This window comes from Cricetulus griseus, chromosome 2, assembly GCF_003668045.3.
Source record: "Cricetulus griseus strain 17A/GY chromosome 2, alternate assembly CriGri-PICRH-1.0, whole genome shotgun sequence".
Classification (NCBI taxonomy): Eukaryota; Metazoa; Chordata; class Mammalia; order Rodentia; family Cricetidae; genus Cricetulus; species Cricetulus griseus.
In genome coordinates, this window is record NC_048595.1 from 75,818,639 (window position 1) to 76,106,996 (window position 288,358).

At 42.4% G+C, this 288,358-nt stretch overlaps 1 protein-coding gene across 4 annotated transcripts; it reads left to right on the forward strand.

The window, feature by feature from the left end:
* The first annotated feature begins 15,423 nt into the window (after positions 1–15,423).
* Cdk5rap2 (CDK5 regulatory subunit associated protein 2) lies at positions 15,424–194,418 on the forward strand. 4 transcript variants are annotated; one of them, XM_027400255.1, is made up of 37 exons: positions 15,424–15,656; positions 23,445–23,512; positions 25,932–25,999; positions 42,654–42,764; positions 45,944–46,020; positions 52,303–52,465; positions 55,276–55,430; positions 61,673–61,835; positions 62,858–62,911; positions 63,764–63,883; positions 66,822–66,914; positions 72,477–72,695; positions 97,137–97,307; positions 108,738–108,835; positions 113,910–114,040; positions 115,403–115,512; positions 118,002–118,130; positions 125,962–126,057; positions 128,139–128,323; positions 136,649–137,075; positions 141,592–141,823; positions 147,449–147,580; positions 152,170–152,743; positions 154,575–154,807; positions 161,791–161,839; positions 164,454–164,632; positions 168,823–168,942; positions 171,778–171,894; positions 174,057–174,246; positions 175,122–175,240; positions 176,336–176,584; positions 178,338–178,415; positions 179,223–179,488; positions 182,149–182,292; positions 188,633–188,759; positions 193,812–193,858; positions 194,322–194,418. In XM_027400255.1, exons 1-37 carry the CDS (start codon positions 15,601–15,603, stop codon positions 194,376–194,378), a joined length of 5,607 nt encoding a protein of 1,868 aa, XP_027256056.1. In that variant the 5' UTR covers positions 15,424–15,600; the 3' UTR covers positions 194,379–194,418. The 4 variants fall into 4 exon arrangements, with proteins under 4 accessions (XP_027256056.1, XP_027256057.1, XP_027256059.1 ...); XM_027400256.1 differs by having other exon boundaries at positions 52,303–52,426; XM_027400258.1 differs by lacking the exon at positions 171,778–171,894.
* Positions 194,419–288,358: the final 93,940 nt, after the last annotated feature.

Below are 288,358 nucleotides of genomic sequence, written 5' to 3' on the forward strand. Positions count from 1 at the left end.
TATAGGCTGGTAAACCTTTGCTCTATGTCTAAAAATCATATATGAGTGAGTACATACCATGTTTGTCTTTTTGTGATTGGGTTACCTCACTCAGGATGGTTTCTTCTAGTTCCATCCATTTGCCTGCGAATTTCAAGATTCCATTGCATTTTTCTGCTGAGTAGTACTCCATTGTATAAATGTACCACATTTTCTCTTTCCATTCTTCAGTTGAGGGGCATCTAGGTTGCTTCCAGGTTCTGGCTATTACAAACAATGCTGCTATGAACATGGTTGAACATATGTCCTTGTTGTATGGACATGCAGTATTTGGGTATATACCCAAGAGAGGAATGGCTGGATCTTGAGGTAGATTGATTCCCATTTTTCTGAGCAACCGCCATACTGATTTCCAAAGTGGTCTTACAAGTTCACACTCCCACCAGCAATGGAGGAGTGTTCCTTCTTCTCTGCAACCTCTCCAGCATAGGTTGTCATTGGTATTTTTTATTTTAGCCATTCTGACAGGTGTGAGGTGGTATCTCAGAGTTGTTTTGAGTTGCATTTCTCTGATGGCCAAGGATTTTGAGCACTTTCTTAAGTGTCTTTCAGCCATTTCAGATTCCTCTGTTGAAAAATCTCTGTTTAGTTCTGCACCCCACTTTTTAATTTCATTGTATGGTGTTTTGGTGGCTAGCTTCTTGAGCTCCTTGTATATTTTGGAAATCAGTCCTCTGTCAGATGTGGGGCTGGTGAAGATCTTTTCCCATTCTGTGGGTGGTCGTTTTGTCTTACTGACTGTGTCCTTTGCCTTACAGAAGCTTCTCAGTTTCAGGAGGTCCCATTTATTGATTGCAGACCTCAGTGTCTGTGCTTCTGGCGTGATGTTCAGGAATCGTTCTCCTGTGCCAATTTGTTCAAGGGTTATTCCCACTTTCTCTTCTAGAAGATTCAGTGTGGCTGGATTTATGGAGAGATCTTTGATCCATTTGCACTTAAGTTTCGTGCATGGTGACAGGTATGGATCAATCTGCAATTTTCTGCATGTCCGAATCCAATTGTGCCAGCACCATTTGTTGAAGATGCTATCTTTTTTCCATTGTATGGATTTAGCACCTTTGTCAAAAATAAGGTGTTCGTAGGTTTGTGGGTTAATATTTGGGTTTTCAATTCGATTCCATTGGTCTATCTGTCTATTCTTGTGCCAATACCAAGCTGTTTTCAGAACTATGGCTCTATAGTAGAACTTGAAGTCAGGGATGGTGATGCCTCCAGAAGATCTTTTATTGTAAAGAGTTGTTTTGGCTATCCTGGTTTTTTTATTTTTCCATATAAAGTCGAGTATTGTTCTTTCAATGTCTGTGAAAAACTGTGTTGGGATTTTGATGGGGATTGTGTTGAATCGGTAGATTGCTTTTGGTAGGATTGCCATTTTTACTATGTTAATTCTGCCTATCCAAGAGCATGGGAGATCTTTCCACTTTCTGGTATCTTCTTTAATTTCTTTCTTTAAAGTCTCAAAGTTCTTATTGTACAGGTCTTTCACTTTTTTGGTTAGTGTTACCCCCAGATATTTTATGTTGCTTGTGGATATTGTGAAAGGTGATGTTTCCATGATTTCTTTCTCATTGAGTTTATCATCTGTATACAGTAGGGCTACAGATTTTTTTGAGTTAATTTTGTATCCTGCTACCTTGCTGAAGGTGTTTATCAGCTGTAGGAGTTTCCTGGTAGAGTTTTTCGGGTCACTTATGTAGACTATCATGTCATCTGCAAATAGTGAAAGTTTGACTTCGTCCTTTCCAATTTGTATCCCTTTGATCCCCTGTTCTTGTCTTATTGCTCTAGCTAGAACTTCAAGTACAATATTGAAGAGGTATGGAGAGAGTGGACAGCCTTGTCTTGTTCCTGATTTTAGAGGAAAAGCTTCGAGTTTCTCTCCATTTAGTTTGATGTTGGCTATTGGTTTGGTGTATATCGCATTTATCATGTTTAGATATGTTCCTGTTATTCCTGTTCTCTCCAAGATCTTTATCATGAAGGGATGTTGGATTTTGTCAAAGGCTTTTTCAGCATCTAGTGAGATGATCATGTGGTTTTTCTTTTTCAGTTTGTTTATATGGTGGATTACATTAATGGTTTTTTGTATGTTGAACCATCCTTGCATCCCTGGGATGAAGCCTACTTGATCGTGGTGGATGATTTTTCTGATATGTTCTTGGATTCGATTAGCCAATATTTTATTGAGTATTTTAGCATCAATGTTCATGAGGGATATCGGTCTGTAGTTCTCTTTCTTAGTCTTATCTTTGTGTGGCTTGGGTATCAAAGTGATTGTAGCCTCGTAGAAAGAGTTTGGCAATATCCCATCTGCTTCTATTGTGCGGAACAGTTTGAGGAGTACTGGTATCAGCTCTTGTTTGAATTTCTGGTAGAATTCTGCAGTGAAGCCATCTGGTCCTGGGCTTTTTTTGGTTGGGAGGCTTTTGATGACTGCTTCTATTTCATTAGGGGTTATGGGTCGATTTAAACTGTTTATCTGATCTTGATTTAATTTTGGTAAGTGATATTTATCCAGGAAACTGTCCATTTCCATTAGATTTTCGAATTTTGTGGAGTACAGATTTTCAAAGTATGACCTAAAGATTCTCTGGATTTCCACAGTGTCCGTTGTTATATCCCCCTTTTTGTTTCTGATTTTGTTAATTAGCATGCTCTCTCTCTACCTTTTGGTTAGTTTGGCTAGAAGTTTGTCTATCTTATTGATCTTCTCAAAGAACCAACTGTTTGTTTCATTGTTCGTTGGCTCTTGTTTGTTTTGGATTTATTGTTGGTGGTGTCATTGTGTGTGGATTTTGCTCTCCTGCTTCTTTTTGTGTTTGGCAAAATTAGATTATCTATTGCCTGTGTTTTTGTGCATGTAGTTATGTTCGTTGGGTTGGAGTTTTCCTTCCAGAACCTTCTGTAGTGCTGGATTTGTGGATATGTATTGTTTAAATCTGTTTTTGTCATGGAATATCTTGTTTTCTCCATCTATAATGATTGAAAGTTTTGCTGGGTACAGTAGTCTGGGTTGACATCCATGCTCCCTTAGTGCTTGTAGGGTATCTATCCAAGACCTTCTGGCTTTCAGAGTTTCCATTGAGAAGTCAGGTGTGATTCTAATTGGTTTGCCTTTATATGTTACTTGGCCTTTTTCCTTTGTAGCTCTTAATATTTTCTCTTTATTCTGTAGATTTGGAGTTTTGATTATTATGTGTCAGGGGGACTTCTTTTTGTGGCCCAGTCTGTTTGGTGTCCTATAAGCTTCTTGTACTTTCATAGGCATATCTTTCTGTAGGTTGGGGAAGTTTTCTTCTATGATCTTGAGCAGTGTTTCTTTACCTTCTTCTACACCTATTATTCTTAGGTTTGGTCTTTTCACGGTGTCCCATATTTCCTGGATATTTTGTGTTAGGGATTTGTTGGACTTGAGGTTTTCTTTGGTTGATGAATGTATATCCTCTAGCGAGTCTTCAATAGCTGAGATTCTCTCTTCTGTCTCTTGGATTCTATTAGTTATACTCACGTCTTTAGATCCTGATCGTTTATCCAGTCTTTCCATTTCCAGCATCGCCTCATTCTGTGTTTTCTTTATTGTGTCTAATTCAGCTTTCATGCTTTGAACTGTTTCAAGAGCTTCCTTCACTTGTTTGGTTGTTTTATCTTGGGTTTCTTTAGCTTCTTTAAGAGATTTGTTTATTTCTTGAATTTTTTGGTTTGTCTTTTCCTCCAATTCGTTTAATTTTTTGTTTGCTTTTTATTCTATTTCTTTAAGGAATTTTCTTGTTTCCTCTTTGAAGGTCTCTATCATCTTGCTGAGATAATTTTTGAGGTCCATCTCATCTTCATGCACTATGTTGGGCTTTTCAGGTCTTGCTGGAGTGGAGTCCCTAGATTCTGGTGGTGTCATATTGGTCTTTCTGTTGTTGAGTGAGTTCTTATTCTGTCTCCTTCCCATATCTTTTTCCTGTGAGTGCAGGTAGGATCTCTCTATCTCCTCTTGTTACTCTGCAGTGTGTGTGGGCCAGGAATTCAATGTCCGAATTGGTCTTGCCTCTCCTCGTAGTCTCCTCACTCTGAAGGAGTTAGGCCTCCATAGGGATCAGGTGTGTGGCGGCGGGACAGGAAGTAAGAGTGGGGTGTTTCCAGGCTCTGGGGGTTCCTCACTGCCTGGGCAGGTCTACCCTAAGCAGGAGCAGGCCCAGGGAGCTCGGGATGGATGGGGCTTTGATAGGGAGTTGGGTAAGAGTGGTGGATCACTCACCTCCTGGCGGATCGGTCGCGGGGAACAGAAGGAAGAGTGGCCTGTACCCAGATTCAGGAGCTCCTCCCTGCCTGGGCGTGTCTGTTTCAAGCAGGGACAAGCCTGGAGGGATCTGGGTGAATGGCGCTTAGGACAGAAGTTGGGTAAAAGCAGGGGGTCGCTCACCTGGTCTGGTCTGTGATGACCATCTTTTATTTTCTATTCCCTTCTAGGAGCAGAAATTCCTTAGGCTTTTTTTTTTTTTCATAAACTGGAAGCTTAGGTTACTTCTTGCCCTCAGGACCCCGCTAATCTCCTTAAGAATTTAGCCTATCTTCCAGCACATGCCTTGGCTGTAACATTAAGCTTTCCAGTGTCCTTTTCCTCTGCAAACTACATTTTGTATTTCTTTCTGCCCCATTTTTTCTTTTTCATCATAGACCTGCATAGGTGTGATTATTAATAACCACACACAACAGCCAATATTGGCTGTCTTGAAATCTCTTCCATCAAAGGGATATGTCCATTGCCTTTTTAGTTAGCCTTAGGCAAATTCTTAAGACAAGGGAAGAAAGCAGAAACATTTTATTTTTACCAAAATATCACAAGAATGGTCTCTATCCTAATTATTAATATTGTTCCCCCTGAATCTTTTTGAACTGGGATTCCACAGCCCATGTTGCTCTCAGCACTACTGTCTTCTATGTTTTTACTAGGATCGCCTTTGAGCTCCACTTATAGCATTCAACCATTTTCTTGACCAGTGTTCCAAAGCCTTCCACATTGCTTCAAAACAAACATGGTTAGGTTTTTCACAGCAATAGCCCATTTCCTGGTACCAACTTCTATACTGTCATTTTTTATTAATGTAAAAAAACACCATAGCCAAGGCAACTTCGATAGGAAAGAGTTCATTTGAGACTTATGGTTCCAGAGGTTTAGAGTCCATGATGGAGTAGAGGTAGGAGGTAGACATAGGAGGTGGAGGGCTGCTAGAGTTGCAACTCCATCTTAAACCACAAACAGGAAGTAGAGAGGGCACAAGTCTGTTGAAATCTCAGAGCTGACCCCTCAGTGACATACTTCCTCCTGTAAGGCCACATCTCCTAATCATCCCCAAACAGCTATCAACTGGGAACCAAGTATTCAAATGCCTGAGTCTTATAGAGGCCATCTCATTCAAATCACCATAGTATACAAAGGAGAGAGAGAGAGGAAATATACCAGAAATAGTTTAGGGGTTAAAGGCTCAGTAATTAAAGTAGTTAAAATGAATTGCTCTTCCAGAGGACACAAATTCAAGTCCCAGTACCTAGATCAGATTGATGGCTTAAAACTACCTATAATTCCAGCTCCATGGGAGTTGATGAGACCTGATATACTCATATACACATAAAATTAATCTCTCTCCCTTCTTTTTTTTTAAATGAAGAAAACTCATGCTAAAAAAAGCTATATTATAAATTGACACATAACTCTCCCCTAAGCTTCCTGGCAACCAACGGCACAACCAAAGCTCAGTCTTAGAATGCCAACAAAAAATCTATTTGTCTAGGTTCTGAATAGCAGGCCGCTCGACAAAGAACATTTTCTCTGAAGCAGAGAAATACAGCTGCCAATGCAAACTTTTAGGATTTAAAAAAATTTTAAACCAGTCATCTTAATCTGGCTTAACCTGTGGTGTTAACTGTAAGAAGAGTACCATGTTTATTTCCTTGCATTGCAGTGAGGCTTGGTGAAGCATCTGGGCCCACTTGAGGCCTACAGTGCATGGCAGTCTCCATCCTCTCTCTTCTACTTAAGATGCTTTCAGGGAGAACAATTACAGAACTGTAGAGTGTTATTCTTTCTCTAGTGAGTGAAGAGTGGGATCAGGTACAGTGAGGTTTGTCTTCTGATGAGAAATCCGACACACAGCCTGAGGTTTCAATCAGCCCATTGCTAGGTTTGAGGAACATTTGGAACAGCATGAGATACTTTCCGGGATGAGTTGCTGCTGTTTCTATGTTTTCTATAGGTGAATCAGAGGGCTGACAAAGGCAGTGTGATATCTTAGGGGCATCCTGTGGCATCATGGAGTCACTGTGCTCACCTGTTAGAAATGGTTGTGTTTGTTCACATCTGTGTTTCTCAAAGTGAGAAGGATGCATGCTTAAGAGTCTGCACATTTTGAGTCAGATCCATGCCCCAAGTTTGCAGTGAGCATGGGCAAATCACTGACTCCATCTGGAACTAATTCAGTTTTCCATGGGTCTATCAGGAGACTTAGTTGGTGTTCTTCATGGGGACCTTTATATTCCAGGTTTCTGTTATGTGAGAATAAAAGACTGTGGAGTAAGGTTATTGCTTCTGGTTAACATCAAGTCATTCATTCTTTCAGCAACATTCACAGAACACCCACCATCTACCAGGCACTGTAGTAGACCCCAGAATGCAGAAATAAAAGACCCTCCTCTTCAAAAACTAAAGGGGAGAACAATGGAGGACATCTGACGTTGACCTCTAACTTCTACACCATGTATGTATATAGGTGAGCATACATACATGCACATACATATCATATATATACACAGGTGCACATATGTGCATCTCACACACACATATAAGCTCAGAGCACTGTGGAAGTTGGGGCCCAGATGGGGCCCAAAAATACTCTCTTCAACTTTGGCCACAGGGCTGGGGTTTAGTGGAATAGTAAAGATATGCTTAGTATGTATAAGGCCCTTGGTTCAATCGTCAGTACCAAACACTTCAAGTCTGATATGGAGGACACTAGGAAATTCTTAGTGTAAGCAATACAAACGGTTTCTTCCGTTGCAGAAGCTTCCCAAGCTAAGAACCCCTGGCTTGTTGAACAGAGAGAGCTCCCACTTGTGTTCAGTCTCCCCTTGTTTGTGGGCTCTAAGGATCTGTTCTAGACCAAGCCTGTGCAGGGTGCCTGCTACTCTGGCAGAGAGGCCAGACTCTGTGTACTTCTTTTAAACTTCAAAATATCCAGGCAATTTATGGACTTGACTATCCTTCTTTACCTAGAGCCATTGTTATTTAATATATTTAAATAAAGGTCTGGGGATAATTACTATTAAGTATTCTCTGGATTTTGGGATAATTTCCCCAGTAGCCTTAAGCTTTCTTACAGCCATCTTCTGATTTTAGGAACCCTGAGATCTGCCTTTGACACTGGAGCCCATCGATTTAGGCATGGCACATATCTGTGGCTCTCTTATGTTTTAAGAAATTTTCAAATGTCAGCTTTTGAAGAACAGAAATTGAGGCTCTTGTTCATGAATGTGCTCCATGACTTTGACAAAACTGGTTCATTGGTCTGAGCTCGGTTTCTTTATCCCAGTAAGAATGGTAACAAACTTGCCTCATGGCTGTTTTAAGGAAGCATTAAGAGATGCAGAACAAAGCTGGGCCTAGTGGTGCTGGACTATATTTGGGGAGTTGAGGCTGGAGGACTGCAAGTTGAAGGCCTTTCAAAGCTACTCAGCTACTCAGTGAGTTCAAGGACAGCCTGGGTAAATTAGTGAAACACACACACACACACACACACACACACACACACACACACACACACACACGCACGCACACTGTCTGTGTGTCTCTCTCCCTCTCTCTCTCATACAAAACAAAAAACTGCCCTGTTCCCTGAAGATTTAATACTGTAGCACATATCTCCTGTTGCCTAAAACACATACATTGAAGAATAAGACAGGGCTTTGTAAGTAACATTAAGTATTTGTACATCCATTGGGGGTTTTATTTTCTTTCTGTGAGCCTCAAAAATAATACTAGTGTGGTTTTCATATATTAAGGTTTCCCTGTGTAGGGCATAGATCTTATTTATAAAACTTTTCTAATTCCTACCTGGATCACGAGGATTCCATCCCTATCTTGAATTTTATTATTATTTTGCCTGTGTCAATAAAATAAAGTTTTTTTCCTTTTGCATGCAATTGTGTATATTTAAAGCATCTGCTTGAGAGCAGAACTTTGAGCAGCCCACCAAAAGCAAATGTTGTGTGACTTCATGGTAAGCGTGGGCTTCAGAGTAAAATCTGGGTTCAAATTCCAGCTTCACTCTGCTGCTTACATGGTGTCTGAGAGGAAAACTTTTTTCTCTATATTCTCAGGTTCAGTAGCTAAGAGATCAATGACTTGAACTAGCAAAAGTCACATTAACAGGAAAAAAAAGGGAATGCCATGTTTTATCAATAGTCAACATGCTCAAGAGTTAAAAGAAGTAAAACTCAAGGAAGTGTGGGCTGGTGTGATGCTTTAATAAAAAGAAAGGAGAGTTGGTCTTCAGGGGATGGTAAATCACTGGGAATTGACTAGGCAATACGTGGATGAAACTGAGAAGAGTGATACCTTCATAAAGGAATGTTTATACTTTAAGTGGAAATGGGAAAAGTAAGTCATTCTTCCCATATCTTGCTGATCTTGTTTGCTTTCAGCTGCAAGTGATTTTTAAGCCAAAGGGACATATTTAATGCTGGAGTGTTCAGTGGCCATTCAAATCTGTTCCTTTTCTGAACTTGTCAACTGTAAAGTTGGGACATAATCATTTCTTCATGGGGCTATTTTGAGGGGTCAATGCACTTGGTTCAGAATTTGGAGCATTCAAGGAGCTCAAGAGCTGGTAGCTCATTTCAGCTATTCGTGGAATTTCTCAGTTGAAGGTGCCTTGGTGCTGTGATACAACCATTCAGTACACCAGTAAAAGTAAAACAAAATAAAATACAAGAGCCCAGAGAGTTGAATTGGCAAGTCATGCTAATTAGTTTGTTGTTGTTTTTGTCAATTAGACATAAGCTAGAGTCATTCAAGGAGCAAGAATGTCAATTGAGGAAATACCTTCATCAGATTGGACTGTAGGCAAGTGTGCTGAGCATTTTCTTGATTAATGATAAATGTGGGAAAGCCCAGCCCACTGTGGGTGATGCCACCTGTAGGCAGCTGCTGGCCCTGGGTTGTATAAGAAAGCAGGATGAGCAAGTCAGTAAGTACCCCCACTTCTGCTGTCTTTACTTGAGTCCCTGTCCTGACTTGCTTCGAATACAAACTGTGATGTGAAAGTGTAAATTAAATAAATTCTTTTTTGCCCCCAACCTGGGTCATAATGTTTATCTCAGCAATGGAAAGCAAACTAGGACATAAGCAAGTCTAACTTCATATCATATTGATGCTTTTCCAACAATCTATATCCTGTTCCTCATAATGGGGTGTTTCTCACCCCCTTCCTACTGTTGAGCTTTATTTTAAATTAACATAATAATTATATACCCAAGTGTGGTATTTCAGTACTTGTACACAGATATACTGATCAAACCAGTACAGACAGCATTTTCAGTTCCTTAGTTCTTTATGTTTGAATACATTGAGCTTCTCTCTTTTTGTTCTTTTCAAATATATTATAAGTCATTGTGAACTCTAATCATCCTGCTCTTATCTTCTTGAGAAGAAGCCAGGATTGGAATTAATTTAACAAACTGGCACTAACTCTTACCATGTGCATAGCCTTGGGCTAGTTAATGGGTTTATTATAGTGTTGATAAACAAGCATACTGTGAAGAGGAAGTGGGTGATAATTGGGAACTATTTCTCACTAAAAACTATGGATGTTGAGATGTGGCTGGGAAGTATTCTTAAGAATAAGAGGATGTTCTAGAAATACTTCTGACCTTTGGACCCAACAGCCTGGTTTTGGATCTTACCACAGCCAGGGATTAGAAGAAAAGCTTAACCAGCTCTAGGGCAATTTGAGCAACAAGAAAGATAACAGCAATTGATTTTAACACATAAAACAAAACAAGTTTATCTAAGGCCTTACTAAAGAAAACAGTAATTGTGGTAGTTTGAATGTAGCTGGGTGGTGGTGCCACACACCTTTAATCCCAGCACTTGGGAGGCAGAGGCAGGTGGATGTCTGTGAGTTTGAGGTCAGCCTGGTCTACAGAGCTAGTTCCAGGACAGGATCCAAAGTTACACAGGGAAATCCTGTCTTAAAATCCAAAAAGAAAAAAGAAAAGAGAAGAGAAGAGAGAAAGAAGAAAAGAAAAAGAGAAGAGAAGAAAAAAATGTGGTAGTTTGAATATAATTGTCCTTCATGAACTCAGCGAGTGGCGCTATTAAAAGGTGTGGCTTTTTGGAGTAGGTGTGACCTTGATAGAGAGGTAGTCTTTGAGGTCTCATATATGCTCAAGTCACACCCAGTGTCTCAGCTCACTTCTTGTTGCCTTCAGAGCAAGATGTAGAATTCTCAGCAACTTCTCTAGCACCATGTCTGCCTGCCTGCTGTCATGTCCCACCCACCTGATGATAATATATGATGAACCTCTGAATTGTAATCCACCCCAATTAATTGTTTTCCTTTCTAAGAGTTGCTGTAGTCATGGTGTCTCTTTACAGCAACAGAAATCCTAAGACAGTAATTGAATGAATGGTTAAGAAGGGATGAAGAGAAAGCTCTTCCTAAAAGTTGAATTTCAGTTAATAGAGAGGGGAAAATGGAAATACAAAATCACCAATTTGCGTGGTGTGTATGTGGAGGTCATGGAACAACACTGAGTGTCTGTATTTGCCTTCCATCTTGAGACAGTATCTCGTTTTTTTGTTGTTTCAGGCGAGCTGGGCTGTGACCTTGTAGGGATTCTCCTTTCTCTGTCCCCCACCTCTTCATAGGAGCACTCAGATTACAAATGCATGCTATAGCATTAGGCTTTTACATGGGTTCAAGATCAGGTTCTCATGATTGTGTGGCAAATACTTTACTCATCTCCCATGCCCTATAGTTGCCTTGGGTAAGGTTTAGCCACACATGGTAAAATCATTGCAGAAGTATGAAAAACAGATTACATAATCTCAAATAACTCCTCACAAGATTCTTATTAATTACAAAGGAAAAATAATATTTTATTGTAGATAACTTGGCATATGAAAAACCTACCTAAAATATGAGTTGATATTCTACTCAGTGAGACAGATCAATATCACATACCTTCTTCTCTGCACCCTGAGAAGGGCATAACATCTCATTTTTGTAATACTCTAGCCATAAATACATCATATATATTTAGTCATGAAAAAAATCACAGGAACATGATTGAAAAACACTCTAACAAATACCTGGAATAAACTTTTAGGTAGTATTGATATCATGAAAAATGAAGAAATGTCATTGTCTAGAGGAGAGGAACAAGATATGACAGTAAATATATTGTGTCACCCTGTAGCCAATCAAGGACCTGTAAGAGGGAATTAATGAGCAATCTGAGTACTTTGCAATCAAGCCTGTAGTCAATTGTATCAGTGAAACTTCTCTCTCTTTTTTAATCTTTGGCAACACATGTATTATGGTTGTATAAGATGTGAATATTTTAGGGAGCTGGATTAAGGTAAACATGAAGAATTAACACACACACGCACGCACGCACACACACACACACACACACACACACACACACACACACACACTTTTGAGGTGGAATCTTTTTCACCTCAAACTATGTAGCCCATGTTGGCCTCAAACTCATGATCCCCCTGCTTTAACCTCCTGAGTTCTGGAATTACAGTTGTGTACCATCATGCTTAGCATTCTTACACTTCTTTTGCAATATTTTTCTAAGTCTGAAATTGTTACTAAATGAAAAGCTAAGAAAGGAGATAGTCTTTGACAAATCTCTTTCCTCTCTGAATCTAGTTTTCTTTTGTTAAAACTTTGTTCACAGTGAGAGAAAGCTGCTTAAGATAATCAACTCATAAAGAAGAAAGGTGTATTTTGATTCATGGTTTCTGAGGCACTAGTCCTAGTTATTTAGCCCCATTGTGCAGGCACAATACAGCATGATGGGAGCACATGGTGGAGTTGCTGCTCACTATAGATGGAGTTTTCCTGTCCCGATCACTTGCTCCCAAATAACTGATACAGAGGCTTATATTAATTGTAAATTCTTGTTCAATAGTTCAGGTTTATTACTAACTAGCTATTACATTTTAAATTAGCCCATATTTTTTGTTAACCCTCTGCCTCATTGCAGTACCTTTATTAGCATGGCATGTTCATCTCCCGCTCTCTCTGCATCTGCCTTTGACTGCATCCTTTGACTCTGCCTTTCCTCATCTCATCATTCTCAGTTTGGCTTTCCTGCCTAATATTTCCTGTTCAGCTACTAGCCACTCAGCTTGTTTATTAAACCAATTACAGTGACACGTATTCACAAAGTATAAATAAATAAAGTATAAATAAATAAATAAAGGAATATTCCACAACATCTCACCTCCTGGCAGTCAGGAAGCAAATACCTAGGGAGAAGGGAGGAATCAGAACCCTATTATCCCCTTCAAAGGCATACCTCTAATGACCTACCTTCCTTAAAGTAGGCCCTACCTCTTAAAGATTGTAACATTTCCCAGTAGGGACATAAAGGTGATATGGCTGTGGCTTCTGTCACTCAGTCGATCATCAGAGTTGATTTTGTTGGCTAAGCTGGTGCCCCCTTTCCTCCTCACTGCTTCATGTGTGTCCTTCCAGAAGCTGCAGGCTCCAAAAAGGTTGAAGATGACAACCTTCCCTTATGGAGGAGAACTATTCTTCCATCAAGGGCACCTGAGAGGTTGGGCTCCACTGTTAGAACCTACAAATGATTTCACATGGTCCTCCATCTCCTAATAGCATCACAGGCTTGTAAACAAAATTTGATATGTAGAATGTTGGATCCAAACTGTAGTGTTGCTCATCTGTATGAGGAGCAGGGCAATCATCCTAGTCTACTTACACTATAGTGTCAGGATGAAAAAATGGACCAGTATAAAGAGCGATGTGAATGTTTTAACATGTAAAAAACTATTCTTGCTGTTAGTAATAGCAACTCTACTGTCTTGAACTGCTACAACTTGAGAGGGTTCCTGCCAAATCAAAAGCATCTGGACACAAACCACTTCCAGCCATGCAGAATGCCCTCATCCAAGGAAGTAAGAATGCTGTCTTTGTGGCTGGATGGCTGTTGTCAAGGAGATGGCTCCAGATAGCCCAAACAGCTGATGGGAATGATGTCACTTCTGGGCTTGGCAGAAAGAAAAACCACAATGAGAAAAACGGAGCAATGGCCTCTCTGTCTATAACCATGAATATGCTACAGTAGCAGGAAAAACAACTTCCGATACAGTTTTTCTTTTGTATAATTGATTCTATTTTCAGTTTCATCAAAGTTTAAGCTCATAACCCACAAATATGGCCTACTGAATAGGACAGGGATTAATGAATGGGAACTTCCTATGGGTTCTTTATGGTTCTCTACTCCATTTTTGTATGTGGGAAAGCAAAAGAACTGAAAGGGGAAGAGGTTACAAAATGAGCTGTAGTTAGAATCTAGGCATCCACACTCCTGAAATCCTATCACAGCCACCTTGAGACATCTCCTTAAAGAATAGAATCTGTTGATTATAGCATTTAAGTACTATGCTATCTACACTAGACTTTATGTCTTTCTTTGATTTCTGTTTTTGTTACATTTTATACATACATACATACATACATACATACATACATACATACAGTTTGCTATCATCATATTCATCACCTCACATTGCGCTCTTCTGTTCTCATGCACTCCTGATGACTCCTTTGTTCTTTCCAACTAGTCTCTTACTTTCCTGTCCTTTTTCTCCCCACTAAGTTTAAATAGGGTTGCTTATATGAGCATGGATGGGGGTTATTCATTGGAGTATGTGCAACTTACCATGGAAGATAATGACACCTCCTCTTCCAGCAATCACAGATCTCATGTCTCAACTGTAAGTTCTAAGATGGAAAAAGAACTGAACACTTGGGGAATATGGCCTGTCTGAACCTTTTAGGACATTGGAGTTCAGAGGCATCTGGGCTCAAATCACAGCTCTGACTCTTGCCAGTTTGCAAAGAAAGAGTATTTGAGGTTATGGAGGAATGGGAATGAATATGAACATGTGAACATATTACTACTGACAGAATTACTACTGACAGAATTCCTAAAGATATCTCAGGTCATCCTTACAAAAACCTTGTAGGTTAGGTACTAGCCCCATTATCTCAGCACTTGAGCTTGTCAGTCATGGACACCCACTCCTTCCCCCAGAACCACAGAATATAGCAGGTCTGGAGCTAGTGTTGTGCAGTACAAACAGCCTTGTAACTATTGAGGGCCCAGCCAAAACAAAAACAAACAAACTGGCAGTAGGAGATACTTAACTGCTAGGGACCACTGTTCCACATCCATACATCCTCCCTATCCCTCTCTCTTTCCCTCTCCTCTTCCCTCTCTCCCTTACTTTTTCTTCCTCCCCACTCACTCCCTCTCCCCCACTCCACTTTAAGTTCCTCTCTCTCACTCCTGTGTAGATTTATTAAAGAAAAGTGAAGAAAAAACTCTGAGAGTGGGAGGGGTTCCAAGGAGGAATAGCTGAAATTCCAGTTTTGTAAAGATCATAATTTGAGAGGCAACACAGTGGCTTTTCTCATAATATCTTCGTTCTCTCCAGGAAGGTTAAAACATGGCTCCAGAGGACCCAGATCTCCATGCCAGAAGCTAAGGATCTGGTTTTGGTGGATAGTAAACTTGAATATTTCTTCTCCCCGGGTCTCAGTTTACTGATTGTTGGTGCATGAGTTCTAACGGTAACAAATTTCATTGAAAGCTTTGACATGAAGTATGCCTGACCCCTTTATAGGTATGAGGCATCAAACTCAGTCTGTAAATTACTGCTTATACTAGCGCTCCACAGGTGGTATTTTTCTAAATAGAGGTAGAACTCAATTATCTGAGTTTCAACATAAGGCAGAAGTCTTTTGAGTAAAAGAACCAAGGCGCGAGTGTGTAGTCATGATTATAGAACAGCAAACAGAATTAGACACTATGAGTTGTCCCACCTCCCGCTTAAATTAACTGACCAGGGCGGATTTTCACCCTCAACAAATATGGCCCCTGCCTTGGCTTCATCACGAGTACCCGCACACATAAAAAATGGCGGCCAGCGTCTCTTTTCTTAGTATTACAGGTTCAAGAGCGAAGATTCTGCCCTGAGTTAAGATGGCGTCCACTCATGCTTTCCCTGCCCGGTTTCAGGCCGGTTCAGGGCGGCTTCACCCCGTGTGCCAGATGACCCCGCCCTGTTTCCGTAGGAAGAAGCAAGGAAAAGATGGCGGCGGCTGCGGTTTGAATTCCAGTGGCGCCGCTAGACTGAGAACAAGAGCTGGGTTGGAAGGGGCGGGACCTGGGGAACCGAGCAGGTCGCCACAGCTCGGGGAACCAGTGGCGCCTCCGCAGACACCGGTGCCACCATCTCGGTGTTCAGTAATGGACTCGGGAATGGAAGAGGACATCACCCTGCCTGTGACCCTCAGCGGCTGCAGGTGTGGCCCTGATTTTGGGGTTCATGGTAACTGGGTTGGGGTTCCTATTGATGGTGGTTCTCTCCCGTGAGGCCTTCCGTTTGTTTGAGGATGGTCCCTGCTGCTGCCTGCGTGTGTTAGGACCTGGGGGTGTCCAGCCAGCTCCACATTCGTCTGTGGTATTCTGGAACATACTTTGAGAGAATGTGTAGGATAGGTAAGGGACTTTGTGAAAGACGGGGAGGAGGTGGGACTAATTGGGATTTCTATTAATAGGGGCTGGGTTGGGACCGGGACCCTAGGGCACTTGGTGAATAATTTTTGTTTGGGGGTTTGCATTCATTATGGGGCGTGTAGTTGTTATTTTAAACTTTGGGGGCGGGCACAGTAGCCTCCCAGGACAGAGGCATCAGTGCAGGAGTTAAGATCCTTGGCTGAAGATGGACAGAACTGGGTTTAGGTCCACCCAAAAAAGTGACAATGTGGGTGACCTTGGTAAATTGACTTCTGCTCTGTGAAATGGGCTAATGGTAATACGCACGTATGCACTCACCATAATTGGATGAGAATGAAAAGAAACAATGGCTGCCCAGCAGTTCTCTTGGCAAGTGCAGCAGCTGACACAACAGTGTTGAGAAGGGGGATCAGTGTTACCATCATGACCACTGCTACAAGTTGTGTCTTCTATCCAAAGCCCTTGGGACCAGAAATTAGATTATTTTGGACATTTGGAATAGGTTGTTGGCAAGGGAACTAAACTAGCACAGTGTCTAACTTAATGGATCTGCTAATACTCTCCTTTCCTTCCTCTCCCAGCCTTGATAGGACAGATACTGCATTCATTTCTGGTAATTCGAATCTTAACCTACTCTAGGCCCTCCAGGCAACTTGCTGTCTGCAGGATGAAGTTCTGTAATGTGGCTTCCATGTTTCTCCATAGACTGCTGCATCTGCTTCTCTTGCTTCACCCCCACTGTCTCTCTCTGGTTCCCAACCCTGTCTTTGCCCTATGCCTGATTGCCAAGCTCAAGCTCAGTGTCAGGAATGATCTTGCTGTGTTTCTTGCTGCTGGGCCTGTGCACTTGCTGTTCTTGCTGCCTCAGTTGTCCTTTGTACACCTTTTGCCTTATCTTCCAGTTATCTTTTGCCTAACATCTTCCACTGTTAGGAAACCCTCACTGATATTCCCACCCTTGACTGGACTGTTCCAGGTACCCTCGCTTGTCATTGTCCGAACCTTGTTGACAGCCCAATAGCACTGTCCAATAGAAATACGACCTGTGGTGTGTATTTAATTAAAAACTTCCTTGTAAGCCAGGAATGGTGGTGCTCACCTTTGATGTCAGCACTGGGGAGGTAGAGGTAGGTGGACCTCAGAGTTCCAGGCCAGCCTGATCTACAGAACCAGTTCTAGGTTAGCCCGGGCAATACAGAGAAACCCTATCTCTAAAAACTAAAACAAGAACAAAAACTTTCTGGTAGTCACAATTAAAAAAAGTAAATAAAAAGAAGCAAGTAAAATTCCTTTCTCTATGGTGCTGGAGGTTGAACAGGGGGCCTCACATGTGCTCAGCAAGTGCTTTACCACCGGGCAGCAGTACCATTGGGAGCAAGTGACTTAATAACATACTTTATTTAGTTTGAGATTTCCATATATAATTCTAGAAAAATCTATAAGAAAACTTGTTGATGAGGTATTTTATGCTTTTCAGTCTTAATCTTTGACATCTGGTATGAGTTTTTACACTTAAATTCCTTCTCAGTTGGACAAACTGCGTTTCAAGTTCTAGTTAATGGCCTGTGTATTGGATGATACAGGTGTTGGCTATTAACATATGGCCACCAGATGAGATGGAAACTCGTTTTAGAACAGGAACTTTAAGTCACTGTGAGAAATGATTCCCTGAGGGGCCACTTTTGTCTCCTTGTTATCCGTGGGACCCCTGAAGCTCAGAGAGCTAAAACAAATGGTCTGGGGTCACATAAAGAGTTCATGATAAGTCAGCATTTAAATCCAAGTTTCCTGATTCCAGAACCTGTTTTGCCTTCTGGATGGTCTGAACTAATCAAAGTGAGTATTCAGGAGCTCTTACTGAGCTTCTGGCACTGAACTGGCCCTTCAAGAGTATGTATCAGAAATATTCCGGGGGGTGGGGGTGGGAGGGGTGGGTGGGTGGAGATGGGTCTCCATTAGGTAACCACAATGGGAGAAAATAGTTCCTATGATAAAGTATCATTTTCATTTTAGTATGTTGCTTTCTGAGCAACCTTCTCTTGGTAATTTGCAAGCCCCATGTTTACAGCCTAAACTGAACCCAGTTTGTCCTTGAACTTTTGTTTCTTTAGGTAAGGATACACTATTTGCTCCAAACCTAATCCTTGTGCATGTTTCAAGCAGCTTTATCCCCATGGAATTTGGACCCAGGGATCCTGCCCCAGTTAAGACTTCTGCATCTTTTTATGTAGAAAGACCTGTGCTTGGCAGTCAATATGATAGCACAGATGACTGTAAAAACCCTCATTCAGCCCCTTGCTGGTTATGCTGCTTTGAATAAGTCACTTCCCTTCCAACCCTCAGTTTCTCTTTGTTGGTATACTCGGTTTACTGATATCTGTGCCGATGAAGTACAAGTGTGCATAGTAAGCGCTTGGCATATACTGGAGAAAATGTGAATTTGGTTTGTGTTCTTAAATGAACACCATCATGCACACTGTTGGTTGTACAGAATCCTCAACACTGTAGCCCTCAGTCCAGCTCTTTGTTTACATGCCAAGAGTCTGTCTGTGCTCAGCTGTGAGTGTCCTGAGGCCTGAGCCCAAGCTTTCTGAATCATGGGTTGCTCTAGCACATGGTCACTAAGTACTTGCTGCCATGTTAGGAGCATACTGGAAGGAAATGTTTAGTCATAAGCACAGTATATGTGTCCTCATCATGGATGCCAGGAGAAAGGGTCTGAAAAGAGGACATGAGGGTGAAATCGGATGAAGGCTTGATGGTAGTGAGAGGGCTGGCTTGGATCCAAGGTTTTCTTGGGCTGTGAGGCTTGAGGAGAACTGTGGTTCTTCAGTTAGTAAAGGGCCAGAGTTTGATTCCCAGACCCCACATACAAAATTCTGAGCTTGGTGATATGTGCTAGAGGGGCTGAGATCAGATCCCTGGAGCTGGCAAATTAGCCACTTTAGCGGAATCTGCAAACCCCAGGCCCAAGAAAAAAAGACCCTGTTTCAAACAAAAGAAAACAACCACGGCAGCTGGCTTCTGAGGAATGGCCTCCAGGCTAACCTCTCACCTCCAGGTGTGTCTGCACACTCCTGTGCATACATCCACAGTGACATGTGCCCCCAGCGTGAACAGGAGCACATACATGAAGATGTAATTTTTATATCATAAAGCTTACCCATTTAAAGTAAACTACAGAATGTAAATGGTGTGTAACATCACCATAATCCATATTGGGAACATTTTCAATTATTTGAAAAGAAACACATGTCCATTAGCAATCCTTTCTCATTTTTCTCTTGTCATCCTGTCCCCAAGGCAGGCCCCCTTGCCCACAATATTTTTTACTCTATAGATTTACCTATTCACAGATAAGATTCCTAACAATTCACATTCTTTTGTGAGATCCACATTGCAGCATGCATCACTACTTTTCCCCCTTTTGTGTCAAATAATAGTCTGTTGTCCCTGTGTATCATGTTTTGTTCATGTCAGTGGATATTGTTTCTTTGTCTTTTTGTTGTCCATTATGAACATTGTTATGAACCTTTATTTGGATATGAATTTTGTGTGGATGTGAGTTTTCACTGATTCTTGGATTCCACCCAGAGTAGAACTGCCAGGCTATATGGGAACTTTGTAGTTGTTATTTGAGGGACTGCCAAACACAATTCCAAAGATGGGCCACCATTTGTCTCTCTCACCAGCAGCGTCTTGCAGGTTCTGAGTTTTTGTACTTCACCAGCACTTTTCATCAGGTTTTTGACTCAAGCCACAAATGCAGGTGTGGTATGATATGTCACTGTACAATTGATCCTTTAGTGCCTGTTGATAGTGTCTTTTCATGTGCTTCTTAACCATTTGTGTATCTTCTTTAGTGACCTGCCTTTTTTGCATAGTTTAAAAAATGTGAATTATTTTAGCCTGGCAATTTCACTTCTTCATATCTGCTTTAGAGGCATCCTCATACACATGCACAATGGATCCAGTGTACAGATACTCAGACAGCATGGTTTTACAAAGGAACTGCTTGGAAACAAGCTGAATTCCTTTAGCCGGTGATGGGGTATGTACACATTCTTTCAAAGCATCTTTCAGACTGATCCAACCCACTGCTGGCTTTTAAAAGTCAGCTTCCTAGGTTGCAGCCAGACCTTTTAAAAGTAGGACAGAACAGAGATGGTTTCAGGCATTAAGGAATTCTTTTATGGGTCATTGCCAGGAAAGTTTGAAAATTACTGCTGCAGAATTCTTGGTAGGGTTACAAATGTGGACACAGACCCATGTGTACAGTCACCAAAACTGTAGCTGAATCTGCAGCTAGAGGATGGGTGGTGCAGAGTATCACATACACTTTGATTGCATTGGTGTGTGTGTGTGTGTGTGTGTGTGTGTGTGTGTGTGTATTCATCTGCTTGTGTCCCTTCATGCATTTTCCTCTACCTATTGCTTCCCACCTTGGTTTTTGAGACAGAGTCTCTCATTGAACCTGTAGCTCTCATGTTTTGGCTAGACTGGCTGACCAGTAAGCCCCCAGGTGCACATGTTAGCACCATCCCTACCAGTGCTAGCGTTACAGACATATGCCAAAACACCTGACTTTTACATGGGTTTTGGTATCCAAACTGAGCTGTTTAAGCTTGTACAGCAAACACTTTATCCACTGAGCCATCTCCCCAGCCTGCATTAGTCTTACTATAAGCCAGAAAATAAAACTATGATTCTCCTTATATAAATGCCTAGCAGAAGGCAAGCAGGCACCTTGTTATATATGATCTTTGTTTTTATGCATTTCTTCTCTAATTAAAATTCATGGCATACAATGAAAAAGCAAGTTCAGAGACAAACAGCAGTGTACTTGTTCATGTGATTGATTTTTCAGGGTGATGGCCAGTCTGCCCCAGCTCTGGTGGCACTGCCAGTGAAAAGCTTAGTTCTCTTTGGGTCCTGCAGTGTGAAAGGACAATTACTTCTGGCAAATATAAGCACAGAAAGAGATGGCTTCTTCAGAGAGGCAGTAAAATAAGACAGGAGAATGAGGTAGAATAGTGCCCTTTCCCCTAGGGCCCAAGGCCTACCTCCCTTGGCACATTGTGATGCTCAGCATTTTATGAATATTCACTCATTCAGTCAGCAAAGAATGGTGACCATGCCCTGTTCAGAGGACTAGAAGGTCCTTACCCCTGGTATTAGGAGGCCAGAGCAGTGAGGAAGTGCAACGTGGGGGAAGTGGAAACATGCCAAATGTAGGATGCCTGTCTTTACTTTTGGAGGCCTGTTTTCTCATAACAACAACACCTCCACCCCCTACTAAGAAAAAAGAAAAAGCAACATTTAAAAAGTAGTACCCATTTGCAGTGGGGAGGCAGACACAGGCAGATCTCTGTGAGTTCGAGGCCAGCCTGGTCTCCAGAGCAAGTGCCAGGATAGGCTCCAAAGCTATACCCCATTCAAAAGGTGGTGGTTGAACTTGCTTTTTAAAATTCTGTTTAGAAAATGGACTTTGTACTTTTAGTGGTGCATATTGGAAGAAATAGAAAATTAAGATAAAAGAAAACGTCTCATTTCCCTGCAAGTGATACTTTTGGTTCTTTGGAATATTTTCTTGGTGTTAGGTATTTGTATATTTGTAGCTCACCAAGTTTCTAAAAAAGATGCAGAATGACTTTACATGTGATTTTTCAAGATGTAGACATGTTCTACTTAGGTTTCCCCAGCTGACCTACTTTAAGTGCTTATTTTCTTGGTGTTGGATTTTTGTATTTCCAGGTTTTTGTTTGGTCTGATTCCTAAGGTCTTGTTTCCATTCAAACTTTGTTGATTAGGGATTGTCTCAGATGGGGCATGTTTGTAGAGTTAGAGGCAGGAAAAAGTTTGCTCTGGGGTCATTCATAGCTTCCTTTAAATCTTATTTTCATGTTGCATGAGGGACGTGTTAGACATTATCTTAGTCAGAATAACTATTGCTGCAATGAAACACCATGACCAAAGCAACTTGGGGGGTAGAGTAGGACTTATTTCACTTACACTTTCAAGTAACAGTCAATCACTGAAGAAAGTCAGGGCAGGAACTTGAATAGGACAGGAAATCGGAGGCAGGAGCTGATGATGTAGGAGCCATGGAGGAGTGCTGCTTATTGTCTTGTTCTTCATGGCTTGCTCAGCTTGCTTTCTTATAGTACCTAGGACCACCTGCCCAGGGATGGCACCACCCATATTGGACTGGACCCCTCCCATTAATCGCTAATTAAGTAAATGTCTTACAGCTGGATCTTTCTCAATTGAGATTCCCTCCTTTCAGTTAACTCTAGCTTGTGTCATGTTGACGTAAAACTAGCCAGCACAGACATAAAAGGCCTGTATGTGAGACTTGGTTCTTCAGTTTGTTGCTGTCTGACCGTCAGAGACTAAAATTATCCAGGCCTCAAGGCCTTTAGAAAATGCATGCACCTTCAGGGAATTGGCAGTTGGAACAAGTGTAAATATTTTATAAATTGTAAAGCACAGTATGTGTGAGGTTGACAGTGATATTCTACTCTTGTCTATGAAGCATAATTATATGCCAGGCATCTTGTGGGCACCGTGTGCCTTGTTTATTTTTTACCAAGGCCGTTGCTCTGTGAAGTAGCTGGTATTCTTCTATTGGACTGGAAGGCTGTGAGGCTGGAAGAGGTGCAAACAGGACTTAGAACAGGTTGCAGAGGCAATCTATTGTAGTTTAGATTTCTGTCACTGTCCCCAAATCCTTACTGAACCACGTTAGACAATTTGACAGTGACAGTGTCTTAAATCAGTGACTTCTGCATTTTTTGTTTGATATTCCTCAAAGTCTGAATTTGTGTCTGAATTAATTACTTTTCTATTACTGTGATAAGACAGTGTGACCAGGGCAACTTACAGGAAAAAGAAGTTTATTTGGGACTTCCAGTTTTAGAAGGTTAGAGTCTGTGACCATCATAGTGGGAAGATTGGCAGTAGGCAAGCAGGCATGGCACTAGAGCAGTATCTGAGAGCTTATGTCTTGAGACAGCATCACTGGGCCAAGAGGGAGAGACTGGGAATAGCATGGGCTTTTGAAGCCCCAAAGCCTTCCCCCAGTGACATACCTTCAAAAAGGCCACACCTCCTAATTTTTCCCAAGCAGTTCCATTGACTGGGAACCAAGTATTCAAATATATGAGTCTACTGAGGTCCTTCTCATCCAAACCACCATAGTTTCTTATTTCCAGAAGTTTAATTTTTGATTGTGATGCCTAGTTGGTGATGTCTAACAGGTAAGATGAGACACAAAAACCCAGAGTGGCTTATAACTGGCATAGTCCCACCACTTAGTATGCACTTGTAGGTTAAATAGCTAAATGACTGTCCACCATGAATATCACTCAGCTATGAGAACTGAAACTCTGAGCAGAGCCCTTAGCTCCAAAGCCTGAATTCTTAAAGTTCAGTGCTTACTACCTCCCAGGCAGTTCAGCCTTGTGTCCTTCTTGGCCCTGGTCCAATGACTGTTACATGAAGTCCATGCTCTCTTACAGGTCTCTCTTGATCAAGTGCTAGATTATCTCTCATCCCTCTGTGCTCTCTCCTAGTGGCCTTCACCCTGTTCTGCCAAGTGATCTAGATGGCATCATTGACACTGCTGGCTTGGGAAATGGAGGTAAGCATGTAAACCAACAATCAGTGGGGAGTAGGCTAAGCTCATGAGCATCTGAGGCCTGGATTTATCATCTATTGCTCTGGGGCCCAGAGCCAACCTGGCCTGTTCCACAATGGGCACTCAGCATCTTGTACATGTGTGCTGTTTTACTTTTAACCTTCTTCATAAACATGGACTAGAAGAGTCCATGTCCTCAGACACGAGTTTACTTCCTGTTAATAGACAGCTATGTGGAAGCTCGACATTGGATTGATACCAGCTCTGACACGAGGGTTCTATTGGTGTCTACAGCTGAATGCTTGAAGCCCAAAAGAGCTGCCGTCTGGACTTCACTGTACCAGAGTTTTCTACCAGGCTGCTGGCTAGAGTTTAGCTTCAGGAAGTAGCTGCTCAGATTGTAGGAGGTGTTGCTCAATATTGGCAACATGTTATGTTTAAACTGCATTGTGGGAGGCTGCAGTCTGGGTCTTGCATTCTTCATTTTATTCTGGAAGAAGTGTGTGCTAAGTGTCTGTGTGGGTAGTGCTAAGAATTTGCTTGCTGAGTTATCTTAGAGATATTTTGACTTGTGCTTTTTTTCTCATCTCTAAAGTCAGGATATCTCTATCTCTAATCTTTATCTGTATCTATATCTTTTGGAGCAGACAGAATGAGAATGAGAAGGTTAATGATGTAGCCTAATAGGCCATCCCCAGGTTTTCCTTTGGGAACTGTTAACTTTTACTTGAAACAAGATTTGATGAGCAGAAAGTTGTGAGTCCTGCCCTTAATTCAGCCCAGGATGTACTTGCCTTCTTGCCAGACTCTGGCCAAACAATAGGATTCAACTTGGAATGTCATTGCCTTCAGTCTGAGAACAGACAGATAAGAAGTTATTCTGATAAATCATTTGATCAAAATTAGGAACAGAGATGTGTTAGGTGCTGTGAGAAGGATTGGGGAGGAAGGGAGTCAAGTGAGTGTTGCCCAAGAGATAGGACACTGCAGCTGAGAATTGGCATGGGACTGAGGTAGACGAAGGACAGGATAAGCTTTTCCAACACACATGGCTGAGCACTGACTGAGGAGAGAAGACAAACCCCTTGTCCTTGGTTAGGGACACAAGACTGCATACTGTCTCTGCCCACACTTGCCTGTGCCTGGGGTCTTCTGTTGTCCCTTCTGCCTGCCGCTGCCTGCTGTATTGAGAACTCAGCTCAAAGCTCACCACCTTCTTGGACTTTCCCCAGTTACTAAGCATCCTCTCTCCTCTGAGTTTCCTTATCCCTGTTGGCCTCTTTCCTAGTATCCAGAAACAAACAGGTTCTCACCCATTTTCGCTCATCCCATCCTGGCCAAACAACAGGATGCTGGCCTGGGTTATCCCAGTTGTTCCCTTGCTGTTTGCATTGTTTCTCTCCTGGACCCATACAGCCTGTTCTCAGACAGGCAGCCAGAGGGAGCCTGACTCTGTTCATGTTGCTCACATTCAGTCTTCCAGACAGCAGTGTAGTGGTTAGTGGAGCCTGCAAGGCCAGCCTTCCTACTTTACATTTCTCTATCCCAAGTCATCTTTTAGCATAGTATGTGACCACCCAGTTCTTTTCTCTTTCCTCCTTCTAGAATGGCTCTATTTGTTTTTTGTTGTAGGCAGACCGAGAAAGCTCTAGCAGGAAGAAGCAACCTTTCAGCTAAGCTTTGTCTGAGTGGATTCTTCAGTCTTTCTGACACATTTAACCAGTATCATGATAGTGGATTTTTCCTCTGTTTTGCCTACTTGCCTGGGAACCTCTTGGGTGCAGGCTCACTGCCTCCTTCACTATTGTTCCCCAGAGCTCAGGCTGGTGCTTGGTGCAGGGCAGGTGTGTGGTAAATGTTTAATCAATTAAGGAAGCTCTGGAGAGACTGGGTCCCAGCAAGGCCTGTGCTCACCCCTCAGCAGGTTTGGAGTTTCCTGCCGTTGTCTGCTTTGGGAAGGAAACTTTTCTTGGAACATAGGTTCTGTGTTTATGAGTTGCTTTATGAGGCTTTTCTTATGTGGCTTTGTGTATGTCCTACAAAGCCCAAAATCGTCTTTGCCGTTTTAAGAAAGTGTTTGCCTACACTGCTGCCAGGTCAGTCCGGTTCTGTCTCAGTTACTGACATGTGAGGAGGAGGAAGTACATCTGAAGACTGTCTACTTTGTCACATGCCCCATATCTTTTTTGGGTTAATTCCCTTGACTTATGTGGCTACATTAGGATCAGTGTAGGTAATTTGCCAATATTGAGTAATTAGAGTGTTATCTGGACTCAAATCTGTAAATGCCAACAAGCAAGAAGGGCCTGCAGGTACCCTGATTGCTATTCTGATTTTCTCTTTTGGGCTTTCAGCCCCAATAGGAATGTTGGGCAGTCTGAATACCCTAATGATTTACTTTGTCTGCTTTGCCTTTCTACAGTGCTCCCAAACTTGTCAGAAGAAAAGGTCTCTCCCACCAGAGCCCGGAACATGAAGGACTTTGAAAATGTAAGTGAAAACACCAAATCCTCTTCCTCTAAGAAGTCATGACTGCTGCTACTATGTAGCCAGACCAGAAGAGAACTGTTTGAGTAATGCCAGAGATGAGGTGGCTGGTGAGGTGATATGTACCATGTGGTGGGGTTTTCATGGCCTTGGGCCTTAAGTGTGAGGCGTTTACATGTACACACAACCAGTCTTTCATAAAGATTCTGGTGGGTTCTGACAGGTAATTGGTTTGTTTCTGGTGTCTTGAAGATGAGTATTGCTGTATTGTTCAGCAAAGTGGAGCTGACAATATCATAGGTACATGATTTATTGGTCCTTGCTACAACTCATGAGGTATTTTATATTAGCCCCATTTTACAAAGGAGTTCTCAGAGTAAGAGAGACTGATTTATGGTCAGATAATAAATTCATAAGAAGCAGAACTGGAATTCAAATGTACTTTTTTAGAAAATGAATATCCTTTTAAGCTTTATTTTAATCTGTGTTTTGATTTGTGTATGTAGTGGTGTATGTAGTGCATGCATGTGAATATGCTAATGTGGGTGTCTATGTGGGTGTGTAAAGGCCAGAAGCAAGATGGCAGTTATTTTCCTTTGTCACTGTCTGCCTTATTCCCTTGGGACAACATCTGTCACTGAAGCAGAAGCTTTTGCAGCTAGGCTGGCAGGTTGACTGGCTGGCCAGCAAAATCTCAGGATTTGTCAGTATTGTTAATGCAATAAGTTAGAGCATCTTGGCCCCTCCCAGTGCATGGCTTATAGGTGTGCATGGCCCTGCCCAGGTTTTGTTTTTGTTTTTTGTTTTTTTTTTTTTTTAAAGTGGGTTCTGGGGATTTGAATTCAGGTCCCGATGCCTCTATAATAAGAGTTCCATCCCCTGAGATCATGTAAGCATTATTGTTCTGCTGCATTGCCCTCCCCTTTCATTTTGGAGACTTTGTGGCTGGTGTATGGAGTGTGGGTAGCCTGTACCCAATGCTGTGTTGTAATTGTCAGAGAATGGATTACTGGTGACAGATTTGGCTTTGATGCTCAGCGTCTTCCAACATTGTGTCTTTCATTTTTAGCAGAGGGGTTTTGTTGTCAAGTAACAAGAAAAAAAGGTTATTTTCCCAATTCCAATTCTCTTTTAACAAGTTACCTGCTCACCACTCTCATTTATCATGGGAAGAATTAGACTCTTCTTCATTTGTAACCAAATGAAATCCATACTATGCAAGACACAGGAGATATTTATCAGAGAGAAGATGGAGGACATAGAGAGAAGGACGCCTACAATTATGCCTCTCTCTCCCCAGTTGTCTTTGCAGAACAGAGCGGTGCTGTCTCTGGATTTAATTTAGAATACTCATTACTGCTAATAGTTATCTGCAAACCACCAGTGACCAATTGAAGAAATGACTTGTCAGATCTCTAATGGAAACAAGTAATTTTTGAGCTTTGAGTTGTTATAATTTCAGCTGTACATGCGCCGTTACGCTGTGGGGTCTGGGGCCTGAACTGAATGAGATTTGATTGTTCCACATCGTGTATAATTAAAATATGCTCTCCTGTTAAATGCTTGTTCCTATTTGATCATAAGAGTAATAATAGCTGCTGTTTATTAGGCTGTGGCTCTGAGCTGGGCACTTTAAGTATGAAGCTCTTCATAGATGTTCCTTTAATATTAAAGCAGCTTTGCAAGATCAAGGGTTATTATTTATTGCTGTAGAACACAGTTTTAAATTTCATTATCAGATGAGGAAATTTAACAGCATTGTATAGTTTTGGCTTCACACCTGCCTTTTGAACCTGAAGGAATCCTGAATGCTGCCCTATTTAAGATACATAAGAGATACATGCAGAGGGCTGGGGATGTGATGTGGTGAAGGTGTTTTCAGAGGACCTTCCTAAGGACCACAGCTTCTCCACATAGGCTGTCTGTTAACCCCCTTTTGCTGGTGACTTTTGGCCAGCCGCAAAACCTCCCTGTATTTCCTCTTGTTTACAAGGGGATGTTAGGAGGACGAAGCCTCTGTCCTATCATTGAGTACACCCACATGTCAGGTGGCCCTCCTTCTCCTTACTGTCTTATTACTGTCATTTTTCTCAGCTCTGCCTTGTGATTGAAGTTTCTCTTGCTCAGACTGTTCTTGATGGCCAAAATCTCATTTTTCCTGAAGGTGAGGGAGAGCTTTCTATGCCAATATGTTTTAGGATTTATGTTTTTTCTTTATGACTGTGGTCCTTTGGCTGCTGTTAGGTTTTTATGGCATTAATATTTTTTATTGTAGCATTTTCGAGAGCAAATTCTGCAGCTGAAATTGAAATGACCACACTGTTCTCACTGTCTCCCTTTCAGGTCTTTATAAGTCACTGAAATTTTTCATTTGGCCTGAGCTACATTTTGTGGCTCAGGCCTCCCAGTCTCTGTGGCGGTACTCTGAACTTTCTGGGAGATGCTTATAGGAAAAGAACTTGGCATGTAAAGTGGGACTTAAAGGGGCATGCATATTAAAGGGAGGCAGAATAATTTCTAGTTACAAGGGAAACTCGTGCTTTTCTCATTCTAGTCTCAGGTGACTACTATGTGAACATCAGCAGTTACATTTAACTAGAGTTTACTAAGACATTGATCTGCTTGTGGCTTTGCTCAGAGTTTATCTGTTCAATAAACAGTTCAGTTTCATATGGACAAGCCAGGTTGTCTGTCAGGGGTTGGGGCATCTGCAGTGGATTCTACCCAGGTCAGTTTCCCTGTTATGGTCTGATTGGAAAGATGGATAGGAAGACAGTTTTGTGATGCAGTAAGTGTGTAAGTGAAGGGTACTGTGTAGTTGCCTGTGGATATCAGGGGCAGAAAGGGGTTGGTCTAGTGAAGAGGACTTAGAAAATACTATGTATACAAAGATTCACATGCAGCATTGAGAGAACATGCTAATAAAGTCAGGAATCTGTGAGAATGTTTTGCTCAGAATGAGGCTATCTTTAGGAAATACAGCCTAGAAGTAGGTAGGTTTGTCTGGTTCTTGAGTGTTACACTGCTGATTTTTTGTCTTGAAGGTGAAAGAGGACCAGTGATTGGGAAGTAAATGACCAGAAATTGTGCTTTCAGAAGATTATCCAACTCTATGAATATAAGGAGTAGGATTTTGAGGGGGACAAGGCTGACAGCAAGGTGGTAAGGATAAAGGAGATCTGAGAGGTCTACTATAGAGGGAGCAGGGCCAGACCCTAGGGCATGGAAAAGATAAATGCAGAGTGGGGTCCAAGTGTGGAGGCAAGAGATGTGAGAATAGAGTCAGATCATGACCTGGGAGATATGGAGAGTGGAATCAGAATATGGGGGAGGAGAGAGGATGTGAACAGTGAGGTCTTATCATAGAGGCCAGAGATGCAGAGACTGGACTCAGAGCATGAGAAGAGAGATACAGAGTGGGGTCAGAGTATGAGAAGAGAGATGCAGAGACTGGAGTCAGAGCATGAGAAGCGAGATGTGTGGAAAGCGTGGTCATATCTGCAGAGCTAGAGGAGCTCTGGTCATTTGACAAGCCAGGGGCTGGAAGCCCAGAGGTCTAGGGACTCACTCAGCCTTTGTATCCAGTACTTTGTGGTTTCCCAGTATTATACAAACATTGATGTGAAAACCAGCTCCTTTGTGTACTGAAACTAGTCCACTGTCTGCACTGACTGATGATAAAGTCAGCTGTACATATGGAAGGCCTTAGGTAGGAAGTTGGCAAAGAAATTTAGTTCCCTGGAAGCCTGAGTTTTGGCTTTCTAGATGTTGTGTAGTAGGGTCTCTGGACCAAACGGGACCTGGTGAAGTCAGCATTTTGTGAAGACCTGTGTTTATTTTCTGGGACCTGGACTAGACACATCATCTCTTAAAAAAAAAAAAAAAAAAAAGGAAGACCCCCACATCTGGTGTGACTAGAAGAGTTCAACTCTGGCTTTTGACACAGAGTGGCGTGAGTAGTTTCAATTTCAATTGGTTCTCAGAGAGGGGCCTGTGTTCAAGTGGGTGTGTTGGATCATAATTGTCTCCTATTAGACCTTCAGGTTTCTCATTTCTCATAGTTATATATGAGGCTGTGTGGTATGTATCCTTGTGTATACTATCTTTGTATATTTGTGTAATTCTTTTTGGGGGATAAATGCCTATAAATGGGAGTTCTGAATGCCCCAGTCTTTAAATCAAAATCACATGCAGCCAACAGTAGACCCTAGAGTAGGATTGACTTTCCACTGGTATCTTCTCCAAGGAACTGGGAGGAACCTGTGTATGTGAGGCTGAAAAGCTGGTCTGCATCATGTCCCAACCTGATCTACTAGAGGTACTGGAGTCCTTAGGTCAAGGCCCTTATTCCTACTTGTTGAAAAGTTTAGCCTCAGCTGAGACAGTTGGTCAGATTTGAGTGTCTAATCTGATTGGCAAGGTTCTTATCTTAAAATCTGCTCTGTAATACCTGTGCTGCAGGTTATTTGTCACTGGAGAGCAGCCCCCTTGTCCTCCACCCCAGGTCTACAAGCCTGACAGCTTTCAGAATTGCTGTGATATGTGACCAGTATGGATTTTAAGGTGTCGAAAATTGGGTTTTAGGTCACATTTGATGACTTGCTGACCAGTAGTCCCAAGTAGTTGGCTTTCAGAACTTCCTGTGAAAGTGAAGCTGGTGAAATATTTCAGAGTTACATAGCATTATTTTGAGCCTTGGTATATAGGAAGAACATAGCATGATGTCCAGACTGCTGAAGTGTGCCCAAAGCTGATGTTTCTAGCCACTGCCCCAAGTTCTGCATATCAGTTTTTATTTTCTGCTGCTCCTTTTGTGTTTCCTTGACTTTGGAATAAAATTCCAAAATTCCTTTCTTTGGCCCACAAGGTCCTGCCCAGTGTGATTGCTTGGTGCTCAACATGTTTCTATCTCTGTAGCACAAAGTGCTCCATTGCAAACTGCTCTTCCTCACCACACCCAGGGCCTTCACGGATACTCCACCCTGGCCTGGGACACTGTGTCTCCCTTTCTGTGGTTGTCTGGACCTTCATGTCTGAATAGAAAGGCCATCCCTAATGCTGTGTCCCACTTCATTATTTTGTCATCTATCAATCAGTCAGCACCCAGTCTTTTCTGTCAGACTCTTAAAACTGTTTGTCATTTGTGTACTTGCTAATATGTATCACTTTTCTGTCTTGTCTCAATACTGAACCTAATAAAATAGTAGACTTTTAACAAGCATATGTTGATTGAATGAGTAACTGCATGGCATACGGAACCACTAGGTTTTGATTGCCTCCTCTGTAAAATGGGAAATATAATATTTATCTTATAAGCTTGTGGTGAACACTGTGCCTGGCATATTAGGCCTTCAACAAATAGGTTGCTCTGTGGTAGTTGTTAATAAAATGAATGGAGATAGCACAGTTAGAATGAGACAGATTGTAATGAGGATGGGGTATGCAGAACCAGAGTGACAGGGAAGACAGCAGAAATGAAAAGGAGGTGAGGCTAAGAGTTGAAGAGTTTAGAGCAAGGCAGAGGATCAAGAACCTGGTGGGATACAGACAGGGGGAAGTAGCCAAGTCTAGAGCTTGCAGAATGAGATGACAGCCACTCTCTGTGGACTTACCTGTGTAGCATGGGGTCTTTGCAGTGTCTAGGAGTCAAGATTGGTTTTTGACTGCTAATTGTTGGGCACAGAGATTGTGGAGTGGCATGGCCTGGATTGAGCCTCTGAGTTCCCATACTTATGCATGTCCTGGCCATGCCCTCCAAAAACCTGGCCAGATGGTTGGCTGGGCAGTCTAAATTTTTACAGTCTTTTTGAAGGCCATTTGGAAAGAGATTTTGATAGTCATAAAAATAAAATTACTCTTGAGCCCAATAATCCATTTTGGGGAAATTTATTCTAAACAACCAACCCACTGGAAAGGAAAAGAAGAAAATCTCTGTCATGAAGGTATTTTTTTCTTTTCTTCTTTTTTTTTTTGCCACATTGTGTATAATTGTGAAAAATTGGGAACAAGGGAAATTATATTTTACGTTTGTCGTCTCTGACTATTTGGAGCAAGCTTGTTTTGAGGCTATTTCACAAATAAGGAAATGGTGGTTGCAAAGATGAAACAAATGACTTGCCAATGAGCCTTGTTTAAGTTTAGACCTTATGTTTCAGGCTGTGAAGCCTGTGCATTTTCTACTACAGCACCCTGAAACCATGAATGCTCCGTAGAGTAATGCTGAGTAATTGACTCTTCACTCAAGTCAGTGGAAATTTATGCTGCCTTTGTGTGTGTGTGTGTGTGTGTGTGTGTGTGTGTGTGTGTGTGTGTGTGTGTGTGTGTGTATGCGCGCGCGCACGCACATGGTCACTCGTGCACATATTTATGTGTAGGAGTGTGTGTTCATGTGTATATGTGTATGTAAAGGTCAGAGGTCATCATTGAATGCCTTTTGCATCTATCTCTTTCCACCTTGTATTTTGAGACAAAAATCTCTTAGTGAACTCGGAGCTTACTGATTCAGCCAGTAAGTTTGGGGAATTCTCCTGTCTTTACCCCAGTATAGAATTACAGCTTACACTGCCATCCCTGGCTGCTTTAAATGGGTGCTGGGGGTCACACTTGGATCTTTATGTTTGTATAACAAGCAAGCATTTTACTGACTGAGTTAATCTCCCCAGTCCTAGTGCAGTCTTTTTAAAGTGATAATATGCACAAACATAGTGCATAGATATACATGCAGACAAAATAGCTACATATAATCTTGTTTTTTAATCATTTAGTGATTAAAGTTCCCTTAATAAAGGGAACTTCCCAGTTCCCTTAAATAAAGCAATAATTATGTTTAGCACTGTAACAACGTGAAACATACCTAAGATAATATTACATGAAAGCAATACAATATACAAACTCACCTATGCTGTGATGCTGTAAATGTTTATTTATGAGCAAGGACTGAAAAGCATATTTGGAAAACTGACTGATGAGGTGGTTCCGCTCCATGTTATCCACTTGTTTTTAAATCAGCTTCTTTTTTATTTAACTTTATTTAAATTACATGTGCATGTATATGTGTCTGTGTGTGAGGATGTGCACATGTGGGCAGATGCCCAGAAAGGCCAGAGGTGTGGGATCCCTCTGGAGTTGGAGTTACTGGCAGTTCTGTGCTGCCTAATCTGGGTGCTGGGTGTCAAACCCAGGTCTTCTGGAAGAGCAGTACATGCCCTTAACCACTGGGCCATCTCTCTGGCCCTCAGTTTTGTTTTGAGACAAGTTTTTTTCTCTGTAGTCACATAGCTGTTGTTTTTACTATGTTGCCCAGGCTAGCCTTTAATTCACTGTGATTCTCTAGCTTCAGATGCCTGAGTACTAGATTCATTGAAATGAGCTACCATACTTGGCTGTGATCCAGTTTTAAAATTATATTACTGCTGCAGTTTTGTTTGTGAATAAATAGATATTTGCCTAGGAAAGTGTTCTTGATGATTTGAAGACTCTGGGGAGTGTATTGGCATCAGAAACAAATTCCAAAGCATCCCCCTCATTTTACTAACTCATTTGGCTGCTGTTGGCAGAGCATTCTTATACACAGTATATTGTATCTGGTGAATATTGCTCACCAGAGATGACGTTTGAGAGCAAGAGTGCATGGGCTTCGTTATGTCTTGGTGAGGTATGACAGTTTTGTACATGCAAAGAGGGTAAAAAAATTATGTTAACCTAAAGCTGTACTTATGGAGTGCTGCAGTGAGAGATGGCTCCTTTTAAAAGCTCTACCCTGTTTACCGATTGCTAAGTGCTAGACTCTGCCAGGTGCTTAGCTCATTTAGTTGTCACAACATCCCTTCAAGGTAATTGATTTTATTCTCATTTTATAGATGAGCCAACAGTGACTCAAAGATGTTAAATAATCTTCCCAAGGTCACACAACCGAGAAGCAGCTGCAGAGTGGGTTTTTCGACCCCAGAGCTCTTGCTCTGGAAGAATGACATGCTAGATAGAGTGGGCTTTGGCTTTGGAGGTCTGGCAAACCAGGAAACAGTCAGAGGGAGGTCCTTATTTTTGTTTGTATTTCTGTTGAGGTGAACCTAGTTCTTTTTTGCAAAGTTGCTTTTTTTTTTTTCGTTCTTTGGGTGGAGCTTGCAGTCGGCCAAGGCTTTTGATGGAGAGTGGGAGCAGGAGGGAACCAGAGAGTCACCCAGAGGCATATCTTGCAAATGGGACCCTCTTATTTCAGATGACTACAGTTCCTAGCAGCCTGAGCTGGAGGCTTCTGAGAGCTGGAATTTGGCAGATGCAGCCCTAGAATTAGATTATGTTTCTAAGTTGTGTTTGGTGGGTTTTATATTTTTGGAGTATTTATCTTCTTTTGTGTAAGCAGTTTTCAGTTCTTCCATATCAAGGCCCCCTTGAATTTGTTTCTCATAGAGGGGAAAATATGCAGAGGGAAAACATTGTTGTAGTTTGAATTCTTTTCTGAAAAACCTGTGGTGTGTATGGGGGGTGGCGAGGGGTCTGGCAAGGGCAGAAGCCAGATCACACAGCATTTTGGGACATCCTTGAATGTAAGAGTGTTGGGAAAAACAAACAGAAACAAACAGGCAAACTAACAAAAGCAGAAAACAAAAGAAAAAAAGCAATGAAGGGTTTATGCAGGAGAGTGGCATGAGTAGATCTGTCTGACTGAAGACAGGCTGTCTTAACAGAAGCATCTGGCCCGTGTTCTAGCTCTCTTTTGTGTTTCAGACAAGTGCACTCGAGATGGAGATGTTTTCTCTCTGAGGTAAGGTGGGGAGATAGGTGAGTGACCCGTGGGACAGTGCAGTGTTGCTAAGCTGGAGAGAAAAGAGGCTTTGTGGAAGAACCAGAAGAGTTGCCAGACCAGCCAGAGAAAACTTGAGGCAAGAGACGCTAGACAGAGAACTGACTGGCCATCTGGCTAGCTGACTGGAAAGACAGTGTTTGTGTTGTATTTTATTCCTTTGAGTCTTTTTGACATTTGCTTGACCTTATGAAGGTCCATTTGCTTTTCCCTTATGCTTAAAAAATTTTTCTTTATAAATAAGACAAATATTCTTTTAAGTGTTGTTAAGAATTTTAGTTTTATGTACAATGTGAGCATTAAACTGCCATAAATATTTTATTGGAAGCTGAGTAATAGAATAAGGTTTCTCTTTATAGGAAGTATCTGGCATGGCAGAGTTTTGTTTGAATGGATATTTTACATGCTGTTTTCTTAAAATATTTAAAAGGAGCTTTAATGAACCTTCCAATTGTTTCTTGTGGCTATTCTTGTTTGCCACAAAATTGAAGCCTTAAATATAATAGCAAGAGGGCGAGGGTATATTGAACATAGGATATGCTTTTCACTGGCTGAGCTCCTGGAGTCCAGTCAAAGAGAGGGAGGAGTGATAATATAAGCAAAGGGGTCAAAGACCATGGTGGGGAAACCCACAGAAACAGCTGACCTGAGCTAGTGGGAGCTCACAGACTCTAGACTGACAGCTGGGGAACCTGCTTAGGACCGAACCAGACCCTCTGAATGTGGGTGACTGTTCATGGAGCCACTGGCAGTGGGACCAGGGCTTATTCCTGGTGTGTGAACTGGCTTTTTGGAGCCCATTCCCTATGGAGGGATACCTTGCTCAGCCTAGATACAGGGGGGAGGGCCTTGGTCCTGCCTCAAGGTGATTTGACAGACTGTTGACTTCCCATGGGAGGCCTCATCTTTTCCGAGGAGTAGATGAGGGGTGGGGATGGGGGAGCTGGAGAAAGTGAGGGAGGGCGAATTGGATTGGTGTGTAAAAAGAAAAAAAATATATATGTATATATGGATTTGTTTATCATTTATCCAGACCTAAAACTATATTTGTTAAAAAGAATAGTGTATATGGGATATAGAGATGGTTCAGTGGCTAAGAACATTTATTTGCTTTGGGGCCTGGAGAGATGGCTCAGAGGCCAAGAGCATAAAGGCTGCTCTTTCAAAAGGTCCTGCGTTGAATTCCCAGCAACTACATGGTAGCTCACATGGTAGCTCACAGACATCTATAATGAGATCTGGTGCCCTCTTCTGGCATTCAGGCACAGCACTGTATGCATAATAAATACATAAATCTTTTTTTTTTTTTTTTTTTTAAAGAACAATTGTTTTGGATCCTAGTACCTATGTAGCTAGTTAAGTCTTGCATATGCCTGTAACTCAGGCTTCAAGGTCAGCAGAGACAGGAGCATCATTGGACCTTTCTAGCTTCTGTTCTATCTGAGTCCAGGTTCAGGGAGAGATCCTATCTCAAATGAGTAGGCAGAGAGTGGTAAAAATGGATATCTGTGCCCTCCTATTGTCTCCATGTACATGTATAAACAGTTACATACACTTAACAAGGACACTATACACATAAATAAATCTTTAAGAACAGAATAGTTTATGACATTTGTTATTTTTAAATTGCTCAAAGAAGCCTTGTCACTATGTACATATTAAGATGTGCTAGAGTCCAAGTGTGGCTATTCCTATTTTAACCATATTTTATTTGCCTTATGTCAATTGTCCTTTTCCCTTTCTCGCTCTCTTTCTTTGTTTTTTTCTTTCTTTCTATAATTATTTCTCTGGCTGGCCTGGAACTCACTGTGGGTCTATCTTACTCAAGTTCATGGAAATATAACTTATATACAATAAATCTTTATCAGTTTTACATATTGGATGAATTTTCACATGTGTTCCTGTCACTAATAGTAACTAAGATTATATATGATTATAGTTTTTTTTTTGTTTGTGTGTGTATGTGTGTGTAAGTGTACAGTTCTAGGCTTTTGTAACCATCACCACAATCAGCATGTGTAACAGTTCCATAATAACAAAAGTTCCCTTGTGTTGCCTCTTTGTGGTCAAACCTTCTCTCTGCCACAAACCCTCTGATAACTAGTGTTCTGTTTTCTCCATCCCTATAATTTTCCTTTTCCTGGAATATCACATACACGGAAGCATGTATTAATGTAATGTTTGGGACAGGCTTCTTTTTGGTGGCATGTCCTTGAAATCCATCCATGGTCTGCTGATGCTGTTTCAGAGTATTGGTGTAACTATTGGTCTACTAGGGTTTCAAAGGGCTTTTGACTTCTTCCCAGCTTTCAATGCTTAAAAATAAAGCTGCAGTAACCCTTTGTATACGGTTTCTGTCTGAGCAAAGGTTTTCATTTCTTTAGAATGAGTAGGAGTGAAATTGCAGAGTCATTGGTAGGTGTAGGTTTTGGTCAGAAACTGCCAAACTGTTACCTGGTGTGGCTGTTCCATTTTGCATCCCATAGAATGAGAATTCTGCTTGCTTCTCATTTCCTTTTGCATTTACTGTTGTCAATTAAAAATAGTTTTAGCCCTTACAATAGATGTGCTTCTCATTATAGTTTTATTTTATGTTTCCCTGAAAGCTAAGGATGTTGAAATGGTTTTTTGTGCCTATTTACCATCTGCATATCTTCTGCTGTGAACTTTCTGTGCAAGTCTTTTGCCTGTTTTTCCCCCAAGAAAAATAAGGCTTTTGGTTGTTTTCTTACAGTTATATTTGGACAGTTATTATGCATGCTAGGTATAATTCCTATGTAGAAATGCGATATGCAAATATTTTCTCCCAGAGTGCAGCTTGTCTTTTCATTCTCTTAACACTGTTTTTCAGAGCAAGTATTAAATTTTCATGAAGCCCAATTTATTGATTTTTCTTTTCTGTTATGGATCATGCCTTCTGTGTTATGTCTAAAGAACTGTTTGCCTTGTTCTAGAGCCCAAGGATTTTCTATGTCTTTTTGTAAGAAAAAAAATCATATTATTTATGTGTTACATTTAGATCTGTGAGCTAATTTAGATCAACTCTGTTTAATATATAATTTATGTCAAGGTGAGTTTTTTCATGAAAGGATATCTAGTTCCAATGCCATTTGTTGAAAGGAAGACTATCCTTTTTCCTTTTATGCATCTATTTATTTGTTTGTTTGTTGTCTGTGCATGGGCAATGTGCACCACAGTGCATGTATATAAAATGTTTCTTTACCCCAATAAACCTCTCTGCCGATGCAGCAATCCAAATCAGACCAAATCAAACTGAATTAGAAAAAGCCTACATTTAATGGATACAGTGCTCCGGGATCGCCTTCCAGCCTCCAGAGAGGAGACAGGAAAGGGAGATTGGAAAAAAGGGAGATATTGGACTGGTTTCTGGGGGGCAGTTTAAATATCCTGTGGGAGTGGTCTTGAGCATCTCTGGGGGAGGGGTCATTTGTCGGGCTTTATGAGATGTGGCAGTGTTTGGAGGATGATGAGGGGGAAGGGAGGCTTGGTTGGAATCTTCACCGTAACAGTGTGGAGTTCAGAGGACAACTTGATGTTTTTTTTCCCTTCACTGTTATCCTGAACCAACTCCTAGCTTGCTTTCTTCTTTGATTGCTATCACTCATGACGGAACTTACCTGGCCATATTTGGAAGGGCTTATTTCAGTATTTCCTACCTTCACATTACATTCTCCTCTTTCAAGATGGTGTCAGCTCATCTGGTTCTTCACTGTTTCAAGTAAACTTTATAATCAGCTTGCCTGTGTTTACAAAAATCCCTGCTAGTATTTTAATTGGATTTGTGTTAAATCTTTAAGTAAATTTCAAGAGGATGGATACTTTGTTAGGCAGAGTCCTCTAATCCAGGAATTTCTTAAGAATCTTCACTTACAGTGGTTGTAGCGATGTCATTAACGTTTTGTATTTTAAATACATTGTTGTATATCTCATTAGGCTTTATACTGAAGGGTTTCATTTTTGGAGCTATTGTCACTGCTGCTTAAAAAGTTCAGTTTATGGCCAGTCTACTGAAATACAATGGATGCTGGACTTGCCAAAATTACTTTTAGGTACTAGAAACTTTTGTAGATTCTTTTAGGACTCTTTCTAATGAGAATGCCTTAAAGTGTGTGTGTGTGTGTGTGTGTGTGTGTGTGTGTGTGTGTGTGTGTGTGTGTGTTGTGTGTGTACATGTGTGTGCTACATGAGTGTGGAGTTCTGAGAACAACTTGCATGAGTTGTTTTATTTCCTTTTAACATGCGAGTCCTAGGGGTGGAACTCAGGTTGTCTGATTGTTAGCTATCTCATCAGTCTCATAATTGGCTTTAAAATCTGTTCCAACGTCCTCTGTATTTTAGCCGGGGGTATTTATTCCATTTACATTCAACATATATAAGTGTGTTTGATTTAATTTTTTTACATAAAATTTTTTAATTTCTTATTTTTCTTTTCAAATCCCATTTTTACGGCATTTGAATACTTTTCATACTTCACTTAAATATATTTGATTAGATTTTAAATAGATCTTTGTACAGTTTATCTTCAAATCCTTAAGACATTTTAGTGGTTGTTTTTGAGCTGACCTCTCCCTCCTTCCTTTCCTTTCACTCCTTTCTTCACCATCTTCCTTTCCATTCTCCCTCTCTCCATTGCCCTTTATTCCCCCCCTTCCTTCATTTCACATAAGTAAGATGTGAAAGGTTACCGTTGTCTTTATTCCAAATGTATTCCATTAACATACTTTGACACCTCTCCCCATAGTATGTTATGATTTTACTTCAGCTGTCACATGTATTTTAAAGAGTTTGTGGGCTTTTCATTTGAATAGTTTCTGTAACTGCATATGTAGATACTAACAACTTAAATTTCTTTTCCTTCCACTTCCAGGGTTCCACACTTCCTTAGGTATCACTTCCTTTCAATCTGAAGAACTTCCTTTGTCATTTCCTTTAGAGCAGGTCTGTTGCTAATGAATCTATTTTCCCGAGTTTGAGAATGCCTTGTTTTACCTTCATTCTTCGGTGTTGTTCCTGGATGTAGTCTTGCATGACGGTTTCCTTCAGCCTGTAATAGTTTCCCTGTCCCTGGCCTCTCTAGCTGTGATGGAAAAATCTGCTGCTTTTTGACACCCCTGAATGTAATATGTCCATTTTCTCATGCTTTCAAGCACTGTGCTTGTCTCTAGTGTGCACTATGTCTAGGTGTGAGGTCCTAAGCCATTTTTCAAGTTGAAAGTTTTAAATTATTTCTTTGGGTATTTTTTCCCTGAAACATATTCTTTTTCTTATTTATAATACTTTTAATATTTCAGAGACTTTGATGAACATTGTCTCACAGGTTGTATTAATGATTTTCAAATTTTCTTTTGCCTCTTCTTTCCTGTTGGATTCTTATTTGAAATTGGGGTTGTCTCTGTTTTAAGTCATTTGATTGTTGTATTTTTGACTATTCTAGTTTCCATTTTTACAATTTCTGTTTGGTTTTCTTTTATAACATCTGTTTCTGTACTGATACTTTTTTCTGATTTATTCATTTCACTGCACAAAGCTTTACATTTTTTGGTGGAAGTGTCTTGAGATAGTGTTACTATGTTGCCCAGGCTGTCCAACTTTACCATCCTCCTTTATTTACCTCCTGAATGATGGGAATACAAGAGTATACCAGCATGTCTGGCCCAGGTTTCACATATTTATATAATTGGATGTCTTTATTTTTTTCTCACAGAAACCCAGGAGATTGATTTTATTATTCTTATGTTAGAGATAAAGAAACAGAGGCTCAGAGTTTAACTGGAATGTTGTAATCTTTCATCATCTCTCCTTTTGCCATTTTACTGTCTCTCCTCTTTTATGTAAATAGTAGTATACTGTATATAATGTTGTATGCCATAATAGTTCTATTTAACAATACATCTTGGAGATAAGTACACATATAAGTACCCAAACTGTTCTTTCTTTGTTATGTCTTTGTTAATATTCCATTAAGTTGACATACCATGATTTATTTAACCACAGACTGTTGGCTATCGTAATTTAAACTAACCATATACTATTCAAATTTAAGAACTCTTTAAAGTTCTTTAAGATACATATATTTAAAACTCCTGAGGGTACATAAGATGCATAGTGCACACGTGTGTGAATAGTTCAGTGAATTAACAAAAAAGATGCCACAACTATCATCACTGGATGATAAGAAACAGTATTTTTAGCACCCCAGAAGAGTTCTTCATTGATGTTCCCAGAAGCCACCCACTTTTCCTCTCCAGCAGATAACTATCATCATTCTAGACTCATTTCAAGTCCTTTTCTACCTGTGCTTCTGTTACTCCTGACCACAGTTCTGAGGAAAGGAAACCCCACCTCCCACTCTCACCTCCCCATCCCCCAACCCCAGGCAGAAACTGAAAGCATGAATCAAAGAAGCAGAATGTGGGGATAGTGGGAGGACTTTGAAACATGTAGATGTTTAATCATGGTGGTGGGGGTTGTGTTGACACAGGAAGTTAATTTAGTGTGTAGGTTAATGTCTCCTTGGAGTTAGCTAGTCTAGCCTGCTCAGAATGCTGGGTCAAAGAATCCAGCTATTTCTGTCAGCTATTTCCCATAGTCAGTGAGTTGTACTTGGCAGATCAGGTTGCTGGAGTCCCAGCAGGGTAGGAGCCTAGCTATTGTGCTACTTACTGGTGTGGTCCTTGATCTTCTGTACAATAGGGTAGTACTTCCACAGTGTAGCTTAAGAGTTGAGGCTCCACATATGAAGTTATCTAGGTCAATGTTTGTTTGCTCAATTGGTCGCAGTAAATATCACTTTGTGTAATAGCTCTGCCCCTTATTTTGACAAATTTTAAACTCATGGAAAGTTGTAGATCATTGTAGATTCACCAGTTGATGTATCTTCCTTTTTCTTTTCCAGCACTCTTACTTAGCTGCAGATTCCATCACACAGTACTTTGGCATGAGTTGTCTTGTTAGGACACTTTCCTAGAAAATCGTAATGTTACAACCTAACATAAAGTTGTTTTCTGGTTTCCCCTAGTTACATCACCATATGTAATATATATTTAAACATTTGAGAGTCTTCCATTGTGCTTACCTGTCTTGTTTCTGTAACCTCAGTTTGTTTAGAAGGCTCCCACTACCAATTTTACTATATTGTTATTAGGGTTTTTGAAAAACTCAGGTCTATTATTTTACATAGTCCTTCAGTTTAGATTATTCTGATTGACTCCTTAATGGGATTGGTTTAATGACTGTAGACTGAAGTGTTTTAAAAAGAATTGTTTGCTCCCAGTGATTAACTTCAGGAGGCACATGACATGACTTTGACCCATCAGTGGTGATAATAGTTATATTTCCTTGATTGAGTTGGTGTTTCCAGATTATGAAAGTCCCTTTTCTTTTTGTAACTAGTAAGACACCCTTGGGGAATCCATTGAGCTTGAATGTGCTGCTCTTTGGTGATCTGTCCTCTGATGCCATTTCAAGTGTTGATGGTTCTTATCTAAGTCATTATTACTGTAAAAGTTATGTATCAGTGGCTCTTATTGTTCTATGTCTCCTTTTCCTCATCATTTCTCTCTTTCTTCCTCTTCCCTTCCACCTAATCCTATCCCACTATCCCATTCCCGTGTTCCAGTCTCCTCCTTTCCCCCTTCTCCACTGATATGGAGCCATGCATTCTTTTTTCACTTGTTTATTCCCATCAGTATTCATTTTGATGCTACGATTGTCTTTCTTGTGGCTAGTGGGAACCATCTGCCCTAGTGGATTAGTATCATTGCAAATAGGGTAAGCTCTGGCATGTGACCTAGCTACTGTATCTGAAGTGTCTGTCCTGTGCTTGCTTTGCAGCAAATCACTGAACTGAAGAAGGAGAACTTCAACCTAAAGCTCCGCATCTACTTCCTTGAGGAGAGGATGCAGCAGGAGTTTGCTGGCCCCACGGAACACATCTACAAGACTGTGAGTAGCCACTTCTGGCTGCTGTCCCTTGTGTCTTTGCTCATAGTTTTTCCCAGAAGACATTTAACTGGTATTTGTTCTCAGCGTTAGCATGAACAGTTGTTGTCATTTAATTTGGATTGATTTTGGGGAAAAACATGATGCTAGGATAACCCTCAATAAAGTGAGATATATGATCTTAAGGAAGTCTTTAAATCTTTTTGACATCAGATTTCTGGTTCACAGTCTTGGTCTCGGTTGTCTTTTTATAATTATTTATTATTTTGAAATAGGCAGTGGAGCAGTAGAATAGCTTTGTAATTGAATGGTAGTGTTACCAACTAGTAGAGTGGGTGACTTTTAGCCAGTCACTCCTCTGTCTGGGCTTGCTTCCACAGTGTAGTGATAGCCCTGGGACTGTTTGGATGAAACCAGGGTGACAGGTGCAAATGGGGTGATAAGTGCAAATGGGATGAATGGCTCCAGGAAGCTGCCAGTGCTGAGCAGTTACCATCACAAGCTTATAGACTCCTTGACTGTCAGGAAAAATCTCTTCCCATTTGAAGTCCTGACCTGTGGGTCTGTGTCTGTAAACAAGCTTTGTTTCTGAAAGTTGCAAGTAGAATTTGGTTTTCTAGAGATGCTATGAGTCCAAACAGCATATAGGTGCCTATTTCTTAGGTTTCGCTGGTAGATTAGCCTCTGGCCCAGGAATTATTCTATCTTTTAGTCTCTGAAGTTTGTGCTGGTAGAAACTTGTGAAAGTGTGGGGGAAAGCAGTTCTCTTTGGCAGGCAGGGTGAGAGTTGGGGACTACATAGGCTTTCTTGAAGAATTTTACTGCCTTTCTAAGCAGTAAAGCTCTCTTGTCCCTGAAGGCACAGTTTCTTCCTACAGTGTCACAGTGGAAAGACAAAGAGGATGGCCCCTTTCTGGACAGAGTGGTGATACACTCAGAGTCTCAAGGGGAGCCAATAGTTAGAGCACACTGTGCACTGTGGCCAAGCATCTCAGGACTTCAGGAAGCAGGATGTCAAACTGTCTGCTCCTCACTGGGTCCACAGTTCTTAGGGGCTCTTACACCTTGGTCGTTTTACTGTGATTCTCAGGACAATCCCAGACAGTGGAGATTATCCTGGTTTTACAGTGAGAAAACAGAGGCCATAACTTGCCTACTGTCATGGTGGTACAAAATGGGTTTTGAGCCTGACTGCCTGCTTCAATGTACTACTGTGTCTTCTTTTTATAGACTGAATGGCCTGGTTTAATTATCTCCCTCACTAAGCTTTCGAGCAGGTGTGTGTGGTTCAGGTTCAGAATTTAAGAAAACATAAAATATGGTCTGCTAAAGAGATGTTCTGCTCTGATCCTTGGGTCCCTAGATCTAACCAGTATTATTGATGTCCTGTGCAGAAGAGTTTTGTGTAGAAATTTACATAAATTTCTTTGTGAAACCCCTTTTGCATAAGTACCAGCATGTCTGTTCTGCATTTTGCAGTTTTCATTTAATGATTTCTTGAATGTCTTTCCCAATAGTAGTTTAAGAGCTGTTTCAGTCTTTCTTTTATAGCTTTATAATAGTCCATTTTGTGCTTTGAAGGCATTCTGACTCTTGGTTTGCAAATGGCTATCATCTTACATACACATTTAGAACTTGAGATGCTGTGTGTGGGGAACATAGGCGTGCTAGCTAGCCATTGGGTCATGCACAAGCCATGTTCCTAGAACATACTCTGTCAAGCTCTTACTCCTGCTCTGCCCCGTGGGAGCTGGTGGAGGAACCCAAGGCTTGGAGGGTGTTTCTCACAGAGGCACACATGACGACATTGTGCACTGTCACTCGGTCTTGTCTGTTAATGTAAAGGAACATTTATTCTAGAGAAAAATTCTGCCTCATAAACTTCTTGAGTTCCTGTCTGACAGCCAAGAGAGCGGCACAGACTTCTCTCAGTGCTTATTTGGTTCTTAGTCCTTGGGTCATGTAGATGCCTTGCTCCTCTCTTGACAGCTGTGGGATCTGACAGTCACAGCTCTGCTTTCATATCTCTAAGGACAGGCACAGGGTCACACTACTGGCTACTTTATTCTTAGGAAGTCAGAGCCTAGGTCTGTCATGTTGACTTCAGTGTCCTTAGTGCTACGCCTGCCACTAGCACTCAGGTGTCTGTGAAGTAAATACATGAGTGTACACTGACTTGCTGTCATCTCTTCCTGTGAAAGGGCTGTGTCCTGCAGTGTGGGCTGCACTCTTGACTGGGCATGCTCCTTTCCCCAGGGCCACTTGACAGGAAGGAGGGAGGCATGTCCTTTGGATTGTTAATTTTATGAAAATGTTGTTATTTAAAAAATACAATATGGTAGAAAATTGTAAAATCAGCATGAATTATTAAAAAAATAAGAGTGAGAATTCAGAGAAATCTTGGTTTGCTATCAGTCCTCTGCATGCTGTATCCAAGTCTCCATGTCATGAATTCTATGTGCATTCTCTGGACTGCATTTGTGGCTAAGTCAGAAGGCCACCATTACTCTGCTGCTTCCCACTGCCAAAATTTCTGTCTTTGTGTTCTCACCTGAGTGAGTGGTGAGCCCAAGGCCATGTGTGACTTCCTTTGTTCCAGTTCCCTAAGGGAAAAAACAGTTGATGATACCATGATATCCCTTAGAGACAGTTCCCTGTATAAGCTGGGGCTTTTTGTGAGTGTCCTGAAATCACACTGAAACAAGACAGGCCAGGCTGCAGCTTCCCATTTATCCATTCACAAGTTTTATTTTATTTTTGTTTTTAAATCTGTAGCACGTTCCCACTGCAACAACCACATGCGTGATTGTAAACAACTAGAAGTAATTGACTTTGAATGGGAAAAGCAAACTGTAAATTTGCTATGCGGAGGGCAAACAATTTTTAAATCAGCCTCACTTGTATGACATTTATGCCTAGATATTTGAGTGCTCTGGCTGTTAGACACTTGGAATATTTACATAATTGTTCCAAGTCTTAAGGAATTCAGGGCTTTCTTTTGAGACCACCAGTACTTAATAATTCCCTTTTTGGTGCCTCAGGGCTAATGAGGGTTTTGAGTCTAACATCTGCTGTTACAACTGTGGCATAGTTAGTCCAGGCCAGAAGTAGTTTGCCCACCATCAGCGCTTGCTACTCCTGCACCTTACACTGTGTTTTTTATTTTCTTATTGCGCTGGAAGAACATTGAACTCAAGGTGGAAGTGGAAAGTCTGAAGCAGGAGCTCCAGGAGAGGGATCGGTTGCTCGTCAAAGCCTCGTGAGTACCTGTCACCCCAAGAGCTTGGCTATCGGGTCCCATGGGTGTGTGTTGGGTAGTGAAGCATAGCTTTTCTAAGCCGCTTGTTTTCTGACTGAGGGCTCCAAGGGACTTGTAGTTTTTATTTGTTTGTCAGCTGTTTTTTGAGAATAATGTAGTTATAGGTAGATGTACAGGACTTAAGGGTACAGCGTGATGCATTTTTATGAAGCAAGCATGTATGTGGAATCCCCATCTGAGCCTGAAAGGAAACATTACCAAATTTCCAGAAAGCCCCCTTCCCTTCGTGTTTTCAGAACATCCCCCTTTTCATAAGATAGCCACTCTTCTCAACACAATTGCTTAGTTCTGCCTATTTTTGAACTTTATATAAATGGATTTATGCAGTAGGTCCTCTTTTGTGTTTAGCTTCTTTCCCCAGCAGTGTTTATGAGAGTCAAGTCACTTGTGTTGTGTTTTGGGAGTTCATTTGTTTTCCCTGATGAAAATGCCTAAGAGTAGAAGGGGTTCTAGTGGGTGAGGCTGGGAGACAGAGGGAGGGTTTCAGCCAGTAACTTGTTTTAAGCCTGTTGTGTGTGTACTAAGGGACTCTAGTAATATTTTATTTAAAGGGATTGTAATGCTTAAAAATTAGAAAACTACTATGTCCACTAATTAGTTCCTTTATTCAAGTATTTATTGAGTGACAACCTATAGATCCATTTGTTCCTCCTCTGTCCATCAGTGTTTATCAAAAAATTACTGGTGTCATACATTGAAGATGTGCAGAGACACTGACGAATGCCCCAACCTGTCATAGCCATAGGCTACTCTTAACGCATTATGTGCAAGTGGAGTGTTGTGGAGGTGTGGTGATGGCATGTGTGGCAAGTGAGGATACCAGAGTTGCTCAGTTTTGCCCCAGAAGAATGGAATATCTACCCGGGTGGTCCACAAGGGCTGCGTGGAATTCTTTGTACTTCTGTTGTCATGGTAGTGGAACTCCTGTTGGGTGTGGAGGACGAAGAACATGCTTGCAGCATTCCCAGATGGGCTACAACTGCGTTTGGTGGCTGCAAGTTGGCTATTGTGGCTTGGGGGCAGACCAGAGACTCCTAAGCCCTGACTTCTCCTCTGAGTGCCACTGAATGAGGGAATAAATTAAGAAATATACTCAGACTAAGAGATCCTCATTGTATGAGTACTGAAATAAGTCTGCTGTACCAGGCCCAAGATCAGTATGTGAATTTGCCTTAATAGTCATTGCCACAATGCTGCAAATCTTGGGTAGTACTTGTTTTTGGCAAAGTACATATACATTGGAATCACAGCTCACAAGGGCTCATGTACATTCCTCAGTACTATCACTCAGGATGGGGTGTTCTGGGTGCTTACATGCATGTTTGTATACTTCTCTGCCAGGCCCTTTGTGATCTGACCAGTTTTGTTAACTTATTCAGAAAATACTTAGCGAATGTCAGTTGTGTGGCACTGTATGAGGCTGCTGGTAATACAATGGTAATTTAAACAGCTACATGAGACTTGCATTCTTCTGGGAATGATGATGATGCAATATTTACATTAGCAAATGTATGACTACAGGTTGGGAGAAGAATCGAAAAGAGGAAAAAAGGAACCGTGAGAATTTATAGCTATGACAGTAGATGCATAGACATAGTGAAATAGAGGGAAGACATGCCTGCAGTGGTGACATTTGAAGTATGAGGTGTCAGTAGAATTAGACAGGTGAGTGGATGGAGATGTGTCAACGAAGAGGCTGTGCAAGACAGAGAAAGTAGGAGGAGAGTAGCGCACTAGAGATTTGGTCTTTGTTCTAAGGTTAAATAAGTAAGTGACACTCTATGGAGTTTGCTTTTTTGGAAAGGCCATTCTGAATTTTGGGTGAAAGAGGTAATGTGAGGATGCTGGGAGACCAGTTAGAAAACCAGATGGGTGGGTGAGGTGAGAGCTGAGTGCTGATGTGGATGGTAGGCTAATGGGAAAACCCTTAGGAAGCACAGTCCACACAGGCCTTGGTGATGGTGAGAAGGCAGATGTTGGGTGTATTAGTCACAGTTTTGTTGATGGAATAAAATAAGGGAGAGAAGAGGTATATTTTAGCTTATAGTTCCAAATATATAGTTCCAGATATATAGTTCCAGGTATATTTTAGCTTATAGTTCCATCCATTATGACAGGGAAGGTGTGGCAGGAGCAGGAAGCTGGATGATCACACCCCCCCCCAAACAGCAGAAAAAACAAACAGAAATTATTGCCAGTCCGCAAAACCTCAAAGCCCATCCCTAGTGGCATTCTTCCTCCAGCAAGGTTCTGTAACTTTCCCAAACAGTGCCACCAACGGGGGACCAAGTGCTTAAATACACAAGCCTATGAGGGACATTTTTTATTCAAGCCACTACACAATGAGAGGCTCTCTGGGGCTAACATTGACGTCATAATTTCAGCTTCCTCTCTACCACCTGTTTCCCCAGCACATCCTAGAGGTTCCATAGCTCTTCTTACTCTTGCTTCTCTAGCTTCTGAGCAGAGGTCTTTTCTTCTTAGCCCTCCCAGCCCAGTACCTTCCCGTTCTCTCCTTAATCTATAAGACTCAGGGGTCCTTGTAGCTTCTTTTAGCCTGCAATGGCCTCTTCCATAGACGTCTCTGAAGGCTCATTTCAAATGAGTTCACCAGACCCAGGATAAATGATAAATAGGTGTTTTATTGGGGATGAACTTTCACACAGTTAACAGTAAACAACTGTCCTGGTGTCCCTGCTTGGAGGATGCAGACCCTGCAGCTCTAGTGCTCTCTGTGTCCCCCCAGGTCCTCTACTTTAAGCAGGTCACATCTGCACCTGAAACCATGCCCAAGGGGTGTGGCCACTGTTACAGGTTCACAGGCAAGATGCCACCACAATTCTCCATCATATAGTGTCCACCCCACATGGGTAGCTCTTTTCCATGTCTAAAATACTTTCACACCCACACATATTATTATTCCGGCAAATCTCAAGGAGTTCCCTCATTTTATAGAAGAGGGAATCAGGCCTAGTAAACAGAAGGGCTATGGCCTTAGAACTTGGATTAGAGGTCAAGTCTCACTTTTATATTTTTAATCTTTCATGTGTTGACATAGTGTGTGTGTACAGTATTTCTAAGAAGGCTTTTAGGGTCTCATCATATCTGCTGATGACCCTTTCCCTTTTGCTGCTAACTACCCACAATCCAGCAGTTTGTCTATAGTATATGTTGATAGAGTCTTGTTAATGTAATACTGGCAGCCCTCTTTTTCTGAGTTGAGTTTTGGTTGGGGAAGGGGTAGGACATGGGCTCTGCCACAGGAAAAGGACAATTCCAGTTTTAATGGAAATAATCTAGAGGAAATGTTGGAGGTTAAAAATAGCAATGAGGGGAGTATTTATGGAAGGTTCTTTCACATTGAGTGGAAAGCTGATGTATACCTCTTAGGTCCGAGAGTCTGCCTGATTCTATACATAAGGAAAAAACAATGGTAAAGGGAGAGAACTAATACTGGTTTTGATTCTCCTTTGTCTAAACTTGTATGTTTGGTGGTTGACAATTGCATGGGCTGCCAGTGTTCCCATTTGAGTGAAGAGAAAGCTGAGACCCAGAGGAGAATTGTACTAAGTTGTTTCCAGTGCTGCTTCTGAGCCCACTCTGCCTTGATGTGAAGTAAACATATTTATATGCTGGTTTTCCATTGTTCTGTGTCTCAGTTACAATAAGGGGACATTAAAAACAAAAGCAGTCATATTGTTGGGAGCAAATTTTATCTCTGTAGCTTTAAAACACAAACAAAAAATAATAATTCCATTAGCAAAGGAAAATTGCACCATACTGCTGAGTATAAATTTTATTGCTACAGTAACTGTAAAATAGAAGGATGATGAATGAAAAGTTGGATCATTTATTATTGTGAATATATTTTATTGGTATAACTAAAACACAAACAGACTGAATAATGCTAGTAGTTGTTAAAAATTGTACAGCCTCTTGACAGTGTCTGTGACTCAGGCTGTGAAGTGGCAAGATTAGATCTAATGCTGAGGGATGGAGACCAGAATGCAGGAGAGGGCAGGGGCCAGACAGGGGACTCTGAAAGCCCCAGGGCTGACACATCTATGAGCACCCAGGTAGAAGAAATTCAGTACCAGAAACATCTGTATAGGAGCTGAAGAGATGCTGAGTGGGTTAAGAATCTGCTATGCAAGCACAGGGACCCCATCATCTGTATCAAATCTAGGTAAGGTGTTTGTAACCCTAATGCTGGAGATGGGGTGGCGGTGGGGGGAGGGGAGATGGGGCTTGATGTATAAACAGCTACAGGTTCAGTGATAGACCCTGTTTTAAAAAAATAATAAGGTGGAGAGCAATAGAAGACAGCATCGCCCTTTGTCCTCCATACACATGCTAATCCACATGTGTGCATATGCCACACATTCACACACGGAGAGAAAGATAAAAGTCTCTATCTACAGTTTGGGAAAGAGAGGAGGCCAGTCTGGAATTCTTTTTGTCATCTGTAATGCCCCTTAAGGAGAGATAGAAATGAGTGCGAGTCACTGTGAATTGGAGAAGGCACTGATCCCAAAAATGAGCTGAGTGAGTGGGGGCTGAGGACACTTAGGGCAGTGATCAGGAAGTGAGCATGTTGGCCTCAGTTCTGGCCAGGGGTTGATCTATTCTGAGCTCAGAATCCAGCAGAGGGGTGGCAGGAGGCCTCTCAGCAGCACAGCAGGGCTTGTGCTGCCCTGGCATCACAGGAGAGGTCTCACAGCAAGATGTGGGGGTGGAGGGAGCATGCAGAGTGCTGAGGCAGGGCTGCAGAGGACCCCGGGTGGTAGCCCATTAGTTCCAAGAGGTAATCATCTCATTTTTCACATGAGGAGACTGAGGTGTAACAACTAATTTACTGAGGCTAGGTAATTTACCCAGAGCCACACTGGGGATGGGATAGAGCGAGAATTTAGAAGCAGATCTGTCCAGCCCGAGCCGGTGTTCCTCCTTTCAGTATTTACACTGAATTCCATTAATGTGATATTATGATGGCTTTCTGAAGCCTTGCTGAAAGGAAAACTAGATATAAATAAGGCCTTTATTTGCAGGTGATCTCTGTGGGAGACTTGGTCAGCCAGCACAGCCCTCTGAGTGGCACTGTTCTGGATGAATGTTTCACGTGGCCCAGTGCGTGAGCATCTGGCTATACAGCTTTGGGTTAGGGAATTTTATATACTCCTGTGTGGCAAGGAGTTTTGTTTGGTTTTCCTGCTGCCGTTTTTCTGAGAAGCCAGCTTTAGGTGGAGCTATTTCCTCAGTTTTCCTTCTGGAGACTGCAGTCATTTACAATGCAGTGAGGACTGAAGTCTCACGGGCCCCACAGCCACCACTGCCTTTCTTTTTGCATCACTGGTCATGGCCCTGTGTCTGGTTTTAGTGTCATGCCTGCCTGATTGTCCTGCAGAGAGAACATTCTAAGGTTCCACAGCTGAGTGCCCTGGGCATTTAATGTCACACCACCAGGTACAGGATACTTGTATCCACATCTCTCTTCATACCCTAAGTCGTAGCCTGTGCTGGATCCATCTTGCTGTACTTAAAATGCTTGTCCTCAGGCTACTGCAGGGTGGAGCTTGCAAACCCTAACCTCACAGATGTGTTTGTTGCATGTTACACCTTTGCCCATTGGTTCCTGGGCACCTTTCCTATACCTCTGGTGTCAGAGTACTAGTGGGAAATTTGGCAATTGCTATCCAGAGTTTTAAAGTGTGCTTACCCTTGGGCTCTGATATTCCCTTTCTAGGAGTATGTCCCTAGAAACCATTAAACCATAGCACTGATGTTTAGTGAACAGTTGCTTTGTCCAGGCACCTCTTCTCAGATCTTGGTGTTACCAGTCAAATGTGTTACATCAGACACAATTTGGTCTTTGAAATATAGAGAATTGACTTAATAAAGTATTGCATATAGTGATACAGTCTTTTAAGATGATGCAGATTTATATTTACTGACTATTCTAAAGGGTGTTCTCTGTATAGTAAGTGATCAAGTTAGTTCACTAGTATACACTAAATGGTTCTGTTTGAGTAGACCAAACCTGAAAGGATGTGTGTTAAAATGTTAATTATATCCTGTGGGATAACTGCCCCCCTCCCCAACTTCTGAATTAGCTCCGGCAAATGGGAGAAATGACTGGAGAATGTCCCTTGTCTTTTGGGGCTGGTGAAGTTGCCATCAGACAGGCATCCAACTGCATACTGACTGCCCTTTGCCTCTCTGCAGCAAAGCAGTGGAGAGCCTAGCTGAAGGGGGCGGTTCCGAAGTCCAGCGCATGAAAGAAGATGCGAGGAAGAAGGTGCAGCAGGTGGAAGACCTCCTGACGAAAAGGATACATCTTCTAGAAGAAGTAAGTCTGGAGATGCCAAGGGTCCTCAGCTTACAGAAGGTCAGTCCTGGGGAGGGTATGGTGGCGTTCCTTTCTCCCTGAATGTCACATTTCAGCAGAAATGCAGCCACCCTCTTGTTATCGAGTATTATCTGTGTTTGAGCCTTATTGTAGGCACTTTGCACATGTAACTTATAACCCTTACACTGTTGTGTTCCTTCCTGTGAGGACACTGAGGTACAGAGAGAAGTACTGACTAGCCTAGGAGGTTGCTGAGGCCCACTGCAGGAATGACCATCTAGCCCTAAGCAAGTCCAGACTCAGATTGCTGATGCATGGCTGTTGCCTTCCCAGCTAGCTCTTGTCCTCTCTCTAGTCTCTGTCCAGTATCTTGCCAGAGCTGAGTGGATACACTTCTCTAGGAGACTCACACACAGTTTCTTGTGCTGTTCATTCTGTCATACGGTTGCTGTGACTACAGTTGGGAGTCAAGTGCCTCCTGGCTGAACACCGCCTCTGAATAGGACAATAGAAAGTGTTTTGCTATTTTAAGCTAGTATTAAGTTCCAGAGTTTGAGTAGCTTTTTCCTGAAATGCTTGGGACCAGAAATGGTTTAGATTTGGACTTACCATTATTGAACATTTGTACATAACTAATAAGATAATCTTGGAGAAGGGCTCTGAGACTAAACATGGAACTCATTGATTTCATATATGCATTATATATGAAGTCAGAAGGGAATTTTGTGCAATATTTTAACATGCTTGTGTTTTCAATACAACCCATCACATGAGGTCAGATGTGAAAGATTCTACCTTTGACATGTTGATAAGTTTTATGTTTTGGGCCTTTCAGAATTTGGATTGGGATGATCAGTATATATTAATAAATTATTATTGTGGTGGGTTATTTATTTATTTATTTATTTATTTATTTATTTATTTATTTGAGATAGGCTCTATTAGGTAGTGAGGCTGGCTTCAAACTTGCAGTCCTCCTGTTTCAGCTTCCCAAATATTGTAATTACCAGCATACATCACTATCTAAGTGTTTCTACTGCTGTAAAAGACACCATGATCATAATAACTCTTATAAAGGAAAACATTTAATTGGGGCTGGCTTACAGGTCAGAGGTTTAGTCCATTATCATCATGGCAGGAAATGTAGCAAAACAAAGGCAGACATGGTCCTGGAGAGGTAGCTGAGAGTTCTACATCTAGAATGGCAGGCAGCAAGAAGAGAGAGAGACATTGGGCCTGGCTTGCATTTGAAACCTCAAAGCTTATCCCCAGTAATACATTTCCTCCAGTGGCACCACACCAAATCCAACAAAACCACATCTCCTAATAGTGCTACTCCCTGGTTATCTAGCATTCAAATCTGTGAGCCTACAGTGTTAGGGTGTTGAGGGGAGGGCATTCTTATCCAAACCACTACAAGCACCACACCCTTAATCAAGACACTTGAAAAAGTTGTCACCTCTTGATGCAACACCTTGTTTGTCCCATGCATACTTCCCAGTGCTTCTGCTTACTTGACTGCTGCATTTATCCCATTGGGTGAAGCATTTGCCTGTGTGAATTGAGCACAAAAGCACCAGCTTGTAGCACTGACTGCTTTAACAAGAGTATACACTAAGCTATGGGAACTCACCATAGTGGTAGGCCCCCTGCTGAGCCTCATATGTGCACTTAGCTATCCCTCTAAGAAACTCATGAGCTAATTACTTCCATTTCTCCCTTTCTTTCTCTATTTTTAAATATAATGAAACAGCAGGCACAAAGTGGTCTGGTCATTTGCTCAAGGTCACACAGGTGATAAATGTCAGGTGATCTAGCTATGTTTTAGGCTGCAATATTCTACATTCTACTGTCTCAGTCCACAACACTTTAGGGTTAGGTCAAGATCAAATATGATATAAGACTGCTTGCTCAGAGCCTGGCATTTACTAGCCACTCAGCAAATAACAGACATTGTGTTCGCTGTCTAAGAAATATGCAGTGACCGACAAGCCTCCAAGACAGACATTGTTAGTGGAGATATTAAGAAGGGAAAGGGCAGGGGAAGAGAAGCCAGTTTTTAGCTTCTGGGATGACAGGTATTGGCAGTCTCATAGCAGCTCTTTGATGGAATAGTGGGTAACCTGTTTTCTAGAATAAAAACCTGGGGCTCAGAGATTAAATGACTGTCCAAAGTCACACAGCAAGTAAGTAGGAGAGCTGCATTTTGGACCCAGTTCTATTTGACCTTTATGTTTGCAGTATGATCTGAGGCATTGGTCTGTGTGAGTGGAGAGTCAGGCCTTCTCCAGGTCACTTATGTGAGCCTTTCCCCCTGACAGAGACATGGCCTGCATGATTTAGGAGATAATTTCCATGTTGGCTCCTCTGAGCATTCAGGAAAAGCATATAGTTTTTCACCACCTAAATCACCTTGGAGATACAGAAATGCATTTTAGAATTGTGTAGTCATTATCTTAAAAAGAAATAGTGATGGGTGGTAGGCTGTGGGATGAATTTGCATGGAGATTAGGGTGACTCTGGGATTTACGCATGTTTAGTATTGAGAAGCACATTTTTCCTTGTTCTCATTGAAGCTGTAAATATTGATCTGATTTTTCAAAACCAAAAGTACAGTTCTTGTAGAGTTGACTCTTTTCCATTGGAAATGCCCATTACTCTTCTGATACAAGAGGGAAAAATGGCTGGCAAATGTATTTATTACTGATTCCTTCCATGTATAGTACATTCAGGGAGGGGAAATGTGCCGGAGAAAAAGTCATAAATATTTATATTTTAATCCAATTTCCTTTCAAAATGTTCCCAATTGTATTGAAAAATTGCATCAAATGCATTTAATTTAACTGTAGGATGTGAAAGCCGCCCAAGCAGAACTGGAGAAGGCCTATGCAGGGACAGAAACAGAGAAGGCTCTTCGCCTCAGCTTGGAAAGCAGGCTCTCAGCGATGAAGAAGATGCAGGAGGGGGACTTGGAGATGATTCTGGCTCTGGAAGAGAAGGACAGGTCTGGCCCTGCTGCCTGGGAACTCTTAACATCTCATCATCTGGTGTGGGAGAGGAATCTTCCTATCTTTTCCTTTCCTCTCTTCTGTCATTGTTCTTCACTAGAATGGAATGCCTTACTGGAGTGCATCCAGCACAGCAAGATAGGAAAGTGGGGATCGGAGTAGGGCAGGAAAAACGGAATGAGATAATAGTGGGTAAAAGACATGTTCATGCTGAAAAGGGACACTTCCATCCTAAGTCTAGTGTTTAGCTTTGTCTGTAGCTTCCTCGTAGTCAAAGGAAAAAAAACAATCCTGTGAACTTGAGATTCGAATTACCCATGAGCTAAACCAAGCCATGGATTCGTGAGAAGTCCAGTTTTGTTTGGCTCTATCAGATGGAAATTTCTACTTTGCCTCTTTCCACAGGGAACAGTAAGTGGTGATGCCCTACAATAACTACTAGTGAATTTTGTGTTATCTATTTTCCATCATGTTTTTTAATGCTGGCTAGAGGCCCAAATTAAGCAGTGTTATAGGAAAAGAAGAAGATTGTAGAACAAATACAGAGTTCTTCAATGCATAGCGAATAAAATATATGCTGTTTGTTCAGAGAAATGAATGGGCAGTAGGGTTATTAGGGCAACTTTAATGACCATTGTGACTTGCAGCTAAACTTTAGACAAAAACATGTTAAGAAGAAGTTGAAATTTTCTTCTGACATTTTGATTCTTTTATTTGTTGGTCTCTAAGAGGGAGGTAGAGTTAACAGAGTAGGAGGTAGTGTTAACACTGTTGAGCCCCACCTATTTGGAATTGGATGAGATGGTTCCAGAGTGAACGGTCTCCTCCAGAAGATTCCTTTCTTGGTCACTCAGTGCCCTGTGAAATGGTGTGTCCCAGAACATTATTTAGTTAGTTAATAGTTTATACTGGCACAGATTCACTGTGTGGCAGAGGTTGGCCTTGAACTCCTGAAGTTCCCTGTCACCTCCAGAGTTTACAGGAGCCCAGCTGTTTAGGTTCTTGTGACCAAGTGCTGTTTACCTTTACTTCTGATTCAGTGCCATCTTTTAATATTTAGGTCTGCCACTTTGTTTTCAGTGTGGGGTTGGGAAATCAGCTGAGCAAGCCTTCTGGGATTCTCTGTGAGAGAGGACAAAATCAGTGCTGATGGAGCCTGTGGTCAGGGTCATAGTTCAGTACCCTCTCACTTAAGGGATTCAGAGGACTGTATTTATTGTGTATACTGTAACCTCTTAGCTGCTGCTGCTGCTGCTGCTCCTCTTCCTCCTCCTCCTCCTCCTCTTCCTTCTCCTCCTCCTCCTCCTTCCTTTTCAATTTTCTCTTGGATCAGTGTTTACAGGTGGTTTTTTAAATTTTAATTTTGGTGTGTGTGTGTGCACATGCTCGCACGCGTTCTCACAGCGTATGCGTGTGCATGGAGGTCAGAAACTGGCCCCCTTAGTTTTGATCTGTGAAATGGAAGTGTTGTGCCTGGACCTTGGTAGAAGAAATGAATTATCAGCCCCATATATCTCATTGCAATTCAGTGTTGCCAGGAAGAGAAGGGGTTCCTTCTGTTGGCTTCTTCCCCCAGGTATCATCCATGAACATTTAAGAGCTACCACATTGAGAAATTCTACATAAATCGTTGTTGTATTCCATGATCTCTCTCCCTGTTGATTGACAGTGAAGTTCTTTGAAGGCATATAGGCCTGTCTTTCTTAGAGAACTATAGATCGTAGAAGTTAAATTTGGGTTAAGGAACCCAAGGAATAGATTAGACTGGAGTAGAATGTCTGAGTGGCCATAGGGAAAAAAAGGAGAATTCTTGGTACCTGGGATTGAAAAGAAAGGAAAGGTTCAGAAAGGGTTTGTAAGAAATTATGGGACAGAGTCTTGTGAGAGTCCTGACATATTTAGCAGTTACTTCATCGGCTCTGTTGGGTGATTTATTCAACAGATATTTCTTGTGTATCTTCTATTCCACATAGCAGTGATTACAGTAATAAGGGAGACTTCCATTGTCAAAAATCAAAGCTTACCACGTTGGCTAGGTGGAAGAGGTGGAAGGCAGAAGCAAAAGGATTCGGACTGGATGGGATAAACACTAGATTACTATTAGTGTTTACAAATTCAGGGGAAAGGGTCCCAGAGAAGCTTTCTTGTATTAAGTAGGTGTTCCCTTAACTGAGACTCTCAGGGATATCTGAAACCTGACTGTATTTAGCCCTTCACTTGCTATGGACCTCCATCCCCCAATACTTACATATCTGTGTTAAAGTTTAATTGATAAATTAGCATAAGAGATTACAAAAAAAACAGAGAGTTGTGGCAATAGTCTGTAGTAAAAAGTATTTGAACATTGTCTTTTTTTTTTATAAAAAATACTGTACTGGGCTTCTTGTGATGATATGAGGTGATATGTGGTAGCATGAAGTGGGATAAGTGACACAGGCAGGCATGATATACTGTTAGGTGACTGTGTAAGGGTTATTTAATTATAAGCATCATGAAACAGTCTGACAGTTGTGACTACTAATTGATTAATAGGGAGGTAGGATATACAATGTGGATATGCTGGGCCTTATGGAAGAATCTGGACTTCATCTGAAGGGCATGGAAAAGTCCATTGAAGAGTTAAGGGGGAGAAGCTTGGGGAAACCACATGATTAGATTTAAATTTATTGCAGTTCTTTGTTTGTCTTGGAGATGGTCGTTGGGCTCTCATGCTGATGTAGACATCCAGATGGATAATGGCGACCAAGATGGAAAGTCTGGAATGGGATGGGGACAAACAGGTGGTGAGAGAAAGTGAAGTGGACACAGTGGGCTTAAGGGCTTTGGTAGCGAAGGGAAAACACTGCACTGATAACCCCTCTTTCAGTTTTGAGAATGAGTAGCTGAAGGGTGCTGGTACAATTTACTCAGTTTGGAGGAAGATGAGCAGTGAGGAGAGGAGGTGTTTTGAGGTAGGAATGGGAGGGTGATGCTTCCAGTTAGGACAGGAGTGTGGGATCTGTGAGAATCTATGAGTAGAGGTGTGGCTGAGGGGAGGTGTGGGTGAGGGGAGGTGTGGGTGAGGGGAGGAGGTGTGGGTTTCAAGATTCAGGTTGAAATTGGAGGAAATGAGGATTCATGCTTAAAACATGCCTTGGTCATACATTTGGAACTACAGAGACAAAAGTGGTTCTGCTTATGTAGAATGGATAGATAGGTTCCAATAAACATTTTGATAGAGATGAATTTAGGGCTCTCTATTTAGGCATGGGGAGTCCTAGAAGTTGCCCATGAAGAGCATTGGCATGTGCAAAGTAACAGAATATGTACACTTTGTGTACAAAGCCTGCACATGTAGACCATCAGGTTATGCTGCTTAAGTTTGGATTCTTACTTGTTTAGGGAGAGAACATTTGGAAGAGTGTGTAGACTGGTTCAGGTGATGGCTTCTCCATGGATATGGATGGTCAGGTTGGGGTCTTGCTGAAGGTTGTATCTTCTTGGCATTTGCACAGGCCTGGCTGACTAGACAGGTATAGACCTGGCTTGTCAGGCCTACAAATGTGTTAGTCTGAAAGATGAAGATGTCCTAGTTAAACTCCCAGAGACCAGCAACCAGCTGTCATCCTATTTTTCCCTAAGGATATGAACATTTGGTAAATTTCTAGGGATAAATCTCATTGAGCCCATATTTAAGTCAAGGTCAGAAGGTTAGCCCAGCACAGCAGCAGGGGTCATCAGTTATATCCAGGTAACATGGATATGGATCAGCCACACAGAGGACTCTGTTGTTGGGCGTGGCAAGCTATTGAATCTTGGGGTATAAGTAGACATTTCCTATCTTGAATGTTTGGTCCCAAATAACGGACTCAGAGGCTAAATATGAATTATAAATGCCCAGCCAGGATCTTAGGTTTGTTACTAACTCTTACACTTAAGTTAACTCATATTTCTATTTATGTTTTGCCACATAGCTTGTTACCTCATTTTTTTGTGTGTCCTGTTTGTTCAGTGTCTCTGACTCCACCCTTCCTCCTCCATTCTCTCTGTGTCAGGCTTTCTCGCCCATCTCTTCTTGCCCTGCCATCAGCCAATATGTTTTTTTATTAACAATGACAATGAGCTTAATCCACAGTCTGGCCCTTTTTTGCATGGGTACTCACAGAGTCTTCCTGGACTTCCGCCATCTTTGCCCCTACTTTAATTTCTTCAGTCTGGGTTTTGAGCTGATCTTCATCTGAAGGTTATAAGAGTGAATTACCAATATGTAGCCAGGTAAAGATTAGGGTATATTTATTAGAAATATGCCTTACTTATAGAGCACCTAGCCAGCTGGCAGGGAGCCAAGTAAGAAGCAAGCCGATGGAGCAAGGGCAGAAGAAGGGGCTACCATGTTCATCCCCTCACTCTTAAACCTCCCTCCCCTCACTCTGACCACGCCCCAGGGCACACCTGGGGCCAGCCCTGAGGAGGCATGGTTACGGTGTCCCCTGCAGAAGGTGATCATGTTGGGGACCCCTACAGGTTGGCCATAGCCAATACATAGGTTTTCTTAAAACTAAATAGTATTTTTAAAAGTTGCTGACATTGAAAACATTGAATTCCACAGAAAAGTGAGTTATCACTTTTCTTGAGCCCAAAGATGTAACACTTGCTGGTGTCTCATTGGCTCAAGACTGCTGCTCCATGTGATGGGCTGAGCCTTCAGTGGCCTTTAGTTGTCCTGGCTCTGGCCCCCACCTTGAAGTCTATATTTGGTGAGTTTTAGCACTCCATTTGCTTATTGATTATATCAGAGCTGAACCCCTAGAGGGCAGTATTGCTCCTCCCTCCAGGTTTCTGGGCTATCATGTAGATCTCATTGGTGCTCTGATGCCAGTGCACGCTGCTGCTAGGTGTTTCTGTGTCTCCCTCCTCGCTTTTGACAGGGAAGCCAGGTGCTTCACGAGGGTAGTTCTGCCAGACCTCCAGGCCTCTACTTTTACAAAACTAGGTTGCTTTCTAGGCTTAGCTACAAAAGGCTCTTTGGAAAGTCGTCCGTCCGACAAAATAATTGTTGAATATTTAAAAGGTAGTATGTATAGGGCTGGTTTGGAGACATGGCTTAGTGTATAAAATGCTTGCCATTTGAGTATGAGGACCTGAGTTCTGATTTCCAGCACTCATATAAAAGCTGGTGTGATGATATGTATCCCGGTATGGCAAGGCAAAGAGACAAATGGACCCCTGGAGGTTGCTGGTCAGTCAGTCAGCCCAGCTCAGCCAAAATAAGGTGGAAACACAATTGAGGAAAATATTTGGACATCGATCTCTGACCTCTGCACACATCTTCATTGATAAGCACTTTTGTATACAAAACACATGCACACACACATGCCACACACATGCACATGTAATATAATCGGCATGCTAACTGTCATTTGTTGATTTCAGCTGTCTGACACAAGTGCACTTTTGTTTTAAGTTGTCCACTACAGGCTCAGAGAAGTAGAATGACTTAGCTTGGTCACAGAACAGTTGAATTTGGTTCCAAAGAGGGAACTGTTCACATCTAGAAGGTGTTATGGTTGTAGGTGGCAAAGCTTCTCTCAGACTCAGAGATGGAAGGTGCAGTTTAAGGAACTCTGGTGTTTATCAGGCAGGATAGGAAGGGGTTTGGACAGAAGAAATTGATAGCACATGCAAAGGCATAGAAGGGCACAGAATAGCTTTGGAGTGAGCTCTCTGTGAGCTGCTGAGGACTGATGGGGATCAAGATGAAGCTGGGGTTGTTAAGACTTAAAAGCCTTATCCCGAAGTATGGCTGTTAGCTTGAGATGTGGTGTGTTTTAAGCATTGTCTGCAAGCTGTGGAGAGATAGTCCTGCTTTTTAAATCTACACCCACCCAAACAGCTCTCGACTGGTTATTTGCTTAGGTTTCAGGAACAGATTTCTTTTGGAGCAGGGATTTCTTACTCAAAACTTAGCAAGCTGCTGCTATTGGTGAGGGTTGCCGAAGGTCTCTGAGCAGGTGCATGGCTTGACCAGACCAGGTGCAGCTCAGGGCTAAATCTCTGGGCCAGGCTAGAGACAAGGAGACTCATTAATGTCTCATAAATTCTGACCTTAGCTCTCTGACCTGCGAAGTGTGATTCTGTTTATGTGTATTCATTGGACACATCTACTTTGAAGATGTCTGGCCCTGCTTCCTACCTCCTCCTGCTCCACTGAGCTAAGAGAGCAGCTCAGAATTAATATTTAAATTTTGTTCTCTTTTAGACTGATTGAGGAGTTGAAGCTGTCTTTGAAGAGCAAAGAAGCTTTAATTCAGTGCCTTAAAGAGGAGAAATCTCAGATGGCATCTCCTGACGAGAATGTGTCATCTGGAGAACTCCGAGGACTTTCTGCCACTCTGAGGGAAGAAAAGGAGAGAGACGCTGAGGTGAGGCGACAGGGCACAGCAGGAGGGGGAGCATATCAGACTGTTCCATGTGAAGTGGGGCGCTCTTCAGTCTGCATGGTTTGCACAGTAACTTCCACATCCGAGTTCTCTGTCAGCTGAGGAATCTGCAGGAGCCGCCTTTGTTAGGGCCTGCCTTTGTTCATGAGTCTCATACTTCTGCATCTGTATTTTATCATGTGTTAATTTGCTGTCACCTTGGGACTTCTTTTTCATTCTTAGGGTTTTCTTAGTGTAAAATTGTACATTGTTCATGTCCATATTTCCTTTGTTGTTAGAGGTAGGCTTGCAGGCCATATTTGGTGTGAAACATCAGAGGCTGTGGTGGGAGGGAACTAACTGGTTCTGGGCCTAGCAGGACATGAGGTGATCAGCATACTGCCCTGTTCAGGCCTCCCAGCCTTTTGGCCAAGTAGAGATTGTGATCCCCTGGCTTAGTTTAGGACCAGCTTCAGAATAGTCATATTTCTCTAGGCTCCAAGAAGTGGGTTGTCAATAGTTGGGCTCAAATCTCCTGGACTCTTCTTCGCTCTTGTGACCTCCAGGGCAAGCTATGTTGACTTTCCATTCTCCTTGTGTGAAGGATGTCTGCTGAGTGGTCTGTTTACATCAGGGTATGTTCTGGAAGCTCAAGAAAGTTGGTGATTTCTTTATGGAGCAGGGTCCCTGTCCTTGTGACAGTAGCAGATTCTGTAGCCTCATCAGTTAGTTTTCATGGGGTTGCCGCTTCACCTCCCAGGATTTGTGCTCTAGTAGGCACTTTATCTTTTCTCCTGAAGCACCTGCTTACTCTGTGGGACTGATAGTCAAACTGTGGGCAGCTGTCTTTACACTAGTCCTCGCTCAAACCAAGGGAGGCTATGAAGAAGGGCACACTTGTGTTAATGAGGTCTGCAGCAATGGAGGGAATGCTCATTCAGATGGCTGTGGGGAAAGCCTTCCCATGGCCCTCCTCTTTCTTCACATGGTCCTTATTCTACTCACTCACGAATGCCTTTCCCTAGGCTGCACAAAGGGAATGGCAGAAGGAGAGAAGCCACTTTGAAGAGAAGATCCAGGTATGTTGATTCATTTTAAGACTGTATTGAAGATTTACTCTCTTCTTGCTCATCATTTTATTCTGAGTGCAACAGATAATTCTTTGTGACAGTAGGTGTCGTTTATCTAATGTTGCTGAGTGTTAGTTATGCATAAATAAAGCACAGTAGAGGAAGTTCCTCAATCCTTGCCATAACTCTGATGTGAATGTTCCCATTTTGTAGTTGTGGTAGCTGAGGCTCAGAGAGGTGAAGTCACTTGCTCATGATCATATAGCTGAGAGGGAGGAATCTGCCTGTTTGATTCCATCACCTGGGCTCCAAGGGCCCTTAGTCACAACAGCTGGAATTTGTACAGTGCCTGCCAGCTTAGAAGTACTTTCACATCTATTATCTCTTCTGATCCTCACAACAGCCCAGGAGAGAGGCAGCAGTGATTATTTTAAGATGTGAACTCAAGACTATAAATGTAAGGCTCAGTCCCCATCAAACCAAACTCTCTGCTAGCTTTTGTAGCATTAAGGAATGAAATTAATGATCTGTTATTCCCTCCAAATAACCTGGTGCAGTTTCGAAGACTCTGATGTGGCTGTATTCAGATTTTAGAAGGCACTGGAGTCCTTCCCATAGGAATAGCTGTCAGCTTCTCAAGCGATCAGATCCCCTTCCTTTCACCCGGCCCTGTTGCCGTGAGCAGTAACACAGTAACTGGGAGCTGATGCCACGACGTTCGGCTCGAGTAGGAAACATTAATCACAGGTTGACAGGAATAAGATAGAATAACTGCATTTGAGTGTGCTCTTAAAGATATATTTACAGTGCATTTTGGTTGGAACACATCAACTTCGTGAATCTTTTTCTAATCTAATTTAGGCACTTCAGGAGGACCTGAGAGAGAAGGAAAGAGAAATTGCTACAGAGAAGAAAAATAGCTTAAAGAGGGATAAAGCCATTCAGGGCCTAACCATGGCATTAAAATCAAAGGAAAAAGAGGTATGTCTGAGGAGTGAGGTGGGATTTTTCTTTATTAGTTTCTGTGGCTTGCCTGGCCTCTCCTGAAGTTTTAGCTCTAGACACAAAGTTTTAAGTGCTAGAATAGTACAGAAAGTGGGTCCTCAAGTCAGCTGGAGTTGTGACAAACCGTTGTCAGTGCTGTCAGTAACTAAATGTGAGTAAAACATTTATTTGTTAAGGTTTCTAGTAACCCACATTGAAAGAGGTGCAAAGTTGTAAGTTGTAAGATGTAAGTTAATTTTAATAGTGTATGAACATAGTAATGTCAGCTTGCAATTAGACATGAGATAAGAAATGGTGAGCTTCTTGCCTCAGCACCAAGTGTTGTGGAATATTAAGATATGTTACATTTGTTTATCCTGTGGAATATTTGTTTAATGATGTAAAGATGTGTTACATTTGTTTGATTAAATAAAATTAACCTAGGGTCAGGAGGTTGAGTCTGCAACTAGCTGACAGGAAGTGGTAAGGAGGAACCATGTGGAGCTAGGGTTCTTAAGTAGGAGCTGAGCAGAAGGATGCCCTGTTTTGGGGGAGATGCCAGCTAGGAGAGAAGGTTAGCTACTTGCTGTTCAGCCTCTGAGCTAGTAGAATTTCACCTCAACCTTTGAATCCTGAGTTCTATAGAGAGATAGAAATCTAGGTAAAGTTCGCTTTAGTGGCAGTGATAGAGCCTGAGGGAACAGAATTCCCTCCTGGCTGCGGCCAGTGAGGCCAAACCACTACTGGTAGCTACGGAGTTCAGTTGCCGATGAGGACAGAAGTTGCTTAAGGGGTAGCTACTGACTTTAATGAAAAACAACAACCAAGGATTTCAAATTCAGTTGCACTTCTAGCATCTTAGTTAAGACTTACCCAGGCATGTGGCTAGTGACTAGCCCTAAGGTGGTTACAGACTGACTCTTTTGAAAGACAACTGAAATTTGAGATGAAGGTATTTGGGAGGCAAGGCAGTGACTGGGAAGCAAAAAGCTCAGCTTGTTGCCTTTGGGATCCAAGGTGGTGGCTGATGGCTCTTTTCTTGTCACTTGGTCTGTTTTATCTCAGTGATTAACTATGGACATCACTCACCAAAGAGACCCAGCTCTACTCTTGTGGGTTTGGCAAGTCAGTGTGATGGGTGTTGAAACTGAGGGAACTGCAGGTGCTGGAGAGGTAGGGGGAAGAATACCTGATCCTGATTAGGGTGGATGTTGGGAGTGGATGGTGCTTAGAAAAGAAGATGCTGAGTTAAGTCCTAAATGGTGAGAAGGCATAGTCTGGGGATGAGATGCAGGTGGGAGGCCAGTTAAAAAGAGAAAACAAGGGCCAACGACACCAAAAAAAAGTCCTTTCAATGAGACTGTTGATGTTGGATATGTTGCAAGGGCCCAGTGGTGGTCGGTGCTAATCATATCAACTGTTGGGGTGGGTACATGGCTTAGTAGCAGGAGGGGTGATCACATTTTTACCTTAGAGAAGCATCTGGCTGTATTTGAAGAGTGATTTCAGGAAATAGAGAATGGAGTCAAATGTGGTTAGCTCAAGCAAGAACCAAGAAGTGCTTTTTTAGAACACAGGTCACAGCAAGCAAAATGGAGGAAGAGAACTGTATTCAAGGAATAAGATTTTAAATAATTAAAAATAGAAATAAATTTGGAAAATCTGATGGTTAGATGTAAGAATTCAGAGAAGGAACAGTCAGGGTGACTGTAGGTGTCTGGTTTATGTGACTGGGGATGTGTGGTGACACTGACATGGCCCAGAGCATAAAAAGTGGACCATGACATTGAGATAGGAGCACTGGCCTTGAGGAATGTACAGGCTGCCCTAGTTAGAAGGCAGAGAGCAGTACAAGTCTGAAGCATGGGGAGAGAGGGATAAGGTTGACCCAACATAGTTGTTTTGGGAATCGCTTGTATTTAGTCATGGGTTAAAATTCTGATAGTTGACCAATATATCCTGGAAAAGCATAGACTGGGAAGGAAGGAAGCCAAGGCTGAGACTATAAGGATGAGTCAGGCATCCAGAGGGGACAACAGGAATGGTTGCTGAAGTAAAATACTGGTGCTGACAAGCTAAGGGAGTGCAGTGTCAACTGTAGTTGCTTTTGACCATAGGACTGTGATTTATATGATGCACTGGGGCCCCCATGGAGTAGGAGACCTTTAGTGTGTTGTGACACTAGTAGTAGAACAGTTACAAGGTGTAGTGGTCAGAGTTCATGGTAGATCCCAGGGTAGAGAAGCTGAGAAATTTTGGGAGAAACCACACAACTGGATAAATCATATGGGTGGCAATGGTAATAGTAGTAATGCTCATTATTTTAGCACCAATGTCCATTACCTCATGTAGCACTAACAACATCATATTTGGATGAGTGGTGTTCATCATGTATTAGTCTGTTTTTCATTAATGAAATATTAAAGGCAGGGTAACTTTATAAAGAGGCTCATTACACTCATTTTTTCTGATGCTTAAAGTTCAAGATCACACTTGATTCAGCCTCTGATGAAGCTCTAGTGGCTAAAATAGGAAGGCAGGCAAGAGGGGCAAATCATGTTGTCAGATGAAGCCTGAGAGGTTGGGTTCCTCTAGAAGGCCTAGGAGCATGTTCCAATTATCCAAGGACCTCTCACTAGCATGTACTTCTTGAAAGCCCACCTTGTTCTAACATTGACACATGGAGGAGCAGGCTTCTGATACATTGACACTTGGGGGACATACTCTGACTTTATGTAGACCATGGCACCAGGTGAGGGGATTGAGTCTCAGAGAGGGTAAGCCACCCAGTTACCAAATGGCAAAACCAGAAATCCCACTCAGAGCTCTCCTTCCTTCGAAGTCCATTAAGTACTACAGGTCAAGGGAAAGAATGTGGGCTTCGAAGGAAGGGGAGCCCAGCTATGTATGTTGTTGCCATTTGTTGTTTTCCCAGGTTGAAGAACTTAAGTCCAAAATCCAAGAGCTCACTGCTGCCTTCACCAAAGCCAGAGAGGCTCTCTTGAAAACACAGGTCACAAAATGCCAGGTAAGAGTTTTCATTAATGTAAGTGGCTGTCTCAGGTCCTCATTCCAAGAGATGCCTGGACTTTGCAACTGAAGGGAAACAGGAGACCATTGGTGGTCTTTAGTGATAGAATTAGTTGAGTCTGATTAAAGGTTGCTCCTTTCCGACTTTGGGGAACTTCTCTGGCCTCTCAGTGTGGTGTGGTGGTGATGATGATGATGGTGATGATGATGATAGCCACTCTCATAGTTGCAAGTGCTGAGTTTACTTTTAGATAGCATATCTCATTTAATTTTTAAAGTTCTTGAGGAAAATGATTATCATATCCTGGTATTCATGAGGTTTTTGAGGCTCATTAAGTGTGTGTGGCTTACTCGCTGTCACACAGCTATCAGATGGTAGAGTAGGATTTAAGTTCAGCAGTTATAACTAATAGCATCCATTTGTTGAATACATACTTTGTACCTAGTCCTGCTACATGTTGTCTGTAGATTATCCCCTTTATCTATGTAACTTTTGAAGTAGATACTGTTTATCTTCTTGTTTGATTGGTGAGGAACTCCAGGGTTAGAAATGTGGCCTGCTTAGGGTCACCACACTGGTGAGTGACAGGTGACAGGGCCAGGATTTGATCCCAGGGCTCCTGGCACTCCACAGCTTGGAGTCCTTTGCTCCTCCTTCCTGGCTGCCTCTTCCTTCCTGCTGCTTTCTGAATTGGTGGTGCAGAGTCTGATGCCTTTGATGTCTTTTGTGCCTACAATGTTGAGCTTCCAGGATGCCTCCCACCCATCTTCATGACAGTCCCTCTCTTTTTCTCATTGTAGTTTCATGCTTTTAATTATTTCAATACAATTTATAGAAGCCTATTACTTGATGTGGAATCAATGAAGTTCCATCATCAGGTTAAGTCCATACTTGCTTAAACTCTCCTCTCACCTCTGCACCAGGGGTGTTCCTGGTGGTAGGGTAGAAGTTCAATCTGATTTAGGGCTATTTGACTTCCAAGATTCATACCTCCTGCATTATCTGTTGCAGAGCTTTGGCTCACAATAAAAATAATTGTGGTAATTTAGTTCAAATCATGGATGCTAGCTGCATAGACAGATCTCTGCTTTTGGAATCTTAAGACTTGCTTCTACTGTTTTGACAGTAGATGATGAAATTGAGCTGCACTTACATTTTACACCATTTCCCTCTTGCTTAGAAAATAACAAGCATTAAAGGCCAAATTCTTTGGAAAACCATCAATATTTTCTGTTGCTTAAGGGGAAAAAAATTCTATCAGGTGATAGCCAGAGTCCAGGTATCCTTATGAGCCCTAGTATAGTTGGCTTTTCCTTGTTATGTTGGGGCTTGAAGGAAAACAAGCAGCCTTGTAAACCTGACTGCCACTTAGACATAATACATGCATTTATTAATTTAATGGCCCTTGTTCCTGGTCAAAATGCCATACATGTGAGTGAGGTATTGCAGTAGCAGCATGGACTGGGTCTTTGTTTGCAGTCCACAGGGATCAGGTGTGTTGTGTATCAGGTTGGCAGGTCTCAAAACATCTCTTGATGCTTCATCCAAATCCGTATGCTTTTGACCTTTTGAGAGTGTATGGGGGCAGGACTAGCATGGCAGTCTGTTTCCAAAGCATGTCCGTTGTCCTGCTCTGATTGTGTGAGTATGCACTGCATGTTTGCGTGAGTGCTTTATTTGAGGTATATGTAGTTTCAATGTTGTACAAACTTTTAAGTGTGTTTCTTTCATGTAAAAGGACATATTGGTCTGTGGTGTGATTTCAAGTAATTGTAGCCTGAGTTGAAATGCCCTTGTGGGAGTTGGAGAGATAGCTCAGTGGTTCAGAATACCTGCAGCTCTTCCAGAGGGCATGAGTTCTGTTCTCAGCACCCATGTAGGATGGCTTACAACTATCTGTAACTCTAGCTCTCAGGAAGTTTGACACCCTCTTCTGGTCTCGGTGGATAACTTCACCCATGTGACCCCCCCAGACATATACAATACATTAAATTAAAAACAAAATAAGTCTTAAGAAAAAGACAAAGGCCAGGGTTGATTTGACATCAGACTTGACAATGAAGCAGCAGCAGGTGATATTTAAATTCTTGTGATATTTAAATTCTTAGAGTAGCTGCCAAGGTACATATGCACAGACTCAACTTCAGATCACAGGTGTGATTGTGTGCAGGTTACAGTGTGGGTTGGCTGGTGCTCCTCATGCCCAATCTCAGCTATTTCTGGATAGGAAGTGGCATTCTCCTCCAGGTGTAAAAGTAACGACACTTACTGAGGGATACTTAAAAGTTGTAGAAAGAAAGTAATAGAAATTAGCTGTAGTTGGACTTTTTTGTCAGGACCATTGGCTTCCCATTATCGACACAGTGACTTATTATGAAAGCTCGACTGATTGCTTAGGCTTGTTTCTAACTAGCTCGTATATCTTAAATTAACCCATTTGTATTAATTTACTTTCTGCCTTGTAGCTTTGTTACCTCATCTCCTTCATGCACATCCTGCTTGCTTTACATCTCTGGTGTCTTCACCTTCTTCTTCCCAGTGTCTTTTCTGCACAGAGGTTTAAACTATTATTGTCATGGCAGAAAGCATGGTGGCATGCAGGCAGAAATGGTGCTAGAGAAGGAGCTGAGAATTTTACATCTAGATTGGCAGACAGCAGGAAGAAAAAGCCATATTGGACCTTGGTTGACCATCTGAGACCTCAGCGCCAGCCCCCAGTGAAGCACTTCCTCCAACAAGGCCATACCTCCTAGTAGTGCCACTAACTATGAGCCTACTGGGGTCATCTTTATTCAAATTGCCACACCAAGACTGTTCCCAAACTCCTAGGCTCAAGTGATCCTCCTGCCTTGAACCCTGGAGTATCTGGAACTATAGATGTATACTGGGCCATTATATATTTCTCATTCTATAATCCTTTCTTTAACATTCTTGCCATTGTAGCATAGTGAAGATCTACTCAGACTTTTTAATTTTCATATTGAAATAATTTTCAACTCACATATATGTTTCATCATCTCTTTATTCTTCCAAGGCAATATCTCCCAAGCCACATAGCTAAAACCGGTCCAGAGCATTTGAATTCTTTTATAGTGAGCAAGAATAATTTGCCTAATTTTACATTTGGCCTTTAGTTTCTGGCCACATGTAATTGGGCCAAATATTTGCCACTTGGGCATCATTCAGTAAAAGGTAAAGAGCCCTCTAGGGAAGTTTTTCAAGGGGCCATTTAAGGAAAATTTAACATGGAAAGTGTTTTTGTGAAATGAGTCAAATGTGTGGATTTGAGTTCTTTGAGGTTGGATATTTAAGGAGGCTTTGCCATCATTATTCATGCAATAATCCTTCAGAACTTCCACCACTTGTTAACTGTGAACAATAACTATGTTTAACAATCCACTAACTGATGCCCATCTCTAGCTTCCTCTTCAAATTTAGTCGTCTTGTTTTTATTCTTGCCAGTTTATTGGTGTTAATTAGAGTCTTTACTGGTGAGGGCATGTGGTGCTGTGCCAGAGAAGAACACGGGCTGGGAATCATTTGAATTCCAGATTTAATTATGGGCAGTCTGATGATAGACTAGTCACTTAGCAGCCCTCAGCTTCATTTACTTATGAGCATAGTTTAACTCCTTGTTGACGATGAACATTTTGCAGTCATTGCTGGCCTTTGCTTCTTGAGTTTATTTAAGCACCACCATCAACATTAATACCAATTTGGTCTCATATCCCATGCTTCTGCTTCTTTTTATTTAATTTCAAAGGAAATAAAACCAGAAGATTCCAGAAAGTTACATTGGAACAGATGGTGTTCGTTCTCACTCTATGTTCCTGTGCCCTAAACTTCATTTAGAACAAGGGGCCAGATGCCTGGGTTGTAGGGAGCCTGGAAAGGCACAGCTCCTAAGATCCTAGGTTAACTGTGGCTGTAGTTCACTTCCCGAACAAGTTGACCACTTGAATAGCTAAAAGTTGACTAGTGACAGGCAGAGATGGACTTCTTGAATCTGGGGCCTTAACTTCAGTCTGAGTTTTGACTTTGACAACACAAGTATTATTTTTGGATTTTTTCATCTTGAGCCTTGGTCTAATTGGAAGGACAAACTTACTGAAAAGTTTACTTTTGTCCTGTGTGATGGTACATGCCTTTAACCCACTTGGGGTACAACACTTGGGAGGCAGAGGCAGGTGGATCTTTCTTAATTCAAGGCCAGTCTGGTCTACATATCTTGTTCCAGGCCAGTTAGAATTACATGGTGAAGTCCAGTTGCAAAAAGAAATATTTCCTAGTGGAAATATTACATAGATGTCACAAAACCATGTTTTTAGGAAACTAGAAAGAATTAAAAATGTGGAATCTGAGCATGGCTCAAACCATGTCACAATTATGTAGATTTTCTTCTATGTTGTAGACTTTTATTTTTAAGTAATTTATACATTGGGCTTCTGTTTTCACTTAATAGCTTAGGTTTATTCCTGTGTTTTGATACATGCCATATTTTCTGCGATTTTGGATTGATGCACATTAGGTTGCTTGTTACCAATTACTGTTGGAACTCTGTGATGAGTAACTGAATATGGGCTCCTCTCTTTTGATTCTTCTGAGAGTAGATCTCAGGAGGAATCGCTGGGATGCACATAGACTTTTTTGTATCTGAAAAGACACATGGTCAGTCTATAACATCAGTTTATAGAGGGCATTGTTAATTTGCAATCCCTCACATATTTCCAGGCTTCTAGTTGCTTAGCTGGTTCTTAAAGCATTACAAAGGAAGAATATCATTTCAAAACAAGCTGAATAGCATCAGATAATCCACTTAAACACTCTTACTTTGTAACTTAGAACTTACTTTACAGTTCATTCTTTTTATTGTCCATGGTTTAGAACATTTTGTTCATTTTTGTATATTATGTAAATATTTTCTCAGGTGAATTGTATATTAATGAAATAAAGATATCTTGATACATTTAGCCCTTGAACTTTGAGGACGTTAGAGTCTTTCAAAGTAGACTTTGACTGCCATGCTGGCCAGTGACTCCTGTTTTTGCAGATAACTCTAGGTGTGAGCCATAGTAACAAAGGAGAACATTCCTGGTGCTAGGACCCACGGCTGCTTGTCATTTTTTCTTTGTTTTCTGTTGTTATTTTATTGGCCGATTGTGATTTTGGGGCTTAAACCCAGGGCTTCACACATGTCAGGCAAGGGCTAACATGCCCAGTTACCTTAAAACATTAGAAAATACAGAGAAACAGAAAAGTCAACTGTATTCCTACTGCATTGAAGTCAGTTTTGTTACGGTTTCGTTTCTTCTTTTTTAACTGCACTGTGGGCTTTCCTCCCTTCCCAACAAAACTGCAACTTAAACTTTGTCCTGTATCCTCCCAAGATGTGATTCCTTGGGCTTTGCATACTAAATACTGCCTGTTAGGATTTTTTATTTTGTTTTTATTATTACTGTTGTTATTATTTTCTTCTTCCTTACCTGGAAGGCAAAAACAGGAGCTCTTCTAGGTTTATTTATGTGAAAACCAGCTCCCTTTACTTTCCCTCTCTCCTAGGGCTCTGAGGACTACGAGGCTGCCCTGGAGGAAAAGGAAGCCCTGTTGACCAAGCTGCACTCAGAAAACCTCACAAAGAGCACAGAGAACCACAGACTGCTAAGGAATGTTAAAACGGTCACCCAGGAGTTGAGTGACCTGAAGAAGGAGAATCTGAGACTAGAGAGGGACCTGGAGGAAGCCCACCAAGAGGGGGACAGACGAGCCCGAACCATCCATGTGAGTGCCTCCTGCCCTCCTGATATGATGAGTGGTGCATCAGGGCTGGGTCTTGTTATGGTTTCTGCTCATAGGGAGGTGGAGGCTGTGCAGAAAACTCAAGAAAATCTGAAAATCTAAGGGTTCTCCTTATCTCCTTAGTAGAAATGACCCTGCTTGACACTCTCACTCACCCCTCTGTCTCACTGTTTTCATCAAGTTGACAATAGTTTGTGTTCTGCTCTTTCATCCATTGCTCACTCCTGCTATGCTGCCAGGTTGTGAATGTTCTTTAGAGACATGTTTTTGGTGTCTGTGCATTTAGTCATTTGGTTGCTCTTCAGTTAAGCTTTCTTATTTCAAAGCTCTGGGTATTTTTACCTTGTAACCTAAGCTTCAGCAATGCTCCTGTGTGTGAGTATTTATCCACTGGCTGTTTCTGACAGAGGTTTAATTACTGAGTCAAAACCCACCAACATTTAAAGAGTACTTTATAGATATCAAACTGTTCTCCAGACAAATTGTGCTGGCTCGGATCTGTTTTAAGACTGTGCTCTACTCAACGATGGGTATTAGCATTTAAGAATTCTCCCTAAATTTGTTACACTATTAAATTTCAATTCTGTCTAAACTTCAGTACTAAGCATGCTTTAATGGAATCCCTCCTGAGAGCATGTCTACATGCACAGCCTAGGTGTATCAGGCAGGATTAAGTCTGAGCCTGAGTGGTCATGGATTCTGTGTTATGAGCCACCTCTCCAGAGTCAAGAGTGGGCAGTTATTATAGGTAAGGCTTGGAGGAGAGCCCATAGGTACCACAGGCTCTAAGCAGTGATGCCAGGATTCACAGTTGCCATGCCAGTGTCAACAATGAGGTGTGGTGGTATATTATTTGTGATTTAATGAAGCCACTGGAGACCATGTAAAACTAGCCACAACCATTGAGCCAGGCAGTGGTGGTGCACACTTTTTATTCCAGGACTTGGGAGGCAGAGGCAGAAGGATCTTTGTTAGTTCAAGGTCACACTGAGCTACACGAAATTGATCCAGTCTAAAAGAGAAACAGTTCACACAAAGGTGATTTCAGCACTCGGGATCACATGTCTTTAATCCTAGCATCAGGGAGGTGGAGACAGGAGTGATATGGCTGGGCAGAGAACCGAATATAGAATCAGGGGATTGCAGTCTGAAGCTTGGTGGTGAGCAGTGCAGTCTGCATTGCACTCTGAGGATTTGTGGACACAGGATCACCTATTTTGATCTGAGGTAGAGGTAAGAGCTAGTGACTGGCTGCTTTGCTTTTCTTATCTTCAGCTTGAACCCTATAACTGAGGAGTGAAGTGAAGTACAAATGTTTGCGTGTAGTAATAAGGATTTCAACAAATATTCAGAGAACAATAATGGAGATTTAGAGAAGAAACCATCAGCTGCACTTCCACCACCTGAGTGAAGCAAGTCTTTTCTCTCGTCAGCATTACTTTCAGCCTCGGTGCACCTGGCCTTTCTATCCAGTCACAGACTGATAGCTGCCCTGTGGTTTGGGATCATTCACATTGCCTAAGCACCTTCCACATTGTCTAAGACACAGAATGGCCATGGTGAATGGCACATGCTCTCACCTATAGCTTTCACATGAGAACTTAATAATTTCCTTACAGGGTTGGACATTTTAGCTATTTAAATAATACACAGTTAACATCTCTGAGCATGTGGATGTTTTCTAATGAAACACCTAGGGTAAACTTTGAGGAGTGAGGGTATTAGATCACAAAGTGCAAACATTTTATGTTGTTAATTGTGCTTGCAGGTTGTCATGAGTCCAGAGGGGTATCCCATTGTGTGCTGCAATAGGCCAGTTTGTTGTTTTCTGATAGAAGACCTGTTTGCTATATTTTTGATGCTGATGAAATGCCTGGTGTGATTTCTGAAGCCTTTGCTCTCCTGTTGTTTACAGAAAAGGGAGGACACAAAATGCCCTGCCCCTGCTGTCTTCCCATCAGTCCAGCCAGATGAGGTTCTGAGGTTCCCACCTTGGGTCATATACTGTTTCTGTTGGCAGGAGTGTGTGTGTGTGTGTGTGTGTGTGTGTGTGTGTGTGTGTGTGTGTGTGTGTGTGTGTGTGTGTGTGTTTGTGTGTGTGTGTGTTCACACATTTATTGAGGGGTGAACAGTTGCCCAGAGAAAATAGTGTTGTTGTAAGGCTCTGGGAAGACCTTGAGTAAGTTGGCTTGGGACACACATCTTCCTGGCATCTTATTTGTAACTGCTTTTGTGCATTGTTCTGTACATGTTCCTGATATGGTGGTCTGGGCAGTTTCCTTATTTTTGCTAACATATTCCACCTCATTGCTATTTCTCTTTAACTCTTGGTTACAGTCTAGGAGTCTAGCTGTGTTCCTCTCAAGAGGGTGTTTTACATTGGATCATGGAGGTACAGTCTGGGGAAACATGCTGAGGTAGTTATTTTGCTTCATGGTGCTAGGATAAAAACACAGGTGGAAACATAGCCATGCATATCTTATCAGCTTGTTGCTGTTAAGTAGGCTATTTAATTATTCAGAATGCCTCCCACTCTACAGCTGCTGCTGGCATTGCTTTGTATTGACAGAGACAAAACCCCTAGCCCTCTCAGTGGCTTCTATTTCTGCCCTCAAAAAGAAGAGAAGTCTACTCATAATCCAGCATCATTGAGTACCTTGGATAAGCCCGCTCTACTAGGCATGGGCATGCTTCCAGAGCAGAGATAGAAACATACCACCACAAGAGCACAGAGGAAGGGAGTGGCTTGCAGATTGTTGAAGGCCCCTAAAGAAAATGCGTCATCTAGTTTATGTGGTATGAGACTAGGCAAACTCTCTGCCGACTGAGCCCTATCCCTAATGGTATTTGCATTTTCGAGTCTGGCTTACTTTGCTTAACATAATGCTTTTTTATTCCACCCATTTCCTTGAAAATGTCACAGTTTCATTTTTCTTTAAAGCTATATAGAATTCCAATGTGTTTATATATTAGTTACCTTTCTGTTGCTGTGATTTAATACTAGGATAAAAATTATCTTAGAGGAGAAAGGGGTTTATTTTGGCTTATGGTTCCAAAGGGATAGAGTCCATTGTTGCAGGCCAGGCATGACAGCTGTTAAGGAAACCATGATGGCAGGAACAGGAAGCTTGGTGATCACACTTTCCATCCATACACAGGATGCAAAGAGAGAGAACAGGAAGTAGAGCAAGACGATAAAACCTCAAACCCATTTCTCCTGGTGCTCCTCTAGCAAGGCTCTTAAAGGCTCTGTAACTGCCACAAAAGTACCACTCAATAGTGCCTCTAGCTGGGGAGCAAGTGATAAAATACATGGGATATTTCTCAGTCAAACCCCCACAGAATATATGCCAGGTTTTCTTTATCAATGTATTTGGTGGATATCCAGGCTGGTTCTATTTTCTGGGTGTTGTGAATAGTACAGAAATAAACATGGATTTTTAAGCATCTTTGCGGTATGCTGACTTTGTAATCTTTGGATGTATAAAAGGAGTATAGCTGGGTAATATGGTTGTTCTGTTTTCAGTGTTTTGAGGATTCTTCATACTGATGTTCGTAGTGGCTACATACATTTTCATTCCCACAGCAGAGAATAAGGATATTTCTTGCCTTGTATCCTCGGGTTCATTTGTTGATATATATATATATATATATATATATATATATATATATGTGTGTGTGTGTGTGTGTGTGTGTGTGTGTGTGTGTATCAAAATATATATATATATATATATATATATATATATATATATATATATATTTGATGATAGCCATTATGACTAGGCTGTCATGAGTTCTCAGAGCATTTCCATGGGGGCTTTTTGCATGTATTTATTGACCACTATATTTCTTCTTTTGAGAACCCCTTTGTTGAGTAGACGATTGGGTTTTGGTGCTTAATTTTGCAGTTCTTGTGCCCTAGATGTTATTTTAGAGTTGGTCTTGTACAGTCAAGCCTCACCACAAGGACACTCAAACCCAGTGGTAGATTTCTCCAAGATTTTCTATGTTCCATGGGCAGGAAAAGTGTATAAACAGTATTTAAAGAAAAGTATTCTAAGTCCACGCCTTTTTCTCTGTCTACATTCAGTTCAGTCTTCAAAACCGCTTTGATAATGGAAACTGTTGTCAGGAGTGACGGCAACAAACAGACATGATCCCTAGCCATAGAGTGTACCTGCAGCTTTTAAAGCAGCTGGCCTTATCATATGTGTCCAGAGCCAGAGAATGTTATTCTGATTTACAGATTAACCAAGCCTCATGATTTCCATGGCATGGATCTGGTCTCTTAATTTTAGAACTTTGCTTAAGATACTGTGTTGTAGTGCTGGCAAAGCAGTAGTAGGTAGGGATATGGTGCATTTGGCAGAAAGGAAGATTCTTATATTCTCCACTTTCTACAGATCAGAATAATGTGTTTTCAAGAAAACAAGTGGGCAGTGTTCTGATTATTTGAAGGTTTAAAAGTAATTTGTTCCTATGTGTTTCTCAAACACGTGGTAGTTTATATAAAGTTATACAATTAAATGAGCTCAGGGGTAAAGGTAAAGGCACCAGGCCCTCAAAAGAAAAGATGGCAAGGACTTTGGAACAATAGCAAATATGGTAAGCATGTTGTGGTATCCTTTGTAGGGCTGAAGACAAGGACTTAAGGTTTGGTCGGCAGTTCCTAGCAACAAAAGCAAAAAGGGAATTCAAGTACAAGGTCCCCAGTGTTGGGGAGATGAACATTTAAGATAAAAGACAAGCTCCAGCTGCCACTGGGGCCCAAGGGAAGAATTGTATCTGGTTTTTTTTTTTTTTAGAAAAAGAACTGAACTGAATGGTTACAGAGTCTTGAACAATGGTACATTCAGTCAAAGCAGGTCTGCTCTGGCAAGATCAATGCCATTCAAGCCAGAGAGCTTGTAAGTATTGAGGTTTTCAGTTCCTGGGACTGGGTCTAGCTGTTTCTCATTGTTTTGTTCCCTTGGACAAGCAGTTGAAAATCAGTTGGAAATGCTGCAACCTTGTTTTTAGAAGAGACCCAACTTAAAGTCCACACAGAGGACCTATAACAGACTAGTTTGTGTGACATTCTCTGAAACCTAATAGCAAACCAACTTAGCTCTCTCTCAGATGTGATCAAACCGTCTTTTGCCCATGCCAGGAGCATTCATTTCCTGGCTCATTGTGTATTGGGAGACAATGCCTTTGCTGGGAGCAGTTTGGATCAGAGACCAGTGCACTCACTGTGCCTGACTGTGCAAGCACATGAGAACTTGGCCCATGAGGGTCAGCTGTCATGTTGGTTTTAATCGCCTTGATTGCAGACCATGTGCCAGTTGACTTAGCACATGCTATAATTTGTAGTTTTGTTTATTCCTCACACATTTATTGAGTGCTTGTAATGTGCAGGCACTGTTGTTAGGCTTTGGTGAGTACCAGCTTTAATTTTACTATGGAGATCTTACAATGAGAGAGGCCAAAAATTGAGGGTGGCACAGTTCCTCTGTATCCTGTTATGTGCCACATTGCCACCAGAGGGACCCGTATCTCTTGAAGCAAATTCAGAATACATTTATAAGGGAGCAGGATCAAGTATTCGCAGGTCAGCATCCAGACTGAGGCAAAGTGACCTCTGTAGGCCTTGACAGGGAGGTGACTTGGACACTTATGTCCTTCTGTCTCTGACTTAGATTTCCTGTTTGGCCCAAACACTTAAGATTCTCCTTGCACTCAGAGAGAGAGAGAGAGAGAGAGAGAGAGAGAGAGAGAGAGAGAGAGAGAGAGAGAGAGATATGTGAGTGGGGAGAGGAGAGATAAGAGATTATGTAAAAGAAAGAGAGTATATGTATGGGAGAGGAGATTGTGTGAGGAGAGAAAGTGTGTGTGTGTGTGTGGGGGGTGTTGGTGAGGCATGTGAGAGATTTACTTCAGATTTGATGTCTCTGGCTCAGGCTTTCAATATTACTCTGAGCAGGTGAGGACAAGAGCAAGCCACTTTTTTTGTATAGCAGCCTGTGTTGGACTGTGGTTGAGCTGGAGTCCCTAGACTGTCTAACAGTACTTCCATCTGTCACGGGACCTGTCATCTGCTGCCCTGACAAGTGTGTACTTCAGTACCTGGGCACTTAGCTCTGTGGGATGTATTTGCTGGCTATAGGCCAAAACTCTAATTAAAGTTGTTACTATCACCAAGCTGGCCCAATCCTGTGTACTCTATGAGGAATAGATTTAATTTTGGGGTAGTTCAGCCTGAACCCCTCTACATCTCATGGTACTCATTGATGGATAGCCCCACATGAAACTGATATGGCATTTAGTACATTTTGAGAGCCTCCATCAGTATATGAATTAGACAGTAAATAGAGTCTCAGGCTGGTGGGTTTGGCTTAGCACCATAGGTCCGACAAGGGATGTTTTTACCAAGCTCAGACTCTCTCTCTCTCTCTCTCTCTCTCTCTCTCTCTCTCTTAATCGTATGTGAAATGTTCTGAATTGATGACCTTGTATCATAATTTGCTGTTTAAATGAACTACATAGGACATTGTGTCCTTGCAAATCCCAGTTTCTGGGATGGTGGCATGGCTTGGAGGGTGAGAGAGTTTTCTGTAGAAGCCTGGCATCCTCAGTTCTACCCCCAGAACCCACATAAAAGTGGAAGGAGAGAAGTGACTCTTACAGTTCTCCTCTGACTTCCCCATAACCTGCTATGGCACCTGGACCCCCCCCCCCACACCATAATAATAAATAAAATAAGTTTATTTATTTATTTATTTTTAATGGAAAGGTCTCTTCTCTTTTTTTAGTTTTTATTTTTTTATATATTTGAATTACAAACAAGATTGAATTACATCATCATGTAATAAAATAAGTTTAAAATCCCAATTTTTGTAAGAGAATGATGGAGTCACTGGACTGAGTTCCCGTACTTGTCACCTGTTGGGTATGAACCATGGTGTGCATTTCTTGCCTGCAGGGTTCCTGTGGATAGGATATAGCACCTTCCATGATGTCCAGTGTGTCATAGTATCACTAAGTACAGAAGTGGAACAGTTTTAGCACCTGTCTTTGCAGAAGTGGGCACCAGCACTGGGTTTGGTTTGGACCTGAGTTTCCTTAGGGATGTCTAATCTCTAAACCAGCTACTTACCTTTTCTAAACAAATTCTCACCCTTCTAAAATGATATGGATTCTTGATATTTTCGCATTAGAGAAATGAGTAATGAAATGCCGTATGTGAGAGTGGCAGGCCTCTGTCCACTGGAGTTCTCTGGACAGTGCTAAGTGTGGTTTATGCCTTCTTCCTGGTCAGCCAAGCTGCACATTGGAATCTTCCTTGATCAACAGTAACCTCTGCTCTGAGGAGCATGCTTGTCCTTTCCTTTCCAGCCAACTGACCCCTTGAGAAAGGACTCAGAAGGCCCTTGGGCAGAGAGGTTTGGGCATCCTCGTAGCTCTTGCCCAAGGCTGTTGCAAAAGCTGCTTTAAAAGGCTGACCTCTTTGTTTCTGATGGCATAGCTGTAGTCTCCATGGGCACCAACAGGGAGTTTTTGTTGCCACTACTTATTTCATCACTCTGCTAGGCTTTGTTCTGAGCACTGGCTACAGTAAGCAGAGTCAAGTTGGACACTCTCTGAAGGCATCTCGTGGAGAACTATGATGGAAATGCAGCTAGAGCTGAGTTAAAGTAAAGTACACTCAGTGTTGATAGCAGGGTAGACACAATGCTCTCAAAGGAGCAGAGCAGCTGTGCTGGGGAAAGAGGGGAAGATGGGAGAGGGGAGGCTTCACAGAGGTAGATGTACCTAGACTTGAAGAAATCCTAGCTCTTGGTGCTAGGGGTGAGAGAGGTAGCAATGCATGCTCGGTAGAGGGAAGATAAGATGTCTGCTACAGTGTGGGGTGGTGATGAACCTGGCACCTAGGAAGCCTGACTGGGACTGGACGAGGGGCAAGTTTGTTCCCTTGTGTCCTCTAGGTGTGGTTCAGAGTGGTGTGGTATCCTGTCTGTGCTAGCCCAGTTGTGCCCTGATATCTACTCAGCTTCAGCCCCAGCTTCTTTATCCATTCTCCAGAGAGGTCCTTTTTATTTAAAAAAAAAAAAAAAAATTTTTTTTTTTTTTTTAAGATCGTGTCTTATGTAGCCCCAATGGGCCTCGAACTCAGTGTGTAGACAGAATTGACCCAGAATTTCTGACCTACCTGCTTTTACTTCCCATGTACTAGAATTTTATGTGTGTCGTCTGTACAGGACTATCTCATTCCAACAGCTTCTATCGATTTTTTTTTTCATTTTAAGACTTTTTTGTTGTTTATATTTTTTATTTTGTGTGTATGGGTATTTTGATTATATGTGTACCATGGGCATGATTGGTGCCCACAGAGGCATCAGAAGAGGGCATTGAATTCCCCTGAACTGGAGTTCCAGACAGTTACAAATTGTTCTTTGGGTGCTGAGATATGAACTTGGGTCCTCTGGAAGAGCAGACACTCTTAATTGCTAAACCATCTCTTCAGTCCCTATTATTATATTTAAATTATGTATATGTGTGTATCCCATGCCTGTGGGTATCCATGCAGGTCAGAAGAGGGTGTTAGATCTCCTGGAATTGGACTTACAGGTAGCTGGCAACCACCTGATGTCAGTGCTAGGAACTGAACTCAGGTCCTGAAAGACCAATAAGAGTTCTTAGCCACTGGGCCATCTCTGCAGCCTTCCTTCCCTGTCTTTTATCGTTAACATTCTAAGTTTGTTGTTCAAATCAACTGTTCTAGAAAGAAGACATGGAAGTGCAGCTCCTCAAAGTGCTGTGGAATAGGAGGCCCAGCACTACGGCTCCTTCCTTGGACTTTCTCCACAAAGCTCAGGAGGCTCCATGGTGCACAGCTTCCAAGCACATCTCATGCTGATTTTGGAAAAGTCCTATGTCACTGAATGCCTATCCCTCATTAAGATTTTGAAGAAATTGCCTTTGTGTATTTAAAAGTAACCACCAAGTACTTTGACAAGCTTGCTCACAGCAAAAACCTGATAAGGTTGAAATTTGATGGATGAGAACCTTCTCATTCTCCATTCGGCAAGAGATAAAACAGACTCTCCGGATGGAGAAGTATGAAGGCCTGGCTTTTCATTTCTAATGCGATGTTAAGATTTGACGGATATTTTAGTTTTCAAATAATCCACTCTTTAAAACCAACCCACCGGCTCTGAGAGAGTCCCGATATGCAAAGGCAGCTCTCGGCTCACTGTTGGCCCAGAGTGCACCTACAAATCTCAAAGGAAAATTGCCTATTAGTGCAGAAATTCAGAGTACCGGGAGACAGCATCCTGCAAATCTTGGTTTCAGTATTCACTGGAGAGCAAGGTGGAACTGGTGTAGGATTGAGGTTTCCAAAATTTCACTTAATCCTGTGCTCATAGCAAATAAAGCAGCTGCACCCTGGGGGCACTGAGGATTGCTTACAATGGTGGCTTTTTGCAATAAAAAATATATACAGGTTTCTTTGCTCTTTCTCACACCTGCTGAGTCTGTTTTGGGGGATGCCGAGGAACATATAGTTACATGATCCCTTTAGTCAGCCAAGTTTGGGTGTTCTTAATCCTAAGGCTTTTTGGATTCAGTCTGAAAAACCAGTGCTGTGAGTCAGGTGTGGTAGTGCATGCACATCTATAATCCCTGGGCTTGGAGAGGAAGGAAAATCAGGAGTTCAGGGTCATCCTTAGCTTCATAGTGAGTTGGAGGCTAGCCTGGGATTCATGAGACCCTGTTTCAGCAAACCAAAACAACTTATCAAAGTATTGCGAAAACAATTCTGCAGACTAGCTTTCATTAATATTGCTTGCTTCGCTTATTAGCACATACTCATTGTACACATTCATGGGATTCACCAAGATATTTCCATATATGCATGCATTATGTATGGATCCTGTCTATGCACCCTTCTATTGGTTTCTCTCTAGCTCCCCACTTCCCTTCCTGTTTCTGAGGAATCCCTATTATCAGGTTTCTTTTTGCTTGTTTGTGTCTATGCATGTGTCTTGTTTTGCATGATGTGATGCCCTACAATTCCATGGCAGGCTTGTATTCTTTGTGGTAGAATAGTACTCCTATATACTCCTATATATATATTTTTTTTATGCACTCATCTAGTGATGGGCACTTAGGCCTCTTCCATACCTTACCTGTTGTGAGAAGTGACCTAATAAACCTAGGCTAGCAAATGTAAGAAGCACAGCTTATAATAAGTATTGGAGAAACCAGGATTTTCCATCAAACAAACCTTCAGTGGAAGGAAATAATGATGCTTAGTCATGTGGAAAGCCAGAGTGAAAAGTGGTCAGTCAACCTGGTGATCATTTGCTATCCTATTAGGAGCCAGCCTCCGCCTCGATCCACCAATATCATGAGTTCTGTCTCTCAGTGACTAGAACACATTCTTATGAAAGAGGCCTTATGTACTTTGCATTCTCCACCGATAGAATCATCCATATGCTTATCACTGATTCTTCCTCTAGGCCAGTGCTTCTCAACCTTCCTAATGCTGTGACCCTTTAATACAATTCCTTATGTTGTGGTGACCTCCAAACAAAATTATTTTGTTGCTTATTTATGACCATAATGTTGCTACTGTCATGAACCATAATGTAAATGTCTAATATGCAAGATACTTGATACGTTAATCCCCTTCAATGGGGTTGTGACCCACAGGTTGAGAACTGCTTGCTGTTGTAGACTCTAGCCCTGAGCTCTGTTTATCAGCCAGTAGAACACATTCTTATTGTAAAGGTCACAGGTGCTTTGCTACTTTGCAAGGGAATTTTGATGTAACCAGCCCCGAAGCTTTGTTCTTTAGGATTGTTTCCCTGTTCACAGTGGAATTGAGGGCTGGGGGGGGGGCAATGAGAGTGTATGTGGTGGTGGTGGTGTTGCCCAGATGGACAGATGGACACTGACATGGACACAAGCAGACATCTCCTTGTCTGTCTTGTGTGCTGACTTCATTTCTCCAGGAATGGGATCACAGGGTAGTTTTCAAGAGTATTACATTTCTTGTTTGTTTGTTTGTTTGTTTGACAGTAGTCATGCTAACTGGCATGAAATGGTATTTTTTTTCTTTAAGTTTTTATTTAATTTATAATTATGCGTGTATGTTTGATCTCTGTGTAGGTATGTACATATGAGTGCAGTTCCCATGGAAGCCAGAAAACTTTGAATCCTCTCTTGGTTAGGGTTTCTATTGCTGTGATGAAACACCATGACCAAAAAGCAAGGTGGAGAAGAAAGGGTTTATTTGACTTAAACTTCAGCATTGCTGTTCATCACTGAAGGAGGTCAGGACAGGAACTCAGTCAGGATCCTGGAGGCAGGCACTGATGCAGAGGCCATGGAGGGGTGCAGCTTACTGACCTTCTTCCCCTTGTTTACTTACTTAGCCTGCTTTCTTATAGAACCCAGGAGAGACAGTCCAGGGGTCTGTCCAAAATCAGCCAGTACAAATCCCTCGGAGCTGGAGTTACAGGGAGTTGTGAGCTGCTTGATGTGGGCTCTGGAAACTGAACTTGGTTTGTTCTTACTTCTGTGAGAACCTGAGGTACATCTTTTTAGGTTATTTAAAATCTGTTTTTGATGCAGGCTTTTGTTGTGTGTTTGCCTCTTAATACTGCTTTTGCTGTGTCCCACAGGTTTTGGTGTGTTTTGTTTCCATTTTCATTTGTTTCAAGGAAATTTTAAATTCCCTTCCCTTTAATTGTCTTTTTCTTTAATTGATTTCCTCAGTTACCTGTTGTTTGTTCAGAAGTGTCTTGTTCAGTTTTCACTTATATTGTGTGTGTATATGCCAGTCAAGTGTGTTGGCCTATGGAGGCAAGAGAGGATGTCAGATCCCCCTGGAGCTGGAGTTACAGGCTGTTGGGTTCTTTTTAATTTCTGAGGTGTTCCCTCCTGTTGGTTTCTAGGTATCCAGTCTCTGTGTATTCCACAGTCCCATTATGACCAGAAAAAATAAAGGAAATATTTTTTTAATTTGTTAAGACTAATTTTCTAGGTTAATATATAGTCTGTTCTAGTGAAAGTACTGTGCATTGATGGGGGAAAAATGTGTGTTTTGTAAATGTTGTCTAGATTGTTCTGTAAATATCTGTTAAGTCCATTTGTCTATTACATAGTTTAACTTTGGTGTTTATTTTTTGGTAGACAGTCTATTGAGAAGACTATTGTTTTAGAGTTATCTCTTTCAGTTGGTAAAATGTTTTATAAAATCAGGTGATCTAATTTTAGTACCTACACATTTCTGCTTGTTAAATTTACCTTTTAAAAAAGTTATTATTATTATTATTATTATTATTATTATTATTATTTGTGTGTATGTGTTGTTGGTGTGTGTGTGTGTGTGTGTGTGTGTGTGCACATGTGCTGTGCATGTGTATTGTGGTACACATGCACATGTATGTGGTAGACTCCCTCAAGCAGCTCTTGTCTTATGATCACAGGCTCATTAGATTTTGCTTGTTTTGGATGATCTTTTCTTCCATTTTTGACCGACAGCCTTTCTTGGTATGATAGTCTTGGTTGACAGTTACTTTCTTCAGGACTTGAAGTACATCAGTCCACACCCTTTGCAGATTTCTGGTAAGAAGTGTGCTGTTAGTTTAATGGGTTTGCCCTTAAATGTGACTTGATATTTTTCTCTTGCTGACTTTAAGACTTTTTTTTTCTTTGTCCTGTGGGTGGTAGGGACCTCCCTCCTTCTCTCTCCCTCTTTCCCTCCCTCCCTCCCTTTCTGGTCATCCTTTCTGGGTTCTATGGTGTTATTGGATTTGAATCTGGATGTCCATGTTATATCCACTATTAGGAAGTTTGCTTTTGTTTTTGTTTTCTTGAGTAGGTTTTCTATGCCCTTTCCCTTTATTTCTTCCATGGTAGGAATGCCAGTGTCCTGTTTGACCTCTTGATGGTACCACAGAAACCTCCCATGCTGCTTCACATTTATTCTTTCTGTCTGAATGTAATATTTTAAGACCTAAATTGAAGTTCCAGGGTTCTTTTCCTTTGTATAATCTATCTGTTAAGGCTTCTCAGTTAAATTATTAGAAATCTGATTTATTGAGTTTTTAAAAAATATTCTGTTAATTCGTTTTTGAAATTTTGTCGTTCATATTGTGTATTGTTTTCCTAATTTTGTTTAATTGTTTACCTGTATGATTTTGGAGTTCACTGACACTTCTTAAAGAAAAAATTGTGTGTGTGTGTGTGTGTGTGTGTGTGAGAGAGAGAGAGAGAGAGAGAGAGAGAGAGAGAGAGAGAGAGATGTTCATATGAGTACAGTGCCCATAGATGCTGGAAGTGATGGATCCCCCTGAAACTGGAGTCAGGTTTTTGTGGCTAACCTGACATGGGTGCTGGGAACTGAACTTGGGTCCTTTGGAAGAAGAGAATGCCCTTTTAACTGCATAGCTTTTGTCTCTGCAGTCCTTTTACTGATGTTACAACATTCTTTTTGAATTATTGGGAATTTTATTGATTTTGACAGCTTCATAGTTTATTGTAAGAGAGGTATAATTGTTAGGAAATTGGATTGGGTGAGGTTTTTTTTTTTTTGACCAATAGGATTTGGAATACTTACATTTAGTAACATGATTTTTAAATCCTGATACTTTGTTTCTTGAGCTCCTTGGACTCCATCCAAATAGGGAGGGTGATTCATCCAGGAGTGCTTTGTAAAAGAGGTGGGACCATGATTGGACCTTGCAAGGTGGCATGTTCCTTCTATGTAGATTTTTTTGGAGGGGGGTGGAGACAGGAAGAGCACCCTGGAAAGTGTGAGTGAAATGGCAAGGTGAGATAGGACTGGTTTGAGATAAGCTGAGGCTAAGCTGATGCCCTTTGGAAGAGCCAGGGATGGGCTGCTGCCTCTTGAGGTTTTTTTGTTTGTTTGTTTGTGTTTTTGTTTTTTGTTTGTTTTTGTTTTTGTTTTCCTACAGTTACTGTTTCCATGTGGCTGGTTGAAAACAAAGAGAGAGGTTGTGAAATTTCCACAGGTGGCCTTGTGACAGCTGTATCCTGAAGGAGGCATGTGAAGGTGATACCATGAGAGGAGGGCTGAGCTCCCCCTAATTCTGCAATGTGAATCCTTCCTTTTTCTGATCCTTCCTCATGGGAGAGTTGCTCAGTAGATTAATGTACAGAATATTTATGTGGCTGTCCTTGTTAACTGGGGGGAGGTATGGTACTTTAAGGCAAGAGACCAAGTTTCAGATTGCTCTGCTTTCCAATTTAGACCTATGAGGCACAGCTTGGTTTGGAGGACTGACTCCATTATTCACTCATGAATCTTTTATGTCACTCCTGGATTCTTAAGGAAGAGGATTCAAGTGGGTTCATTAAGGTGGGCATGCCTTTTCCCCAAATAGTGACAGAAACAACAAAGAACTCAAAAGATTATTTCCATCAAATCCTACTTGGAATATGTAATTTCACAAGATTGTGCTTTGACTCTCACTCTGCTGTACAGATCCTAGATTAGCTCTGGGGTACAGAGTGGTTGTCAGGGCAGGATTTGGGGGTTCTTGGCCACAAAGAGCTTGGAGTCCAGCTCTTCGTTTCTCATGTACTCTATCTACTAAGAGGGAAGAAATTTGTTGTACCTCAGCCATAGCCTTCATGCTGGGCACATGTCCTGTATCCTTTCATTTAACCTCAAAGCCCAAAGAAGCTATGTTATCATCTCCTATCTGGGAAGGGAACCACTCATGTCCACGGTCACATAGCTAGTTAGCAGTTGAGCCGTGATTCAAGGCAAAGTCTGTCTATTTAGACAGCCCTGGAATATTGACGGAGATTTGAGGGAACCACCCAAGGTCATCAATTTTCAGTTCTGATTGTTTTGCTTCAGCAAGGCATACTGTCTCCATGCCTCCCTGAAACATTTATTATAACTCCATGGGTTGTGAGAGCATGAGTCAGTTGGCTGTCATTGTGTTGCCATGGCAGCTATTTCTCTTCAAGGCCACCTTAACACACATCCTCCCATAGCCTTCAGTTGCTTTGCTTTAAGCCTTTTCTCATTGCTGACCATAGGAGTAGGTAGATCCTGTTCCTGCCCCATCTATTTAGAGGAGGGCCTAAGACATTCAAGTGTGGAGAAATTATAAAATTGACTTGTGCTGTTGGAAGTATTGCTTAATGAAAGCCCATGATACAGAAGCCTTTAAAACTTTTAACAGTTGGGGTTGAGACCACAGAACTTGGGCCACACTGACTTGGTTTTCAATTTCAACATTAGAAAATACATAAATCTTTGTTTGACTCACTGGGTCTCTATGAGCATTATTTACCTTTCTGGGAAGTAAGACTGATGATCCTTACCATGTAGACAGTTAATAAAGTTAGCAGTATCTCACATCACAGTGCCTTGGCCCATGCTTGGCTTGTAGCTAGTGTTCAGGAAATGGTGAGTTTCATAACTAAATCATACTAGGGGAATGCGCTTATCTTCTTAAAGGATTTCTTGACTTTCCTTTATGCCTTAATGATACTGTGGGTCATTTACCTCCTGGTATATATTTTCATTCTCTCTCTCTCTCTCTCTCTCTCTCTCTCTCTCTCTCTCTCTCTCTCTCCTCTCTCTCCTCCCCCTCCTTCTCTCTCTGTCTCTCTTTATTTCTCTCATAGTGCACCAAGGGCTATGTTAGACCTTAAGTTTGTCTCCCTGATCTTGAAGAGTGATACTTTATAGAATTATGGAGAGACCATTTTCATGTGTTTAACTCAGCTTGGGGGATGTGGGAGAATGTGGCATACACTAGTAGCTTTTACCATATCTTCTCCTAGATAGCTGAATTAAAAGTCTTAAAGCAAATAATAAAGGATACTAGAATAATGATTTTCAGACAGACACATACTAGAACATCAGTTCTCAACCTGTGGGTTGTGACCCCTCTGGGGATCAAATGACTCTTTCACAGGTGTCACATAACAATATCCTACATATCAGTTATTTACATTATGATTCATAACAGTAGCAAAATTACTACTAGTTATGAAGTAGCAATGAAATAATTTTGTGGTTGTGGTAACCACAACATGAACTGTAACAGCATTAGGAAGGGTGAGAACCATTTAATTAGAACTTGAATCACCCCTCAAAAAAACCCACCCTTGTGGGTCTGACAAGTATTTGTTTAAAGGAAAAAGTGAAACATAGAGATGGGTGTACATAGACTTGTAGTACTATGCACATGAAGGATGCACACTTAGGATGAAGTATGAACTTTTAAGGAATTAGGATACTACTTTACTTTTTATCAAATAGGCAGCAAAGCAGATATAATCAAAATATGGTCCTGGACTAGGAATGAATAATATCCTCAATGAAAGGAGGTGGGACAACAGTCATTATGGAAATGCAAATTACAACCACAACAATATATCACCTTAAAACTCTTAGAATGGCTATTACCAAAAATTTGAAAGGTGAGAGTGAAATTGGATCTTTATCTCATACCATATGAAAAATGATCACAAAACTAGATGTAAAACAAAGAAGGTAAAGTTTGTAACAATTGTTCTAGGCAGTTGTTCTTTTTTGGGATATGATCCTGAAAGCAGAGGCTACAAAGCAAAAGAAACATTTTTTAAAAAAAGCAAAGGAAACAATTTAACAGAGAGGAGACAGCCTATAACTTGGGAGAAAGTATGTATAAGCCACACATCTTATAAGAAGTTGATAAGTATCAATAATATTTAAGAAATCCAAACAGCATAGCTGCAAGAAAACCAAATGAGCAAAGGACTTGATTAGATTTCTCAGATGAAAACATACAAATAGTTACTTATGAAAAAAAGTTCCTCCTTGCTGGTTATTGTGGAAATGCAAAATTACAACCCCAACAACATATCACCTTGAAGCCATTAGGGATGAGTATTACCAAAAATTGAAAGATAAGGAATCCTGGGGAGCATGCAGGGAAAGGGGACTCCTATGAGCTGTTGGTGTGGATGTAAATTAGGGAATCGTTTTTTGGAGAATAGTATGAAGGTTCCTCAGAAAATGAAACTAGAATTATCTCACGATTCAGTAATTGCACTTTTGTGTATACAGCCAAAATGATTGTTGAAGAAATATTTCCACTCTCATTTTTTGTTCACTACAGCACTATTGACAACAGTAAAGAATGGAAGCAAGCTAAGTATTCCACACCCAACATACACATACACACAGGAGTATTATTCAGCCATAAAATGAAACTGTCATTTGTAACAGCATGAGTGGGCCTGGAATCTAAAGGAGCTGATCCTCCAGAAGTAGAGAGTGGAATGATGCTTCCTAGAGTATAGGGATTTGTGGAGGAGTATGGAGAGATGTTGACCAAAAAAGACAGATTTTCAAACAAGAGAGATAAATTTTCCAGGTCTGTTGTATGGCACAGTGAATATAAAATATTTAGAAATTTAATATTGCTAAAAGGACAAATTTTAAATATCACAAAAAGAGACATTTAAGTGACAAATGTGTTAATTAGCTTGAAATAGTTGTTCCACAGTGTATACATACATCAAAATATGACATTTTACTCATAAATATTTTTATTTACCAATTAAAAGTATATTAAAACAATATTCACAACTAATCTAAAGAAGCACACTCTTCCTAAGGTAGTGTGCAGATTTATTGTGTGTGTGTATAGTTTATGTATGTGTTCATGTGAACATACGCACATGTGTGCCAGTATATGAGCTAAAGACCAGAGGTTGATCTTCCTCTGTTGTTCACCACCTTTTTTTTTTTTTGTTTGTTTGTTTTTTTTTGAGATATGATTTCTTACGGAACATGGAGCTCATTGTTTCTGCCAGGCTGGCCAGTGAATTCTAGGAATTTGCATGTCTCTGTGCTTCCTTGCCCAGCTCTGGGGTTATAGACTGCTCGTGTCTAGTTTTTGCACAGATGTGAGTGATCAGACTCTTGTTCCATCATGATGTTAAAAAGATATGTTTAAGTGCCTATCTTAAAATAAGGTCTTAAAATTCATAGATTTTTGTTTTCTTTTTTTGTGAGTGGTCCCTCAAAGTGGTGTGGTGATTGGGTTTAATTAAGATCATTGCATTATTACAAAAAAGCTCTAGACATGTGCTTTGGTGTAGGTGTAAACTAAGAGGGTTTGTAACCAGCCAGGTGTTGCTCCTTAGTCACTGTGATCACAAGCAAATTAGCTTCCCTTGGTCTTATTGTTCATAAAATGGGAGCAGTGCTGGGGAATATTACTTTAAGGTGTGTGACTTTTGTTTATGCTGCATTTGTTTAACTCTGTGAAGCTGTGTTACTGTGCCTGTCTAAAACACCTGATGGTCAGTAAAGAGCTGAACAGCCAATAGCCAGGCAGGTGCAAGGATAGGTGGGGCTGGCAGGCAGAGAATATAGATAGAAGAGGAAAGGAGGAAGAAAGCAGCCAGAGAACAAGGAGAAGAGGATGTCAGGGACCAGCCACATAGTAAGAAGGAAAGTAAGATACACAGAAGGAAGATAAAAGGCTAGAAGGAAAAAAGGTAGACGGGTTAATTAAAGTTAAGAAAAGCTAGCTAGCAACAAGCCAAGCTAAGGCTGGACATTCATATGTAATAATAAGACTCCGTGTGCGAGTTATTTGGGAGCTGGGTGGTGGGCCCCTCAAAAAGCCAAAAAATTAATAAGAAACAAATACAACAGAGCAGGGCTGGAGTGTACCTCATTGGCAGAGCACCATACGACCCCAAATTCCATCTTCTACTTACTTATTATTTCCCTCATTTTTTCTTCATTTATCTAATAGATGCTTAGATATTTCATTGAGTGCTGATTTGGTTATTTATTGCTGTATTATACATCATCCCCAAAGTTGGTGTCTAAAATGATAAGTTTGTATTTCATATTACTAGCCAAGGAATTAGGCAGGGCTCATCTGATTGGTTTTCTGCTCTACGTGGACTTGTGTGCATTTGATAGGTGGGCTGCTTTGGAGGGCAAATGATTCCTATGTTTGGTACCTTATTGGAGATGGGTGGATAATTAAGCCGAGGTTATCAACTGGAGTACCTGCAATTGGCCTCTCCAGCATAGGAGAATTAGGATGGCCATGCCTCTTTGATGTGTAGGACTTGGAGGCCTCCGAGAATGTGCTCGAAGAGACAGGAATTAGAAACTCCAGGCATGGGCTTGAAATGACCCGTGTTCTTTAAGTTGCAATAGTCACTACATCCCTAAGCTTTAAAAAGTGGAGACACAGAATCCCTTTCTCTCGGTGGGGGAAAAGTCAAAGAGTTTATGACTCTCTTTAACCTGTTATAGTACTTTCTATATGTATGGTGCCATTATAGGGGATAGAGTTGCAGCAGTAAATATAATATGATCCACTCTTGTGGGACTGAAGATGTTCACAGCAAATAGGTATACTATATTAGTAGGTTCTATGGAAAGGGATAATAGAGGAAAGGAGTGTGGAGAAGGAGGCAGAGAGAGGGAGGTTAAAAAACTGGAGTGAGGTGACATGACCTGCAGGAGGTGAAGGACAGCCCTGAACCACAGGCATTGGGTACAGCAAGCATGAGGGTCATGAGTTGAGTACATACCTACAATGTAAAAAACTAGTGGGCTTAGCAGCAAGCAGAGAGCTTTGAGGTTGCCAGGGTTCAGCCAGAGTCAGGTGGGGCTCAAAGGTCATCATAAGTTTGTTTTTGAGGCAAGGTCTCATTAGGGAGCCCTGGCTGGCCTGGGACTCAACTTTGTAGATCAGGCTGGCTTCGAACTCAGAATTCTTCTTGCCTCAACTTCCTGAGTGCTGGGATTAAAAACATCATAAATTTTGAAGATGAAACAGATTAGTTATGACAATGTTTGGTACAAGGTCTGGGTCATGGTAAGTGCTTGCCCCCCAATAGCTTGTGCTCCATTGACTCTAAATGTAGGAGCATTCCAGATCTCCTGTGTGCACACTTCACAGTCACAGCTGCTTCTCTGGCACTGGTGTGTGTTCATCGTGATTAGAAACAGCAACAAGACCCCAAGGGGAAATATATAATAAAGTCCTGATTTTTGGACAGGTGATTCCTGCCTCCTCTGTAATAGCTTTAGGAAGTTAGATGGACTTTGCCCTGGAAGGAATTCCGATGTGGGAGAATTGAATCTGTGCTTTGTAATTGCATACCTTGGGTGATTCTTTTTTAATTTTTTTATGTATATGAATGCTTGGCATGCATGTATGTCTATGCACCACTAACATAGCCATGTGCCCACAGAGACCAGAAGAAGGCATCAGCTCTCTGGGAATTGGAGTTACAGATGGCTATGAGCTGCCATGTGGGTGCTGGAAATCAAACCCAGTCCTCTAAAAGAACAGTCAATTGCTTTTAATTGCTGAGTCATCTCTGTAGGCCCCTTGTAGATGATTCTTAAAGGAACAGCTTTTGTTTGAACTGTTCTTTAAAGTATTGTCATTCATAGCTGGCAAGAACAGTTTACAAGAGGGTATGAACAGTAGTCACAGACATGGTTGGTGATCAAGGAAATGCAAATTTAAACACTTATGGAGAAGCTTTTTCTATCAGTTCCATTAGCAAATAGTTTGGAAACTAGTACTGACAGGGATGTGATAAAACATAGCCTACGGCTTTTTTGTTTGTTTGTTTGTTTTGTTTTGTGCTTTTTTTGGTTACTATCTCAAAATATGCATAACCTATGACCTAGAAATTCCTCAGATTTTCCTGAAAAGTTAAATCTAAAGCTAAAAGATATCCACAGCAATAAAAGCAGTACACTGTAATAACATGTTATGTGGAGGCTCAAATAGTTGGAGACTGTAAGGATACAGTGCAATTAATTTTGCTCTGTTTGTTAAAATTGCTAAATGAGAAGATTGTATAGAATTGTTTTGATTTTTGGAGACAGGGTCTTGCTCTGCAGACCTAGCTGGCCAAGAATATTCTCTGTAGACTAGGCTGTCCAGGTTTGAGGCATCACACCAGCCTGCCTGCCTGCCTTCCTCCCTTCCTTCCTCCCTCCTCTCCCTCCTCTCCCTCCTCTCCCTCCTCTCCCTCCTCTCCCTCTCCCTCCTCTCCTCCTCTCCCTCCTCCCCTCTCTCCCCTCCCCTCTCCTCCCCTCCCCTCCCCTCCCCCTCTTCTTTCTTTCTTAATTGTTCTTTTTAGTGTCTTATTTACTTGCTGTATATTCTTTATAAGTCATGGTATAATAGAATAATTAAAAATGGCAAAAAGTTTAAATCAAAGTTAAAATAATCTAAAAAAAATCTAAAATAATCTAAAAACTCATTGCAGTTGGAGAGGGTCCAAAAGCATTCACAACTAGAACATGGCTTAAGTTGTTGGCAGGACTAGCTTATTGGTTATTATTCTGTTACTGTTGCTTTAGCATTACAGCTGGCTCTGTGTCTGGATTCTGCATTTACACATTTAACCAAGCTTGAGTTGAAAATTGTGTCTGTATTAAATGTAGACACTTCTGGCCATTATTCTCTAACAATATTGTGTAACAGCTGTGTACAGACAGCATTTGCATTGTTCTAAATATTATAGCAATTGGAGGATGTGGACAGATTCTATGCAAGTATTTTACTGTTATAGGGAGGACTTGGGTGTTACTTGTAGTATCATTTTGGGGGTCTAGAACTAATAACCCAGAGACACCAGGGACAGTTTTGTGTGGAGAATTAAAAACAAACATATGACCAAAAAAATTGTGTACCCCCTCTAGAATTGAATTTTGGTTTACTGCTTAGAGTTCATGATAGCTTGTGATCTTATTTTGGATTAAGGATCTAAGGTAGCCTCATCGTTTTCCCTTGAAGGGGCAACATTTAATTTAAAAATATTTTTGTTTTTCCCCAATATTGGAGTCTCTGATTTTGTTATTGTTTACAAAATGGTGATTATCTGATTTTATTTTTTCCCATTTTATAGCTAAATATGCCTGGAAAAATGTACTTGTTTCTTCTTATCTAGCTGCTTGTTATGAGGAGCAGTTCATATAGTAAAAATTAAACATAAAAATAACAAAAGGGGTTCTCTAGACACCTAAAAAGGCATTAATTTCATGTTTCAGCTATAGCAGGTAATCTCAGTACAGATTTAGTCTTAACTCTTCTGAAGTCAGAAGTCTGAGACAGGGCTCACCAAATCCAGGTCTTAGGGTTGTATTGTATTCCTCCTGGAGGCTGTAGATTCTGGAGGCTGACTGATTTCTGGAACAGTGGCCCTTTTTCATCCTCAGTGCTACATGATGTCTTCTGCTATCCCTTCCTTCTTCAAGGGCCCTTGTAGTTATATTGGAGCCACCTTGATAATCTGGGATGACACGTGCCCTTTAAAGTCAGCTGATAAACAGCTTGAATTTCATCTGTTAACCTTTATTCCTTTTTGCCATATAGGTATGGGAGTGGGAACATCTCTGGAGGAACAGTTAGTTATTCTGCCTAACAAAGTAACTAAAGTGGTTTTTTGTTTTGTTTTTTAAAGTGGTATGAATTCATGGATTTCCTTAAGCCCACTGTGCATGTGTGTGCACATGTGTTAGGGATTGAACCCAGGGCTTTGTGTGTACTAAGCCTCTTCCACTAAGCCGTATCCTCAGCATTTAATGTGGGTTTTTGATGTATTTGAATTCCGTGCTCATCCTTATGAAAATTCTGTTTGCTCCCTTAATAGTGGAAAAAACTTATTCTGCTTGTTCCCTTTGGATGTGCTTATTGTTGACCTTGATCCCTTAATTCCTCTTGGGTATGAAAAGATATCTGGGCTCATCTTCTATGCTCCTGTCCCAAGTCTGCAGTTAGTCATCTGTTCTCATGAGATGAACTTCATGTGCTAAACAGCTACCTGGAGGACCTGTTAGAATATAAAGTGATGGGTCTACCTTTCTAGAGGTCTGCAGCATTAGTTGTCAGGATGCAGATGTTTCTGTTTTAGTACTAAACTTTGGGAACCACAGAAAAAGCACATAGTTTTGGTGGAGAATAGCTGAAAACACTGGACACCAGCAGGACATTGATGCTGGCCCTTCTCAGTGGAAGGAAGGAAACAGCAAAGTGTAAGTGCATGTGCATAGCTCAGAGTCAGGTTTAAAGTGAGTCTAATTTTGTTCCTGTTTGTATTTCTTTCCTATTAGTCCCAGTTCTAATGGGATTAAGTAACTACTCACTTAATAAATATATATTAGGTATGTACATGTACTTCAGAATACTATTATTAGTATTATTTTTGACGTAGTTACTTAAAACAGTTTTAATATGGTTTGTCTTCCCCATTGTCTGTGGAGAGATACCTCAGTAAGAGTATGTGTTCTCGTTACTCCACCCACAGGTTACTGACTGAAGCAGTTTCTGTTTGCTCAACCCAACAAAGCCACTCATTGTGGCTTTGCTTGCTCTGTTTTCAGTTTTAGGGGAACATTAAAAGAGATAATTGTGTCAAATTTTAAATGGCCACATCTGTAAGCTAGTTCTGTCTTTTCTTTTGTTTCTTCTACCCAGATCTCTGTCTTAGGGGCAGCCATTTAGTTTGTGTTATGGTGAAATACATGGCAGTATGCTCTCCTTTCTCATTTCTCCTGGCTCGCCCTCCCTTCAAATCTACATTGCTATGTTCTGGAGATGACTCTGGGGCATCTTCAGAGAGACCCTATTCCTTTTTCTTCACAGTGCAAGTGTTCTGTGGTGAAACTGTCACAGTTTATTCCTTTTGGTGCACATCTGGGTTGTTCAGTTTTTGCTTTTCCAAATAGTCAACTTCAAAAATCAGCCTCACAAACACCTGTCATAAGATAGTGGCAGTCTTACTGTATATTGCTTTTTTTTCTCTCTCTCTTTTAAAAAAATTTCCTACCAAGATTATTTGTGCATTATTACAGGTTTTTCATGACCACTGTTAAGCCCTTTTCTGATTGATTACATGCATTTTAGAATTTCAGTGACAAAAGTAAAAAAGGATTTTAGAAACTCAGGGACAAGATAAAAGTTTCCTGAAAACCGCTATCATCCCTCCGTTTAGGTGTCCTCTCACAGTGCTCCCTCAGTTGGATAAGCATGAAGGAAATAACCAGCATTGTATTATACACATAGCTTGATTATCCTGCTTTGTCTTTACTTGTAATTGTGTTTTTATAACTATTTTATTCTCTATAATTTTTCTCTTATTTTTTTTCCTTGTTTCAGGCTGTTTGCTTTTCTGGTTTTTCAGCATTGTAAATAATATCATGTGCATAAAGACTTTTCTAAATTTGTGATGTTCTGAAAATTGGTTTTTGTAAAACTCTAAATGAGAAAGAATGCTATATTTGTTAAATACACTGATGAGCTTGTTTTCGTCATAACTTGGGAAGTGAAACTTTACGGTAAGAGATTTTCACCTTGAACTCTTAGCAAGTAAATTGTGTTTTTCTTCTTTTTCTTATGGTAGGAACTTAGAAATGAAGTTGAAAAACTACGAAATGAAGTGAATGAGAGAGAGAAGGCAGTGGAGAATCATTGCAAGAGTCTTCCGAGCGAAAGCAATAAACAGCTCCCTACTCAAGAACACATGGTCAAATGTTTAACAGAAAGTGGCAGTCAGACGGACCTGATGCTTCAGGTACCACAGCATCTTTTCCTTTCATATGTGAATCACCTTTCAGTGTAATTGTTTATTTTAAACTCTTGTAAGAACCTTTTCTTTGAGACAGCAACTCATGTAGCCCTGGCTAGTCTCAAACTCACTATGTAGTTATGATGGCTTTGAGCCTCTGATTTTGCTGTCTCCACCTTTGGAGCCCTGGGATCCGAGGCATAATCCACCACTACCACTTTAACAGACTTCACTCCTGTGTTTATGGCACATAGAACTTCCTTTGTGTTATATGATCCTCAGCTGATAGGAAGGGAAGCAAAGTCAGAGAAGGGAAGTGCTTACCCTGGTCACATGTTAAATGGCAGTTCCCTAGCTGAATTTGCTCCTGTGCCCAGTCCACTCATTGAGGGCTCAAGTACTACTCCGTTGCCCATTTCCTCTCCTGTTTAGTCTTGGAATTCACATCTTACTTGGTAACTGTGGTGGATTAAATCCAAGTATAATGCTGCTACCTACTACTGATACTTCACTGAAAACAAGAGTGTAAGCGCAGAATAATGAAAGCACATGGGGCTATGTAGGTGAACTGTACAACAGAAGCTGTGAGTTAACAGAATTTGGGATGTTATATATGTTTGGATGAGTGGGAACTGCACAGGATTCAATTTTGCCACTGTGGCACATAAAGAATAGCCAACAAAAATCAAGCTGACAAATCGGCTATACCTCAAGAAAGACTCAACAGACATAAGATGTGGCCAGTACCTTTGAAAACAAGAGATTTAACTGAGATTCTAGACAGGTAGCGGCCCCCTTCTCTTCCTCGCCTGCAAGAGATCTCTGGAGAATGTAAGCAATAAAAGTGCCTGCCTGGGGGTCATTGGAGACAGCAGAAAATTATATAGCAGAAACGGCAATGGAGGGAATCAAGTGACTAAAGTATGCAGACCCCAGCCAGCGAGATTCCTCCCAGAGGAGAAAAGAATGAAAGATACTGAAAGTTGAAGATCCTTTTCAAACAGCTGGTTTTCACCTGTACATCTCCCAGTAAGATTACTATTGCTCAGTCCATTTCTGAGCATTTAGTATTTAAAAGGTGAGTGGCATAAGTTCATCAAATGGGAGAAAGTGTTAAAGAAAGAGAAGGAAGGGAAGGTAAATAGAAATATGGGTGGGTGGCTCATGCCTATAATCCTAACACTTGGAAGGCTGAGAACAGGGGATCATTAGTGTGAAGCCAACCTGGGCTATAGAGTGAGACCTTATTTAAAGTACCTGGAGGGGATATATAGTAGAAATGGCAACAGTAAAAATTATATAGCTTTTTAAACCACAAAAATCTGATACCAAAACAATGTAAAGTAGGAAGTAAGCTCAGGATCCATGAGATGACTCAGTGGGCATAAATGCTTGTCATATAAGCCTGATCCCCAGAACCCACATAAAGGTGGAAGGAGAGAGCTTACTCCCCCCCCCCCATTCCACATAGTTATCCTCTGACCTCCATTAGTGCTGTGGCACACATGCTGTGATACACACACACACACACACACACACACACACACACACACACACACACAAGATCAGAATAATGACAGATTGGATATTCAGTGTATGATTGCTGACATAAACATTTATAGTATAAGAGTTAGAAAGTTGAAGATACAAGTTGTATAAGTCTTCCAGAAAACAGAATTAAACAAACAAGAAGATAAGGAAAAGGTGAAAATAAGGAAATTAGAAACATGGTTCAAGTCCAAAATATGACTAACTGGAGCACCAGGAAGCAAAGCAGAAGCAGGTCCAGGTATTAGGAGCCTTGTCCCAGTATAGAAAGACCCCTGTTCCTGCACAAGGAATAAAGGAAGACCCATAGGTTGAGGTAAGGCATTATGATATTCCAGAGTTTTGTGTCTAAGAAAGGAACCGAAAGGCTCCAGAGAGGGGAGCAACATGCACCATGTAGGAAGAGGGACTTAGAATGACATCAGAACTCTGAGCAGCTGCTTTAGACACTGAAGCCATGGAAGTGATGCTCTGTAACTTTGAGGGAGAGTGGTTTCCAGCCTAGCTTTCTGTCCTCAGCTAGTCTGTCAGCCAGTGTGAGAGCAGAGCCAGTATTTTCAGATATGTGCTACCTTAAATTGTCTTGCATGTATTCTCCTAGAAGTTCTTGGCTGATAGAAGGGCCATATACACAAAGGACTAACCCGAGAGAGAGAAAGGATCCAAAAAGTAGGGGTTTCCCATGGATATGCTGAAGGGAAGTCCAGAGTGACAGCTGAGCTACTTAGTGGAGAGTCCAAGTTTGGGTCTTTGAGGGCAGAGTACTATCTGGTACTCCTCTGGGAAGTTACAGCAGAGTTGATCAATTACTAATGTGTTTGACTTTATTAGTGTGATTTAAATTTTTTCTGAGAATTTGGAGAAAATTTGCAGTTTATAATAATTGTATGAACTAAATAGGCAAATACAGAAAACTAGTTACTAATTCCAAAAGTTCAAAATGTGTGATCATGAATGCTGCATTGCTTGGCAAGTATTTGTGTGGCTATAAATGTAATGCAAATCTTGTTTCAACTAGTTAATGATACCGTTGTTGGCGGGGGGGGGGGGTGTCTTGAGATGCAGATGACTGATGCAAGAGATAAATCTAAATCTCCACACTCCTGATTCAAGCCAGTTGGTAAACTGAAATGTAAGAAATCAGGAAACACAAGAGTGAGAATGTCATGTTGACAGCTGAAGACAGAGCAGAAGTAGCACCTAAGGAATTGCAAGTTAGTTTTGCCTGGGAGTGAGGCTTTGAGGAGAAAACTGGGGAGGGAAGGAGGGACTACTGTTTCCTTGTTAAGCTTACAGTGTAGTTTGCTTGGTCAAAATAAAACAATGATGAAGGTGCAATTGTACTAACACAATTATAGAGGCAGTATTGGCTGATTTCTAGTTCTTCCTATTATAGTTCAGTGGGACTTTACAAAATATTACCCATTTCTTTGTGGGTACTGAATTCCTTCTAAATGATTGGTATGTTAAATTAATTCTGCTCCATGTTCAGGAGGTAGATATGGATCTTACCCCTTGCTTTCCTGCAAAGATTGAACAAAACTCTGACTTAGGAACCACCAGGTTTTGAATAGATTCTGCACTTGAACTTGGCCAGAGAACCAGAGATTCAGTCTCCTAGCTCTGTTGTATTATTAGATCCAGGCTTCTGAGGGGCCAGGGAGGGGAACTACATTGTGTGCCATGGAGAAAGAGCCTCATATATGAACACACCTTAATGCTTATTTGCAGGCCCAGCCTTTTCACCCTGGTGCATGTGAAAGGTTTGAATTTATAGTTTCAAGGGAGACTAAGACTTTGTTGGACTTAAATATTCGAGCCTTCTAATTATCTGGCATGTTGACTGGGTAGGTATCCTACCCATGCAATGAGCAGGATAGAGGTACCAGCTCATTGGATCAGAGTACTGTATCCACAGCAGAACAGTTATTTAATGACTGCAGAGGAGCTCAAGTATGGGAGTGATGGCTTCATAACAGAAAAGTGTTCTCAGCAGTTACCAGGCAGCAAACTCATTTTCTCTAAGGCAAGCTTGACTGAATTTGGGTGTCTACATGCAAATGTATTCATGTCCTTTTCTGAAATTTATTTGATAACTCCTTTGATAGGGACTATCCAGTGCCTTCTCGCCGACAGTTGAGCTTACAACAACAGGTGGGATGGGGAGGCTTTGTCTAGCAACTCTGCAAATTAGTATCCTTCGTCTGGTCATTCCTGTTTGCTGTGTACCTAATACTAAGAATTTCCAGCTTCCTGGGAGAGGAGCCTGGTATCTGCTCCATTAAGGATCATCTCTTGAGAAATGTTGGATTCTAAGCAATAAGGAAGTTGTGGCTCTTCCTCCTCTGGCTGTCATTGTTGGTCTAGTCTCCTTTGCTCTTAACGAACTGTGGAGCTTGACAATGCCTGAAAGTACAGTTGGTGCCTTTGCTTATGTTTGCCCGTCTGCTTATGTGGTATTATGTTTATCCTTAACACTGTCTAGAGTGACCTTCCTTGGTCCCATAGCACTGAACTGGCCTCTGTTTTGTAGCACACATTCTTCCTCTGGTTGCTGTCATTGACTCCACCTCTCTGCTCCTCCCCTGCACCAGATACAGCACCATTGGCAGGCACTTGGGGGCGGGGGTGATTGATTATCTCTGAATCCAGGGCTTAGTACCCTGTACTTGGCTCTGGAAATGTGAGTTTGGTTATTATATGAATGATGCAGTTGGGCAACCTGACCTGCAAAAGAAGAGGTATTAACTGTAAGTTAAGTTCTTTAAACCTTTTCAGAATTAGGCAAATTAGCTCTCTGATGAATGGCTGATTGTGACTTGTGGCTTTGTGAAAGGTGCTTCTCATAATAATTAACAAACTGGACAGCATGCGCATTAGCCATCTGGACAGATACAGGCACTTAGACTGGTTTAGAGCTGAGACTGCCCTTGAGCCATACCAACCTGCACTTATTCTGTTGTGGAGTGCACAGTTAAGGGCCCATAGGGGTAACCAGAGTGGCTGTTGTAGTTAGAGTGGATGGGTAGGCCAGGATTTGTTTTCCAGTAGTCATGGAACTATTTTAGCAACCAGTGCCTTCATGGTGCTTCAGTGACAGACCCAGTCCTGGGCATGGCTGTATGAACAGGGAAGCTCCTATTCTAGTTCACCAGTTTGTGTGTTGGCACCTGGAGGATCCTCATGAGAATGTCATCATGGGTGAAGGGAGCCTTGGGCTGCCTGGGAATCTAGGTCCTGGATCCTTCTTCTGTTTCTCTCATTCCTCTAAGGGCATGTGCAAGAACTATGTCTCAGCCAATGTCTGGTGTTTTGACTTGGACCGAAGTTGGTGGAACTGTTGAGGTGTTCACGGCCTGTAATAAGTCAACTGTTTTGAAGCTAGATAGTTTACATAGGTATCGTCCTGGTTTATGTCAGCTTGACACAAGCTCGAGTCATCTGAAAAGGGGGAGCCTCAATTGAGAAAATGCCTCCATAAGATCCAGCTGTAGGATGTTTTCTGAATTAGTGACTGATGGGGTAGGGCTCAGCTCATTGTAGATGGTGCTATCTTTGTGTTGCTGGCCCTCGGTTCTATAAGAAAGCAGGCTGAGCAAGCCTTGGGGAACAAGCCAATAAGCAGCATCCCTCCATGGCTTCTGCCTCCTAGTTCCTGTCCTGTTTAAATTCTTGCTCTGGCTTCCTTCAGTGATAAACTATAATGTGGAAATGTAAGCCAAATAAACAATTTCTTCCCCAACTTGCTTTTGGTCATGGTATTTCATCACAACAATGGAAACCCTAGCTAAAACAAGTAGTTTAGAGGGCTACATCTTCATGTATTTACATAATATAGTTATTAAATTTTGCTGTTGAAATAACATTTTAGTTCTGTATAGTTAATCTGTATAGTTATAATCTTATGAAGCAGGTTGAATATTTATTACATTTATTTATTTTGTGCTATAGATCCCTCATATAACCATGGGTACCAAGACATTGCATGGACATTTGTTAGTATCCACATCTTGGCAATTTTTAAACAACTGTGCAAAATGCTAAAGAGTTTGGCAAAGGTTTTAGTTCTTTTGTGCAGGAGTAATTGCAAATTGTGGTCAAGGAATTGTAAATTATATTTCAGAATTGTAAATTTCTGGGTGTCAAGAAGTCCCTGCTATTACAGCTTTACTGTCTTTGCTCTGTTTCAGTGGTTCTCAAGGTTCCTAATGCTGGGACCCTTTAATGCACTTCCTCATGTTGTGGTGACCCCAACCATAAGATTATCTTTGTTGCTACTTCAAACTGCAATTTTGGTACTGTTATGACTTGTGATGTAAATATGTTTTCTGATGGTCTTAGATAACCCCCTTAAAGGATTGTTAGTTGAGAATCACTGCTCTATTCCCCCAAGAAAGGTTTGCTTTTTAAATGGTTGTTGTTTCTGTGTAGAAAAATGTGGATTTCTTCTGTTATGCCCTTGGCCATTTTGTGTTGATTTAGGAATTATCCTCTGCCCATTTTTACAAAGATCTCAAAGCTATGATGTTGTTTCTGTTCCTCCTAAGTAAGTATTGTGTGGTCTTGAGAATTAGAGCTTAGGTGATCAGGCAACTGAAGAGTGTGGGAAGCCCCTTGCTTATATGTGACTTGCCACAGTTGTGATTTCTAACTTGGTTGTTGACGTGGTTTGGATATTCGGCTGCATTTTGTGACTGTTAGAAGAAATGTTTTTGTTGCAGGGTTATGACACAGCTGCTGAAGTAGGCCCCATCCATCTACTAGGTCACTAAATAGCCCTGATTAGCAGGAAGTGATGCATTAAGCCTTCTCTTTGCTGGTCTGCTGTCTTTTCAGATTGTGGTCTGTACATGTTTCCTTCAAGTCCTTAAGGAACCGGTGACAGAGCAGAAAGTGCCCCCTGCCCTTGTTGGGTACAGAATGTCAGTCATGCTACTTATGATCTCTGGCCTTTGATAAGTCACTAGATCTTTCTGAAATGTCCTTTCTAGTCTTTGAGGCAGATTTTAATCTGTCCTTCTAAGAGGATTAGGTCTAATGGAGACACACTTGCAAATTTCCTCTAGGTTGCATGCTCTAGAAGCCAGTGTAGAGTATCTAAGTTCAGCAGCCATGAGGAACAACTTGGGAACAAATAATATGTGGTATGCTGCGGCAAAACTGAGGGAGTGCCATTGACTTTAAAGACAAACGTCCTAGGCTCTGGCCTCTGTCTTTGACTAAATGTAGACCTGGTCATTCCTAAATGGGTGTGTGATGTCTCCCTCTAAATCTTAGAATATCAAAGAGAGAATTGTGTTGGTTTATCAAGGGCCCAGGGCCTTGTTTACACAGGAGCAGTGTCTGCCTGTGGACTACTTTTGTGTTTCAGGGACATATGTTTCAGGACATTCTGAATAGGCCGGAGAATAGTGGTGAGTAGGGTAATCACTCTTAGGGCTATGGAGGATGTAGTGCAGAGCCACACATGGAGATGTGTGCCAAGTCTCTATGCTGAGAGACCTCCTGTTGAACTGGTTGTTCCATGTCTGAAGATGCTGGTGGAGATGGTTGATGGTATAGTCTCAGCACATGGGTCTTAGTGCCTACCAACCCCAAGCAACCTAGCTCTCTTCTATGCCAAGGAGATCTACTGGCTGTCAGCTCTGCTGAGGGAGCCAAATGACTTCATTCTAATGGGGCATGAGTCAGCGCAGGGGAATAGGTGATTGATGAAATGGGACGCAAATGGCTCCGAAGAGTTCATTTATTTAACATGGGTGAGCAATTTGCTTCTAGGAAGACGTTGACTCACTCTGACTTCCATTATGCAAAATATCCACAGGAATCTCTGCTCTTAAGATTCATATCAGTCCCTGTGTTCCCCTCTTACCTATTTAATCATCAGTTCAGCGAGTGTTTATGGCAGGATTTGATTTGTGCCAGACACCAGGCCTGGTTTAGGATAACTGCTATATGCATTGCTCAGACGAAACAGGTGGTTGGCACAAAAGCTCCGGGTGAAGGCGGGTAGGTGCTTCTGGCTAGAGGAGGGGTATCTTCCTTGGCTGGAGAGAGCTTCCTATGAGATTGGGCTCGAGAGGATCCTATGGAGTGCACTGGAGTGTCACTGGGGAGTGGTAAGCAATATCTTTTCATCTCTGAGGTCTCTAAGGTTCTTTGAGACTTGGGGAGAGATTTCTGAGATCCCTGAGATGGAAGGCAGAGAAAGGAATGAAAACAGAAGCTAAGGAGTGTGGTGGCCTCAAAACCCCGGCAAAGAGCTGTTGTAGCTGCCAGGAAGAAGAGGAATGGGGATGTGGGCTGGGTATCAGGGCCTTGGCATGGTAGTACTCTTCACTGTGTTTCAGAGCCTGGCCTGCTGAGATCCTCTCTGTCCACTAGAATTCCGTATTTACTACTCTGTTTCCTAGCCTTTTCTGATTAACTTTGACATCACATACAAGCACATATCTTGACTTTACTGATTATCAGTTAAGTGAACTCAAGTTACAACTGAATGATGGGAAGATTGATGTAATACCCCATAATGTTATAACTGTACAGAGTTTCTATAAAGTACCTAGCACAGCACCAGAGCACTGGGACACCAAGTGTCCACTCCATGCCAGGCACCATGCATTGATTAATTCCCTTAATCTTTACTTTTTGGTTTTTCGAGACAGGGTTTCTCTGTGTAGCTTTGGAGCCTATCCTGGCACTCACTTTGGAGACCAGGCTGGCCTCGAACTCACAGGCCTGCCTCTGCCTCTGCCTCCCGAGTGCTGGGATTAAAGGTGTGTGCCACCAACGCCCGGCTAGAGCTTTTTTTTTTTTTTTTTTATCTTTTTTAAGATGGGTATGGATGTTGCTGAGGAGCAGAGACCTGGAGACCATGCCATGCACCATGATCCTGATGTTGGGCTTGATCACCCTTCTTGTGTCTTCATGTCTAGAATTGGGGGAAAGGTACCACTTCTACCTGTAGTTGTATTCACACTCAGTGAGAGACTACCTGGAGAGTGTTCAGCATAACAAGCCAACAAGCCTATAAAGTCAGGACAGCTAGTAAAGGGGCAGGCAGAAATAGTGTACTGTGAGACGGGACACAATGAGAACACCAAGGACTTGGTAGGTTTCTTTTTCTTGATGTCCTCTCAGGTGCTTATGTGCTGTTGTATACAGAAACATTTAGGAGTACCTGGTCTGTGGCATGACTTACAGAAGTGTTGTATAACTACTGGATGACTAGCATCTCAGGCCTAACCTGGTGGTTTCTTGTTCCAATTCTGAATGCACAGCCTGGGTCTGAAGATCTGCTGGGCCTGGAAGGATAGCACTGTTTTCCTGGGTCAGGTTGCTTAGCCTTCCTTCCCCCATCCCCCCTTGTCCCCCACCAGCATTCCTTCAGCAGTCCAGCTGAAGCCATAGACACATCTCCTAGAAAAAAAAAGTTTAAATGCATAGTATTTATATATTCACTGGTTTGTGAAGAGAACCAATATTTTGAAATTCAGTTATCAAAGTATAAAAATTTTGCTATATAAGTATTTTTAATGAATGTATTTAAATAACAAAATTTAGTGGTGAGTATAGTGACCACAGTAGCTTTGAAATAGTAATAAGAATAAATGTTCTGAAATATCTTTGGCACTTAAAATAACCTTCTTTAGCTGGCAGAATCATAGAGCTAGCTCTAGTGCTCATGTGGTTTGTGGCGACATGATAGAAAAGAATGGTGGTTTCAGTTAGAGGTTAGTGAAAAGAAGACGCAACTGTGTTTTCTGGTCACATTTGTGTGTCCTCTATATGCTGGTGAGGTTGAGAAGAATGTCTGAGGACAGGAGACATATTCTTTTCAGCATTGGGAAGCACCAGTTCTGGTTGTACACTGCAGATAGGCTGAACACATTACCTCAGTCATTTTAACATTATTATTTTTGAGATAATTTGAAATTCATAAGGGAGTCATAAGACTAAAGGGTTTACCTTTTCTGAGTCATCTGAAGGTTGCCCCATGAAGCCCTGTCACTTCTGAATCCTGTAAGCAGGCATTCATCTAGCTACCACAGCAGGAAATGAGTATACACCCCCCCCACACACACACACATACACACACTGCCTTCTAATTCTCAGGTTTGTTCACAGTTCATCAGGTGTCTCAGGAACGCTTTGCACAAAGGGCCCAAGTCATGGTCCCACCTTGAAATTTTCAGTCTTGATTCTTTAGTCTCGAGGCCTTGATCCTTTGAAGTGTGTAGACCAGCCATGTGCTTTTCATGTGGGACTGTTTTTGATGATTTGATTTAGTTGGTGCATCTTTGGTGGGAGTGTCAGTTTTGTGGGATATTTGATTCCACTGTGAAACTCTGAGACTGTTATTAAAATCAACCTTGGATCAGTGACTAGTTGATAGGAATTAGCCATAGAGAGTAAACAGGAGCAAGGAATGTGGATAGAGAGACACACAGTAGGGAGGGACTTAAGAGATCCATGGGCCTTTTTGGTTTTGGAATGAGTGGAGAGAAACTCTCTTGCTGGGTCTGCTGCCCAAAAGGAAGGTCAGCTGTTTACTTTTCAGCCCCTTTGAACTAGCAGATTTTTACCCCAACATCTTACTCTACTGAGTCTTTATTGGTAAATAAAACAATAAAGACTTACTTAAAAACTACATTTGGTGGCAATGGCAGGACCAGTGCTGGCAGCTTGAGAAGTCCCACCAGGCCACAAGTCCCACTAGGCCACAGCCTGAGAGGCATAGCACTGATGGGGGGTGAGAGTGGGATGGGGGAGAGAGGCAAATGGCAGTTCAAATATCATTAGGTTCAGCCTCTGTGCCAGAGATAAAGCATGTCAGAGTGTTTGACATACTGTGTTCACACCCTCTTCTGTTCCATGCTACACAGTTCTTGTGTTTAGTTACTAACTGTGCTGGATTTGATAAATTCACAAAGACTATATCTTCAGGAATCTGGACTATCCATTTGCCCTTTTTTCTGTGTACTAAGGAAAAATTTGATGGTAGTGTTTTGAATCTGTAAATATCCTGATCTTCAAACACTTACCCTCTAGTTTTAGCATCATTTTATGTCTGTTGGCTGATTTGTTTATTACAGTGGCGATTGCCAAATGGTTATGTTTTCTAATCCCATCATCCTCCCTTCACTTATTAATTACCATTTTACTGTAAGGAAAAGCCTCTTCCCATGTATTCGTTTGTATTAATTTTGGATCTTGTGAATTTCTATCTTACATAATTATTTTGATATTCAAAGTGTCTCACCTTTGGCTGGCAAGAGCTTTTTAAAAATGACCTTAGTATCTTCTGGACAGCATTTCATCATTATTTAGGCTTTGTTAGATTATAATTGAAAACATCAAGTTTTGGCGGCATCAGAGGCCAGCAGCTCTGCGGGAGTGTGTGAATCAGGTGTCTTTGAGGATATTTTACAAACAGCTTTTGGATGTTGGTAGCATGGCTCTCTACTTTGTGTTGAGTATTAGTTAGCTTCATGTTACTATAATGATTGACTGTTGGACAGGCAATGAATGGGAACATCTGCTCACTTCAGGTCTAGGAAGCAAAGGAGAGAGAAGAGGTAGAGTCCAACAGTTCCTCTTGGAGGTGCATCCTCAATGACCTGCGGACCTCCCACCAGGCCCCATGTCTCAAGCTTCTACCACTTCCCAGTAGCACCACGCTTAATGGGCCTTTGGGCACTGTGCAGACTGTCATTCCCAACTCCTGCTTTAGGTGGTGCTGTGTGACTGTGGCCTGAGCTCGAGTCTGGCTCGGAGTCTTCTGTCTGTGGTTTTAAAAATCCAGAGCTAGACACATGTGCTTGCATAATGGCAAGCCATACTCCTTGGCTTCTGCCCCTAATGTCAGACGCCCATTGTCATTTCCAGGAAGAGCAACAATCAGACTATGAAGGGCTGGCTGGGGATTTAAAGACGGAACAGAGCATCTATGCCCATCTGGCAAAGACTCTGCAGGACTCAGACAGGTAAGTTTCTTCTCAGACACCACAGCCATACACACTTGCTGGTTAATACTGCTGGTTTCTGAGCAAAATAAGTCCCACCAGACAAAGTAAGCCTTCAAAGTAGTTACCTGGTAAAAGTCTCTTTTAATAGTCAAATCTACCTATTATCAGTAAAGAATTGTCTGATTAGAGCAACAAAATTAGCATTAAAACAGTGAATGCTATGAGTTTTCAGTTCTTCATTGTGTATCTAGGAAGTTGTTCCATGTGCCTTGTCCCAGATGTTCCTCACAGCTGTTCCATGCAGAAAATAGTAATATCGTCCTTATTGCATGTGATTTCCCCCTGAAAAAAGGTTAAGTGACTTGTCCAGGGTTGCACAAGTGATGACAGTGCACTGGGATTTGACCACATCTCCATGGCTTGGAGTGAGGCATGTCTGTAGAATTGCTGAAATCATTTGGTGTCATTGAACGATGGTGAGGAGAGCTAGCTGTGACTAGTGTGGTATTGCTATGTCCTACTGCCTCGAGCTCTAGCTCTGTGTCCCCAGGCAAGTGGACTGTTCTGACCTCTTATTGCATATCTGTAAACAATCTGTCTATTCTCAGGGTAGTTATAATTGAAATGCTATGATATTTGATAATTCATTTTGAAACAGTAGAGAAACAGAAGAGGATGGTGACTGTGATGGAACAAGATTGAACATAGTTTCCTGTGTTTATTGATCAAGGGTGTGGTGATATCGGGAAGGGACTCATTAGTTATCTTTTTAAAAAAATATATCTCCAAATTTCCATAGTTGCATGGATGACCCTCCCTTTTCCTTCACCTATGCCCTTTGCTCTTGCCACATTGGGCTCTTCACTGTTCCCTAGACTGTGCAAACCTGCCTCTACCATCACCTGCCATTTTCTGCCCCACTGTCCCAGCATTTCCCTGTACTATCTCATAGCGTTCCTTCAGAATTAGCCCAAGTGTTACTGTCAGGAGGCCCATCTGGACCTCAAATCAGTTGCCCTTCTATGCCCCTTCCCCTTCTCTCAGGTCAGGGTTGTCTGCAAGGACCAGTTCCTCAGGCGTGGCAGAGCAGGTGCTGGGTGAGTGCTCTGTTTAGGAGTGGCCTCCCCATCCCCCCTCCCCCATCACTGATCTTCCATATTATGAGATAATTTCCAGATTTTAGATCTGAAATGAGTTTAGAGAAGGCAGAAAACATGCTAATGGAACATGGTGTGAACATACCTCAGGAAGCCATTTCACTGGAGAGAGCATGGAGTCAGATGGGGAAGCTCAAGGGAGAGAGAACAAACTTTGCTTTCATTGTCCAGCATCTCTGACAAAAGCAGCATTGATGGTGGGCTCAGAGAGGCTTTATGGGTGGATGTGGTTGCTCTTGAGAACTCCCAGTATCCAAATGGCTCCTAGTTTCATAGCTCTTTCCTAGTGAATAAAACATAGATGAGACTGAAGAGGGCCAGGGCTGCAACTAATGGATGCTTAAAATGTTTCCTATTCATCTGCAGGCCCAGATCCACATCCCAGCAACAGCACTTAACAGGGTTGGAATTGTGGGTTCCATTTCTCAGACTGACCCACAGTATTTGTGTTTGTAACTTGGAGATGGGCTGGCCTGCCTACCTCCTTAACCTAATCTTTGCCTATCTCCCAACCCATTTCTATGCTTTCCTACTTACCCCCCCCTCTCTCCCTGCCTTCCTCCCCCTCCCTCCATCCTTCCTTCCCCGTCCCTTTTTCATCCTACCCATCTTTTATCCTGTCCACCTCCCAACTTACCTGTCTCCAAACTTAATTATCTACTTCTATCCACTTCCTTTCCACCAGGCTTTGTAAGACATAGTGGCTTGAATAAGAGTGACCCTTTGGTTCCTGTTGCTGGAACTATTTGAGAAGGATTAGAAGGTACACCACTTTGAGGTTTGAAAAGCCCACACCATTGTCCGTTTGCTCTCTGACTTCTGCTTGTGTATCAGGATGGAAGCGCTGAGCTACTGCTCCAGCATCATGCTTCTTTAACTGCTTCCATGCTCCCTGCCATATTGGACATGGGCTCTCATTCTCTGAAACTGTAAGCCACAATAAACTCTTTCTTTTTAATGCTGTTTTAGTCATGATGTCTTAGCACAACAATAGCAAAGTAACTAATACACAGGGTCTGCTACTATGTAAATTTCAGTGCTACCTGGCAGGCTAGAAGCTCTCAGTAAATGGTAACACTTATTAGGAATAACAACATCAAATCTTAGCCTCTTTGTCCCAGCATGCATATACATAGCTATGGGGTCTTGGATCCTCAGACTTTGGTGCAAACAGAGGACACAGTTGCAGATGACAGCCAGTTGAGTTCCTGTTTGTAGTTTTAGCACTGCTCACTCTGGAAATACTTGTGATTAAAGTGAGAAAGGAAAGGATAGCCATCGTAAGCTGGGGCACTTAAAACTGGCAGTACTCGGAAGTTGGTGTCTTTAATTCCATATTGCTCTCTAGGGTGTTCAGGGCCAACTTGCTTCCCAGCAAGTCTCCCAGAGTCCTACTGTGAAGAGTGATTAGAGTTCAGCCCTTCTAGGCTTCTGAGCTGAGGCTCTTGTTGCTGTACCCTCAACCAGAGGTTGAGTTCAGTTGTTGCTTAACCTCAGCAGTATGGGGATATTTGGGGCTAGGTCTTTATAGATCACTGGGACACATAGTTCATATAATATACACATTGTTCTGTAGGCTTTATAGGTCATACCATACACACTATGTTCTGTAGGCTTTATAGATCATATAGTACACACTATGTACTGGAGGATGTTAGTAATATCCCTAGTCCTTCCTGCAAGCTGGTGCCACACTACTGCATCTCAGTAAGTTGTGCCAACCAGAAATGTTTGCAGATGTGGCCAATGTCTTCTGTGGGTACAAGATTCTCTGTAGATGAGATTCCCTATTGTGATTCTGAAGAGCCATAATGTCTGGCTCATCAGATGAGGAAGTAGGGAAATGATGTAGACACTTGCTGAGTGTCTACCAAGCTTTCTCATGTAGCATCTCATTTAACCCCCAGAACCACCTCAAAGGAAAGATGTAATTATCTCATTTTATAACAGACAGCTTAGTGGACTGGCCTGGGGCTATAGAGCTGGTTAGTGGAACTGTCTTCTTTTGAACTGTGTATTTGTGCTCCTGGACATCCCCTCTGATACCCTGTTCTAAGAGGAATGCGCTATGCTTGTTTTCCTCTGAGCAAAACACTTTTTGTTCTGACTGCTCACACCTTGCAAAGATGTGGAGTTGGGAAAACCTAAGTGACAGACTTGAAGCATCAGCCTAATGGCATGAGTTTCACTAAAACTCTCTCCTTTGCTTCCTTGGTTAAATGTTCTGGTAGCATGCTGCTTGCAAGCCTGTGCTGTGCTGTGACACCTCTGGAAGGGTTTCCGTCTGCTAAACAAATTGACCGTTGTGATTGTTTGGATGTGAAAGTAGGTACGAGGTTCCTGTAGGTCCTTCCTTTGTATGAAGACTCCTTCACTATGAACTGTCCTCAACACACAAGCAGAGAAGAGAATACAGAATAGTTTATTTCTTCCAATGTATGTTAATCTACATGTATGATCCCATGGATGGACCTGGAGAAGTGGAGCTTGAGTCTTTTCACACATAAGCCCAGCTATAGCTCCTAACTACTCTGAGAAAATATGATAAAAGCTTATGAGCCTTCTCCCTAGAAAAACCCATATATTTATACATTTTTGCAGATAGTTACAGAGCAGTGATGAACTCTTTTAGGGAACGGTATGCCAGATATTGGATAAAAATGATGTATTTCTTAGTGTTTAAGAAGGAAGTTTTCTTATTTGCTTTGAAAATGCTGTGTGCTTTCATCCCCTGCATTGCTGGGCATCCTTGAGAAAGTAACCCAAATGTCATACTTTCTGGAAGTCTCAGAGCTCTACAGTGTGTAGTGTGTCTGCACTGCAGGGGTCGGCTGTATCTCCTTGAACCTCAGAGAGCTGGGTGTGAGTCTTCCAGATCATGTGGCACTTGCCTCCGTGGATCTGCATCGTCTAGTAGAATAGCCATTAGCTAAGTGGTTACTTAAACTTACACTTACTTTCAATTTAACAACATTAAACATTCAGTTCCTTGGTACATTAAGCCGCATTTCAGATGTTGAGTAGGCACATTAGCTAGTGGCTGCTGTTTTAGACAGTATATAGAACATGTCCATCACTGGTAGAAGTTCTTTTGGGAAGAGTTCCCCATGATTACTGCAGCTCTAGGAGGCATGTCCTTTTCATGGCCAACCTGGGTTCTGGGATCCTTGTACTATGATGACTCACAAGTGAAACTCCATACTCCCTCTTCAAGATAAATCCATTCATACTGTGTATTTCAAGTTTGGTTGAGTTACTCAATAGATTTCTATGGCCCTGAATTGGTCTGTTTGTCTGAATGTGAATTCACTTTTCCTTAGTTTTTCTTCCCTCCTGACCCTCACCCTTAACCCTCAACCCTACCCAAGTATGACCTCTTTTGGGGAACATAGCAGGAATCAGATTCCTCTCTCCTGAAGCCTAGATGATGGGTTAGAGAGCCTCTTCTTGTACATTAAGCCTTCTCAAGGCATTATTCCAAACAGTGAACCATTCTGGAGAATTAGATCCTTTTTACCTGCTATGTCTGTAGTAGACACTAGTAAGGAATGAGTTCAAGTAAATGGGGAACAGTCACTTGGTCTAATATTATATGCTCATTAAAAATGTTCCCAGAAACTTTAAAAAATGTGGGAGAATATTTAAGCAATGAGCACACAGTTTTGCCTTGCACATTTAGTGGCATTTAGACTGTGTGGAAATACTCATGGAGAAAATATTCAGGAGAAATAACATGTGTTGATCAGTTGGGGCATCATAGCAATTTTTCTTTTCTCTATACTTTCATATTTACCTTTTTAAGACATTTACTTTTATAACCAGAAAAAAACAAAACCCAACATTCAAGTGACATAAAAGCCACAGCTTTGCTGGGTTTTGCATCTCAAAGAACAAACCAAACTGTTTTATAATTTCTGGTGTTTTGTTTTACCAAGTGCCAGCGACATGCAGGCTGAGCTGAAAGAGGTCCTTGCCCTGCAGAAGCAGCTGGAACAAGATGTACTTGCCTATCGGAATCTGCAAACGGCCCTGCAGGAGCAGCTCAGTGAAATTCAGAGGCGGGAAGGTACACACTCCTTTCTATGGCTTTCCTGTTGGTTGTTTCACATGGAGGGTCTTGGTTGAACTGAAAGGAACCCTAGACCAGGAGGTAGAATGGCCACATGATCCTTTCTGGTGACTGAGTCTGCTTCTTTCTGGCTATAGCCTTCCTAGTGGAAGGTCCTGTTAAGGTGTATTCATTCTGTGGAAGCTCTATGGTAGGGTTGCATCTTACCCTTCTATATGCATCATTTACTACTCTAGCTCCAGATAATCTTAGGGACTGGAAACCCCATTGTCTGGTAATCAATCCTCATTGAGTGGACTTTACCTGCCCTAGCTCCATTGAACAGAACCACACAGATGTGTAGCAAGGTTGCTGTTTTAGATTCACATAGGGAGGGCAGCAGGACCAGGGCCCATGGGATAGCACAGCAGTACCCATCACAGTGTGTCTGGGCCCTCTGCCTTGCTACAAACTGGGCTCCTTATAGTCTGTCTTGGTGTCTTGTTCCTTTCTGCATCTTCAGCCCAGTCTTTGTGTGGTAAAAACTGTTGCTGTGGTGAGTGACATTTCTTGAGCCTGTTCTGTACATAAGGTGCAGGGCTCTAGTCTCTTGCCTTTTCACCTCTGCTCCTCATAGTCATCCTTTTAGACAGAGTAGGGGTTAACTTTCCTGTATAGTTGAAGGAGCTGAGCCGGGCATGGGGTCATTGATTTGCGTCATCTGTCCCATGATGTGCTGCTTGGAGGTCCAGGACTGTCTAGGAACCACCCGCACTGGCTATGTATATTAAACCAGATTCTGTTTGTTGTGGTGCCCCATTCAGTAAGCTATTAGAATATGATGTGTGCCATGGGAAACAGACCCTGATGCACAGGTAGCTGAGACCCCTTTGTACTTGTTCTGACAGACAGTTTTTGTATTTGGTATATACTGCCTTCCTACAACAACTCTGGGGCCAGTAAAATGCATCATCCATTTTCATGTGTCTTGAGGTCTGTGCTTGGGTTCTCATCTTTTTTTGTGTATCCATCCCTAAGCAGAACCACTCTTATTTGAACTGAAATTATCATTTACTTTTGCCATCAGGAGTGTTTTCCAGGTATAGCACTTGATCGGCAAATTATAGTTCAGGATTGGCCACAGTGACAGCCTATAGACCTGAATCAACCACACATTGAGACATGAGCCTGTAGAGCAGGCAAAATTGCCTTCTCCCTAAGGTCATGCTTTAACTCTGTGTGCTTCAGCTACCACACTCTACCCCATTGCAATTGCTCTAGGTGGAAGACGTGAGGATTGGGCTTGGAAGGATGTTTGTAATAGATTTTCTTCCCTTCTCCATCACACATTTTATTTTGTTTTATTTTATTTTTGTGCAGAAGAACCGTTTTCATTTTATAGTGATCAAACATCGTATCTAAGTATTTGCCTTGAAGACCACAATCAGTTTCAAGTGGAACATTTTTCTCAAGAAGAACTCAAGAAAAAGGTATTGACCTGACCTGATCACTTTCGGGGATTGTTCTTGTCTCTTTAGTTCCTGATCTCAGAGGTGTGCTGTTCTCACGCTGCTTTCCTCTCCTGCCTGTGCTCTCTTTTCTGCATTGCTTCATGGCTTCTCATGGGCATGGTGCTGGCAGGTGATTCCCAGGGTAGATTCTCATGTCCAGGCTGGAGACCCTAGCTCAGACCCACTCTCCTGAGAAGATAGTTAGCCTCCTCACACCCTCCTCAATGAGCAAGCTACTTTTTTTTTTTTATCTCATTCACTTCTTTTTACCTAATTCTGATAGATATCCCTCTCATACTAATTGGTGACTATTTGGTTACTTTGTATCTAGATGTTTGGTGTGTGATCCCTTTCAATGCAGTCTTTATGTTGTGTTTATTTCTGATGTCTCAGGACCTGGCACATGCAGTAGGAGTTGATATGTTTGAATGAGCATAGTTTCAGGTTGTCTCATCACATCTTTTTTGAAGTGCAGGGTCTTCGGTCTGTAGATCTATGAGATGGTTAGAATGATACAGTGTTTCAAAGGACCATATATTTATTTATGTACTCATTCCAACCACAGTTTTCCCTCTCACACCTCCTCCTGCCCCCGACCCTTGCCTCTTATTACTCTCCCCCTTCTTCCCTGTAGCCCACCCCCAGTCTACTCCTCCTCACGGGTAAGGGCTCCCATGAGGAGTCAACATTGTCTGACACAATAGGTTGGGGCAAGGCCAAGTCCCTCTCCATGCATTAAGGTTGGTCATGGCATCCCACCATAGGGAGTGGGCTCCAACAAGCTAGCTCATATATCAGGTTTGTATCATGGTCCTACTGCCAAGGGCCCCTCAGCTAATCTAAGCTTCACAACTGTTTGCCACATACGGTGGGCCAAGTTCAGTCCCTGCTTGTACAGTTGTAGGTCTAGAGTTCATGAGTTTCCACAAATTTGGTTCAGCTCTCTCTTTAGATTTCTCCATCATGATCTTGATATCTCTTGCTTATATATTCTCTTCTTGCTCTTTTCAACTGGATTCCTGGAGCTCAGCCTGGTTCTTTGTTGTGGATCTTTGCATCTGGTTTCATCAATTACTGGATGAAGGCTCTATGATAATAGTTGGGGTATTCAGCAAGCTGATTATAGGGGTAGGCCAATTCAGGCATCCTCTCTTATTATTGCTATAAGTTTTAGCTGGGGTTCTCCTTGTGGATTCTTGGGAGTTACCCTAGTACCAGGTTTCTCCCTAAGCCCATAGTGGTTCTCTCTATTAAGATACCTTTCATTGCTCTTCTACTGCATCCCTCCCCACCTCAGCCATCCCATTCCCTTCTGTTCTTCCTTACTGTGCCCCACCCCCAGTTTACCCTGTGAATCTTATCTAATTCTCCTTCTCATGGAGATCCATGTGTTCAAAGGACCACTGTTAAGAATAGGTATTTTTGAATTTGTGTATATAGTGTGTGTGCATGTGCTTTCAGGAGGAGGCCAAAGATTGATATTGGGTGTCTTCCTCTATCACTCTCTACCTTATTTTTTTTAAACAGGATCTTTCACTGAACCTGGAGCTCATTCATTTAACTAGATTGTCTCGACAGTTAGATCTAAGAATTTATCTGTCTCCTTTCCTCCCCCATAGTCCTATGTTTAGTGATGTGCTTCCATGCACCTGACTTCTACATGGATGCTGGGTATCTGAATTCTGGTCCACATGCTTGTGTGGTAGACACTTTACTGATTGGCTATCTTTCCAGCCCATCGATCCACTTTTTAAATATCTGTTTTGTGTCTTGTACATCTATATGTATAGACAAGATAGATTTTTTTATTTCCTTTGAAGGTTAAGAACTTTTGACAAACTCAGACACTATCATTGGAGCTCATGGGAAACAAGGTGGCTCTGCTCAGTTGCCTGTGCACTTGGCCTAGCAAGAGCTGGGCCTAGAGTTGGAGTTCTGGGCTGAGCCTTGGTGCCCTGGGCTGTTGGTGTTTAGACACTTGCTATGTCTTATGCAGTTTTCCAGCTGTGGCAGCCTGGAACAGCAAACTTCTTTGTATCACTGGCTCCTCATTATAAAACAGCCTCTCCAACTCCTCAGGGGTTTTGCAGTGGCAAAACCTCACAGGGGTTATTGTTTTGTTAAGGACACTTACATGACTGATATTGCTAACTGGGTATAGAGACAAGGCAGTCTCTGGTCTCTGCTCTCAAGGAAGCATTGACATAGTTGGAGAAACATCACTCAGCTAAGGGGAATCGTTTCTCCAGAAATGCTCAGACACAAGACAGAATAATGTTAGCTGCCATTGACCAAGTGCCTTTAGGATATTGTGGCTGTGATCATGGTGAGTCCTCATTCTATAGACCTATACTATTGTAATCTTGTCTGTAGACACAGAAGCTGAGGCTAGCTCAGGTGGCCTGCCCACAAGTTGTATTCCTCTGCCTTGAAGTGAGACCTCTATCTCCCTCTGCTCTTACCTGCAGGTTAGTGACCTCATACAGCTTGTGAAGGACCTGTACACAGACAATCAGCACCTGAAGAAAACCATTTTTGATCTCTCTTCCATGGGTTTCCAGGGAAACGACAGACTTGAGTCAACAAAGCAAACAGAGGTAAAAAAAAAAAAAAAAAAAAAAAAAAAAAAAAAAAAAAAAAAAAAAAAAAAAAAAAAAAAAACAAGTTCTTGTTGTCCTGTGCTAATTGCAGAAACAATCTCCGCCGCCCCCCCCCCCCCTTTTTAAATACTGTCTGCAGGAGTTCTTTGAAATTCTCTTTGCTAGAGTGGCATCTTGAGGGCCCTGTTGGTCATTGGGTCTGTCCACAGACTTCCTCCAGCTCAGATGATCTCTTATCAGATATGTTTGATATCCTGTGATGCTGTTACTATGGCCTAGCTCTGGCTATTTGCTGCAGATGGCCCATCTGGATGAGTGGTGTGGTCTCAGAGTTGTTTGAGAGTGCCCATAGCTCCCGAGAACATGGATAGTGTGGGTGCAGCCTTGGGATGTCAATAACTTACAGGAAGATGCTGCTCACTCCATGTTGCCTCTTACCCTGGTCACTTCTAGGTGATACTGCTGACATTTGTCTCTTTTCCCACATTTGTAACCATGCTTCACAGGGAAGGACCCTGAAGCTGTATTGCAAGAGGGAGATACTGCCTTCCTGTAGCCTTGGCTTGCCCATTTCTCCTGTGAAAGAACCTGGCATCATATGGGCATTATTATCATTTCTAAAGCCAGGGTTGTTTTTGCTATGAATGCAGAGGATCTTTTGTACCAGAGTCCCTCAAGATCAAAACTGGGCTTTTCCTGGGTGGACTTCTCTTATCTCAGCCTGGAGTACCAGGGACATGCAGGCCTCACATCTGTGGCCACACTATTTCTTGGGAGAGGTTTATGGGCTGTCTTTTCCCACCTTCCCAGTGGGAATTGCTCAGATGCACTATATTTATGCTGTGCTTTGGCCGTCTGCTTTCTTTGAGACAGGGATTATTATTGATCTTGGCCTCCAGGGCTCCAGATAATTTTGAAAACCAAGAGCAACGGCAAGCCACTTACAGGAGAAACAAGTCTCCCCGCTTTCTTCCTCTGAGGCCGTGTTTTTAATAAGCAGCTCCTTCTTCACCAGCTCCATTTGAGCTGTAAATGCCGAGTTTTGTTTGTTCATTTGCCCTTTGAAAAAAATCTGTTAAATGTCCCATTATGTCCTTTGGAGAACAGAGGCCTTTTCCTCTGCCCACTCTAAGATCTTAATACCAGCCGATTCAGATTTGAGTCATTTGTCAGATTGCACATCAATTTGATGTTCCCTGCGAAAAGCTTTTTCCTTTATAACACAGTTCCCTTGGCTTTCCCCAGAATGGGATAGGAAGATCTGCATGGAAAGATGACTATTAATTTGAAACTGCAGAAGGAAAGGGAAATAGAGTGAGGTGAGATGGCAAGGAGGGGAGCCTGCTGTTCTCTGGGAGAGTGTGTGGGTCTCTGTCTTGGAGTTTTTATTGCTATAAAGAGACACCATGACCAGGACAACTCTTAGAAAGAAAAGATTTAATTGGGGTGGCCCACTTATAGTTTCAGATGGTGGCATGCAAGCAGATATGGTGCTGGAGTAGTTAGGTGAAAGTCCTACATTGTTTGGAAGGCAACAGGAAGTCACTGACTCACTGGGAGGTATATTCTAAGTATAGGAAACTTCAAAGCCTGTTACACAGTGACACACTTTCTCCAACAAGACCATACCCACTCCAACAAAGCCACACCTCTTAATAGTGCCACTCCCTACGAGATTATGGGGCCAATAACATTCAAACTACCACAGTCTCCTTCCACAGTAAACAAGGCAGAAACAGCTAGAAATGCCCATAGGCCCACAGCTATCTCTGAGCCACAGGTGGTGGAGCATCGTTTATATTCTTTTGGAGGCTATAAATCAGAAAATGAGAGAGATGAGGAGGGTAAAGGAGGGAAGAGCAGAGGAGAGGCGGGATTTTAGAATATAGGGAAAGGTTCCTTAATCCTGTTGCTTTAAGACAGCAAAATTGACATTTCACAACTCTACTTTCTGATTGTGTCACTTATATTGAAATGTAGCTTTGTTATTGTTATTAAGACATAGCATCACTTTCCATCTTACTGAGGAACTGGAGTTTAATGGCCTAACTCTTATTGGACACATGGATGGCTTCAAGTGATTGTTACAAATTAAGTGTCTTTACAAAGTGTTATTATTATTTTTTTTTGTCTCTAGGATTTATTTCCTTAGACTGTATTCCAAGATACGTAATTACTAATGGATATAGATATGGAGTAAGCATACAGATTGTCTTCAGATGCCTTTACAGTTCTTAATTTGATAATGGTAGGAGTAGGTTAGAGTCATGATAGAATTTTTTATGTTTTTTCCAAAGTGACTGCCCTTAATCAGAACCATGGAATCAGGACCCAGAGGATACACATTTCCCATATGTGGGTAGTTTATTTAGAAGCCATCCATGTGACCTACAGCTACCCTGTTGTCTGTTTGTTTGTTTGTTTGTTTTAATAATTTATTTAACCTTTATTTTATATGCATTGGGGTGAAGGTATCAGATCCCCTGAACTAGAGTTACAGGTAGTTGTAAGCTGCCATGTGGGTGCTGGAAATTGAACCTGGGTTCTCTGGAAGAACAGTCTGTGCTCTTAACCACTGAGCCGTCTCTCTAGCCACCTGCTCTGTTGTCTTGATGAGCTAAATTTTAAAAGTCTTACCAAGGTGCCACTGTTTGTTTGTTTTTTGTTTTGTTTTGTTTTGTTTTGTTTTTTATGTGTTGGCCAGTTATTACTTGATGTTAGAAGAGTCACCATCATATGGGGGTAATTTCAGCAGGACACAGTGAGAGTGGTTGAGTGTTGAAACTCATGGCATGCATCATGTGAACCTGGCGTCTTTAGATGAGGGTATGTGAGAGGAAGGATGCTGGCAAGATGCAGTACTCAGGGAGGTTAGTGGTTAGTTCATTTACTTATATTGCTTTTTTTGTCATTCTTATATATGCTTAGAAACTTGAGGATTGGAGGGACATGGAGATAGATAAAAGAGCTTAATTTAATTGAGTTCAGTTATTAGTAGGGCTGTCACATTGATCAAGAAATGGACCTTGTGTGACTCTCAAGCAACGTCTTATAAATTTTTCCATTTGGCAGCCCCTTTTCCCCTGAGGAGTTTCTACACAGTCTCAGCCATCTAGCTATACATAGCTCACAGTTTCTGGTAATAAATCATACAGAAATGGGTTTTAAAGAAAGTCTTTAGTATACATATAGTTTTACCATTTATTAAAGACAGAAGCAAATTTATATGCTAATAAGATGGATGTGCTTGTTTATTTTTATTTAAAGACTTAAATCTTGGCTGAATATTTATAGTGCAGGGTGTATAGCATCTTCAACATTTCTCAGAGTTGATTGACATTTTGATTTTATAATATTAATTCTATGAATGTTGCTTCACGTAAATATGGAGTACAAAAAAGCAGACCTCCAAATGGTTTGGAGACCATTTCAGAAATTGTTGGACGGGACTGGAGAGATGGCGCAGCAGTTAAGGGTGCTTGCTGCTCTTTCAAGATGACTAGAATTGGGATCCTAGTACCTAGGTAACAAGTGGAATGTCCTTAGACACCTATAACACTACTGGCCTCTGCATGCACACAGGTCCATATACCCATGAATAAATACATTCATATATTCAGAAAGACACACTGATAAATAAGCACAATAAACTAAAATTTAAAATAAAATATGGCAATTTTGATTTAATTTCAAGCCAAATTACATTTAACAGTTATTTTATTTTTTTAAGGAGATTGCCACCAACTGAAATAGCAGTTTTTCAAATCATACACTACAGAGGAGTGTTTTATAATGTTTTTTCAAGTCATGGTTTCTCTGTGCTGGAACTCACTTTGTATAACAGACTGACCTTGAATTCACTGAGATCCACCTGCCTCTGCCTCCCAAATGCTGGGATTGAAGGCATGTGCTACCACTGCCCAGCTAAGAAAATAATTATTTTCTGCAATTAATTCATGTGTCTCTAAGAGCAGTAAAGTATATGTACATATGTCCAGGACTTGCTTGCATCCAGTAGTCTCAAGTCTGAATGAAGGTGTTTTAGGCAGTTGGTATTGCATGGTGTGATGACATATATACTGCAAGGAGCATGTATTGGGTGTTCAGAGTGAAAGCTGTATTGAAGTTGAATGATGCAATATAGGCACTTGCTACCCAAATCCCTTTTGAATTTGAAGTAAGTTTGGTTGTCATATGTTCAGAAACCCGTGGCGATATTTTGCATATGATCTTAGAAAATAAAGCTTGCCTGAAGATCAGAGTGCAAAGCTAGCCACCCTAGTTAGCTATAGAGTCCAGGTAGTGGTACACACCTTTAATCCCAGCACTCAGGAGACAGAGGCAGGTGGATCTCTGTGAGTCCAAGGCTACCTTGATTGAGCTACACAAAATTCATCCAGTCTAAAAGAGAAACAGAGCTCACGAAAAGGTGATCTCAGTACTTGGGATCACACACCTTGAGACTCTTAATCTCAGGGTCATGGGTTTGAGCCCCATGTTGGATGCCAGAGGTAGCAGGAATAATAAAAGCTCAGAGAGAGATATTGTGGTTAAAGCTGAAGATCAGAGAACCACAATGACCAGCCACTAGAGAGTTCTGACCTCTACCAGTGCTCAGACTGAAAGGGGCAATCCACTGAACCTCAGACTGTCCCGACTGCATTGCTCCTCAGACTACTCAGACTGTGTGTCTCTCTTGTCTTCTCCTGCCTTATATTCCTCGCTCCCCAGTTGTATCATTCCTATCTCCAGAAACCTTTGAATGTTGCCAATATTGCTGTGACCCTCACATTCAGTTACGTAACTCTATATGGGGCACTGCATAAGTCAGGCATGGTGGTGGGCACCTGCAATACCAGCACTGGGGAAGTAGAGCCAGGAGGGTCAGAAGTTTACAGTCATCTTCAATTACATAGTGAATCTAAGGTGAACTTGGCTACATGAGACCCTGGCTCAAAACAAAACAACTAACAATAACAAAATTATACTAAGTTTTCCTGTATAAATATATCCATTAAATGTAAATAACATTAATACAACATTCAGGTCATTATGTAAGACTTCAAACCATTTATTAGCCATAATTTTTTAAAAAGCACATTTTTCCTTTCTAAGTTGATTATTTTCTATTGTATTTACAAAAAATATAAATAACAACATAATTGAGTCATCTTAAAATAGTTATAGGCATTAATGGAGTACTGTGTATTGTTTGGATTCATATGTATACAGTGTAATGTTTAAGCAAAGACAAGTGTACTTAGCTCATCAAGCATTTTATCATTTAAGAAAAATTCTTATGGTTTCATGATACGTATGCTATTTTATCTGTAGGCATCTACTCTGTAGCTGCTTACACGTTGCTCTTGTCTAACTACCCACTGTCAACCTCTCCCAATTCCTCCTTTGTCTCCCCCTCCTCACCGTCACCAGCCCCCAGTAACACTGCTTTCTAAATTTCAAGGCCTGACTTGTTTAGAATCTACTTGAGTGAGATCATGTAGACTTTGTTAACATTTCTTACCTGTCTATTGTCATTGTCTCTCATCTTTTCAGCAACTTCAATGGAAACTGTAAGAATCAGTGTATTTGTCTAAAATAGTAATATGTATCTTTAACTAGCTGTATATTTTAATTGCAAATTTGTATTCCATTTATTCATTTTGTTTGTGTATGTATATGTGCTTTCATGTTTGCATGTGCCACAGCACAAGTATGGAGATCAGAGGACAACTTGTAGGAGTTAGTTCTTCCTTTCTACCTTATGGGGGCTGCATTCAGGTTGCCAGGCTTGGTGGCAAGTACATTTACCCACAGAGCCTTCTCTCCTGCCCTTAACTAGTATATGTTTTATAGTTACTTTTGCTTTTTCTTGAAAGGAAGAAGCTGAAAGCCTATATTTGCTAAGTTCCACAAGTATATGTGCCTGTAAATGGAAGCCAAACTCCTTTCAGGATCCCCCTGTCCCTTTGTGCCAGTCCACTACCCACCTGCTCCTCTGTTCTGTCTACTGTGTTTTAATTCTTTGGTAGACTTTGACATACTTAGAATCATATAGTGTGTCAACTCTTCACTCATGATAATCTTTTTAAATCCACTCACGTTGTTAGATGAGCTAATAGTTCTTGTATCCCATTGCTTGAATGTATTAGTGTCTGTTCATTATTCTGTTAGTAGACTCATGGACAGAAGGTGATAGGAACATTTGTATACCAGTCTTTTGGGATATTTTTTCTTAGTAAGCACCTAGGAGTAAGTTTAATATTTTTATGTTTCTATAAACAAGTTTAGTAGCCTTGTTTAGTCTTTATCTCCTAAGAATATCTGTAGGGCATAGTAGTACACACCAATAATCCCAACACTCAGAAAGCAGAGGCAGGCAGACCACACAAATTTCAGACCAGCCTGTTCTATCTATGTATTAAGTTCCAGGTCAGACAGGGATATATAGCAAAAACATAATCCCTTGTCACCTATTCTACCCTTTTGCTCAAAAAGCTTTACTTGCAAGTAAGTGTTCATTGCAATGAATCATTGGTCTAGTTCGAGGCCTTTAGAGGCTTCTGCTACACTATTAACACTGGATCCTCATTGGGATTCCTTTCAGATATCCTGTTGTTGCCCTATGTCATGGAGATCCTGCAGTTTTGCTTCTGCAGGACTAGCCCTTTTAAATGCTCCAATAGTTCTTAGATGGAGTAGATGTTGGACCTGGATCTGGTACTGGATAGTAGCTGAGTTGGTCAGCCCACCTGCCCTCCCATGCCAGTGCCAATAGGGCTAGCTCTCCCTCTTTGCCCAGGTAAGGTGCTAGGCCAATTCTCCTAGCTGTGATAGCTAGCAAGAGGCAGGAGGGGCTCTGCCACATTTACACCATTGGGAGGCCAGATCACTTTCACCCACACCACCAGGGGCAGTTCTCCATCACTACCCTTATGAGTGAGGGGCAGGACCAGCTCACCTCAGTATCAATACAGACAAGGGACAAGGCCACCTCTCCCACACCCACACCACCAGGGCCAGCTCTCCCATGCTGCCCAGGCAGTGAGTGGTGGTGCCAACTCTCTCATGCCAGTGCCACCATCCTGCCTGCAAGAGAATTCATGTCTTATGATCAAAACCTGGGTGTTTGGAGAGTTGGGCTCTTGCTTTCCTGACAACTTTTTACTGTCCATTCTGTGGAACACAGAATGCATGAACACTGGGACTTTATAGCTTTTAAAGCATTTTGGATTCATGCAGAGTCTTTTAAATCCTTCATTTCCAAAAGTGTAAAGTCATCATCAGCAACCTGACACTCTTCTCATTAGAGATGAGGACTTTTTGTCAGCAAAATGACAGTGTTACTGGTACTGTCCATCTCACATGTGTGACATTCTAACAAGAGGTTTATGTCCTGTGCTAAATAGGAGAAGTGATGAATAATTTGGGTGCACCATAAATTTCATTTACTACTTTTTTGCTCTTTGCTATTTTCAATTCCATCAATAGCTATTTTCTAAAATCTTGTTACCGTTCTATAATCTGAAAGTGGGTTTAGCAAAGGCAGAATAGCAGTGGCCACAGAGAGCATGCTCACTTTACAGCCTCACAGGGAAAGGCTCCCAATTATTTTGGGGGAGGGGTATCCATAGCCAGTAGCTCTTGACTTCAACTAATTTTTATCTCATGGCTTTTGCATTTGTTTGTTTGTTTGTGTTTTGTTCTTGACTGTTTGGCTTTTTTTTGTTTTTTGAGAAAAGACATCACTGACTTGTTCATACATATTCATGCTGAATACTTTTTTGTTGTTATTGCATTTTTTCACACTAATCCATGCTCCATATAGCTTCTAGCTAGCAAGGAGGATGAAGACACAATCAAAATTGAAGCAGATGATGAGAATCATTTCCAGAGTGACCAGCATTTGGAGCAGAGTAATGAGGTAGAAACATAGTTTATTCCTTACTCTGTCTCACCCTGTGTCCAAGTCAGTTTGCAATCTGGAGTTATGTGTGGTCCGTTTTGTGTTCATTCTGCCTGCATTGTGTGTCTGCTTTATGCCAGTGGGACCCAGAAAAACTCTTTCTTCAGAATGTATAAAGTGGGTGATGGAGCCAGTTCTGAAACCTACCTGGAGATAAAGACTAGGTAGGTGGCTATAGAACATTACGAATTGGCTGTTGGACCTGGATAGGTATTTAAAGATCTAATCCACTCTGTTTGTTTTATGCTTTGGAATCTGGTGCCTTTGAGAGGAGATGATTTATCTAGAGCACAGATTAGGCCAGTGATGGAACTAGGATACGGTTCCTTGTGTCTAGACTCTTATGAACTATCAGGTTATGTTATTGAAGTGCAAGTAGTCCTTGATGGAACTGTTTAAATGGAGTTCTTAATTCATCTGAATAATAAAATCCTGGAGTCAGATATGGAAGAAAATGCTGAGCAATCAAAGAGAAGGAGTAAGCCAAAGCCATCTTTTCCTCATTAGCTTCCCAGCAGAAAAGAGAGTGAGTTCCTATTTCTTCCCACATATATCCTCCCTCCACCCAGCCATCTCACTTCCTGTCTGTCTGAACAGACCTCGATGGTTAGCTAGTGGCAAGCTCCATCTCTCATCTTCAGTCAAGCTTTATTTGTATAAGCAAGATATCACCACAGAACTAAGTGGCTCTCTGCAACCTCTTGACTCCTGTGACCCAGCTCAGTAGAATTAACCCCACCCATGTAGAATCTTCTAGTCACATTGCTACTGAACAATTGGGCTATACAGTCTCCAAGCTTAAAAGAACCTTAAATATTGAGATGAGATGAGGTAGCATATGGATGCTGCAGGTTTGATTGAGATGTAGTAAGATGTGGATGCTGTAGGTGCAGAAGTTTAGGTCTCTAAATTATCCATGTTCACAGAGTCATGAGTGGGCAATAGCTAATATGGATAGTTTTAGAACACAAAGCAGTGGAACTGGGTGTGTCGAAATCCCATGAACCTGACTGATTTTGAGCCTTGGCTATGTCACTCCTGCCTCTGCATTCCTTCTTAACCCCTAACCTATCCTTCTGTGTAGGGTCTCTCTGATACTGAAACCAAAAGGCATGTTGTAAGCACTCAGTAAATAATAATAATTTCTGCTTTTATTACTATATCCTATTTTTTTCCCTTTTTGGAGATTGCTTATTTGATGGATTTAATAACTAGATTGGTGACAAACAAGAAACTATAAATAACAGCTCATTTGTGTGAATCTTGTCTTCCATATAAAAAAAAAATCTTAATCATTTTTTTTTCAGCGTGGAGAGATGGAGCGATGGATAATGTGTGTACCAGTAACAGTAATGAAGTCAAGAGGAGTTATTTATAGACTGGTTGAGGAAATTTACAGCTTTGGACAGGGGAGAGAGGATGCTAATTGTACCATCTCAGGACATGCCCAGAACAGGCTTTAACTAGAAGTCTCAGTGGTAGTGCTCCTCTGGGAACCCCGGTGACCCAGGAAGGTGGATCTGTAAATAACATCTCCATGGGAATTAAGAACTCTCCACCCTCCTAATGAGATACATCAGCTCCCTGTTAATTAGTAAGTGTCAGTAGAGTAATCATAATGTATGTGTCTGTAGTATAAGTAATGATGTTATATGAAACATAGGGTAACTATCCAACGCATGGTTGAGGACATTCATTCCACGTTCTTAGGAAGAACTACCAAGGGGTATGGGATGGGAGAACATGCATCCAGAGGGTATCTGTAGTGAGTTGGATACTTAACTTTACCTTATTTTATTCTTTGAATCATAGCAGTAGGTATGGTACTACCTTAGAGTAAAATGGAGGATAAGGAAAGTGATGCCAATTCACCCCTTCCTTAACATGAGTCTGAGTGTATGGACTCACAGGTCTGCATCCTCCCTTTCTTTCCTTGTCCCTGCCTGTGGACCAGTTTTCACTCACCTGTATCCCTTTCTTCTTCACCTATCCTCCCATTCTCTATAAACCTCTGTTTAACCAAACACTTTCATTTGCAGATGATGGAGGACTATGCCAAGGGCGGCTGCAAAAATGGTTATTTAAAGCACATGGATTTCAACATTTTAGACCATGATGGGGCCCAAACACCTGGTAACTGTGGAGACCAGAGTCTGGAAGATGAGCTCCTGGGCCTGCTTGCCACTTTCTTCCAAAAGATGGCCACACTGTCGCTGGAATCCAGGTAGCCATGGGCCCAGGTACCTCTTTGTTTGAGGAGGAAGACACTCATTCTGCTAAATGGACTCAGATGGTGGTGTGCAGTATACCTGAGAGCTCCTGAAATGGCTGGGAAGGAATCTTGCCAGTCATGCAATTAAGTAATTAGGCTGCATACTGTTGACTGTGAGGGGACTTGAGCAGAGCCACACTCAGGCCCATTACAAAGAGGCGAGAGAAAGCTTTCCCCCGAAATTATTCCTGTGAGTCCCAGAAAGCTGCCTGACTGTCGAGAGCTAGAGGAGTCAGGCCTCCTGGCATCTCCTCTGGTTTTGGCATCAGCTTAAAAACAGCATTTCTGTCTCAACTCCGCTATTTTATGTTGAGCTTGAACTAAACTTTTCACTCTATCTGCTGGGAGTTGTTCCTGTGTGACACAAAGGAGGAGAAGCATTAGGTGTGCTTGTGTTTTGTAAACTAGTCCTTTATTAGCTATTTCCCTTTTCACATTCCTTCTAGGCCATCCATGGTAGCTGCTTGGGTTTTGAAGCCAGGAAGAGGTGTGCTGCCTTTTAGTACCTCAGTTTCTCTGACCACTTTTCAGGGTTGCTGGGTAGACTAAGAAAGTAATAGTGAGAAAAAGTATTTGTATTAAAGCTCTCAGTTCTGATACAGGCAGAAAAACACAAATCACTACTACTTTGTTCTTGACAAGAGCCAGACACCCTAGTTTTCCTTACATCATTGCGGTACCGAGCCTTCTGCTGATAAGAAGATGGAAACATTCTGGTTTTGGAAAGCTTGGTGAGGGCCAACCTCTTAATCCCTGATACCTACCATTTCCTGAACATGAGTGCCCTGGAGAGAAATACCCAGTTCATTTTCAAAGGGAATTGGACAATCACAGTTGGTACTCAACACTGGAGAGTTTCTGAAGCCTCTAAATACCCAACCTTGTAAAGTTTGAGGTATAAGGTGCCATTGTTCCCCAACCATGTAGGACCACATGGGAGTGCTCTTGGATGCTGTGAGCTGGGGATCATGGTGAGAACAAGGTGGATTGGGTGATGTGTCCTTGCTCCTAGTAGACACACTTTTCTACTCCAGCTAGTTGTCAGAAAAGCATGTGAACACTCATCTGAAGTCTTCAAAATTGGTATTCTTATTCCTGTGAGTTGTAAAAACCATGGCCAATAATCTTTTCCCAAAGATTGGGGGGAAGGTAACACTCATAGACCCAGCATTTCCTTAGCCATTGGAGAATTTCTGGAGGTGGGGGAGTGGGAGATAGTCAGTATTCTCCTTGGTCAGGGAAACACTAGTCTTAGGCCTAGAGATTCTTTCTAGAAATGAGATTTTTTGTTGCTCTGAAAAAAACAAAATCTTTGAACAGAGCCCCTATCTAGCTCTGCCATTCAGATCTGTGCCATGTGTCTCTGTCTTGATTTCTTCATAATAGAGATAATGGGAATTATCCCCCAGGAATCTTAAAAAGATAAGATAAAATAATGGATCTGGAGTATATAGATCTACATCAGTACTAAGTAAAGTTGCTGCTTAGTACTTGTATTGCAAGGGTGAGTGTGCCAGTGAGTTTGATAATTGTCTGGGCTGCATAGTAAGACCTTGTTTAAAAAAAATACCTTGCCAATTAATTCTACCCTTTGCCACTCAGTCCAGGTAAGATGTTGTGAATACCATATGCAGGTACAGCAGCCATCTAATGATGTGTGTCCCTATTCATTACTGAGCCAGTGTCTGACGATCCCAGTACAAAACTTTGACAGACCTAAGACTTCCTCTCAGCCTTTGAGACTTTACACTTTCCAGCCATCCACCTGGAGGGACTGTCAAAATGGAGAGACTGAAGAGTCTGCTAGAGTGGAACAGGAAATGGCTCATTAGTTGTCATGCACTTCCCTATCCAAGCAGCTCGCTGTTGATGGTGGAGTGAGATGGCCAGGACAATGCTTGCTTCTCCCATTTCCTTGGCATTCACCTCGTGTGGTTTCCTAGTGCTCTCCTTACCTGTTTCCAGTTCACATGGAGGCATGATTCAGAATTTCTTCATCAAAAGATATGGTCTCTGTACCTCAATGTAAAGTGCTATTTGATAGCTGAGAAATTTTAAAAATGTAAAAGAGCAAGCACTAGGTATGCTTAAGCATTGTTTTTGAAAGGCTCATACAATATTGAGTTCCAGTTGACCACAGAAGAGGGTCTAATTCCCTAGATGAGGTCTGATTCTGTAGCTGTGGGCATAGTTGAGAGATAGGTGTAGAGCCACCAGAATGTGAGGCTGGCACAGGGTCTAAAGATGGCATTGGAGAAGTGGCCAAAGGGATCAGGCTAGGGTTAGGTTGCCAGGGAGAAGACTGGGCCAGTGTTTGGGGATGCATTTTATAGTTCAGAGGTAATAGACACGTCGGGGTTCTAGATAGGACCTGGCCCTAGAAGCGCATGGATTTCCCTGGTGTTCCCGTCTCCACCTCCAAAACCCAGGCTGCTTCTTCTCCAGCCTGAGATGTTCATAATTTTCTCCAGATCGTTGCAGCAGTCTCTTCCCATTTGGGCATTGCAGAGCTTCTGGCAGTCATTTAAAACTGCATGTGTTTTTCTACCTAGCTGTGCATTTCCACTAGCTGTGTGTCTGGGTAGCCCACTTCTTAGCTGTTTGTGCTGTTATTGCCTTGCCTTCTCTGCACAGGACGTACTGCCCATCTTGGTACTGAGAACCAAGTCTTGGACTAGCTTTTGTGTCAGGGCTTTGGCACATGTTGATCCTGCTTAACTTATACTTGGCTTTTTTCTTCCTATTCCCTGAAACCTACCTTAAGCCTACTCATCTGTTGCACCCCAGCCTTGGCTAGCTGTTCATATTCCCTGTGTTTCTGGGGCCTGTGTGCCTAGCACTTGCTGTGGTACATCACCGAACTATTTTGCAGGTTCTCTTCTTCCTCGCCCACTGACTGATGACCCCATTCCATTAATCACTAAACAGATAGAAACACTCACATTTGAGCCACTATTTGACTCAAATAGTCAACTGCAAACTCTGTCTTTCCTATAGTAGAAGTATCCCTGCTGCTATCCAAGAATAGTCCTCCCCTTGTGACTTCACTTCTGACCTCTTAGCTCCCTGCCTCTTCTGAATCATTATTTCCCCCTTCTTTTCTGAGTCATTTTCATAAACATAAGACTCACCTGATATTAGACATTTGGAAAGAGTGCCCCTTCCCTTCTAATTTCACATTCATTCCAGCTACTGTCCAATTTCTTTATTCCCATTCAAGGCAGAATTTCTCAAAAGAATTGCTGATATTCACAGCTTCCACTCTCTCCTATTCTTTACCCCCCCCCCCCCGCATAAGAAACTTTGCTCCATTTATCAAGTCAGTAACAGTTTCTAAACGGTGAAATCCATTGGCTAGCCTTTCAGCAGCAGCTGGCCCTGCTCCCTGGCCTCTTGGTTCTTTGTACCACCTGCTTCTCGCCCCCTTTTTGTTAAAGGATAGTGGTGGATCCCAGAGCTGTGTTCTCAGCTGCTTTGTTTCTTTGTTCCTCCACTCCTTCCTGCTGTTGGAATGGGCTATGTGGCTCTGGTTTCTGTGTAATGGTCCTAACAACCAGTTCTGTGCTGGACACTTCCTACTGCTTGTGGATCAGACATTTCAGTGCTGACCTAAGAAACACATATGCCACTCTCTTGCTTCTCTAGTCTTCGTCATATTTATGTCCTGCATTGCCTAATAGTTTTAGCCTGAAGTATAAACTCCTCAGTCCCTAAAACCCATAGCAGGCCCTCACAGTCACCTCTCAGCTTATAGCCCCAATTCAGTCCCTTCTCATCTCCATTCTTAGGTTCTCATTGCCAACATCTCTTGCTTGAACTCCTACAGCCATTCCTTCTCTATACTCCATTCTCCCCAGAGTAGCCAGGGTCTTTTTAAACCTTAGATCAAGTTACATCTCTTCTATGTTAACACCTTTCAGTGGTTTCCCCCTGTCACAGTCAGATCAGAGCTTCTTGACCCAACCTCTGCCATTTCTCCATCTTCATCATCAACGCCTTGTGTTTACCACACTGACCAAGCTTGTTCTTATCAGGGGGGCTTCCTTCTATTGTGATAGACTCACCCAAATGTACAGCTGGCAGAGCCTCAGTTGGCAGTCAGCTCTGTGGAAAGGTTCTTCCTGACCACTGGGTTAAAAGAAAATACCATTTGTATGCTTTCCTTCAGATTCCTTCTCTTCTTCCTTCTCATTCATAATACTCACATTATAATGTAAGTATGGTGCTATCAGTGTGTGCACAGCTGTGTGCCTGTCACTGCCTTAATGGCATGTCCATTCCTCTTTTGAAGAATGAAAAGTATCCAGTCAGTGTTTGAATGAATAACAGATAGTTGAGCATTCCACAGTGCAGCAAAGGTTAAGTTTGGGAAACCAAAAAGAATTAGAGCTCTTTTGGAGTCAGAAAGGCCTGAGTTTTAGTCTTTGCTCTGCCACTTGGCTCGGAGCTTGTTTCTCTTTGAGCCTGTTTCTTCATCTGGTCTCACAGCCTGTGAGGATGTTGTGTATTTAAAGGACCTGACACATGGCAAGTGCTTAGTAAATGCCAGTGCCTTCCCTTACCTTCTGCTTGGCCCTGATGCTCAGGAGGAGTGTTGAAGCACCACCCAGGCTTCTGATGAGACCCTTGGACCATTCCAATCACAAGGTCCTAGCTATAGAGACAGCTTAATGAATTAACTATTCCCATTTCCAGCCAAGCAACACTTGAAATACTTGATTTAATAGCCACCACTTTAGTACATTACAGTGGCCTCCTTTGCCACTGTTTGTTACCCATTTGTAAAGCCTTTTTCTTAGGTTTTATTATGTGTCGTTTGGTGGTGAGTGATGGTCCTCCTTTGGCTAGCTGACTAGCAATTGACATTATTTCTTACCTATATTAAGAAAGGAAAGGAAAATTTAGTTATGATACTAAGAATATCAGAAATATTTTTAAAGTTGAGGTTTATTACAGCTTAGGATGATCTGTGTAGTCTAAATAACTTGACACTAGAAGTGAGTGATACAGCATGCATTTTGCTTTTAATTTTTAAAATTTGAATTGAGTTCACTTCCGTGTTCTAGACCACAGGGCTCTGGAAGTAAGGTGGTCCTTACTGCCATCAGCAGAGGGCATGTTGAGAAGATGGTCCTGGGTACTGCCATTTTCCATGAGGGCTGACATCACAGAGACTGTAGGCTCGATATGTCTGTCTCACAAGGTTTCTTGAAGTAAATCAGTAAGGAGAAACTGAAAGGCCTAACACAAAGACTTCTCTGTGACTGCATGAGCTCACCTCTACCTGAGGGGCCCTTCAAAAAGGCAGTCCAGCCGGGCGTTGGTGGCGCACGCCTTTAATCCCAGCACTCAGGAGGCAGAGGCAGGTGGCTCTCTGTGAGTTCGAGGCCAGCCTGGTCTCCAGAGCAAGTGCCAGGATAGGCTCCAAAGCTACACAGAGAAACCCTGTCTCGAAAAATCAAAAAAAAAAAAAAAAAAAGGCAGTCCCAGCTCCTAGGCTAACCCTTCACTGGAGCATTTTCTCAATTCTCTAGCTATTTCACCACTGCCCCATCTTTTTGTTTTCTTTCTTTATTTTGTCAATGATTTAAACTTTTTTTGTGTGTGGGGGGGAGGGAGGGCTGGAGAGATGGCTCAAAAGTTAAGAGCTCTTACAGAAAAACCCATTTGGTTTCCAGCCCCCACATGGCAGTTCATAACTGTCTATAACTACAGCCCCAGAGGATCTGATGCTCCTTTCCAGCCTCTGCAGAGACTGCATACACTTGCTGCACAAACATAAAATAAAAGTAAACACTCAGACACAAAGATAAAAATAAATCTTAAACTTTTTTTTTTCTGAACTCTTGAGTAGATTACTTTCTGTTCCCTTGCATATGAATTTTCTGATTTCTTAGGTTGTTGTCTTTTTGGTGTATTCATATGTATATGTGGGTATGGTGTGTGGTGCATGTATGTGGCAGGTGTGTGTGCCTATAAGCACATGTGGAGCACAAAGTAAGATGCTGAGACATGTCTGTTACTGACTGCCTTATTGCACTCAAAGGCCTCTTACTGAACTGGAAGTTCACCTTTTCAGTTATTGTGGCTGACAATGAGCTCTTTTGGTTATACACCTATCTCTGCTCTCCAGTGCTTGAATTATAGGCCCATGCATCCATGGGTGCAGAGAACTAGCTTTCTTACTTACTAAGCCATTTTGCCTGTTGTCTTTTTAAAGAGAGGATTTTACATTTAAGTTTGCTTTGTGTCTATTAACCACCCACACCCTTGGTCTCTTAGGGTGAGAATACTGAAGTTGTCTCAGCTTTGCCCTGTGGGGCCTATAACATCTGTCAGATTTCATTTCTGCCCTGAGGGTGAATTTGTGTTTCTGTTGTTGCCCTGCCCCCATTCCAGGCTGTTTCCTCTTGGGGATCTTTTATTTTGAGTCCTGTGGTGGTGCTCTTTTTTGTTCTGTGTACCTGCTGTCATTTCTGTGAGTGGACGAGAGTGAAAGGAGCACATGTGTGATTGCACTGCTGCCGTCTTGACAGGAAATCTCTCCTTTGCACAGTAGCTCTTCACCTCTTTAAAGCCCGTGTGTGCAGAGGCCTGTCCTTTCCCTACTCTTTTCTTCACCACAGAGTGACATGACTGTTCATTTCAGTGTCATGCTTACACCACTATTCAGTTCCCCTGTGTTTCCCCCTTTCCTTTGTGGATTAGTCACTTATTTGCATATCCCTTTTTAGCATCAGTTTACATCTTTGCTGTAGCACTTGTGCCTTGTGTTCAGTGTCCCCCACATAATGGAGTCTTCCAACATGTGCCATACCAGAACCATCCTGGGTACTTCCCATGCTGGCTTTACTCCAAGTCCCTGAAAAGCAGAGCCAGAGACTCAGACTTGTGTATATGGGAGCAGAAAGCCACTGGAGATGGTATGGTTGGTCTGAGCAGCCGGGCACTCTCTGGTGGGCAGTGTAGCTGGGCCTATGTCCTCAGGATGGAAGCTAGGACATTCATACCACGGCTCTCAGCCCAGAGATGTCAGCTCTCTGACCACTTCACCCTGTCTTGCTGGCTGACTCAGCTTTGGAAAGAGCCCCAGGGCAGAACAAAAGCACAGGGTGCTTGAAGTGGGACCTGCTGTATCTACAACTGCTGTTAGAGGTGGGGCAAGGGACATTGAAGAACACCTGCTGTCAGGATGCTACCTGTTTTAGTCTCCATTGCTCTTTTAGTCTTCCTATTTTGTGGAAGGAGATTTACCTTCCTGTCAAAGAATCACATAGAGTTTGGTGCCATTTAAGTTTTTTTTTTTTTTTTTTATTCATTTATTTATTTGAACATGCTAACCAAATGCTCTGTCTCTGAGGAACACACTAAACCCCTGAAGTCATTTTATTTGTCATTGTCCCAGTTTTCTTTCTATTGCTGTGAGAAAGACCATGTCCAAAAGCAACTTGGGGAGGATGGCTTTTATTTGGCTTATGGGTTATAGCTCATCATCAGAGAAAACAAGGCAGGAACTGAAGTAGAGACTATGAAGTAATGCTGCTTACTGGCTTGCTCAGGCTGCTTCTTTATACATTTGGGATTGCTGCCCAGGGATGGGACTGCCCACAGTTGGCTGGGTCCTTCTGTATGAGTCAACCAAGAAAATGTCCCACGGCTTGACTACAGGCCAATATGAAGGGACATGTTCTCAATTGAGATTCCCTCTTCTCAAATGATGCTAGATTGTGTCAATTTGACAAAAAGCCAACTAGCACAGCCTTTAAAGCAATGCTCTTTGTGCTTTATCTCTGTGCTTGTTAATGAAGCATCCCTTCATTAATATTTGTTTATTGAGCACCTGTTATACAGTAAGATGGAACAAGTCACCCATGGACGACCCAGGCTGCCACAATTCATCCAATGCCACACTTGTATACTGAACATAGGAATGGGACCGATGTCATAGATTGGGACACCCTAAAATTGCCATGGGAACCCTGTGATCCCATTTGCTCTTTCCTAGGGAAGCCCCTTTTCATTTAGCCATGTGGTCAACTTAACTGGCTTTGTACCTGTGTGACAACCATGAACTAAACAGGGTAATACCTGCCTTGTCTGGGTGTTGTCAGGTTGCATGAGGTCAAATGCTTGTCCTGGTTCCTGGCATATTTGAAAACTCAGAATGTTTAATGTAGGTGGAATCTGGAAAGGATTGGTGGGGGGAAACAGACTGGGTTGTCAACAAAGCTGAAGCAAGAGGCTGATTCTCCTACTGTCTTCTTTTTGAAAAATCAGGCCAGATCTTCTGAAAGCACTTGGAGCCTTACTTTTGGATCGAATATGCTTGGCAGAGCAGGTGCTTCCTGGAAATCACCTTGATAGTAAAGCTAAGAAGGCACTCCGGCAAGTCGCTATTCAGTTCAGGGATGAACTTGGCCATTCTTTACAAGAAAACTCATTCTCCAAATCACACAATGAACTCAAGTCAACATGGGAGCTAGTAAAAACAGGTGATGAAGCCAAGGTGGAGCTGAAGAATGCCTCAGTGCAAACCATCACCATAGAGGACACACCCCATGAATTCAAATCTGAAGGGAAGAGAGAAGCTTGGGAAGAAAAAACAGAAGAGGCCGTTTTCAGCACTGACCCTGAGTCAGAGACCTTGTCTGAGATGCCAGGGCTAGGGGCTACTCTCCACTCATTCTCCAGTACAGTCAACAAGGTAAGGCTTTCTGTATATTAATTATGTATTTACCTTAAACAACAACAACAAAGGGTTAAAATTACCTTCAATGCCACCACATTTTCTGTTTCTGTGAAAGCCAAGTTTGGCAGCTCCCTTTTCCTGTGTTGTCTCTAGCCTCCAACTCCAGGCTTCTCCTCTCTGTCCTCCTCTTCCTCTCCTCCCACTCTTTACCCTGGCTCTAGCCCAATCTTAATTGCATTTGTGTTTTCACTAGGAAAAGCAACATGGGATTCTGTTTATCCATCTGCCTGCAGCTTTCTCTTTGGTTTTATGAAGTAGGATGTTTCCCCATGATGGCTGCTTAAGATTCCATTGGACCAGAGTTTATACAGTTCTTATCTATTGAAGGGCATTTCCCTTTGCACATTGCAGTAAAATTGTAACAACCCAACTTTAGAGGATGGGAGCCTGGCTTCTCTTTTAGGAGGACTTTGTGTGGGAGACATCATTCTGAGGACTTTATTTCTGTTGGATGTGAGATTCTGAGTGCTCAGGGTTAGCCAGCCTAAAGTAAGGGGCCTAGGTGGGGCTCCCACTCTATATGCCTGCAAGACCATCCCTGTTCCCTGCCAAGCTGCCCTCCAGCCACAGTGGCCCAAAATGGAGAGGTCTGGTTTTGCTGAGTGAATGTGTGTGGTTTTCTCTCTGAGCTGCTCTGTAAGCTGTAAGCACAGTCACACCGGCCAGATGATTAAGAATCCTACTTTCTTGGCAGTGTATAATTGGACCTGTATTGCAGTCCTTTGGGAATAAGGGTTGGGACTGAGACTCTCTGTAATGGAGATGTGTTCTGGTGGAGAAGAAAGAGGTCATGATTCTGATACCTTTAGTGAAGGCTGGGGGATGCTTGCTTCTGATGGCTGTTTTGTAGCATAGACATCCACTGTACACACTGCTTCACAGCATCAGAATGGGAATTAAGTTTATTTTCTGACCACTAAATTACTGCTTTTGTGCCTACCAAACAGAGTTAGATATATCATTAGCAAAATTGCTTTTGATTGTTTTAAATTATGCACCAAAACTGTAATTTCTAGAAAAGGGTTTTCTAAAGATATCAGTAGAGACTAAAACAAAAAAAAATACATATACTGTCATTATATTAATGGTACTCAAAATGCAAATTTGTTCAAATTGGCTAGAATAGAATTGCTCTTGTTTGCCCCAGCTCCTTCAGTTTGTACCTGTGTTTTAGGAAAACTGGGTAGGTTTATTATTATTTTTTCTTTTTTTGTTTGGTTTGCTTTTTTCTGTTGTATGGTAGATGCCATTCTGTCTTCAGGAAATTGGATAATTGAGTGGACTTAATTTTTCCAAATATATTAATTTTATTTTTAAATAAAATTACCTTTGCCATGTTTTCAAGATGAGGGAAATTTTATGTATTCATTTACTTGTGTTTAGCATCAGCTCTATGTACCAAGGACTGTGCTGAGTTCGCAATCTTATTTAATTTTTCAACAAATATATGAGTAGGTATTATAGTCATTGTACACAGGAAGAAACACATTGCCATGAGACTTTGAGACCTGTCCAGAATGCCTCAGCTGGCAAGTGGAAAGGGGATAGTTGCTTGCTTGGCTTCAGAGGAAGGCCGTCCTTGGATTCCTTTGTGGGTTTGGTAGTGGCAGAATTAGTAATCCAATGACTTAAGCCAGAACTCTGGTATCTAGTTAAAAAGCATTTTACTGCAGCTTACAGGTGAGACAGAAACCAGATAGCCTCCTGGTTATGTGGTTGTAGTGGACTTTATAGCCATATTTGTGCTTGTATCAGGCCTGGCTGCCCTCCTGACCTCTCTCAGTACCTTGAATGGGATCAGTGCAACCCAGATTCCCTGGCAATATGGGAATACAGTGAAGTAAGAATCTAAGTGTCTCGGGCAGTGTGGATGTGTGGCAGGAGCAGAACATGTGAATTCCATTCCTAAGTAAGGTTTTACAGTCTACTATTGTTAATAACAATGGTAGGTGAGACTGCTCCAGTCCATACAGCAGCATTTTAGGTGGTGTTATTTCAGAACTTGTGTTAGGTTGACTGATGGCCATCTTCCAGCTTTAAATAGGCTTTGGCATTTGTGCACTTCATCTCTTCTTTCTTGCCATATGACACACAGATTTGGGTCCAAGAAGAAAGATTGGTGGAGATCCGAGTCCAAGAAATTGACTGTTATTTCCTATTCCTTTGCGGAGGCATTTGTCTCCTCCCAAGTGGTTCCTCTCACTTCCTCAAACTGCCCTTGTCCTTGAACATTTTCTCTTCTCTTCCTTGGAACTTCAGGACAGAAAGCATCTCACTTTTCCTAATAGCCTTGGAATCTGAAGAGCTGGTTTGATCCCTGAGCCTTCTTGCCTGCCATATGGTATTGGAGTACCTGTTTGAAATCTTGGTTCTTTGAGAACAAGTATGATAGAACATTTCCATAATTCCCTTAGTAGTCATAATTCCCTTAGTAGTCAAACCAGTTTCTCACCTGCCCATCCCAAGTGCTAAGCAGCCACTAATCTACCTCCTGTTCTCAGATAAGTCCTATAGTAGCACCCTGCACCATGTGAGTAGCTTTTCCACTTAACATAATACTTTTAGAGTTCATTTATATTGTGACATGAGATAGTTCTTCCTTTATTTTTATCACCACATAGCATTCTGGGGTATGGCTATTGCACATTTTATTTTGGATATTATGCATTTTGTTGTTACTCATACAGATGTTTGTGTGGACAGGTGTTCTTACTTATCTTGAGTAGATACCCAGGAGTAAAGATAATGGTCTACATGGTTACTCTCTGGTTAGCCATTTTGAGGAACTTCTGACTTAGTGGCTGTGCCATTTTACCTTCCTTCCAGCAGTGTATGAGGCTTCCAGTTCCACCACTTCCTTTGGTACCATTTGGTACCATCGCTGACTGTAGCTTCCCTAGTGGGAATGAAAAGGCATGGGTGTATTCTGTTGAGATTTCAGTTGTATTTCTCTGATGGCCAGTGATGCTGACTATTCTCCCATGTGCTTTGTTAGCCCTATGTTGTCTCCTCCAGAGACATGCCTGCCTCGTCCCTTTCCCAGTTTTTAATTGGACCATTATATTTCATTATTATTGAGTTGTAATACTTTATATACTTTATATATTCTAGGTTTGAGTCCCTCTTCTCATTTTGTAGTATGTTTGAAATTCACCACTTAAAATTCTCATCTGGACTCTAGAGTGTCTACTATATACTGGATTGGAACCTATGATAAGTGTGATACAGATAGGCAGATGCTAAAATCCTGGGTCTTACATTCAGGAAGAGAGACAGTAAATGGATTTTCTCAGCCATTACACTGATGCTGATGTCCTCTGGAGAAAATGGCAGGAAACACTGAGTGTATAACAGGAAGCTTTGGCTTGGACTTGAGAGTCAAGGGCTTGTTCTCTTGAGTATGGCAAATTTGAACTGTCCTGATGAATGGCTTAGTAGGGAAGTGGAGGTGAGCAAGAATTTGTGTTCTAGACAGAGCATGTGTTAAAGCCCTGAGGTTATAAGAAGCATGGCATTTTGAGGTTAGCGTGATCAGAGAGTAGGTTGAAGTGGGGACAGGCAGTGACTTAGACTGTGGGTCATGCACTTTGTATGCTATGGCATGGACATTGACCTATGACTTAAAATACCCAGCAGACTGTTATGCTTTTAAACAACAAGGAATAACCACTTTGCCTTTTTGCTGCAGCATGGTGTAGATTAGAGATTCAAAATGCATGTTACACATCCAGGAGGATGCCTAGATGATTGTTACACCCCTATCCTAGGGGTGCCAGAGGAAGATGAGGAGAGTTAGAAGAACCGAGAAGTACCTTAGGAATTGTACTTACTGGAGTCTGCTGAGCAATGAAAGCGAGTGATGAGAATAAAGAGGGTTTTATAAAGATTCTTAGCTTTCTGGCTGGTGTGGTGAGTGGTTGAGCTGTGGTAGGAACCTGCTGATGGGGATGTGGCATGGTGCAATCAAGTAGTTGATGGCCTATAAAGCTTTCATCTAGATTAGGCAGGTTGGAAGCTCTGAGTTTGAGAAATACACTAGGTAGCAACCCAGTCAGTAGCCACTTAAGTAAGGGACTAGCAAGAATATAAGACAAATGGGATCATACGAAGAATGGTGGAAAATGAGGAAACAGATAAAAACAAAAATAAAAACATTTCCTAGAAGATGGAACCTATGGGATGCCCATTTTTAGAATGTTTGGATTATCTGAAGAGATCATGGGCCAGGGCTTAGAGGATGTAAAGAAGTGCCCTTGACAGTCAGTGTGTGTATATGTGTCTGTGTGTGTGTGTGTGTGTGTGTGTGTGTGTAGATCTGCCAAGATGTATGTTCTTTCCTAGAGATGCTATTATAAGACTAGAGGTGTGGGTGAGCAGTTTGAAACCTATTTTTAAAACACAAAAATGTTGCCTATGAAACAAAAGAAAGCATATTTTAAGTATACTCACTACTGTACATGTGTGTTTACAGGATGCTGAGAAGACGGGCTTGCTGATCCAATTGAAAACATCTGAGTTATTGGAAAATATGTATGCTCTTCCTGCCTCCTTAGAGGTGGTGGCTCAGCTCCAGGGCCATGTTCTAGAGCTGCAGAGGGAGCTGAAGGAGTATAAAACATACAATAAGGAACTCCATGACAAGCTACTTCTGGCAGAGGCAATGATAGAGGGGATGGCAATACCCAACCCGGAGCTGCTGAATGGTAAGCATCAAGAAAATATGTTCTCCATGAGCTAGGTGAGCAGCCCACAGAACTGCCTAAAATGCTGTTCCTATTGTACAAAATTGCAGAACAGTTGTATATAAGTTCAATGAACTGCAGTGATTAATCTTAACTCCTGAAGAATGCATGGTGGGTAAATGTGAGAAGGGAAACAAATCAATTGGTTCCTTTTCTTTTGGAGTCTAGACTAGTGTGATTTGTAGTATTCTCAGATGTTGGAGGTGATGGAGGCAGGGGTCTCTGCTGCATTGCTTTGGAATTGTGTGTGGATGCCTTGATTTGAATCTGGAGTTTTTTGACTGGCTCCTAGGTCTGTGAGAGACTTATCAGGTGGTAGTACGGTTTCTAAGTGATGGTCTTCTTTGCAGAGTTATCTGGCTAACTCGAGTCTCACCTCAGATGCTACTGATTTTCTTCTGTATGCGTAACCTGCTTCCCTACTCATGGTCCTTCTGGCACCTGTGGGTTAAAGTATGTCCAAGGAGGTCGAATCCAAAGGCGTGGACAAAACATCTCAGACAGCTGAAGTAGGTGTCTCCTAGTTCAGTACAGTAGTACTTAAAGATTGCAGACAACCAATGTGGTGGTTTGAAAGAAGATGGCCCCCAAAATAACACTATTAGGAGGTGTGACTTTGTTGGAGGAAGTGTTTCATGTCACTATGGAGGTGGACTTTGAGGTGTCATATATGCTCAAGCCATGCCCAGTGAGACATCCAGGTCTGGTTGCCTGCCTATCAAGATGTAGGACTCTCAGCCCCAGCACCATGTCTGCCTGCATGCCACCGTATTGCACCATTATAATAATGGACTAAACCTCTGAAATTGTAAGCAAAGCCAACACAATTAAAAGTTTTCCTGTATAAGAGTACCATGGTCATGGTGTGTCTTCACAGCAATAGAAACCCTAACTAAGACAGAAGTTGGTACCATGGACAGGATTGATATGAAATACCAGACCATGTTTTGGTTTGGAGGAATTTGAACTTTGGTTCTTTGGGCTAGGAAAGAAGTAGAATTCTATTAGTGCTGCTTAATGGGCCATTCTAGTAGGAGCATGGAAGACGGTAGTGCTAAGAGTTAATTTGAACTGTCAGAGGTTGGCTGAAGAGGTTTCAGAGAAGAGTTTGATATGTTGTCTAGAAATTGTTCTTGTGATATTTTGGTGAGGAATGTGGCTACTCTTTACCCTTGTCTGAAAAGTTTGGCTGAGGCTAAAATGAAGAGTTTTGGATTAAATCCCTTGGCTGAGGAAATCTTAAAACAGCCCAGTGTAGACTCTATTGTGTGGTTGCTAGTGTTAACTCTAATGAAGATATATAATGAGAAGGAGCAAGCTGAGCAAGGAAAAGTCCAAAGTGTAAAATGTAAAATTTGAGGAGAAAAGCAGCAGGTAAGAACTGCATTCAAGGGAATAAACAGATTAACAAATGGGATAAAGGGAGTGGTGACCTCAAGGCAACATCCATGGGGCATCCTTTATTCCCAACACTGGGAAGGCAAAGGCTGGTGGATCTCTGAGTTTGAGGCCAGCCTGGTCTGCAGATCCAGTTCCAGAACAGCCAAGCTTAGGCAATGAAGGTAACCCTCAAAAATGGAAAGCTGGTGAAGATATAAAATTGATCAAGGGGACCATGTTCCAGCCCCAGTAAGCAGCAGAATTTAGCAGCTTCAGCCACATTGTCCTAGCTTTAGGGATAGAAGAAAGAACTAAGGAAAGTCACTGAGGCCAAACATGTGTCAAAGGGGTCCCTGAAGGAGGCCTAGAGAGGCCATTTTCGTGAACCTATGAAGATAATTCTGGATTATCTTGGAGACTCCAAGATGTTGGAGATGCTAGAGCCATAGGATACTTGTTGAGGAAAGCTGCTAACAGGGAGTGGAACCAGCCCAAGAGAAAGAAGTGTGTTGCAGTCACCCAAGCTGAAAGGAATTGGAGAACAATCTGAAGAGCGTTTGACATCAGACATGAACCTGCAGAGTTTGTAGTTTGCCCAGCTCGGTTTCAGTCTTGCTTTGGGCCAGTATTTCCTCACTGTGCTCCCTTCCCTACCTTTTGGAATGATAATGTATATCCTGTCCCATTATATGTTGCAAGTATGTGATCTGCTTTTTGCTTTTGATTTTACAGGGGATTACAGTTAAGATATTGCATGAATCTCTGAAGAGACTTTGAACTTTAGACTTTTAAATAAGTTTGAGACTGTTGCAGACTATGGGGACTTTTGAAGTTGGACTGAATGTATTTTTGTATTATGATATGGCTACAAGCCTTTGGGGGCTAGGGAGTAGAATGTGGTAGTTTGGAAGAAAATGGCCCCCTATGGTATTGGCTCTACTAGGAGGTGTGGCATTGTTGAAGTACCTATGGCCTTGTTGGAGGAAGTGTGTCACTGTGGGGGCAAGCTTTGAGGTCTCCTATGCTCAAGATACTGTCCAGTTTCTCAGACCGCTCCCTGTTGCTTCAGGTCAAGATGTAAGGGCTCTCTGCTCCTGCCCCAGCACCATGTCTGCCTGTATGCTGCCTTGCTTCCTGCCATGATAATAATGGACTAGACCCTGTGTGCCAATCTGTTTGAGGCTCAGTGGTGATAGGAGCACAAAACAGATGAAATCTGTTTCCAGCTTATGTTCTTGAGTGTGTATGAAAGCAAGCTGCTAAGTGTATAATACAATGTCCATGAAAAGTGTGGTTGAAAACAGTACAGTAGGATGAGGGATGGGGGAATGAGGAGTGAATAGAGTTCACTAATACTCATGAATGTTAGAATACTCCATGACAAGGTGGAGTTTGGTTGGAAACTGGGAGCAGTTAGCATGCTCTTCATCCTGGGGGAAAGGAACAAGGGCAAAAGCCCTGATATTGTTTTGTACTTGAGAACTTGGGTATGGAGTAAGGAGACCAGACATGGCTGGTGTGCATGGCATGGGAGAGAGGCAGAGATGAGGAAGATGAGGTCAGTGAGCAGCAGACCAGGTAGGTGTGCTATCAGAGACCACTCTGAGCCTTCATCTTCACAAGAATAGAAACTGTTTGAGGCTTTTGAGCCACACAGTGACATGATCTATCTGACTTAAGCTTTAGAACAGGAGTTGACAAAGTACTTTCTGTGGCCAAATCAAGCTTGCTGCTTGCTTTTGTGATTTAAGCTTATTGATACCCAGCCCGGCTCATTCACATGCCACCTGTAACTTTTATTATGAAGTAGAGTTAAAGGTATGATAGAGACCCTAAAGTCTAAAAATGAATCATTTTTCTTTTTAATGGCAACAGGCCAACTTGTGTTTTAAAGGGATAACTAACTTCCTTTGCACTCTATGGGAAGGATGGGGATGCCTTGCAATAGGATGGGAAAGACCACAGTAGAGGCCTGCTTGCAGGATGTTAGATTTCTGGCTAAGGGTTTGTTGAACATCCCAGTAGAGACTTCAGGTAGACTTGGAGACAAGTGAGTTTGGTGTGTAGGAGAGGGGGTAAGCTTGAAAAGAAACCAGCCACATATACTGATATTTGATATTATATAGCTCATATCCATAGAGATGAGACTGAGCAGCTCCAGAGGTTAGAGGTTGGAATGAGGTGGGATAGCAGGTGAGGTGGGACGCCAAGTAAGGGTGACATCTCAGCATCTCAGAAGCTGACTTAGAGTTGTGGTCAGATATTGATGGTGAGAAGAGGCTTTGGAGATCTGTCTTGGTGTTTAATGAGGGCTTTAAGAAGAAAACTTCTTGGGAGGGGCCTAATGGGCATGGGTTCCAGGAAAACATAGAGACCAGAAGTTAGACACCAAGGATAGAGATTTCTGTGGAATTGCACTGTTGGGAGGTGTAAAGGGGGTAGGGCCACCAGGTTCCAAGTTGCCATTGAATCTATAGAGACCCAGTGAACCAGGGGACTGAGATGACTGAAGAAAGTGGGGTAATCAGAGGGCAGTCTGCTGCAGGAGCTGCACAGTTGGGATTTCTGGAGGAATGAGTGGTATGCATATGGCAGCAAGAAGCACAGGCTATTATGAACCTCCAAACTTATGATACAGGGATGTGGGAATAACAGCCTCTACCACAAAGGCTTCAGGAGAAGCAGTTTCCTCAGGACAACCCAAGTTTTCTTAGAGCAAGGACTGAGACAAATGTTCAGAAAGTGTTGTAGTTAGTATTTCTATTGCTGTATAAAGACAGCATGTCTACAGCAACTCTTACAAGGAAAACATTTAATTGGGGTGGCTCACTTATAGTTACAGAGGTTCAGTCCCATTATCGTCATGGCAGGGAGTATGGCGGTATGCAAACAGACATAGTGCTGGTGAAGTTGCTGAAAGTCCTGCATCTTGAAGGCAACTGGGAATGGTCTGAGACACTGAGCAGTATCTTAAGCTTAGGAAACCTCAAAGCCTGAGCCCACAGTTACACACTAACTCCAACAAGGCCATACCCACTCCAACAAAGCCACACCTCCTAATAGTGCCACTCTCTATGAGATTATGGGGGCTAATTTGCAAGCTTGGCTTGCTTGGCTGTTTCTAGCTTGCCAGTGAAAGATTCAAGTACTGGACAGGAAGTTGTGTAAGATCGGGACATTTGTAGAAGTGGTTCAGGGGTTGGAGGTGATTCTCAGAGCCCTGGGTTTCCTGTGGCACTAATAAAATGAGTCCCTGTTAATTGTTGAACCCATCGCACATATTAAATACATGATCTAATTGCATCTTGTTACTGTCTTTGGAGGCAGTTCCAGTAATTATAGTCTCCATCTTAAGCCCATGTGAAGTTGAAGAGAGGAAGTGACTTAGACACAGTTACTCTCTGGTACTCATTGCCAGGGCTCCATATGAAGTAGCTTCTTCCATTGGGCCTAATATATAACATTCTCATAGGGATTTTGTATTGCTGTGCAGCCAGAGCAGCTTTCCTTTCATTTTAGGTTGTTTCTTAGATTCACTTACTTGAGGTTTCAGGGTCAGTCGTATTCTACAGAATCAGACTTTCCTCCCTTCTTTCCCATTTCCTGTTAATCCTACCGTCCATCCATCTAGTCACCCTGTTAGTACACATTATCTGACTGCCTGCTGTGTTTCCATTGAGCTTGAGAAACAGGAGAAAGACAGACCATATATAGTTCTCTACCTTCTGAGAGTTCCCGGTTGTATTAGGGTGGGGGCTGATAATTAAACAGTGTTGGGGGTGGGTTGGGGCTTTAGAGGTAAGTGCTCTGGCAGAGGTGACCCAGCCAGCAGAGAGACTGGCATTTATCTAGGACTTGCCATCTGCTGTCCACACTTGCTGAGACCCTAGAGTGTATTAGCCAGGTGCTGCTCTAGCTATCACCCAGAAGCCTCTGGGGCTTTTCTCACGTTGGAAAGTGGGCATCAGTTGATGGAATTCATTTTCTCACTCATAGTTTCTTGAAAACTTGGACTTAAACCATTTCAGACAAGCTGTACTATATTTATGCTTTTATGTCCTGTTATGGCAGCTTGATAGATTAATTTTATCTTATAAATTACATTTTGCCTCCCCAGTGTTTTTATTCTCCTGGTTGTATCTTTGTGTTCTCAGTTGCTTGGCTAAGTTTCAAGTCTACTGTTTTATTTTTCTTTCTCATTGCCAGGGCCTGCAGCTCAGCCTGATGTGAGAGCAGCCTGCCAGGACAACCCAGGCGAGCAAGAAGGACCTGAAACCACGCATTCTTCTTGGAGAGACAAGGAAGTGGACAGTGACCAATACACAGGCTTTGAGATCGGTTAGAATTCAACCACCATGCATCAGCTACTGAGTACTAGGCATTGTCTCATTGTTCGGGACCATTTGCATCAATGTCCTTACTAGGCCCTAAAAGTCTCTCTTTTGGGATTCATTATCGTTCCCATATAACACAAAGGACAGAGGAAGTTATATGAAAATGAGTGACTTAGGGTCACACAGCTGGTAAGAAGGCAGGAGAGGCAGGGCACAGCATAATGTTAGTGGGACTTTCTGGTCTATTATCAGACACTTGTGCAAGGCAGAGGGTTATTGACCATGAGAAGACACAGTGTCATCTCCCAAGAAACCTCAGGGACATGGGATTGTAGTAGGTCATTAGCTTCCAGCTTAGTGTTGGCTGTTGTTGAGTTGCTCTCTGTCCATCCAGGAAGAGTAGATCCAAGAAGAGCCTGCTGCTGAGACCAAGATTGTGAACTTTCCCAGTAGGTCAGTGGGGATGATGCAGAGATGAGTGAGGACTCCAGAAAGTTGTATCCCCTCCCTTTATCATGAAGTATTATAATCTCACAAACATACACAAAGGACAGTACAACAATGACTCACATTCCTGCCCAGTCAGGATGAGCTAATCCTTATGCTTATTCTTTTTACCCTAGATCTTTTATCCTTTCATTAAAAACAAAATCATTCGTGTTCTGGATTGAATTCACTTTGCAAGAAGTTGTGGTCATTGGGAATTCTAAATCTGTGACAAGATGGCAGGGAATAGGTGGCCTCTCAAAAAAGATGGAGCTGTGGCCCCCAGGCCCTCTGCTGTGCATTCTCCCAGGCTAGAGGTTGTGCTGATTGCATGGTCTTGTTCTTTGGGATGGTCTGGGCTTTCAAGAAAAAGCTGCTATGTCAGGAAGCAAAGTGCTGGTTAGCTCAACTGTGGGTTATGGTTTGAAAGTGAAATGTTGCTCACAGGTTCTTGAGTTGGAACACTTGGGCCTTAGTTGGTGGTGCTGTTTTTAGAAGCTGTGGAATGTGGTTCTTGTTCATAGCTAGGGATTAGTTGATGTTTCTGGATGGTTCCTTCCCCTCTCAGAACCCATTTGTCACTGAGCTGCATTTGTCTTTCTGAGTGTGCCTCCTGAGCTGTGCACACGTCGCTGCCTCTGCTGGAACGCCCCTTCTCTTTTTGCCTTGATGAAGCTTCATCCTGAGGTCCTCACCCAAGTTGTACCTTTTGTGGACATAGTTTTTGAATATCCTAGCACTTGAGTACTGATGTTGAGTTATGTATTCAGTGTCTGCCTGGCTCAGGCCTGCATGTCATGGGTGACACTTTAGCTTTGGCTCCTTTGTCAAGAACATCTTGGTAGGTGCTTGGGGAAGGAATGGAGGGCATCAGTTGCACAGGTGCTATTGGTCTTACTCTTGAGTGTTCAGAACTGTCTCTGCTCATGTGACTCACAGAGGAAACCACAGGCAGAGGAGCCGTGTGGCAGAAAGCAACATTTGAGGTGTTTCTACTTTTTACTTTGGGCAGCTCCAGCTCTTAAAGCCTTGGCCTCCACTTCAGTAACAGACAATTCAGGTGAGGTGCTAGATCCATCGGCAGGTCTTGGCACATACATGATCTAAGTCCCAAGGCCTACCAGCTTGCAAGTTCAGGCATATACATATGTACGTACGTACGTATGTACATACATATATACATACATACATACATACATACATACATACATACATACATACATACATTCGCATATATACATGTACACACACGCACATTTATACATATATAGTCCTTCCCCACAACATTTATACAGTTCTAACCAAACAGTGGAAGTAATTTGCTCAGACCTTCATCAAGGGCTGCTGAGCACAGAATAACAAAGTTACATTGTTTTGCTGGTGCTGACTGAGAGACTTGCTATATATTAACCTTGGAGCTGGGAAGTCAAATCCTGCCTTTGTTAAATCACAAATTGTTATAAATTGTGAACTTTTGAAAGTACTTGGGGGCAGGGTGTTATTTATCCTTTTTTTCCCCTTTTGTTGAAAACAGATTTTTGTCTTACATAATATGTACTGATTATGGTTTCCCCTCACTCTACTCCTCTCAGATCCTCCCCACCTCTACTCCCTTTCTGTCTCTGATTTGAAAACAAGCAGGCTTTTAAGGGATAATAATATAATACAGTCTTGGTGACAGTCTGGCTTGTTTGGAGATCCTTATGGGGTTCCTTGGGCCAACAACTCAATTAGACGTAACCCAGTCCCAGTACTGAAAGCTTCATTTGATGATGAGAAGTGGACAATTGGGACTCTGTCTCCCCCATTATTTGGTGATTTCATTTAGATCACTTTCATATATGTATATACTTTAGCAAATATCTACTCTATTAGGTTTCTATACAACCTTGAAGGTTTAGGAATGCTCTGCTTATTTCATCGTTAGGAGCAGTGTTTAAAGTGGAGATCTAAGTGTGAATGTTAGCATGCACACTCTCCCATGTACTCTCAGTATACCCAAATTGTGTGAGTACCCAAAAATCAGTGCTGATCACAGTCTGTCTCAAAGTGACTGTGATAGGAGTAGCATTTGTCTTTGCATCATGATTCCTTAACAACAACAACAAAAATGTGATTCATCTTTAGTTCTTTGAGGGAACATTTCTTCCTGTTATCTAATGCAGGCCATAGTATAATGAGACTGGTATGTTTAGAAGGGTGCCCATGGGCTGGAGAGATGGCTCAGCTGTTAAAGGCTAGGCTCACAACCAAAAATAGAAGGGTGCCCCACTCTTTTGACATTGTAGCATGACATTGTGGTCTCCCAATGTGTTGGGCTGCATTCATGATTTCCTGGGACACATGTAACTTATGGAGCTAAGGTTGGATATATTTACATATTTCCTCATCTTGGAGGATGACTACTCCCTGCAAGAAAATTTTTGTTGAGTGATCTCTTGCTTGTTCTTTCTGTTCCTTACACTCTGAGCTATATAAAGGTACCATATACCCTTTCCATCACTCATGCCAGATACAGAGAACCAGATAAATGGCCTGGTTCCTACTTGTGCACTATAGAAATGCTGTACTGAGAATACTTCTGTTAACACATATTCTCACTGTTGTCTATAAACAAACTGATGATGTTGGTATTTTGAACAAAGGCAAGAGTGGACTTGAAATTATGAGGAACAAATTGTAGCTTCTTTAGTTCCACAGAATGTCGATATGATTTTCTGTCAAAGAACCATCCTAGGTCATCTGGTCCAGCTCACATTGTTCCCCTTAAAGGCTTTTCTTAAGCCATCTTTTGCTTGGATGCCTCCCATGATGACTTCTTCCGTCTTTGACCAATTGATTCTAGGAAAGCATGGGGCTGTTAGCTGGTTCCTTTACTGCTGTGTTCAAAAAACTATACTAGCCTTTTCCTGATATTGTTCAATATAATCCCAACAAATAAACACAGCTCCTTTTTCTCAGTGAATAGTATTCTTTCTACTTTACAAGTGAAATTCTGGGGTCTCAGAGCGGTTCATTAATTTGCTCAAGTAAGTTTATTCAAAACAAAGTGGCAGAGACGGTGTTGGAAGCTAGGTCTATTGATTTTTTAAAAATGGTATTTTTCAGCCAGGTTTTGGTAGCACACGCCTTTAATCCCAGCAGGCAGATCACAGTGAGTTCGAGGCCAACCTGGTCTACAAAGCAAGTTCCAGGACAGCCAGGACTGTTTCACAGAGAAACCCTGTCTCAAAAAACAAACAAACAAACAAACAAACAGACAAAAAGATATTTTTCAGGCCTAGAAAGATATCTCAGTAGCTTAGAACCCTTGCTGCTCTTGCAAAGTACCTGTCTCAGCACCTATGTACAGGCAGCTCACAACTGCATCTAACACCAGTTCTGACACCCCCTCCTGACCCTGTATGCATGTGGCGCATAGACAAACATTTAGGCACAGAAATGCACACAGGGGAGTGCATAGTCCAAAGGTGAGTTCACAGAAAAAGAAAAATTAGACCTGAGTGTGGAAGGACAAGTGAGCATTCAAGGCACAGTACATGCAAAAGCATGGAAGCGTGAAACAGCTTGATGTGTGCAGAAGGTTCTGATGGTTTTGTAGGAACTCTCTGTGGGTGGAGTGTGGGCCTGGGATGCTTCTAACCGGATCATGGGAGTATCAGAGTAGAAGTGCTGATTGGTTTTAGGTGTGTTGCTGGTTTATCATGGTTAATTTAGAACATTTATCTGAGAAAGAGGGTGTATTGAATGGTATAATGGTGTGCCAGTAAGCTTTCTAGAGCATGACAACATTCATAAGACAATCAGCTTGAAGGGATAGAAAGTATTTTGGCTCATGGGTAGGGTCTCCATATCCTCTTCAGTGATGATTTTTCTTGTCCTAGGCCTTACCTCCTAAATCTAGCACAGCCTTCCAGCAGTACCAGAAAAACCAAGCTTTTAATTCATGGCCTTTTGAACATTTAAGATCTAGAGTTCAGCTCAGCTATGGGAAACCCTAGAGGCAGGTGGCTATTGTGTTAGTGTTAACTCAGCCATGGCTCAGGCAACATTAAGGGTTGATTGCAGCAGAGGAGATACTGACAAAAATTAGTATTTGATTTTCAGATTCTGAAATTTCTCCGCCTGATGACCTTGCCTTATTACCAGCATGCGAAGAGAACCCTGAAGACTTCCTAGGCCCAACCTCTGGAGCCACTTACTTGAATTCCAGCAGTCAGCTTTCCGTTAAAGTCAGTGTGATTGAGACTGAGCAGTCTGAGAACATCAATGTCTCCAGTGACAATGAAGACTTAAAACAGAAAATCCACAACTTGCAAACTGAACTGGATGGCTACCGGAACTTCATTGTCCAGTTACAGAAGCACTCTCAGTGCAGTGAAGCCATTATCACAGTTTTGTGTGGGACAGAGGGAGCTCAAGATGGCTTGAACAAGCCCAAGGACCATATTGATGAAGAAGAGAGGACATTTTCAAGGTTGCACCAAGTACGATATGTGAAGCACATGAAAATCCTCCGTCCACTAACCCCAGAGATGATTGATAGTGGGATGCTAGAGAACCTCAAACAGCAGCTGGTGGAACAAGAGCAGGAGCTATTGAAGGAGCAGGATTTGAACTTGAAACTTTTCAGCGAAATCCATAACCTGCAGAACAAGTTCCAAGACCTCTCCCCATCAAGGTACATCCAATTTCTTGATGCTCCAGCTCCTTCCTATTAAGCCTAAAGTTCTCTAGGTTGTTGCTTGGCAGGAGCCCGGAGCTGAGAGGGAATGCTGCTTGGGCAGGTAGAGTGTAACCTATGGAAAGCTTTACCTGGGCTTCAGGCAGCCAGGATGAGAGTGAAAAGCTAGGCCACAGAGCAGCCATCAGCAATGTATATTAGTTAGGAGGTATGCAGCTTCTGAGATTGGCAGGCAGGTGTTGCCCTCCTCAGTCTGAGGACTCAGGGTAAAAGCTCCATAGCAATCACTCTGTGGATTGCAGTGTGTTTGCTGAGCTGCGGTGTTGATTTTTGAACTCTGTTATTGGCTTTTGCCATGTTGTAGAAGTAAAATGGATGCCCTAGCCAGGTTGGGAGGAATATAAATGTTTTCCATATCTTTACCCTTTAAGGTCATCTTAGAGAAATAAGCCTGTGTTGAAAGTGAGAAATCCTTAGGTCATGAAGATAATGCTCTGTGGTTATAAATATATGCATTTGCTTCATGAGATATGGCAAAATGGGATCATCTGTAAAGTTGACCTTCATTCGTTACTAATTTGAGACAAACACTGTTCTGAAATCTCAAAGAGCCAGAATGATTTTTTTTTTCAAGACTCCCCAAGCAGCAAGACTGAGGGAAGCATATTTATTGATGGGCTGTTGTTTCAGACCCCAGGCAAGAAGGGTTTGATTTTTGTTTGTTTGTTTTTGATTTGAAATAGTTTCACCCTGTAATTCAGGGGGGGGCCTCAAACTCACAATCTTCCTGTCTCAGCTTCCTGCGTGCTGGAATTTCAGGTGTGTATCACCCCAGTAGGTGAGGAACTCAATTATTTAAACCCAGACATACTAAGCAGGAGGCACTTTCAACTTGTTTTTGTAGATAGAGAAACTGAGACTCAAAGAGATTGCTGTGAGTTGCCTCTTGGTATTCTAGTTAGAGCCACTGACCAGGGTTTAAGCCCATACTGTCCCACTTTTCCTCCTCCACAGAATTGGCCTCCACCTTTAAGGTGGGTGCCATATGATTGCTTGTATGCTATTGCTATTAACAGTGGTCATGGTGAACCAAAGTGCCTCTCAGGCCATTTTAGATCCAGCTTGCTGTGGCTGCTTGTCCTCTCTGAGTTTTCCTCTGTGCTTGCTCTAACACTCCTAGGCCTGTGTAGAGAAGGGTGGTACCAGATGATAAGGAGGTAGTATTGGATGGTAAAAGTTTGCAATCTGTGTGTTTGAAAAGCAAAGCTTTACCACCTAAGTACTTTTGAGATAGTTTTTCTTTTCTGCATGAATCTGTTTGTTGGAAGCCTGAGAGAACTGGGTACCATAAGGTAACTTGTTTCAATGACTGATGGGCCCCAGTTACTCAGTGGTGGTTAGGAGTCCAGCTCTTTCAGTTGGAAGCAGACAGTCCTATCTTTTTTACCCTTGTCATGTATATATTTATACTTGGTGAGAATTTTTGGTGGGTCCCTTACCCTTGGGGAACTTGTTTCTACAATTCAGAATGGTGTCTTTGAAGAGTGTATGGAAACTAATTGTTCTCCTGAGTCCTTGCCAATCTATGCTTTAATTGGGGGCTTTCTAAGGTTAAAAATTTTGCAGAAGAATCTCTGTTGAAGCATTTGTTGGCTGTTTGAACTCAAAGAAGGAGTGACCTTGTACAGTTTCAATTTTTCTAAAGTATATATGCTTGTACAGCTTCAGGCTTTCAGAAATTATGCTCTGTCATTTTTCCAATTAGTGTTAAGGTCACAAAAATTCAATTCTAAAATGACACACACATTTTCCTTCCCTCTTTTATCAGATACGATTCATTGGTTCAGTCCCAAGCCAGGGAGCTCTCCCTTCAGCGGCAGCAGATTAAGGATAGCCATGACATCTGTGTCATTTACCGTCAACACATGAGCACCATGATCAAGGCATTTGAAGAGCTTCTGCAGGCCAGTGATGTGGACAATTGTGTGGCCGAGGGCTTCAGGGAGCAGCTAACACAGTGTGCTGAACTGCTTGAACAACTGGAAAAGCTGTTTCTCCATGGTAAGTAGGTAGAGGCACTGGCCCTAGAGTCTGTGACTTCTTGCGTGGACACCGGCAGAATTCACTCCTTGGCCTTGCTCATCTCCTTGACAGCTATGCACACTGACCTGTTCTGCCATTAGGCCCAAACAGCCTTCTTTCTCATGGTCTTTTCACATTGCTTTTCTCCTTCCTTTGCCCTTTTCTTAGCCATCCTATTGGATAAGTCCTCCTTGACAATCTCTATAAGACAGGAATACTCCTGGCACACACCAACTTCCCCTGTCCCCTTGTCCTGCTCCATTTTTCTTGGTCTTCACAGTCGAGGAGTGAGTGAGTGAGTGAGTGAGTGAGTGAGTGAGTGAGTTCAGTTTTATGATGTGGAGATTGTGGCCCAGGACAGGAAGTACCTCAATTGTGATCATGGCAGGAATGAATAGCTGAGCTTGGATTTTACATCTTATCTCGTAGCATAAATCTGTTCCTACTAAATCTATTTTTATCCTTCTTGGTATCTTAGTTGTTATTTGATTGAAACATCATAGTGACTTGGAAATGGGCAGTGATAATTCAGTGTCTTAGTCATTGTTCTATTGCTGTGAAGAAGCACCCTGACTAAGGCAGCTTTTACAAAAGGACACGCTTATTTGGAGTTTGCTTACAATTTTAGAGGTTTAGTCCATTAATATTGTGGTGGAGAGCTTGATGGCATGCAGACAGGCACTGGAACAGTGGCTGACAGTTGCATCACGATCCATAGGCAGAGAGATTGGCCTCATGTGGGCTTATGAAGCCTCAAAGCCCACCCCCCCGTGACACACTTCTCCCAGCAAGTCCACACCTCCTAATCCTCATATTCCTTCCAAATAGCATGACTTGCTGTGATTAAGCATACAACTATATGAGTCTGTGGGAGCCACTCACATTCAAACCACCACATTCAATTTGGTTGATGAGAAGCTTGGGAGTTAGGAATATTACTTTTATATCCAAGTTTGAGGGTCGGTAATGACAAATGTAATCACTGAGTCTAGGTGTTTAGACTAGAACTCTGACTTCCTCCTGTAAGCTGTGATCTTCTGACTTTCCTTGCCTATAACATTAGCACTCCAATACCTAGTTGGCAAAATTGCTCTAGGGGCAAATGGTAGTTGTGAGGCCTTATCTTTGTGAGTAACACATGGCTCTCATGAAGAAGCACTTCCTATAGTGACTTGGAAATGGATAATTTTGGAGAGTTAGGGGCTTAACCCTCAGAGCTACGTGCTTTACATGGTAGGAAGCAGGCCTTAACTGAGAAAAGTGAGCTGCCCAGAGACACAGTGGAAGTACCCTGACATTGGTGAAGTCAGGATTGACAGCTCTTCTGCATCCATTCACATAGAACAGATAGTTTACTGTGGTCCTTGTGTGTGCAGATTAATTCCAGGATGAGTACAGGGTAGTTCCCCCATCTAGTACCCATTAGTGTTTTTCCTAAAGATCTGCTAATGACTAACTTTCTGGTATTTGTTCCCTAAGAACTTTAAAGATCCGGGTTTAGGAAGACTAGATTGCAGTTTTATAACGTCTGCAGAAGCAACTGGGTGGCTGACAGATAAAACGAGATTGCCCATGCCCTCAGTGTTCTTGTCTTTTCTTCTGATAGCCCTGGCACTGGTCCTGAAGGGAAGTAAGGGGGAGAGTGTCTGAACCAGTTGCGCTCCCTCTTCAGCTAGCTGCTCAAGGACTTCTCTCTCAGCCAAAGTTTGACAATTACTGGAGATCCCACTTGTTTCTTGTGAGTTCTGGAGGCAGGAGCTTGCAGATGGCACAGGTGTAGAACCTCATTTTCTTCTTCAAAGTGTAAAGGCCACAGGACCCTCAATGCAGATCCCTTCAATAGGGAATAAAAAGAGACATAGAGACAGATCTTTCTCAGGTGCAATGTAAGGGGTCCTGTTCTTGAATTATGAACCAGGTTTATAATAAAATAATTTGTATCTATAGCATTGTATGGCACAAGTTCTTAAACATTTAAATATAGACCTTAAAAAAAATCAATACCAAGCATGTTTACTATGGAATGACAAACAGATACTTCTCTGATTGTATCATTTTCACAGCCATACATGAACAGCCTTGAATTTCTGTACCTGGACCCTTATAGAACATGTGTAATTTTTATGGCAACAGGACTCTTGGCAACCTCTCCTTTTGCTCAGTGACAGATAGCACACATTAAGCTTTAGTAGCTACAGAACATTCTTCTGTATGAATGTCCCTTGCCTTATTTGATGATTCCCAGGGGATGGACCCTTAGGTTGCGTCCATTTGGGGACTGTTATAAAGAACACTGACTTGGAATCTCATTGCATCCTTGCTATTTCTGTCACAACATTTGGTTGGCAGAGTCTGCGAAGCAGGGTGGGTATGCTTTCTTGATGCTTGCTAAGGGCATAGCTGGGAACTGAGGATCCCATGAGGCGTCTTGAACTTAACAAGATGTATGAAGTATGCATTTTTCTCGGGTGAGGGTCTGTAGCTTTCAGATTCTCAACAGGGCCAGAACTCAGAGTAGATCAGGAGCTGGAGTTGCAGTCAGGTTTCCCAGCATAACCTCATCACAGTGTGTCCAAAGACAAGTTGCACAAATGAGTAAGGCAGTATATTCTCTTCAGATACAATTGAGCAGAGTACTGGATTGGTTGCAAAGATGATTGGTAAGCAGTCCCTCAATGAGCTCAGAATGGGTATCACTTGAATAGAAGGCAGTCACTAAGGCAGTCACTTGCCTTGACACTCTTCCTCATTTCTTCTCAAGACTTTCCATAGTCTATCTGATGGAGAAAAACAGTGAGGAAATGCAGACATTGGTTTTCATTGTGTGTTTGCTATGTTCTCAGCCCAGGAAATATGCATTATCCTCAGTTCCTATGAGGAGCATAGAGATTAGCTCATTTGTTTGAGATCTCTGAGGAGATGGCAGAGTCTGAATTGAAGGCTGATTTCACAGCCTGTCCCAACCACTGGGATATATGTGTCCCACTTACATTCCTGTTAGGCTGGGTGCACTGACCAAATATTCCTGTTGCCTGGGCATTGCCTTTCCCCTTCTGTGACTGTTCACACCAGTGCCTTTCTCCACAGGATGCACCTACTCTATAGAAATTGTGCTGACCTTTGAAAGCTTTCTCTTTGTTTACCCCAAGTAGAAGAGGGAGCTGGTTCTGTTTTTCACTATGGGTTATCTGTAAAACATACATGACAGTCTGACTTTATGATGGAGGCTATCGCAGGAGTATCACAGGGAATCAGAGATTGGAGTTAATACCCTGGTTTATGGGTCATTCAGATATCCTATGTGGAGATAGTAACACCCACCTTAACAGAGTTGTTTGCAAGGATTAAGTGGGATTATTTAAAGTGTCTTGTGTTGCCCTTGGAAACAGTTTGGGAGATGACAGTAACAATGACAAAGTTTTGGTTGCAATAGTGGTCCAGGCTGTCACCATGGAATCACGGTTCTTGCTCCACAGATACAGCCTAGAAGCCTGGCATGGTAATACAGACTTATCTTCCAAGCAGGGTTAAGGAAAGAGGCTTGTGGGTTTGTAGTCAGCCTGGGATACATAGAATATCCTGCCTTTAACAAATGAACAACAGCAACAATAACAAAGTAAAAACGAGAGGCAAAGCTTCCTTCATCCCTCCTCCTCTAATTTCCCTCTGGCTGAGATTGGACTATGCTTATCTTCTCTGGAGTCCTCCCACCACCACCATGCTGCCCCTCATCACCTTACTCTATAATTGTCCCCTTGGAGGTGAGCTCACCAAAGGCAGACAGGACAACTCTGTATCCATCCTTGTATCCCCAGTGTGTGCTGGACTTCTGGGAGGAGCCATGGTAGACAGGAAGGAAAAAGTATGGGGTTGAATTAGAGATGCCAGGCATTGGGGTTTAAAGGGTGTGGGATACGTAGAGTTTGAGTGAGAAGTTCTGTGCCCAAGAAAGCTTCTGAACAGCAGCAGGGGACAAGCTGGGTCAGCAGTTCACAAGTCACTTATGTACTGTGGTCCTCTTGCTGTCACACAAGGAAGGGAAAGCTAGCTTTTAGGTTTTTTTGTTTGTTTTTTCTTAATTTCTGTTTTAAAAAGATGACACTCCCTCACTGCAGGAGCTCACAGACTGCTCTTAGGTTTGCCAGAGAAATGGGAGCAGTGTTTTCATGACATGCATCTCAAGCTACTGCAATATCTGACAGATGGTCCCCTGCCACCTGTGTGGAGGCAGTTTCCACCAAGATACTCAGTTTATCAGTTGTTACAGTACCCTCATGAATTCTAAAATGGTGGCCAGTTGTCACTTTGCTTTAAAAGGACCCTATTGTGATGGGGGAAGAGGTGTAATACAAACTCCCCAAAAGATCTTAACAGTGAGCAGACTCACTCTGTTGGTGGCATTGAAGCACTTCCTTCTGTGGGCATGGAGGCCAGATCTGTGGTTTTAAGATGGGCTCATGGTCAGGAGGCTTAGGATGCTCGAAGTTATCCCAGACCAAAGGTACCGATCCTGTGTATGAAGATGACTCAATTCACAGCGATGCCTGTACAGCAGGCCGCCACTTTCTGTTTGCCTGGCAGTACTCATATAGCTTCTAGCTGTTGGCAAAGCTGGGCTAAATGGTGGCCTATCTTGAGGTCTGTGAGGTCAGAGGCTTCTTATCACCTGAAGGCTGCTGAGCAGCCTCAGTGACAATTAGACTGTTCTTTCAGAAGATAGGTGTCCTGCACATTACGGATTGTCCTTCAGGTCTTTGGGATCTGACCCAAGCTGATGTGACTTTCTCCTTTTGAGAAAGAGTGCAGAGAGCAGAAACAGTGCAGGGACTGCAGACTTGAGAGCATCTACCAGGCCAGTGGACTGCCAGCCTCTGCTTACCTTGTGGAAGCCACGGCATCACACTAGTGTGGGAAAGACATGACCGAAGAAGGTTCAGGCATAGATCTTTGACTGCATCCTCCATGACCCCGCCCCTTACTGAAGTGCAGTGAAGTGAGAGTGGAGCCTGGAACCTTGGACTTGCACTTCCTGCTGCAAAGTGGAGGTGAGTGCTGGTACTCTGGGATTATAGTAAATCCTGAGGCAGAGTGAATATAAAGAAATTGTACTTAGGGTGTGGTGCCTCCTCACTGGGGCCATTTGTCTTTTGCCTGTGGGTGACAGTACTGTACAGTGTCAAGTATATGGTGACCTGCTGGGCTGGAGATGGAGCCTGGCTGCCAGGCAGGCCTCCCTGTGAAAACCGTAAGCTGAATCACAAGCTATAAAGCAAACATGCATGCTCTGTGCCCTTTTCCTTACCGGTGATGTTTGGGAACTTTTCATTTTGAGAGTTTAGAGCTCTGTAGGCGCAGCCTAATTATAGTCTCATTTTTCAAGGCAGTGATAGAAGGGCTTTTTTTTTTTTCTTTTTTTCTTTAGCCATGCATCAGTTTCTTCAAAGAGCTCATCCTGGTCTGCAATTTCCAGAGTTTTGAAGTATTTTTAAAATAAAGTTGTTAGTTGCTTTGAAATCTGGGTCCTTGCATCCTTTCAAAGGATGACACTCAGGAACAGAGCACAGCGTCTTTTCCCAACAGCATCCTGCGCTTTATTTTGTTTTCTTTTGTCGTTTCTGTTAGTCATTTCCCCTGCTGTCGACAGTGGCCTTTTCAACTGCACTTGAATACTGCTTTCCCCACTAATCCCAGTTCTGAGAGTCTTTCCTAGGGAAATAATTTAAATGCAGGTAAAGCCATGTGTACAGATATATTTGCCTCACTTATTTACTAAAATGACAATTTGGAGATGACCTAAATACCCAATAGGGAACCGCAAGATCCAATCCATGTGTGCCTGCCACAGAATGTTGGCATGGTCTTCACAATGGAGTTTTCTGAAACAAACTTAGAGAAATGCTTATAATAAAATGTGATGTGAACAAATGAAGTCAGCATCCTCTCTGCCCACGTGCATGGAAGGGAGAACAGAAGGCAGTTCAGCATCGTGCCTACAGAGGGGAGGTGGGAAGAGGGAGGCTTTATGATTCTGTTACCCACGCCTCACAGTGAGCATATATACTGCTAGTGCCAGAAGATTTTTGTGTTGTTTTCTATGGGACTAGGGATGGAACCCAGAACTTTACATTTGCTACCAGGACTTCGCCTGTGCTATACTGTACCACTAAGCTGTGTTTGTAGCCCTCCTATATTTTGTATCTGCATCCATGCGTGCGTGCGTGCGTGCGTGCGTGCGTGCGTGCGTGCGTGCGTGTGTGTGTGTGTGTTCACTTGCATGTGCACGCTTGTGCAGGCATGTGTATGTTTGTGTGTGGAAGATGGGGCTTCTGGAGTAGGGAGCAGAGGTTGATGTCACATGTCACTTTATTGTTCTTCACTTTATTTTTTGAGGCAAGGTCTCTCATTCATCTTGGAGATCATTGTTTTTTCTCTATTGCCTGGGCCAGGAAGTCGTGAGCATCTTCTGTCTCTGCCTTTCCAGAGGGATTCTAGGCCTAAGCTGCCACATTACAAAAATAATAATAAAAAATAAAAAAGAAAGAAAGAAAAATCATGGTTGTTTGATAAGTACTTAACCAACTAAGCTGTCTCCCTACCCCCAGAAGTCCTTCTTAGACTTTTTATTTTGAAACAGTGTCTCACTAAGTTGCCTAATCTGGCTTGAATTTATGATCTTCCTGCCTCAGCCTCTTGAATCTCTAGGATGACAGGCCTTTGCCACTATGCCCTGCTGTTGTCTGTGTTTAGAGATAGGAAGAAGCTGCATCCAGAGACCATCACTGTGGGTGCTTTCTAGATTCATTCCTGTCATCTAGAGGCAGTTCCTGAACTGTGTATGGACTAGGTGATCCCTCCCAAGGTCTGTGGTCAGATCCTTGCCTCTGCAAATATATGAACAAGAAAGTATCAGTGAGCAGTTTTTAAAAGCTGTTTTCATCCTCTGATGTTCTTTTGGCTTCCAGGAAAATTAGCCGGAGTGGAACCATGTCCCCAGAGTGAACTGCTAGAGAGGTGAGTGTGTAATGTTTGCTAAGAAAACTCCATGACTTTCCTGCTTTGGTTTTCCTGCCAATTTTTTTTAAATTCAAGGCTCCCCTTCTGTAACTTTTATGCTTCTTGTAAATAAGGCACCAACACCCACAGAACCAACAGTGGCCACACAGCAACCAGAGTCCACCATTGTGGGTTCAGGTGACTTGTATTTCTGTCAGTAACTGGAAGCAGATCCTCCTGTAGGTACCTCAGAGTCCTACTGTCCTAAGCCTGGCACTTGAGCACATGGCAGCTGACTTGTTTTCCTTCCCTCTCCTCCTCCTCCCACTCTCTTCCTGCCCTATGCCTCCTTACCTGGCTCCTTGATCCTCCTGACTGTGGCTGTGTATAGCTGTATACTCTGCTGCTTTCCTCGGGCAGTGGGGACGCCATTCCTCAGAGGCAGCTGGAACAGAAATGACCATGGGCCGTGCCAGTACCCCATTTCTCTCTGTTCCAGGATCTGTTATTTTTGCCATACTTGACATAGTTCCATGAAGCACTTAACTGTGTGATGTTTACTGCATTCCCATTTGGTTCACTCCTCTCCAAAGAGAGCAGCGTTGTCTAGCACCAATGGGGTTTCACCCTTGTTGCTTCTGATACCATAATTCCAGCATTTTCATTCACACTTCAGGATGAGGAACTTCTGGTTCAGAGCTGTGTACCTTCATTAAGTGGCTGAGCCAGGACTGAAACTCAAGTCTGCCATGCTCTAGCACCAATTTTTCTTCAATGCTATTTGAGGATAAAGATGATAACATGGATTGTATATTTTCTTTGCTTACTTCTTCAGCCAACTGACTGTGCTGAGGACTGCCCACTTATATCCAAAGGTTTTGATGCTCCAAATGCTGTGAAACACCTTCTTTAATGTATGTGGCCTTTGGGGGATCATTGGAGTGAAATGAAGAAATGGATAGTCTGGGTTGCAGAAGCATAGCTTTCATTGGCATCACAGAGGCCACGAGCATCATTACAGAGAGGAGGCAGGGAGGTGCCTACCTCCCTAGAGGATGATTTTATCAAGACATTCATGGTCATAAAAGAAACACTCTGCCCTCTGCAGTATCACCAAAGATCCCTCCTAGCTCAACCCATGTGTCTGCCTTACTCCACACCCTGATGGCAGTTGTGGAAAGGGAAAGGAAGGCCTTTGAGTGGGGCTGGTGAAAGTGCTGGGATCTCTCAGAACTATATCCATAGCCGTTGTAAAGGAGACATGGCTAGAGGGGCAAGTGGGGCCCACAGGGTCGTCCACAGAAGTTGTTTTTAGGAATTCTCAACCCAGTACTCTCCTATAGGACTAATGGGGACCTTTGAAATGGGGAAAGTAAGGATGTTCAGACTCGCTATTCTGGAAGACTGAGTGTATACAGAGTGGGGGAGGCAAGGAACCTTTTTCTGTCCCTCCAACCAGGTATTTCTCCTTTTCATCTCTGGTGAGTTTGCAGCTTTTCCTTCTGCTCTGCTATTTTCAGTTGTAGGCTCAGCACTCACAGGTCACTCCTGAGCTAATGAAATGGGTACTCTTGGCCCTTACTGTATGTTTGGAAGGCAGCAGCAAGCCTGGCATCCATCATGCTGTCTGGGCTCAGCTGCACCCGGTGTTTACCTGTTAATGGATGCACTGCAGCTTCAGAGTCCTTTGCTCTTGTCTAAGTAAATGAATAATGAGACTGGCCATTGACGAGGAGTAATAGGAAAGGGGGAAGTGCAAAGAGCTTAAATTAAGAAGCTTATCTCTAGTAGAGATTCACATGGGCTTTTCACGGCGCTCAGCTGAGTTTTCCTTGTGCCTTAGGTGGTCTTTGCAAATCCAGATTACTAACTATCTGACTGCCAGAATGATGATATGGGAGCCTACTGGGGGATCATAAATTCTTTGAGATTTTTGGGGTGGAGTCCACATTCTTTGGGCTGTAGGGCCAGATAGGCATATGTCTGATCTGAGTGGCACCACTTGTGAACCAAGGCAAGTGCCTGGCTCATGATGAGCCTTGGTTCCCTCAGTTGTAAAGGGCAGTAGTGCTTCCTTCTTCAGAGGGCATCCGTGAGGGTAAATAAAGCTACAGAGCCCTGGGACAGAGCAGCATTGTGGTCCAGGGGCCACAGGAGCATGCTCTGTCTCAGGCTGCTGCCCTGTAAATCCACTGCAGGACAAGCAGTCACCTCCCTTCCTTTTCTTCCTTGTTTGCAGACTTACACCCATGGAGAGCCTTCTGTTTTCAGAATTAGACTGAAGTTGCGTGGATGACCAGTCACAAAAAGAAAGTTATCCCTAAGTGTTCAAACATATAGTCCAGCTTGGGATCATAATGTGGGAAATGGCATTTCTTTTTAAAATGTTAAAAATGAATATCTTTTTATTCATTTTTTGAGAATTTCATGAGTACACTCACTTTCATATGAGTGTTTATATTGTTGTTCCTTCCCTTCAGTTTCTCCCATGCCCACTCTCTTCTCAAATTCATACGCTCTTACTCTTTAATTATCAATGTTACATATACATGTGTATAAATTTATAAATATAATCTTTACTACGTGATCTTATTAGGTTGTATTTGGAAATGACTTTCTTTCAATCTTGAAGGTTAAGGACTGAGGAAGGCAACTTAACCTACCAACATCTCCTGCCTGAATCTCCTGAGCCTTCTGCCGCTCACGCACTGTCAGATGATGAAGTGTCTGTTAAGTCCTTCCTGTCCGGAGACCAGAAACCAGACAGCGAGACTGAAAAGTGCCCAGAGATGTCGAGCCATTTTCCTCAAGGTAAGCGAAGCCTCACTAAGCACCTTAGGCATAACTGGGCTGTCTTGCCTTGATGAGAAGAATAGGCTGATGTCTGACCATTTTGCCAGTGAAGGGAGAGCCTGAAAGGGTCAGAGCTGCTGATGGAGAGTGATTTATCCCTGGAAGGAGCCATGGTGTTAAAAGTGTGGGTGGCAACTGGGAAGTCTGGGTTTCTTTTTAAATGATGACTTGGGCGATCTTCTCTTTTCACAGGGTGGGTTGAAAGCACTGGAGATGTGTCGTTTTCTCCTTTTGCTTCTGCTCATCCTGAAGCAGGTCCCTTACTGTGTGACTCTTGGTCATGGGGTCAGGCCCTTTATTTCAGTCCACTCAGGCTGCTGCAGCTAAATACTGGGGACTGCAGACAGTGCAAATCCCTCTCTCACAATTCTGGTGTGGGGAAAGCAGAGGTCAAGGTTCCTTCCTGGCAGTGTAGTTGAGTTCTAGTGAACATCCTCTTTCCACTTGAATTCTGACATAGAGACAGTAAGGTCAGGGGAAATCCATGTGGTCTGTACCACAAGGGCATTAATCCTATTCTCGGGTATGGCATCTTCATGACCTAATTTCCTCCATAGCCCCCCCCCCCATACCATCACACCTGTGCTAAGAGGTTCCATGGGAGTTTCAGAGACACAAATGCTCTGCCTTGTTCCGTTTCTGGATATGGACTAAATTGGCCATGTCAGATTCCCAGCGACCTTCCCCCAACCTCCTTTCAGCTTACAGTCTCCATTTCTTCTGTTAGGGTAGGAAGCTGGACTTATTGTTTTTCAGTCAGTATATTTCAACGATTCAAAGGACCATAGAGGCAGGACAGATGGACTTGTGCTTAGCAAACTTTTCCACCCAAGGGGCAGGTAGTGAGTATCTTTGACTGTGCAGGGGGTGTGTCCTCTTGAAGTTGCACAGCTCTGCAAGAAAGTGTATAGATAGTGTGTATGGTCCAAATGAGCTTCATTCACAAGAAGGTGATGGGTTTGGAAAGCAGCCTGTGTTTCAGGCCTTTGATATGTGGAGACTCTGCACCTCTCTGATCTCTAGCTTAAATTCAGTAGGTTTTTCTAAGGCACCACAGTGAATTCTATAGCACATCGTGAACACTAGCACTCCTACTAAAAACTCTTATTAACACTAAATTACATTTCAAAAATATTTAAAGCTTTTGGTATAAACAGCTAGATTTCTTTTAGATGGAGAGGTCCCACCCAATATGTCAATGTTAATGAGAGCAAAGCATTTGCCCCACAGTGTCCTCTGAGGCTCCTCTGGACACTCAGGTTTCACATCTTAGACATACCTAGATATAATATGCACATTCTTGGAACAACTCAGGAATCAACCAAATCTTCCGGTGGCCAGTCACCAGAACTCATTTCCTGGGTTTTCTGGTAGTATCCTTTAGAGATTTTTGTGATTATTTCATTTCTCCATCACTTCTGGTTGTGGGTTCTGCCTTCACCTACTTTAGGTTACACTATAAATCATTTCCCTGTCCTCGGAGCAGCCTCCCTCTGTATTTAGTCCAGTGTGGCACTTAGTCCCTCTCTGTGATACTGAGACCACTGCACGAGGTCTGGTCACATGAGTGGAGGGCAACTTGAATATATCATTCAGAGTGAATGTGATCCCTTTTTTTCTAAGTGGTCTTGGGCACAGTTCTCTTCTGCCTATCACTGTGTTTTGTTTTTAATACGATAAAAGATAAAATGGATAATAGATACAATTTTTTCCAAATTTCCTAGAGGTTCAAGTCTGTCTCCCATCTCTGTTCTGCCAGGGATGTTAGTGGGCTGCCTGTGCCCCTCAAGTGCATCACTGGCTCTTTTCTTGAGTAGGAACCCAGTTCTCTGGAGCTACGGAAACATAGCCACTGTCTTCTTTTTTTGGTTTATATCTCTTCAGCCTTTTTCTTCTCTGCATCTGTTTTTCCCTTTGTCACGTTTGTAATCTGTATAGAGAGATAATTTGGCATTTTTTTCGTTGCTCACTTAACATTCTTCCATAGACTTTCTGACATGTTGTTAGCTAATGTCACTTTTAGTGGCTTTAGAACAGTGCTTTGAATGGCTGAACTGCAGTTTTCCTTCTGTTCCTAGAGCTCAGCATTTAAGTCATTTCTACAATCTCGAAATTGTAAACAGTGGTGGGAGGGGGTAGGGCTTGGACACAAAGCCTTCCTCTTGGAGGGCATTTTCCTAATATAGATTCTCTAAATTAAAACTACCTGGCAGAAGATGCACATTTTTTCTATTCTTTTTTTTCAGTGTGTGGTAGCTTTTTGCAGGATTTATGGTATTATGAGTTAGCACTTATCATAAGAGTTTACTATAAGACAGGTGGATCCTTTTCCCATTTTGGAAAGGTTGGTATAGGGTTTCCTTCTCCTCAGAATGGCTGCATAATTAATACATGGTGTCTAATTCCACTGGGAGTGCTTCTTCCAGCCCATGTGATAATTCTCACTCCCAACCAAAGACTGTGAAAGATGGCTTGTGTGGAGCATCATCACCCCACAGCCAGCAGTGTGTGACTCAAGTAAACCAGCAAGTAAGGTGGCAGTCCAAACCAGTGAGCTCCTGGCTGACTCTGGCCTGAAGGACTTCTGGAAGAAGGTTGGCAGGACCTCAAGGCTGGGCCGGGAGGATCAGTGCTGGGCACACCACAAGAGTACACAGACAGCCTTTCCCGCCGTGCTGCAGCGGGAGACAGACATTCCACCAAATGACTTGCCACACTTCTGGCATTAATAGGAGATAGCTGAAGGTCTGGGAATTAAGTCATCTCATAAACATTCAAATTCATGGCAAAATTACTATTTAATTAGGAAAAGATCTGTAACATTGTGCTACTTTTAAATGAAAGCCATTTTGGAGGAATTAAAACTGGGTCATAACATTAGTATAATGTTTTAAAACAAACATTACTAAGACATACTGAGTGTACCCTAATTGATGAATTAAAGACATTAGTTTTGCCTTTGGATACTTAATGTGATTATGTTTTAAACACTGACTCTGGAAATCCACCTCTAGAGTGAAACTATGATTCCTTCTTTCTGTGTTGAAGTGAGATGTGGCAGAGGGAAAAAAATTAATACATGCTCATCCTAGGAAATATGGCAAAATTAAGTTTTTATCTATTAAGTGATATGTTAAAATGTCAAATGGAGGTTTTGAAAAGCTTGAAATCTATCACCCTGAGGTAGCTACAATTAATATTTCATTGTAATTGCTTCTTTGGCATATTTGTTTCTACTATCTGTATGTTCTTATATAGAGCTGTGATTATGTTGTAACCAATTTCATATCTTTTGAAATTTAACATAATGACATAATACATTTTCTATGGTATTTATAGTTTTCATAACATAATTTAATAGCTGTGTAATTCCTCATCATAGTGAATGGACCTCGGTTCAATGAACAATTTGAGCTGTTTCAGTTTCCTGTCACATGTAATACTCAGATGAGTATTTTCATGCATTCTGGCAAATGCCTGTGAGCATCTCACATGAGCTCCTTTAATAGAGTCCTAGAAGTAGAACTACTTGGGAAATGACATTGGAGAACTTTCCTAAAACTAGTGATATAAATAGCCCCAGAAGGTCATACACATTTATACTCACACTGCAGGTGAGCTCAAGAACATACTTTTAAATACCTCTCTCACTAGCATTATTTTAAATCTTGAAATTAATGAATGATAAATGGATAACCTATTCCTTGCTGGAAAAAAAAAAAAAAAAAAACCTAGCTTAAACTATCTGGATTCATTATGAAAGTAGTTTGATCAATTCTCAGGCAGTCCAGATTGACTTGAAAGTGATCTGTTAGTTTCATCATTAGGAAGATTTTAAATTAATATTTGATATTGAGAAGAATAAAAGGCTACATTAGAGTTAGCATTAAAATTGTATGGAGTATAATTTTTGTGTGTGATGTAAAGTTGCTTCCTCATGGAGGGCTGCAGAGAGCCATTACGGAGCCATGGCTACGGGCTGTGGGAAATAGCTTGGCCTCCCCTAAGCTTGGGAAAGAATTGCCAGCTGCTGACTATCTCAATGCATCCAATACTGTTGAAATTTTAGGATCTCTGCATAATCTATAAATTATTCAATTTGTTGGGGGCTTCAGACTTTAAATTTAAAATGTTCTTCCTTCCTACAGACTTACTAATGGAACACATACAGGAAATTCGAACTTTGAGAAACTGTTTGGAAGAATCTATTAAGACAAATGAGAAGCTCCGGAAACAGTTGGAGCGGCAGGGGTCTGAAACTGACCAAGGTAAGGAAGGACTTTCCCAGGGTAAGGAATGTGGTGGGGTAGATTGCTGCTGTGTGATGTGTTTGCCTGAAGAGGCTCTCTGTGAAGCAGGTGGGACGGAGAAGTTGGCCTGCCTCTGGGAGCCCAAGCTAGCTCATTGTAGAGGTATACATAGGGATTTTAAAGGTGAAAAGAAACGTATTCTATTTTCACCAATAATGGACCATAAATTGTCAGCATTTCTCAGTCAGGCAAATATTTCATGCCACCCCACCACAGTTTGTTTCAAAGGGAATGGGCTTCCTTAGAAACTGAATACCCATAAGATACTCCTTCATACAGTTCATAAACCAGCTGTCCCACACTGGACCTGTTAACCTCTCCCTCCTTCCTTTCCTCCTCACTTTTCCTGGTTTCTTCCATAGCTTCATTGTATTGTTTAAGTTGGTTGGGTTGACCTGGGTGTGACTGCAGTCTTTTATTGGTCAGTTTTGTGACTTTGGGCAATTCACTCTAGTCTTAGTTGTTTCATGAAACAGGGTCCTTCTGATATTAAATGAGGCAGTGCCATTGCTCAGTGCTCACTCAATAAATAATTGATTTTATCACTGTCAGTTTTATGTTACTATTCCATCTAACATGACCAGTTTAGCTTTCAGTCTTTCAATATTCTGCAGTGAGTAAAGACCCTGATGCCATTTTAGAGATGAGATCACTGAGTTCTAGAAAGGTAGTACTCAATGGTAAAACTCAAAACTTGGACCCCAGTCCATTTCTCATTGCTCTGTAGTCCACATATAGGCAGCTTCTGGCAGTTCTCTGTGTGCTGCAGTTTCTGCTATGGTTTGCTTCCAGTCCTCACCTGGACTTCCACTCATCCCATGCATCCTTCATCCTCCTCCCTCACCCCTAGGAAATTTGATTAATTTGAGTTATTAGGTGTGTCAAACACAGGAAAGAAATATATGCCTGGGCCCTTGATGTTCACTCTTGGTAATGATTCATTCTGTTTTGCATTTCCCCTAGCAAATTCAATTATAGAATTATTTGGGGGTTCAAATGGCCACCGGCTACAGTGGAGCCCAAAATTGCTCTGGAGAGTAATTTCCATTGACAGGGAAGTTTACAGAAAGGCATTCATAAAGTATTCATGCTCATGGAAAGACGTGCTTTTCTCATAGTTTCTGGAAAGACAAAACTAAAAGCAGTCCTGCCTCGCCCTGATAGGAAATGCTCATCTTGGGGTCAGGTCTGCAAAGGGCAGGACTCCTTATGTCAAGGGGCAAGTTGTTAAAAACTGTTATCTTATGCCTTAGAGCCTCCAGCTTACTTGAGTTCTCTGTGCTCACTACAGAGGTGGTACCAGGTGATCCTCACTAGGCCAGTTGGGCCTAGTTAGGTTTAGTGACTCTTGGATGTTTTATGGCCTATTGCTTGTTTATTATCAAGTAATACCCTGGCATTGATCAGTGTCATTGTTGGGGTTTCTGCTGATTATTCTGATAAGTCTGTGGTCCTCTTGTGGCCTCACTCTCCATTCATCTAGATACTAACACAGATGATAACAGCATGGGTGTTTTTGTTGTGCTAAGCCTGGGGGGGGGGCAGTTAAGCAACTTGCCTGATGCCTTGCAGCTATTAAGAAGCAGGAGATGGGCAGGAACTCTGAAAAGATCCCAGGGTTCACTGGAAAAAGTAGGGAAAGATGGTAGGAAGAGACATTTGTGAATAAGAATTAATTTGACTTAATTTTGTGTGACTCAGTTGCTGGAGGAAAAACGTTCGGTAGAGTGGGAAGAATGTTTCCAGGAAAACTAACCACACCTTCTTTATAAGGGGTGTGGACCTACACCACAGGCATGAATTTCATATCCCAGGGTTATTTCAGCTGCAGATAGCTGAAAAGAAATGTGAGGAAGAAAGCAGTGAAGATAAGGGGTGTTTGTACCTCCATTGATTACAAGAACCCCAGAGGCAGACAACTCTGAGGCAGGGTTGGGCTGACTTCTGTGGTGCCTCTTTAGTGGCATCTTCCCATTCTCCTAGGACAGTGCCCTAGGCATGGGAAGGAAGAGCCTGAGGGTTCTCTCTTGTCTAGTGCAGAGTCTCTTTGAAACCCTCAACAGACTTCACTTAGGTCTCCCTGGTTTTCTTCACCTGCTGTCTGGGAACACAGGGATGTGGTGTTTTGGTTGTAGTGATGTAAGTGAACTGAGTCAGTACAGAAAGCAAGAGAGAAGAATCTGCCTGCCACATAGAGAAGACACTGGGCACACTGTGAGTGCTCCGAGGCCAACTGTGAATAGAACCCCAAAATGGTGCAATTGAGAAAGCTGTGCAGAGGAGGGAAGAAGAGAGTCGGCCTTACTTAGTCTGAGCATTCTGGGGAAGAATCTGCAGCGTGATTGCCTGCTTGGACAGGAAGACAAGGGGGAGTTTAGGATAGCTCCCAGGTGAAAGCCTTGGTTAGGGGTTTGAGTTGGCCATATCCTAAAACAGGGAGAGAGTGAGAAAGACCAGAGGGGACAGAGTCAAACTGAGCTGCTTCAGACTCGAGACCCAAGGCTTAAGAGGCAGTTGGTCATGATGGTTGGTACTGTCATCTCTCACCCTGATGTGGTTCAGTCTCATCTTTGTTCAGCTTCGGGGCAGTTGTGATGTGGAGGCCTCCTCTTGCCTCCCCTTTAAGCTCACTGTCCTTGTTCTTTAAACTCTGGCTCTATGTTACATGGTTCATAGGACTGGTTTTCATTGCATTCTGGATTTTTTTCATTGTTTAAAACATATTTTCTAGGAAGATTTGTCCGTTCTACATGGAGGCTGTCTATAAATCACCATTCATGTATGTTCTTCTAGTTTCCACAAATGTTTCTGCTTATGGCTCAGAGCTACATAGCTCTCTGACGTCAGAGATACATTTCCTGAGGAAGCAGAATCAGGCCCTCAGTATGATGCTCGAGAAAGGGTCCAGAGGTAAGAAATCAGAGCCACCTGCAGCCTGAGATCCAAAGCCCTGTGTCAAAGGAAATGACACCCTAGATTCCAAAGGGGTGGGTATGACAGTTTTCTACCTTTAACTGCACAACAGCCCTATGGGGCATTCCTGTTTTATAGCTAATAAAACTAGGGCACAGATGGGTTAAAAAAAAAAAATGCCTTACTTAGCTGTTGTAACAACTGGACTATAAAGCCCCCAGAGCAATGTCTCTACCAGGGTCTCAGTACATCACAACTGAGGAAGAGAGAAGTGCTGGTAATTTATTACTGCCAAATCTCAACTGGAGATTTTCTCCAACCAGTGAAGTTTATCCAGCATCCTTTATAAAGATCCTTAATTCCTTTTCTTGGAGCTTAGCTGCTGAAGAGTTTTTACTTGTGTTATTGTCCATACTTAGAATGATTCTAGAGTGAGGGATTATTAGCCCTGTTTCTCAGGTCAGAATTCACAGCCTAAGCAATTGCTCTGATGGGCTCACTGAGCCAGAGGTGCTGGAGCTGGAATGTAGGCCAGCTTATCCCATAGTCCTGGGGGATATGGGTACTGATTTTGCCTTAAGAGTCAAAATTGGGGCTCATATGTAGTTTGCTCATTCATTCAGCAGCCTATCTCTATCCTGCCCTAGAGGGGAACTTGATAGACTGATACAGAAATAAACAAGCACTGTATTTTTGCATCTGAAGGCTGTAGTCTGATGGGTGAAATATAGCAAGGAGGAGTGAGGCATGCTATGATAAAACATGTGAGATATTCATGTTCATACCTGTGACCATGCCCAAATGGAAGTGGTCAGCATGGCCCCATGTTGGGTGCCAGATATTGAGAGTAGAAATCAGGATGCTTGACCAGTAGGATGAAGTGGACTTTATTAGGAGAAAATAACTTACACAGGAAATGAATGATGGTCATGGGCTCCCATTCCAAGCATACAGACCTTGCTGCCTGGATGCTCTCTCTGACCTGAAGAAGGGACTTCCCAGCTTCCCTTCAATCCTTTTAACTGGACATGTCTGCACCTGTGACCACACCCAAACAGGCGTGGTCAGAGCTGGGGTGGGGGGATGAATATCTCACTACAAAGGCAGGCCAGAGAGTGGCAGGACCCTCAGCTCAGACACCCTCTTCCTCAAGGGTCAAGTCTAAAAAGGAAAGGAATGATTACCCGAGATGCCTCAGAATCAGAGAAGGAAAACAGACATGGCCCAAGTTAGAGATGAGGAGAGTGTGGACCAGTCAGGAGTGATGCAGCTGTGCTAATGTCATATAGACCAGCAGGAATGCCAGTGTACATGGAAATATTTGAATCATGGTTAAGAGTAGATCTACATCCAGGCTGTATGCCTTCCCATCTTTATGGCTACAGGGAAGCCTTTACCCTATCTCTCATTTGTTTCTCACGTGAAAGATGGAGAAATTGACAGGACCTGCCTTGGCAGTATGCTGCAAAGACATGGGACATAGAAACATGTGAGAGCTTACTGTAGCACATGTACAGTTAGTGCTGGGATGTGCCATCATTACCACCCCTTTGGCTCTCATGTGGTACTTTCAAGGCTTGGGCTAATAATAAGCCTGTACAGACAGCAACTCTGCATCCTCACCCTAGCCTAGGGGAGGAAGCCGAGGCACTGAGGAGTGAAGAGCTTCACATAGGGTCACAGACAGTAAGTGGAGAAGCTGCACTAGAACTCAGTCACTCTGCCTTCAACTCTCTGCTCTAGGCCTTATTGTTTCCAGGACCTCCAAGAGTGTTTCATTGTTCTGGGGAGCCCACAGCCTCCTGTGGGGCTCTGCAGGATGCTTGCTGTTCTCCCCACTCACTGACGTCTGGGTTCCTGCCTGTTGCTCTACCCACCATGTGTACTCTCTAAGGCAAAGTAACAGAGGTTTTCAAGGCCCATTATTTAATAGAAAGTTAAATAGGCCCCTTTCATTCTAGTGATGTTTAATCTGCAGCTTTGATATTGACAGATTTATCTGCCTAAAATGCATAAGATAATTGGAATGCCGGAACCATAAATGCCAGATTAAATCTCATTCTTTTCTGTATGCTTGGCGTGCTTGAGCTGGAGTGCTGTACCAGTGTAATAAGGTTGGAAAAAACAAATGGTATCCCTTCTCATTTTGGTATTTGCAGATAAACAGAAAGAGAATGAAAAATTACTTGAGTCTCTGTCCAGGAAGGCTGCAAGTCTTGAGCACCTTCAGTTAGAGTACACCAGTGTAAAAGAAGAAAATGAAAGGTTGCAGAAAGACATCAGTGAGAAGGAGAGACAGAACCAGCAGCTGACCCAGGAGGTCTGCAGCAGCCACCAAGAACTGAGCAGGTGGGCTTGACTCAGCTGTCCTTGGTGGCCTGCTATGCCTAGGAATGTGATCCTCGCAGTAGGCACAATGGCTCTAGAAACAAGCATTTTTGCCTGGGCACAAAATATGTGGGGCATAGTCCTCTAAATAAGGAAGAATGCAGGGGGTGGATGGCCTTCTCACCTAGGGTGGTCAAAGAAGGGCTGTCTGAAAAGGCCCCTTTTGAGTGGAGAGCCACACAATAAGCATATGAGAGCTGAAACTATTGGCAGAAGTCACATAGGCCCTAAGACAGAGTTGCCGTGGCAAACCAGAGAGGGTCCTGTGCTTGGCTAAAGTAGGAGCTGAGGGCAGAGAGGAGGGTAGATGCTTAATCATCTTTGGCCTCTAGCCCTATAAAGACTCCAGTTTTGCTCCAAATGGCACAGGTCACTGAGATACTCTGAGTGAGTAAATGTAAATCTACCCCCTCTCCCTCTTAGTCCTCTGCCTTAGTCCATGTGTCAACACGAAGTACTCTTTCTCCTGTCTGAGTGACTACCCTCATCCCTGTCCAGGTGCCATCAGACCTCCCTGGACAGAGGTCCTGGCTTTTCCCTAGCTCTAGAAAGTGACAGCTTTTTTGGGTTCCTTTTCTTGGGTATCTGACAGGAATTGGAGGACACCTTCCTTTAGAATGCCTGTAAAGCTTACTTGAGAGAAGGTCTATTAAGGTCTGTTAGGTCCCACGTGTCCTATGCCTTAACTGGGAGCTATGATGGAACTCTTAACCACGTCTGTCTCTGCACATTTTGTTCACATTCCTTGGCTGAGATGGCCTGGGCCTTCCTGGGGGGAACTGAACAAGCCTCCAGGAGGAGGAATTAACCCCTCTAACCATACGGGACTCTTTCAGGGTACAGGAAGAAATGAAGTCGAGGCAGCAACTGCTCTCACAGAATGATAAGCTCCTCCAGTCCCTCCGAGTGGAGCTGAAGGTGTATGAGAAGCTGAATGAGGAACATAGGAAGCGAGGTACTGCCTGCTTAGGGCCAGGCCTGAGACATCTCAGGGTCTGAGCTCACCCAAAAAGCTGCTCGTGGGTATGGGAGGACATGACTCTTGTTTTTTCCTCTCCTACCATTAAACCCACACTGGCCCATAGGTAGACCAGGCGCATTTAGAAGCAAACTCTTTCGCCCACTCTGTTTTTGAGGCAGGGTTTTTCTATATAGCACAGACTGGCTTCATTGAAAAATCCTCCTGCCTTAGCCTTATAGGTATGCATCGCCATTATTGGCTTTTGGCCAAGGTGAAGTCTGGAGTCTCACTTCCTTCATCTCAGCTTGTTCTGACTTCACCAGTAACTGGGTCAGTTACAGCTCTGTAATCAGGTCTGTCAATATCCACTGTGTGGAGCCATGAAAGTTAAATGAGGGCATTTATTAAAACATCTTAGCCACATTCCAGGCACATAGGTAGGCATCCAAGAAATAACATTGTCATAGTTATTCATCCAGTAGATATTCGAGTGTTGCCACATGCCGGACATTGTTCTTAGGTGCTTGTCGGGCCTAGTGTGCTCTGCTTCTAGAAAATGCAGATCAGAGTGCCTGACTATAAGGCACTATATGTAATGTTTGAGAATCAATTTGGAGGCACAGTGGGGATTTTTCTAAAACTAATTTTCCAGATGGTTTCTCCCTATTGAAAGTTTATCTAGAAAGGGTCATCTCTCAGCTTTTGCTTCTTCTCAAGTTGCTTCTCTTGTTCTTGCTATTGTGCCTGCCTTTTTAATATACTGTAGCCCTTAAAATCATCCCCTTTCATTCTATAATTCTGGTCCAAATAGATTTTATTACTACTAGACATAATTTCGGGGTTTGGTGTGCAATTTGCTAGGCTTTTATGGCCAGAAGTGAAATTAATTTGCAGCTCTTACTTAGCCTGTGGAATAGCAGCAATTAAGTCAGCCAATATTTTTGTTTTTAAAGTCGAGTTGTTATTTTAAATTGTACCTAGTTCTTAGAAGGGGGCTGATGGTGGTGGGTTGAAATGCCCTTGAGTCTCTTTGACGGCTGACCTTTGATCTTGGAAAATATCAAGGCTTCCCTTTGCATATGTCTGCAGAGACCCAAGGTGAGGCATCTGGAGAAGGCTGGAAGGGGCCTGACTGTTTGAGCAACCTACATGGCCTCCTGACAGAGGTACAGGCTCTCCGTGACCAGCTAGAAAGGAGCATCCAGACTAATAACACCCTGAGGAGCAAGCTAGAGGAGCAGCTGTCACTGGGTCCAAAGAAAGCCCAGGAAGGGGACCTCACTGTGGCTGTCAAGGCCCTGTCTGTCACCGAGTGGTCCCTTCAGCTGGACAAACACGGTAGGGAAGTTGCTTCTTCTCACTTTGTGGTTATTCAGCTCTGTGGGTCTGTATGACATGTGAGCTTCTGAGTGATGCCCTTCTTGCTGCTCTCAGCTCTCATCTCAACATTGTTGCATATTCTCTGACTGACTGGACACTGGGTTCTCTGGAAGTAGAGTTAAGACTTCCAGTGGTCTGTGCTGTCTGAAGTCTTTCTGTTTAGTCCCACCCACAACTCACCAAGGCCTTGTCATTCTCTTGCCTTGGTTTTTGGAAGGCAGCTATACTCACCACTATACCACCAACGCTTTTTGCCTTGGTTTTTGTATTGTTTTGTTTTTGTTTTTTTGAGAGAGGATTTCTTTGTATAGCACTGGCTATCTTGGAACTCTCCCTGTATACCAAGCTGGCCTCGAACTCTGAGATCTGCCTGCCCCTGCCTCCCAGTTCTAGGATTCAAGGTGTGCACCACCATGCCCTGCTCTCTTGTATTTAAATGAGATCCCAGACCCCTTACTCTGGCCTTCATCATCTCCTAAGGCCTGGGAAGCTTCCAGGTAACAGGTGGGTCTGATTTACATTTACTTGTGTGCTTGTATAGGGCTAGAAATGCCTGGGAAGGGGCAGAGGGTAAGGCAGCCTGGCCACACACACCCAGCAGGGGCTGAAAACAATCAGTAGGCAGCTCACACATGGGCTTCCTACTGGATTATTGTCTGTCGGTCACTTGTTGGTTTGGAGTTCTAATTTTAAAGAAAAGTAGCGTGGCTTTTGCTGTTAAGTAATATTATCAGAGGGTAGGGAGGTTTTATCAAAGCATCTTTGTCTGGAGTCCATTACTCCACCTGGGTGGAACATGGGTGGAAGAAACTTGCATGGGAGGTCCCAACACCTGAACATATGCATTGCTCTGCCACTGGCATGCTGAGTTGTCTAGATTCCTTGGTCTCTTTCTTTAAAAAACAAATTACATCATTGTTCTTCCCACCAGGCTCTTAAGAGTTCAGTAGCTTCTCAGGTGTGAGAGTGCTTTCCTGTATTATCTAACATCACATAGACCTCCAGTCAAGTGTTTCAGATGCATTACCTCCAAATCCTGTTGCAGGTCACTTTCCTCTCATGTTAGGTCAGTAGAGCAGCTTCCACACTAACTCTCCAGTCTAAAACATAGACCTCAACCTAACATTGTCCCACCATGAGTGGGTCACTTAGCCCTCAGGGTACAAGCCCTGCATCCTGCTATGTCCTTCCCTGTACCCAGGCCTTAGCTAAAGGAGCTGTGTGTCTTCTCCCAAAATGATGACTCATGCCTATGTCCTTGTACCTGCTCAGTACTCTGCTTGGCTTTTCTTTTCCTCCTTCCCACTGGGCACTGGAAAAGTCTTAAAAGATCATTCAGGCATCCACTTCTGGGGTGCCACATTGGGGACAGCCCCATCACCTGAGCTCCTGTCTCTGTGCTTCCCTCCCTTCTTCCTAAGTACCCTGAGATGAGGTTAACTGTTTACGGTTTTGACAGGCAGGTTCCTTGAGAGAAGGCTCTGGGCCTGGCCACTCTGTTACCTGGTGTCTGCACAGGGTACAAGAGAATGAGTGGAATATACATGGGCCTGGCTACAGGGATGTATGCAGAGAAGCCCTGAGAGAATGCATTGTTTCTGAAATGAATGGATGGGTGTGAGATGTTCTACCATGTTGTATTCCATCGTTTCTCTAGTGCTAATGATGGCAAAGCCCAAATTTTCCTCTCTTTTGTTTTGCTTTATTATAGATGGCAACAGATGTCCTGAGGCCAGTGATAATTCATTTGATCTGTTTGACTCTACTCAGGCAATGGCACCTAAGTCAGGTACAAACTGGGTAACTGCAGTAGTGTTGGGTATGACATTAGGGCTTTTGAAATAGAAGAAAAGGAGGTCTCTGGCATCTCTGGCTGCTTGCAGTGATTTGTATCTCTGGAAGGTAATCGCCAAACCACTGACTCCATCCCAGGTGTTAAGCAAGTACAACTTCAAGGGTTTAAACTTAAGCTTTAAAACCACCTTAGTGTGGATTGCAGGGTCTCTGGGATCTAGTGGGTGACCACACAGAGGAGTTACTGCCTCTGGACTGCACTTTCAAAGTCTCACATTTTCTAATTTACACCAGTCCAGGTCCCCCCACTTCCTCAAGACTCAAGAGTGCAGACTTCTCTGTAAAATGCCTCTCCAGCTGCCCAAGTCAGAATCAACCAAGTTAAAAAGCAACAGGATTTTCTGTCTGCATAATGCTGGCTGCCTGTCCAGTCCAGCTCATGCCACCTCTTCCAGAAAGTCTTCCTTGACTTCTCTCTTTGCCCAGACAGTTGTTTTCCCTTGAGCTCTGGCTCACTCCTGCCATGCACTGTGTGTTTATACTTCCTCAGCCTCAGTATTCCCATTAGATCCTGAACTTTTGTCATGCAAGTGACAGCATGGCTTATTGTGGTAGTCTAGAGTCTACTACAGAGTGAGTGTTCGATAAATATTGGTTAAGTCGATTTCAGTCTTTGCCCAACATTGGGTAACACAGCTGGAGGCTCAGAGCCAGACCCCTTTGCAGCTGTGCTCTCTCAGTATAACTCCAGGAACGCAGATGCCATCGCAAGAAGATCTAACCTTTACCACTTTGTTTGTAGCTTCTGAGACTCCTCTGCTCTCCGGAACTGACGTTGACTCCCTCTCCTGTGACAGTAGCACTTATGCCACCAGTCCCACTTGCATGCCCTGTGTGGTTGCTGGCCACCATATGTGGGCCAGCAAGAGTGGCCCCCATATGCTGGGCCTGATTGAGGACTATGATGCCCTCCATAAGCAGATTAGCCGGGGTCAGAGACTGCTTGCGAAGATGGACATTCAAACTCAAGAGGCTCTGAGCCCCACAACTCAAAAGCTGGACTCACAGGTAACCTGAGTGCAGGACAGATAGAGGGAGATGCTTCCTGCTGTGAGTAAGCAGAGGGGCTGGCTACATTCTCTGGAAAATTCCTAATACCCGGATTCCAGTAAAGCCCCAAACGGGAGGGGTTGGGAGCTGTTGCACATGAAAGCCCAGAGGTGATGAGGGCTGTTTGTTGATGATCAGTGAATAGCGTGTTGAGATTGTGCCCTGGGTTATTATGGCCACTGCTCAGTGAGGTGCTGCACTGCTATGTGACTTCTCATTTCTCTCCAGGCTCTCAGCCACTCTTTGTCCCTCTGTCCTTTTGTATCCAGTCATTCTACCCCTCCACTTACACACCTTCTGGGAAGAACTGCCTGCTTGGCTCTGGGACTGTTGTGGGGCAGTTAGAGGTCCTGACCTTCATGTACACGGTACCAGACCTGGCAAAACTGTACCCTGCCACACTGAGCTGACATCTACTATGCCATACTATAATTTCTTACGACCACTCTGTGATGCATGTGTTTAGAGAGATGTTCTGTGTCTACTTATGGTCATCTTCCTTCAGAGGGTGTGTGTATGTGTGTGTTTCCTCAGAACAACCCTGTGAAGGATGAGATACCAGTCTATTGTACAGATGATGGAAACTAACTTTTCTCAGTCCTACAACATGCTCTCTGTTGTAACAGTGCTGCCTTTCTGGACAGTGCTGGCCAACTGACTCCACTTCTGTCTGGGCAGCAACTCTGAGGGCACTGGTTGCTGGGCTAGCTTCAGTCAGTCTGCCCACCAATAGTCACCACTCTTTCCCTGGCATGTCCCACTGTGAACAGTCAGGGCCACAGAGTGCAGTCCCTGTTTCCCACCATATCTCTCTCCTGCCTGCTTCTCCTGACTCCTCTTCCTTGCCATTCCCAAGCGTCTACTCCCCTCTTCTCCCTACCTCATTCTCCTCATCTCAAGTTGTCTTTTGTCACAGACTTATATGCCTGACAGACACAACTCATCATGTGTTTGACAGACACCAGCCATGCACTTCCTCCAAAACACCGGGTCAGAGAATAGTATTAGACTTTTGAGCTTTCATTATTATAGCATCTAGATCCCACTTTTAAGGTTTTTTTTTTTTCCCTTTGCATGTGTATGTAGGTATGATATGAGTGTACATATATATTATGTATGTGATCACGTGTGTGGTCACATATATATGTGTGGTGCATATATGTGGGGAGGTATTGACTTCCAGTCTCATTGCTGTCTGCATTATTTATTGAGGTGGAGTTTCTCAGTTGAACCCAGACCTCACTGATCACTAGTGTAGGTAGACAGCTTGTTTGAGAGTCAAGATAATTCTCCCTCCTTAGTGCTGGGATTATTGATGGCCGCCACACCTGCCCAGCTTTTACATGATTCTTGATCAAACTCTTATCTACATGCTTGCTCAGCAAGCACTTTCTCATCCGCTGAATCACTTCCTCAGTTGCTCTGGATTTTTACCAAAGATATTTGAATTTCCTGTGGCACTTGCTTTGGCTTTGCTTTTTTCATTTTACTCTATTTAAGAATCAAATTTGCATTTTATCTTCTACTAGATGATAAGCTCCTTGAGAAAAAGGGATAGTGTTTTTATGGAACATTAAATAACCAGTACCTAGTCTCCTTAAGCCTTGCATAGAATAGGTGCTTGGTAAATAATATTGAATAAATTAGCAGTAATAAGATTGCTGTACTTTTCTGATAAAAATCCTTGTTTTGAAAGCTGAAAGTTTTAGAAAAGCATAAAAAACAGTATATCTCTTCAAATACCGCTTAAAGGTCAACACTTAAATTTGTGTGTATATATGTGTAATATACAAAGGTAAACACATACATACTTTTGGGACACTCATAGTTTATCAAATAATCAGAAATATGGGTTTTGTATATACATGGTATTAATACTTTTCCTTTTGAGCACTTGCCTTTTCAGTGGCTGCCAATAAGCTACTGTGGACATAGCATGGGCTATTCTCTTTCTCACTGTTTGTGGGCATGTCAACTACACTGAGTCATGTTTTGTACAAATCTCTGATGGTGTTTTGATTAGGTGTAAAGTGGGTTTTCCAGTTTCAAGGTTGTAAAGGTTTTAGGAATCTTGATAACTATTAACATGTTATCTCCAGAGAGCTGTTTTCTGTCTCGGTACACCTTTGTCTTTGTTGAATAATATTCATATTTTTGTCATTCTGCTATCTAAACAGGTGTGTAGTTTTATATTTATCAATAGTAAAGAGAAATGCTTTTAAGTTTCCTCTTCCTCTTTTTTATCCCTCTTCCGCTGGACCACATTTTTTCTTTTCTCTTGCCTTTGACACCTCTCCCCATGTGAGAGTACCTACTGCACTGAAAGGGAGAGGTTCCAAAGGCCCATACATCCTCACTAAACTGTCTGTCTTGTGCCCTGGGCTTTGTTGCTGTCATTTGTTCTGTGGTGGTCTGGATGGTCCTACCATGGGTTACTAATCATGGTTACTAACTGGGCTAAACTTACTACCAAAATTCTCTTCTCAGTTCACTAGTATCACGTAACCCCAGCTTCTGCTCATCATGTTGAAACAGGAGCCCTAGTCGGAGGCTTCTGGTGCTTGTCTGTGAAGGATCCCTGTCACAGTGGCATGTAATAGCTTTGTTATCCTTTGTAGGGTTCACACGCTGTGCCTCTGAGCAAGTTTCTCTCCAGCATCAATGCAGCCAAGCAGATTCTGGAAGAATCCTCAAGGTTGTTGAAGCTCTTCTGGAGGGTCTCAGTCCCCACAGACGGCCAGTGTTCCCTTCACTGTGAGCAGGTAGGTGATCCCACATGCTCAGAGGCTCAAGTATATCAGAGAGGTCTGCATCTCGGCTCATTCTGACCAGTCTAGGACTGGCCTACAGCTAATGTGCTCCACCTTGAGGATGTGTCAGAGGGAATGGTACCAGCAGTGTTGGAGCCACACTAAGTTCTTACCTAATGCCTAGAATGCCATTATTGAGTGGGATCCTGTTCACACTTTGTACATGAGAAAAGTAAGATTCAGGGCCTGGGTTGTGGGGCTGATTTGAAAGCATTCATAGGTGAACTCTGGGATTGTTCTTGACTTGATGTTTTACATGTGAGTTTGTCCTTATGGACCAGCTTGTTCGTATTCCTAGAAGTACTTTGCACTTTAGCTATCTCTGTCTGGATCTTCTGATATATGGATTTTAGTGAAAGCTATTTTAACTATTTGAGAGTAAAAGGTCAGGAGCCAGGCAGGTGGAGTGTTGTCTTGACTTTTTGGGGTTCGTGTATGTCCTGGCACACTCTACAATACCCTGGCTATTCACAAGCCTCCCTACAGAGAAGCAAAAGGGTGTTAGAGCTCTGCTTGTAGCCCAGTGGATATTTCCTACCTCATTTGACTGGATGGATAAGTGTTTTCCGAACGTGAGCCGGAAGGCAGAAAGGAAGTTTGTTTGCATTTCAGGTCACCACCTATTTAGTTTTGGCAGCTCTCAGACCCCCAGAACCTGGCAAGGAGGTTGTTTGTACTGAAAGTTCCCATGACACAAGTGTCGAAATGAGCAATTTGGATACACTAAGCTCAAGGATGTTCATAATTATTTGTGTGGCATAGGGCAGTCATTCCCAGGCCACTTTTAGTTGGTGGAGCATTCGTTGAAAGGTGAGTGATAATGGAACCACTTGAGCTCTAGCCTCTTCTTTTTCTTAAGCCACAGACTCTTACATGACACAGTCTCCCTGTTATCTATGTCCTGTACGTCTCTGCTAGCTGCCTCTCATCCTCAAGTCTTACATGTTACATAAATAGAGAGGGCTCCTTGATCACTCTGCCATAACATCATCTTCTATTTTATCAAAGCCCTTATAAAACTTGGTAATTATATATTTGTTTGCTTAATGCCTTTCTCTCTGTTTTCCTTCAGGGGCTGTGTCTGGTTTGTTCATATTTTTTAATGAATGAATGACTAGATGGATGAATGAATAATTTCTTTCCACTCTCCAAAATCAGTGCCTCCTTTAAATTATTTTAAAGTTAACATGTCTGAGCTAAACAATTTACCATCAGTGTAATGTTTTTGCCCTTAGACAGAAGCAGATGTTTGCTAAGTAGACAGAATCTAGTTTGTGTCTAGTACATGCACACACAAAGACACGAACATACACACACACACACACACACACACACACACACACACACACAATTTGTAGCCCTCTTGATACTCTTCCACTTACAAATCAGTCTTGGGACTGTCAGTCTTTGTGACGACTCGCCCTTCTTCCTAAAGGTGTCTTGGGTAATTGATTATCTTCATGTCAATGTTGTAGAATTTCAGAGCTGAGGAAGACCTCAGAAATGCACCAATGTGGTTGCTTGTGTACAGGGACTCCTGGGTGGTAGGAGTTGCCTCTGGGCACATTTTTTTTTCCCCGCCTGTTCTTCATGTGGCACCTTTTGCTTGGTGTGTGTAAAGCAAACTTCTGAGTTTATAGCAGCAAGCCTAGGTACTTGACAGCCTCCTCTTTTCTCTGTGCTGTTTATTTACCTTTATATTTAATTCACCTCCCCCTTCAGCCCCTTGCTCTGGAAAGTGTACATCAGTTTATCTGAGAAACGTATATGAAGGGTTACCAAATGTAGACATATTCTTAAAACAGGAGACTTCTGGGATTGTGAGGGGCTAGCTTGGAGCGTCAAGGGTAGAAGACCATTTTTTAAATCAACACTGTTTTATAGATTTGACCTTGCAGCCACATTAAACTTTATATAATTATAAATAGAATTAATCAAAATGAGGGTGAAGGAGCAATGCCTAAAAGTTCACAGCAGTGGGAAATCAGCCAGTCATACTGTGTATCGCTGGGGACATAGCCATGGGAGCAGTGATACACCACACAGGTTTCCCCCAAAGCACAAAGTTTTCAACAGTTTTGTTCGCAAACACTAATGTTAAGATTCTGATACATTCCTGTTGTAAGATAACTGTAAATTCTTTACATTTATTTATTTTTTATGTATGGGCACATGCTTGTGCACTGACATGCATGTGGAAGTCAAAGGACAACATAGAGAAGTCAGTTCACTCCTTCCACCATGTGGGGCCTGAGGCTTAACCTTAGCTTAGGAGCTTTGGAGCAGGTGCCTGCATTTGTGATATAAGATAAACAATGCATAATTTCATTAGGAACTGAGAGTTTTACTGAAAGAAGAATAAATATGAAATCAGAGAAATGAAAATCATATAATCCTAATTTTGAATTACAAACATAAAAATGAACTCACGATGCATTTTCTGTTGTAAAAATTGACTGAATCATTCCATATAAAAGGCTATAGAAATAATTGGATTCAGAGCTGCAAGCACACTAGATATCCTAAGGCTGATTCTAATGACCTCTTTCCAGGGGTTGGGCCAGGGCTCGGGCCAGGGCTCCTATTGGAAATGGCTTGTTTCAGGTCTGGGCAGAAACATAAGATGAGCTTAGAACATATCCTAGTGGGGAAGAAGGAGGTGGATCCTGGACCTACACCAGAGCATACCCTGGAAGTTTTTGAGAAGTGCAGCTGTCAGGGCCTCAGTTCTACCAGCTTGGGCTATCTGTCAACTCCCAGGAACTTTGAGAACCACAGATTCTCAAAGAAAGTAGCTTTTAACAATGTAGTTCTTGTTTGGATGCTGAGTTGAATGGATTATATTTAAAAAAAAAAAAAGTCTGACTTTGGTTATTTTTCAGAATTTGATAGACTTTTTATAGATTGAGCATTTTTAATAAAATTGCTTTAAAAGACTGGTATTTGGGGTTTTATGTCTTCAGATTAGTCATGTTCAAAGGGACTCAGGAGTTATCTTCACTTTCTAGGTGTGCTAATGCTGTTACAGGTTCAAAAAACTTTTTAAGTGATGTATACTAAAATATTTTATAAATGAAATGACGTGGTCAGTTTCAAAATAATTTTGGAGGGAGGCTAAACCAGTATGGCCTTGAATTGATAGTCATTGGTTCTGAGTGGGTTCCTGGATATTCCTATCCAATTCTGTTGCCTTTTATAGGTATTTGAGATGTTCATCATAAAAAGGAAGGGGATAACCAGGAAAAGAATAATCTACTCCAGCAGGCAGGTGGAGCACTGATGGCATGTGTGGCCTCTGGGAGGGGTGTCTTTCAGTTCTGTTTGTTGGTCCTAAGTGACTACTTGGTGGCACATACTCTGCTTACACTAAAATCTTATCCCTTGTTGTGGCCTCAGGGACTTAGGTAGTTTTCTTTTTTCTTAAAAATTCACAAATGGAATATATATTTGAACAATTAGGTCAAGGTGTCATATTCATATTTTCAAAGATTAACATATTTGATATTTAATTGACACAATTATACATTTTTATGGGACATGCTGTAATGTTCCAATACATGTGTACAATGTGTAATAGTAAGGTCATTTCCTAGGGCTGAAATCATTCAAAAGCCTCACTGTTAGCTGGAGTAGGAGCCAACATGACTTGCCTCAGAATTGTGTGGCCAGGAAGTGGCAGAGCCAGGCTCTAGAATCTTGCTGTCTCAGTAGTATACTTTCGTCATAAGATAAACAGGAAGATCTAACTCCAGTTGAACAGCAGACATAAATATTTAAATTTCCTTGCTGTAAGTGCTAACTTGAAGATACACAGTATTAGGCGAGAGCTAGTAAGCAATGGCCTGCAAGCTGGATACTGACACCTGCTCTTCAATAGGTACTGGTATTCAGAGAGAAGAGAGGAGAAGCTCTTTGCTGGTTGGAGTCATTGCTGCCATCTACCATGACATTTCTTCCTAAGCTCCCAGTAGGGAGGTAGTGTTAGTTGAATTGTTAAATCAGCATTATACCTTTAAAGAATATATGAATAGGGCCAGGGAGATGGCTCAGATGGTAAAGTACTGTTAGAAGCATGAGGACCGGAGCACCCTTGTCAATTCTGGGCCTGAAAGTGTACATCTGTGACCTCACCATAACGGGACGGGGTAGTGGCAGAAATCAGTGACTACCTAAGCTTCATCAGTGAGCTTCAGGGCCAGTGAGATAACCTTGCCTCAAAAAATAAGATGGAGAACACTGCAAAAAAAAACACCCAGTGCTGTTCTCTGGCCTCTGCATGTATGTTCACACAGGTAAAAGCACATGTGCACGTACACACATGAGTATGTATAACACACACATATGTGTGTACAAACACACACACATACACACACACAATACTTTTTAGACAGCCTGAAGTCATATCCCTTGGAAATACTAACATTAATTCTTAATGCCATATCAAGATAGATAGATAGATAGATAGATAGATAGATAGAGGCTGTTCATTTTTACAAACATGAATTGTAACTATCAATAAAGCCCTGAAACATCATTTTAACTGCAAAATTACTCCTTCCTATGTGAGCTCTATGCTGAGCTTACTATAGAAAGAGCAAAGTGATGAACCAGGCAAGCTAGGAAAGGCCCATCTTTCCCCAATACTGCCTTCCAGGTTTCCATCATGTCCTTTGAATCTCACTTCACTACAGTGTGAAAGATGAGCCAGGGGTTTATATTTCAGTGTCACAGATGCAGAACTGTAGGGTGGCTTTGTCCTAGGATGTGTGACCTGTGAAATCATGAGTATTCATGGCTCCTGACTTGTACTAGAGAACCAAAGCAAACCTAATGATGAAATTAGGGTCCTTTTGAGGAAGCACTGAAGACTTTGTACCTGACATGATTGGTTAATCTTAAAAGTTGAGGTGGGGAATCAAAAAAAAAAAAAACAAAAAAAAAACAAAAACGATACAAACCTTAAACATTTTAGTTTAACTTAAAACAGATAAATGTACATTCATTTGCTCTTCTTTTGATGTGGGGCCAGGCCTTTTCTTTGAATGTGGGTCTGCTGATTGAGTTCCTCATCTTTCTTTCACAAACCACATCCATAATGTATTTCTGACACTACCAATTTCTGTTTCTTTAAGATGAAGAAGAAACTTAAGGCACTTGCAGAGCAATCTGAATATAGAATTCTTATACACTGTTCCTCCTACATCTTTTACAGTTGTCTCGCCCACACCTAATTTGCCAGCAAAGTGTTTTGCAGTGACTTGCCTTTATCTGGTCTCCCATAAAGCATATGTTAGTTTCCATACAGCCAGCTTTCTGTCCAAATATGTGGCTCACAGGTCAACTTAATATGTAATTAGATTCTGTTATTTATTTATTGAAGGCACAAATGCCATAAACAAGTTTGTAAACAAACTGCCAACTTCCTGTGTCCCTTCTTGGTAGCCGAGAGAAAAGGGTGTCCATAGTTCTGGGGCCAGTTCAGGAAGTCTCTGCTGTGCCCTGTCACAGGATGGTGGATTTGGCATCTACACTCCACTATGAGAAACAAAACAAAACAAAACAAAATTGGTCCGTACTTGCTGAATATTGTTAAGATTAAAGCATTAGAAAAAAAAATTGAATCAGCATTATGACTTCTGGTAACAAAAAAGAAATATAAAATTTAAAACTCATCATTAATGTTTGGTTACCACATCAATATATGTTTATAGCTGTAGGTATCTGTGTTTTCCTTTTATGAAACAGAAGTGCCTCAAATATAGCATTCAGTCTGTTGATTTGGGCTCTTTCTTTCACTAATTATATTCATCTTTTGAAATCAATAAATCTCTACAGCATGCTTTTTAATAGCTGCACAATTCTGTTTTTCAATGTAAGTACCACAATTTATTTATTCAGATTAATGTGAAACAACTCAGTTTGTTGTTCTTGCCACAGGCAGAGCTAAGGTGAGTGCCCATGGAGAAAGACATCATCTTGTGCTGATGAGATTATTCCTGGGGGTAGATGCTATAGTACAGAACATCAAGGTCCGAGAGATACATGCATTTACAATTTGGGAAATTTTGCATTCTCACTGGGCTACAAACATCCCAAGCGCTACGACAGTCCTGACAGTTTTCCTACTCACCCTGGATACTGTCCAGTTTTGCTAATGCAATGTTCAAAAGGGGGCTTCTAACTCATTCAGATATTTTGCTGGTGAAGTTGAGCATCTTTTAATATTACTTTTAGTTCTTTCTGTATAATCTAGTGTTTTTATGTTATATTTTTCTAATACTTCTTTCTTTAGATTGGAGAAATGAAGGCAGAGATCACCAAACTACACAAAAAGTTGTTTGAACAAGAAAAGAAGCTGCAGAACACTGCAAAACTTCTGCAGCAGAAAAAGCATCAGGAGAAAGTCATCTGTGATCAGTGTGAGTAGAGGAAGGGGTGGCTGCCACAGCTGAGCATTGCCTGCCTCTGGTCAGTGCAGCCATGGCTTACACTCTTCACAGTCCAGGCTTCTGAGATCATGCCACCTTCTTGAGGGTTTCTCTTCCTGCTTCACCCTTTTTGAACTACACAGTCAGTTCTGCCAGGAATATCCTCTCTTAGGGTGACAGATTGAGCGTTATGAGAGCATGGTGGGTGTCCTAGAGGAAGGACCCCCTGAGATGATTCTGAAAGGAATAGACAGTGTCATCTGGAAGAAGGAATGGTGGTCTGGGACAGGACCTGAAGGATGAAAAGGAGGAGTAGGCTTTGTGTGTGAGAACCCAAAATGATCTTGCTGATGACATAAAAGCTATGCAAGGCTGAGACAGAGAGACCAGAGACCAGAGCCTCTTGCAAGAAACCTCCAGGGTAGATGAAGGTGGCTCCCTTCTGCTGAGGATAACCTGGCATGCTTTGGTGAAAGCTCTGCATGGTGCTCCTACCATGGGCTTCAGCGGAGAAGGAAGACCGCTTAAGGTCAGTGCTGGCTCTAACCAAGCCACATCAGAGACTTTTAACCACTGTGTGCCTTGTGTTCAAACCTGCGGCACTCCTCACCAGTGTGTGGAGACAAGCAGCTTCCACCAGGCTCTCCAACAGCTCAGTCCTGGCTTTGCCCATGCTCTCAACCTGTCAGATTGCCTGTCTTAGGAGTATCACCAACTGTACCTTCCTTTGTCCACTACCACAGCTCAGGGCTGCTCTCTCAGCAGCATTTCTTAGAAGCATAGGGCATAGATTATTGCTAAGTAGATGGTCTCATTAGTTGCCCTCTGGGAACCTTCTGAAAAAGGCTATGAGATTAGTAAGGGTTTGAACTGCAAATGAATGAAATTCGGTTATGGCCTGGTCCTGGGCTCCTGTCCTGTGTCCTTTTCACGGACTCTGAGGATAGAGGAATGGTAGTTTCTGTCATCAAGGACCCTGAACTTCCTGAGGGATCTGGGATGGGGGTGGTGGCATAAAGCTTCAGGGTTATCAACTCAGGGCCTGCCTGGGACAGCATGAAGGTGGCATGAGACTTTGGTCCAAGATTAAATCTGATTGGCCCTGGTGGATGTCACTCAGACAGCAAAAGATCAGGAACTGAATTCCTTGGCATACCTACCTCCATAAGCAAGAGCACAGTCAGTGTTCCAGGGATGCTAAAAAACATGTCAAGGCTTTCACTTGAGCAACAGTGTATTAGTTTTCTTGTCCTGTGATATAGTCCATGACCGAAGCAACTTAAGGAAGGTTAGGTTTGTTTTGGTTCACAGTTTAGAGGGAATGAAGTCACCATGGTGTGGACATAGTAGTAGGATTAGTTCCTGCATGTGGGAATAGTAGCATGAAGGTAGCTAGTCACATCATGTGACAGACAAAACGCAGACAAAGATTAGAGGGACCAACCTATCATCCCCAAGGCCTGGTCCCAGTGGCCCAGTCACATCAGCCAGGTCTTACCTTACAACCTCTCCAAATAGTCCCATGAGTTGGAAATTGAGTGTTCAAATATGGGCGTCCAAGCCTTAACAAAGGGAAAATGGAACAGAGAGCTTGTGGCTGGGCTCAAGGAGGAATAGCAGGATTTGCTGTGGTTTATTTGTGATATCAGCGGCTTTGAAGATCTATGACAGTTCCTCCAGCATTCAGGGCTGTGGAGGAAGGATAGACTTGAAAGACAGATGACTGCCCAACAGACAGGATATCGTTGATTTGGCTTAGAGACTTATGTCACCTGTGGAAAAGAGGAGCCTTTAGAGATGTAGGTGACAGTGATAGTTGTGGGCTTGCTCAAGGCAGAGTAAGAGGTGGAGCTTCACACAGCCTGAGTCCAGGCAATAGACTCTGGCACAGGTTCCCTCCCGAACAGCCATAAGCCTCCTACTGCTTATTCTGGTTTCAGATGAGCAATTTTAAGAGCCAGCAGAATTCAGCTCAGGTGGTGACCCTACTGTGGCAAATGAGAAAACCAGAACCATGCCGTGCCGAATCCTGGGTTAGTGTGTAAGACTGGGAATGTGCTCAGGTCTCAGGTTTACCCTCGTGTGTGACATGCATTAAGTGGCTCTGACTCTTGAGTTTTAGGTTCCTCCTCTCTAAACAGAGACAGCAATTTTAAGCACAGCTGGCCACAGTGGCCAGGGTAATGATTACAATTGCATCTGTAGAATTTGGAGAGTGGTCCTACCAATGTCGGGGACAGAACAGGTGTCCCACAGATGCTGGTTGTCCCCATTTTCAGTCATTTAGACATAATGCTGCTCATGGAAATTGTTCAGTGTTGCCATCAGTTTCTGATAGGCCTGTTTGGAGCTGGCTTGACCGAGGACAGGGTGAGGATCTTGCCCTAGGCATGGGTCTGGCCTGTGATACCTCTATGCCTGGTCCTGCCTCTTGTTCCATTGAGCTAAGTCCCTGGATATCCCTAAGCCCTCCAACCTGCCAACTCTCTGTTCCTGGTTTTAAAGTGACAGAGTGACAATTGACATAGTGTCCTCTACCCCCCTTCTCCACATGGCTATGGGGATGAGAAAGATGCAGGATTGCCCCTCAGTGGTTGGTCTGACACTGCCTCCTCTAAGAATCTGCAGGAGTGAGCAGGGAAAGGATGAGACATGGGAACCTGGGACCCTACCACTCACGAGTCTCATGACCTGGCACTTCCCACTTTGCTTCTGTGCCTCAGGTCCTCCTTTGCCAAGTTAAGGGTTGAGGTCTTCAGTGAGTCAGTACATGTCCTCTGGCCAGTGAGCATTTTCCTTTTCAGTCTCTGGAAGGGTGGGAGGACCTTGGACTGAGTTAGGTAGCCCATGTGTGTGCCTTGTCTCTGCACTCAGGTCAGTCTGATTTGGGATGTATTCTTTACCACTCTGAACCTTGTCTTCTCATCACAGCAGGAATTTCTGAATGTTAGAACATGGGTGATGTATCTGTTTAGATGTAAGAGAGACTTCAAAACCTGGGCCAGGGATCCTTAGCACTTATGCTAAGCTTGACTCACTGGGTACATCCAGTGATCTTTTAAGATTATTTTTAACTTCCATGTCATGACAACCTTTTCTGGGTCACAGGCCCCTTGGTGGATCTTGAGACAGTGATGGTCTGTGCCAGAAAGATTCACAAATTCTATCTACACCAGAACTGAACTGTATGCTGGGTCTGGTATATTGGGCTTCCTAGGGCACACTGTGAACCCTGAAGGCAGGGGTAGGGTGGAGACAGAGCAGAGAACACCTATGAGATTCTTTTTACTCAGACAGAAATGAAGCTCACTATGTCTGTTGACCTCTCTGTATCCAGATGGATGTTTTTTTTTTTTTTTTTTTTTTTTTTTTTTGTAAAACAAAAAAATTTCCTCCAGACAACCACAGAACAGTTATTCTGAGTAGGTGAGCAGTGGGCCATGTGCTGGGGTGAGTCACAGAGACTCTCTCCAAGCATGAGCCAAGGAGAGCTGGATGCTGAGGCACGGGGTATTCCTCTGCCCTCACCAGGTCCTAGTTAGAGTGGATTCTTATTTTTTCTTTCGAGTCCAAGCTGGCTTCAAACTCATGGCAGTCCTCTCATCATCACAAGTTCTGCCTCTAGATTCCTAATCTGGCTCAGAAACCTGACACTGTTTTAGTCTTTGTTAGACAAGACGGGACTATGGAAGAAACTACCTTTGTGCAAGGTTGCTCCGGGTGGTAAACACTCCTGTTCTCAAATTCTGACATAGCTCAAGTGTCAGTGAGCAGGGGCCTCTGAATTCATCCCTTCACCCCACTCCTGTTTAGACAGAACACAGCTTGGCTGGGGAACCATGCTGAGCTGTTCCACCAGCTGAAGGGCAGGAGGGAACAAAAATGCCCTGAGTTTGTTCTCCCAGATACCAGAAGCATGCTTGAAGAAAGGCTGTGTAAAATTATGCTTTGGCAGGACTTCCCTCCAAGTGTGGGCCCAGGACACCAGAGGAAGCCAGGAACTGTCAGATCCTGCCCTCTCCACTGCCCAGCACCATCATCCTTCCCAATCTATAGAAGGTGATCCATGTGGCCAGTCAGAGCCTGGCATTGCCTCTGAAACATAGCTAGCATTCATGCTCTTCCCTTTGGGTCCCTGTGAGAACTTGAAGAAGTGTTGTCCATGGCCCACCCTCCCAGATAATGTTATTTGGCACTGGGAGTTGAAAAGGGACAGTGAGGCTTTCATACTTCTCTTGTCTCGATGGCTCAGGGCTGTTGTGTTGTTTACTCAATGCTGTGACAGCATGCCTAAGAGAAGCAATATAAGGGAGGAAGGATTCCTTTTGGCTCATGGTTTGGTGGAATATGGTCCATTATGGTGAGGAAGGTATACAGAAGCAGCACAGTCTGGGTAGTGGAAGCTCATAGCTCATTTCTTTCTCGGTGGATCAGAAATCAAGTGTTCGCTAGAGCCAGAGTGCATATCCTTTCAAGTGTTGGCACCAGCAGCCCACTTCTGCTAGCTAGGTCACAGTCCCAGAGGTTTCTTAAGCCTCTATGCTGATCATCTCTAAGTTGAATGTTACATAATCTAAAAATCACCTGGGAGGAGTCTCAATAGGTGATTGTCTACATTGAGTTGGCATGTGGACATGTCTGTAGGGGCTGTCTTACTAAAGCCCCTAAAGCTCGGCCAGTCCCTAGTTGGGCAGGGGATTCTGAACTGGGAGGAGTAGAGAAAATGTGCTTCTCTGCTCTTGACGGTGCATGTGATGTGACCAGCTGTTTCAAGCTCCTGCTGCCTTGACATCTACAGTGATGGACTGTAACCTAGAATTGTGAGCTAACATAAACCCTTCTCAATGTTGCCTTTTGCCACAGATTTCTTTAAAAGCAGGACACTCTCCAAAATAGCACTACCAGAGGGTCATGTGTTCAAGCATGGGTCTGTTGAAGTTGTCCAGTTGTCTGGGCCCAGGCTTCCCCCTCACTGGTTTTGTTTTCATTCTACTCTTCTGAGGTGTATGGCTCTAATTGCTCCCTTCTTTGCTTTCTCCTCAGTGGTCATCACCCACCAAGTCCTTCGGAAGGCCAGACGAAACCTGGAGGTAGTGCCCCTCAGTTGTTTGCACTGAAAGCTCTGGGTAACTAGGGGTTGGGAATGTCCAGACTGTCTTCTTTTGAAGAATAAAGACAAAGGTGTGACCAAGAGTTACAGCTTCCACAAGCAGCTGTAGTTCCTGCCCGAAGAACATGAAAAGTTCCATTCTCTCACACCTGTCCTCAGTAGACACACTATTCCTTTTTCAGTGCTGTTTCACTAGTGAGAAGTACAGCAAACAGCAGCCCACACAGGCATGTGTGCAGTCTTTCTGGAATGGATGGATGGATGAGTGAAGAAGTGAATGCAGTATGTGCTCATGATCATTGTGTTCTGATGTTTACTGATCAAAGTGTCTATGAAAGAAGTTTTAAAATAGAACCTCGCCTTCAACTCTGTCAGGGGTTTTACTTCAGACACTCCACCACCTAATACTCTCTTTCTTTTTGTTCCCCTTTCTCATTTCCTAGCGAAGGACTAGGGCTGCCCATCCAGGAACATCCAGTCCCAGCCGACTGGGTTCATGAGAAGAGCTTTCAGCTAATAAAGCTTGTGGTTCTGAGATCATCTGCCTTTGTCCTCACTGTGGCTCCTGATGGTGAAGGAAGCAAGGCTGCTGACCACTGGAAGGGTGGTGTTGTGAAGTGATTTCTGTCTGAAAGTTGATGGCTTGAGGCTGTTGTCTCAAGGGTTCCACCCTCTCTGCAGTCAGGCGCCAGAAAGGCCTTGAGCCTCTGGATGCTGTGATCTGGAGAGCCTTGCACACTGGCCAGCTTCCCATCCACCCTCAGACCCGAGAACTCAGTTCTCAACCAGCACTGCAGTTAGTGTATTCTTACACGATTCATCCGGTTTCAAATGCATGTATGCTGGGTGCAGCCTCACCTGGGTCCTGCACTCTTACCCCAATGTCTTGGGAGCCACATGCCCTCAGATCTAACGTACTTCTAAGCCAACTCCAGGATCCACAGAAAAGCGAGACCGTGTGGGGTTGCCTTGACACTGCGCCTCCTCAGGCAGGTTCTCAGTGCCTAACAGCCTGCCCTAGAGCCATCTTCTAGGCTGGAGTTGTTTCAGATTTAGGAATTAGAATGAGTCCCTCTCCCCTCTCCCTCTCCCTCCCCCATCTCTTCCTCTTTCCAACTTCCCTCCCTCCCTCCCTCCCTCCCTCCCCCCTCCCTCCCTTCCTCCTTCCCTCCCTCTCTCTCATACACACACACACACACACACACACAACACAACACAACACAACACACATACACACTGTGGGGGAGAGGTGCTGGCAGGTGGAATAGTCGATCTTCGATCTTCACTTCTTGGCCTTTGCCCTGCCCTGTGATGCTAGTCTCCTTTCTGTCCATGTTGCTGCCTGGTACACTTGCCGCAGCACTGTCACTGACTTTCATGTTTAACTGTTCTTAGCCTTGTCCTGAGGTGCATGGGTCCCTGAGCATTAAACAAAGCCTGGCTTAGCTCTGGTTTCAGCTGACGTTTCTTACAAGTGGAGTCCCTCATGCTGACATGTTGCTTCTTATCGTCCTCCATTCTTCCACCTTGCCTGCTACCTCATTTCTTCTGCTCTTACCTCTGGGAGGTCCTTTTTTCTACGCTATTCCCTCTGCCTTTCCCCATTTCTAGGCTCCTTTCTAGTCTTTGGTTCCTTTTTCTTGAATCTTCTCCCTCCTTTCTCTAAAGCAGCCAAGGTGTAGAGATAAAGGGTTCATCTGACCAGGCACTTTTCTCCCTGCCCGTGTTAGCAGTTTTCCACTGCTCTCTGGTTCCAGGCCAGGCCCCAGGCAGGGATCACACAGCCCCCGGGTCTGGGTGCTGCCACTTTTCCTCTTCCCTCCTTGCTCTCTGGCAGGTTCCAGGCCAGCTGACTGTCTCAGCCAGGGCACAGTCTCTCTGAAAGCCTCTCTCTATCTCTTCTTTTCCTAGCCAACTTTGAGTAGTTCTTTGGAAATCTTTTCCCATGCTGGAGATCTCAGGCTCCTGATTCTAGGCATTGTCTTCCTCTCTGTCCCTTCCCAGCCCCTGCAGGGACACTTCATTTTTACTCACCCTCCCTGAGCTCTTAGCGCCTGTGTCCACACTGAATGCCAAGCTTCTGCTTGTGCTAGCTCTCTCTTTCTCCCTCTCCCCTCCCCCTCTCCTTCCCCCATCTCTCTTTCCTCCCTCTCTCCCTCTCTCTTCCTCTCTCACTCTCTCACTCTCTCCCTCCCTCCCTCCCTTCCTCCCCCCTTTCTCTCTCTCTCTCTCTCTCTCTCTCTCTCTCTCTCTCTCTCTCTCTCTCTCTCTCACACACACACACACACACACACACACACACACACACCGGGAGGGGGTGGGGGGGTAGTTGCTGGTTGTGCTGGCAGTTGGAATGGCCAATCTTCACTTCCTTCCAGACTCCAGACTGGCTTCCCCTGCTGCCCCATAGCTACCCAAACAAGGCAACTGTCAGGGACCTCAACTGCCCAGCTAGAGGAGAGCTGAAGCCCAGGTGCCTGCACTCTGACTCCATCTGCTCAGTGGGGCCAGCCTCTTCCTGCATGGGCTCCTGTCATCTGTGTTCTCTTCTGTACAGCTGCATCATTTTCTGATGTGCCGGTGTGTGAAAAGCAGATGTAGGTACTGCTTTGTTCGGGGTTCCTTTATCTACAAGTCACCCCTCTTCCTGAGAAGCTTGTCTGCTGAAGAGAGCATCAGACCTGGCTTCTAGTCCCAAGCTGCATGCTTCCGTCCTTAGTTTGCACTATTGCTTAGAGAGAGCTACCTTTCCACCCAGTCCTGGTGTTTTCAGCTGTAAAAACTGAGTTAGCTGAACAATAAGACTCTTGTCCTGAGTCAACACTCTTCTTCAGTGTCTCAGTGGCTGAACTCAGGGCAGTTTTTGAAGTGTGGTCTAGAGTGCCTCTGTCAGATGTGCACAGGTGCATATGTGACAGTGATTTGCTGCAGGCTCCTGGGGAACACCAGGCCAGGCTAATGACAGGCCTGGGTTCAGGTGTATCTCCAGTGAACAGAACTATCCTGCCTGGAGTAGGCTTAGCTCATTGTGGGCGGGGGTTGAGCTTGGTCATTGGCAAAGGCATGAGCTTGGGGTTTGGAACCCCTGGTTACTAAACCTGGGGTGCCTGGGAGCAGACCCTGCAGGGCAGAATAGCTGGCAGCCCAGGGTTACCTCACTTTCAGGTCTCCCACAGTCTTTCATCAACACAGTACAAAGTAGCTGTGATGTTATTTTGTAGCCTAAAATACTCCCAGACATGAGCTAGGGAAGGCCCTCCCTAGTCTGGGGGGGGGGGCGGGGAAGCATGCTGGTTTGTTTTGGCTGGATGAGGGCCAAAAACAAACTGCAAATAAGGACAGTTTGGACCTTGGAAAATGCTCTATTGTCCCTGGTGAGTTAATTTTACCAGCAGCTGAATTCAGGAGGCTCTGAAGCAGTAATCAAAAAAAAAAAAAAAAAAAAAAAAAGCGTCAATTTCCCGTTGGTGAATTAATCACCACGTGTGCCTGAGCAGCAGCTGCACCTGAGAGACCCAGCTGCAGATGCTAAATATAGAGAGAGAAAAGGGGGCCAGGCTGTCTACCTTGGGAGTGGCCTTCAACCTTTCTCACCCCCATGTGTTTCTCTGCCCCACCGTGAAGCCCAAGGTGCAAAAGCTCTCTGTCAGTCACCTCCCTTATCTGCACCCCTGCACATTTCACCACAGAGGAGACGGTCTTTTAGAATCCCCTCTCTGAATGATCCTGCCTTCTGGATCTTTCTCCCAAGAATGTCTGTTGGATAAAACTAGCCATTCCTCTGCATTATGAGCCTTTCTCCCCCACACTTTCCAGGGCAATGTCCTGGCCAGGGTAGGGGCTCTGAAACCCACATTGAATTCCTTGACACAGCATCCCTGAGAACTGCTTGTAAATGACCCATGAACGGAGAAAGAGTGATCTTGTTAATAAGGTCTTGGTACTGTAGAGGCCAAAAAGCCTGCCTTCGGGAACCTGGCCCTGGCAGATTACCTCTTCAATCTTGGCCGTATTTTAAGTCTAACTCAAAAATTCAATTATCAGAATGAGTCATTCTGTCTCTTGAGAAGCACAAGCTCTGCCTCAGCAACAAGGCAGCTTACCTCACCGCAGACAGCTCCTCCCAGCCAGTGCTGTCAGGTGCCAGGTGGGTGGCTGTGGACAGAGAGCCAGTATCTTGCTTTAGGTTCCAGGCCTCTTGGAGCAAGCTTCCAGCTCCTCATTAGCAAGTGTAATGGGCACTGTGAGGCCAGACCCTGGAGTGGCTCCTACACCATACTCCCTCCTGTGTAGTAGCATAAGCTAGTGGTCCTCGTATCATTGCACCTGCCCCATTCTCCAGATCCCATACGTCAATGGGTGCACCTGATCCCCAAAGCCATCACTTTCTCCAAGTGACCATCTGCTCTCACCTGGATCACATTGGGCAGTAGCTTCACCCTTGAGCTTCCTATATCCATGCTGATGCTGTCCAATGGTCATCACACATTACAAGTCTCCACACAAAGCTGATTGTGTCAACCTCTGGGTAACCCAGCAACCTTCTGTCACACCGCTGGCATGACATGCAGGCCCCAGGGCTCCTGTGTTCTAGCCTCAGCTTTTTTTTCTTTCCAGCCACCAGACCTTGGCATCTGCTGCCAATGTTCTCACCCTGGCTTTCCTCGCTGGTTGATTCTTACTTGGGATCAGGGACCCAGTCTTTATTCCTGTCTGCCTTCTGTGTTTATGGGCTTCCCTGATGGTTTTCCCTCTTGTATTCAGCTGCTGTTTAGAATCTCCATAGCAACACTGTTAGGGCCTGGGTGTCAACAGGAGGCAGTCGACTTCATTGGCAAATAGCAGGGAAGAAGTCTGGATAAGGTAGGTATGGCTGGAGGCTGCTGAGGGGTCCATGCTGGAATGTACGCACATGGGAGCCAAGGTAGGGGTAAGGCAGGGAACTCTGTGCCTTGGGGGTTGGGTAGTAATAGGGGGGCATCAGGCTGCAGTGTCTGGCTCAGACCATGGGAAGAGAACTTTAGGGAGGTGACTAATGCCAGTGGCCAGCCTGTTGGAATGAGAGTGGGAAAGAGTTCCACAAACTGAGGATGCACCCTGTGTAGAGGTCTGTAGGCTCCCAGGGGATCCAGGGGAAGGAATGTGGCTTCAGACATGAGGCTGGATGCAAACAGGTTTGAGATCTTTGTATTCTTGGGGAGATCACTGGGCACCTCGTGGTGATTCTGTTCATAGGATAAAGGAGAACGGCTAGGGTAGTGGTTCTCAAACTCCCTAATGCTGCAGCCCTTTGATGAAGTTCTTCATGTTGTAGTGACCCAACAATAAAATTATTTTCTTTGATACTTCATATCTCTAATTTTGCTACTGTTACAAATTCTGAGATAAATATCTGATATGCAGAATATCTTTTATGCAACCACTGTGACAGGGTTGTACAACTCAATGGTTGAGAACTGCTGGTCTAGAGAGAAGACAGAACTTTAAAAGGCTGGGGATGCACAGAATCCACACAAAAAGCTGGGCATGTGGCTTGCACCTCTAATTCCAAGGAAGAAGAGACAGGCAGATCCCTGTGAATTGCCTAACCTAGTCAATGGCCATAGACCAATAAGACCTCTCAATAAACTAAGGAATGATACCCAACATTTTCTATGGCCTCCATGTATATATGCAGCCTGCAGATGGGCTTGGCACCTGTGGTATTGGAGAAGGCAGCATTCTTTCTCTGGGCTTTCCTACCTTCAGACCCTACCTAGTTTCTGCAGAATCAGGGTGAACTGCACTGCAAGCCAATGAGTCTCCCAATCCAGACACCATTCTTCTTTGATAGTTGTCCCTCCAGTGTGGCATTGCTTCCTCCTATGTCTCCCATCTATCTGAACCATCTTCTGTGATGTCCCTATCCCCATCTATGATACCAGTCTCACCATCCTCTTCATGGACCCTGAAATAACCCTGCAACTCTTGGCTATGTATGCATCACTTCTAGTCTAAAATGTACATCTCCCAAATCTTTAGCCCAAGTGTCGCAGACCCCAAAAGGCTCACCTAGGCATTGCATTCTTTAAATCACAATTCTCCCCTGTATAAAAAAGACAATCCTATCCCTCCACCCATAATAAGTGTGTCACTTTAGATTTCAGCTACAAGCATCTAAGTTAAATGAGACCAAAGAAGGGATCCATTGATCCATTTATAACTTAATTGTATTAGTAAAGACATTGCACCGAGATGAGTAAATTGTCTTGTTCTGCCCATAACCTGTCAGTATTCTGGGGTCCTGATGACCATTTCACAAGCTTTGCTTTAAGATGGTTCTGGGCAAAGTTGATTATCAGTTTTCTGGATTTGTTTTTTCATCCAATGAACATATAGGAACTATATTTTATATTGTCACATTTAATCCTATTGAATAGTAGTTTATGCTTTCATTTTTATTTGTATGTCCATGTGCATTTTGTCTTCATGAAATCTATATGCATCATGTGTATGCAGTGCCTGTAAAGACCAGAAGGCGTCAGAATCCCTGGGACTAGAGTTTCAGGTGGCTGTGAGCCACCATGTGGGTGCTCTTAACCCCTGAATCATCTCTCCAGTCCTGACACTGTGATCATTCAGTAGATGAAGAGGAATTCACAGCCTCTTTGTTACTGTGTAATAATAAAACAGTCCTTGTTGCAGGCAGAATGATGGCCCCTTAAGATGCCCACACCTGCCATGGTTCTCTGGAACTGGAAACATGGTTCTTTATTTGCAAATGGGCATGTGTAGAGGTGATCCAGACTCCAGACTTTGACTTGGGGAGTTTCAGTTTTACCCAGGTGGGCCCAGTCTAATCAGAGTCCATAAAGAGGAAGACCTTTCCTGGGTCAGAGCAAGCTGTGACATCTAGAAGAGGAACAAGGGACATGGTCATGGTGGAGGGGTGGAGTCAAGGAATGCAGGTGACCTTTAGAAGCTGGGAGGGTCTGCAAGTCAATCATCCCCTGGATTAGCTGCTTTCTTGTCAGGGTTACAAAGCACCAGAGAAGCTTAAGGGAGAAATGTATTGGGTTTGTGGTTTCAGATGATGCTGTTCATCAGGAAGGTATGGTAGCAGGAGAAGCCACCTCTAATGACAGCTTGTAGTAGCAATTTGTTCACATGGTGCAGACTAGAAGCAGAAGCAAGTAGAGCCTTCAAAGCTGGTCTCTAATTACATCCACACACCAAGGGCTCCAAAACCTCTTGAAATATCTGCAGCACTGAGGACCAGACATTCAAACCCTCGAGCCTGTGGGACACATTGCACATTAAAACCACAATATCACTGCACGCCGAGAAAACAACCATTACCTTGGGCTCAGTGAAACCCATGTCATTTGCCTCCCTAAGATATGTTAGGACAATAAGGTAATGCTATCTAGCATATCTATATTGGTGATAATCTCAGATGACCGCAGTGGAAAACTAACATGCCTTAAATAGTGAACATGAATGATAGGGTGATTTCACAGGTAATGTGTCATGTTCTTATAGCAGTGGCAAGGTATGTTGAATACCTGGCTTGGAAAGTCATGAGCCACCATCCCTAAAGGAGTGCTACAAAGGCTGTGGTTAGCAGAGAGGGGAATATTGCCTGGGAGGACAGGTACTGGCAGAGGGCCTTCTACAAAGAGCCTCTGGAGATGATTGCCAAAAGCCATGTGCCCAGGAGTGGGAGACTATGGTTCTCCCTGCCTACTCAGGCTTCTGCTACCACCTTCAGCATCCTCCCCTCAGGCAAGTTGTTATATATGGGCATGAGACTCCATTACTTCAGAATGTGTCTGTGTAATGTGTTGAAGGAATTATTGAAATGTGTAATTACAGTGTGCATTGTAATATAAAACAAGTCTATTATATTCATTTGATGGAACCGTGTGCCATAATGTCTATTCTAATATAAGTGATGCAGCCGTTAGACTTGTTATATTGTGTGTGATGGTAATTGTCCTCCACAACCCTCAGCTCCCCACTTTGCCCTGTTGGTTTTCATACTTACTCGGGACATTTCTGCTGCCACAGATGGGATACCTGGGCTTTCTCGAGACAAAGGTATTTGGTGAGGGGCACTTTATCTAGTGGCCTATTAGACAGGTGGGTAAAGTGAAGCTCATAAAAGTAAGACTGTCTGCCCAAGGCCCAGAGCTGGTTAGGCTCCCATTTCCTAGGTCCTAGCCGATGTTCAGTCCAGTGTTTTCTGGGTGTTTCTGGAATTTGGAACCCTATTTTAAAAGAGTGTAAAGGTAGACAGAGATGAGCATCCAGGTCATGATGACTGAAGAGCCTGTTAGGCCTTTTCTACTCTGAGACCCCTTGGGAAACACTAGAGTTTCAAGGGATACCCTCTGAAAACCAGCGACTCAACCAAGCCCTTTTTTGTCCAGATGGGGAGCTGAGTATTTTGAATGGAATGAGAATTTACCAGGTGTTTTAGTTTCATTTCTGTTGCCATGGCAAAATATCCTGACATAAAGAAACTTAGGGGAGAAAGAGTGTATTGTAACTCGGAATTCCAGATTACAGTCCATTATTGAGAATTCAGGGCAGAATCTTGAACCAGGTAGTCACAGTCACAATAAAAAACAGAGATATGTGAGTATAATCATGCGCAGTAAGTCAACTTTCTCCACCCTTTTATAGCACCCCAATCCAGGGAACAATGCTGCCCATTTTGAGGTTCCCTTTTCCCACATAATTTAGCACAAGACAGTCTCCTACAGACATGCCCATAGACCAACCTGATCTGGACAGTACCTCATTGAGACTCATCCCATATGGTTCTAGATTGTGTCGCCTATCTAACAGTGACACTGGGATCACCAAGTTGTGGGGAGAGCTGGGTCGACATTCATGCACTCTGGGCTTGCACCCTTCTTTCATGGGTAACTTGAGCTCTGCTGTCTGGCAACATGGATTCCTGGGGCCTTGCTAATATCAGTCAGGGAGTCCCTAGGGACCTAGGCATATCATGGTATGGTAGGTGTGGTGATCTTTATTTTGGGGTCTGAGCCTAGCCCTTAATGTCTGAGCCACCTCTCCAGCCCAGAATCCTTATTTCAAATGGAAATACGTGGGCTTCCAGCAGCTTAGAACCCTCTCACCTGAGGGCCTCTAGTTCTGAGTCTTTTCCACTGGCCTTTCTGGGCCTTCAGCCAGGACAAACCTCCTTCCAAGCATTAGCTATGTGCCTGGCCCTTATGACCCATCCATGGACAATATAAAACCCCTCTTGGTTTGCATCCCCAGTGGGAAAGCATCATGGATGTACATGGGGACTTCTTAGCTTGAGGGGAACCACAAGGGCAGAACAGCCCTGACATAAGAGCAGGAGGAGACAGTCCTGCAGGAGACATGAAAGTGAGCATGGGCAAAGGGGACAATAGCTGCATCAAGGAGCTCAAAACACAAAGAGTATCCAGTAATCATGGTTCTGGTTCACCAGGATGAGAAGCAACAGGAGGCTAGCTTACAGAAAAGACCTGGGAGGTCCATGGCAGTGATTCGGGAAAGAGGGGTGCAAGCCTTGAGGGCCTGCAGAAGAGCAGCTTTGCTATATTACACTGGCCCTCCGGTCTGAGGTCTCAGGCCTTCTAGCTGAGGACTCTGCTTCCACCTCCTTGCCATCAGATTGATTATTTTTACACATGGTCAGCATCCTTTCTTCTCAGTCTGGTGACATTTCCATCATCCTTGTTGTCTGAGCCCCAGTTTGTCAGTGTTTAAAACATTCTCAAGGTCCTTATGTCCTTCATTTATTCCTTGAGAGGTGAGGAAATCTATCAGGAGCTCACACAGCAGATTCTTCATTTTTGATTTTAGCAGCGAGAAGTTCCTAGCCAGGTGCTTCCTTGCCTTGTGATTTGGGCAGCCTCACAGTCATGTAGTCATGTTGACTACTGAGAGCTCTCCTTCCATGAAGGGGCCAAGGGGACCTCTCCAGCTTCCAGGAGACTGGACAGAGAATGAAGGGATGCATGCTGGTCGTGGGCATGTACTGAGCTTACAATGAAGGAACAAAAGTGGTCTGATGTGGAGATCAGCAGTGTAGCAGCATGCCAGGAACAGAGAAACAGAAAACACTGCCCTCTCACCTCTCTCGACACTGGGCTGTGAACCAGCCCTTGTTTGGTTGGGGTTTCATGGTCCCTCCACCTATCTATACCTGTGAGGTTCATGGTAATTAGACCTGCAGACCTAGGCCTGGCTGGGTCAAGAGCAGGCCCTGGCTCCACCACAAGGCTCCCTTTCACCGATCCCTTTCCCTTCAAGCCTTCCCAGCCACATGGTGAACCCACACAGGCCCTGCCCCCGGTTCATTACGGTTTGGCTCTGATAATGTGCTATGTCATGGTTAGGTTTCTCTCTCTTGCACAAGAGGGAGTAGAGCCCAGGGTGAGTAGTGCTCTTGCTCACTCAAATGCCAAGAGATCATGAGCCAGCCATTAGGTGTGACTGACTCCATCTGACCCTTCTAGACGGCAGCTCATCCCCAAGCTAACTGAGTGAACTGCTAAGTGGAGGTGTGGGCTTACCCCACACAGCATGCCTTTCAAGCCCAGCCAGCCCCTGATTTGTACTAAGTATCTCAAAAACGCTGCCCAAGAACATGAACTACATCTTCCTTTCAGATGGAAAATATTGTGTCTCAAAGCCTTCACACCTGTGTGAAGACAGTGAAGAGTCAGGAGGTGTTAACCCAACAGCCAACACGAACTGAGAAGAAGATCATCTCTGATGTGGCACAGAAGTGCTTTCCTCACTAAGGCTACAGGGCTTAGGTGGCTCCAACTGGGCTGCATCTTTTAATTGCAGTCTCTGCAGCTGCTAATGTGCTTATTGCTCAGAGAATAGACACTAATTGACAAGCAACTAAATAAACAATGTGTAACATGAAAGCAAATACAAACCTTTAATAAAACCTTTTTGTCTCCTATTATACATCTTCTCTGCAGTTTTCCATCCATCACTCTTCCTCAGATCAATTCAACTCCTCTGTTTGCCCCCCCCCAAAAAAAAAGAGCAGGCTTCCCATGGATATCCAATGAACATTGCCTAACAAGATAAAAAGACTGGGCACGACTACATATCAAGACTGGACATGGCAACCTAGTAGGAGGAAGAGGGTCCCAAGTGCAAGCAAAAGTTGGAGGCATTCCCCACTCACATTGGTGGGAATCCCACAAGAACGTCAAGCTAAACAACCACAGCATTTATGCAGAGGACCTAGCTCAGAGACATAATAGGGTCCATGTTTGTCACTTCAGTCTCTATGAACCTTATGAGCCCTGCTTACTTGATTCTGTGGGCCCATGTTCTCACAGTGTCATCAGTCTCTCTGGCTCCTAACAATCCTTCCTCTCCCTCACCTATATGGTTCCCCTGGTTCTGCCTACTAGCAAATGCAAGCTTTAAATGTGGGGTAAAGCAGCAAAAGAATGAAATTAAAACTGGGGAGTTGAACAGCAGTTTCCACATTTCATGAAAACGACATCAAAAGGTTTTTCAAAATATTTGGTTTATGGTGAAGATATGGTTTGGTATCTTCTGGGCTTCTGTCTTCGTGTCCCTGTGATAAGCATCAGAAGTGGTACAGTGAGGAGGGGAAGATGTTCTCCAAAAAGGATTGGAGAGCTGCAGGAAGTGCCTGAGGGAAGACCCATCAACCTGTCTCTCACCAGGAGACATACTGGGCCCCATAGGAGCAGTGGGTCAGGTCCCATGCTGAAAATATGTTGCAATTTTAACCCCCAGTGCCTCTGGATGTGTGGCTTTATTTTCAAATAGGATCGTGGCAGGAAGAGTTAAGGTCATATTGGAGTAGGGTGGGCCCCCAACCCAATATGATTAGTGACCTAATGGGATGAAGAAAAGGGGAAATAATGAAAGTTCAGGCAAGAAAAAAAGGCACACAAAGGAACAAGTGACTTGAGAGAGTGCATGCTTTTATTTGGAGGAAAATCTGTAGAGGGTCTCTGAATCCAAGCCTGTCCAGTTACAAGTTGGAGTAATTACAGAAGACAGAAGAGAGGGCAGAGAAGGTGGGTGAAGAATGTCTCCTGTGGTCTCAGATTGGCTGTTGCTAGGAGTGATAAGTGAGTGGTCATTAATGTCAGGTGATTGATAAACATCTCAGATGGGGTCTGCATGGAGCAGAGGTGACAGGGGCCTAGGAACACCAGCCCAGAATGCTGTTCACTGTGGTTGGTTTCAGGAAACTGCTACCATTCAACCAAATGGAGAAACCTTTCAAAATGTGTGGTCATGCCTAATGATAAGCTCCATGTAGTGAAAAATGATGGTGACATGGTGGGAGTCATGTGGCTGCAGGTCAAGGAAAGCTGCAGATCACTCACTGGTCACCAGCATAGCTAAGAAGAGGTGCGTGATCTCCATTGGCTCAGACTTCTAGCCTACACTGGATGGTGGTTCTGAACCACCAAGTTGGTGATACTCTGTTGCAGCAGTTCTGTGAACCAGATCCAACCTCAGTTCATGTTCCATTGTTGCCCAGCCCACTGTTGACATGAGTCCTACATCCTGACCCAAAATACTGGCCCTTGAGAATGTCCCTGACTTATACCAGCCAATTACTGTCTGTTCAGCATATAGCTGTCAAGTGTCATTTGTGCTTGCCAGTGTTTGTTATATATGTATTCTTGCTCCCTAGATCTGGTGTTTAATTTTCACTGTCAGTTTGATTTGGTTTAGAATCATGGAACGCACATTACTGGACATGTCCCAGATGTTAACTGAGGAAAGAAGACCCACCCTAAAAAGTGGGTGGCACCGTTCTAAGGGCTAGAGTCCTAGACTGAATCAGGAGAAAGTACTGGAACATGGGCATCTTAGTTACGTTTTTTTTTTTTTTTTTTTTTTTTTTTTTTTTTTGCTGTAACAAAACAGCATGACTAAGACAACTAATAAAAGAAGTGTTTAGTTGGGCTTACAGTTCTAGGGGGTTAGTGTCCACGATGATGGAATAAAAGCTTGGTGGCAGGAACAGCTAAGAGCTCACATCTCCAAGAGCAAGCAGAAGTAGAGGGCACACTGGCGACAGTATGACTCATTTGAAACTTCAAAGCCTATATCCAGTGACATATCTCCTCCATCAAGGCCATACTCTCTAATCCTTCTCAAATAGTCCCCCCAACTGTGGACCAAACAATATTCAAACACATGAGTCTATGGGGAGCATTCTTATTCATACTACCACACCAGTATCCATCTGTCTCTGCTTTTGGACTGTGGGTGCAGTATGACCAGCCACCTCCTTCTGCCACCATGCCTTTGCACCACCATTCACTGTGTCCTTTCAAACTATAAGGTAAAGTAAGCCCTTCTATTACATTGCCTCTCATCAAATACGTGGTTACAGCAGCAACAGGAGTAGCTGATACACTGGGCTGTAAGTATCATCTCACAATTCAATTCAGCTTATCCTACAAGCCAGCACTACTTGAGCTTCCTAACCAAATCTGCCTTCACTCAGCCTCTCCCTCGCATACTTCCCTTAAAGGAGATTCAGTGTCTTGTTATTGACTGAATGGGTGAGGGTAGAGTAGCTTGGTAGGAAGATGGAAACAGGGTCTCACCACTCTTCCTTTCCCCTCTCTCCCAAAAATGCTGTTGGTGATGGGGAGGTAGGGTGGGGCATGGTCAGAGGTAGAGAGGACAGGGATGTTACAGATTGTAGCTGCTTCCAGTTGCATATCCTCTCAGCCATATAACATGGAACAAGAATGACTCTGCAGCATCAGTGAGAAAGTCCCACCGTATTTGTGTAGTGAGGGCAATCTCTGTGGGACTGGGTTTAAGTGGAGCCCTGTAGCAGTCCCAACCATGGAAAAAGGAAGGGAACAGCCCAAGGAATAGCAAGTGTTTGGCCATGGAATAGCAAGTGTGAGCTTGGAAGGCCCATGGGAAAGGGCAGGTAGAATGACACCTTCCTTTCTCATGAGGCCTCTGGTACCTTCCCTGCTGCTCTGAGAACTAACATAACAAATTGGTGATGAGGTGGGCACCCATCATAGAAATAAAACTAAAGGTAAAATAAATTAGGCTTTACACTGACATAATTTTGGAAATTAACTAAGAATAAAAAGAAGATGCATCTCAAAGGAAGGGGGAAGTTTAATTTCAATGTACAGTAATTAATTCCTCTGCCCAGGGATTCATTACCATGCCTGAAGTACAAATTGCTCCTTTGCTGGTGCAGCAATCCCCTGGGGACCCTTCCAAGGCATTGATGGGGTCTGAGGGCCCATGGCCAGGAAGATATTTCTGGGGAGCAGAGAACAGGACATACTGTTGGCTGTGCAGCTTTACTTTTTGGTCTTTGTGCAGTGTGGCTGTGTGCATCCTGCTGCTACTCATTATCTTGGTCAGGCCGTGGACCGGACCTTTGGCTCTGAGCACCCTTTATGCTGCTGAATCCTGGCTGATTACTGCAGGGCTCAAAGTTGTCTTCACTGGCTCACAGTCAGATGGCAAAGGCGCCCTGCTTTCAGCACACTACTAACTGTACTGTGCCTAGGAAAAGACAGTGTCTGGAGTGCACAGAGGAGCTGAGTCCTGAGGGGAGTCAGAGGACCGTGAGGCACTGCTTGGGGAAGAAGCAGAGTGGTCAGGTGTAAGTAGAGAGACCCAGATGCTGGAGCCTGGACTTTATCCTGAGGCCACAGGGCTCAACAACAAACCTAAGACAGAAGTGTGGCTAGTATCTTAAGAGAGGAACCACAATGTTTAGAACCCCACCACATGTTCATTTTATACTGAATTCCCTCCCTCTTTTTCACAGAAGACTTCCTTCCTTCCTTCCTTCCTTCCTTTCTTTCTTTCTTTCTTTCTTTCTTTCTTTCTTTCTTTCTTTCTTTCTTTCTTTCTTTCTTATTTTACTAAACATGGCTTAACATAACCATTACCCATATTGATCCAATACCATATATTTTGTTATATGTATACTGTATGATGTTTATATAAGATTAAATATGTCCATCTCCTCAGGCATCCATCTTGTCATCATAATGAATTATTCCAAGCCCTTCTCACTTTATGAGATATGCAGTATATAACTGTTACCTACAGCTCCCCACTCAGTAGCAGCCACAGAGTGGCTGACTCCCATCGATCTGTAACTGAGTCCCAATGATTAACCATTCCTGGTCCCTCCAAGTCTCCAGTCTGGATACACTTCATCTTTTGAAATAACTGCCTTCATTTGAAACCAATCCTAAATGTACAGAAAGTTTTAGATATGGCATGAAGTACTTTGATTTGATCCATCTGGCAGGAGCATCCATTGGAATCCCCTCGTAGCATCAGTCCAAACACAACTTCCCCCTGTGTGTTATTTCACACCACAGCAGTTACCCTCCACCATAGGACTTTCCTCCCAATGCCAATGGCTTGATGCAATATTGACAGGCTCTAAGGCTCAGTCTAGCTGGTTGCTTGTGCTTGAGGTCTGCCATGAGGTCAAGTGTGGGAAGGGAGGAGAGGTGCAGTGAGCAGGAGAGAGGATTCCTGAGACTCAGTTCACAAGGGCTGCTGTGTCTGCCACCCTACTTTCACCAAAAGGCAAACACAAGAGGGGATCACCTCATAGGTGTCCATCACAGTCAGGAAATTCACACTGACCCATAATCTGACCCTCAGACCCCACCTAAGTTTTCCCAAATGCCCTTCTTAGAAAAGGGAACCAAGATCAGGATCATTGGTGTGACTTCTCTAAATTTTTATGTGTATATGTGTGTTCACATGTGTGTGTTCATGTGTGCCATGGCCCCTCTGTGGCAGTCGGATAACTTTTGTTGTCAGTCTTCACCTTCCATCTTGCTTAAGGCAGGGTCCCATTCACTAATGTGTGTATCTGGTTAACTGGCCTGGAGTTTCAAGAGATTCTCCTGCCTCTGCCTCCCATCCCATCTCACCATCATAAGAATGCTGAATTCACAGTTACATGTGACTGCTTTGGTTTTCACCAGTTCTGAGGATTTAAACTCAGGTCCTCATACTTGTGTGGCAAGTGCTTTACATACAGAGTCATCTTCCAGCCATTACTTGCCTGACTCTTGAGTGTCTTCCAGGCCAGGCTTGTTAACCAGTCTTGCCTCAGCATTCATGACATTGCCCCATTTACAGGGGCTCTGAAGCTGTCCCTCTGCCTGGAGTGTCTGATGCTTTGTGATTAGATCTGGGCTGTGCTACCTGTGCATCTCAGCAAGCTTTCAGGCTGTGTGAGTTTATCTATGCTACACTGTTAAGACACGTATACTTGATTGCCTCGTCATGTGTCATCTGTATCAACCTGTCTCTGTAGAGCCACATCTTAGCTGTATTCATTATTATTAATAATTAATTATTTGGTGGTGGTGCTTTGAAATGTAAATATCCCATTCTTCTTCGGACCCTCAGGTACTTCAGTTGTTTATTGGCACCACCATAGCTTTGTATTTCCTGATTCACACAGGGATTATGACCCAATGGCACCATCATTCCTGCTGATGCTTGCCCTGTTCATGGGAAGTCGACAGGAGCCTCTGAAAGCTGGCTCTTGGGCTCCCTGCCCAGAGCTTTCTACCTTTGTAATCACTTCTGTTTCCCCATTCTCACAGAGCTTCAGCACCCCATGACTGTGGCTCCCACCATATGTTTCAAGAAGTGGAGAAATCCTTCACTCTCTCATGTGGCCTTAAGCTGTGCCTTTGCCAGATGTTCCCTGCACCTGACACCCAGTGCCCTGGGTGTGAAGACAGAGGAAGAGCTGCAGTGCATACCTTAGCCAAGCCTTCACTCTCTATGGCCTGGGAAGAGGGAAAGAGGGAAGCTTCCCTGTAAGGCACAGACATAGAGTTACAGACAGCATAACCTTGAGGCTCAGGTCCAGCCAGCAGACCCAAGAGGACCTCTGAGGCTATCTGCTGCTGACAATCCAGACTGGGGAAGGCACTTGCCCAACAGCATACAGCATTTCAGTAACAGATCTGAGACCTCAACTTCTTCCTTAGACCAAACACTGGAATACTGGGAATATGGTAGACATATTGGGCTGAATGGAGAGGAAGTCATAGGAGGAGGGGTGAAGGCAGAGGAACTCTGTCCTTCTCATAAGGACTCCCATACTCTTCTGGTGTGACAACTTCATCTAAGGAGCCTACTCCTGGTCTCTCTGGTCTTCTGCTGTCCCTGGTATCCACTTCCTTTGCAAGGAGGTAGGTAGGGGAGGGGTTCTATTAGGCAGGTGTCTGGTGTCCCGGGGTAAGGGTGGAAAGCCAAATCTTTAGGGTTTAGAAGATGTATATTTAAGATTGGCATGGGGAAACATTCCTGTAACCCCAGCATTCAGGAGGGTGAAGCAGGAGGTTGCCATCTTGGGCTACAGAATGAGATCTAGACTGTGTCAAAAAAAAAAAAAGATACAAGAAAAATAGGAACAAGAATATACAAAATATAATAACTAAACATTTATTTTCTAGGGTGGGGATTTGGAGAGAGTCCAGAGCCTTGTGGAAGGACATGGCTGAGACTACAGCCTCTGCTTTCAGATACAACCTTGGGGAGATGGACCAGGGAGGAAGGAGTGATCATCAGTAAGGTCCAGAGACAAGAAAGTTCTGCAGCTCTAGAAATGGCATTGCCTTTGTGAGGAATGCTCCATGAAGGTGTGGACATCACTTAGGCTGGGCCATATTGCACCCTGCATGGGCTGCTGTCAATCAAGAGACCCACCAGACTAACTGCCCACTGGTCAAAGATTCCTACTGAATGGGCAAAAGGAAATAGGTTGAATGGTCAGCTGTGAAAAACAAGGTTGCTGGCTGAAGCCGATTCTGACACCCTGGGGTGTGATGTTGTCCAAAAAAACTAATCTTAAAAGAATTTTTAGTGAGTTGGAGATATGCTCACAACATAACATTTCCCAGAACAAGAAAGGATGCACTACAAGAGCCAGGTCAAGGGGTGTTCGTGAAACAGCGTCCGAGTCCACCAACATGTTAGCAGGGTTTAAATCTGGATCATAGGTTTGTCGGAGACTTTTATCCCCTTCCTTATTCTTCTGTTTTCTCTTCAGTAAACAATATTACATATATTGCACACAATAAAAATATTATAAGAAACAGTATTACTTTTATAATAAGAAAAAGAAGCTCATAAAAGTTTACAAAAGGAATAAGGCACCATGTAATTTTAGGTGACACAGTCCCTTTTTTCCATGGTGGCTTTTCTTATAGCAGTCAAAACCCAGACTGCCTGATTCAGAGCCTTTTTCTTTCTAAACCCACTCTGCCTTGGTGGTGTGCTGGGGTTGTTTCTACATGTGCAGTAGAGTTAAAGGTGTGCTGGCTGGGAGAGGAAAAGCACAGTGGAAAGATGAGGGAGTGATGAGAGGAGATTGCACCCACAATTCCCTCATGGCAATTTAAGTTACCCCCCAACTAAGCATGGTGCTGTTCTCTATAGAAATTTGGGAGGAGCCACAGTAATCTATTCACTTCATGACATCACCTCCCTGGAAAGCATGCACTTGTGGCTGTTGGGGAAAATTAAGAGAACAATGTGGCCAGAACATAGCTCCACACTAACTGTCCATGGAGTGAACTAATCATTATAGAAAATGAAATGCAGTATTGCTTCCACTGGACATGACATGGTCATTGCACACATGAAATCATAGCAAGTGTAGTTGCCTGCACAAAAGACTGTGACTGTGAATATTTCATCATGACCAGGGAGGAGACACTGTTAGTTAATGGTTATAGGTGGAGGGGAGTCATCTTCTCCAGTGGCGTAGCTATAGTCAGCTGCCTATACTCTGGTAAATAATGCCTCCACCCATGCTAAGGTAAGCAATCCTCATTAAACTTGATGGGACATGCACACATTCATACATACACATATATGTGTAGTTGGTTATTTTTACTGCTTACACTTTTGGCTATTGGGGGACCTGCCACCCAGCTCCAAGTCTTATTCTTATTTAGGAATGCCCAGACTTAGTTTGAATTATTCTAGCCAGCTTTTATTTTTTCCCCAAGAGATTATTTTTTATTAGTTCAAATTAGAAGCAAGCCTGCTTCAAATGTCAACCCCTTCTCCTTCTCCCTCCCCTTCCCCCAAGCCCCTACCAACCTTCCCCCTCATTACCCCTCTGCTCCCCAGGAAGTGTAAAGCCAAAGTCTGTCATAATATCCTGGGCAGGGCCTCGGCCCTCCCCCAGGTGTTCAGGCTGAAAGAGCATCCCTCCATGTGGTATAAGTTCCCAAAGTTCCTTCTTTTTTTATTTTTTTTTATTTTTTGGTTTTTCGAGACAGAGTTTCTCTGTGTAGCTTTGGAGCCTATCCTGGCACTTGATCTGGAGACTAGGCTGGGCTGGAACTCACAGAGATCCACCTGCCTCTGCCTGGGATTAAAGGCGTGCTCCACCAACGCCTGGCCCATAGTCCCTTCTTATGCCAGGGATAAATACTGATCCACTACCAGGGGCCCCATAGAGTGCCAAGGCCTCCTCATTGACATCCATTTTCAGGGGTCTGGATCAGTCCCATGCTGGCTTCCCAGACATTAGTCTGGGGTCCATGTGCTCCCCCTTATTCAGGTCAGAAGTTTTGTGGGTTTCACCAGCCTGGTCCTGACCTCTTTGCTCTTCACTCCTCCCTCTCTGCAACTGGGTTCCAGAGTTCAGTTCAGTGTTTATCTGTGGGTGACTGCCTCTGCTTCCATCAACAACTGGATGAGGGCTCTAGGATGGCATATAAGACAATCATCAATCTCATTATAGGGAAAGGGCATTTATGGTAGCCTCTCCACCATTGCCTAGATTGTCAGGGGGTATCATCCTTGTAGATCTCTGGAAATCTCCCTAGTGCCAGATCTTTCCTGGAACCTATAGTGGCTCCCCCTGTTATGGTATCTCTCATCCTGCTCTCCTCTATTCTTCCCGACTCAACCTTTCTGCTCCCCCATTTCCTCCTCTCCCCTCCTCTTCTCCCCTTCTCATTCTCCCAGATCCCTCTCCTTTGCCCTCATGCTCCCAATTAGCTCAAGAGATCCAGCCTGTTCCCCTTCTCTGGGGTTCATGCTTTCTTCTCTTAGAGTACTTATTGTTTCCTAGTTTCTTTGGTGATGAGGACTGTAGGCTGGTAGTCCTTTCTCTATGTCTAAAAATCATATACAAGTGAGTACATACCATGTTTGTCTTTTTGTGATTGGGTTACCTCACTCAGGATGGTTTCTCCTAGTTCCATCCATTTGCCTGAGAATTTCAAGATTCCATTGCTTTTTTCCACTAAGTAGTACTCCATTGTGTAAATTTACCACATTTTCTCTATCCATTCTTCAGTTGAAGAGCATCTAGGTTGCTTCCAGGTTCTGGCTATTACAAACAATGCTGTTATGAACATAGTTGAACATATGTCCTTGTTGTATGAATGTGCATTCTTTGGGTATATGCCCAAGAGGGGAAATGCTGGATCTTGAGGTAGACTGATTCCCATTTTCCTGAGAAACTGCCATATTGATTTCCCAAGTGGTCTTACAAGTTTTGCACTCCCACCAGCAATGGAGGAGCGTTCCTTTTTCTCCACATCCTCTCCAGCACAGACTGTCATTGGTGCTTTTGATTTTAGCCATTCTGACAGGAGTAAGATGGTATCTCAGAGTTGTTTTGAATTGCATTTCTTTGATGGCTAAGGATTTTGAGCACTTTCTTAAGAGTCTTTCAGCCATTTTAGATTCCTCTGTTGACAATTCTCTATTTAGTTCTGCACCCCACTTTTTAATTGTATTATTTGGTGTTTTGGAGACTAGCTTCTTGAGTTCATTGTATATTTTGGATATCAGCCCTCTGTCTGATTTGGGGTTGGTGAAGATCTTTTCCCATTCAGTAGGATACTGTTTTGTCTTACTGAAGTTTCTCAGTTTCAGGAGGTCCCATTTATTAATTGTAAATCTCAATGTCTGTACTACTGGTGTTATGTTCAGGAAGCAGTCTCCTGACCAGTTTGTTCAAGGGTATATCCCACTTTCTCTTCTAGGAGGTTCAATGTGGCTGGATTTATGTTGAGGTCTTTGATCCGATTGGATTTAAGTTTTGTGCATGGTGATAGATGTGGATCTATCTTCAATAGTCTTCATATCTGAATCCAGTTGTGCCAGCACCATTGGTTGAAGATGCTTTCTTTTTTCCACTATATAAATTTAGCTTCTTTGTCAAAAACCAGGTATTCGTAGGTGTGTGGGTTAATATAAGGGTTTTCAATTCAACTCCATTGGTCTATCTGTCTACTTTTCTGCCAATATCAAGCTGTTTTCAGGACTATGGCTCTATAATAGAGCTTGAAGTCAGGGATGTTGATGGCTCCAGAAGTTCCTTTATTGTACAGGTTGTTCTGGCTATCCTGGATTTTTTTGTTTTTCCATATAAAGTTGAGTATTGTTCTTTCAAGGTCTGTGAAGAACTGTGATGGGATTTTGATGGGGATTGAGTTAAATGTGTAGATTGCTTTTGGTAAGATTGCCATTTTTACTACATTGATCCTACCTATCCAAGAGCATGGGAGATCTTTTCATTTTCTGGTATCTTCTTTAATTTCTTTCTTTAAAGATTCAAAGTTCTTACTATACAGGCCTTTCACTTTTTTGGTTAGCATTACCCCCAAGATATTTTATGTTGTTTGTGGATATTGTGAAGGGTGATGTTTCTCTGATTTCATGCTCATTGCATTTATCATCAGTATATAGTAGGGCTACTGATTTTTTTGAGTTAATTTTGTATCCTGCTACTTTACTGAAGGTCTTTGTCAGCTGTAGGAGTTCCCTGGTAGAGTTTTTCAATTTCCACAAATTTGTAGGTTTTCTCCAATTTGTGTTGTTGTTTGAATTCTAACGTTAAAGCATGGTGGTCTGATAAGATACAGAGGGTTATTTCATTTCTTTGTATCTTTGGAGGTTTGCTATGTTGCCAAGTATGTGGTCAATTTTAGAGAAGGTTCTAAAGTGCCACATACTCACTAAAGAGAGTATATGCCACTGAGAAGAAGGTATATTCTTTGTGTTTGGATGGAATCGTCTATAGAGGTCTGTTAAACCCAATTGGGTCATAACTTTAGTTATTTCTTTTGTTTCTTTGTTAAGTTTCTCTCTGGTAGTCCTGTCTAGTGTTGAGAGCAGGGTGTTGAAGTCTCCTGCTATAAGTGTGTGAGGTTTTATGTGTGGTTTGAGCTTTAGTAATGTTTCTTTTACGAATGTGGGTGCCTTTGGATTTGGGGCATAGATGTTCAGGATTGAGACATCATCTTGATGGACTTTTCCTGTGATGAGTATGAAATACCCTTAATCATCTCTTTTGATTTTAGTTTAAAGTCTAATTTGTTAGATATTAGGATTACTATACCAGCTTGTTTCTTGGGTCCATTTGATTGGAAAATCTTTTCCCAACCCTTTACTCTGAGGTAATGTCTGTCTTTGAAGTTGAGGTGTGTTTCTTGTATACAGAAGAAGGATGGATTCTGTTCTTGTATCCATTCTGTTAGCCTGTATCTTTTTATAGGCAGGTTAAGACCATTGACATTGAAGGATATTAATGTCCATTGATTGTTGGTTCTTGTTTGTTTTGGATTTATTGTTGGTGGTATCATTGTGTGTGGATTTTGCCCTCTCTATTCTTTTCATGTTTGGTAAAGTGGGATTTTCTATTGCTTATGTTTTTGTGAGTGTAGTTATCTTCGTTCGGTTGGAGTTGTCATTCTAGAACTTTCTGTAGTGCTGTATATGTAGATGTATATGTATGGTTTAAATCTGGTTTTGTTATGAAATATTTTGTTTTCTCCATCTATAGTGATTGAACGCTTTGGTGGGCACTGTAATCTGGTTTGGCATCCATGTTTCCTTAGTGTTCATAGGACATCTATCCTGGACCTTCTGGCTTTCAAAGTTTCCATTGAGAAGTCAGGTCTAATTCTGATAGTTCTGCCTTTATATGTTACTTGGCCTTTTTCCTTTGCTGCTCTTAATATTTTCTCTTTATTCTGTAAGTTTGGTATTTTGATTATGTGGCAAGGGGACTTCTTTTTGTGGTCCAGTCTATTTGGTGTTCTATAAGCTTCTTGTACTTTCATAGTCATATCCTTCTGTACTTTGGGGAAGTTTTCTTCTATGATTTTGTTGGATATGTTTTCTGTACCTTTGAGCTGTATTTTTTCACCTTCTTCTATACCTATTATTCTTAGGTTTGCTCTTTTCATGGTGTCCCATATTTCCTGGATATTTTGTGTTAGGAATTTGTTGGACTTGAGATTTTCTTTGGTCAATGACTGCATATCTTCTAGCCAGTCTTCAACAATTGAGATTCTCTCTTCCATCTCTTGTATTCTATTGGTTATACTTACATCCTTAGTTTCTGATTGTTTATCCAGCCTTTTTATTTCAAGCATCCCCTCATTTTGTGTTTTCTTTATTGTTTCTATTTCATCTTTCATGCCTTGAACTGTTTCGATTGTTTCCTTCACTTGTTCAGTTGTTTTTTTCTTGGCTTTCTTTAGATTCTTTAAGAGAATTATTCATTTCTTGAATTTTTTGTTTGTTTTTTCTTCTATTTCTTTAAGAAATTTTCACATTTTCTCTTTAAGTGACTCTATCATCTTCATAAAGTAGTTTTTAATGTCCAGTTCTTCTTGCTTTTCAGAAATTGCTGGTGTGGAGACCCTAGATTCTGGTGGTGTCATATTGGTCTTTCTGGTATTGAGTGTGTTCTTATTCTGTCTTCTTCCCATCTCTTCTTCCAGTGGGTACAGGTGGAGACTATCTCCTCTTGTCACCCAGTGGTGTATGTGGCCCAAGACTTCAGTGTCTGCAGCTCTGGATGGTCTTATCTCTCCTGGTATTCCCCTCACTCAACAGAGGTCAGGGCAGAAGGGGAACCAAGCTTTAGATGTTTTCGGACTCAGGGAGGTCTTCCCTGTCTGGGGGGTCTACTCTATGCAAGGAGCAGGCCCAGAAAGATCCAAGGAAGGGGTGGTGTCAGGAGTTGGGTGTGAGCAGAGGGGACACTCACCTCAGCAGAGGTCAGGGTGGAGGGGGAACCAAGCCTAGCTAGCTTTTCTTAACTTAAATTATTCTGTCTGCCTTTTGCCTCTTCATTTCTCTATATACCTTTCTTCTTATTCTGTGGCTTGTTTGCTGTGTATCTGGGTGGCTGGCCCCTGATGTCCTCCTCCTTTATCTTTTATTCCCCAATCTTCTCTTCACAGATTTCTCCTATTTATTCTCTCTGGCTGCCAGCCCTGCCTATATTCTTTCTCCTGCCTAGCTATTGGCTGGTCAACCCTTTATTAAACCATTCAGGTGTTTTAGATAGGTAAAGTAACACAGTTTCACAGAGCTAAACAGATGCAACATAAAAGAATCCAACACATCTTTGCTCCATTAAACAAATTTTATTTGTTCCACATCATAAACAAATGTAACATATCTTCAACTAATATTCCACAACATACATGGGTGGGGGAAATGAAAGTAGGAGGAGACTTGTTTGTAAGAAAGAAGGCTTTAGTGGGAGTGGGAGAGGATAAGAGTGGGTAATGGAGAGTCTAGTATATCATTTGTGAAACTGTCAAATAATAAACACATGAATGGTTTATGAAGAACAATTTCTTCCATCCTTGCACTGTCTCAACCACCCATGATCTTATTTCTCTTCAAGTAACAAGAAAACTAAGGTTAGAGGGGCTAGAAGTTGTCTGTGTTGCACAGCTCTTAGATGAGAGGATCCAGACTTTAGTCTGTACAAATGTCACATTGAGGCCACACTTTGTGATCAATGCTTCCACACATGGGTGATGTTTGAATCACTGAAAGCCATCATGGCCCAGTCCTGGGACATACAGAATTACTGTACTGGATGTTTCCAACTCCTTTCAATGCTGTTGAGCTCTCAGGGAGAAGCCCAGCATGTCTCATACCAATGCAACGATGGTTCACAAGGACTGGCTTCCCTAGGGTGACTTTCTGTCACTTTTTCCAAAAAAAAAAAAATGGAAATTCAGAAGACAAAAGACATGGAGGGCAATGTAAGCTTCTGAACAACACAGGCTTAGGTTGCTTATGTGCCTTCTCTGTCATGATGAACTGTATCTCCTCAGCCAAGAGCCACAATAAACCACTCTTACCTTAAGTTGCTTTTGTTTGGTATATTCACAACAGTGGAGAAGTAGCTAATCCAGGGGGTCTCTGTCACCTCATCAGAATAATGTCCCACAATCAAACTTGTAAGTATTCTAACTCCATTGCTTGAGTTACTGCCTTTACAGGATGGAATCTGTTCCTTTCCCACTAATGTGGTAGAAGAATGGAGCACTTTATAGTTTTGCTTTAATGTCCCTCACTGAGCTTTACAATGAAGGGATCCTTAGATCTTCTACTGATTGTCTTTGTATGTTCTAATGATATGCTATGTCTCTATTTCTTGACTTATTCTTTTTGGCTTGGAAGTATTGATCTTTGCTTTGAAAAATAAAGAAATAAGTGTGCTTACATTTTCTTCTGTGTCTCTTGTCCATGTACAATTCTTGTTAAATAATTATTCTTGCATTGTCAAGGTCCGTAACATTTATATCCACTCTGTTACCATAATGGTCTTTTGTGATTTCTCTATGGTTTGGCTCTAAAACTTTAAACCCAATAAAAATATCATTTATATACTTTATATTATGTGAGTAGATGTGAGCAGGATGGTGAGGTATACATATAACTGAGTGTATTGTGTTTTGAAGTCTTCCCTGCTCAAAAGGAGCATTCTAGACACTGGGGGCTGTGACTTGCTCTTTCCATGATGCCAACTCATTCCCAGAAGCCATTGATTCCTAAGTGTATTCTTTGAATGTTTTGTGTCCTGAAATGTTTAGAATAGAATGTCCATTTCAGGGTGGTTAGAACATTAATGATACTGAGCACCCATCATCACCCTTTAGTTCTAGAACCCTTTCATTCCCTTAAAAGAAACACTATCATGCCTCAGTCCTTCCTCCACATAGCCCCTGGCAGCTACTCATTTGCTTTCTGTCTCTATGAATTTGACTCTTCTGGACATTTCATATAAACAAAATCATTCAATATATGTGCCTGTTTTTTCCCACATAAAATAGTGTTTTCAAGGTTCATCTGTCATTGCATGTTTTTTTTTTCTTGTTTATAGCTGCATCTTATCCCATTGTATGGACATACCACATTTTATTTACCCATTCATTTGAATTATTTTGTCACTCTGGAAAAATACATTACAGGAAGAATTATTTATTTTGCTCATAGTTTCAGAGAGTACTTCCCACTCTGGTGGGGGAACTTGGTCAAACAATTTGATTCACATCTTGGTAGGTAAGGAAGCAGAGAGAGAGAGGGAGGGAGGGAGAGACAGAGTCAGAGACAGAGAGAAATGGTGACATTGAACTAACTTTCTCTTTATAGTCTTACTCTACCCACAGCTTTAGGACAGAGTCACCCACGTTCGGGGTAGGTCTTCTCCCTTTGATTAACCCTATCTGGAAACGTTTTCATTAACATGCCCAAGTGACATACCTCAATTTCTTAGGAGATTCTAAACCAGTCAAGTTGGAGTGAATTGGATTAACCATCACTTCATCACTTCATTTATTGACAGATTTTTTGTTTCCCTGTATCTTAGAATTTCTATTGCTGTTATGAAAACATGACAAAAACAAATTGGGGAGGAAAGGGTTTATGTAGTTTATGCTTCCATGTCACAGTTCATCATCAAAGGAAGCCATGACAGGAACTCATGCAGCATAGGAACCGGAAGGAAAGAGCTAATGCAAATGGCACAGGGGAGTGCTGCTTAATGGCTTTTTCTCCATGGCTTACTCAGCCTGCTTTCTTATAGAACACAGGACTACTAGCCCAGGGATGGCCCCATCCACAATGGGCTGAGCCCTCCTGCATCACTCACTACTTAAAAAAAAATAGGCTACAGACTTGCCTACAGCCTGATCTTAGGAAGGTATGTTCTCAGTTGAGGTTCTAGCTTGTGTTGAGTTGACATAAAACTGGCCAGCACAGCATCTTTTGACTGTGTGAGCATTTTTTCACACATATCTGAGGCCCCTCTGAATGGCATTATTGGATCTCACAGTAAGTTGATGCTTTAATTTACCTGTTTTCCAGAGTAGCTGCACCAGTTTATAGTATATTGGTTGAAAGTGCCAATTTCTCCATTTCCTCTAGTATTTCTAATACCTCTTCCATTCTTTGATCATATCCACCCTCATTTGTATGCACACATGTGAGTATATGCATGTGGTGTGTGTGTCTGTGTGCTTGTGTGTGCATGCATGTGTGTGCACATGGGCATGTATGTGCATGTACATGTCTACACAGAAACCAGAGAAGGACTTTGGAAAGCCTACTCTATCACTCTCCACCTTATTACCTTAAGGCAGGGTCTGTCTCTGAACTTTCACTTAAGCTGGCAGGAAATAAACCCCAGGGATCCATCTGTCCTCATAGCACTGGGATTACAGGTGAGGGCATGACCTTGTCTGGCCTTTTACGTGGAGTCTGTAGATTCAGATTTAGGTCCCCATGACTGTGCAGCAAGCTCTTATCCATACAGCCAACTCCTGAATCTCTATTATGCATTCTTGAGAATAAAAATCTCCTCTGTTCTTCCTCTCATTCAATAATCTGAATTTGTTTTGAACATCCAGGTTATAACATCTGCAGCCTTTGAGTGTTTTCTTCTATGGCAAAAAGGGGGCCTTGGGGATATGGCTGGGGACTTTGAGATGAGTAGAATATTCTGCATGACCCAGGAGGGCCCTAAATATATGGTAAGTGTTCTTATGAAGGAGCAGGAAGAGATTTGTCTGCTGGTACCCAAGTCATGCTTGCCTGGTAAATCCCATGCATTGTAAAATTTTGTTCCAAAGTACCCCAGTATATGCTTCTAGAATTAGTGCATGTGGATAATAATTAAATATTTATGCATCACTTTCTTGCTTCATTTGTTATTCTATTTTTTCCTCCTAAATTCTTGGATTCCTTTGGCATTTGCATATCTTAAATTGTCTTGTGTGGTACAGCTTCCCTAGTATTCACTGCTACAAGATCTGCTCTCCTAACACTGCCTGGCCCAAGCTATTGTTTGTTCTGTTCCCATATGATCCCACAGTGACAAAGCAGGGAGAAGGAGCACTGTCTGAGGATGTAGCTGAGCTAGACTCTGGCTGTACAGAGCTGCTTTTTAGCCTGTATTGTTTTGGCTTTTAGGATACTCCTTGCTGCAGGACTTAGGACACACAGTCTTGATTGGTTTCTGAATCAGCAGCAGGACTGTGGTGTGCACTACTGCAATATTTTAAGAGTATCATGAGACATGAAGATAGTTCCCTGCTCACCCAAAAGCCCGTGGGCTACTGGGAATCTGCACTTCATGAGCTCTCCTGATAATAGTCAGAGAACGTGTGATCAAGTAGCAACTGCAATCTAGTCCTAGAATTCTGCACAGCACTTGGGACATAGTGCTTAGCATATAATTATGACTGCATCAGTATGGTTTCATATTCTTTAAGAAATGACCTGGGCCTTGTGAAAACGTACACAGGAATATTATTTCAAACTCAGAGGGTGGTTGTTTCTCTAAGAAGTGCTTTCTCTGAATCAAAAAGAACACACTAAAACTCTGTGTGTGGCTTCACCTGAATGCTAGGATACAGCGATTCTTTATGAATTAGAGAACGAAGTTTTGGGGAGAGAAAGGTGAAGATTGGCAGATAGTTTGATGAGTTATAAAGAGGTAGGTGAGGTAAACAAGGTGGGTGAGAGAGGGGTGTGACAGGGATTAGAATCATCACAGCACCCCTGGAAGCTATGGTAAGAGAGGCTTTGTAGGAAGTCAAATCTGAGTTATGGAGGAACACCTCAAAAGCTCCAAGAAGGCAGGAAATAAAAATAAATTAGGGTCAGTGATGGGCAGTTCATGTGGAAAAGAGCCATACAGTCAGAACTAAAGCAAATGTGAAAGACAGACTGTAGGTGTCTAAAAATCCCCTCCTTCCAGATGAATAGCCCCATGGTTGGCTAAATCCTGGACAGTAGGTTGAAACCCAAGATATAAAGTAAAAACAACTTTCAAGAAAAAGAAAAGAATCTGAAATAGGACCCAGGCAGAAACAGGTTGGCCTGGCTTTAGACTATACCGATGACTACATGGACTGGGGCTTTTCTATCTTTCCAAATCATCATATATTGAGAAACAACAATTTCTTCATCTGTCAGATGGGAAAGTAACCAACCTTCCTTGCAGGATTGTCAGATAATTCTGTGAAATGCCTTTCAATAGTGTAAGCATAGACCAGCTCTCAGGAGCATAAAAATGTTGAGGCTGGAGAGATAGGCTTGGTCAGTAAAGTCTTTGCCTCTCAAGCATGAGGACTTGGGTTCATCTCCCAATTAAATCCATCTAAAACCAAAGCCAGGTATGGTGGTGCAAACTTGTAATCCTAGTGCTGGAGTGGCAGAGGTAGCTGGACTCATGGACTCACTGACTAGCCTTCATGGCTTACTTGGTGAATTCCATGCCAATGAAACTCTCTATCTCATAAAACAGGGTTGATACTGAGGAATGACAACCAAGATTGTCCTCTGGCTTTCCCCTGGATGTTTTTGTGCACCTCTGTATAAATACACACACACACACACACACACACACACACACACACACACACAATGAAGATGCATACCTACCTAGGCCTGAAGTAGATACATCCCGGGCACACAGGTATCAAAACAGGTCTTGGCTAAATGAAGACAGTCATTCAGGCTGAATGGATGGAAGATGCAGCCAAGTTAGTATTTGGGAATAGAAGAGTTGGACACACTATTGGGCATAGGAGCAATGTGGACTTCAAGCACCATCAAGTTAGAGTTCTTGTCTGGCTGTGGTTACCACCTGGCAATCTACAATAAAGTAGCTGTTTGACCTATGATAAATCTATTTTTGTGACAATGCCTTCAGCACCATTCATGACCCAGATCCAAGACCCTGCCCCAAATCATAGGAACACTAAACTGTCCACAGCAAGAGAATCTGGCATGGCCCCTGCTCAGGATGCTGGACTCCTGATATCCAGAATGATCCTGGATATTTATCAGGTCCCAAACCATCAATCTCCAGTAACCCTATGCTTGAATTTTCACTCCCTCCTGTCAATAAGGCCACTTTCTTTGCTGGTCAGAGTAGACTAATTGGAACTAGAACATTGAGCGTTGGGAGGTTGTATGATTAGCTTCCATTTTATCTGACCCAGCTTCATTCTGATCTAATCAAAGAGATAGAAAACTCCAACCTAATTATGCTGGGGTAAAGGACTTCGAGGTTGGCCCTTTAAATGTCTCTATTCCAGACCCTTCCTGGGAACTTAAATCTCTGGATTTGCCCTGTCAGGGAAGGGTGGATTTGAATGAGCTCAGGAATCTGGCCTCAATGTGTCAATCTCTTTTCCCCCAGAACCCTTTCTGGGCCTTTGCATGTTGTTACAAATCAACTTGAAGTGTAGGTGAGTGACATGCCTGAGAGATTCAGCCTTCAGTCTGGCCTTGACATGCACCTGTTTTGGATATTGCAAAAATTCTCTGTGTCCATTGGAGGGCTCTAAGGTGTAAGATCAGGATCTTGGGATCAGCAACTGTTACCTAAGAGTGATCTCTCCAGTGGGGGCAACTCTTGGATGGTCATAGTATACACAGCCATGACCTCTTTTCTCTCTGTTGCCTCTGTTTCTACTGCTGGCAGGGAATCTCCTTCCCTGCTCCATCAGGATACCTTAGGTACCAGATCTCATGCCCTTGAAAGGCCATGAAGCTCAAAGAAATGTTGTTATATGTCTTTTGACTTTCTTTTCATGCTGCTGCTACTGCTGCTGCTTCTTTTTCCTCCTCCTCCTCCTCTTCTCCTCCTCTTCTTCTCTTTTTCTTCCTCCTCTTTTCTGATAAAAGTAAAAATAAAAGCTGACTCCAACCATCATCTTGTTGCTGTGACATGTGCATCATCCTGTAATATAATATAAATTGTCCTGAGGACCATGCAGGTCCTCTGGCTAGTATCTTTTTGTCAGATATACAAAGTCTTCTTTGGCTCCAGGTATGGCCCACATGATCTTGACCATGTGTTATTCTGTACTGATGGGCTACTAAGGTCTTTGCTTTTGGAGGAGTCCATGGAGAACGGATGCTAGGTCAGAATTATGATGGTAGAGGCATGTGCCCTGGCTCCAGCACTGTCTCTTGTGTTGTATAGATGCAACACTGCACAGGGATCAAAGGTGGGAATGATGGGCTTTGTTTTAGGGAATTCTTTAAACTCACTGAGTCTCAGTTTTCTTCTCTGTGTAATAGGGATAAGAACAGTCCTTATCTGTTTGAGGAAGGAATGAAATCCCACTATGAAGCCCAGAGGACAGGAAGCAGGGTAGCATGCCAGCACTTGGATTTAGCCCATAGCCATGGTGGCCTGGACATCTTTCTGAGAGAGAGACAGATCTGATGAAGCAGTCTTCAGTGGGACTCAGTGAGCTTCTAGACCCAGCATCACTGGATACTGTAGAACCAGGAAGATGTAGAGACAGTTTGTTACTTTCTACATTGGAGTGTGAGAAATACCCTTTTATTCTGAGTCAATGTAGCTCTGACATAGGATAGCCTTCAGTTACACACTCTTCAAAGCTTCTGATGAGTCTTTGGAGGTTGTTGGAATGATGCAGACCTGTTTTATAGATGGGACAACCTGTGTGGCTGGTTATCCACTGACTGTTGAGGAAACTGAACCCAGAGGTGTTAAGTGGGCCCTAGCCTGTGAACTGTAGAAGCTGGTCTCATTCCTAGGTCCTTGCTCTCTCCTGGGCAAGTTGCCAAAGCAGGAAGATGGGGAGTTTGTTGTAAGACCTTTCTTTGCCATCCTACCTAGTGAACTAGGGAACAGCATCAGAGGTAACAGATATACCATTCCTGCCAGTGAATCATTTCCCTGGTGGAATATGATCTCCATTTAAGGCTGGACTTGGGGTCATTGCTGTAGCAAGTGAGTCTCCATAGCTGACTGTCTCCCGAAACTTAATGACCTATGAATGATAACAGATAATTTGCAAATTTGACATAATCGGTGCTGGCCAATTTCCATTCAATTATTTGTTAATAAACACCAGGGCCCTCAGTTGGAATTTTATGCTTACAAATTGGAAGTGAAAAGCTCAGGTCTGAATAGAGTAGAATACCTGCCTCATTTTAAGCTGAATATTTACAAAGCATTTTATTTTGGCAAGGCCCAGGAACACCCAAGGTTTACTTGGTGTTCATTTGCATTGTGAATATTTTAAAATAGTAATTATCTGCAAAAGGTCAAATATTTGCTTTATCTATCTAATTCAATTTCCCAAAGGCCTTTGGGATTCAAATTAACGCCCTTGTAATATCTTCATTGAAAAAGAAGATTAATTATGCTTACATGGAACCTAATTTGGCTTATCAGACCTTTAATGTGGCAGCGATGGTGAGTGCATTTAAATTTAGGATTACGAGGGTGATCCTGGTTCCTTATTTGGGAGACTTTTAATATTTGTCATTATTTTTATGCATATCATTTTTCCCCGCCTGCTCAGGAAAATTAAAATGTCGGTCCTAAAAGAAATAAACATTATGTATTGACATTGGCAATTATGTTTTGGTATTTAAGGATGCATAAAAAACTGCACACAGGGCTTCAAATATAAATTTGCAGTTAATGCCCTTAGATGGGAGCTTGGGCTCTCTGTGACTCACTAACAATGGGGAAAGCTCTCTCTGTGGGCCTTGACTTTTAGGGGTGTTCGCTTGAAGTTTTGAGAAGCTGCAGGGGCTATGGGTTGGGGTCAAGGGGTTCTCTTCATTATTGTGGCATTATGGGATCACAGTCTATCAGCTTCTTCTGTCTACCCTGGTATCCCATTTGTAAATATAACCATTTCCTTAGTTGTCAGTGACAGGCCGTATCTGACTTACTAGTGAATGATTGTGTTGGGAAACTCAGTGTATGAGGTGAACTATGTGTGGAGTAATGGCGCCTAACAAAGGCAGTGATGTCTTTGAAAGCATAGAAACTTAAGTCAAGAGTTTGGTTTTGGTTTCTGTTGACTTTTGCTGCATAACATAATATACCCAGTTAAAGTATATTGCAAGGAGTCAGAACTAGTTTAAAAACAGATGGTTTTTTAGGAAGTTCTCACACAATGGAGCCAGTCCTATTCAGCCAGGCGGGAGAGGGAAATGATAGGGGCATGCGAGAATCCCTGATATTTAAAGCCTTGCTACTTCACTCTGACCACACCCAAGTGTGTGTGGTCAGTGTCACCTGTGCCAGCCCCCTAGCGGGCATGGTCAGCATTTCTCCCTACACCCAGTGGATTAATTTATATCAGAACTTCTTTTCTTTTTCAAGAGTCTATGGGTTGTCTGATAACTAATCTTGGCTAAATTATGTGTCCTACCTCAATTAGCAGGTACATGGGCATATGGGAGTGACTGGCCTAGAATGGCCGAAAATAGGATGTTCCTTGTGTTTTCTCATTCTCTAGCACAGAGGCTTGGGGCTTTTAAGACTGAACAAGGACTTGCTTGGGGGGAGCAGAATAATGTCAATGCTTTTTCAAACTTCTGCTTGAATCTGGTTTGTAACTGTCTCATTGGCTAAAGTAATAATCTAGAATTAGTGCAGGCAGGGCTTACTGAAAGTAAGGGATGAAGGAGTCCTCCTATGTAACGAGTTTACCACAGGTGTTCTTGAAGTCTTCCTCTTCTGAACTACCTGGGCAGAGGTTTTGGACTATTTGTTCGGCCTCTTCACCTGTCCAATCTGGTGGGCACACTCTGAGGTGTCACTGATATAACTGTTCTCAGTTTCTGACTCCCATACTTTGTGGTTTCTCAGGAATGCTAAGAATGTGGGATGAAAGTCCAAAGAAGTACACTGCAGGTTCACTTATAACAGTGAAATATCAGGAGCCAGGGAGATGTTTCTGTTAGTAAAGTGTTTGCAGAGGAAGCATGAAAACCTGAGTGAAATCCCCAGGACCTATGAAAAAGTGTATGTATAGGTGACCACCTGCACTTATCATCTCAGGGCTGGAGAGGTGGAGAAGGGTAGGTTCCTGGGGCTTTCTGGCCAGGGTAGGTACCAAGTCTCAGTAAGAGACCCTGCCTAAAAAAACAAGGTAGGCAGCATCTAAAGACTGATATTTGAGCTTAAGCTCTGACCTACATGTGCATACACACAGGTCATGCATGTACCCCTCACACAAAAGGGTGAAGAATCTGAAACCAACTGATGATCAGAAGGAGCCTGTTTAGATAAATTGTGGTTATCTGTTGAGCAAAATCATTTTTAGATTAATATACTGGCATGGAAGGAAGTCTATGACAAATTACTGAGAAGAAAAACAAGCAAGTTTGAGTTCAATTTGCAAAGCACACTGTCATTATGTATGTGTCTGACATTGTATGTGGGAATGTTTATTTCCATTTGTAGATAGATAGCTATATCACCATGCCCAACCATGAGTAGTGGGAGCCCAAAATTCTAGATAGGTTGAGTTTTACAATGAACATGCAATGGTTTAGAGAATGGGAAAGAAAAGAAACAAATAGAAAAGAAAATTAGACAGAAAATAACAAAACAATGGCTTTTAGCTTCTATATTAGCCAAACAATTGCTAAGAGTCTATAGAAGTAAAAAATATTGCTGAATATAGAAATGATGTCAGCTATCATTTGTGGAAGACAGTGCATGTAGAGTACTTCACACATGATGTCAAACATGGACAATAGGTGGGCACCTCACTTTCACGTGAGGAGCTGAGACTCAGAGTGAGAAAGGCAATTGGACCTGATGAGAATAGCTCTCAGGTTGCATTACCTGTCCCTGATGAACCCTGCCCTTCACACTGAGAAGCAATGTCATGTCGTTCTTACTGAGTGATAAAGTAGAGTTAACCGTGCTTAGCGTCTTCCAGAATTGCTAAAGGTCTTTTGCTCTAAGTACAGATTTTTGGGCCCAGTCACATCCAGGAAGCTGGTCCTTTCTGGGCTGGGGACTCGGGACTCTGTTTTAATATGCATCTGCAGGAATTCTGGGGTAGTTAGTAACTGCTTTTCTAAATCCCTTCATCTCATTTTGTGGTTAGTGTGACTTTTGCAAAACTTACCATGCCTATTATTTCACTGTATTGATGAAGGACCTGAGGCTCAAAGGCAGAGTTCACTTGCTCGAGGTCCTGGAGGTAGGAAATGGGATCACATTCTAAACTGTCACGTCATGGAAGACTGGTAGAGAAGAGGGTTTGGGGAGGATGACAGCTTTCTTGAGTTCTAGTGGTGGCCTGACAGTTTGCAGCTGTCACCTGCCACTTCCCTGTCCTCTTGTTGGTAGTATCTGATGATAGGATCCATGGTCATTTCTCTGTCAGATATTTGGCAGCCCATGCTGGTGTGAGTGGGTGGCATTGGGTCATATCCACTTCCCAGTGGAGGATGCTAGATCATAGCAAAGATCCAGATAATAAAGCAGGGATAAGAGATAGTTCATCTCCACCTTCCACTGCCCAGCACTGTCTGCTAGGAGCCCTTATACTCCTCTTCTCTGGTTTCTTTAATTTTCTCTTTTGTTCACTTTTTTAAAAAACAATTTTAAATTTTAATGTTTTTTTATCTTATTCTTCTCTTCCCCTAAGTCCTTCCAGACCCCCTCACTCTTCCCCCTCACTGCCTACCCAACTTTAAGTTCTTTCTCAAAAGAACAAACAGAACCCCAACACTACAAATCTCCAAAACCAAGAAAACAAAATAAAATATGTCTCCAAATGAAACAAAACTCCAACTGTAGCAAAATAAAAGCACTAAAAGCACACACAAAACAACTGTGGAGTCCAACAATATTGGTCATCTACTCCTGAACAGGAGGCCTGTCCTGGAGTGGTTGAGATACCCAGTGTCACTCCATTGGAAAGAACTGAGTTTTCCACTCCCAGTAGGTTTAAATAAATGACAGTTCAGTTGTTAACATTTACCCCAGTGGTTAGATTTTCATTATCATTTACTTTTTAAATATAACAAATAAATATAATATAATAAGACAAAGCAAAAACTAACACATTGAAGACGGCCAAGACAAACCAATAGAAGGAAATGAACCCAAGAGAAGGCACAATAATCAGTCTTACTTGTTCACACATTCAGGAGTCCCATAAAAACTCTAAATTGGGAACCATAATATAAGCACAGAGGACCTGGAATAAACCCAGTGCATGCTGCTTCAGTCTCTGTGAGATCATTTGAGCTTTTCTTATGTCGACTTAGAGGCCTTGTTCTCCTGGTATCCCCTCTGGCTCTTACCTCTTGACTTTCAGTGAAATAATACAAGGTGGCTGTGACCAGAATTTGGGACCATGTAAGGCTGAGGATGGGAGCACTGGAGAAGGAATAACCTGTCTTGTGGTATCACTTTAGAGCCTTTGGGTACCACATGATGTGAAATGTGGAGCTGAACAGGACTGGGGATATCTCCTGTGCCATCGAACCTCTGATGGTGCCTTGTAATGTCCCTCATTCCCTCACTATCCAAACTGACCTTTTGACTCCTGTCAGATTCCTGGGCATTGTTTTGTAGTTATTTTATTTTATTGGAATATATTTTATTTACCATATGATCTACCCTGCTAGATTGTACATGTCAGTAGTATAGTTGAATGGTATTTGTAGTGATGCAGCCATCACACCAAATAACCTAATGTTTACATCTCAGAAGAAAGCCTTATACTTTCTAGTCATTACTCTTCAAGTCCCTACTCCATCCATCTCAGCTTGAGATCATCTCCTACAGCCGTGTCAATTATGGAAATTTCAGGCACATATTCTATGTGCACTAGCTACTTTCCTTGGTACTATAAAAACATACCTAATAAAAGAAACATCAAAAAAAGCTTGTTTGGGCCCATAGTCTGTGGTTATGATCATGGTGGAGAAGGCATCAAGGTAGCTGATCATTTTACAGAAAGCTGAGAGGGACAAACTCTGGTACTCAGATTTTTATGCAGTCTGGGGCTCCAGCTCATGGGATGGTGCCCACATTTAGTGTGGGTCTTCCCACTTAGATAACCCAGTCTACAAACTTTTTCACAGACCTACTCCAATGTGATTTATTTCCAATGTGATTCTAGGTCCTGTCACACTGATGACACTATGGTCAACCATGTTGCATCATGTGTGGGAACTTTATTCCTTTCTACAGTGAAGGGACATCCCATTATTTTGATGAACATACACTGAAAGCATCTGTTTTGTTTTATTAGCATGTTATTGGCTCTCCAAAGATTTGCTAATCACTTACAGAATATTAAAAGGATATTGCCAGATTGAGGAAAAAGTAAGAAACCGTGTCTAAGAATCTTTGTGAGCAGACTATCACACAAATTGGAAAAATGATCACACTAGGAATTCTCCAGCTGCTTGCTTTATAATTACCCAAACTGAAAAAGACCCTGGATGCATGAAGTAGGGCTATATCTAAATAAGTGTTGGTCACCCACATTATAGAGCAGTGAGTCACCAGACTTGGAGTCATTGGCAGGAAGAGCTATTCATGATATGTAGTTGACTCAATTATAGGCTCTCACTTTTAGAAAAGGATCCTTGTTGTCTCATGCCCATCTGGAGCTATGTTCACCGAAATGTTCCCATGGAGGGGTGGATTTTCAAGTAGTATGTAAGGATTTTAATTTGGGGAGGGAAGGTAAAGTAATTGGGGTGAGAAGAAGACAAGTATAGCAGCTTAAGATGTACATAAGAATGTTCCCAGAGATGGCCACCAGAAAGTCATCTGCATTATAAATAAAGTCTGCAAATTTCAAGATTCCAACGATGGAATACCAACGATGGAATCTTGAAATTAGCAGGAAAATGGATGGAACTTGAAGAAACCATTCTGAGTGAGGTAACCCAATCACAAAAAGACAAACATGATATGCACTCACTCATATGTGGACTTTAGGCATAGAGTAAGAGATTACCAGCCTACAATCCACACTGCCAGAGAAACTAGTAAACAAGGAAGACCCTTAAAGAGACAAACTTTGTCCCCTGGAGAAGGGGAAAGGGTCACCATCCCCTGAGCAAATTGAGAACATGAGAAGAGGGGGGAGGGAGCTACCAGAATGAGAAGAGAAGAAAAGGGAGGATACAGAGGTCATGAGGAAGCAGAAAGGTTGAGTCAGGTGTAGATTAGAAGAAAGGACATATGATAGGTAGGATTTTAGTTGGGGGGTGGTAGGGGAGGAAGGGAGGGAGAAGGGAACTGGGGTTGTCATGTAATTCAATCTTGTTTGTAATTCAAATATATAAAAAATAAAAAAAAATAAAAAAATAAAGTCTACCCATTCTCTGTCAATGGGCAATAGGAAACTCATAGGACTGGATAATCCAGTTTATTCTAGCCTCTGAGTGTCCATACAGATTAAGTAAGATGCAAAAGGAAAGGCTATGCCTTGTGGAGAAGACATACTGATTTCTGAGAAAGGCTGAGAGAGACTCATTGATTTGGGGCACAGTCCCTCCCAGCTGTGATGAATGGCATGCTTAGCTTTGCAGGTGAGACATGAAGAGAGGAGACATCAGTTGTCAAAATACATCTTGCTGCAGAGTGAAAGAGAGGGAAGTTAGCAGGCTTTGTTTTCCCAAATCCAAGGTTTGGGGGACCCTATACCCTACCTGACAAGGTAGAGTCTCAGGCCCCTAAATAGCTGAGTCCCCCAGGACATGATATACTGGGCTCTGTACCTGAAGGTGGCTTTTTTTCCCTCCATGCCTTCTTCCTCAAGTAGCCTTGAATATGTTACCTATTCTCTTCAGGCCTCAGCTTCATTATCTAGAAAATGGCTATCATGGAAGCATGTTCTTTGTTGGCTCCTAGTGAAGAGGAAATGAGTGGAGAGGAAATATCCTAGTGAAGAGGAAATATCCCGGTCAAGTGCCAAGGATAAGATATGCCACACAGGAAACTGTACCTCTGCTTTCACTCCTCCCTCCCATCCTTATGCCTGCATTAATTGGGGGTGTCTTTAAAATGCACCTTGGAAGATAACATGTACCTTACCCAAAAGCACATTCTCATTTTCAGGGCTTCTGGACCCCCAGGGTTTCTGGGGTTCTCCTTCATACTCTTACTTTCTCTGCCTAGCTGCCTTTGCTTCAGAGATGCTTCAGTGACCTCCCTTACTTTATCTTCATTTTTTTGTTTGAATTAGAAACAAGATTGTTTTACATGTCAATCCCAGTTCCCTCTGGTTTCCCTCCTCCCCTGCCACTCCCAACTAACACCCTACCTATCCCATACCCTTTCTACGCCCCAGAGAGAATGAGGCCTTCCATGGGGGGGGGGTCTTCAGAGTCTGTCATATCCTTTGGGATAGGGCCTAGGCCCACCCCTGTGTGTCTTGGCACAGGGAGTATTCCTCTAGTGGAATGGGCTCCCAAAGTCTATTCCTATGCTAGAGATAAGTACTGATCTACTACAAACAGCCCCATAGATTTCCGAGGTCTCCTCACCGACACCCATGTGGTCTGAATCAGTCCCATGCTGGTTTCCCAGCTATCAGTTTGGAAACCAAGAGTTCCCCCTTGTTCAGGTCAGCTGTTTCTGTGGGTTTCACCAGCCTAGTCTTTACTCCTCCTTCTCTGCAACTGGATTCCAGTTTAGTTCAGTGTTTAGCTGTGGGTGTCTGCTTCCACTTCCACCAGCTGCTGGGTGAAGGCTATAGGATGGCATATAAGTCAGTCATCAATCTCATTATCATGGGAGGGCATTTAAGGTAGCCTTTCCTCTGTTGCTTAGATTGTTAGTTGGTGTCATCGTTGTAGATCTACAGACATTTCCCTAGCACCTGATTTCTCTTTAAAGCTATAATGGCTCCCTGTATTTTGGTATCTCTTTCCTTGCTCTCCTCTATTCTTCCCCCAACTCAAACTTCCTGCTCCCTCATGTCTTCCTCACCCCTCCTCTTCTCCCCTTCTCATTCTCCCAGCTCCCTCTCCCCTCCCCTCATGCTCCCAATTTGCTCAGGAGATCTTGTCCCTTTCTGTTGGGACCCAGCTCCAATGGGGTCTCTGTGACTTGTTTTCCAGCATAACCACAGGTACCTTCTGTTTTTCTAAGCCTTGTGCACTAACATCCTATTATGAACCTTTCTTGTTATTGAAACCTTATGCCTTGCCCCCATTGCTTCATTGGCCATGGGCGAGGGCGGTTTCCTTGTTTATGATGGGGCGTGAGAATGAGTTCTGCTATCAGGTGATGTTTTCACATCTCCTCTTGTATACAAGCTGCTGGCTACTATAAACCGATGACATTCAATTCTACCAAATGACCTGAGTTGTGTCTTTTTTTTTTTTTTTTTTTGATGCAAACAGCACGAAGCTTTATTGTAGTTGTTTAACGAGCTAACCCCATGTTAGCTCGGGCCTTTCATCCATCCACCATGGTGGATGACTAGGAAAGACTGCAAGAAGCTACTGCATAGAGATCTTATAGGGCAGCATTAAGGGGAATGTCTAGGGGTATGCACAGGCTCAGGATTTGTGTGCCTCCAGGGTTGGAGGGTTTGCCCTGTGTTGATTGGTCAACTGGTTGTTATGGCCCATAGTCCCTCCCAGGGTGGTTGCTATGCTCTGTACATCATTGCTGTGCACTTGTCCGTAAAGCACATCCAGGGCCATAAAGCATAGCACCACCAGCTAACTTCTGATTGGTTCCTTGCCACGAGGCAGGCATCTGTTCCTAAGTAGACTGCAAGCCCTGGACTTACTGTGGATGTGAACCTGTCCAGCTGATGTGGACAGACTCTGCAACAGAGTCTGCCAACCAGAAGCTCCTGATGGACTCCCCATTGCCTAAATTCCCTTTTCTGATTTTGACTAGCATTTCAGCCTTCTTGGGTCCCTAACTTCATCCCGAAGTCAGCAGGAAGTAGCGTGGAATGAATATGTCGCTCATTTTCCCTGGTTGAAATGCTAAGTCAGAAGGAACTCCCTTATATAGGGGATGCCAATACCTCTCACTCTCTGATGGGGACGATAGAGAGACAGCAATTCCATGATTGGAATCTCCAAAAAGAAAATGGGGCAATGAAGTGACCAGCTCCTCATTTCAGCAGCCATAACAGCCTAGCATGTGCTTGCCTGACCTTGCCTTGGTCACTAGGAGGTCAGATGCCTGCCCATTTTGGTAGCCATGACAGTAACATGTGCTTGCCTGACCTTGCCTTGGTCACTAGGAGGAGTTGTATCTTTCTTAATCTGCAGACTCTCACCTGGTTCGGTTCTTTGGTCACTGGCACTGGCACCGGTGACACCTTTCCCCTTCTTGGGGAGGGGGATGACCATGTATGTTTCTCTTAGAGTCCTCCTTGTTTCCTAGCTTCTCTGGAGGTGTGGATTGTAGGCTGGTAATCCTTTGCTCTATGTGTAAAATCCATATATGAGTGAGTACATACCCTGTTTGTACTGTTTTTGTGACTGGGTTACCTCCCTCAGAATGGTTTCTTCTAGATGCATCTATTTGCCTTTGAATTTTGAGCTTCCATGGTTTTTCCCCCCTGCTGAGTAGTACTCCATTGTGTAAATGTACCACATTTTCTCTATCCATTCTTCAGTTGAGAGGCATCTGGGCTGCTTCCAGGTTTTGGCTACTACAAACAATGCTGCTATGGCCATGGTGAACAGATGTCCTTATTGTGTGAATATGCTTCTTTTGGGTATATGCCTAAGAGTGGAATTGCTGGATCTTGTGGTAGACTAATATCCATTTTCCTGAGGAATCTCCATATTGATTTCCAAAGTGGCTATATGAGTTGGCACCAGCAGTAGAAGAGTGTTCCCCTTTCTCCACATCCTCTCCAGAATAAACTGTCATTGGTGCTTTTGATTTTAGCCATTCTGACAGGAGTAAGATGGTATCTCAGAGTTGTTTTGATTTGTATTTCCCTGATGGCTAAGGATGTTGAACACTATCTTATGTGTCTTTCAGCCATTTTAGATTCCTGTATTGAGAATTCTCTATTTAGTTCTTTTTTTTGTCAAAAACATTTTATTTTATTTTATTAATTACTACTCATATTTACATATCCATCCCCCTCATTCCCTTGCCCTCCCATCCTCCCATGTTATCCACCCAATCCACCCCAACCCACCCCAACTTACCCCACAACTCCTCCCCAGGTATAGTGAGGCTCCCCACCAGGGACCTTCAAAGTCTGGGGAGGGCCTAGGCCCTCCTTGCTGTGTCTGGGCTACAATAGTATCCCTCCATAGGGAATGGGCTCCCAAAGTCCCTTGTGCTCTAGGGATAAAGACTGGCTCCACTGTTAGAGATCCCATATACTGTCTTGGCCTCCTAGCTAGCATCCACATTCAGAGGGATTGGTTTGGTCCAATGTTGTTTCCCCAGCTTTATGACAAGGGTCTCCATGCTATCAGTAGGTCAGGTCCACTGTTTCTGCAGGTGTCTCCAGCCCTATCTTGGCTCCTTTGCTCATCCCTCCTTCCTCTCTACAACTGAATTCCAGTAGTGTGTTTCAGTGCTTAGTTGTGGGTGTCTGTATCTGCTTCAAACAGCAACAGGATGAAGGCTCTCCTTCCTCTCCTTCCCCTGGGCTCCCACTTTGGTCAGGGTTCCTTGTCCCAATCCCCTTCATGGAGGGACTATGCAATCTTCTCTTGGGGGTCCTCCTTATTTCCTAGCTCCTCTGGTAGTGTGGATTGTAGACTAGTGATCCTTTGCTCTATGTCTAAAAAACAAAAATGAGTGAGTACATAACATGTTTATATTTTTGTGATTGAGTTACCTCACTCAGGATGGTTTCTTCTAGTTCCATCCATTTGCCTGAGAATTTCAAGATTCCATTGTTCTTTTCCGCTGAGTAGTACTCCATTGTGTAAATGTACCACATTTTCTCCATCCATTCTTCAGTTGAGGGGCATCTAGGAGCTTCCAGGTTCTGTCTCTTACAAATAATGCTGCTATGAACATAGGTGAACATATATCCTTGTTGTATGAGTGTACATACTTTGGGTATATGCCCAAAAGAGGAATTGATGGATCTTGACGTAGACTGATACCCATTTTCCTGAGAAATTGCCATACTGATTTCCAAAGTGGTTGTACAAGTTTGCACTCCCACCAGCAATAGAGGAGAGTTCCTCTTTCTCCACACCCCTTCCAGCATAGATTGTCATTGGTGTTATTAATTTTAGCCATTCTGACAGGAGTAAGATGGTATCTCAGAGTTGTTTTGAATTGCATTTCTCTGATGGCTAAGGATTTTGAGTACTTTCTTAAATGTCTTTCAGCCACTTTAGATTCTTCTGTTGAGAATTCTCTATTTAGTTCTGCACCCCACTTTTTAATTTCACTGATTGGTGTTTTGGAGACTAGCTTCTTGAGTTCATTGTATATTTTGGATATCAGCTCTCTGTCAGATGTGGGGTTGGTGAAGATCTTTTCCCAGTCTGTGTGCTGGCATTTTATCTTGCTGACTGTGTCCTTTGCTTTACAGAAGCTTCTCAGTTTCAGGAGGTCCCATTTATTAATTGTTTATTTCAGTGTCTGTTCTAATGATGTAATGTTCAGGAAGTGGTCTCCTGTACCATTCATTCAATGGTATTTCCTACTTTCTATCTAATAGGTTGAGTGTGGCTGGATTTATGCTGAGGTCTTTGATCCATTTGGATTTAAGTTTTGTGCTTAGCAATAGATACAGATCTAACTGCAATCTTCTACATGTAGGAATCCAGTTATGCCAGCACCATTTGTTGAAGAGGCTTTCTTCTTTCCATTGTATAACTTTAGCTTCTTTGTCAAAAACCAGGTGTTCATAGGTATGTGGGTTAATATCAGGGTTTTCAATTTGATTCCATTGGTCAACCTGTCTATTTTTGTGCCAATCCCAAGCTGTTTTCATGACTATGGCTCTATAATAGAGTTTGAAGTCAGGGATGGTGATGCCTTCGAAAGTTCCTTCATTGTACAGGGTTGTATTGGCTATCCTGTGTTTTTGTTTTTCCATATGAAGTTGCATATTATTGTTTTATGGTCAGTGAAGAATTCTGTTGGGATTTTGATGGGAATTGCTTTGGATCTGTAGATTGTTTTTGGCAAGATTGCCATTTTTTCTATGTTGATCCTACCTATACAAGACCATAGTAGATACTTCCATTTTCTGATATATTCTTTAATTTCTTTCTTTAAAGACTCAAAGTTCTCACTATACAGGTCTTCTTGTTTTTGGTTAGTGTTACCCCAAGATGTTTTATGTTATTAATTGCTAATGTAAAGGGTGATGTTTCTCTGACTTCTTTCTCAGCACATTTATCTTCTGTATATAGTAGGGCTACTGATTTTTTTAAGTTAGTCTTGTATCCTGCCACTTTGCTGAATGAAGGTGTTTATCAACTGTAGTAGTTCCCTGGTAGAGTTTTTCTGGTCACTTATGTAAACTATCATATCTTCTGCAAATAGTGAAAGTTTACTTCTTCCTTTCCAATTTGTATCCCTTTGATCTCCTTTTCTTGTCTTATTGCTCTATCTAGGACTTCAAGTCCAATATTGAAGGGATGTGGAGAGAGTGGACAGCCTTGTCTTGTTCCTGATTTTAGAGGAATCTCATTGAGTTTCTCTCCATTTAGTTTGATGTTGGCTGTTGGTTTGCTGTATATTGCTTTTTATCATTTTTATGTATGTTCCAGTTATTCCTAATCTCTCCAAGACATTTATCATGAAGGGATGTTGGATTTTGTCAAAGGCTTTTTCAGCATCTAGTGAAATGATCATGTGGTTTTCCTTTTTCAGTTTGTTTATATGGTGGATTACATTGATGGATTTTTATATGTTGAACTATCCCTGCATTCCTGGGATAAAGCCAACTTGATCATGGTGGATGATTTCTTTGATGTGTTTTTGGATTCGATTTGCCAGTATTTTGTTGAATATTTTTGCATCGATGTTCATGAAGGCTATTGGTCTGTATAATTCTCTTTTTTCATTGTGTCTTTGTATGGCTTGTGTACCAAGGTAATTGTAGCCTCATAGAAGGAGCTTGGCAATGTCCCCTCTGCTGCAATTGTGTGGAACAATTTGAGGAGTACTGTTATTAGATCTTCATTGAATTTCTAGTAGAATTCTGCACTGAAACCGTCTTGTCCTGGGATTTTTTTGGTTGGTAGATTTTGATGACTGCTTCTATTTCATTAGGGGTTATAGGTCTGTTTATATTGCTTATTTGTTATTGACTTAATTTTGGTAAGTGATATCTATCCAGAAAATTGTCCATTTCCTTTAGATTTTTGAATTTGTGGAGTACAGATTTTCAAAGTATGACCTGATGATTCTCTGGATTTCCTCAGTGTCTGTTGTTATGTCCCACTTTTCATTTCTGGTTTTGTTAATTAGCATGCTCTATCTCTCTGCCTTTTGGTTAGTTTGGAAAAAGGTTTGCCTATCTTGTTGACTTTCTTGAAGAACCAACGCTTTGTTTCTTTGAGTCTTTGTAGTGTTTTCCTACTTTCTACTTTATTGATTTCAGCCCTCAGTTTGATTATTTCCTGGCATCTACTCCTTCAGGGAGGGTTTGCTTCCTTTTGTTCTAGAGCTTTCAGTTGTTCTGTTAATTCTCTAGTGTGAGTATTCTCCAGTTTCTTCATGTGGATGTTTAGTGATATGAACTTTCCTCTTAGCACTGCTTTCAAAGTGTCCCATACGTTTGGATATGTTTTGTCTTCATTCTTATTAATTTCTAGGAAGTCTTTAATTTCTTTTTTTCTTCCTAGATGCAGGAATGGTGCAATTGTGCATTATTCAATTTCCATGAGTTTGTAGGGTTTCTGCAGTTTGTGTTGTTGTTGAATTCTAACTTTAATTCATGGTAGTCTGATAAGATACAGGGGTTATTTCATTTTTTTTTCTATCTGTGGAGGTTTGCTATGTTGCCAAGTATGTGGTCAATTTTAGAGAAGGTTCCATGTGGCACTGAGAAGAAGGTATATTCCTTTCTGTTCAGATGGAATTTCTATAGATACCTGTTAAACCCAATTGAGTCATAACATCTCTTAGTTCTTTTGTTTCTTTGTTAAGTTTCTGTCTGGTGGTCCTATATATTGGTGAGAGTGGGGTGTTGAAGTCTCCCACTATAAGTGTGTGAGGTTATATGTGTGATTTGAGCTTTGGTAATGTTTCTTTTACGAGTGTGGGTGCCTTTGTATTTGGGGCATAGATGTTCAGGATTGAGACTTCATATTGATGGACTTTTCCTGTGATAAGTATGAAATGCCCTTCTTCATCTCTTTTGATTGATTTTACTTTGAAGTCTAATTTGTTAGATATTAGGATTGCTACACCAGCTTGTTTCTTGGGTCCATTTGATTGGAAAATCTTTTCCCAACCCTTTACTCTGAGGTACTGTTTGTCTTTGAAGTTGAGATGTGTTTCTTGTATGCAGTAGAATTATGGTTTCTGTCTTTGTATCCATTCTGTTGGCCTGTATCTTTTTTTCTTTTTCTTTTCTTTCTTTTTGCTTTTCTGAGACAGGGTTTCTCTGTGGCTTTGGAGGCTGCCCTGGAACTAGCTCTTGTAGACCAGGCTGGTCTCAAACTCACAGAGATCTACCTGCCTCTGCCTCCTGAGTGCTGGGACTAAAGGCGTGCACCACCAATGCCTGGTGCCTGTATCTTTTTATAGGCAAGTTAAGACCATTGACACTGAGGGATATTAATGACCATTGATTGTTGATTCTTGTTTGTTTTGGATTTGTTGTTGTTGGTGGTGTTATTGTGTGTGGATTTCCCCACTTTTTTTTTTTTTTTTGGTGTTTGGTAAGTGGGATTATCTATTGCCTATGGTTTCTTGAGCATAGTTATATTTGTTGCATTGGAGTTTTCCTTCCAGTAATTTCTGTAGGACTGGATTTGTGGATATGTATTGCATAAATCTGTTTTTTTTTTCATGGAATATCTTGTTTTCTCCATCAACAGTGATTGAAAATTTTGCTGGATACAGTAGTCTCAGGAAGAACTGAGCAGGAGGTTTTGGGGGAGTTTGAGGACAGAGCAGTGCCCAGACTCACTCAGGCAGCAGGCAGAGGGCAGAAGGTGGAGGGGGAGCAAGGGTGAGGTGCGTCCAGACTCAGGGTGGGCCTTCCAGTCTGGGCAGGTCCCCTCTTGTCCAGGGGAGTCTCAGGAAGAACCAAGCAGGAGGTGATTGGGGAGGTTGAGGGCAGAGCAGCACCCAGACTCACCTCAGGCTTAGGCAGCAGGAGGAGGACGGAGGGCCGGGGGGAGGGGGAGGGAGAGGGACTCTATTTAGTTCTATACCCCACTTTTTGGATTAATTCGATTATTTGGTAATTTGGAAACTAGCTTCTTGAGTTCTTTGTAAATTTTGGAGACTAGCCCTCTGTTGGATGTGGAGTTGGTGAATATCTTTTCCCATTCTGTGGGTTGGCGTTTTGTCTTACTGACTGTATCCTTTGCCTTACAGAAGTTTCTCAGTTTCAGGAGGTCCCATATATTAATTGTCGATATCACTGTTTGTGCTACTGGTGTTATGTTCAGGAAGCGGTCTCCTGTACCAATTCATTCAGGGGTACTTCCCACTTTCTCTTCTAATAGGTTCAGTGTGGCTGGATTTATGTAGAGGTCTTTGATTTGTTTGGACTTAAGTTTTGTGCACGGTGATAGACATGGATATATCTGAAGTCTTCTACATGCCAACATCCAGTTATGCCAGCACCGTTTGTTGAAGATGCTTTCTTTTTTCCATTGTATAATTTTAGCTTCTTTGTCAAAAATCAGGTGTCTGTAGGTGTGTGGATTAATATCCGGGTTTTCAATTGGATTCCATTGGTCTACCTGTCTATTTTTTTATGCCAATACCAAGCTGTTTTCAAGGTTATAGCTCTATAATAGAACTTGAAGTTAGGGTTGGTGATGCCTATGGAATTTCCTTTATTATACAGGGTTGTTTTTGCTATCCTGGGTCTTTTGTTTCTCCATTTAAAATTGAGTATTGCTCTGTCAAGGTCTGTAAAGTATTGTGCTGGGATTTTGAAGAGGATTACATTGAATCTGTAGATTGCTTTTGGCAAGATTGCCATTTTTACTATGTTGATCCTACCTATCCAAGAGCATGGGAGACCCTTCCATTTCCTGGTATCTTCTTTAATTTCTTTCTCTAAAGATTTAAAGTTCTTGCCATACAGGTCTTTTATTGTTTGGTTAGTGTTACCCCAAGATATTTTACATTGTTTTTAGGTATTGTAAAGGGTGATGTTTCTCTGATTTCTTTCTCAGCCAATTTATTGTCTGTGTATATAGTAGGGATACTGATTTTTTTTTTTTAGTTAATCTTGTATTCTGCCACTTTGCTGAATGTGTTTATCGGCAGTAGGAGTTCCCTGGTAGAGTTGTTCGGGTCACTTATGTAGATTATCATATCATCTGCAAATAGAAAATTTGAGTTCTTCCTTTGCAATTTGTATCTCCTTGATCTCCTTTTTTTTGTCTTATTGTTCTAGCTAGAACTTCAAGTACAATATTGAAGAGATATGAAGAGAGTAGACAGCCTTGTCTTGTTCCTGATTTTAGAGGAATCTCATTGAGTTTCTCTCCACTTTGTCTGATGTTGGCTGTTGGTTTACTGTATATTGTTTTTATTATGTTCAGGTATGTTCCTGTTATCCCTGATATCTCTAAGACCTTTATCATGAAGGGATATTGGATTTTGTCAAAGGCATTTTCAGCATCTAGTGAGATGATCATGTGGTTTTTCTTTTTCAGTTTGTTTATATTATGAATTACATTGATGGATTTTCATATGTTGAACCATCCCTGCATCCCTGAGATGAAGCCTACATGACCATGATGGATTATTTTTCTGATGTGTTCTTGGATTTGATTTGCCAGCATTTTATTGAGTATTTTTGCATCAATGTTCATTAGGGATATTGGTCTGTAGTTCTCTTTCTTAGTTGTGTCTTTGTGTGGCTTGGGTACCAGTGTAATTGTAGCCTCATAAAAGGAGTTTGGCAATTAAACTTCTATTTCTATTGTGTGGAACAATTTGAGGAATATTGGTATTACCTCTTCTTCAAATTTCTGGTTGAATTCTGCACTGAAGCCATCTGGCCCTGTTTTTTTGGGGGGTGGGGTTGATGACTGCTTCTATTTCATTAGGGGTTATAGGTCTATTTAAGTTGTTTGTTTGTTCTTGATTCAATTTTGGTTAAGTGATATCTATCCAGAAAATTGTCCATTTCCTTTAGATTTTCTAATTTTGTGGAGTACAGGTTTTCAAAGTATGACCTGAAGATTCTCTGGATTTCCTCAATGTCCATTGTTATGTCCCCCTTTTCATTTCTGATTTTGTTAATTTGCATGTTCTCCCTCTGCCTTTTGGTTTGTTTGGATAATGTTTTTCTATGTTGTTGATTTTCTTGAAGGACAAACTCTGTTGCTTTGATTCTTTGTATTGTTTTCTTTGTTTTGACTTTATTGATTTCTGCCCTTAGTTTGATTATTTCCTGGCTGTCTACTCCTCTGGGGTGAGTTTGCTTCTATTTGTAGTAGAGGTTTCAGTTGTGCTATTAATTCTCTTGTGTGACTATTCTTGAGTTCCTCCCTGTGAGCACTTAGTGCTATGAACTTTCCTCTTAGTACTGCTTTTAAGTGTCCCACAATTTCAGGTATGTTGTTCCTTCGTTTTCATTCAAATGTAGGTAGTCTTTAATTTCTTTATTTCTTTGTTGACCTAGGAGTGGTGCAATTGAACATTGTTCAATTTCCATGAGTTTGTAGGATTGCTGCAGTTTGTGTTGTTATTGAATTCTAACTTTAAAGCATGGTGGTCTGATAAGATACAGGGTGTTATTCCAATTTTTTGTACCTGTTGAGGTTTGCTACATTGCCTAGTATATGGTTGATTTTAGAGAAGGTCCCATGTTGTGCCGAGAAGAAAGTATATTCTTTTGTGTTCGGATGGAATGTCTGTTAATTCCAATTGGGTCATAACTTTTGTTAGTTTCTTTATCTCTTTGTTAAATTTCTGTCTGGTGGTCCTGTCTAGTGGTGAAAGAGGGGTGTTGAAGTTTTCCACTATAATTGTGTGAGGTCATATGTGTGATATGAGTTTTAGTAATGTCTCCTTTACACACACGTGTGCCTTTGTATTTGGGCCATAGATGTTCAGAATTGAGACTTTTTCCTGATGGATTTTTCTCTGATGAATATGAAATGACCTTTGTCATCTCTTTTGATTGATTTTAGTTTGAAATCTAATTTGTTAGATATTAGTATTGCTACACCAGCCTGCTTCTTGTGTCCATTTGATTGGAAAATCTTATCCCAACCCTTTATTCTGAGGTACCGTCTGTCTTTGAAGTTAAGGTGTGTTTCTTGTATGCAACAGAAGGATGGATTCTGTCTTTTTATCCATTCTCTTAGCCTATGTCTTTTTATAGGCAGGTTAAGACCATTAATATTGAAGGATATTAATTATTATGTGACAAGGGGCCATTTTTTGGGGGTCCACACTATTTGGTGTTCTGTAGGCTTCTTGTACTTTCATTGGCATGTCTTTCTTTAGGTCTGGAAAATTTTCTTCTATGATTTTGTTGAATATGTTTTCAGCACCTGTGAGTTGGGTTTCTTCATCTTCTTCTGTACCTATAATTCTTAGGTTTGGCCTTTTCACAGTGTTCCATATTTCCTGGATATTTTGTGCTAAGGATATGTTTGACTTAAGACTTTCTTTGGCCAATGAATTTTTTCTCCTAGTGTATCTTCAATGCCTGAGATTCCCTCTTCCATCTCTTGAATTCTGTTGGTTATGTTTGCATCTGTAGTTCCTGATCATTTACTCATCTTTTCTAATTCCAGTATTCCTTCAGAGTGTATTTTTTAAATTGTGTCTATTTCAGCTTTCAAACTTTGCACTGTTTGAATTGTTTCTTACAATTTTTAGTTTGTCTTTTCTTTCATTTCTTTAAAGGGTTTTCTCATTTCCTCTCTTGGGGTCTCATCTTCATGAAGTTGTTTTTAAGTTCTTTCTCTTCTGCCTCATCTCTGTTGGGATGTTCAGGTCTTGCTGGTGCAGAGTCCCTATACTCTGGTGGCATCATACTGGTTTTTCTGTGTTTGTTTGTTTGTTTGATTGTTTTTTCAAGATAGGGTTTCTCTGTGGCTTTGGTGGCTGTCCTGGAACTAGCTCTTGTAGACCAGGCTGGTCTAAGACTCACAGAGATCAGCCTGCCTCTGCCTCCAGAGTGGGATTAAAGGTGTGTGCCACCACTGCCCAGCTGATTTTTCTGTTGTTGAATGTGTTCTTATATTGTCATCTCCCCATCCCTTCTTCCAGAGGATGCAGGTGGGGTCTCTCTCTCTTCTCTCATTTCCCGGTGTGTGCAAGTGGGTCAGTATGGCTGGAGCTCTCTTGGAATTCTTAAGCAGAGGGCATAAGGGGCCCAAGACTGTGATGAGGGCAGTCTCTGAATTTTTCCCGATGATGGGTCCACTACACTAGGAGCCAACCCAGGAAGTTCCAAGGAAAGGATGGGGGGAGTTGGGCCTGAGCAGGCCCCACACTCAATCTGAGGGCATGGGGTGGGGACAAGACTGAAATGTGGGCAGTGTACAGATGGTCAGCCCTTTTGGGGCAGGTCTACTCCTGGCGGAGCCAACCCAGGAAGTCCCAAGGAAGGGATGGATCTTCCCCCTTTATTATGTGTTCTGTGATATTTTGATCACAGTGTTTCACTCCCAACACTGTCAATAAAATGTTTTTTTTTAATCATTGGGTGGATCTAGCCACTATGCTGACAAACACCACCCAAAGATCAGCTTTGGACTACAGACTTCTCAGGACAATTTCAAGGCAGCTACCCGAGATGGTCCAGCTTCATGAACTACTCCAGCCAGGACTTCTGATAAGCCCTACATGTTCCCATTTCACAGATACTGGCAACAAATAACACAACTAAGTCTCCCAGGACTTGGTCATTATCTATATTTTCTCAGGGTTCCCTAGAGACTCTGTTGCCTCCCAAACATTAGGAAGCTTTCTAGAAAGCATGACACCTACATTCCCAAGAGGTGTTGTGGGTAGATTTTGGTTATTCAATGGGTTATGAATATTTGTCATCATTTAGAGAGTTGGTTACAAGTTGTTTTTTTTTTTTTCTTTTGGTAATAGTCAGGAAAAAGCCAAACAAAGAAGATTAGATACAGGGATCTCATTCTGCAAATAAGAAGGTGGGTATTGAAATGATAGGATAAAAGGGTGCATTATTTAATCTACATTTAAAGTAAAACAGCTAGTCTTAAATATTTTATATTGGTATGGATTTTTGTATATTGATACAAATTTAAGCTTATTTTTGTTATATTGCTTATATGTTTCTACTTTTTTATAGGTATTTTTGTACATTGATACAAATTTAAGGTGATTTTTATTAGAACATACTGTACATGCATTACTACTCTTGTTTAAGATATTGCACCTATGCAGCTCATTTAACAAGGTAATGTGAATTTCCAGTCCTTGAAAGTTATTATTATAAACTATTTAGGATAATAAAGAAATGCAGGTTAGTAGTCACCTATAACAGTCAAGCTTGTAGTCATGTTAGGTATGTTTTCAAGACCAAACAGAGATATATTTTAGATAGAAAATGGCCTGCAAACACCTCAGAGATATTCAAAATATGGCTTTAAAGATGTTTTAATAACATAAGGCTTTTCATGACAATGAGACACATCTGCTCCTGGCAGCACCAATCTACTTTGGATGAGATGATGGGCATTGAAGAACCTTCATATGGAGTTTGCTTTTTTGTGACAAAAGTTGGCTACCTTGCAAGAAATTACCCTTGCCTCAACAGTATGGTGTCCAAATTGAACAAGGAGGACACAAAAGAAAGTGACTGATGAACTTTGCTAAGACAAGGTAGGCCACTCCTTCAAAATTCATGCTTCACAGAAAAGTCTATCAGATATTCTAGGCCTGTAGACTGAAGATGGATGCCCCAACATTACAGAGCAATCTTGGTTAACTATCCAAGCAGCCAGTTGTTTTGGCATTTCTATAGTTTTGGAAGTTGTTTCCTCTGCACATCCTGTTTACTCAAGTGATATTTCATCATTCTTGGGTCTTTGATAGAGATTTAAGACTAGATACTTATAATTTTACAGTTTTCCTTGTAACCAAATTTAGAAAAGAAATTCGCAAAAGAGGTATAAAGTATGTAATAAGGTTGGGAGACATAAAAGCTTAAATTATCTAAAAAAATTTTTGGATTCTAAAAATAAACTAGTTTTGAGTTGGTAATACAAGTTAGGATAGGAAGGGAATTAGGTACAAAACTTTTGACTCACCAAGATAAGATAGATAACAGAGTATTTTCTCTTAATTTACCAAATGCAAATGGACTGGATATTATGAATGTCATTCATACCTGATAATGGTTCTTGTGGTATAGTTTTTCTCTGTTAGTGTTAAAATTGTCCCTTTTTATTTAGACAGAAAGGAGGAAATGTATGATATTTTGATTGCATTCTCATGCTCCTAAGACTGACAATAAAAATTTGCTTTGAATCAGAGGGCAGAGCTAGCTACTAGCTGACTAAAATTAACTATAGAGATTTTGGAGGACTGAGGACACATAGAGAGACAGGAAGTAGTAAGACAGAACTTAGAGAGCGTCTTGGCCTCTTTTTGGATGGAGGAAAGAAAGAGAGAGGAGGTCACTGGTTGCTTCTCTGCTTCTCTGATCATTTGGGTTCTTACCCCCATATCTGACTACTGAGTTTTTATTGATAAAGAATCGTTAGATTGATGCACCACTTATGTCTCCATCTGCCCCCTTTGTTATGCATCCTGATCATTATGTGAATGATTCCCATGGGGATCAGTTGGAATCTGCATGCTCTGCCTCCCTATGATGTTTTCATCTCATCTACATTTCTACCACATTGGATCTGGAGTAGCTCCTACCTACACTCATACTCTTTTAATTGGCCAACTCACATTAATTGTCAGGTTCCAATCAGATGTTCCCTCTTCCACAAAGTTTTTCCTGAACCCCAAATGGGTCCAGGGTCCTGTCACCTCCTTGACTCCACCCTAGCCCTCATTCATCAGAGCTTTGATCCTCATGTGTCAGGATTCTTAGCTAGTAAAGGACTCTTTATGGGCATCCAGGAGTTCCCAACATCCAACACAGGTTTGGACTTTAAAGTCCTAAGTTTGGCTCTGCCACTACCTGTCTCTGATAACTTAATCACTCTAGATCAGTGTGTCTATGTGACACAAGATATAGCAGGATCCCAAGCAACATACTGCAAAGTCATATACTCGGTCTCCAATGTTTCCCCAACTCTTTATATATCAGTATCTATTCATTGAGATGGCCCAAGGTGAGCTATTGTATTATATTCTACATTTGAGAAAAACCTAAGCTGTAGAAGAGGAACTCTTCACAAACCCCCAAAGAGGCAGAAATACTTTGTATGCTCATGTGCAAAGGCTTCTGGCACATCTCCTGTAAAGAACAGTTTGAGTTATTAGCAAGAATTGGTTATTAGAACATTAGATGTATAATATTATAGTTATTAGTTATTAGCCTTTGTGTGATGCTGTTATGGTTTTAAATGTCCACTTGCCACAATTTAGAATCATCTGAGAAGAGAGCCTATATTGATGAACTACCTTTATTAGGTTGGTCTGTGGGCATGTCTGGTGGGAGGGTATTGTCTAATTGTTCATGGACATATGAAGATCCAGTCCACTGCAAGCAGCGCCATTTTCCTAGGCTAGGGGCCCTAAATTGTGTATGAATAGAGAATGCTATATAAGCATGAACAAAATGAGAAAGCAATTTGGCAACATGGGTACTTTCCTGTGGATATGATGCAACCAACTGACTTCCCAACTTCCCTGCCATAATGGATTCTAAAGTGGAATTATGAGTCAAACTATAAACAGTTTCTTCTCTTATATTACTTTTTGCTGGAGTATTTTTATCATAGCAACATAAATTAGACAGGTGCTTTGAGACTGTGATTTGCTGGGGGAGACTTCAGGTGGAGCAAAACCTTAAGCCATGTTGTGTGGGGGATTTGGGGAAAGCTGTAGATGAAGGGACAGTTCTAAGGTCCTGGAATCACTGGGCCACTCTCTAGGTGAGGGGGTGAGAGAGGTACTTAGGGATAGATCTTGGGAGGTGTGGCCTTGTTGGAGAGGGGGTGGCATCATTGGAGGAAGTGTGTCACTGGGGACAGGTTTTTAGGTTGCTGATGTTCAAGTCAGGTCTTATGTGACTTTCTCTTCCTGCTGCCTGCCAATCTAGATATAGAACTCTCAGCTTCTTTTACCACACCATGTCTGTCTGCATGCCACCGTGCTTCCCTCTATGGACTAAACCTCTGAAACTGTAAGCCAGTCCCAATTAAATGTTTCCCTTACAAGAGTTGCTGTGGTTATAGTGTCTCTTCACAGCAATAGAAACCCTAACTAAGATGCAGTAAAGGATGGAGCTTTTCTCTGCTGGCTGTTTGGAGCTAGTGAAGGCCTTTGAGTGGGAAAGAAGATTCACATAAAAGAAGGATGCCTCTGTGAGTTGGAGGACACCAAGAAGGCTGTAGCAATGGGTAGATAAGACATATTGGTTGCCTGGTAAATGGCAGTAGGCTGGAATGAGGGAAAACCACTGTCTTTTGTCCTTGTTTGACTTTAGTGAGATTCTTGGGGATATAGGAAGATTCTCCCAGGTCTTCTGTATCAGAGGTGGCAGCTGGTACATAGCACACCTGCTGTTAGGATGGGATGGCAGATGGGGGCTTGAGGTAGGAGCAGTGGCTATAGCCTATGAATTCCACGGGGCATCAGTGGGGCCTTAAAATTCCTTCCAGACACACTGTCCTGCAAAGCCCTGATAGAGGTGCATGACTTCAAGAATGTGGTTATATTTGGAACACCCGGTGAGAAAGTACAAGGTCAAGTAAGCTAGAAGAGTTGATCACTTGTGAACCAGTGTTTGTTTTATTTTCAATCTTATTTGTGCTTTTAGAATTTCAGAAGGAACTCATGGAGAAAGCCAAAGGGAATTATTTGTAAACACATGGATGAAATATGGAAAGGACTTATCTCCTCTTCTTCAATGTCTCCTGTTATGTGAGTTTTTTCAGAGAAACAATGAACAAACATCTATTCATTTCACATAGGACACTGATCATAGAAGAAAGATACATTTCTTTATTGGAGAGGTGAGGAGGGGGATAAAGACAAGGTCTCCTATGTCCCAGGCTTGCTACAAAGTTGCTGTTTAGCTGATAATGACATGAGCTCCTGGAACTTCTTCAGCCTCCATCTTCTGAATGTGGGGATACAGGTATGGACCAACATGCCTTGTCTTATGCAGTACTAAGGATTGAACACAGAGCTTGTTCTTTCTAAGTTAGCACTCTACCACCTGAGTCACACTCCCAAACTCTAAAGAAATGATTGTATCCAAATCCAGATTGCTGAACCAATGAGTTTATTGGAGTTAGTTACATGAGGATGGATAACTTTAGTGCTGTATCACTGAGAAATCCCACCTCAGCATGGGTGCTCACTCATGAAAGCTACATCATCAGATTTCCTCTCATAACTTGAAGGCAACTACTTCATTAAAGAACCTCCCCTTTATCAGCAATTGTTATCACTTATACAGTCTCAATGAGGGCCTAGTGAGGCCTATTAAATTCAATGAGCTTCTTTGTAGTTGAATGAATCTTGTAAGCCTCCTGCCTCCTGCCTCCTGCCTCCATTTAGAAGGATATGTTTCTTTTCAATCAGCAAACTCCTCTAGCCTCTGTTTTCTGTCACTGGGGAAGTGGCTTTCACCAAGAAGGTGGTTAACTACAAATAGAAGATTCTAGAGCTCCAGAAATTCACAAGGATTACCATAATATCTAGTGATCTTGTTGTTAGGAAAGGTTGTTGTGATTATAGTAGATTGGCTCAAGTTCTTGTAGTGAGTTAATGTTTAAGCCAGGTTGGAATCTTGGTTTCTGATTTAGTGACTCATCATAGGTTGATGATGTTACTGTCAACAAAGAAAGTACAAATAATGCCTTGGTATTTATGTAATAGTTCCTATCCTTATTCTGAGCTGAGCATACCCCCAAGGTTGGGCATGAATTTCTTCATGTCACAGATAAGAAAGCTGAGGCCAAAAAGAAATGTGAGGGTGGTGGTAGGGGCTTTCCTTATAGTATTTGGAGGCCAGATTTCCTGATCTCTAATGTGGAATTCTTTGGAGTCTGTCGATGAATCTCAAACTGTAGCTATATCAGGATCTCTGAGGAACCTATTTGAGATCAGAGGCCCAATCTTTATCTCTAGATGTTTTGTTCCCAGGTTTAGGGCAGGTTCTGTGGCTCTACTTTCCAAACTAGGTTCCCAAGTAATCCTGAAGCAAGTCACTGGCAGATCCTACTTGGAGATGATTATGGCCTAGCCCAGAGCTTCTCAGACTTGAAATTGTATATGCTATACCTAAGTTTCATGTTCAAATACTCTATCAGACTCAAGATCTGCACTGAGCTAGGATCCTTACCATAGTTGTAATGAGTTTTGAGAGATTCCGCTGCTGCAGGATCATAGCCCACTTGATTTCTATGGCTGAGACTATGATCTCAAACTCAGGGGTTCACATCAGGATAAACAGGCTAAAGTACTAGCAGAGATGTGCATTCTTATCTCTTCCCAGGAGAGATCAATCTGTGGTGTCGTATCAGTTTCTAATCTTCCAATCGAACCATCCCTCTCTTTTGTATTCCATACATCAAATGATGAGAGTGTGGGAAGCATAAGAAAGAGCCCATCACTTAGGGGAATCTCACTTAAAGGGGCTACTGATGGTAAAAATCTCTCCATGCTGTCCTATGAGGTCTGGGAGGGACAAAAACTGTTGAATGCTTTGGAGAATGTAGAAGACCCTACCTTTCCAAAGATGCTTTTTCTATGTGTGTTTCCCCATACTGTCTGTAACCCCCTCCTGAATCTTGTGTTATGTTGATAGTTCCCTAAGTATTTTTAATTAGATTTCCAAAGCAAAAGAAAGTTTCCAAAGTTAATTAAAAGTTGCCTCACTGTAATTGTATAAAAGCAGCTTTTGCTTCTGAAAATTAAATTATTATAATTAAACTCCTCTATCCATTTAAAGATTTTAGTGGAATGTTTATTATTCGTTTATTATGAAGAGACCTTGGGAAGGATGTGGCTCCCACCAGCAGGAATTGGCCCAGCTGATGGGTCATGTCATGTAATCAACTTTTCTCTCTTTTATCATCTCATGTCTTTGGGGAGGAAATATGAAATGCCATATCAGTTTAGTGCTTGAGTGAAATCCAAGCCTTAAGACCACACCAAATTCTGGCCCACATGTCATGACAATCACATCATTACTCACTTGTATTTATACCTTTTCCCTAAGGTTCTCTACATCCTTAGTTTTTAAATATTTTTATTTTATATGTGTGAGTGTTTACCTTCAAGTATGTATGTGTAATACATGCATATAGTACCCACATAGAGCAGAAAAAGGCATTGGATTCCCTGGTACTGCAGTTTTAGATGGTTCTGAGCTATGCTGTAGGTGTTAAGAATCAAGTCCTCTGCAGAGCAAAAAGTGCTCTTAACTGCTGAGTCATTTGTCCAGCACCTATCCTCTATTTTCATTGGACTTTGTTACATGATTTCTTCAAGCTGAGGAAATATGGAGAAAAAGTGATATGCATTAGCTATTTGTACATTGCTCTTGAAGTCTTATATCATCCTCTGAGAAGGATTTATATTCTCCTCTAATGGCCTCCTTTGACACTTGATTGGCTTTCCTATCACTGCACTGCTATAATCCTCTTATATTCATGGTTTTTATGCCTTTAGTATCAGTTAGGATAGCCTAGATTTTTCATTGGAAACAAACACAGCTCCAATACTTTGTGGCTACATAATTTACTTCTTGATCACATGGTATAGTCATCATAGATCATCTTAATTATGCCCCAGGTCACCATGGGAAATAGCTAAAGAAGAGGCTCCTATGTGGATGTAGACTGGTCTCATGAAAGGGGGAAGCACTGTCTAGCAGTTACTCATTGGCCTCTATAACATCTGCTTGGAAGATGAATGAGTTCCTTCTGCTTACCACCACAAGTCATAGGGCCATGCCACATATTGAGGTAGTGTGAGATACAATGCTCTTTTTGGAAAGGTACATTGAGCTTTTGAGCCATAACATATCTTCTACAGCCTTTTCTCTTGGTAGCATACTTGAACTTACTTTCTTTTCAATCTATTATTTCTCTAAGGCAGAGGTTATAAGTCTTTTCTAATACACCATCAGGCTCTGAGGCTGAGATCACATGATAGTCTTAGTATAAGGTTTGTGTATAGATCTTTTGGATCTGGTGACTTGGAATTTTTCTTCCTACACCTATGATACTCAGTGATTGACCAGTGTAATAAACACACTTCTGGAATAGAGAGCATCCGTGGAGGGTACCAGTCCATAGATGCTCCCATTTCTTACTGCACAGATGTTACAGTTCTTGTGTTCTTGTGTTGAAGACGGACACACTTCTTGGCTGCTCTGCTCTGGGAAGGGCTCCTGGTCCAGTGTTCTCTATGACTTTCTATATTCTGGTAACTCCTTCCCTTTTTATTGTTCTCTCTGCATCCTATTGGAAAAGACATTGGGAAATCATTTTTCAAGCCCACTTCTTGCTCTTGAAAGGTTGACCACTGTGATGATTGTTCTTAATTGCAAACTTGATTGGATTTGGAAACACCAAGGGGGCACATTTCTGGATGTGTCTATGAGGATGTTTCCAGAAAGATTTTACTACAGAAGGAAGACCTAGCCTGAATGTAGGAGGCACCACCCCATGGACTTGGGTCTAGGACTTAATAAAAGGAGAAAATAAGTTAAGCATGAGCATTCATCATGCCCCACTCCATAATGAACTGCATTCCCTTGAACTGGCAATTAAAATAAACTCTTACTTCCCCAAGTTGCTTCTTATTAGGTATTTGATCACAGCAAAGAGGTAAGTAACTACCGTAGCTGCTTAGAGATAATCTTACAGTTGGAGGAGTTTTGTGTAAATTGACAGATCTTGTGGCACATATGGTGGCCCAATGATCTCAAAATTTTAGCTAACCATTTATATCCTTAATCACACCAATAGCCTATCTGGGTGCACTTCTACCTTAGTTATAGGTAATCTAAGAGTAAAAGCTGCTATCTGTATCCTTCATCTCTTTCACCCATGCCATTTACTTAATGGAAATAGGTGACTGGAAATAGATGACTGGGTGCCATGTTAGTCAACTCAGATTTTTTTTAATGAAAGCTGGAATTCAGTGTTGATTTAGGCCCTACCCACAGACTTAGCCTTTGTCACTTGAAGGGACTGTAAGTTTTATCTATTTTTATCTATTGCCAGTTGGAAATTAAAGGCACTTGAAAATGTTATAATTTCCTGATTCTGCTTTCTTTCTCCTCTGCTTTTAATCTGGCTAAATATTTTCTGAGCTCATCTCTTTATTGAACTAATTTGTCAAGTGCCAGCTAATAGCTACCCAAGAAGACTACTAATATTATGTCCCCAAGCTGTTCACCTAAATCCAGAGGCTCATTTGGCACATTTCCTGCCTTCTAATTTATTGTAAGAAACAGCTGTAGCAAACAGTCCACGACTCTGTATTGTTGCCTCTTCCTCCTTTCTGGACTTCAGTGAGTTTCTTCTGCTGCTCCTGTTTAGCTCTAAAATGAATGTCGGTGTTTGTTCCTCCATGAGTGTTTTTCTAGAAGTGAGTCTCTTCAGCCAAAAGCTAAACAGATACACTTACAATCTCACTGTCTGTAGTAAGGGTTAGTTTACTATTTCTGCTTTCTATTGATCATAGGCCAACTGTGACTGTGTCTCATGAAAATTTGATTCTAGAAGTATTCCCATTAGGGCATTTCTACTCTTGGGGAAGAGGAGAAATACATTAATAGAAAACCACATAAATGGTGTGTGTGTGTGTGTGTGTGTGTGTGTGTGTGTGTGTGTGTGTGTGTGTGTGTGTGTGTTTGCAGGTACATGCATGTATATGGGTATGTATATTATACAGAAATTTCCTCTGAATTGGACTATCCCATACTGGAGAGAGGCTCACTAGTACTCAGAAAGTAAACAACCCACTGGTATCAGTAAGTCCCTAGATTTTACAGGCTCTCTCTCTCTCAATCTCTCTCTCTCTCTCTCTCTCTCTCTCTCTCTCTCTCTCTCTCAACAAAAACTAAACAGAAATACTAGAACTGAAAGATTTTATCAACCATATGGACCTAATATGTTTATAGAATATTTCACCCCATTACAAAAGAATATATCTTCTTTTTAGCACCCCATGGAACTTACTTCAAAATTGATGACATACTTGAACACAAAGCAAGTCTCAACATACAAGAAAATTGAAATAACTTCTTGCATCCTATCAGACTGAATGGCTGTGGGACCAGGTGAGAAAGAAACTTCCATCTTTTAGTTACAGTATTTCTGTTTATTTTTTCTTTGGATCCCCTAACCATTGACTAGAGGTGGGTGTTGAAATCTCCCACTATCTTTGTGTGGGTCAATATGTGATTTAAGCTGTAATGGTGTTTCTTTTACAAAAGGGAGTGTTAGATATTAAAAGGCTATACCAGCTTGCTTCTTGGTCCATTTGCTTATAATATATTTTTCTAATCTTTTACCTTGAAGTAATATCGTTCCTTGATATTGAGGTATGTTTTCTGGATGTAGAAGGATGGATCTTGTTTTTACATCCATTCTGTTATTCTGTGTCTTTTTATAGGGGAATTGAGAGCAATGATATTGAGTGATGTCAACGACCAATGACCAATGATTTTTTTTTTTATTTTGGTTTTTCGAGACAGGGTATCTCTGTGTATCTTTGGAGACTATCCTGGCACTCGCTCTGGAGACCAGACTGGCCTCAAACTCACAGAGATCCGCCTGCCTCTGCCTCCCCAGTGCACCACCAACTCCCGGTGACCAATGATTTTTGATTCCTATTTGTGGTAGTTCAAATGTAATTGGCCTCCATAATTTCATAGGGAGTGGCATTATTAGGGGATGTGACCTTGATGGAGTACGTGTGGTCTTGTTGGAGGATCTGTGTCACTGTGGAAGCAAGCTTCCAGGTCTCATAATACTCAAGATACCTCCCAGTGTCTTAGTTTATTTCCTGTTGCAATCTGATCAATCAAGATGTAGCCACCACTATGTCTGCCTACATGCTGCCATTGCTTCTTGATACAATGATAATGGACTAAATCTCTGAACCCTAAGCTGCCATCTCAATTAAATATTTTCCTTTATAAGCATTGCCATGGTCATGATGTCTCTTCACAGCAACAGAAATCCCAACTAAGACAGAAGTTGGTACCAGGGGCTGGGGTATTGCTGTGATAGGCCTGACCATATTTTTGTTTGGGGGAATTTGTATTTTGGTACTTCTGGTTAGAAAAACCCTGGAATGCTTTAAGCACTGGTTAATGGACTTTACTAGTAGGAGCATGGAAGGCAGTGGTGCTAAATGTGATTTGATGAACTGTGAGGATCAAGAGGTTTCAGAAGATAAGAATGTTAGCGTTTGACCAATCTTGTGATATTTTGGTCAGGAATGTAGCTGCTTTTTGCCCTTTTCCAAAAAGTCTGCCTGAGGCTAAAGTGAAGAGTTTTGGATTAACTTCATTGGCAGAGGAAATCTCAAAACAGCCTAGTAAAGACTCTATTGTGTGCTTATTAGTGTTAACTCTGATGAAGATTTATAGTAAAAAAGGGAAAGCTGAGCAAAAAAAAATGTACAGATTGAGAAAAGGGATACAAGGAAGTAGAACAGAGCTAAATCTTGTGTTCAAGGAGCCAAACAGATTAAGAAATGGAATAAAGAGAGTGGTGACCTCAGGGCAAGAACATACCCAGATAAATTTTCAACTTGTAAGAAGAATTAAAAGAAAGCTTCAATTCTGGTGTGGTAGTGTATACCTTTTATCCCAGCACTTCAGAGACAGAAGCTTGCAGATCTCTGAGTCTGGGGCCAGTGTGGTCTACAAAGTAAGTTCCAGAATGGTCAAACTTGGACAGCAAAGGAAATCATTGAAAACTGAAAGCTGGTAAAGATGTAACTGAACAAGTGAGGTGGGCATGTTCCAGTCCCAGCAAGCAGCAGAACTTGGCAGCTTTGGCCATGGTGTTCTGGCTTTAGAATTAAGAATAGAAGAAAGGGGCTGTGTAATTTGCCTCTGAGTCTAAGGAAAGACAAGGCATGTGTCAAGGGTATCCCTGGATGGAGGCCTAGAGAGGCCATTGTATGAAGCTGTAAAGCTGAAGCCTGGATTGCCTTGGATACTTTAGTATGTTGGAGATACAAGAGCCATGGGATACCTGATGAGGAAAGCTGATAATAGGGAGTGGAACAAGCCCAAGAGAAAGAAGTGTGTTGCAGTCAACAAAGCTGGAAAGAATTGGAGATCTGAAGAGTGCTTTGACATCAGACATGGAGATACAGAGTTTGTAGTTTTTGGTCTTTCTTTGGTTCAGTATTTCCTTACTATGCTCCCTTCCCAATGTTTTGGAACTGCTGTGGGATGATCTTTCTGTATGCTGTGAATATGTATTTCTCTCATGTGTTAATAGTAAAAGCTGTTTGACCAATAGTTAGGCAAGATAAGGTTAGGCAGAACAATCAAACTGAGAACTCAGATAAGGAAAGGTGGAGTCAAGAGAGATGTAACCAACCACCAAACAAGCAGGATGTGTTGAAAATGATGTAAAAAAATGGCCAGGCAGTGGTGGCGCATGCCTTTAATTCCAGCACTTGGGAGGCAGAGGCAGGCAGATCTCTGTGAGTTTGAGACCAGCCTGGTCTACAAGAGCAAGTTCCAGACGGTCTCCAAAGCCACAGAGAAACCCTGTCTCAAAAAACAAACAAACAAACAAAAAAGAAAAAGAAAAAAAGAAAATGATGTAAAAAGTCTTGAGTCACATGGCAAAACATACAGAGAAATATGGGTTAATTTAAATATATGAGTTAGCTAGCAAAAAACTGAGCTATTGGTTGAGCACTAATAATATAAGCCTCTAAATGCTTATTTAGAAGCAGCTACAGGACTGGTTAGGACAGAGAAACCTAAACCTTTTATAAACAATAATGGATACCCTGTGTCATTATATGTTGTAAGTATGTCATTTGCTTTTGCTTTTGCTTTTGCTTTTACAAGGGATCACAGTGAAGAGATAACATGAATCTCAGAAGAGACTTTTAACTTTGGAATTTAAGCATTGTAGAGACTGACAGACTGTGGGGACTTTTCAAGTAGAATTAAATACATTTTTGCCTTATGCTATTGTTGCAAGCTTGTGGGGGACATGGAATGGAATGTAGTAGTTTGAATATAATTGGCCCCCACAATATCATAGGAACAGGCACGATTAGGTGGTGTGACCTTGTTGGAGTAGGTGTGGTCTTGTTGAAAGACACATGTCACTGTGGAGGCAGGCTTTGAAGTTTCATATGTGTTCAAGATACCATCCAGTGTTTCAGTTCACTTCCTGTTTCATTCTGATCAAGATGTAGCCAGTACCATGTCTGCCTGTACAGCAATATAAATCCTAACTAAGGCACAATATTTTGTTGTTGTTGGTGGTGGTAATGGTGATGGTGGTGGTGGTGGTGGTGTGTATATTTCCCTTCTTTTGGTTTTGCTGGTATGAGATTATTTATTTCCTGGGTTTTTATGGCTGTAGTTAATTTCTTTAAGTTGGAGTTTTTACTTCTATTACCTTCTGTAAGGTCAGGTTTGTAGATGAATAATGTTTAAATTTGACTTTTTCATGGAATATCTTATTTTCTTCATCTATGGTGATTAAAAGTTTTTCTGGGTATGATAAGTCTGGCCTGGCATTTGTGGTCTCTTAGAGTCTGTCCAGGTCCTTCTGGATTTTAGAGTTTCCATGGAAAAAAATCAGGTATAATTCTAATCGGTCTGCCTTTATATGTTACTTGTTTTTCCCCTTGTAGCTTATTATACTTTCTTTCCTGTATATGTTTAATGTTTTGATTATTATGTGGTGAGGGCACTTTCTTTTCTGGTCCAATTTATTTGGTGCTCTATATGTTTCTTGCACCTTTATAGGCATCTACTTCTGTAGGTCAGGAAATTTTTCTTTTATTTTTCCTCCATTTTTTTTTAAATTAGAAACAAGATTATTTTACATGTCAATCCAAGTTCCCTCTCCCTCCTCTCCTTCCCTGCCCCCGACTAACACCCTACCTATCCCATACCATTTCTGCTCCCCAGGGAGAGGGGAGGCCTTCTATGGGGGTGTCTTCAGAGTCTGTCATATCTTTGGGATAGGGCCTAGGCCCTCCACCATGTGTCTAGGCTCTGGGAGTATCCCTCTATGTGAAATGGGCTCCCAAAATCTATTCCTATGCTAGGGATAAGTACCGATCTACTATAAGAGGCCCCATAGATTTCCAAGGACTCCTCCTCCCTGACACCTACATTCATGGGGTCTGGATCAGTTCCATGCTGGTTTCCCAGTGATCAGTCTGGGAGCCAAAAGCTCCCCCTTGTTCAGGTCAGCTTTTTCAGTGGGTTTCACCAGCCTGACCTTGACTCCTCCTTCTCTGTAACTGGATTCCAGTTCAGTTCCGTGTTTAGTTGTGGGTATCTGCTTCTACTTCTATCAGCTGCTGGATGAAGGCTATAGGATGGCATATAAGTTAATCATCAATCTCATTATCAGGGGAGGGCATTTAAGGCAGCCTCTCCACTGTTGCTTAGATGGTTAGTTGGTGTCATCTTTGTAGATCTCCAGAAATTTCCCCAGTGCCTGATTTCTCTTTAAACCTAAACTGGCTCCTTCTCTGATTGTATCTTTTATTTTGCTCTCCTCTATTCTTCCCCCTACACAACCTTCCTGCTCCCTTATGTCCTCCTCACCCCTCCTCTTTTCTCCTTCCCCATTCTCCTAGCTCCTCTCCCCTCCCCCCATGCTCCCAATTTGCTCAGGACATCTTGTTCCTTTCCCCTTCTCAGTGGAACCATGTATGCCTCCCTTAGACTCCTCCTTGTTTCCTCGATTCTCTAGTGTTGTGGATTATAGGCTGCTAATCCTTTGTTCTATGTGTAAAATCCATATATAAGTGAGTACATACCATGTTTGTCTTTTTGTGATTGGGTTACCTGGCTCAGAATGGTTTCTTCTAGTTCCATCCATTTGCCTGTGTATTCAAGATTCCATCCCCCCCCCCCAGTAGTACTCCATTGTATAAATGTGCCACATTTTCTGTATCCACTCTTCTGTTGAGGGGCATGTAGGTTGCTTCCTGGTTCTGGCTATTACAAATAATGCTGCTATGAACATCTTTGAACAGATGTCCTTGTTGTATGAATGTGCCTCCTTTGGGTATATGCCTAAGAGTGGAATTGCTGGATCTTGTGGTAGACTGATTCCCATTTTTTTGAGGAATTGCCATACTGATTTCCAAAGCGGCTGTACAAATTTGCATTCCCACCAGCAGTGGAGGAGTGTTCCCCTTTTTCCACATCCTCTCCAGCATAAACTGTCATTGGTATTTTTTATTTTAGCCATTCTGACAGGAGTAAGATGGTATCTCAGAGTTGTTTTGATTTGCATTTCCCTGATGGCTAAGGATGGTGAGCACTTTCTTATGTGTCTTTCAGCCATTTTAGATTCCTCTATTGAGAATTGTCTTTAGTTCTGTACCCCACTTTTTAAATTGGATTATTTGGTGTTTTGGAAACTGGCTTCTTGAGTTCTTTGTAAATTTTGGAGATCAGTCCTCTGTAGAATTTTGAATTGGTGGATGTCTTTTCCCATTCTGTGGGCTGGCGTTTTGTCTTGTTGGCTGTGTCCTTTGCCTTAAAGAAGCTTCTCAATATCAGGAGGTCCCATTTATTAATTGTCTATTTCAGTGTCTGTGCTACAGGTATAATGTTCAGGAAGCAGTCTCCTGTACCAATTCATTCAGGGGTACTTCCCACTTTCTCTTCTAAGAGGTTCAGTGTGGCTGGTTTGGCCTTTGATCTGCTATTCTTCTCCTTGTATTTCTATTACTCTTAGGTTTGGTCTTTTCATGGTGTTCCATATTATTTTGTGTCAGGGATTTTTGAGAGTTAACATTTTCTTTGACAAATGTATCCATTTCTTCTATCTTCTATTTTATCCTTAACACTTGAAATCTCTTTTTCATCTCTTGTATTCTGTTAATTCGCCTCTGTATTTCCTGTTCAAATTCCCAACTTTTTTATTTCCAGAATTGCCTAAGTTTGTGTTTTCTTCATTGCTTCTATTTTAACTTTCAGGTCTTGAACAGTTTTTTGGTTTCCTTCAAGTATTTGTTTTTTCTTTGCTTTCTTTAACGGATTTTTTTTTCATTTCACACAATTGTTTCTGTTTTCCTGTTTGTTTGTTTTTTTAAGGGATTTATTCATTTCCTCCAATTGTTGTCTGTGTGTGTGTGTGTGTGTGTGTGTGTGTGTTTTCTTGGATTTTTTCAGGTATCATTTCCTCTTTAAGGACATCTATGGTCTTTGTATAGGTGGGTTTAAAGTCTTTTTCTTCTGCTTCAGCTGTGTTGGAATATTCAGGGCCTACTGTGGTAAGACAGCTGGGCTCTAGATTATTCTGGCTGTTATTGAATGTGTTTTTGCTTGGGTATCTAGGCATCTGTGTTTGGAGTGATTATAGATCTAGGTGTTGATTTTCTCCTAGGTCAAGAGAGGATGGTCTGTGGAATCCACATGAGGCATGGAAAAGCGGAAAGTGAGACTGCAGCTTGGTAGAGCCTGAGGGATTGGGTTTGCTGGGGAAAGTAAGGAACAGAGAAGTTAGGGCAGCCTACCCCCACTTGCAGGCTTCTCAAACCCTTTCCTCCTAGTGGTTTTATAAGCAGTAAAGACTTCTTTGGGGGAGGGGATTCTGGCCTGCTAATCTTCCAGAGCTAAGTTACACATGAGGCTCTTGTGAGTTGTCAACCAGTCTGGATGGACTTCTCAGTGATGCAGCTGCCTTTGTGTCATCCATGCTTCTGTAAGTGACCCCTCACCTATAATCTTGTAAGTATTCCCAATAAAGTCATTGGTTTGTCAAGTGGTCTTTTGTCTGTTGTTAGTTGCAGATGCAGCTTCTATCCTTCCCTGTCCTGCTGCCCTTCAGCCCCAAATAAACACACAGAGGCTTATATTAATTATAAACTGTTTGGTTGATGGCTCAGGCTCCTTATTGGCTAACTTTTCTTAATTACTAACTCATAACTATTAATCTGTGTATCTTCAGTTAATTCTTACCTGGGTGATTTAGGTATTTGTTCATATCTTTTTTTCTATTATTATTATTATTATTATTATTATTATTATTATTAATTCAAGTTAGGGAACAGGCTTGTTTCACATGTAATTCCCCTCTCCCTCTCCCTCCCCTCACCCCATTCCTTCTCCCCCACCTCCAACCTACCCCCCACCCCATCCACCCACCACTCCCCAGGCAGGGTAGGGCCCCCAACCGGGGCTCCACCAAGTCCACCAAATCTTCCTGTGCTGGGCCTAGGCCCCTCCCCATGTGTTCAGAGACAGAGCGCATCCCTTCAAGTGGGATGGGCTCTCGAAGTCCCCCACACACACCAGGGCAAAACGCCAGTCCACCTCCGGAGGCTCCCAGGAGTGCAGGGGCCTCCCCATTGGCATCCATGATCAGGGGGCTGGATTAGTCCCGTACTGGCCTCCCAAAGAGCGTCTGGGGTCGATATGCTTTCCCTTTTTCAGGCCAACTGTTTCTGTGGGTTTCTCCAACCTGGTACAGACCCCTTCATTCTTCATTCCTCCCTCTCTTCAACTAGAGAAGAAGGAACACTCCTCCATTGCTGGTGGGAGTGTGAACTTGTAAGACCACTTTGGAAATCAGTATGGCGGTTGCTCAGAAAAATGGGAATCAATCTACCTCAAGATCCAGCCATTCCTCTCTTGGGTATATACCCAAATACTGCATGTCCATACAACAAGGACATATGTTCAACCATGTTCATAGCAGCATTGTTTGTAATAGCCAGAACCTGGAAGCAACCTAGATGCCCCTCAACTGAAGAATGGAAAGAGAAAATGTGGTACATTTATACAATGGAGTACTACTCAGCAGAAAAATGCAATGGAATCTTGAAATTCACAGGCAAATGGATGGAACTAGAAGAAACCATCCTGAGTGAGGTAACCCAATCACAAAAAGACAAACATGGTATGTACTCACTCATATATGATTTTTAGACATAGAGCAAAGGTTTACCAGCCTATAATCCTCTTCCCCAAAGAAACTAGAAATCATGAATGACTCTAAGGGATAAATGGACCCCAGGAATGGGAAGTGGCATGAACTCCCGAGCTAATATAATTGAGAGCATGAGGGTAGGGGAGTGGGTGCTGCCACAATAAGAGCACAAGAAGAAGAGTAGAGGAGAAGAAATGGAGGAGCAGATATAGTGATTTGGGGGAAGAATAGAGGAGAGAGAGCAGGATGAGAGATACCATGTCAGAAGGAGCCACTATAGGTCCGAGAAGAGATCTGGAACTAGGAAGATCTCCAGAGACCTACAAGGATGACATGATCTGACAGTCCAGGCAGTGGAGGAGAGGACAGCCTAGAAGCCCTTCCCCTAGAATGAGATTGATGACTACTCTCTATGCTATCCTACAGTCCTCATCCAGTGGCTGATGGAAGCAGAGACAGACATCCACAGAAATACACTGAGCTGAAATTTGTTCATATCTTTAAAAGAAAAGTCATGCAATAACATGCATGTGTACAGGCATGTGGAAACCAGAGGACAACCTCTGTTCATCAAGTGTCACCTTGTCTTTTAGGCATGATCTCTCACTGGCTTGGGATGCTTCAATAAGTCTAGGCTGGTAGACCAATGAGACTCAGGGATTTGCCTGGCTACCTCCACAGTGCTGGTATTACAAGCATACACCATGGCACCTGGTTATTAACAACAACAACAAAAAACCCAAAAACATGTGTTCTACAGGATCTTGAACTCAGATTTTCATGCTTTTAAGGCACTCACTTATCCAAGTCCACATAATGACTCTTAAAGCTTCTAAACAGTGTCTTCTAGTCATATTTTTATTAGAAAATGGAGTGAATTTGTACAGGTTGCACTCATGGAGGGAGGAGCAGTGACCAGTTTGAACAAAAATTCAATCCATTATATGCTGTCTTTTCCACAGACTGGAACTTTCTGGAGACGAGAACCCAGAGGTTGCTTAGTCATTTGTCTCAGCATCTAAGGAGAGAACTGTGCTCAATATTCACCTTGGGAAGATCAAAGACGCATTGCTCTGAGACAAAGTTATCACATCTTCAAAACTAGCTGACTTGTCTGTGACACCCTCATATTTGACAGAGGTGCACTATATCCCAAACCTTTGGGTTTTGGTTTTGGATGTGAGTGTTGGTGTTATTTGTCTGAGGCTGTAGACAGATGAAGAGTGAATAATCTTTACTACTACCATCAAAACACAAGACATCCTTCTAAGTGAAGCATCTTGTAATTTTTGTGTATTAAATCTAGCCTATGTACTAGTAGGTGCCAGGCACTTTATGGGTGCAGACTATTCTTCAAACCCTGTAAACAACTCTGCATGTAAATATGATAATAATTAATAATATTGCCCATTTGACAGATGAGAAGACTAAGACTCAGAGACACAAATCATGAGACAGATCTGAACCTCCAATATAGGGTCTTTTCTCCTTCCAACATGATATTATCCCTTAGCTGTATGTAATATCTGCTTCTCATAGGAAACCTTCCAACAGTTTTAACACAATTCCTGGCACATATGTTGGAAGCAATAAAATGTTGAATGAGTGTAACACATGTAGAGAAAAGGTTGAGCTTTATGACATTTGTCTATGTGACATTGATGAAGTTATATCTACAATGTGGTAGTTCAAATTTAATTGGACTCCATAAGCTTATTAAGAGTGGCATTATTAGAAGGTGTGTCTTTGTTGGAGTAGGTGCAGCATTGTTGGAGGAAGCATGTCTCTGTTGGCAGGGGGTTGGGGGGATCCTTTGGAGTCTTCTATGCCCAAAATATGCCGAGTGCCTCAGACCACTTCCTATTGCCTGAGGGTCAAGATTGGAGAACTCTCATTTCCTTCTCCAGCAACATGTCTGCCTGTATGCTGGCTTGCTTCTTCCTATGGTGATAATGGACTAAAGCTCTTAACTGTAAGGGAACTATCCCAATTATAAATGTTCTCCTTTATAAGAGTTAACATTGTCATGGTGCCTCTTCACAGTAATAGAAAGCCTGACTAAGACACACCTCTAAGTTTCATTTTCTTATTTTTGGAAGTGGAGAATGAGAAGCACAGCCTTTACCTGACAGTACTGAGTGGAGCTAGCTGGTTGCAAAGCTCCTTGTCTGCATGTTGTCACTTGGGAAGATGTTCTTTGGCCCTGCACACTATGCTAGCGTTGGACAACAGAGCACAATTGTAGAAAGATAGCTAAGAGTGGATGAATTTTCTTGTTATTTTCTTTTAGTACTAACATTGAAGTTCATCTCAGTGTGCGTTTGGACATCAGAAGCCTGGGATGTACCATGCAGGGAACTTGTTCACAGTGATTATACAGGCCATTATGCAATTCCTTGTCATTTCCTTGAAATGAGATAGACCTCCTACTCTGGGGAGACTTGGAAATTGTAGGCACCTCACTGTACATTCTCAAAGGTGCTGATTCTTTTGGCACACCAGCCTCATTGTTCTAACAAAGAGATTCTCATTATAATGTGCCATCGTAAGGTGAGCACCTGCCATTTACTAGTCTTACTGGGAGAGAATTGGGGATTTGCTTCTGGCTATGGTGCTGATGTTTCACCTCTTCAGGAACTTAGATATATAGTGCAACAATTCATTTCACCATGCCACTCTAACTAAAGCTAGGGAAAGGGGGATGGAAAGCAGATTGACAGGATGCCGGGGTGCTTTCCCTGGATTGGGTGCTCAGTTTGGCCAAAAGTTGTAGCTAGAATTTTCCTATGTGTCACTTCCATCTGTGACACAGCTCCCCCTGTGTTACTTTTTCAAACCTTAGCTGGTGCTAACCACAGCACATGTGGTTCCCCCATGGGAAGCAGAATAATCTCCTTCTCCCAAACATAGCTACATCAGAATCCCTAAAGCCTGACTGTGTATCTTATTTCAGTGTGGGACTGATACTTAACATCATGGTTTAAAGGCAGGGAATTGTTGGATGGGCCAGTGTGATCACAGGATCGTCAAAACTGAAGACTGGAAGGAGGCAGAAGTGAGAGTTAGAGGTATTTGAATGTGCTCTGATGATACCTCTGAAGGTGGACGGTCATGAGCCAAGGTGTGCTCATAGGTCTAGGAGAGGTCAAGGAGAATGTTTCCATCTGATGGACTTTCTTTTTGCAGGAAATGGGCCCTGAAAACATCTTGGTTTTGGCTTCGTGTGGCCCAGAGAAGACTTCTGAGCTCTAGGATTATAAGACAATAAATCTTTTCAAAAATGGAGTGCATGCAAATTTGTTACAGTGGGGAAAAAGAGTACTCTGGTGCACACACCTTTTCTGCTTCTTCCTTCCTGTTTGCCTTTCTCCATTAAAATGTCATTGCCTTTAAGTAGCATTTCTGTTTTCCAGGCACTAGGGAATGGAGCACTAGTTGGTGTCTTCGGTGGAGACTTTTGTCTCTCCCATGTGGGTTTCCCTCTAGGGTGAAAAAAATAATCATAACTACTCTTTAGTTCTGCTTATCTTTTCTTCCCCTTTCATTCTTCTCCTTTGCATGGTCAGGCTGATCTGTAGAATTTCTCCTGAATTTTCCAAGAAGTTTTTTTCTAGTCTTTTCAATATTTTTCCATCCTAAACTGCAGGTTCTAAATTGGGGATTCCTCTGGGTTAATGCTTCACTTTCAGCACCTCCCACCATTCCATAGAGTCCCTTGACATATTTTATTCTCTATAGAAGAGCTCATTTGTGATTTTACCATCTCTCCTTGCTTTACCTTCCCTTCTCTTTTGGTTTATTTCCTTCTTCCTTATTATTTGGTCAGCATTATGAATGAATAACACAAGAATAACATTGCTTGAAATCCTATAATTCATTCCCACTGATGCTCCTCCTTTGCCAGACCCAGAGTTGACCCCCTTCTCCCATGTAAGGGTCTCACTGATCTATGTGTTGTCATCCCTCATTTTCTTTTTGGCTGTTTTGTCATGCCCTGTGCTCTCAAAATTTAAGATTTTTTTCAACACCTGGCTTTCTTTGGAGGCTGGCAAACTTCTCTATTCTCACTGCATTTTGTTGTACACCAGGGAATCAAGAATAATTACTGGGATGGGAAGAAACAGCTCAGGCAATAAAATGATTACTGTGCAATAATGAGGACATTAGTTCTATCCACAGAACCCACATAACAAAATATGAGTGTTGTGGTATGTACTTGTAATCCCAGTGCTGAGGAGGCAGAGGCAGGTGTATCCTCAAGGTTCACCAGACAGCTATGCTAGCCTAATTGGTGAGTTTGAGGCCAGTGAAAATTCCAGTCTCAAAAAATAGCATGTGTAATACCCAAAGAGTGATACTCAAGCTTGGCCTCTGGCCTTTGCATGTACAGACCTATGTACCCAGAAACACATGAAGACACACACACACACACACACACACACACACACACACACACACACACAGAGAGAGAGAGAGAGAGAGAGAGAGAGAGAGAGAGAGAGAGAGAGAGAGGAGAGAGAGAGAAGGGGGGAGGGAGGTTTGAAAAGGACCTGTGTTGGTAGGCAAGAGGAACCCCAGTACTGTGTCCCTGGATTCTAGCAGCCCAACATTGTTACAAATGGCACATCCCACAGGGAAAACAGTCACTGCCATTGTCCCTTAGCTGAAATTCTGACACAGAGCTTACACTCAGTGTCACACATAGACTCTTTGTGGGCCTAGTAAAATAGCCAAGGGCTAGATATGCACAAATGCAGATTTATTTAAAACACATCTCTACTTTTCTCCTATGAAATCTAATTGCTTTCCTTTTCAGAAAGTTGGAAAAAATGGAAGCAGGTCAGAAATTGACATTCTATAGTCACTAATGCTATTTATATTCTGCAAACATGCTGCAAAGTACAAACAGTTCAACAGTGAAATGAATCAAGAATCCAAAAACATTTTCAAGGCTTCCCACAGACCCTTGTGGGGGCTACTTTAACTATTCCCCTCCTCACAATTTCTATTTTAAACTGTGGTAAAATACATACGACATAAAACAGATCCATTAAATCATTTTTTAGTGTAAAACTCAGTGGTTTCAATTACATTCATGATGTTATGCTAACATTATCACTGTCTTCTTTCCAAAATGTCCTTATCATTCTAAACAGAAACTCTGCCATAAGCAATAACTCCCTACTCCCTGGCCCCTGGCCTCAGATAATTTCTAATTTATGAATTTTCTTATTCTAGCTATTTCATGAGAGTGAAATCATGTTATCGGTTTTTTAATGCCTGAATAATATTCCTTTATACTTTGTACTATTATGATCCATTCCATTTATGAATGACTGCTCTCTCTCCCTCTTTCTTACACACACACACACACACACACACACACACACACACACACACACACACACAAATTTTGTGTATCCGTTCATCTGCTGAGTTGCTTCCAAGTTTTGATGGTGGTGAATAATGCTTCAGAAGAATACAGGCTTACCAATGTCTGGATTTTCATTTTTAGTTATTTTGGGTGAATGAATATATGCCTTGAAGTGGAACAACTGGGCATAATAGTAGTTTTATGTTTAATGACTATCAAGCTGTTTTCTACAGTGTTGACACCATTTGCATTTCTACCAGCACTGTATAAGGTATATCCTCAATTTTAAGCTTTAACATTTTTATTCATTTTATTTCATTTGTGAGTGTTTTGGGTGCTTTTATGTGTATGTACCATGTGTATACTCTGTGCCTGTGGACGTCACAATAAGGCATTCAGTCTCCTGAAACTGGAGTTATGGATGGTTGTGTGCTCCCAAGTAGGTGCTAGGAGTTTAACTCAGGTCCTCTGCAAGAGCAACAAGTACTCCTAACCACTGAACCATCTCTCCAGTCCAATCCTTGATTTTACATCCATAACTCCAAATTAGAAAAACAGAACAGTGGTTGTTGCAAAGGGGCTGGAGAGATGGCTCACTGGTTAAGAGCACTGGCTACTCTTTCAGAACACCGCTAAGAATGGTGTGCTGCTGATGACAGTACATTTCAAGGCTACAGAAGTGATTCCTCAGTGTTGACTATTTCTAAATTTAAAAATTTCTAACACAAAACCAAAGATTCAACAAGCAATCGTCATAAAAAGTTTTATTGCAAGCAATCTAAAGTTTGTCATGAATCCACACAAGGTAGGTCACCCCCACAATATTTCATCCTAAGGTACTAACAAAGCCACCATAAAATCCCACATGGGGACCCACTGGAAAAACACCAAGGTTATGTGAAACAAACAAGAACTAATTGACCCAGCCAGGATTTCTGGATCTAAGTATTTGAAGGAGTCCTGCTGGAAGATGGGAAGGTCAGGACAGAGAGTGAGCTGGATTCAGGTGATGATGGAGCAGGGACTTTGGACTTTGTCCAGCAGGAAAATATTGAACATTATTCTGGAGAAGGTAGTCTGTGTATGATGTAGTGGGCCGTAGGGAAGCAAGCTTGGGGCTTGAAAAGCAGGTTTGAGTGTTCTAGAAAGAAAAAAAGAAACAACCAAAACATTGGTGTGTTCAAGATGAGAGGAGAGAGAAAGGGTCTAATGATCTAGGTGTGTATTTTAATTGACTGCGGGCCTTGGAAGTATAGATTTGTGGGAGACCCCAAGATCTGTTCAAATAGAAGGGATGGCATCTGAGAATGTGGGATGAGGATCAGCTTTACTTGGGTAGTAGTTGTAATGCCGCCTGTATCCTGGTCCTTGTGGAGTAGGTGATTAATAGAAGATGGAGATGCTGTGAGAGAGAGGCAGGAATCAGATGTAAAGATAATATCTTGGAAAGGAGAAAAGATTCCTGATTGAAGGAGGAGCCAGGAGTTGAGGTCAGGATGGTTGTGGATTTAATAAAGATCCTAATGGTGATCCACATATTCCAGCTCCACCCTTCGGGTCCATCAGTGAAGTGGGGAATCATTATTGGACAAGAGTTCTTTCCCTTGCCTAAGAATTTTAAAAGCCCAGGAAGTGTGTGTATCCACAGTGTATGTGTCTCTCTGTGTGTATACCCATGGCAGGTGGTGTTGAATACTCACGGTATGTGTGAATAGTCATGGTGTACATGTGTGTTGGGCATAGAGGATAGTATATAATGAGGCAAACAAGGTTCATGAACTCAGATGCAGGAAAACAAATTAAGAACAGAGCTTTTCAGTCCTTCTATTTCCCACATGGGACCTTAGTACTCCATGAAAAGAGGGGACAGGTGTCCTGACCTAAGACATAGAGCAGAAATAAATGGCTTCTAACCACACCATCTGCTTTACTGAATAATTTTCTTCCTTCTCTCACTTCTTTCCTCTTTCTATCAGTCTTGGTTAGCTATTTCTTCTGTTTTAGTAATCTGCTTGTCATTGGGTTTCAAAAATAGAACAAGACCCTATCCCTGCTCTCCAGGGCTTCCTGGACTTGGGTGGAGAACAGGTGAAGGAGGAGAGCCGTGGTCTACAATGTTAAAAGTTGAAGGATGAAGGAAACTCAGGCCCATCTGGAGACTCACTGAGTCCCAGAGGAGGTGGGGCTCTGGCTCCAAACTCAGGGCCATCACTGTTTCTCTCACTGTTCTCCAATTAAGTTGCCATCTTTCTGACTCCCTAACCTCTGGAAAAATTCAAGGAATGGCTGGCTCTCTTTCTAGGAACAATGGAAAGATTCAGGTGTGGGACCAGCTAACAGCACTGACAGATGCCACACCAAGCACTGGCTCTGATCCCAGAACAGAGGAATAAAATTCACACCTGGCCAGTTTCAGGACTTAGGGCAGTTGGTTCATGGATTGATATTCTGCAGCACTGCATTTCACTAACATCCTCCTGAATTTCCGACTATTCTCTCCTTTTCTCCTTGGCACACTTGAGTTAATCTTACCCCCTATATTTTTTTTAAATTAGAAACAAGCTTCTTTTACATGTCAATCCAAGTTTCCTCTCCCTCCCCTCCTCCCTTGCCTTCCCCACCCCCTCGAAACCCCTTTCTGCTCCCCAGGGAGGGTGAGGCCTTCCATGGGGGATCTTCAAAGTCTGTCATGTCATTTGGAGCGGGGCCTAGACCCTCCGAGTTAATCTTGTGTGATGCTCACAAACATTTGGGGATGTACTACCCCCCCTCCGCAAGAGTTTTTCACTCATAAAAATGGAACCCAGAACCTCATAGCTTGTCTGGGAGATCAGGGGAGAACAGGAATCATCAGGGAGGGCTGTGTTCATAATCCTTCAGTAGTTTCTGGCTTTAAAAAAGTGTTTTTTAGCCAAGGTGAAATTCACATAACATAAAGTTAAGTGCAAAATTCAAGGGTGTTCATCACACATAATGCTATTTAAACGTTTCTTTCTCTAGGTTCAAAATAGTTTCATCACCCACAAAAGAAATCCTGTGGTTTTATGACTTTTCCTGATGAGATGAGAATAAGTGTCTATTCATACCCAAGGGAGGATATCACAGTGACAGACCACAAAAAAAAAATTATTTCACCTACGTCTATCTTAATGACCCAGTGATTTTATAGATGCTGTTTACAGAAACATGAATGAAGTGTTGTTTACAGAAATATGATGAGGCAATATTTACAAGAACACGAATGACTCAAAGACAGCAATATCATCAAAAAGACTACCCCAGCCTGAGTGATGACTCACCAACTACATCCCTGGAACTCCTATGGAGTAGCCCAGCCAGTTAAAGTCTCTTCTTAGCATTGTTACTGAATAACTCTGGGAGGGGCCTTGGGAGTCCTGTAAGTTTCAGGAGCTTTCCCAGCCTTGTGAGTTTTACTTACTTCCTGAGCCTTACTGGGAAGACAGTTACACACACTCTCTACCTAAGAAGCTACTATTTGTTCCCTCTTTCAGCCTTACTCCAGTTGTGACACAGCTTTCTCTCCCTGTGGGATTTTCTGTTCTGGGCATTTAATATAGGAAGAATCATTACATGACTGTTATGGGCTGGTACCCTATAACAAAGTTTCCTAATCTCTTCTTAAAAAGATGTCAGTCATATTGGATTAGGTCCACTCTAATGACCTCAATTTAATTTTAATTATCTCTGTAAAGTCGCTATTAGCAGCCTCAATCCACACTAGTAACTTAAAAAACAAGTATTTTTTAAGAGCTGGGCTAGGTTCACAGAAAAACAAATGGCTGATAGAGATATTTCACATATAACTCCTCCTTGTCTTATACCATTACCTCTCAGGGTCATCCATAGTGTGGGATGCACCAGTGCTTGTGTGTGTGTGTGTGTGTGTGTGTGTGTGTGTGTGTGTGTGTGTGTGTGCACCTCTATGCACGTGCCAGGGGCAGGGGGAACGCCAGCTATCCAGTTCTACCGTTCTTTACCTATTCCCTTGAGATAGAGATCATTGCTTTTCTACTTGGTTGGTTGACCAAAGCCCAGAAGTCCTATTTCTATGCACCTTCCATATCACCCAGAGCTGGGCTTACAAGCATGTGTGGTCATACCCAGATTTAAGTGGTGTTTGGGATTTAACCTGGGTCCCCAGGCTTGTGCACTGAGACATCTCCCTAGCCCTTCCTTCTCACCTCAGTCTGGATAGTACTCCATTGTAAGCTAGATAAGGTTAACTATTAACTATTAAAAAGACTCACTCTAAATGTGGGCTGCACCATTTCATTGTCAGTGTTCTCTGACCAAAAAAAAAAAAAAAAAAAAAAAGCAAGCTGAGCACCAGTGTTCATCACTCTCTGCCTTTCTGCTTCCTGACTGTGGATGCGGTTTCACCAGTGACCAGCCATCTCAAAGTCCTGCTGCCACAACTTCTTACTATGGTAGAGTGTATCCTCAACTATGAGCCCAAATAAATCCTTCCTTAAGTTTTTTTTTCAGGTATTTTGTTACAGCAACAACGGAAGTAACTAAGTAACCAAGATTGGAGTAGAGGTGAAGCTCTACCTGCTTCCTTCTGGTAAAGAACCCCCGATTGTCTAGGTGGTTGCCAATGACCCTGGGCAGAGAAGCAGAGCCAGAGGTGTGAGTAGTGTCTGGAAGTGACCACATAGTCTGCACACATTAACATCTGGGATCTTACCATTTTCTTGGTGTCAAGTTCTGTCTAGCATTGAACCCAATTATGGGCACTGAGGGCCAGTCTTTGGGAAACAAAGGAGAGGCTGAGAGGGCTGGGGTAAGGAAACACCTGAGTTCACAGAATCCTGGATGCCATTTAACATGGACAACTGCGGTTGAGCATGGAGCTACAAGGTTTCAAGAGAGATACAAGACAAAACTTTCTGGGCTCTGGGGATATAAGCTGTGAGAGTGGTTGCCGAGGGAAAGCTTTGCTCATGCATTCATAAAGCCTAAGTGTCAAAAGCAGCCTTGAGAGTGCCCTTGTTCAATTCTCTTTTCAAGAGCCTCTGTAATATCTCCTCCACTTGCAATGACAGGAGGCTCATTACTGTCACCTTCTGGCCACATTTGTTCTGCTGGCCCAGACAAGCTTCTAGGCTTCTCTTTTCTGTCACTCATTTTTCTACTGTCACTCAGGAAACAAATTCCTGAACTGTGTTGGTGAGCACACTGCTGAAGATCAGTCACACAGCTCTGAAAGCACATTGGGTTCAAGCCTACCAGGTTTTGGAGGTCACAGACTCAGCGACTACTGGCATCCAGGCCCAGCCCTGAGACACTCTGATCACAGGTTGCTGGGCTATAGGCATGTCTTCTCATTAGTGCCGGCAATCAAAGCTGACCCAGGAGATGCTTACTGCAAGGAGATAGAGGATAATCAGCCCCTTCTGTATCACCTCTGCCTCCAGCTCCAACATCTGTGGCTGAGAGCAGGAACCCTGCTTACCTACCCACCCGAATGGAGCTTTTAGCACTCATCATTGACTGTCCTATTTAGGGAGTTAGGGAGTTGTGCCTTCCAATGCTTCTTTTGGCTCTGTACCTGTACCTCCATGGAGCCCCTTCCCCTCCACAGGTGATCAAGGAACAAGCTAGAGCTCCTGATTCAAAAATCCTAGCATGTTGTAGACATCTTCTGACATCCATGGGCATTTCCTATATCACATATGCCCAAGCAAGTCTTCTGTCTACATCAGGCAGGCTGGCAACATGGATGTGTAGTGTCATGGCAGCAGAATCCCACACTGAGAGCTCCATGGGTGGGAAGGGATCTAGATCACATGTGTGAGAGGCCCAGAGGGAGAGGGGCGGCGACTGTGAGTCTCTGACCTGCATAGTCAGTTGGTGCTCAGCACAAACGCTATCTGATTCTTAAAGCTATAAAGTTTCTCTGGCAGCCGCCTGCCTGACCTTGATAACAAGGCAGACGCTTCCTGAATGCCAAAGATGCATTGGTCCCTGTGACCCTGGGAGCACTCAAAGCATACCAATCCTAGGTGAGAAGGGACTTTGGCTACCTCCATGAGCCCCTTTCTCTCCTCCACTTCAGTTTCTGTTTATGTTATTAACCAGATCCCTGTCCATTCATAGCCATCCTATTTCCATTTGCAGCTTATAGAGGTAATAGTGTTGGGCTTTTTTTTTTAAAAGCCACTTAAGCATGCTTCCCCTTCCCCCAGTCCTCCTCAGCAGCCCTTGTTCTTTAAATACTAGGGAACTGAGTTCCTTGGAGGGCTTCAGCCCGCCCTCAGCGGGTCCTTGCTCTTGCCAGCCCTGTCTCCAGCTCCAAGCACTTAAAGCAGCCCTTGCAGAGTCAGCAGTACCCGATCCCCCTGTGCAGGAAGCACACGCTTCAGCATTTAGCTTGTGCTTGCTAATGCGCTTGGATGTAATTGTTTCCAGAGCCCAGGAAGTTGGGGGTTGTGTGGTAAGGGCAGCCCTGGAGCTGCAGACCCAGGATTCAGAGCCATTTCCACTCTTTTGAGGAACACAGCATAAACTCACTCCAGGTCTTGAGGGCAGCTGTAAAGGAGTGAACATCGTGGATGTCTTCTTTCAGGAGGGCAGTAGAAGTGGTCATGGATCAGTTAGGGATTGTTGATGTGTGAATGGAAGGAGGAGAAGCAGCTTTAGTTCACTGCTCCACAGAGGGAGGCCCCTGCCAGCCCACTCAGGGCAGGCCTTCCCAAGGGCTACTTCCACATCTCTGCAATACAGATGGTGAAGTTTAGACTAAGAAGATGAGTGGTTTAGTGACCTGTTCGGTAACTGGGGTGGATCAAAGTTTCAGCATCGTCCTTGGCTTGCTGTGTGATTTGGGGAAAGGTACTTAACCTCTCTGGAACTCAGGGACCTTATCTGTAGAATGAAAATTGAAACCTCATTCTCATAAGTTGTTTTTCTTTTCAATGGCCTTGTGAGTAGAATTGGATGGACACAATACAAGCGGCACCTGCCTGCACACCGGCTATGGTCTCCTTAGGCTTCAGATGGATCCGCCACACACACACACACACACACACAGGGAACTTAACAGCTGTTCTCTATGAATATGGTGTGAGAAGAGGGCCTCACTCTATGGCCAGTCTACCTTCCCTTCACATGGGGCCAGCCCCAAGTTCCTGCAGCCTTTCTAGGCCAGTTCTGGTTCTCTGGCATCAAAGACGAAGCAGGATGTATCTTCCTGCCTCCCTTCAATGATTGTTCTAAGATACAGCACTGCTGACCCTGTGTCTCCTGGCCATCTGAGAGGTCCACATCTGTCTCTAGGATGCTCAAATCGTTCCATACACTTTACTTGGTCCCATGATATCCTCATAGGTATATGTCGCCATCTTATTCCCCAAACTCTATTGCAACTTCTTCGTTATTGTTAAATTGAACTTTTCTTCCTCTTCCTCTTTCACTTTCTTGCTCTTCCTTCACTCTCTGCCTCAGTTTCCTTATTCTTAATATGGTGATGGTTAGGGTGGCATTTCACAGAGTGTTCATGGGAACCTGTGGAAGTTTCTTTTCTATTGCTGTGCATATCCATTCTTGATTGCTGTGGGGTATGGTTGCCTTTAAAACCAGAGATGCTTTCTGCAGACTTGTGGGCAAATATTCCTCCCCTAAGGGTTTGATTTAAAGAGCTTGACTTGAAGGAGAAAAGAAAATAAAGCAACAGCATTTTTCATGTATTATTAATATCCATAAGTGGGGGAAGGCATGGGCTTTCTGTCCAAAGACAGTGGTTCTTAGAGCAGCCCAGCCTTTAAGAAATTTCACTTTAAAAAGTTTCACTTATTGAAAATTGGGCTGTAAAAGGAGGAAAATGAAATCTTTACACAGGTACCATGATAAAGACACAGTGGGCAGGATGTATCCTGCCCTTTGAAAGTGCTCTGTATCTCTGAGGGAAGCAAGCTAGGAACATTATCAGTACTGTACAAATGAGAATTAGAAGACTTGCAAACTCCACACCAGGAAAAAGTGGTGGGTCGGAGTTTTCTGGGGATCATGACCCATATGAAGGCAGGAGGTATGTTGTGTGTAATCTTGGACCCATGTCATTTCTTAAAGAAGAACTGATTCTCCCTCTTTCCCTCACAGTCTTCCTTCATCCTTCACTTTTTACTTCCCTCCTTGTTTGGTTATTTCCTAGGGTTACCTTTTGGGATTCCATAAGTAGAGAAAAAACACTGCCCCCATTTCTGTCTTTTGCATTTAGTGGGAGGTCAAGGATGCATCAGGCATGAAGGAAGCCCTTCCATGGGTCATGAGGTCTGCCTTTGGAAGCAGAAGGAAGCTTAGTCCATAGAACTAGTTTTCAGACACTCAACGGATTCAACTCTTTCCTTTCCTAATGTCTGATGGAGTCATTCTGCCTGTTCATCTATGCCAAGTCCATTTCATTGGCCAAAGAGAACAATATATGTCACAAAATGATCTCTCAGAAGTGTCCCAATATGGACTTATTCTGCCCAAACAAATTTAACACCCTGCTAGAATCCGTTATCATAGATATCAAGGGAAGGCATGAGAAGCTAAGGATGCCCATTGAGTTTCCCACATGAACAGCTTGGTCTATGACTATATTTTGATATTGACAAGAGCCATGGAGGAAGAGGGCCAGGGAAGCTGGTCTCATTTTGGAAAGGATGAGTTTGATGCACAGGTAGATGTTTTGAGAAGTCTGGAAGCACAGACATGGAACCCAGAGGAATGGTCTTAGCCACAGGTAAAGATCTGGAAACTGAAACTCCAGTGGTTATCACAGATGCTCCAGAAGGGATGAGCTTTTCTGATGATGATAAATAGCATGAAGCAAAAATGAACCCTGGGTATGAAGATGTCTTCAAGGTCATGGCTGTCAAGAAAGAAACTGAGAAAAAGACATATGGTGTGGAGGAGTTAGTTCTCCAGTGTTTTTCCCCATTTTTGATGGAGGTGAGATCTCAGTATGAACCTTCTGAGCTAGTTAACTCCAGTGTTGTTTCCACTGAAAGTCAGACTTCACCCTTGACTTCCTCATCATTCTGAATAAACAGATAGGATGATCCCAGTTCTAATGATCAAGATGCAGAGACACTGGAAATGATCCTGCCCTCAAACTGCTCATTCTCTACAGGCCAGCCAGCAAGCATTATGAGAACTGTGGGGTCAGAAGGATGAAGACCTGTCTACCTGAAGATACGGCATTTTGGAGAACACTGTGCCTGCAAGCACTTCAATAAAAGGAAGACGTGTTTAATGTGCTGACGGTATTACTTGGGTACAGATAGATTTCCCTCCAAGATCAAATTGATAACAACAGGTTCCTTCACAGAGCCTGATTTATTTGCCAAGTAGATATCTCCCCTGTGCGACCACGTTGCTATACCTGTCACCCCTGATACTGGGACTAGACAAATACCCTCTCTGGAATTCAGGTACTGCTTGGAGAATGAAATCATAACTCACTTTAGAAGCCAGTGATACATATTTATACTCTGATGGGCATGGGCCTGAAAGCTCTTCACTGTGCATTCCCTGGCTTTGGATGGGCGTCAATCTTCTCTGCAGTTTATTAACACAGCTGCCACTCAAGCCAGATTTACCGTCACCTGACTGACTGTACTGAGACAGTTCATCATGGGAACATTCACTTAATTTGCCCCATCCGAATTGTTCCCTGCAACGTGGTTGTCTGATATGGCTTCATAAATGACATTTCTTTTCTGTTGGAAAAATCTTTCTGGCCCCCTTTCTTGTATCCTCCCTAGCTTCTTATTTAAAGGAAGCAATAAATGTCAAAACTATCTATAGCTCTAGTGAAGAGAAGTTGACATACAAGGCCAACACAACCCATATAAATTGCCCTCATGCTAAACCAGAATAAGTCTGGTTTAATGAACAGTGATAATTTCTTTTTAGGAGACTTAGAAAGTTTGACTATATAGAAAACCAACCAACCAACCAAGCAAGCAAGCAAGCAAGCAACCAACCAACCAACCAACTTGCTCATTATCTTATATTCTTCCTGGGGACTAGTTTCCCACCTTTGCGTTTTCTCCCAGAGGACTCAGAGTTCTTTCTTCCTCTTTCAGACTGACTCAGGTATCACTTGTAAATACTTAATCTATGCCAGACACTGAGACAGACATTTTCATTTACTACCCAGCTTAATGATGTGAGGTGAGTGTAAGTGTTCTCACAGACCTTAAGAGGCATTAAAGCTTGAGGGATGGATTGAACTTACTTAGGTTCTTCTGGTTCTTTCAAGGTGCTATCCAGACCCACACCCTGAGCCAAAGCTTACCCAGGTCTTCTTGTTTACTAAGTTCTTTAGCTATTTCATGTAACCTCAAAAAACAACCTTAGGCAGAATGTTGAATATCAGCTGCCATTAGTAAGCTGCCCATTTCCATGGGAAATGGAAATCCGAAGATGCAGGTAGCTTGTTTAAAGTCTCTTAGCTGGTGAGAACAATGGGATCCAGACTCAGGTCTCTGTGGTGCCCAGGCTGTGGTATTCACTTTTCTGACTTTCTCCCATTAGAACCCCTTGAGTTCAAATTCCCCCACTATACCGCAGCCAAATTTAGTCAAGAGCCATATAGGCATGGCTGAAGGGAGTGGGCAGAGGATACGGACTGGATTCTTCTTGGAGGGAGCATGTTCTTCAGTGTGTGAGTATGTGCTCAGTCACCTGCAGCATTTCTGGCAGGAAAATGTTCATTTCTCTTATTTGAGATTTGTGGGAAGTGCCCTAGTGAAAGTTGGGTAAGCTCTTGGGGAATGACTTGGGTGGATCCAAGTATGTTGGGGGTTTTGGCATTGAACTTGCCACAGATACTACCTGAAAAGACCACATAAGGAGAGGGATTATAGAGCCCATTTTAGCCAAGAAAGATGAACTATTCATTCTACCAAGAAATTGGTAGCAGTGACATTGGCATTTGCTGCTCCCTCAAGCCGTATGTAACTTGGGTCCATCCCCCCAGTGTATTCTGTTAGCACTCAGCATGATCTCCTTAGGGAGTCCTTTATCTGATGCTTGTTCCCAAGGCTCTTTTCCATTCTATCTGGTCACCTCATACCTTTTCCTAAAGGAGATTCCTTCACTTGTAAGGAGTCACCTATTCCACTGTGTCCCTAGCCCATAAGGCTCAACCACCCTTATGGAAAGTCCTACCAAGTCTAATAGTGGCTTCAACAACGTCATATGGGCCTGAAGCTGACATTATAGTCTCATGTTCAGACTCACTTGTTCTCCAGGCTTCTGCCTTACCAAGCAGCATTACCTTCTGATGGAGGTAACTTGGAAAGAAAATATTCTGGGGGTCTTCTCATCCAGATGGTCACTATATTCTGTTGTGTCCACCTTTTTCATGTCTGTCCTCCACTACACATCTAATTCTAACAGAAAATCTAAAGGAATAGTTTCCATAATGTAGGTGAATAAATCAAGGCACAAGGAAAGTATGTAACTTCCTTAATGGTGGAATTTGGATTTAAGCCCAATTCTACCAAGTCCATCCATTTTTTTCTACCCTGATAGTATTATTGAAAATAAATGGAGTAGATCTTGAAAAGCCAAGGCTGCTGCACAAGTTTCCTGTGGCTACTGTAACAAAATGTCCCAAACTGACTATTTTAAAGAACAAATGTTTATTGCCGCATTGCTCTGGAGGCTGGAAGTTCTGGACCAGGGTGATTAAGAGTTGTTTGTTTTCTTAGGACATGAGGCCCTCTCCCCTTGGCTTATAAATGGTCAGATTATCCCTCTGTGGTTGCTTTAATTATCTCTATGAACACATTGCAGCCTAAACCAGATGTATGCCAAGTTCAGAATTAGGACTTCAGTGTGTGTGTGTGTGTGTGTGTGTGTGTGTGTGTGTGTGTGTGTGAGAGAGAGAGAGAGAGAGAGAGAGAGAGAGAGAGAGAGAGAGAGAGAGAGACTCTGAGATCATAGAGCATATTAAAATTATGTTGGAAAAATGATACTGGGAACAGATGAAGTCTAGATACTGATCCCAGAATGTGAGGGAATTTAGTGAAGTGACATCTGAAACAATGTGGATAAATGACATTGGTTCTCCTCAGTGATGACAGGTGGTAGAGGATTGGTAGGCTATATCTCTACTTCATGTATTATGCCAAAATCAATTGCAATTCAGTGAAGATTTCAATGTATGTTATGAAGCCAGAGAGCACTAGACATAGCTAAGATTAAATAAAGAATTTGGGCATGGCAAGAAGTCCCCCTTAGCCAGGTGTTGGTTGTGCATGCCTTTAATCCCAGCACTCGGCAGGCAGAGGCAGGAGAATCTCTGTGAGTTCAAGGCCAATCTGGTCTACAGAGCGAGTTCTGGGACAACCTCCAAAGCAATACAGAGAAACCCTGTCTGGAAAAACAAAACAAACATCAACAACAACAACAACAAACCCAAACAACAAAAAAAGAAGTCTCCCTTTAAATATTGCATAAAACCATGAAGCCAAAAATGGAACAGTAGACTAGGATGTAGATCATTTGGTGTAGTTGTCCCGACCTACAGGACAGAAACCTAGAGCAAGAAGACCAGGGATGGGAATGAAGACAAGAGATGCCAGAGAATGACCACAAAGCAGAATTATGATCAAGTGGCAAATTTTTTTTCCAGGCTAGCTTTTATAGTCAGTAGTATGGGGTAGAGTGGAGGAGGAGAAGAGGCAAAGAACCAGGTGTTAGTTTAAGCAGGATGTTAGAAAACTATAGAATGAGGATGTTGGCAGGGTAAAAAGTTGATGGGTGGTGGGGAGAGGGAGGGTTACCTAGATAAGTGGTGGGACATGGGAGGTTTGCTTAGGTAAGTGGGCTTGAGGTTGGAACAAAGGATTGACATCTGGGTCATGTTGTTCCTTCTGGGTGCTCATACTTCTAGAAGCCATTTATAATCAAAAGAGTTCTATAACTGTGTGGCTTGCCAAGTTGGCCTAAAGGTTCATGCCAAGCTGTATGTCTCCCAACATATTCCCTCTTCCTTGTGTTAAAGGAAAAGGCCAATTATTGCAGCAGAGGGGGATAGAGGCCTGGCCCTTTATCAGATTGGGCAGGGTAGACTCTTGTGCTCCTTAGGACAGGTACCTGGATCCACCCTGGGGGTTTGATAACCCGATGTTCTTTTGTGGGGGCGGGGAGATGGAACATTGACCCTGTTGCACACAGGCATTCTTCGAAAGATGTGATCTTAATCTTTCTGAAGTACCATCCGGGTCTGCACCTCTGACGCTGGCCATGGGGGTCATGAGGCTAGTTCCATTTCCGGGGGAACAGCCCAAGGCAAGTGTTGTTGGGGTAGCCAAGGTCATCCTCCTTGGAGGAAAGTTTATGATAATGAACCTGAATAAGCCTAGTGGCAGACTCTACCACTAAAGGCCACTAGTTGGTTGAAGGCCCAAGGGCCAAAGGATACCAATAGCAGAAGTCCCAAAAGGGGTCCTAGGAGGGAAGGTAGAAGGGTCTAAGCCACGGGGAAAAGGAGAACCAGTTTTGGTACCAGGCTTCCTGTTGTTCTCTTGCCTTTTGGTGTTTTTCTAAGCCCTCTCTGACTCTGGTCATGCTATCTTTAATGACTCCTGAATGGTTAATGTAAAAACAGCATTCCTCTCTGAGGTTGGCACAGAGGCCCCCTTGTTGGAGGAGGAGTAGATCTAGGCATCTTCTGTTTTGTAGAACTGCCTCAGCCAGGGACTGTAGAGATTCTTCTAAGTAGGCTATCAGGTTTTGGAGTTACTTAACATCCTTGTCTATAGTGGCACTGAGCTCAGTATTGCTGGATTGGCCAATGATGAGGGAAGAGATCCCAGAACCTGCTCCTACACTCCCAAGCCAAGGAGGACTGTAACTGTAAATGCTGATATAGGTTCCCTGTGGCTGCGAGGATGGGAAGGCGTGGAGGTCCCTTGGGATTGTTCCCAGAAGTGAAAGAATTTGTCAGGCTGGTAATAAGCGAGATGAGAACAACTTGCACAAGAACACAGAATGCCACCTCCTCAAAGATACAGGTGGAAAGGCAGGGAGTGAGGCCATCCAGGCAGGCCCACCAGGCATTGTTAGGAGGAATCAGCAGCGGACAGGGTAAGGTTGCAGAGATAAGAATAGGTTAAGGGAATTGAAAGTGGGGGTGCCACACAGAGTCCAGAACCCACGAGCTGGCTAAGGGTGAGTTTGGAGGTGAGGTTTTCAGGAGGAGGAGAGGGGTGGCTATTTTATCTCAGCATGCCAATTTTCCTTTTCTCCATGCATATCTCCAAACAGTCCAGTAGCCATCTTGTTTTATGGCAAGAAAGCACAAACATTTCCTCCACCCCAAATTGGGTCTTTTTTACTGTTTGGTAGTTTTTATTACTTTTGGAACTCCCATGTAAGGAAAACATCATTGAATAGTTAGGTGTCATATGTTTAGAAATGTAAATATCTATCAGTTGCCATGTGTATGTATTTTAATTTGACAAATTTTATGAGTAACATCCATTTGCCATGGATGATTAGGAATTGGATCTCTAGGGTTTATTCCTAAATTAGTTACAGATAAACACTGTGGGTACACCTTATTGTTTGGCAATTTTGACGAGTAGTCTCTCTAGTTAAATCAAATTGTTTTCTTAGAGCTTTTGTTATTTTAATGATGAAAGTTATAAGACTGTAGAGTTCTCTCTATATAAGACAAATCAACTAATTTTATTAATCGATCTGTTGATTTGTTCCCTTTAGCTAGTAGGTAGGGAAAGGCCTGAATGGGCTCTTTAATGTGACCCACAAAACATGGCAATTTTTGTTAGGTATATTTTGAATTTAAATAACATTTTTAACCTGATCATTATAGTTTTTATGTATAGAATTGTCGCTATTACTTAAAGAACCTTAAAAACATGTTTATTAGTATACAAATTAAATGAATCATTCTATTAGATGCTTAAAGACCATTGCAACAGCTTGTAACTTGATGACCTGAGCTGTGGTTGGAGCAGTCTGCTCTGTATATTTTGTACCATTTAAAATATAAGTTGTCCTTATATTAGAAGAACCATCAGTAAAAATTGACATAGTATTTTATGAGACTTTCTTACTATTTTTGGGAAAAATGTATTAGCATAAACTGTAACAGCCTATGAGCTGTAATTGATTATCAATGTTCCCTGAAAATTTAGCAAAAACAATTGCCCAATGAATCATTATTTAGAAATAACTAATCAACTTGTTGCTTGACATAAGTAACATAATTTTTTATCTTTAAGCCTTAAATTCTTTAGAATTTAGCATATGTACCAAACAAGTTTTGAAAATTTACTTAAAGGTTTTTGAGCAGCCTTTTCTAATCCATCCTGTTAAACTTTTCATTAGCTGACATTAAAAATTTAGGAGGATTTTTGTATCCTCTCCTCTGCCAAATTTCATAGAATTGTCCATATAGATCCCTCTTTGCCCCTAAGTCAACGGGGCTGATTGGATGCTCTTTTTAATTATATTTAAGGCAATTTAGGTAGCTTTTTAACTGTATCTGAAGTAATTTAAGTATATATATACACACACACACACATATATATATATATATATATACACATCTATATACACATTTATAAATCATATCCAAGGCAATTTAAGCAGTTTTTTTGTGAGCATACATGCATTTACAATCACATATCATGCATTCAGGTGTGGCCACACTGTACACACAGAGAAAGCACACATTTTTCATCTCTCCTTTTGCCCAGGTTTTGACCAGTCTGTTGAAATGAAAAATCCCTAATTGAAATCTCTTATAACGTAGCAGTTATAGCCAATTCTTGAATTATGAGCATCCAAATTTTTCTATGCTGTCTTTCTTTTTCCATAAGGTCTTAAAACAGTTTTCTGACTGGGGGTTAGCATCTGTTGATGGTGTAGTTCGTACCCTAGATACATATACAGTTTAGTAGTTTGAATTTCTTCAGGTGTTATTTGGAGCCCTCTTTGGTTAGGTTGGAAGTTAAATCTTGCAAACACAGGTAAAGTTCATCCTGCTGGGTAGTAGCCAAAAAAATGTAAACAGAAGGCCATTTTTTTTTTTGATTAGCAGTGAGAGTAACAATTTTTTTTTCATAAAGTGGGGCTGTTGGCCATGCCCTGAAGGCAAAATCTTTCATTGATATCAAGGCATAGGGCTCTAGAAATTAACCAGGGGACCAGTAAAGGCAAAGTGAGGCTTATCCTCAGGGTGTAGGGGAATGGTGAAAAAGCAGTCTTTAAGTTCTTGGGGCCCAGGTCTGGCTCTGTTGGAAGTTTCCCTGCTGTCATGGGGGTAAGGGTTAGTTTTAGATCTGCATTGTGCAGCCTAATGTTTGCCTTTATGGCAACGCCAGCCTACAGTAGGGGGAGGCAGTCTACCGAAGCTATAATTGTAGGAGTTCAAAGAACAGGACATTCTTTAAAGAAGTGACCAGGTTGTTTGTAATTAAAGCAAGTTTTTTGGTTGTTGATAAAGCAAGGTGCCATTAAAGGCCAAATGTTTAACAAATGGAAAGGTTTTAGAAGACACTTTCTTTAGATTGCAGTGAGCAAAGTCCCTGCAATTCTCCATAAACTCATTTTTGCATAAGACAAAATCTCCTCCTGAGAGGGAAGCACACGTTAGCAGATAGCCAGTGCTGGTCATTAGGGGGTAACCATTTGTCACTATAACTCTCTGGGAGGGCATGGGTGCATGGGGCAGTGGATACATAGTTAGAAGGACAAGTTGAACGCTCTGGATGGGAGGCAGGAATTTTTCTTTACCAACTCTGTTATCTATTTACATCAATGGTTCCCTCTTGGGGGAACCTAGGACAGAGATTTTCTATGTAATCTAAATATTTATAAAATCTTTTTTTTTCTTAACCCTAGTTCCTTGCATCTTGTCTGAAGACACACACAGGAACGTTTTCTGGTTCAAAGTCTTCATAGTAATCTTGTAGGCAATTACCTACTCTAGCCCATTTGTTTTCTTTAATCGTCCCTTCCAGTGGAAGCCAAGGACAGAGGTCTCCAACAAAAATGAAAAATTTCCTTAATTGTTTCTTTTTAACCCGGGTCCCTTGAGTCTTGAGGGATTCTTTGATCCCAGAAAGATCCAAATCTTCCTTCTTAAGTGCTTGACCCATTACTCACGGCTGCCTCAGGTGGTGTTCATGAACCTGAAGATCCCGGAGCGCTGTGTAAAGCTGCTGGGTGTCTTCCCCTCAAGGCCCTCAGTTGACCATGTCAAGGGTGCCTCAATGCATGGATGGGCCCATCCCTCTAATGAACACTGAAATTCTCCTCTCATGGAACAGTCAAGCCCCACATTGCGGGTGCCAGTTGTAGTTGTCCCAACCCGAAGGACAGCAACCTAGAGCAAGAAGTCCAGAGAGGAGAATGGGGACAAGAGACAAGAGAGAATGACCACAAGACATGATTCTGATCAAATGGCACATTTAATTTTTTCCAGGCTAGCTAGCCAAGAGCCAGGTGTTAATTTAAGAGGGATGTTAGAAAACTATAGAATGAGGATGTTAGAAAACTATAAGTGGTGGAACGAAGGAGGTTTGCTTAGGTAAGTGGGCTTGTGTTTGGAACAAAGGATTAACATCTGGGTCATGTTGTTCCTTCTGGGTGCTCATGCTTCTAGAAGCCATTTATAATCAAAAGACAGTTCTATAACTGTGTGGCTTGCCAAGTTTGGCCTAAAGGTTCATGCCAAACTGTATGGATCCCAACAATTTGGTAGAGTCCTTGTCTAGTATATGCCAAGCTTTGAGTTCCATCCTTAGGTCTCCATTCCACTTCCATCCAACCAGGTGTTGGGGTTGGAAAGATGGATCAGTGGTTAAGAACACCAGTTGTTCTTGCGGAGACCCAGGTTTTGTTCCTGGTACCCACATGGTGATTTACAATCACCCTCAACTCCAGTTCCAAGGATCCAGCATCATTTTCTGACCTCTCTGTGTGCCAAGCACACAGGGACACACATACATACATGCAGGCAAACACTCATGCACATACAATAAATACATATAAAAAATGAAATTAAAACCAGCCATGGTGGCACATATCTGTAATCTCTGAACTCAGAAGGTCATCCTACGACCACATAGTGAGTTAAAGGTCAACCTGGGATACATGAGGTCCTGCCTCAAAAGAAAAAAAACAAACAACCTCACTAACCCTTGGGACTGACATGGTGGAAAGAAGTAGTTGAGTCCTGAAAGTTGTCCTCTGATCTCCACATGCATGTTGCCTGCCAAAATAAATAAATAAATAAACCTAGTAATAATAAAAAATTGAAGAAGGAAAAGATAAGCAATACAAATAATTTAGCAAAATTCTGTTGACCAAAGTGATGTAGGTCAAAAATCAGACAATGACCTAGTATAAATGTTACTAACAAGTGAAAGAGAGGACATTAACTCACCAACAAAAATTCTGAGAAATTCTAAGGGTAAGACTGATGGGGGAAGTCCTTCTGTGTATATGTTTGTCTTATTGGTTGATAAATAAAGCACTGTTGGCCAATAGGAAAGCAAGATAGGTGGGACTAGGAGTTGAAGAGGATTCTGGGAAATGTAGTCACCATGTGAGCCCTGCAACAGAGGATGCATGCTCAATCAGATAAGTCTTTATAAAATATATAGATTAGTAGTTATGGTTGATAATTAAGACTAAGTTAGTATATAAGAAATCCTAGTCATGCTGGGTGATGGTGGTACATGCCTTTAATCCAAGCACTTGGGAGGCAGAGGCAGAGGCAGGTGGATCTCTGTGAGTTAAAGTTTGAGACCAACCTGGTCTGCAAGAGCTAGTTCCAGGACAGCCTCCAAAGCCACAGTGAAACCCTGTCTGGAAAAACCAAGAAAAAAAAAAAAGAAATCCTAATCATTGGCCAGCAGCATTTTACCTAATATTAATCTTTGTGTGTTATTTTGGGCTCCCATGTGGCAGCGGGGCTTGGACTGCTTGTGGAATGATTTATCGTTACATGAGACAAAAGAGGAAAATGGAAGAAAAGCATAGTTTCTTTGTAGGCAAAAAGAAATTCGGCTACCTAATATGAGTTTGCAAAGGTATATAACCTCATTTGGAACTAAAGGAATAATATTTAAAATAGAAATGAACTTGCTTTTGATGTATTATGCATTGGTGTAATTGGGGATAGGGAAACTGGAAAAGTCAAGTACTGTTGTGGTGTAATGATACTGTGATTTGCTGGGAAATTCTACAATATTCAATTTAGTTAAGTAGTTCTATTTCCCCTCCTCTTCTGTCCTCTTTCCTACCTTCTGTCTTAATCAGGGTTTTATTGCTGTGGTAAAACATGATGACCATAAACAACTTGGAGAAAAAAGGGTTTGTTTTAGCTTACAGCTCTCAGATCTATCACATGCCATTGCTGAGGAAAGTCAGGGCAGGAACTCAAATAGGACAGGAACCTGGAGGCAGAAGCTAATACAGAGGCCATGGTGTGTGTGTGTGTGTGTGTGTGTGTGTGTGTGTGTGTGTGTGTGTGTGTGTAGGGTAGGGTGCTGCTTCTCATGGCGGTTC

Coding starts and splice junctions, on each gene's coding strand:
- Cdk5rap2 (XM_027400255.1), top strand. CDS start 15,601: ATGGACTCGGGAATGGAAGAGGACATCACCCTGCCTGTGACCCTCAGC. Junction 108,836..113,909: donor ACTCTGCAGGACTCAGACAG/GTAAGTTTCTTC, acceptor TGTTTTACCAAG/TGCCAGCGACATGCAGGCTG. Junction 115,513..118,001: donor AAGAAGAACTCAAGAAAAAG/GTATTGACCTGA, acceptor TCTTACCTGCAG/GTTAGTGACCTCATACAGCT.